The sequence below is a fragment of the Dipodomys spectabilis genome, unplaced genomic scaffold (genome assembly GCF_019054845.1).
Source record: "Dipodomys spectabilis isolate Male_0828 unplaced genomic scaffold, ASM1905484v1 ptg000210l, whole genome shotgun sequence".
Taxonomy (NCBI): Eukaryota; Metazoa; Chordata; class Mammalia; order Rodentia; family Heteromyidae; genus Dipodomys; species Dipodomys spectabilis.
Genome location: NW_024870887.1, coordinates 6,642,530 through 6,930,887, shown reverse-complemented (window position 1 = coordinate 6,930,887; position 288,358 = coordinate 6,642,530). Strand labels below are relative to the sequence as shown.

Below are 288,358 nucleotides of genomic sequence, written 5' to 3'. Positions count from 1 at the left end.
AGACATGAGCAGGTTGGCAGGAAATAGACACCCCCTGAAGAGATGCCTAGGTGGGTTGAGGAGGCAGAGATCTCCTGAAAGGAACTGCAAGGGAGGGGAGGAGCCTTTTCTCTGGGGGGCCACAGTGTGGTGAGTGGCCACCAATTCCATCTAGCCTGTTATTTTGCCCTGCCACAAATGATGTCAGAGTCTGGTTCCTACACAGGCTGAATAGATGTTTCTATGTGCTGAGAGCTGTCTCTATCATCTGATCCTTCAAGGTGAACACCACATTCCGAGTGTCTGGAGGTGTGGTTTGGGTGAGTGTAGGGTCAGAGGTTAGATGGGGCCCTTGAGTGTGGCAGGAAGCTCCAGCATGAATTCTCAATCAGCCCCTGGGAACTCACTTCCAACACCATCACCCTTGAAAAGGTTTCCTGCCCCCTCTGGGTTTTTTCAACTCGCAACATGCGTGCATGTTCCCTTTGGAGACTCCTTTATGACTGACTGTGGTTTTATTTCCTCGGGTTCTTTGCCCTGGATTCCTTATTTCCCCCAAACAGCTCCAGGGTAAGTCAGATGGTGAAGGAGGCTCTCATTTGCCATCAGTTCTCAGAGATGTGGTTAGAACACCAGAAAAGCAGACAATGTGATGAATAGTTCAAAAAATGCTTTCAATTTCTTCATTTCACTTCAGCTTCACAATAGGAGGGGAAGGAGGAGGTAGGCTTTATTTCTCTTTGAATTTTATAAATGAGGAAACCTCCAGGAATTTAATCAGTCAACCAGTCAACAATCATTTATCCAGCATGCCCATGCTGGCCCCATGTACTCAGAAAGAAAATGATACTATAGTTTTTCTTCAAGTGCTCAGATCAAGTCACATTCTTCACTGTTTCCTGAAAGGCAAATGTCTGCTCTAATCAATGAAAAATTGAACTTGGGGTCTTCTGTTAGAAACTCAATCTAAAAGCAGTACAGATGCCTAAATAGGAAAAATAATTAAAGGCTTTTAAATCATTGATTTTTGTTCTATCGTTTCCCAGGGTATGACCAGGTCTTGACATGCACATAAAAATGTGGATTTTCCTGTTCATAACAAGTAACCACAGAGCTACCTGAAAACAACCCATGGATGAGCTATGTCATCACAGCTGAAAAATGCATTAGAACCAAACCTTACTAAGAGAAATAGCAAGGCCATATCTTCAAGTGTTTTGTGAATGTTTAAAGTCTATAAAAAGTCATGGAATGTATAAGAGATTTCTGTTTCATTAAGATAAAGTCAATGATGAAATTCAATGAATTTTTTCTTTTAGTTTATCCTGTGCATTCCTGCTTAATGCTTACCCCTGTGCCTCGTGCTGTACCACAGCAATTTTCCCACTGCTTTAGAGGAGGGCTCATTAGACTTTGCAATAAGAAGTACTTTAAACTTCTGGGCCGGAAGATCTATGTGGCATCAACAGAATATTGCTTTGGTAATGCAAATGCAGCCACAGACAATATTAAATGAGTATTTTTATGTAGTCATGTTTCAATACAACTTTACTTATTAGAATCAGTGGTGGGCCAGAATCGACCCACAGACTGCAGTTTGTCAACCCTTAAAGACTTTAGAGTCTTTTCAAGTCCCTTGGCTCCGTAAGTTCTGAGAACAGGCGCCTATTATTGGGGAAGAAACCAGATCTGAGGGGGTCAGAGCGAGAGGTAGAAGCCACCTCTTGGTTTTTCCAATCCCAAGTCTAGCATACCGTGCAGTGCTTATTACATAAAAGAAGCCCAGCCAGGAAGAGCCTATGGTTAGTCTTCTTTGGTTCTGACTGTCAGGAGCATGGAAGGGACGAATTGATAGCTTTAGAGAAGTTTTTGATCATGCAGACAGAGCCATTGTGCAAGGAGCCCAGGTTTCCATTCCAGTTTCACTTCAGAAAACACAGCATGTTGGGCTGGGAAGGTGGCTCAGCGGTAGAGCGCATGCCTTGCATGCCAGAGGCCCTGGGTTCGATTCCTCAGCACCACATAAGCAAAAAGAAAAAAAGCCAGAAGTGGCGCTGTGCCTCAAGTGGTAGAGCCCTAGCCTTGAGCTGAAGAGCTGAGGGACAGCGCCCAGGCCCAGAGTTCAGGCCCGATGACCGGACCCCCCCCCAAAAAAAGAAAAAGAAAACACAGCATGTTGAGGCAAGATGCCAGACACCCCTGAAAGTGCATTATCCCTTGAAGGATTTTATGGGTTTAGGGTATCTGGGAGGAAGGACACATGTGGTACTTCTTTTCTTGCCTTTCTAGAGACCTGGCTCTACCCTTGAAGGTGAATCAAGCTACTGCATGTGTCTAGCCCAAACACAGTATCTAGCTCAGGGAAGGTGTTCAGTAAATTTCTGAATGAACCAATGACCTTCAGATAAGGCACTCAAGACATGGAATGGACTAGTATCTTTTTTGTATTCTGTGGAGAGATGTAGAAAATTTGTTTCTATTAGGGTTTAGGGGCTTACTTTTCTTGACTTTAAAATGGAGCCCTCACAATTCTCACAAGATCAGAGGTGGTTGAGGAAGCAGCTACCACAAATGGAAGTCAAGAGTTGGGCAGATGCCTTTATTTCAAATGAAATAAAGGCCTGTGATGCTTGTGAGACAGGGATGAGACCAATCATTTCATTTTCCTATACTAGCTAAAATATTCTATTTGAATCAACTTTATTGAGTATGGTTGTGTATAATACAATATACTTTTACATAGATTATGTGTTCTTCAGTATATTATGCATGATTTATCAAGCTTTGACATAGGTGTATACCTGTGTAACCACACCACCACCCATATAAAGCATTCCACAACTCTGGAAATTTCCTTGTATTCTGCCAGTCAGTTCTCCATTCTGGCCTCAGGTCATCTCTGACCTGCTTTTTCTGTATTGTCTTTTATTAAACACTTTTTCCTTCATGATGAAAATAATACATACTAACTATAAGGTACAAAAAATATAGACAATCATAACAAAGAAAGACAAAACCTTGGAAAGTCACATTATACAGAAATAGTCAATATTGTTATTTAAATTTATCTTCCTGTGTCTCTATCTCTGTCTCTCTTTCAACCCCTCCTCTCCAACCTCCCCCACCCCCCAAATAGTGACAGGATTGCAATCTAGCCACAGCTCCATGGGAATTGCTTATGTGTCTGAACTCATGATTTGCTCATAGTACTCCTGACTGCGTTCTAGGTCTTGAATAAAGACATAGTTCTCAATAACAGAATCCTCGGTTATTATTAAGACTAGATCTTTTGTTCTCCATTATGTTTTCTAGTTAGTTGTTTCTGTTATAAAAGAATACTACTGGGTTTTTGCATAGTCAATTTACCTCGTATTCTCATTGACGTCCTTAAATTCTGTTATTTCCTGTAGTTTTTATTCCACTTTCTTAGATAGTAGATTCTACTATCATAGATTCTATATGTGGAATACTTACTTTTGTAATAGTCATTTCATTTTTTGCTGTCTGATTTTATGCTTATTTACTTATTTTGTCTCAGTGAGTTGGCTAAGATTCACAAGTAAGTAAGGATGGTAATAATTGGTGTTCTCATCTTTTAAAAATATTTTTATCTTTCCTCAGAAAGTATTGCCCTATATTTTTTAGTGAGGACATTTTTAGGTTAAAGAAATTAAATTATATTTCTAATTTAGTCACAGGAAAATAATTAGAAATATAGTCAAAGACATAGTTAAAAATGTAGTAACTCTGGCATATTGGAAGCATAAAAATCTAGAAATAGTTTATTTTAAAAGTTTTGGATTACAAATATTGCAATAATTAAATATGCTTTTGTATATTAAATTTATTGACATAAGAAAGTGTTTATCAGATATGATCAAGTGCAAAGAAGTAAAAAATATATTGTATAACATTATCCTATTTGCATATAATTACAATGAATAGAAATAGGAGTGTTTTTTCTTTCTTTTCCTCCCAACATTCGTACAATAAATATTTGCCATTTAGAAATATACCCAACTCATAGCCACATGACAAGTCATTCTCATGTTTTTATAGTCATTAGGACAAATATATAATGACTTGTAATTTAACTAAACTTTTAATAGCAGGGATATATTTATCTCTGTCCAGAGATCAACCCATCTTTCCAAATGTGTTGAAACACTACCATCAGTAAATCCTCCAAGGAGTGTCAGCAGAGGCTGTAGGTAGTCTCTAAATTCATGGAAAGAGTTTGGAAACTGCTTTGCAAACACACAGAGTTTTCAAACACATAGGGAAGCCAGGCTGTGCTATCTCAAACCAGTGGTGTGCTGGTAATGTTTAACAACTAACCAACTTGTCTCTCCTTTCTCTCAAGAACAGTAAGAATCAGGTTATTGGAATCACTGGAAGAAGAACCCATGGTAGGCCTGAAGTCAATGTCATTGTGTGGCTGGTACAAAAGAGAGGGTTAAGTTTTTAGAAACTTTTATAGACATTGTCCACAAAATCTTATTCCTGTTGAATGTGAGATTTTTTTTTAAAGAGAGGCCTGATTTTGTATATCATCTAAAATTTCATTTTGTGTTAATTGACTTTCACTGTCTGTGACAAATTAGAAAGAAAAGAAAACAGGTCTTCCAGTAATAACTTGAAGACAGCAAGGTGTCCCATGGGGTAGATAATGGGTCAGTCTATGTGAAGAACTCAGTGACGGCAACATACTCAAGGGAGGCTTCCTGCAGGAGGTGCTCAGGTTGGCCTTTAGAGGATGGGTAAGATGTTAACATACTGAGAGGCTTTCAGATAACTCCTCCATCTGTGAAGGGGTATTCATGCTTGGTGTAGATATGCTGTCTGCTTTTACCACATATCCAAGCTCTGCACTAGGTACCATAGGCAAACATTGGCATTTAGGGCTGAATGATGTCATGGGAGTTAGGGATCCTCGTTCTGCTTCCAACACAGTCTCTCTGTGCAGTACCAAGAGGCTTGTTGTTCTTCCCACTAGCCAGTAAGAACCATGGTGCTGTTCACCAGAAGGTGAATGGCACATAGTTCAAGCCTGGCAAATGGTGTGTCCCCCAACAAAATTTTTAGCAAACAAATGAATTGGGTGAATTTTCATCTCACCACCTGAAAAAGGAAGCAATCAAATAAAATTGGTGGTTTTCAAATCATGAATTGTAAAAGCTTACTGAAGGGCATTGTGATCCAATAGGCAAAAATCAAGCCTCCATTCCATAGTCTCTGTTGGATTTCATTTGATGAAAGAATTTGAAATATTCCACATTACCTGACTTCTAACTTGGATTCCTTTTGTTCTAAGTGGGTAAGAATGTAAACAATAGAGGCCTTATAATCATTGGCTTGAGCAGTCTCAAAAGCATTAACATAGATACAGGGACTCTAAGGACAATTGAACAGAGAGGCTATTGGGCAGAAGTATAAAACAATGCTCTTAGATAGATTTTTGAAGAAGTCCCCTCTGCCCCTAAAAACGAATGTGTAGTTTGTTATATCCTTTTGTGTTCATTGAGAAAGCTATGGATATATGTGTTATAGACAGATATCCAGAGGTGGAGGGAAAGAACACCATAGCAAAGTCTAGCCATGGCAGAGGCTTTAAGTTAGGAAGTGTTTGGTGCTTATGTATTAAGAAGTCAGAGACAAAGGGACCTAAGGCTAATTAATTTGTTCAAAACAGTCATTACAATGTAGGCTTATAGCATGTGGCCTTTTCCTCAATGGTTCCCAAACAGATGCTCTGGCTCAGTCATGGCATCTGCTCTCCAACAAAGAGAAAAGTAGGGGAGTCAATCTGTTGCTAGCTGAGCCTTTCTCTTTATTGGGAAAGTCAGTTTTCCAAAAGCTCTAACTAGTGAACTTCTATCTTCATTGGCCAGAACCATAGTGTGCGGCCAAACATGGCCTGCAAAAGGCCCAGGAACTCAAGTTTTCAGGCTGGATGGTCAACAATGGGATTGTGTTATTAAGGAAAAGGAGAAACTAGGCAGCCTACTACTTGCCATGATGTATTTTTCTTTTATATTGCCAAAATGTCTCCAAGGAGAGAGTTCATTTGGAAGAGGATAAAGAAGATTTTGCAGGGAAAAATGTGAAGGATACTGAAGCAGGACATATGTGCAGCTAGGAGGCAGGAACCAACAGAAAACAGCCATTGCTGCCCTGCCATAGCAGGTGCGCAGACCCCGAGAGCCCAGGGCTGAGCTTTAGCTTCCTGCTTCTCTTCTCTCTGCTTAAATTGTAAGTAGAAGAGACCCCTGTGACATTGCCGTTGAAGGCTCCAGGACCAGCCCTGGTGAGCACTCCTTCTTTCTTCCCAGATCTCCCACAAGGACCCAGCATTTGAGCAGATGCTCAAGGGCCCCACTCTCTGCTACATGAATGGAACCAACTGCCTCAGTCTCTCTTACCATCAGCTAACAGCTTCTTTTATGTCCTCTCCATCCCCTTCAAGAAGGGAGTAAATTGACAGTCTTGTTTTGTTTCAGGAGCAACAGAAACCATCCAGGAAGATGAATGGGAACCAAAGCCATCACATCTCTGTGGCCAATCTGTGGCCTACTAGACCCGTGCCTAAGCAACCACTGCCTCTTTAGACACAGTAGCTTCCAGGGGATCTATTCCATTGTCAACTGACACCTTGCTGTCATCTTCTGGATGAGGCCATGATGAGACCCTGGGAGGGAGCTGTGAACAACCCCTGTGGTAGGGTACTGCTTGGGCCTCAGGCCTTTTGGATACCAGATATAACATACATAAGATAAAACACCAAGCCTTTTTCCTGTTTTCTACTCTCCAGTCAACACGCCAGACACTCTGACGCTGTCTACCTGCAGATAGCATTGCATCTTTCAAGCTGGGGTTCATACCCAGAAGACTGCTCCCGACCTTTGGTTCCAATCCCAAGTTCCAGGCCCGTGTTTCTGACCCATGGGTTATAAATCAAGGTTTCCATGTCCTCTTCCTTGGGTTCTTCTTTGGGCTAATTTGTCAGAAAGATTCACAAAATTCAGAGAAGTGCTTGCTTCTGTTTATGACAAGGGATATTATAAAGGATAGAGATGACTTGACCATAGACATGGAGGAGCTAGGGGGAGTCAGGTGGGAAGGAATGTAGACCCTCCCTGCCCTCACCAGCTACTACCCTCCAGGGACCTCCATGTGTTTAGCTATCCAGAAACTTACCAAGTTCTGGCCTTTGCGGGGTTTAATGGTGGTTTACTCAGCCTTTCTTTACCACCATAGGTTGAAACTGGGGCTGAAAATCTCAAGTCTGTAATCATGCCTTGGTCTTCCCAAGGACAGGTCCTCTTCCTGAAGCTATCTGTTGGTCCCAGTTGTCATTTATCTCGTTAGAATTCAAACGACACTCTTATTACCCTGTAGATTTGGAGGGTTCCAAGAGGAAGATAAAATATGCCTTTCACAATATCACAGCATAACTCACTGTGGCTAATGCTTATGAGAAGGGAACAAGGAAAGTCTCCACGTTTCCATTTTCCAGGTGGAGACCTAGGGCCAGTCTGAGAGTGGTCCCTGAAAGCTCACCCAGAAATACCCAGGTATCCCTGCAACCAGAAATAAACCAAGATCTTGTTTGGCTTCCTCAGTGATGGCAGGCCATTGTGAGCCACAGCCAATCCCATCTGCCCGAGAGTTTTCACACATCTTCAACTGCCTCCTCCAAATCAAGTTCATGAGGAATGCAAATTAAGAAGCTATTAATCACTTTCCAAAAGTACTCTTCACTTTGTGGATTGCGTCAACAGTTCCTTTAAAAGGCAACATCCTGCTTTGAATGTGATCCATCTCTCCCAGATGTCATTTAGGAGCTTTCGGGAAGTTGGCTAGGGAGCCCAGTGAAGGAACCCTGTGCTGTGTGGTTCCTCTCTTTTCCATTCCCTACTCAGCCATCACCCTCACTGCCTGCAACCCAGGAGTTACCAAATCTCTACTCTATGAGACATTTCTGAGGGGTCCTCCTAAAGCAGATGGCAGCCAAGATTCTATTTCTTCTCCCAGGATATCTTAGAAACTACTGAGCGACTCCATCACAACTTGCTCCCTGGGGAGCAGAGTCAATGCCAAAACAAAGAGATTTACTGCTTCTGTAGATCTGAGGCCTCCCCCTTCTTCTTACCCACAGCCAGTCCACATTTCATCACAAAAATCTAAAGAGGCAAAGGAGGAGTAGGGGAGAGAGGAAAGAGAACATGATGTCTAGGAATAATGAAAATCCTCTCTTCCCATTAAAGGTGCTTTGATTTTTGACAATAATTCCAAGGAAAAGTATTTTTGATACAAGTGCTAGTTGTCAGTATCTGCAGAGTTCTTCAGAGCTCTTACTTACATGAGTTGTAAGTAAGAATGAGAAACACAATGGACACAATCTATATCCTGGGTTTTCTGGGGGCAGAACTGACTTTACATATATTCTCTATCTTTGTGCTCTTAGATGGGCAAACATGGTCACTGTAGCTTGAATTTGATCTCTCTTTTTGTGTTTAAGGTGAGCATGGTAAACTCCACATTTGAATGGAAGCCCTAGTTTGGACTGATACCAATAGAACCAGGCCACAGTGGGAATGGCTTTGGTTATAATAGCCTTGTATAAGAAGCTGTGATAATGTCTGACTTTACTGACAAGCATCTGTGTGTGTGTGTGTGTGTGTGTGTGTGTATGTATGAATGAGATAGAAAGATAAAGAAACAGGGAAAGAGAGACAGAGACAGAAGTAGAGGGAGAGAAAGAGAGATCATATGCTATCTTTCTTTTCTTTCTTTCTTTTTTAAATCTAAGAGCCTCAAGAAATTCTATACTTCTGTAAGGAAGTCACTGAGCCTAGCATAGAACCAATAAATTTTGGAATTCATTAAATCCCTTAATAACTACAGAAGGCTAATATTGAAGCCTGTCACAGCATAGGAAGGGTGATAAATCACAGTCTTGCTTGTGTTATGAAGTCTATAGTAAAATAGACCTAAAACATATGAGACATCAGGGGACACACAGCCCTTCCCCCCCCCCCCCCCCCCCGCCACCTTGGAGACAAGAGACAAGAGAATAGTAAGGAGATAAAGAAGTCTGTTTTAGCCCCCAAGCAGCCAGAAGGACTCAAGGAAGAAAGCTGAGGAAAACCAGTTTGGGAGGGTGGAAAACAAGAATGAAAAGCACAATTTCCTCAGGTTTGATTAGATCCAGCAAAAGGATTTCTATAAAGAAAGCATTTTGAATTGGGTCCTGTTTTTGTTTGCTGGTTGGTTTGTTTTTACCTTTTGCAGGAGTACTGATTGCTGCCAATGCTGTCTATTAATATAAAAAGAAAATGTTATTTATATTATACTTACTTTTTTGTGGCACTGGGGATTGAACCTAGAGCACTGTATTTGCTAGACAAGAACTTTGCCACTAAGCTACATACCAGCTTTACACTTACTTTGAAATAGAATTTTGGATGATCTACAACAAAAAGTGGAAACCAAGGAAGACAACAAATCGATCATAAAAGTAGAAAGGTGAAAAAGTCCCCAGATCAAGGCAAGCAATTGAATGACAAGGAAAACTAAGGACAGCTAGTATGGCTGGTTTTTAAACTTAGTTCTGGTATTCCTAACAGCCAAAGCAAAGAAGCCACATGGATGATAACCTAGATCTCATTGTCTGATAAAAGAAAACATGCCTCGCTAAAAGATACATATTGGCTGGGTGTCAGTGGCTCAGGGCTGTAGTCCTAGCTACTCGGGAGGATAAAATGTGAGGATCCTAGTTCAAAGCCAGCTGGGGCAGAAAAAGCTAAATGTGAGGTCCTGAGTTCAAGTGCCAGTATTATACAAAAAAATAAACAAAATAATTCAGATTACTTTTAAGATAGAATCTCACATTTTTCCCAGTTGACATGGAGCCTCACTCCATCTGATCTCAGCCTTTCGTGCAGCTGAGATGACAGGTGAATGTCACTGTGCCCAGCCTACTGGTTGAGATGGGGTACTATGAACTTTATCCTCTGAGTTGGTCTCCAATCACAATCCTCCTGATTTTTTTTTAACTGCCTTGATCACAAGTATGCAAAACAGTTCTCCACAGAATATGTGGCTAGATTGCCTTCATTTAGTCCAATGAGAGGGCTTCTAGAGAATGGCTATAGATGTTGGCAAAATGTTTAGTAAAGTCTCCCATAATCAGTGACAAAATCTGGACTGGAAAAGAATAATACTAAATGTGTCCCTAAGTCATTCAAATACAGAATTAGAAGGTGATTCCATGACACAGGTGAAAGTCCATGTATGTGTTTAGAAGTTTCCATGAGAACCTCTAGATTGTACATTTGGTGTCTTACACTTCCCTAATTTTTATTAATGGCTTAGAAGGAGACATGGAATATTGCCTTATTGGGTTTGCAGATGGTGCAAGGTTGGGAGAATTCATTAATATAATAGAGAGCAGAGCTGAAATCCAGAATGTTCTCAACTAGCTGTACTCAAACCAAAAAGATGACATGCAGTCAGGATGATGATAAACCATTGCCATTGCGTTGTCATTGTCACTTCTGTTAATGGGCTATACAAGTTCCTAACAGAAAAAAAATCTCATTTCAGTGGCACTTTACATGAAAGATATCTGGTTAATTTAGTTGCCTCCAGCTTAATATGAACTAATAGTTTCAAGTTGTTGCTAAATAAATGAATTCAAATTCAGGCTGCATTTAAGGAAGCATTTAGATTTGTGTCTGTGAAATGATGTTCCAGGAAACTTTGGAAGCCAAGAGCTTTTAGTAATTATCCCATAAAATAAAAAGGATTTGGTTCTAGGGTTAATGGTACTTGGGAATTTTTATGTTACACGAAATTTCAGTGCTGGCTAAGGAGCTTGGCAAATGGAGAAAAGGGACCATAGATTCACCAAGTGTCCTACATTTATTATGTTCCTTCCTTGGAACCTAATTTGGGAAATGTTGCCTGAAAACTGGAAGCAATAGACTAGGTGTACTCTGTTTAATCTACTTGTATCTCAAGGAATGCATTCAAGTCTTTGTGCCACATTTATCTGCCTCTCTGGACAGTATAGATAGTCAAACTTCGCTCAAACAATCCAAGTAGGAAGGCAGACAGTGTGCCAGAAAGTCACAGGGCTGAAAGCCAGGAAAGCTTAGTTTCTGGCATGTCTTGAACTGCCCGGACTCTGCTCTTTTCTGGTCTCTAAATGGAGCCATCATCCTGTCACTAAAGGAAAAACTCAGGTCCAAAGACCTGGTGAGCCCAGAGAATGGGTTACCACCCACAGGAGCTGCCTCATGCCCACTGTCAGGAAACAACATTAGAATTATCCATGGCTACCACTGGTCACTTATGAGATGGAGCTCTGACCTCAACACTTTGTCTGTGTTATCCACAAGTATCTCCACACCAGTCCTACCTGTAGAACCACTTTAAAACGTGGAGCAATCTACTTCCAGTTACCTCCACCCAGACTGTCTATGCCCCAGGGAAAGAAAATCTCTCCCTTTTTCAGAAGCTCTAGGAAATGTGAAGTAAGGCACTTCTACCTCAGGCTCCCTGCCTGATTCTTATCTCACTAGTAGCCCCACCCCCACCCTAGAAATGTTGGCACTGGGTATGTTGAGCTCTCGGCTCTCAGATGGTGATTGGGCATGCCTGGCTTTCTTAACGCTTGCTCTTGGTTCTTTGCAGGAGGCTTTCTACAAGCAAAGCGGTAGTAGGGAGGATAGCCGAACTGTTCAGGTTCGAAAGTTGGAAAGTTCCGAGTACAGGTAAGAAAGACAGGTAAGCATCGAGGAGCTGGTGATTCTGTGCCTGAGTGTGCCCCCTTCTCCAGGCAGAGGCGCGTGGAAGGTCTGAAGTTCTGAACTGATTTTAGTACAGTGTCACTCCCCAAGTGCAGAGGCCTGAAGAAAACATCGATTACTATGATCTTTATGATCATAGCGAACATTTATTGAGGGCTGCCACATCTAGGCTCTTATGTAATCTTCAATTACACCCTGTTATAATCCCCACTCTATAGGGGAAGAAATTGATGCTCCAACGAATTAAGAGAGTTGCCAGAGGTTTAAATCCAGGACTACCAGGCACTGAAGTAGATCTTCTTGGCTATTCGGTAGATTGCCTCCTGCCTTAGAGGCCAGCAACTTACTTGGTAAAAAGATTCTCAGGCTGGTAGTCTGTGGATGTGAGGCAGAGGAAGAGTACGAAATTAATTGATTCAATAATTAAATGACTTTAAATGAGCCCTATTCAAAATTCCCCATGCTATCAGGATTTAGGTTGTTGAAGCAGAGAGAAAGGGTTCTCAGATGATTGGGGACGTGGGTACAAAACCCACGCCCGAGGGCAGAAGCCTGGGTTCAGTGATGGAATTGTGGCTGGGGTGACGTCTATCAGCTAATGCCCTCTGCTAGAGCAGCCCAGCTCCCTGGACCGACTTGGTCAGCTTTGTCCCTTTGATGCTGTGAGCAGAGACTATGAAGGTGGAAGGAGAGGGAGAACTTCCTTTGGACACTCTATGGCTACCTACCTGTCCCTGGATCAAGCTTGAGGGTTGCTGCCAGTCCAGAAACAGCAATCTGGGGAAACTCTGAGGATGTCTGGCTATGTGCCTATGCAATTGGCTGGGTCTGCTCACACTAGTTCATTCCCTGCCTTGCTCCAAAGCCAAAGGTTTGAGGTGGCTCACTTCTAATAAATGGAGCTCCATGATTCCCCATAGATGGAAATTAGTTTCTCTTGTGCTTTCAGAATGGAGTAAGGTGCTTAAGATGAGGGGATTCATGGGAGGAGCTGGTTTATGTTTCCAACACACACACACACACACACACACACACACAAACATACAACATCTTCCTTTCTGTTATATTTTCAAGATGTCTTCCAACATTGTCTCTAGGTAGAGGTGGCCATTGGCAGAACCAGACTCTTGTGAAGACTGTTTATTTTACTGAATTTGAAATTTAATGCTGCATTCATTGCACTTATTCACTCATTCGTTCATTCATCAAATATTTGCTGAGAAGTTGTTTCATGCCAGGAATATATGAAGGGGCAGGAGACTGATTTCACAGCTCTGATCATATTAATGCCATGTGACAAATCCACAAACCCCAGCAACATACAACACGAATGTATTTAGCTCCCAGACCACATGGTTGGGAGTAGTGGGTCTTGGCTGGCTTGCTCATGTATCAGTGGGTTGTCTGGGATTTCATTAGGGCACTTTAATTGAGGAAGCTCTGACCTAGCATGCTCTTCTCAGAATAACAGTAAGAGCACATTATGAACATGAATACATAAGACCTCTGAGACTCACACTCTTGTTCAACTCAAGTGGCCTAACCCACTTCCACAGATTGAGAATAGCCTTCCCCTCTTTTGATCACTTGGCCATCAGCAGGTCATGGGTGAGAACCTGGGTCCAACAGTGAACTTTAGCTCAGACAGTATGAGGAGAGCCTGTCTACAGAGGACATTGCTCAGTGGTCACTGCAGGAAGTGGCATTGAAGCTGACATTTCAAAGATAAGAAGGAGCCAGGCAGGAAGAGTGGAGTGTAGGAAAGGCCTAGGCTAGATGGAACAGTATGTACAGTCCTGGGAGAATCTAGAGAATGAGAGGAAGCTGGCTAAAAATAGTTTCGAGCTCAGGGTCAGATCAGGCAGACCTGACAGGCCAGAAGCATATCTCATTAAAGGGCTGGCCTACCCTTTTCCCCTCTGTGGATGTTTTGTTCTCTCTTGTCTGGGGATCTTTTCCTGACTCTCATGCAATGCTTTGTGCCTAGTAGGTGCTTGATAAATATTCATGAACAAATGAAGCACCGTGGTTAGAGAAGACAAATATGTGCATGATACCATTGCCTTCTCTGACCATTCCAACTACATAGGTTGCTGAACTCTGTGCCCCATACAGGGCTAGTTCCTGTCGCTACAAGGATGCTGGAGTCCGGAATTGTCACTTCCTCTGACACATTTTCCCTGTTCCAAGTGCTTAGACAGGCCCTAGTAGAAAATATGAATTTCTTCCTTAATTTCAAATGAAATGGATTTCCAAGGAATAGTAACTCTTACCATGAGAATCCCCTCAGGGGCCCCAATATTCCACATGAAGGTGAAGGTAGGGTACCATTGGAAGAACAATGGCTGGAATCTTCTGAGTCCATTTTGAGTTGCTTAGCCTCATACCCAGTGGTGCAAACATGATCTCCAGATCCCAGGCAGTCCTGTACTGGCAGGCCTTATGTTAGGCTAGCTCGGTTATCCTGGCATCGAGGAACATCCTCAGCCTGTGCAATGTGCTGGCACAGAGGGAGAACTGAACTGGAGATCTAAGTTGAAGCCATAGCACTGAAGGAGCTGTGGTACCTTAGGTAAGTCACATCAAGACTTGGATCCTCTGCTGCCCCCTACGGGTGGGAAATGAGTGGGCTCATCTGGGCTAGGTGGTCACTAGGGGTCACTATGACCCCTTCCAGTGCTGACCATCTCTAGCTCAATCAGGAGGAGACCACAAAGGTCAACCCAAATTCTGAAGGGAGTGGCTGCCATCTTGGTTGGATTTCACGCAGGAGCTTTCTCTGACACTACGGTGTCATTCCCTCAATATCTTCTTCATCAGTATCACTATTTGAATGTACTGATGTCATTTCCCTTGAGGTCCCCTCAATGTGAGTTAGAGGTACTGTTTATCATCCACCTCACGCTATCAGATCAATGGGCCTGTAAACGTAAATGTGTAGAATATGCCTTAATGGATTCCTGCTATCCAGTCCATTTGCACACCTGCACAGGGCTGGCATGAGCATGCTATATTGAGTTCGGGGGGTTGGGGGGGGATCTCATTGAGAATCAAATAAAGAATCAGCCAGTATCTTGGCTGTCATCACTCATAGGCACCCTGAGAAGTTGAGGTTGATTATATTTCAGGTTGATTTATACTTTCTACCAGGTGGTGTGGTCCCTCTGGCTAAACCATCCATTTATGTCCTATCTCCACAGCTTCCCAGAAGTGTGGGGAGGAGGACTGAAGTCAGCTGTGTCTGAACTGATCATTTGCTTTTATCTCATATCCAGTGGCTAGTGATTCCTTGTCCTCCTGAGAGGCTGGAGCTCTGTCTGCCTTCAATGAGGACTTTGCCTACAACCCAAGGGACCAGTTACTATTCTTCAGGACCATGCACCAGCCATCACTCTGTGTGTGTGTGTGTGTGTGTGTGTGTGTGTGTGTGTGTGTGTGTGTGTGTGTGTGTATGTACTTGAGCATGAACTCAGGGCCTGGGCACTGTTCCTTAGCATTTTTGTTTTGCTCAAGCTTGGAGCTCTATCACTTGTGTCAACCATAAGCCTTAGACCTCCCGAGTAGCTAGGATTTTTATTAATCCTTAGATCTCCTGAGTAGTTGGGATTATAGGCATGGGCTACCAGCATCTGGCAAGCCATCATTTTTGAAGGTGGGAAAGTTTTCCTTGTATAGCCTTCTGTTTTAGATGGTAGTAATGATTGCTTTGGGTTTATTAAGTTTGGCTGTCCTTCCATGAAGCCATATCCTTGTCATATGCAGAGATGGTTCTTAACATATCCACAGCAATATGACTCTAGAGCTGGTGTTCTGTCCCTATGCCACATTTCCTTGGCTGTCCAACTTAAACTACCTTCCATTTGCCAAGTGTCACCACACCCAGAATTGTAGTCTATGTTCTATGGTCTACAGAGAGAATGCCCTATCTATGAGTTATTGGAGGTGAAGCTAAATTTCAATTGTTCAGGGATGGGGTTAAATTATAGTTAGTGGAATTTCAAGAAAATAGAACAGAGATGCATTGGCAGGATCCAACTGGAAAGCACTGGCTCTGTCCTCAGAGGCCACTGATGTCCTCTTCTGGCTATCTCTAGATGACTGGATTTGGGACACCTGGAGATTTAAAACACCTGCATCTCTAAGACCTTCTTGATTGTGGCAGATGTTAATCTGTTTAGTTGATCTATGATCCACTGGATTCATTTCAAATCAGTGCAGAAGTTCTCTGTGAATCTCCTACAAGAATAAAAACATCCATGCTAAATTGTAGCCTGAGTTAGTTTTTTCACACTAGTGTTTGAACTAGTTTGATCGGACATATGTGTGGCATCTTCAGCCACTCAGAACCCAGATTCAAAATCAGATCGAAGGCCACTGTCTCAAGTCCAGCCATTTTCCTCAGCCATTGTACTTTCTATTATTATTATTGTTATTGCTATTATTATTATTATTATTCTTTGAGACAGAGTCTTGCTATGCATCCCAGGATAGCTTCCAACTTGTGAGTCTCCTGCCTCTACTTCCCAGGTTGCTGGGATTATGGCATGTGCCACAACGCCAGACTCACTCTTCTATTTACCCTTAATTTACAAACAATTCTATCAAATGTGGCTAGTTGGTTTCCAAGTCCATTGCAGATTAAAGGAAGCAGCTGAACAGGGGAACAAGTGTCCACTGGCAACTGAGCTAAGGAGATTTGACAGCCTGACAGATGGACTCTGCACAGAAGAATGGATCACTGTCAAAGTATTTTCGTGGAGGTGGAAAAGTATTTTACTTAGAAAAATACTCTTCATTTAGAATAAATGATGAAATGTTAAATGGTTTGACATAAAGTGCCAGATACATGAGGAGTTGCTGATTTTATAAATGATGTAGTTATAGTTTTTTTTTAAGTTGTTGTTGTCATTTCTGAGACAGGCTCTCACCACATAGCTCAAGTTGATTTCAAACATACTAGGCTTTTGCCTCAGCCTTCCAAGTTCTCCATTAGAGGAGTCAGCCACTACCCTCAGCTATTTGAAGATTTTAAACGTTTTTTTGGTCCATTCATTTATTCGTGTCTTTCTCTTTGTATTTGTTTTAATAAAATAGTCATTGGATTGGTCCATCATTGGATTGGTCCATGACTTGAAGGCTCATAGGAAGGTGAGATCATTTCTGACACTTTCCCCATTTCTGACACTCCCATGACAATGCGCTGGCTATGTTTGGTGCAGATGGATCAGTTTCCAAGTTAATGAAGCCTAAGGAAGCCCCATCTGGCTTTTCATGGTCGACACTGACCTCCAGCGCCGGTCATGTGCCGCTCTTCCTCCTTCAAGTCTCACATCACTGGGGCAACTCAAAGGTGACCTGTGCTCTGCTGACCCCCCCCCATTGCCTGCAAAGGTAAGTGCTGGAGATCTGACTCTCCTCTCTCCTCCTTCCTATCTTCTGTCACTTCAGGCAGAGGAAAGTAGAGGCCTGAGACAGAATAGACTGGATAAGGGTGAAGGGCAGGGTTAGGGTGAGGAAAAGAGACACCAGCAGTTAAGCAAAGCCAAAAGTTTTCTCTGATCATGACTTAGTGGGAAGTGTGCAATCACAGAGGGACAAAATGTCAGTCCTGGGGTGCTGAGGCAGGACGGGGAATTCAGAAGGTCAGGCTGTTCACAAGTCCACCTCAAGCAGACCATTCACTTCTCAACTGTCAAACTCTCTGGAGGAAAAATAACCATTATAAAAGAAAATGATGGACTGGGAAGGTGGTTGGGAAGGTGCATGCATGAAGCCCTGGGTTTGATTCCTCAGCACCACATAAGCAGAAAAAGCTGGAAGTGGCGTTGTGGCTTAAGTGGTAGAATGCTAACCTTGAGCTGAAGAGCTGAGGGACAGTGCCTAGGCCCAGAGTTCAGGCCCCACAATTGACAAAAAAAAGAAAAAAAGGCAAGCCAGATGCTGGTGGCTCATGCCTGTAATCCTAGCTACTCAGGAGGCTAAGATCTAAGGATCATGGTTTGAAGCCAGTTGGGGCAGGAAAGTCGGTCAGACTCTTAACTCCAATTAAACCCTAGAAGACAGGAATTAGCACTGTGGCTCAAAGTGCTACAGCCTTGAGTGAAAAAGCTCAAGATCAGTGCCTAGGTCCTGAGTTTAAACCCCATGACTGACCAAAAAAAAAGACAATGGAAGAGGGGATTAACTCCTCTACTATTTTTAATCCATTTTTCTTCTTTGCTTATTTCATTTTTTAAAAAAATACATATTCAGTCACCCAAAAGAAACTTTTGGATTTCAGATGGTGCCCTGAGCAGGGTAGTCAATAGCTGAATGTAAATAATCTTGCTTTTCCTGCTGTCACCGTGCTGGGTTGGAGAAATGACTAGCCTCCAGGATTTTCAATCTGATATTTCTCCCAGTGAAATATATGCATTTATAATAGGGAAAAGGAGGGAGTGAGCAGTATGAGCTACATGTAGGTAAAAGTGGGCCAGCTTGGCCTGGTTCCGTGGAGAAGCAGGCTGCGTGTCCTGCCTGCAGGGCGCCTCTGGCCTCAGGTCTTAAGTTAGCATCTCTTCTCCAGTGTCCTGAGGTCAGAGATCTTCAAAATCCAACAGGAATAAAAGTTAAGAGTGGCTGGGAAGGAATCTTCCAGCGGTATGAAATTAGACTTCGGTTTATTCATTTGTAAAATAGCACTGACAGGCCCAACATCATAGGGTCATTATGGAGATTAAATAATGCCAGCACACTACAGGCGAGGCTCTCTTGTGGTTTTCTTTAATGATTATTATTATTTATTTTTATTTTTAGTCTTTGATGTGACCTCTCTTCTAGAACACTATATATCTCTCTCTATATAGATACCTATATCTATACATCTGTAGATTTATCTAGATATCTATGCTTATATTCTGTACATATGTCTATATATAGATACCTATCATAATGATCTCTCTCTATATAGAGATATATAAGAGATATATATAGAGAGATCTATTTCCTCTTCTGCTTCCAAATCCCTTCTCTGAACATATCATACCACTTTCTTTTTTTTTTTTTTTTGTCGGCCGTGGGGCTTGAACCCTGGGCCTGGGCGCGGTCCCTCAGCTCTTCAGCTCAAGGCGAGCGCTCTACCACTTGAGCTACAGCGCCACTTCCAGTTTTCTGGTGGTTTATTGGAGATAGGAGTCTCACGGTCTCTCCTGCCCGGGCTGGCTTTGAACCGCGATCCTCAGATCTCAGCCTCCTGAGTAGCTAGGATTACAGGCGTGAGCCACCAGCGCGCCCGGCCCATACCACTTTCTTTAAGATGGCCTCAGGGTGCTGCCATGGTCCCCAGTTTATAGGGACTCTGCTGCAGGGGCTTTTAAGCAAGTAATTGTCTTATTGTTAAAGAGCAGGCATGCTCCTTGCTTACCTCTGACTTCAGATGCAGCACATATATTCATCAACTCCCCAGCTTGCAGTAAGGGTTTTGCTCCACTGTAGACCAAACAACTCTGGAAGACTTAATACTGTTGTGTGCAAGAGACTGTTGTACAAGAAACTTTGCTGGGAAATCCAGTTCTGGATTAAACTGGCCTGACACTCATAGTAGGAAGACATGGCAAGATGTGCAGTCTGGAATGCAGTTACTCCCTGTGGACTTCTGCTCTATCCTGATTGGCTGTTTGTGAACTCTGCTGGTAGTCCTTAGAATTGAGGAACCCTAGAATACTGAGGCTATTGGAAGACAAACTCCTACAGTGGGTCAAGTACCATGCTAGGCACCTGTACACTGAGCTCACTGTTTAAGCAACAGATAAGTTACAGGTAGTCTTGCATGGGGACACACAGAGCACAGAGGATAGGCATTTAAGCTACCCCAAAAGAATCATTGTGGCTTCTGTGAGCCATCTGAAAGGAAAAGGAGGTACTAGATAAGACAATAGGAGATAGAAGGAAAGAGGGACATGGTTCAGTTGTTAGACTGCCTGCTTAGCAAGCATGAGGCTTTGAGTTTAAACCTCAGTACCACCAAATAGACATGAGGCCTTGAGCTCAACTTCCTGCACTGCCAAAAAATTAAAATAAAATAGTAGAAAAATAAAGAGGCAAAAATGTCATACACCAAGAATTCTGCCTACGGTAAAAGAGATCTTGAAGCCAGCAGTAGACTGGTGGTTGGAATACAAATGGCTCAGATGAGGTGGAATTTAGCATTGTCAAAAGAAAGAGTAGTGTGGGTTCAGATGCACTAGCAACCAAACCGTGACCCCTGCAGGCCCCAACCTCAGGGACTGAATGTCCTCCAGGAACTCTGAGGCTAGGCAGGAGAAGCCAGTGCCTTTTCTCATTACCCGCAGAGCCAGCAGGCATGAGGTGAAGCCAGTCCTGCCTTGTCCTGCAGGGACTGCTGGGGAAATGACTTAATTTTTCTGAACCTCTCAGCTTCATCAGCGAAATGGTGACAAGGCTGACCTCCCATGGCTCTGGCAAAGTGTAGGTAAGATAACATAAAAGAAAATGATGGCATCTGCCATTTAGCAACTGAGCTCTGCTGGTTCCTCTGGAGGAAGGCGTCATCCCCCCCCCCCCCACCCCCCCCCGACCATCCCCATGGCTGTGGCAGGTGCAGAGGCTGATGCGAACGCTAGATGGTGCACTCTTCCTGTCCAAAGGCTCCTTCAGAACTGTGGGACAGTGGATGATAGCTTCAGGGTCTGCACAGGCAGCCTGGGAAATGCTGGCTAATCCAATGCCCTAATTCAGCTCAAAAGGCCAGCTTCAGCCCTACAGCGCGTCTCTCTCTTTGCCTGGAATCTTTTTTTTTTCTCCTTAAGTTCTTAGTGGATATACTGTATTTTGTACCCTGTGTTTGTTTCTGGGGGAAAAAGCATTTATTTAAGCACTCCTTATAAATGCTTTTCCTTGTGGAACATGGCAGCTCCCAGCCATTCATTTGCCTGTCTCTCCTAGAGTCTAGTTGGTTAGCAGATGAGTATTTATTAATTTAATAAAGGGAAGGCTGTAAAGTAAACTTAAGTGAATCCTGTCATTTAAAAAATTGTCACAAACTCCAAATATCAAGATAGAAGAACCTATGTTTAAAGAGCCCATGATGTCTCTGTAAAAGGATCCCTCCGATGTTGCATGGGTCAGGCGTCATTTCAATGTGAGGCACGGAGCCATGGCCAGGGGGGCAGTGCAGAGCCTCCACCTGCACCTGTCTCTACCTGTTGACATTCTTGGGCATCACTCTAGATCCTTGGGTATCACAACGCCTTCTAGGGGCATACTCTAGTCACGTCAAATCCTAGAGCCTTCTGCTTTGTGTTGCAAGTCAAGTGGATGCTCTGGTCTAATAGGAAGTGATGGTTCTGTGCCAGGTCCACATTGGGGTAAGGACTCATTACTGTGCCCTTGTCCCCTCACTTACTTATGGGGGCCCAGGTGTTCAGCAGCAGTACGGCCCACAGCAGCATGCCCTGCAGACCCAGTGGCATGGGCTGGTGAACCCCAGGACACCCCTCTTCCCTCGTTTGACATTACACACAAATGGAATAGTGGGCCCAGATTAGACCTCACCAAAGGACTGGCTTGTGTACCCACATGGCTTCTTATTCTGTGTGGCTGTTGGTTCTCTGAGTAGCTTGGATGACCACACAGAACATTACTTCCTTAGACCCTGGCTTCTGGAGGATAATGAGTGTGTCCTGGCCTGAGTTTTATGCTAAGAGGACTACATGATTGTCAGGAGGTAGACGTTCTTCTTCCTTCTCCGCTTACCCTGCCACCGCCCACCATTGGAGCTGAGGAGCTCCTTGTGTGGCTGAGTGCTGGGGCCTCATGCTAACTCCTATTGCAGACTAAGGACCAGGAAGACAGCTTGTAGCATATGGCCTGGAAATGGCCCTTGAGATTGTGACTTGGGCCTATTCATGGGAGCAAGCCCTTATTCCATCACCTATATGCATGTGCTTCATAAAGAATGCATGAAGTCCGTGAGGACTCAGGCTTGTGTCCCCCGTGACCTTAGGGAAGCTATGTAGCCTCAGGGTTTTGGATTGATCCTCTTCTTGAGCTGAGATGATACCTCCTGCCTCACAGGATGGGGGCAGGGAGGCAGTAGATGCAGTGTGTGGAAGACCTTTGTGAGTTCTAAGTAGGGTTCAGCCTTGGGAGTTAACTGCTGTGGTGGACAGGCCAGGTATAATGCTGTAGTAACTGGAGGCAAACAAATAGGAGGGTGGCTAAAAACTGAGTGTAGAAGCAGATGGCTTGTGAGACGTGCGAGACCTTGATAAAGAGAGTGAAGCAAGTGTGTGCGAACAAAGATAGCACCGGAGGAAGGAGCTGAGTCGGCACTGAATATTCATGATTCACACTAAATATACATGAGGTGCAAGAAGCCCCAAGTATTCAGGGTGCATCAGCCATACAGGAGACCCAGGAGGCACTCAACATCTAATCAGTCATTCTATAGTGATGGCATGATGGTCACATTCCAGCCCCTAGAAATGCAGATCAACACCCTTGGCCTTCAGCAAAACTGATGAGCTCAGTTGTTGACACACTTGTTTGTCCTGTGTCTCCAGTGGAACACCTGTGTGTTTGGGACGCAGGCATCTTCCATTATTTGGGCTCCATGACAAGCCCCAGCTTGGTGCTTGGTGCTAACTACATTAGCAGCAGGAAGGGCTAATTTGGCAGAGCTATAGGACATAGTTGCATCATATAATCTAGGATTTGGAGGTGGTTCTTCCATCTCTCTCATAATATTGTGTGTCTCCATGCTGTCTCTTTCCTCTTGCTACTGTGTTTTGAGTGAATTCAATTAGTAATGCCAATCTGAGCCACTCAACCTAGGTCCATGAGCCGATTGGGCCAGCCCACTGAGAGTGGACTTAGGGATACCATTGCAGCAAGATCATTTTCCCCGGAACCCTTGGAGTAGAATGGAGTCAGGCAGGAACAGAATTACATACAGCCCAGGGCAGCTCCTGAGCTGTGGGTGCTGTGTTTGTGGGGGCCGGAGGGGAGCATCAGCATGCTGTTCCCTGTTCCTCTAGGGAGGTCCCTCAGGCCTGCTCCTTGCTGCCCTGCATCAAAGACCAGCTCCTAGAGAGTGTTTCCTCTTACCACATGCCACGGATGCTTTGATAGGGATGCAGTGGCTTCCTCCCCTAGTTCTAAAGGCACAGGGTAACCTGTGCTCAGCAACCACTGGTAGACTCATGTGCCTTCCTAACAGCCCGACCCACATTCCACGATCACTCTCACCTCCCTGTGACCCGCCCAGGTCATCTGTGAGGAATGAGCGGTCCTTCTAGTTGTGTGACTTAGCAATCTATATGTACACTTTGTGTCTTAGGCTTCATAATAGCAGACATTTGTTGAATAGTGCCAAGCATAGATGAAATCTTCCCCTTCCTCTTCCCTTCACCCTTCTCCCCTGGCTTACTTTCCTCGCCCTCCCCTCCTTCTCTCTCCTCCCCTTCGATCTCTTCCCTCCTGTCTCCTTCCCACCCTTTCCTTACCTCTTGCCTTCTCTTCCTCTTGGTTTCTATTTTTTCTTTTCATTTCCTCTCCTTTTCTTATATAGCTTTTGGTTTTTTAAAAATAGGCATACAGGCATTGGAATAGATTCTAACATACAGAGATGAGAATCCAGTTTCTGTTCTTTTCAAAAATTTTATTATTGTTATTGTAAAGGTGAAATACAGAGGGGTTCTAGTCACGTAAGTCAGGTAATGAGTTCATACATTTCTTTTTGAAAGATGTCACCCCTTCCCTCACTCTCTCCCAGTTCTTCCCTCCCATTCTCAGTTACAAGTTATTTGATTTGTTTTCCACATAGTGTCTAGTGAGTACCACTGCTGCATTTGTTCACGCTTTGTCCCTCCATGTCTCTACAGTGTCTGTTCTTACGGAGATAGCAGCCTTGTGGGGAACTATACCAGCAAACCAGCCCAGCACTGAGCGCAGAACACATGTGGGGCCCACAGGTCTGCCTGGAGCGTCTTGGAAGACATCCTGGAGGACAGGGTGCTTGATTTGAAAGCTGAAGGGAGAGGTAGGGGAAAAAGGATGCTCCAGGCGGAAGGCAGAGTGCGGGCAAGTGACAGAGCCTTCCACAGTAGGATTCATCAGGAGAGTGACACGTGGTTGTAATAGGATCCGAAGTGTGGGGAAAAAATCACTCTAGTGGCTTAGCAGAGGAAACGTTGGCAGATAGAGAAGTGGGAAAATGCTGGAGTAATGTAAGTGACCTGTTATAGGAAGTGGCAGGTTCTCATAACTCACTCTGGAACCTTCTCTCAAGTGTTTCTTAGAACTCAAAGGTTTCTCACAGGTATCTATTCAGCCAAGTCCACTTCCAGTCCACCACTCTTCTCAGCACACCCTCAAACATGTAGGAGAAAACCCAGCTGAGAGTGTGACAGAAAAGGGGCAGTCTGAGGGTATGTGGGCACAAAGACAGCCAAGGGGGGAGGAGAAGAGGGAAGAAGGGGACTACCAGTGGATTTCAAAGGTGCTCTTCAGCTCCAGCTGCCTGTTACTCAGCTGGATAGACACTCTTACTCAACAGACTCAACCAAAGAAGCCAACAGAATGTTCAGTGAGCAAGACCAGATGCTTTTACCCTGGCTCCCCAGATGCAAGACCAGGCCCTCTGGACAGGTATCGACCTCTTTGCTTCCATGGCATTTTAATGCACATGGGCGGGGGAGTGGTGGAAGAAGGGTGATCTGGGGGTTTCTTGCAGAAGAAATCATTGTATTGGTAGGTATCAAAGTTAGGCCCAGTCAGGAGAGAGATACCATATAGGAAATTGAAAGGAAAGGTTTTGAAACTACAACAGGGAGTTGGGAGGGTTATAGGGAGAGAACTATTCAATATGATAATGGGTGTAAGAGGATTACTGTTCATCTTGCTGAGATAGAGAGACCTAGGAAGGCCTCCTCCAAACCCCCTACCCACAGTGGGTCCACACCTTGTTGAGGAGCACACTGCTGTGACTCACTGAATGGCAGAGAAGTAACTGTGGCACCATGCCCCCAGAACTTGCTAGAACTTACTGGAATTTTTTTTCCCCTTTCCCTCAGGCACCAAAGGAAGCTGTTCATAGGAAGATGTCTGAGCAGAGGCTTTGCTACTAAATGGCCCACTGTAAAAAGTGCAATTTCCTCACAGAAAATATTGAAAAGACATATATTCAGGGGTTGAGATTTAATAAAATTAATCATTTTTACTGCTTCATCGAAGGCATTCTTAGATGAAATTGGCTTTTTTTCTTCTTTTTTACTGCAGGCATATGGCAGTAAGGGACACGGTGGCTAGTCAATGGGTCTGGTGCCACTGTCTTGATTTCTGTTAAGGCACCCACACAACTCATTTACCATGGCCTTTGTACCATCAGCATCAATGTCAACACAACACGCAAAGGGGAAAGCATCTTTGAATGATTACTAAGATAAGTTTGAAGCCACAGTCCTCTGGAAAGGATCTTGAAACCCCAGGAGTCTACATACCACCCTGAGAGGACTACTGAGTTCAATAACTTGTCCAAATTCCTACAATGGGAAGTCATAGAATAAGAATTCAGACATTACCCTGCTAGCTAGGATCTTTTTTATTGCCCCCAAACCTGTCACAGTCACCAATACATTGCATACTTCTTCCCTGTCAGAGTGCTTGGTAAGTTGAAAAATAAAGCAAGAATCCAAATGTCACTTTTGTTTCTGGTAGAGACCTGGTTGGAAGATGTAGCATTAGTTCTGCTAAACAGCTGAGCTTATGGGCTTGATGTTAAGTCCAGCCGGCCATGCACAGAGCACTGGCTTGCCAAGAACTGGAGATGGCTAGGAGAGGACCTTCCCCAGAGAGGCCTAGCAGAACTGGGGCCTTCTGCTGCTGCCTACCCCAGCAGGTAGGAGAGCAGTGCTGAGCATGGCTACTTATTTCCAAGTCAGGGAAGTCTCCCTGTGGTTTTTTTCAACCACCACAGATGAAAATTCAGTCATAGAACCGGATTTTCAGATGCTTCAATTCCTCTCTTTCCATAGTGGAAATGTTTTCCCTCTACTTTACCCAGGATCCTCGTTGTACCTTGCCCAAATAGTCTCTGTAGACAATTTCCTGTCATTTCTTGGATATCTTCTGCATCCTTTATCTCCCCTTTGCAACATCCTCGCCATCAGTGAAAAGTAATCACATGCTTGTTTAGACAGCTCAGGCACACTGACTCCTGTAAATACTCCATCCTTACTAAGAGACAGTGGGGAGTCAGGGGGTACAGTAGCAGGTCTCCAAAGGGCACAGGGTAATGGGGACTTCACAGCTTCAGGCTCATCAGGCCAGGGTACCCAGAAGAGATTACCCTCTGGGATACTGGGTACTCATCAGTGCTGCTCATATATCATGATAATTCAACCTATCTAGATGGTCTGTCCCCTAAGAAAGACCACCTCTGGGTACCTGGAGAAATAAATAAATCATCCGATGGCTAAGCAGCCTTACAACATCAGGAATGGGATAAGTCAGATCTGCTACAAAACAGGCCTTTCTGGTGATTCAATATTCATGCTGCCAGATGTGCACGGGCCTTGTCCCCCTGGACAGTCCTCCACAAGCAGCAGCAAGCTCTGCTTTCTAAGACTTCACAGAAGCAATCAGCTCTCAGTTACTATCATCCATCTGTCTGTGCCTGTCCTGATGTCACCTCTTAGCAAATGGTGCTCTCAAAACAGGCCACACTGTCACAGTTTGCAGATCATTTCATGTTTATTGCATCTGTTTCTTTGTTTGGTACTAAGGATTTAATTCAAGATCTTACTTGCTAGGCAAGTATTCTACCACATGTACCATATCCCCAGTCCTTTTGCTTTTAGTTTGCCTTTCATATAGGATCACCAACATTGATTATGTTGGCTTCAAACCATGATTCTCCTATCCTCACCTCTCAAGAAGTTGGGGTCATAGTCACATACCATCACACCTGGCTAGTTTTTGAGGTAAGGTCTCACTAACTTTTTGTCCTGGCCTTGAACCATAATCCTCCTATCTTGGTCTCCTGAGTAACTGGAATTATAGACTTGTACCATATATGCTTGACTTACTGATTGTACTTTTGAGTAGTTACTTCTCAGTGGCTCTCTCCTAGCCATCCCCACAGTACAATTTACTGCTGCAGAGATTTTCTTTCAGTGGATCCTAATCCCAGTAGGTTTCATCAAAGAGCTTCCCACAACTTACCCTTCCCATAAAATGACACACTTGGTTTCTCTTAACTTATACCGCCTGCCTTGTCTATATAACCCATGGAGCTCATATGAATATCCTTTCAATCCAAACACCAGGTTGTCTGCAGGGGCTTTAAGTACAGTCATGTCTTTGAATTTAAGAGTTTGGGATTTCAAAATTGAGACCTACTCTTTACAAGTACTTAAAAAAATATATAGGTAAGCAGACAATTAAGTGTTTCTAATAGGCATTTAAGAGCTAATCTTTAGAAGAAACAAAACCTTACCAATAAACCCTAAGTATTTATCTTCCAGTCTGAATTCCCCGCTTAATCTTCCATATTTGAGCAGTTTCCTTTGGGGATTATCTGTTCCTTCTGGCTTGGTGTCTGAATTGTTTGAGTGTTTTCACTATGAAAGTATTAAACAAGTTGGCCTTTGAAGGCGTCTGTATGCTTAAAACAAAAACAAAAACTAGAGACTCCTAACTTAATTGTTGACTTGGTTTACAAGAGTTTGCTCAAAGGGATTGGTATGTGTACATATTGTGGGATGCTGAGATCTCTTCTTCCTCTGTGTGTGTGTGTGTGTGTGTGTGTGTGTGTGTGTATGACTAGTAGTGTTCTAAGTTAGAATCACTTGAGGGGTTTGAAACACAGCTTCCTGGGTCCCACCCATCACCTTCTTCATTGGAAGAAGCATGTCCCATTCCTCAGCTTTACAGATGATTTGGTGTTGGATTCATTTTGGAATGACTGGTACCCTGGATTTGCCAAGGAAGTAACTTAATTCACAAAAAGCTTCTTCTTCACTCTATGCAAAGAATCGTGTTTCAGAACTTACCAGATAACTTTTCTTTGTCAGTTCTTGCTTCTTCCGCCACACTCTAAGATGGACTTCAGGAACAGGCATCTAGGACATGCCAGACATGTAGAAGGCCTCTATCAGATGGGCCCTGGTCATCTTCACATCTTGGACAAATGGAAAGCCACATCATTTTGTTTTAATTTTTATTTTGTAAATTGTTATTATAAAAGTGATGTACAGGGAGGTTACAATTACATAATTCAGGTAATAAGTACATTTCTTTTTGGGGGCAATGTCACCCTTTCCTTCATTCTCTCTCTTAGTTTTTTCCTCCTGTCCCCACCTACAAGTAGTAGAGCTCATTGTCAACACGGTATCTAGTGAATATGACTGCTGCATTTGTTCACACCCCAATTTTATATTCCTCTTCTTCTTCCTGGTCTGTTCTTCCAGACTTTCACCTAGTTTCCTACCCTTGGAAATAGATCTGAAAAGGCTGTGTCTGACCTGAGCCACATGTGTGTCTTGTGGAGAGGAGAATGAAGGAGTGAGCATTTGGTTTACTGGTGCTTGCATACACATATTAATTTTTGGGTCTTCATCTGTTTTGGTAGACAAATCACAAACATTTCAGTGAATAACCGCGTCTGTTATGCAAATTGGTTTCCGTCTGCTGGTCTGTTGAGAATAATCTTCCATAATTACAACAGTTATTTACTTATGGGCAAATCAGCTTTCTTACCACCTTCTGCATTCGCCAGGGGCCTCTACCTGCTGCAGGAGCCCCAGTGCCTGGGTGAGAGGGTAGGCTCTGACTTGATGAGCCTGTGGTCTGAGCTGGTGGGCCCCAGGAACAAGGGGATACACAGTAACTTCAGTCAATGAGTGGGAATTAGGCATTCCAGTGCTTCTCCACATGAAGGTATCTAAGACTTAGTCCTGAAGGGTTTTGTAGCTAGTTGAGGAAGCAAGTCATGTGGAACAAATGAAAGGTAATTAAGCCCTCCAAAGTGTAGTTCTTCTTAAAATTGTTGCTGTGAGTATTCAGCCTGGAAGATTTAAGTGTGGCCTGAAGGATTTGGCGATGCCTTCTGGGAGAGGAACTTGTCATGGATTTACAAAGATGAGACACATTCCTGGAGAGCTTCAGATGGAAAGGCCTAGAGCAGAGGCCGGAGGGAGGAGTTAGTCTCACAACGCCTGTATGGGTATTGAATAGCTGCCTCCGTTCTCATAGTAGAGTGAGAGGCAGAGAAATCAAGGCAAGGAGATAACCTAAGAAGGCCAGGAAGGCTGAGAGACAACATTGGAAATAGCTTCAGAATCAAAAGACAATAGAAAGCTCTAGAAATCTGGGTGAGTACCGTGAGCCCTCCTTATCTGTTGTGGGTTCTGTACAGTGTCTACAGATTCAACAACTTGGGGACTGAAAATCTTAAAAAGTTTTCACCTGAAACGAACTTTACAACTTTGGCTGGGGGGGGGGGGGGAAGGGGAACGAGAAGGGGGGAAAAGGGGAAGGTGGGGGGCAGGGAGGGGGAAGATGGGAAGGGATGGGAAGAGGAAACAAAGGAGGAGGCAATAATGCTTGATAAGAAATGTACTCACTATCTTGCCCATGTAATTGTAACTCCTCTGTACAGTATTTTCACAATAAAAAAAAAAGAAAAAAAGAAATGTACTCATGGGCTGGGAAGGTGGCTCAATGGTAGTGCGCTTGCCTTGCATGCACGAGGCCCTGAGTTCGATTCCTCAGCGCCACATAAGCAAAAAGAAAAAAAAGCTGGAAGTGGCGCTGTGGCTCAAGTGGTAGAGCACTTGCCTTGAGCTGAAGAGCTGAGGGACAGTGCCCAGGCCCAGAGTTCAGGCCCCATGACCGGACCCAAAAAAAAAAAAGAAATGTACTCATTACTTTGCCCATGTAATTGTAACCCCTCTGTATAGTATTTTTACAATTAAAAAAAAGTTTCACCTGTACTGAATATAGATAGACTACTTTTCTGGTCATTATTCCAAAAACAATGTAAGATAGCAACTATTTATATTATTGTACCTATTTATATTGAATTTGGCATTCTAAGTCATCTAGCCATGACTTAAAGTGAATGGGAGGAAAGGTGTAGGTTCTAAGCAAATATGATGTCATTTTATACAAGGGACTTTGCCATCTTTTGCTATCTGTAGGGGGTTCTGGAACAATTCCCATGGATATTGAAAGATGGCTATAATTGAGACCTGACTCTAGGATCTTGCTCTATGGTGAAGCAATCTGTGTGGAGAGGATGAACCAGATTAGACGTGTGGGCGGGGGAAGCACAGCCCTGCTTTCTTTCCTGGCTCTTTTTCCTCTTCCCTTCACAAAATAGAGTTTTCACATTGAAATTGTGAGGATATGACCCAAAGGGCAGGACAGAACTTGTCCGCCATATTTTACAAATGGGTAAATACGACCAAGGAACAGTGTGTAACCAGACATTTGGTTGAGTTATGGGGGGCTTTCAGGTGGTGGTCGTTCATTTCACTTAGTTATGATTGGTAATAATACTTATCATGTAGGAAAGTAGACATAGGGGATTCATGCCATGCATTCTGTACTGTTCTTAAGAGTCTGATTATGAGATACCTTTGTCTTCAAATGCCTCTGTTACAACAAGAAAGAATTCAGAGATGTTTCTTGGGCAGGGCTATGGGGAAACTACTGGATTATCAGTTGACAAGCCTTCTTCATTCACCTGGTGACCACTTTGGTGGAAACGATTAGAAGTTTGAAAGCCTGAGGTACCCAAAGAATATTATATCACATGAAGAGGCTAATAAGAAATCAACTACAATGGAATAACATAGTCTTTTCCCTTCTCCATGCAGGACTGAGGAGTTTCATGAAGAAAACAGGTGGATAACAGAAAGTAAAGCCACACTGTTTTCTCTGCACGTAGACTTGTAACATCAATAATGTGCCCCAACCATACTTAAGCCTCATGCAGTGTTATGCAAGTAAAGACTTGTCTATTGTTCACGCATGCATTTATTCAGTTAGTATTTATTGAGCAGTGATGTGCAGGCAAAGGCATGCAGATCTGAGCACTCAGAGATGAACAGACATAGTCCTTGCTTTCCATGATTCAGTCTAGTCAAGGAGAACCAGATATTTTTGGAGCGATAGTGCAGTCCTCTGATGAAGGGAGAGTGTACGGGGTTATGCAGTCTAATAAGGGCTCCTATTCAAGGGTCAGGAAGCCTTCTCAAAGGAGGTGACATTCCATTGTAAAAGCCACACTGGTTTGCTGGCAGTTACCCATTTCTTTCTGAGGACATTTGCACTTGCTGGTCCTTTAGGAACAAATGTTCCTGTTCCTTTTGGCTGTTTGCTCCTGTGCTTGCTCAGGGTTTGGTATATATAGAATACTTTCTCAAAGGGCCTTCTCCTGACCTTCCTCCCCCAAATCCAAGTGATGATTGCTCTGTTATTTATACCTCATTTTAAAAATTACTTTATTGTTATTTTAGAGGTGATATACAGCGGGGTTACCTTTACATACGTCAGGTAATAAGTACATTTCTTATCATGGGTTCCCTCATTCTCTCCCATTCCCTCCCTCCCATCTCTGTCTGTGAGTTATGTGTTTCACTTTCATCAAGGTCTAGTGCAGCCGGGGGTTTGGCTGCACTTTTTCACTCATTTTCTGCTGATTCTGTGCTACCCACCCCACCCTCTTTCAGATATGCACATGTATATGATGTATATGAGGTAAAGAATACAGTCATCTAAAAATGAAAAGACAATTAAGAAAAGGTCCTTTGTTTCCTTATCTTTGGAGTTTGTTTCAATGTGTATTTTATTTTATATACGTATGAAGAGGTGCTTGGGTATTACAATTTGGTTCTTTTCTCCTAAGACTATCCTCTTTTTTTTTTATTGTGAAAATACTGTACAGAGGGGTTACAATTACATGGGCAAGATAATGAGTACATTTCTTATCAAGCATTGTAGCCTCCTCCTTTGTTTCCCCTTCCCATCCCATCCTCCCCCCCCACCCCCCCCGCCTCCCCACCCAACCCTCCTCCCCCCTCCACCAAATTGTTGCAATGGGTCCACCTGTATCCCTATTTAAACGATTTGTTTTTTCCCTTCCCCTCCACAAATTATAACAACATCAAATACAGTGAAAGCAGGGGTTATACCACAGGGGAGGGACATACAAAGCAATGAAGAAATAATCTTATAAATGTTTTAGAAACAATTGCATGAAAGAAAAAAAAATTGAATACTTATCTTGGGGTTCATTTCACCTAACATCAACTTATCTGACCTTTTCTGCTTGTCTCAGACATATACTAGTTATTGCAAATAAGGGAAACCATGGGACCTATGTTTCTTTGGGCCTGGCTTACTTCACTTAATATAATTTTTTCCAAGTCTTTCCATTTCCTAACAAATGGGGCAATGTCATTCTTTCTGATGGAGGCATAGAATTCCATTGTGTATATATACCACATTTTCTTGATCCATTCATCTACTGAGGGGCATCAGGGTTGGCTCCATATCTTAGCTATGGTAAATAATGCTGCAATAAACATAGTCGTGCTGGTAGCTTTAGTGTGGTCTTGTTTGTGAACATTTGAGTAAATGCCCAAAAGTGGGATTGCTAGGTCATAGGGGAGCTCTATGTGGAGTCTTAAAAATATGGAATGCTTCACGAATTTGCATGTCATCTTTGCACAGGGGCCATGCTAAGCTTCTCTGTATCGTTCCAATTTTAGCATATGTGCTGCCGAAGCAAACACAAGACTATCCTCTTTTGGTCTCACTGTATATGGCTGTCTAAATCCTATATATTTTGTCATATGATGTTGCATTTTAAATATAACTTCTGCAGATCAGGGAGAACATGCACCATTCCTCTCTGATTTTGGCTTACCTTGCTTAACATAATTTGTTCTAGTTCCACCCATTTTCCTGCAAATACCATTACCTTATCCTTTCTAATGACTGTGTAAAATTCCATTGTATATAGGTACCACATTTTTTTGGATCCATTCATCTGTAGTGGGGCATCTGAGTTTTTTCCATATCTTGGCTATTGTGAGTAGGGCAGCAATGAACATGGATGTGCAGATGTCCTTTTCATATCCTAGTTCATGATACTCAGTGTAGATGTCTAGGAGTTATACCTCATTTAGTTTATTTTTTTCTTTTTCTTGGCCAGTACTGAGGCTTGAACTCAGGGCTTGGGCACCGTACCTGAGCTGCTTTTGCTCAAGGCTAGCACTCTACCACTTGAGCCACAGCACCACTTCTGGCTTTTTCTGTTTATGTGGTACTGAGGAATCAGTACCACATGCATGCTACGCAAGCCCTCTACCACTAAGCCACATTCCTAGTCCTATACCTCATTTCTTTACAACACAAATATATTTGTCTCTATGTGAAAAAACAATTTTTTATGCCAATCTAAGGCTTGAACTTCTTTTGCTCAGAGCTAGTGCTCTCTACCACTTGAGCCATAGCTCTACTGGCTTTTTTTTTTTTGGCTTTTATGGTAGTTTTTTTTTTTGTTTGTTTTAGTGGAGGTAAGAATCTCAGAGATTTTCCTGCTCATGTTGGTTTTGAACAGAGATCCTCAGATCTCAGCTCCTGAGTAGCTAGGATTACCGAGGTGAGCCACCAGCACCATTTCTATGTGAATTTTTAAATAACTGTTTACTTTCTCCAATAGTTTATAAACCTCATCTGTGTCTGACAACCAGAGAACACTCAATATACTGATGGGATACATGAGTAGAGTTATACAAACAAGGAAAGTTAGAAACTCTGAATCTCTGTGTCTTAATCTTCAAATAGGATTATTTGTCTACTGATTCCCCAGAACTTTATATGGTGAAAGGGACTTTGCAAGTAAGCCAAGGAGTTAGAGGTAGGAAAAGTCTCTGAGAGGTTTATCTGAGAGGATCTAATGTAAGTTACAAGTTTCCTCATTAGAGTAGGACAGGCAATCAGAGGTACAGGGGTATGATGACCAAAGCAGGGACTTGAAGCTGTTAGGCAGTTGACCTTGAAAGTGGAAGAAGGAGCCTTCGATGAAGGGGCATTCAGTTGAAATAGGTAGGCAATGCATCTTCTTCTGGAACCTTCCAAAGGAGCTATCCTTAATGACATGTTGATTTAGCTCCATAAAACTCACTTTGAGTTTTTAGCCTGTAGAACTGCAAGAGAAAATACTTGTATTATTCTAAGCCTCTAAATGTGTTTTGTTACAGCAGCCATATGAAACTAATACATGTTGGGAAAAATAAGATAATGTGTAAGAAGACTTTGGAAAAGCACAAAGCCAGTAATTATTAGTTCATAACGGCTCATCCCTTGTTTATTCCCTTTCCCTGTACAATGAGATCCAGTTCCCTAATGAGGAGAGATGCTTGAAATAATAGTTTTACACCCCAAGGAAGTATACTTTTTTCATGGTTTATAATTGCCATAGAGCTTGAAAATCTTCCAGGTCTTTTTTTTTAATTTAATTTTTTTATTTCTTTTGTGCTAACTTCTTTTTATTATGAAAATACTGTACAGAGTAGTTACAATTACATGGGCAAGATAATGAGTACATTTCTTATCGAGCATTGTTGCCTCCTCCTTTGTTTCCCTTTCCTATCCCTTCCCATCTCCCCCCTCCCCCCTCACACCCCCCTCCCTGGCCAAAATTGTAAAGTTCATTTTTCAACATAACGACTTGTACATCTCATTGTCGCAATGGATCCACCTGTAACCCTATTTAAATGATTTGCTTTTTCCCTTCCCCTCCACAGTGAAAGCAGGGGTTATATCGTGGGGGAGGGACATGCAAAGCAACAAAGAAATCATCTTATAAATATGTTAGAAACAATCACATGAAAGAAAAAACATTTGAATACTTGTCTTGGGGTTCATTTCGCCTAACATCAACTTATCTGACCTTTTCTCTTCCAGGTCTTATAGTTCTTAATTACGCTCTCATGCATATGCATCAATTACTCATATGCTTGTACCTGGATTGTTATTACAATGATAATTTCTATATATTATATAATGTGTCATATTATATATAATATATATCCCTCTGAAAATATCCTGTGAGATATCTCACCTCCATTGCAATTATCTGCTTGAATTGGGACCCACTTGCCAATCTTCCCAGTGCAATGGAATTAAACCTCCACTCTTCTTCGCTTCAGTACTAATGCCTGTTTATTCAACCTGGCAATTTTCTTCTTATAACTACCAGTGATTGCAGATTGGGTTTTCTGGGCTCCTATCTGCAATCCTGGAAAGAATCAGGACTGTCTAGCCCAGGAGGTGATATGTAAATGACAGTGTAGGGGAAAGAAAGAATGTCCATATTTTTGCTTGCTATTTTTTCTTGTTAGAAGTGGTTTTGTCAAATTTGTGCCTACTCAGTTCTAGCAGTGTCTCAGTGATAGAGAGGCAGGTTACCAGCAAATCAACCACTCTGCCAACTGAAAGCAATGTGAGTTTCCCAAGCGGCCCTCTGGTGACTCTAATTCCCACATGGCTCTATTTACCAGTCTAGAAGCTCATCCCGCTCTGATCTCTGCCCCTTTCCTGTCTAGCGGGATCTTCATGGGGGATCTTCCCTCACACAGACTTATGATATTCTCTTGATCACTTTCCACTGCTATTTGGACTTTAAAAGGAAATTTCCTTTGTGGGAGAAGAAACTTTCTTTGGAAACTGCACATAACATGAGCTGTATTGTTAGGCACCTCTCTGTGGTAAGGGTTTCTTATCTGCACAGTGGAATGCGTAACATAAATGTCATAGTGTCAGTGAGAGACTAAATGAATTAATTCATAAAATGCTGGTCACTGCTCACTAAAAAGATTTCTTTTTTCCTCAGCTTCTCACTCCCATTTTCACACTTGAGAGGACATATACACTCCCTGGTATGTTTCCTGTAAAGGAAGACACTGAAACTCCCACCAGCCAGGGAGTTAGCATCAACTGGTCTGGAGAGAAGCCTGCAGGCCATGTTTTGAGCAAGCTGCCTGGGTGTGGATGCTACTGATGCTAGTGGTTATCAGGCTGAACTCTCATGAGATTCTTTTATGAGGTGAGCTTGTACAAGAGCATTTCAGCACATGTATTAGTTTTACAGTGCTGCCATAACAAAATACATTTGGGGGCTTAAGATAGTACAACTATTTCCTCATGCAGTTCTGTAGACTGGGAGTTCAAAACGGATTTTATGGAGTTAAATCAAGGTAGTGGTGTCATCAGTGTATATTCACAATGACTGTTACACAGGAGACACCCAATGTACCTCGGCCACGTCAAATGAGTGCCTCTGTGTACTTTCAGTATTCCCTGATTGAAGACTATGTATAAAATACACCAGTACAGTCATCCACCCCTCATCTGAACCTAAACCATCTTCCTAAGGGGCATCTAATGCTCCCATTCCCCCATTCAGCAGATCTAAATCTCTCAGCGATTCCCAGTCCAAATGCCACCTTCTGGAAGAAAGCTTCTCTAGTTCGAGCTAGCACTGCCCATCTCTCCTACCAGCTTCACTTAATCATTCTTCCCTGCCTCCTTCCCTCCCTCCTTCTCTTCCCTTCCCTTCCCTTCCTTCCTTCCTTCCTTCCTTCCTTCCTTCCTTCCTTCCTTCCTTCCTTCCTTCCTTCCTTCCTTCCTTCCTTCCTTCCTCCATCCCCCTCTCTTTCTTTCTTTCTTTTCTTCCTTTCTCTCTCTTATTCTTTGTTTCTCCTTCCTTCCTTCTTTCCTTCCTTCCTCTTTCTTTCTTTCTTTCTCTCTTATTGTTTCTCTCTCCTTCCTTCCTTCCTTCCTTCCTTCCTTCCTCTTTCTTTCTTTCTTTTTCTCTCTTTCTCCTTCCTTCCTTCCTTCTTTTCTTCCTTCCTCTTTCTTCCTTCCTCTTTCTTCCTTCCTCTTTCTTCCTTCCTTCCTTCCTTTCCCTTCTTTCTTTCTTTCTTTCTTTCTTTCTTTCTTTCTTTCTTTCTTTCTTTCTTTCTCTTTCTTTCTTTCTTTCTTTCTTCTTCTTTCTTTCTTTCTTTCTTTCTTCTTTTCTTCCTTCCTTTCTTCCTTTCTTCAGGCTTGAACTTGGGGCCTAGTAGCTGTCCCCAAGCTCTTTTGCTCAAGGCTAAGAGTCTCATGGATTTTTATTCCCAGGCTGGCTTTGAACCTAGATTCTCAATATCAGCCTCCTGAGTGGCTAGGATTGCAGGCCACTAGCACCTGGTTTACTTCATCATTTCTTTTTGTGTGTGTGAAAATACTGTACAGAGGGGTTAGAATTACATGGGCAAGGTAATGAGTACATTTCTTATCAAGCATTGTAGCCTCCTCCTTTGTTTCCCCTTCCCATCCCTTCCCATCCTCCCCCTGTCCTCCAGTTCATCATTTCTTACATATGTTCACTCCTTCAGCAGCTTGGCAGCTCTTGATGGTCTTCCTCTAATCTGACTCAAATCTTCTCTCTTCTCCTATCTCAGCTACAAATGTTTCAGTCTTCTCTGTCATCCTGCTTGTATTTCCTTCACTAGATTCCCTTTTTTAAAAAAATTGGATCTTCCAAATACCATTCTCAACTTTTTTCAGAAAATGGCTTTCATCATTGTGTAGCCAAAGGAGGCCTTTGAACCCCGGAGTGTGTAAGCATCATCTCCTGTTACCCCTCCTCATCACACTGTCCATTAAAGCCCTGCAAGGCTCCTGCTTCCCTGTGCTTGTGGGATTAAGCCCAGAGTCTTCAACGTATCTCCAAAGCCCTGTGGGGTCTGCTCTTCCTCTTACATCTCTAGTCATTGTTCGATGAAAGTAACTTAGTCCTGCCCACTGGGCCTTTGATTATGTCTGGGGTTGTTTTTTTTTTTTTTATTCTAGCTTATTGTCCTAGCCAACTTTGTCTTCCACATTGAATAAAAATCTCATTTCTTTAGCAAAGTCTCCCTTGGGCCCTTAAGTCTCCATCACATTTCTTTGTTATATGGTCTCCAAGCTCTGTATTTCTCTCATTGGCCTTTTCTTACTATATATGTGTATGTGTGTGTGTGTGTGTGTGTGTGTGTGTGTATATATACACACACATATTAATATATTATATATAACATAATATATCATTATATTATACACACACACATCAGATGTATAGGTACTTGACTAATGTTGCAGGAGAGCAAGGACTTGTGTGCTTTTGCTCATCCTGTGTGTTCTTTACCTTAGCTGGGAAGGCTTAACATGTGCCAGGTGCACATACGTGTGGAAGGAATGAAGGAATAAAAGCTTGCAGGAAGGGTGTGTGGTGTTTACTTGGAGTTGAGACCTGTGAACCCACCCAGAAAGCATTTGGCATCATTAAGCCTTAGGAATCAAAGTTAAGCAGTTGATCTCTAGTTCATATGTCAGAATTGAATTTTACTTTTGTGTGTGGGAAGGAATTTATAACAACTTAGAAAGATGGACTACTATAATTAGTTGTGATAGGGAAATCTTCATTAAGTTGAAGTCCTCAAAATTCTGGAAAAAAGTAGGTTTGGCTGATTAAATATCTTATAGAACAGGCCCAGGAAGAAAAATGTTTTCCAGTGAACAAGAAGGTAATGGCTGTGATAAGACAAAAGAAGTGTGTGTGTGTGTGTGTGTGTGTGTGTGTGTGTGTTGGAGTGGAGCATGGGAGAGGTGGAATCCAGGAGGCTCTGGATTGAGATCACATACCAAAGGACTTATTTAGAGTAAGGGTGCTTGAAAGGTAGAGGAAAATGTGGAAGGATCAGACAGTATGCTTATTGAAGGTCAGCCGTGCACAGATACTGCAGGAAATAAGAAATCTTGCAAGATTCTGATCGTGGAAGCTACAGTGCTTGCCCTGGTCCTCCAGAGCCTCTTCTCAGATATTCCTCTAAATCTGAGAGTGACGAGATTGTCCAAGGCAGTCATAACATCTCAGGCAATTACCAGGTCTAGGGAGGTTCCTGTGTCCATGTGGGTCAATCAAGTCCCTTTCTTGAAACTCAGAATTGGAATATTGAAGGGCATGAGGGAATTATTCCTCAGAACCGAACATCAAGCCAGAGTCAGTTTTTAGGCTAACCAGAGCTGAAATCACAGGAGTAGAAACCAGGAATGAGAAGAGAAGGTCTGCAGAGAGGAGACACACAGCCAGTGGAAGTCCAAGAAGCAGGACTGTTTGTATCAAACAGTATAGCTGCTTGGGCCCTGTGCTTTCCAATCCCTTACATTCTTCTTCTGGGAGGCCTGGCTGAGGTAGGTAACAGTGAGCTCTCTATTTTTTCAATAGTTTTAAGTGAGTCTCTCTGTCTTTTATAGTCAAAAAAAATTCAAAAAACAATCAGTGATTGAACAGGCAATGGGGAAAGTAGTTTCAACTTAAATCTGGGATATATTTGGAAGGGCTAACTTTGCCAGAGGAAAGAGCCAAGAACACAGTCTTAGAAGATATGAGGTAGAGACTGGGCACAATGACTCATACTGGTAATTCTGGCTACTTGGGTTATAGAAATAGGAGAATGTAACCCAGGCCGGAAAAAAGAAAAATAATGAGACCCTATCTCAGTGAACAAGTTGGGCATGGTGGTTCAAGTCTATCATCCCAAGTATGTACTAGGCATAGGTAGGAGGATGGTGGCCCAAAGGCAACTGAAGAAAAAAAAAAACTATGAGCCTTTATCTAAGGCAGAAAAATCAAGGGGCACTGGATGCTTGGCTCAAGTGGTATTATGCTTGCTCAAGTGTGAGGCCCTGTCCCAAACCTGATATATGTTTTTTAAAAGATGAAAAAATAAGAAAAGAAAAGAGATGAGATATGGTACTCATTTATAATTAAGCTCTTGCATGTATGCATACATTGGCATCTTAGTCACCTGTGAGGGAGGGGGTTGCTCCTGATTGGGTACCTGTAGTAAGTCTGATGCTGTATTAGCCCTCCCAAGACTGAAGTCTGAAGTGCAGACTCTTCTTTGTTACCTTGGGAGATGGTAGAAGAAGAGATCATCAGGGAAAGGCCTGGTCCAACATTGCCTTCATTCCCAAAAGAGCAACCTGGCCAAGGAGAATCTCATAGATTCCTCCCCTGCTCTTCCAGATTGCTTTTTAAGAAATCAGTCCCTTCCTGAGGCCCTTGTGAAATAGCACTGGGTGTGGTTCTCTGGACTGAGTCTCAGCCACCAGCTATGTGCCTTCAGATGTTCAAGGGCACAGTCTCAGCACTCTCTTCATCTGCCTGTATGTTGTCAGCTGGTCGGCGAATATTTACTGAGCATCTCCAGGATGCTCATTTCTGTAGCAGGTGTTCGGTGTACTTGGCTTACTTGTGTAAAGCAAACAGCTAATGGACTACTCCACGTGCTGTTCTGTTGGAAAGGTTCAGATGCTTTGGTAGGCATTGCCAGGGCAACCAGACCAGGAGTCTAGTAATTAATTAATGATGCAGTAATCACACCCAACCCTCCCTAAACGAAAGAGGAAACTGGCTGGAATAATTTTCTTCTTGATGGGGTATGGGCCAAAGAGAAATACATTTGGAGGGGTTGTATACCATTTTAAAGCTACTGGGGGAAAAAAACAGAAAAATATGTGTATGTATGTGCATGTGTATGAGGGGGAATTGTGGATGAAAACAGTTCAATTTCATAATCAAGCAAAGGGCTAGCAGCTAGTTGGGTTGTTCTTAGGAGAGAAAGAAAACATTGCATTAAAAGTCTATCAAGGGTGAAGCTCCAGCTAGTGGAAATGCTAATGAGGACTCCTGAGAAGATCCATGTAGAAGAAAAAATTTGTGAACGAAGAGCTTACATATTTGTTTTATATAATTGTCACTATATGTGTGGAAGTTTATGTAATAACTGCCCTAGGGTTCTGTGAGATACCTCTGCTATACATGTAATCAATTGATCATCTTTGCTTAAGCTAGTTTAAAGGTTTTGGACCCTTTCCCTCCCCCTTCCCTTCCCTTCTCTTCCCTTCCCATTTCTTCCCCTTTCCCTTCCCCTTCCTTGCTCTTTTAATTTTCTTTCCTTTTTCTTTGGACAACTGAGCTGTGATTTCATGAATCAAGGGCCAGAACTGGTTTCTGTTTATACAGCTCTTTCTTTGCTGATTCTAATGATTCTCTATGTAATTCTGGAGGATGATTTATTCCTGCCCTTCTATCTCACTCTAGCTAACAAACAAACCAATAAAATCAGATCTTTCTAGGATTTGTAAGGATGCCCAAGGCACAAATCCCTCAAACATCAACAAGGACTATAAGTAACTCTATGGGACTATGTATGACTGATGCTGGACTTGACTTTGAGGGAAAATTTTTTTTCTCCTGGTGACAGACACTTGACATTTATTTCTTAGAAATAAGCTCCATTTGAAGATGAGAAAATTGAATGTCAGAGAGATTGTGTACCCCCTAAATAATTGAGGGTTCCAAGCTACTGAAGATTTAGTTGGCTAATGAAGTAGAAATAATATGACACGAATTTGGGGATCTCATGGAAAAGCAGGACTAAGCTTCTAGAAGTGATCCTGGACTCACACTTAGGAACCTCTATGATTGGCGGTGACTTCCTGGTGTATCCTGGTGACCCGCTCTGCTTCCATGCCCACTACATAGCTCAGTGCTGGGCCACTGAAGACCCCATCCCACTCCAAGATCTGGTCTCTGCTGGCCGCCTTGGGACCAGTGTCAGAAAGACACTGCTGCTGTGCTCTCCTCAGCCTGACGGTAAGGTGGTCTATACTTCCCTGCAGTGGGCCAGCCTGCAGTGAGCACCACTACCCAGGGCTCACACCTGACCCTCAGCAAGAGCCTTCCCAGATGGCCCAGACTCATCTCTGCACTCACCTCTGCGTGGAGGTCAGCACCCCTGATTCCCTGTATGTTGACCCTAGGGTTCAGAACACTACAACTTTTTTAGGCTCAGCCTACTTCTAGGCACTAACTAATTGGGCTGCTTTTGTAGTTTATCTGTTTCCAAACTGTGAGCTTCTTCACAGAGGGTCTAGGTTTGACCCCTCTCTGTTTTGTACAGGGCTTAGATCTCAATGAATTTTGTTGAATAAATGTCAAGTTTGTGATTTAAAAAAAAAAAAAAGAACCTCTATGAGCTGGTCACTGGTGGCTCACGCCTATAATCCTAGCTACTCAGGAGGCTGAGATGTGAGAATTGCAGTTCAAAGCCAGCCTGGGCAAAAAAGTCTGTGAGCCTCTTACCTCCAATAAACCACTAGAAAACCAGAAGTGGCACTGTGGCTCAAGTGGTAGAGTGCTCATCTTGAGCTGAAGAGCTCATGGACAGCGCTCCAGGCCCAGAGTTCAAGCCTCTGTGATTGGCAGAGTGAAATCTAGGGCTCTAGCTGCAAGGGAGGCAGAGCGGGAAGTAGCTAACTTTTCCTTCTTGCTTGGAGGCTGTTTTACCTCTCAGCAAAGGGAGAATTTCTTAGGGATAGAAAGTGGTTCAGATGTAGCCTAAGAAAATTCACATGCCCTCCAGAGTTGTAAACACAGACTTGTTCAGGGAGAGGTAGCTGGTGATTGTTCTCCAAGAATCATCCCTTCTTCACATTTCCCCTTATAGGGTTATTGATGTACAAGGAGACACTCATTTTAAAAAGTCATTGAACAAAGGGAGTCAAGTACTTTCATCACACTTACCATGTCATTAAATGGTGGAGGCTTAAGAGTACAAAAGGCCCATTTTTAACTTTCAAGGTGACAGCTCAGTTCTCACAGCCTGAACAACAGTGTGGGTGGGCTGGCTTAAGATGACCTCTGTGCCAGGGGCTTTGTATGCAATGTCTTATCAACAACCCAGTCAAGATGAGTTCCCTGTGCCACTTTTGGTCCAGACAATGAAACCACATTGTATAGCTCAGAAGGGCTGCACGTGTACAAGCCAGTCAATAAGTAGCCAATCCCAGGCAGGAGCCTGAGGTCCATCTTGTCACAACTGGGGAAATGAGGACACAGTTGCTTATAGTGGTGCTGGCACTGGTGCGTCTCTGACTGGGGCCTCATATGGGATCCCCCACTGACCCACACTCAGTGTGTTCCTATCACTTGCCTTGACGAATACTTGCTTGATCTTCTTGCTTTTGTTGTTTTAGTTGCTATTTATTTGATCCTAGGGTTTTTAAACTTGTCTGTTTTAGCTCCTTTTTGAGCCACAGCAACAACTTCAGCTGATTCTGAGTAGAATGGTATCATGGAGGCCCAAACACTCAGAGACCTGCCCCCCCCCCCCCCCCCTTCCCCAGCCATGGGCAGGCTAGAGAGTCAAGGCCTCACCTAGCCTATCTAAAAACTCTGACTCTCCACGATGACACCCATCCTTGACACAGGTGAACCCATCTACGAGAGGGAGCTCAGCCTTTTAACTGCCTTCTGAGAGGCTTCAGGGTCTTATATCCTCAGGCCAGTGCACTGAATGCTAGCAAGTTCTTTCCCTGAAGAACAAAGAGAGTCTGCCAGTGGTAATCAGGGGAAGGAGTGGTCAATGAGCATTGTTAAGGCCACTCTGGTGAGATTGTCAAGAGAGTCATGAGGGATGACTTCCAACTGAAAATATTTAGCAGGAAAGACAGTATTCTGAGAGACGTCTAGAGTGGCTAGGAATGGAGGAGAAGACATGCACACATACATACACACGCGCATGCACACGCACACACTCTCAGAATAACTATGAGTCAGTGAGTAGAACTGGTCTTTTATTCTTGTTCTATCCCACCTTCCACCACGGGCCCATGCTCTGCCATAATAATCTAGCTATAGAGTTTTAGATTGGTCTTAATGAGCACATAGTCCACATCTAAGTTTAAACACTATTGTTATTGCATTAGCATAGATGGCCATTTCCATCAGTTCTTGCAGAAGAGATTCCATGACTATCTCTAACACACACACACACACACACACACACACACACACTCTAACCCCTCACAGTATATGTCTCATGCATACTGTGTCTCTTACACACATTTAAACAGTGTGTGTCTCATGCATACATTGACATTGACATGCTCTCTCTCTCTCTCTCTCTCTCTCTCTCACACACACACACACACACACACACAGTCTCTTACACATACGCACACAACACACACCAGTGAAAAGTTCAGAGCCATTTTCTGCACCCTGGAGATTGCTTTGTCTTTGAGAGCCCAGAAAGAAAAACCCATCAGCCGTCAAGGATTTTAATTATTTATTTTTAATTACAAAAGCAACGCATGAAAATGCTCTGGTAGTAAAAAATTCACACAATACATATCAAATGAAAGTGTCCCCAGGTGAGGAATTTTAAACAGCTCTGATCCTCACCCATCAACCCCTAGCTCTGCCATGAATCTGTTCTGAGGAAGGAAGTGAATCTGGGAGAGGTTATGGAATCACAGAGCACTCAGATAATGGGGGAAGTTGGATTCACTTGGGAGACTTTAGTAGAGCTTACTCTTTCTGTTTCAAAGTTGTTGACTTTGTCAGAAATGTGCTCATAGAATTAGCTGTTTTCTCTTAAAAGTAGGAGGGAGAAAAGAGCATGCTTCAGCTTCTCCATGGAACCTAATGTCTGTCTCTATGCCTTGCCACCTTCAGGCTTTAAGGCAGGTGCTCACCATTCTGACTGTATCTGGCCATTGCAAGTGGGAGAGTTTTTGTCAAATTCTTCTCTCCCTCAACAACCTTCTAATAGTGCGCATTTTCCCTTATGACTCAATAAACCCCTGTATAAATTTGCTTCAGAGCCAAATGGAGATGGATAGAGTTTTAGAAAAGGAGTCAGAAATGCATTGCATGAAAGATCGAGATGGGAGGATTGTGGAGACCATCGATTGAGTTCTCCACTTTACAGATGAAGACATCACACTCCAGAGAAGTTCAGTCTCATGCCACAAATCACACAGGCAGAGTTAACAGTAAAGGGAAAACACTCAGCCCTGTTGCATTTTCCATTATACCGGAGCAGGGATCCAAACTGTCACTGTGAGATGCATAGAGGACCTAGGCAGGCTGCATTTCTTGGTCTCAGTTTCTTTATCACTTCTGTCTACCTGAAGGCAGCATTGCTAAGAGGATCAGATAGAATAATGGAGGTTAAATATCATGCCAAATTCCAGGACATTTTCACATGCAAAAAAAGTTTAAGTTGGAAAACCAAATATTCTTAGTTATCTATAGCAATGGTTCTTTTTTTTTTTTTTTTTGTCTTTTCTTTTTTGGTACTGGGATCGAACCCAGGACGTTGCACTTGCTAGGCAAGCGCTTTGCCACTGAGCTACATCCCACCCCAGCAATGGTTCTTAAAGCATGATCATCACCCAACTGAATCAAACCAAATTCTGGGGCATCTGGGCCAGGAAACTTTTCTTCTTTCTTAATAACTCATTAGAATAGGAGCCCCTTTCCTCAGCAGTATTGGTAACATCTTACTTCCCTCTGACTTGTTTTACCTGTCTATGTTGTTTGTCAGATAAATTTCAGAGACAGTGGGAATTTTTCCCCTTGAGTTCATTTAGAGGCATTGGATTGACCAGTGGTTCTCAAACTTGGGTGCCTGACACACTACTTATAACATTTCAGCAGGCAGAGGTGAGATGGAACCATCTGATTGCCAACAACAGAGTTAATTCCAATGTGCATCTAGGTCTGAGACTTAGAGTTTTAGACCATGCTAATTCTGATGTGCCCTAGGCCTGAGACTCAGTGTTTTAGACCATGCTGACAACAGAGATGGGGTTTGATTCCCAATGTAAGATCTACTTGACTTTGCATAAAGAAAAAAAGCTCAGTTTCTTAGTGATATTCTGGATACTTTCCCTGGTGTGTCATTTCAAAATAGGGGCCCTGGTAGAAAATGAACAAGGAAAAAGATGACTGAATGAATCAGGAGCATTTACTAATGAGTCAGGGCAATCAATATACAGAGATGCATATATATAGGGCTATGCATTTTTACCTATAAAATATTTCATTTCTTGTGAGAAAATGGCACATTCTCTTGTAGAGGTGACTGTATTTTTTATTGATAGGTCCATTAAAAAAGACTTTTATTCTTCTCTGATTATAAATGTATTAACTAACTCAGGAGCTGGGGATGAAAAGGTAAAAATGTTTTGTCAGCATCAGTGAATTGTGATCAAAATGAGTGATGTTTTTAATGAGAAATACTTGATGCATACATGTAAGGAGAAACTGAACCTCAGGAAACAAAAAGAAATCCCCTCCCCTCAACCACCTTTATTATTAACCCTTTCTGGGGCCTTCTTGTAGCCCTAAAGGAAGACCAGAACAAGGCTCAGGCAGAGCCTGGTTGCTGCAGTAGAAATCAGCAGGATGCCTCCCTGGCATACCATAAAGCAGCTCCCCCTGTTCTTATGTAATATGTCTTTGCAGCCTAAACCTTTAATTAACCAGAGATGTCATCAAGAAAAGTTTGCCAGGGAAGAGGATGCCTGGTTTAATTAAAAAGATCTTTAATAGTTATTAAGGAAATCAATTTGGAATTCAGGCCTGAGAGCGGTGATGGGAGAAGAAATCACTCAGAGGAAGTTTCCCATCTCTGTAGCTAAATGGATTTTAACCCTGTGATCCGTACTGCCTTCACATTCCCCAGGGCAGTTGGTCCAGGGTATGCAGATGGATGCTTGTCACTCATCTTTTTTGAATTTTTTTAAATCCCAGATTTAAGAGGCAGTTCTGTCTTGTGCAATAAAAACCTAACCTTCCTGGAATGCAGTTATCTGGCCAATCAAAAGAAATAGGAAACCTTTATAAATTGAAAATCTCCTACCTCATAAGTATAAGCGATTTCTTTTACCCAAAGAGATGCATTATTTCTCCCTGAGGATTTGTGCTGGGACTGTACATCAGGCTTCTATTACAGCTCAGACCAGTCCTTTTTTTTTTTTTTTTATCAAGCCAGAAAAAGGGATTTGGCTCTCCAGAGCACAAGAGAAATATTATTTTCACTTGTCTCATGAAAATGATGACACAAAAGGTGAGATAGCCAGAGGATGAGCAAAATAAATTGTCTGCATGGAGAACACTGGAAAAGAGAAAGTCCTTTATTTTTATTTATTTTTTTAAGCAGCAGTTTGCCAACAGGGGGATGACATTAATATCATTCTCTGATGGAGCCCAGTTGAGTTCAAATGCTAAAAGCACTTTTCAAATAATCTATGTTTAATTAATATTTGTGTTGCACTTAGGGAGGGACATGGAAGACAGGTGCAGGGGATGGCTCCAGAAATTCCTTTGCTGCTGTAATGCAGCCATTTCTCAGCTAGACCGAAGGGCTCTCACTAAGGAGCCATGAAAAAAACACAAGAGGAGGAACTAGGTCTTTTTGCATTTGAGCCTTTTCTTGTTCTGATTACCAGCTTATATCTTCTAGGAGAGCTGGGGAGAGGCTTTCTGTTTATTTGTATTTCTCACCGTAAATTGCTCAATGTCTGAGCTCACAATGTCTTTGTTGATTGTTTGGCCAATCAACTAGAAACTTTTGGGGTTTAGTAGTCTTCCTAATCCCTATATTGAGAAGTACCTCAGCTACCTATGAAACTCGAGAGAGGAGGGAGGTCAATTTGGAAAATGGTATGCATGTGGTAAGTATGTGTGGTAGGTATAGGGTAAATATGGAATAACCCAAGTTTTACCATGAACGTGGTGTGTGTGTGTGTCATTTCTTGAGCTTGAACTCAGAGAGCTTGGACACTGTCTTTTGGTATTTTAGTTCAAGGCTAGTGCTCTACCACTTGACCCCTAGCCACCCACTGGTGGCAGCTTTTCTTCTCCTTAACTGGAGATAAACATCAGACAGACTTTCATGCATGGGCTAGCTTTGAACCTGGGTCTTCAGCTCTCAGCCTTCTGAATAGCTAGGATTATAAGTGTGAGCCACAGTACCTGGCTTGATCATGTTATCTTTCTGTAAGCAGATCATATGGTTTCACAGAGCTGCATTTCCTCATGTACAAAGTGAGGAATATTGAACTAGAAAAAGGGACCAAACTTTCTGTTTGTCTTAGGTGGGCATGTCTGTCCTCAAGATTGGAGGTGGTATCTAGGAATATCTTAGTGTTTATTAAACCACTGTTGGTTGCATATTATTTGCAAGCTGGCTAGATCCAGGTTGCAGATCTGCTTAGTTTAGCCCACCCAATTTTTTTTGGCAGGGGAAGGGTGATTGAATTAGTTAACACCAGTTAAAATCTGGGAGTTTTCACATCATCATCTAGATTCCTGCTTCTATAGAGAATTTGGAAAGTTCTGGCAGCACTTGCTCTCCACTAGCCAAGATCAGTTGAAGCTGATTCCTTGCTAGTCCTCCATGAACTCCCCCACCTGCCACTCCCTTCTGTGGCCTCAAATGATGACTGAATATCACCTATGTTGTTGTTGATTTGCCTACACCATCATTCCCCTGACACTGCTGCATTTCATTCACTTATGCTTATTTTTGGTCCATTTAGGCATGTAGGCTAGAAGTAGTGGTTGAAAGGATGATTTGAGATGGAGGTCAGGGACTTCTTGCGCTCTGAAGGAACCTGCTTTCTAGGATATTTGAGTTGCGATATGGATAGAACAGATAGGATCAGAACACCAGTGACTAAGGCACAGGGCAGTTATTCCCTTTTATAAATTAACTTAATTTATTCATATTGTGTCTTTGAATAAATGTCTTGCATATATGGTTTGATCAGAATAGTAAATAATAGTACCATTTAAACATTTAAAGTATTTCAAACTCTAAAAAACAGTTAAAGCCCACAGTTCTCATCATCTGAGAGAAGCAATCTTCCTTCTAGAAATTCAATCCCCCTGTTAGTGGCCATCTAATTTATTGTCAAAAATAGAAATTTCTTGGAAGTGAAGGGGCGATTTTTATTAATTATGACAGAAACATGAGCAGAAAACAGGACTGTCTCAAGAAAACTAGGGCATGGAGTTATCCTGCTCAGTATGCAATACCTACTATGACTTGATACAAAAGCTGTCACTGGCTTCTAGAAGCTGTCTTGATTTGTGGCTGCCCACTGTTGGGACATGTTTGGTGTCTGAAAGTTCTGGGGAGACTGGAGAGACCCCAGTGCAATTCTGTTTCCTTCTAGGCCTGTTTTGATCTTTTGCTCATACTGACATACTGAAGCCACTAAGAAAGATTGTCTTTAGCTGTCAGAGGTGCTGCAGGTGGCTGTTGGACTTGGCTATCTGACATGTGGGCCCTTGGGTATGATATCTTTCCTCAGCTATCTCCACTCTTTGGTTTGTGTTCTCCTCTTTCAGTGCCCCCTTCCAGATACTTCAGGTTAAAGAATTTTCTTTGACTTTTTGCTAAGCTAATTGGGTCACTTCTTCAATTAGAACTTTGCATTTTTTATGGGAAGTAGGGGTGTGGGGAGGGGGGACAAGTCTCAGATCACCATCCCTGAAGATGAAACCAATTTCAACAACCAGCAAAGACCTATCATCCTTGCAGTAGTAAATTTTTACACTTGACATTTGGATGAAAAACAAAGTTTGGGAGCATTTCAAAATAATGTAAAAGCAGGCTTTTGAAATGCAAAGATGAAAATCCCTTTCAAGGAAGCAAATTATACCATGGTACATAAGAAAGAAAAAAAGGGATAAAGAGAAGGGCTGAGGATAGTGGGCGGGTAAAAGGAATTGTTTAATGGATAAAGATCCAGAAAGGTGACTTTCACCTCCCTTATCCCTTAGATAAAGCTACCTCTCTGCTCGTCAGAGATGAGAAGGAAAGTGGCCTGGCTTTATTCTTTTGACAAAGGTGTACCCATGTGGCAGGCAGACAGAGGAGCTATGGGCTTGGTAATAGTGGATCCTCACTTGCCAGTTGGCCTAAATGATTCCATCCCTCGTCATGTAAAGAAGCCCTCGCAGGAGATCTGGGACATGTGCTTTTGACAGGATCTCCAGTGGCAAGAAAGAGAGGATCATGGGGGACAAGGGAACTGATATATTATTTACAGTCAGAGAACCAGAGCCCGCTGCAGGGCTGCCCAAAGACAGACAGCTTTGAGTCCTCACTGCTGCTCTTTTTTATCTTTTTTTTCCCCTTTGCTCTTGGGAAACCCTGCCAGGGCCGGGCCAGTGTTGTGTGCATTTCATCTCACTGAGCTGCCATCTGCCTGGCCACCTTTCCAGGTGGCCCAACACCTCCACAGAAAACTGCCTGGCCTCTGGAGGGTGGCACCAAGGGCATCTCACTGGTTGTGACAGGTTTGACGGTGTGCAGATGGTGAGATAGACATGTAGCCACGCACACGTGTGTGCACACACAAATGCACATGCATGCACATGCATGCGTGTGCGTTACACACACACACACACACACACACACACATACACACAGACATGGCAGAGAAGAGGGACTTGGGGAATCTGATCCAAAAGGAACAAAGGCTGCAGCCTCTGCAGTGAGCTGAGTGAGAGTGACAGGAGGACAGCTAAAGGAAATGCAAAGCGAAGTGTGAAAACCCACAGCACTCGCCGCCAGAGAGCATATGCATCGGACTTCACAGCTTCCTCCTCTTCCCAGCTTACATTTGCTCCATATGCTGCTTTACACAGCTTTCCGGGGCCATAATGGGTTTTATTCCATAGTTTTTATACTAACACGAATGACTCACATCTGCTCCAGTACCCAATTTGCTCTCTAATGTCCTCGGCTGTGAGGAGAGAACAGCTTACACACAACTTGCCAATGACAGGAGTGGCTTAGAGTCCTCATTCAGGGACAAGGTAGGGGAGGCCCCCCAACCCTCCCCACCTTGGGAGGCTCTCTCTGAGAATATGATGTTACCTATGGGAAAACAGATATAGTGAAATGAGGAACTTGCTCAAGAAAATGAAGATCTTGGAGAGAGATCCATTTTCATGTTCCGAGTGTCCTAATTCAGAACACCCATATTTTTCTCATTTCCTGCCATGTTAAAAATCTTTTACTACGTGCTTTTCTTTCCTATATTGGCTGTGATGAGAAAAAAAAAAAGTAACGGATTAACTGGCACAGATAGCTAATCTCCCACTGGGATCTATAGTGTGCTGTGTTATTTAAGCTGGTTATTGATGAGTTTGAAATACCTTCTAAGCATGGTGACCTCTGGAGAAGCTGCGTTCCAGGAGATATCCAGAGGGCTGAGCCCTGCACGGAGACTCACCTGGCTTCCAGATGTCGGAAAACTCACCTGAAATCTATTTCAATCCTAATGACACTTACTACTTTGACAACCCAGACTAATATGCCCTTTGGCTGGATCAGGTAATGACACTTAACAAAATTGGATTCCCTTAACAGCTTTCATAGACCCAGGGAACCCTTCCCTCACATGAATGGGGGACCAAGTCATGATTCAAGAAGAAAGCACCTTGGAAGGAAATTTCTGCCCTCCCCAGGCACTGCAAGTCCCACATGGAACTTCTTCACCCCCGGGCCTTGGTTTCCCCATATGCTAAATGGAATGAGGAACCTGAGCGGCAGCAGGCAGTGTGGAGCTGCACCATCTCGGAAGCTTGGCGGTGGTGTTGTGTAACTGTCTGCCATCTGTTACTCAGAAGCAGCATCACAAAGCGCTGAGCAATGGACTCCGGTGCTGCAGCTCCTGCCTGGAGCTGACAGCAGCTCTGTGGCCTGCCTAGGGTCCCCTGCAGAGCCTGCTGCAGAGCACTTTGTAGGCCCAGGCCTGCAGGTATAGGAGTCCTCTCTGGGAAGAGATCCAGGGAACTCAGCAGGCTGCAGCAGGGGGCACTCTTGCTGCTACCCACCCCTCCCCATGACAGTTGTCTCTCTGGGCCTTTGCCTGGCCATTGTGGTAGCTGGGTAGCCTACCCAACCTTACAATGGGTAGTGTTTTGGAAAAAAAAAAAAAAAAAGGCAAGTGCAGGACCATTCCCAGGGCCTGTGTGGTGGTCTACAAGCTGTTCTGAATCTCCAGTTGGGCTGGCAAGCTTTTCCTGGTTCTTGACTAAAATCTTCCCATCTGTAGTCTGGTCAAAGAATTTTAAGGGTTATGTGGCAGCATTGGCCTGTGGCTAAAACAAACAAACAAAAAACAACAAGGCAGCAAATGTTGGGGGGCTTTGTTTGGTTTCTCTGTTTCTGAGTACATGTGGTCGGGGGCTCCCTCTTACTGGAGGAGGAGCTCTGAAGCCCTGACTTAGACCTTTCTACCTGCAGGCAGGTGTGGGCTCTTCCTTTATACTGAGCTCTGTGAACAAAGAGGGTGGTGGTGGTGGCTGGAGCGGTTCATGCCTCATTCTCAGGCCCTCCAACAAAAATAACATGGCCCCTACAGCTCCTGCTCTCCAGGCAGAGCAAGGTTTTTGTTTCTCTTTGAGTTTATAGCTAAGACTGACACTTTGCACCACTTCAGCATTCACAGCTACTCACTCAATTGTCAGAAAACTATGGGCCTATCCATTTTACAGATGAGGACCTTAAAGGACTTACCTAGGGTTTGCACCTCTAGTGTGGCTGAACTGGTTAGTGTTACCTAGTGAAAGGGCCTCTTTACTCCAGACTTATTGAGGACTACCTGGGGAGGGCATGCACAATTTGCTATCTCTAGCTCCAAGTACTTTCAATCTGCAAGTAAAAAGAGGTTGTACTTCCCAAAACAGTTGGGAAAGGGACTTCTGAAAAATAATCTATTACCCACCTAGCCCCCTGCCAAGTGACCCTGGTTGTTCAATTCAACTTTGATACCCCTTTCTGATAGGCACAATTCCCTGATGCTTATAAGCAGAAGAAAACCCCTTCAGGGAGATACTTGCGCCTTAATTTTTAAAAGGACGTCTTTAAAGTTAAATTTAGACTAGCTCAGCTCTCCATTAAGTAGGAAAAAAAAAGTTGTCAGGCACCTGCACCTCGGCCTAGAAATACCCCTGGGGAGTTGGCTGAACTTGACCTTGGACCTGAATGGCCAGGCAAGTGAACCTTCGCAGTGCTGCTAGCCCAGCCACGCCAGCATAGGCTCCTGGGGGGCAGACACCGGTGTGAGCACCACGTGCAGCCCCCCTGCAAGGAGCGGGAACTCCTCCCAGACAGTGCCCCCCCTGGAAGAGCAGAGCTTCGACCGCAGCTTGCCACTGGAGTGGTGGGCTTCGCGGTGCGCGGTTCCCGCCCAGAGTGGCCCGCTAGCTGCGCCCCAGGCTCGGGGCGCCAGGGTGGGCGGGCGGTGGTAGCACCCCTTGGCCGAGCCTCGGATCGCTCGGGCCCGGCTTCCCCGGAGTCAGTCTGTCTGTCGGGCCCGCCCTCCCCCGTGCTCCCTCCCCTTCGTGTTCCTCTGGGGGTGCCCGGCACAGCCTCCGATCGCGATCGCGCCCTCCCCTCGGCTCACCGCTCCCGTCAGTTTGCCTCTCAGTGGCGGCGGCGGCGGCGGCGGCAGCGGCGGCGGCGGCGTGGGGAGTATCTCGGTGACCACCGCGCTTTTCTGGCTGGCGAGGGCTCCGGGCTTGGCCGCCCCTGGGGCCTCTCTTCCCCGCCGCATTTCGGGCGCCCCGAGCTTCCGACCCCCGGCTCGCTCTTCCAGGAAGCGGGCGGGGCGCCTGGCGGGAGGATCCGGCCACCCTGCACGCACTCTCGATTCCGGGACCAGCGCTCCTCCCGGGAAGGTGCTGCAGGCGCCTCCTGCTCCGCCAGCCCTGACCACCGGGGGGTGCCCCGGGGACGCCGCTCCGCCGGGGGGCGGCAAAGGGAGGGGGACCATGAGGCGCCTGACCCGCCGCCTGGTGCTGCCGATCTTCGGGGTGCTCTGGATCACCGTGCTGCTGTTCTTTTGGGTCACCAAGAGGAAGTTGGAGGTGCCGCTGGGACCTGAAGTGCAGACCCCCAAGGTACGCGGCTGGGCTGCGCGCGGGGCGCGGGGCAGTGGCTGGCGGGAGGGATGGGAGGGCAGGAGGACGGGCGCGCATCCCGCACGCAAGCCGGGCTTTGCGGGCTCACGAGAAGCCAGAGCGGGGAAATGGGTTGGGAGGGGTGTGTGGGTGTGTGTGGGGGGAGTCTGGGTGCTGCGACCGAGCAGGTAACCAGCGCGGCTGCAGCAAACCACGGGGTGTTTCTGGAATGTCACCGGCCCCCGGCGTCTCCGACCCCGCGGGGTGTGTGAGCGGCGGTGGGTGTGGGCGGTGGGCACGCGCGCTCGCGGGCGGAGCGCGCTTCCCAACTTCAGCGCCGCGCCGGGGTCCCGCAGCCAAGGGGGGCGCTGCGCACCAGCCTCCCGGGGGTTGGCGCCCCGTGGACTCCGCCTGAGGGTCGCTAGCGGGTGGGCCTGGGGGGTGGGAGGGGGTGGGGAGGTGGCAATCCTCGGCAAGCCTGTGCTGACCTCTTCCTGGCAGCTGCCAGGCCGAGCAAGGGAGGCTGCAGGATGCCCGCCCGCCACGCTCTCGCGCGGTGCACTCGAGGTCTCCATCCTCCCCGGGCCAGGCAGGTGCCCTCCTCGCCCCCCCACCAGCCCGGCCCATTGCTACTGGCTCCGCAGCTGTTCCCGACCCCTCAGTCGTATAGGAAGATGAACACACACCATCAGGGAGCCTGGCACCTTGTATTGGTGGGGAGTTGGGGAAATGGGAATCAAAGTGGCTTTTCCAACTCCTGCCCTGTTAGTGCAGGAAGCTGCTCATTCATATTCACTCTTCAGATACTGAGCTCTGGTTCCTCTCCACAGACCTGGCCTTGGGACTCAGAGGGAGACCTCTGGGGGATTTGCAGGCAGACCGGGAAACATTTATGAACATGATCCAGAGCAGCCCTCTAGGGAAAGGCTAAAAGCCTTGGAGGAGCTTGAGGCAGAGTGGTTAGAAAGGGGAGTCAGAAATATGAATCCCAGTACCTGGGATGGGGGTGGGGAGGGTCTCATTAATGAGCACAAGAGATCCTGCTGTGTGCCAGGTGCATAGTGGGTGCTTTTTTCATAGGCCCTAGTGTGAATAGGGTGGTGATAATCTTTAGTACCTTGTTTAGGAAGCAGGTGGAGAGTTTATAAGTAGTTTTGAGGTCCACTCTGCTGGTTTGAACTCAAACCTCCACTCTCAGGTTTCCCCCACTCTTATCAGATTGCCTTAATGGATTCTCCTTGTCACTCCTGTTTTGGAATCTGGTGAGTGCTCAGCTGATCTCAACAAGGTTTATTTGGCATATAAGTGTGTGCCAAGCACTGTGCTAGGTGGTCAGTAGAAGCTGTTCCCTGGGAATGAAGATTTACTCCTCAGCAGTTCTGTACTACATGGCTCCCTGGAAGACTTAGGAGAGCTGAGTTCTGCCTGGTCAGGCTCACCAGTGGGCAGGGGGTGACCCAGGTAGTGGTACACTGAAGACCCAGAGGATCCATAATGCCTAAAGGTAGTTGTGAGAGTTTGGTATAATTCCAGAGCAAAACATTCAAGGCCAGAGGGATGAGGCTGGGGATGGGGTGGTAGGTGGGGGAAAGGTGAGGTCAGAGCCAGGCCGACCTTGGGCTCTTAGGGGCTGTGGATGTGTGGAGTAGGTGGAAGGGCTGAGCAGAAAAATGAGAAGGCCAGATTGGTGACTTCAAACAGCATTTATAGCACTGGATTCCCCCCCCCCCCCCCTCTATTTCCCTAGGTGTTTCTGCTTCTTGTGATGCAGTTAATGATGCCTGCAGGGATATGAACTTTCTTGTTTTGCATTGAACCTCATTAGCTTAAGCTTACTTATTCTTAGTTTACCCCAGGGATTTGGGACAAGAGATCTGCTTCCTTCTGTATGTACTTTGTCCTTCCTCCTTTCCCATATCCTCACATCCTGGCTTGTGCTCAACACACATTGATTGATGGCAAGTAATTGCTAGGTTTTGTGCTACATTTGGGGGTGCTGTGTCCCTATGTCTTGGCTGTGGTGTGTGTGTGTATGTGTGTGTGTGTGTGTGTGTGTGTGTGTGTGTGTGTGTGTATGTGTGTAGGGGGTTCTCATAAATTCCTGGCTGAGGCAGAATTATAAACAGGAGTCCAGAATAGGCTCTGTAGCCATAGAAGACCTCTTACTCTTTGTCTTAACATCTTATTACCCCCCCTCCCCCCGCATTTTGTGTATTCTTCTATAATCATGAATTCTATAGACTTTTGAAATCTTGACACCTTTTATTATTAGCTTGCCTTTTTTTCTTTGTGTGTGTGTTTTTAACCTGTATGCATGGCCTTTTGTGCCAACATGAACGTATTGTTTGTTTTCATGGATGTATTCTTCATCTGGCAGGTGAACTCCCCTGTGTATTTCATTGTGATTATCTGAAGAGAAAGATACAAAGAGAGATCCCTTCATAACTCCAGCCCAGTTTTATTCCCTATGACTGGTGTGAACAGGCCATCTGACATATCCAAAGGAGCACAGCTTTTAGCCAGGTGATTGTGTGTCAGAATCACCTGGAGAGCTTGATTAATGTACAGATTCTTGGGGTGTTGTAGATTACAGTTAGTTCTTCCGGTTTGGGAGAAGGCCCTAAAATTAGTATTTTTCTAGTGTTCTATGTGATTCTGAAGCAGCCTGTTGCTGGATAGCACTTGGGTGCTAGACAAAGAATGGCAGTCTGCTGGTGTTTTGTGGTTTGGTTGGCTCTGTGTAAACATGGCCAAATGAATTTTTTCTTCTTTTTTTCAAATCTTTAAAATTAGAATATGTTAACTATACAAATGGGTTTCATTATGATATTTCCATCTTGCCTTACATGCATCTAATACATTTTGGTCATTTTCTCCCCATTACCCTTATTTCCTCCTCCTTCCTCTCACAATTTTTTTTTTTTTGGGTCCGGTCGTGGGGCCTGAACTCTGGGCCTGGGCGCTGTCACTCAGCTCTTCAGCTCAAGGCTAGTGCTCTACCACTTGAGCCACAGCACCACTTCCGGCTTTTTTCTGTTTGCTTATGTGGTGCTGAGGAATCGAACCCAGGGCCTCAGGCATACAAGGCGAGCGCTCTACCACTGAGCCACCTTCCCAGCCCCTCCTCTCACAATTTTTAATGGGTTTCATTATGCTATTTTCATACATCCATAATACTACAATCAGATTCACCACCCCATCACGCTCTCTTTTACTCTTCCTCCTCCCAGGAGATCTCCTCACAAAAGTCCCCCATTTACATTTATGTTATATAGTTGTTTTAGGTCTCGATTCTTCATATGAGAGAAAATATGCATTACTTGTCCTTTTGAATCTGTCTCATTTTGCTTAACATGATGATCTCCTGTTCCATCTGTTTTCTTGCAGATGCCATACTTGAGTGTGATGTGGACCTAAGTTTGTGTGAGCATTTGCATCCCTGTTAAGTAACAATCACTAGCATGTGGCTAGTGTTTTACAAATTCGTAGACTATGTTTCACATATATTAGCTCATTTAATCTTCACAACAGTCACACCAGGGAGATAATACTTGTATACAGATGAGGCTGAGTAATTAACCATTTGGCCCAAGATAACAAGGATCTTCAAATGGTAGTGCCAGAACAAGAATGAAATGAGATCTTTCTGGCAACAACTTGCGCCATGGTATTCTGTGTTGCTAAACCTGACCACCTAAGTCCTCTTGCAGTACAGTGTGAGCTCCCTACCCACTCCAACGGGGTGGGTATAATTATGAAGGTGAGGAGACAAGCAGTGCCTCAGGAGGCATTGCCTCCTGATCTGTCCTCTAAGGCATTCACAGGGGCCACAGGAGGCTCCTCCGGCTAGATGTAGCACACTGTGTTGGGGAAGTTTGGTTGCTAGGGGGGTCATATACCCAATGGTTGCAACAATATTGTTTTATAAATTCAGTTGCCAATACAGATTGTTTCCATAACAGAAGGAACTCAGGTGGGATACTTGCTGATCACAGGGAAAATTGGGCTTTGAGTGAGTTCAGTACACCAGGTTTTCCTAGGAAGTGGCCTTGCACCATCACAGGGAAAGCTTTTGCCTGGATACGACGAAGTTTTCCTCCTGCTGAGGATGTAAATCTCATCCTTGTGTGGCAGTGGAATCAGGGTGATGTCTTTCCAGTTTGTCATGAAGGGTCTTGTTGACAGCTGTGTAACAAAAGACAGATTATTAGGAGAAAGGCAAAACAAATTCTTTTGATTATGGTTTCACATGACTGGAGAGCCATCAGAGTGAAGATTGAAAGATCCAGGGTGAACTATGTGTTTTTATGCTAAGATTTGATTGAGGATGGCCAGCTGTGTAGCAGTCTCATGGACAGAAGGGTATGATCTAAGGCTAATAAATAGAGTGGGTGAACCAGCAGGGCCTGCTCAAGTATTTATTTTAGCCTCTCTGTGCAGCATTTTTTTTTTCCTCCTGATATGGAACAGGATCTTTTCTGAGAATGAAGGTCTTATGATCTTCTATGAGATAAGATAGGTCAGAATTACTTTAGGGCCTGTTGTAAGAAATTTTAGAGCACAGGGCAAGAGGTGGGGATGATGATTAGAGTAATGGTTGTAGGCTTTATGATTTGTTTTAGGGTGAAAGGAATTCTAGTTTCTTTTCTTTCTTTCTTTTTCTTTTTGGGGGGGGGGTCCAGTTGTGGGGTCTGAACTCTGGGCCTGGGTGCTGTCCCTCAGCTCTTCAGCTCAAGGCTAGCGCTCTACCACTTGAGCCACAGTGCCACTTCTGGCTTTTTACTTTTTGCTTATGTGGTGCTGAGGAATCGAACCCAGGGCCTCAGGCATGGCATGCAAGGCAAGCGCTCTACCACTGAGCCACCTTCCCAGCCCAGGAATTCTAGTTTCTGAAACCTATCATAGGAAAGAAAAATTTTAGCTTCTATGCCTTAGTGGGGAAAATGACAGCACGAGAAAAGTTCATACAGAGACTTTGTTTCTGAGGTTTTTACTTTGTTGTTGTTGTTTGTTGGTTGTGGGGGCCTGAACTCTGGGTCTGGGAGCTGTGTTCTTCAACTCAAGGCTAGTGCTCTACCACTTGAGCCACAGTGCCACTTCCAGCTTTTTCTGTTATGTGGTACTGAGGAATTGAACACAGGGCCTCATGCATGTGAGGCAAACACTCTACCACTGAGCTACTTTCCCAGCCCTGTTGTTGTTTTTCAAAAGTGCTGGTCCTGGGGATTGAACTCAAGACATGGGTGTTGTCCTTGAGAATTTTTTTGCTCAAGGCTAGTAGTCAGTTGGAGATAAGGGTCTCATGGGATTTCCTGCCTGGCTGGATTTAAACCATGATCCTCAGGTCTCAGCCTCCTGAGTGGCTAGGATTATAGGCATGAGCCAGTGGTACCTATCCTGGGTATCAGAATGGTAGAAAGGGTCAGCTTATTTCCCAAAGCAAGAGAGGAAGGCTTTCTTCCTGTAAAGTCTTATTTATTTATTTATTCATTCAAGATACCCATTTGTGAGTATACAGTATCTTAATCAATATCATCCCCTTAATCATTCTCCCTGTCTCTAACCCCATCTGCCCCACAATTTACCTGTAAAATCTTCTGAGAAGTTGGGAATGATTGGCAGCATTTGGGCTGCCCAATCCTTAGGTTCTATGAAGCAAACCATGTCCACAGGGGTCTAGTTCCTAGGCTCTCAGACCTCACCTTGCTAGGAAAAGTCTCTGTTTGCCTAGTGACGATGTTTCCACAGTGGGCCCAAAGTAACCTATGCCCCATCTGTCACAATCCCAGCGATGTGGACAAGGCTCGGGCGTGCTGCTGCACTACTGGTTTAAGAAAATTAATTGGATTTTTTCCCCTTAGTTTCGAGAAGGGCTGATTCTATTAATAGCACAAGTAAAGATTTCTTTAAACTTGACTTTTTAATGTGAATTCGATTTTAATACTGGTTTCCCATCCCCAAATTATTCAGCAGGGCTCAAACTTCTAATTGAAATCATGTAACAAGTTTGAAGTTTTAATTCAAACTGTATTTTAGTGATAAATACTCTATCACTTAAAAGGGCCTAAAAAAAGGGTTTTTCTTTCTTTTCTCTCCTGTCATTTGTTTGCCATTTAGAAAATTATACAATAACTGACAGAATTTTTTTTAAAGCAGCAAATTTGTCTCTTATTTCTAAGAAACTAAATTTAGTCCAAGGCTTAGGGCTTAGTGAAAGCAAAAGAGTTTTAGGCCCGAGGGTAATTTTTGAGGAAGGTATTAGAAATGTAAAGCCTTCCAATAAAGTGCCTGGGGCCCATGAACATAGATGCATTCTGTACTAGAAATATAGCAAATGCTATTAGAAAATAGCTTGTCTTTCTGTACACTAGCATAAAATGAATGCCTTAAGTATATGACACTGTTATTTTATTTCCCATTTAATAGGTAATTTCTCCCACTTAAAAAGTTATGAATTTTAGAGAGAGATCTTATTAATCTAGCCTTGCTCGGTGCAATGCATGCATGTTGGCCTCTGTCCAAGAGATGTTGACTCTGGCATCACCAGAAGCAGCTCATTATCAGATGTGTGTTGTCCTTTCATTTGCCCTGTGCAGAGTGTTGGGCTGGTTTCCCTTCTAAAGGTAGGTCCCTAGGGCAGGCCTCACAGGTGGTTTTGCCTCATGGTTCAGATCACTACTTGCTCCTGTAGCAGGCCAGCAAGTATGTCAATAGGTTAGAATCTTAGGTATTTAGGAAATAGCAACTGTTCACTTTTGGGCTGGTGGGATATCACCATGGGTCAGTTTTTGGTCCACACTAGGTTATCCCAAGTCCCAGGGGCTTGTGTAGAGTTCATTTATCTGGTCCTCAGTGCTGGGTCTCGGCCCATATCCCTGGATGTTTTCACTTTCTTTCTTTTTTTTTTTGGTTGGTCATGGGGCTTGAACTATGGGCTTGGGCACTGTTTCTGCACTCTTCAGCTCAAGGCGAGCGTTCTACTGCTTGAGCCACAGTGCCACTTCCGGTTTTTTAGTGGTTTTATTGGAGATAAGAGTCTCATAGACTTTCCTGCCCACACTGGCTTTGATCTGCGATCCTCAGATCTCAGCTTCCTGAGTAGGATTATAGGCGTGAGCCACTGGCACCTGGCTTGTTTTCACTTTCTTGATCCACTCTCCCTGCATCTGGATCCTGTTTCAGTGGCCAAGGGAACTCTGTTCTAGGGGAATCTGTTTGAGTCTGTAGGGAGCACCTGCTCTCCTTAACTCTTGTTTCATAGCATGGGCTGGCACTTTTGAAAACAAAGATCAGGAATCTTGATCTTACTTATTACAAGACTTTCCAATCTGTCCCCAGAGTAACTATCAGGGCTGCCAGAGTCTGTTGTGTTTAAGAGTGCTGTTCTTCACTCCTCAAAAGTCATTTATAAGTGGAGCAGGGACAGCGTTGGCTAATGTCAGAAGCCTGGAAATTCCACACAGCCTCATTTAAATGCCATCTGATTACCTGCTTTGCCACACCTTTCCATTCTGGATTTCCAAGAGTTCTAGCCCTTATCAGGCTCCTAGAAACCAATTTTGAAGAAATGTGTTGCTTGTGCCCTTGTTTGATTTCTAATGTTTACAATTTTGTCATTCTTCCAGAGCATCTCAAAATCCCCAGTGCGCTTTTGGAAAAGAATCTGAATTAGAAAGCAGGGATAGATCTCGGGCTCTGCTTTTAGTGGGAGAATGTGAACCCTGCCATGGCTTTTGCACATCTCACCCCAGAGACCTAAAATGACAGCCTTGCCATCTGCTTGGGGAGGTGAGCGTGGATGTGTCCTATGTCCACTGCAGCTGGCTGTGGGCTCTTTCCAGCCTCGGTTATCCCATGCTGGGTGCTAAGCTTTCTCCCACTATGGCCCTCAGGCACTTTCTGCTCACCAGAGCCAAGAGGCAGACTCTGACCTTCTCTGTAGCTCCCATAACACTGAAGTCATGTGTGCCTTTACTCTTTGGTTTAGCTCATAGACTTGACAGCTTAGGGTATCTCTTCCTGTCCTTAGCTGTGCCAGCAGTAACAGCCTTTTCTTCTTGACGGTGAAATGGGAGCAGCACACGATAGCACTGCATCTACTGCCTTTCTGCAATAGTCTGAGCCAGTTCAAGTAAGCGGTGAACAACTGAAGGGAGAGAACTTATGGCTATAAATAATTATACCTCAGATACTCTGTTACTTATCTTTTAATTATTTTACCAGAATTGCTAGATTAACCAAAAAGTAAATCAGTCACTGAGTCCTCAGATGTTGAGCTGATTAAGAAAGAATCCCTTTGGGATAGGAAGATCTCTCTCTCTCTCTCTCTCTCTCTCTCTCTCGCTCTCTCTCTCTCTCTCTCTCTCTCTCTCTCTCTCTCTCTCTCTCTCTCTCTCTCTCTCTCTCACACACACACACACGTACCCTGGGGAGATTTGCAGAAGCTCCTGAAATTTGCTGGCTTTGGTATTTTGGTATTTCAGAGTAAATGGCCTGAGATGACCTTCTGGGGCAGCATCTTTGCATTTGGCAGCCATTGCTGCCATCACAGGACCTAATGAGTGCTCAGAAGCTGTTGGGGACAGAGGAGATGGCAGTGGTATGAGGAATATTGGTGCAAGCCAGGGCATCCTTTCTCTTCCTGCTTTTCTGTCTGCCTCTTTTCTTCATTCTTCCTCCCCGCCCTTACATCTTCTGCAAAGGGAATGAGCCTGTAGATCCAAGAGCCCTCAGTGCTGGCCTAGAGCCTCAGGGAAAAGACTGGGGATATGATGGTGGCTCTCTGTTTCCTAGTAAGCTCTAAGGTCAGGAACAGCCAGCCTCTTTGGCTACTGGAGATAGGGGACTGCACTGGACACAAAGAGAGTTGTTTCTGGAGGAAGATGCTGCTTTGGGCCACTTTGAGTCATTCCGTTTTCTTTTCAGCACCAGTCCTTATCACTGGAAATAAAAAGCCATCTGATCTTCTGTCTCCTGGACAATGCTGATTTCAAGTACAAAACCTCTTCTGCATACCATTTCCGGAAGACAAGATTAGATACTTAAAAATAATTAAATTCTCCTCATGTCACCTGTCTTAACTGTATGTACTACAGAGATCTTTCAGGGAAACACACAGAAGGGCACAATCTACCAACATGTTTCTGCTATTGAGTTTGAAGGCCTGAATGAAGAGAGCTGCCACCTTAGCTGCTTTCTTCCTGAGAACCCTGCTGTTCACACCCATTCTATGTCTCATTCCACACCAGGAGAGAGCCAGAAACATGTATAGAGCTGGTGGGATTTGACCCATCTTGGCAGATTCTCTCCTAAGAGGTTTATCTCTTCTCTCTGTTCTCACAGAGCCTTGGATGTGAGGATTTTCCCCCCCTGATTGTCTGGACTGAAGATTTGTGTGGCTTTTCCTACTCCTTTGAGAACACTCCAAACACTCATGCACATCCCCCTCCCCCCATAGACTGGTCCAATCAATATTTATGCGCCCATCAGTTGCAGCTGCAACATGCAGGCATAATGGATGCCAAATCCCTTGATGACCATTGAAAAATTAGCGAGTGCCTGTATTTCAGGCCCATTGTTTTCCAGAATCTCATGGAGATCAGATCACATGGTGCACAGATTAATTAAGCTACCCAGATAATTGGCTATTAATAGATGGGCAATTGATGACTGCCAGCTGGGTGCCGAATTGACTAATGTCCTTATGGTGGGCAGGTGGTCTTCATCAGCAGAGAAACTGGCTGAAAGACATGACTAATTAAAAGGACGAGTCAGGAAAAGGGAGATAAGGATAGCTTTTCCACCCCTGTACCTTTCCTGTGATGCTCTGCAGTTTACAATGCATTTCTATTCACAGATGCTTCATTTGATCCTTAATGTACCCATGTGAACGGGATGTTATAATTCTTCTTATCTTCTCAAGTGTAAGGAATCAGAGATTTTAAGAGAAGACTTTGGCAAGCTCCTCTAACTAGCCTATAGGCTTGAGCTCACTTGTTTAACTATAAAACATGTTCATTTCATTATGGCTGCACTCAACTTTTGGTTAGCATTTTTCCCCTGGTGGCAAATGAAATATATACTGGATGTGTATGTTATATGAATATTTGCCTATGGACAAAATACTAGTGTTCCTATAGAGAGTAAATGTCCTGCCTTTGAGAAAACACCAGCATTGCTTTTCTATTCATGGAATGGGCCTGAGGAAGGGATAAAGGGAAATACAGAACTGGTCTCTAGAGAGGCATGGGGTGCCAAGAAGACTTTGAATTTTCTTCTAAAAGAGGCCAAATCCAATATACCCTTGGTCTCTTCTGGTAGAGAAGATGCTAGGGCTGAAATGCAATCCTTGTGTGAGAAATGGAGAGAGGGCTGTCACAATGTGTACTCTTCTACCTCCAATTCCATTATGTTAGGAGCCTGTACACTCCAGCTACCTCGATCCCAGCCTGCAAGGTTTAACTATAGGAAATGAGGTTCTGCTATCTATCATTCATGAGGGTGCTTCAATTCAGAACTCAACAAAGCTGGGGAATGAACACAGGAACTCTGAGTTTGATTCCTTTTGTGATGACTATAGTCCTTAAACAATCAGAAGCAGGGGCTGGGAAGGTGGCTTAGTGGTAGAGTGCTTGCCTTGCATGCATGAGGCCCTGGGTTCGATTCCTCAGCACCACATAAGCAAAAAGAAAAAAAACAATCAGAAGCATTTACTTTCTAAGAGGAAAAGTGTCATTTGTAATAATCTATCCCTTTTTTTGAAATGTAAGGTGGATGCAAAGGGAATGACACCAGGAAAATGGCTTGGGAGGTCACCCAGCATCACCTTAGACCTTACTTTCTTAGCTGCAGAAGGCCCTGCTTATGTCTGCTTTGGGGATTAGTCTGATAGACTTCCAATTGTTCAGTTAGCACTGGTAGATGGACTGCTGATCTACCCTCATAAGACTAGTTTGGAGGCTGAGTGTGAAAATGTAATGTATAGACCCAAGCTTAGGGAAAGTATGAAGTTGGGGGCTGCACCTGTCTTCCAGGATATTTTGTCTGCACTTGAAGTAAACCATGGAAGACTCACAGTGATAGTTGTTTTGTTATGGGACTAAGTGACAAGGGTGCTCTACTCCAAGATCCTGAGCTAAAACAGGACTTTTTCACTTTTGATTTCTCCTGAGCATGGCAGCACATTAAACTGCTGTACTTTTTGTTCTTTTTTTTCTCTCCTTCCTTCCTTTCTTCCTGTCTCCCTCCATTCCTCCCTCCTCCCTCCCTTCGTTCATTCGTTCGTTTGTTCCTTCCTTCCTTCTTCCCCTCCCTCTCTCTTCCTCTCTCTCTCTCTCCTTCCTCCTTCCATCTCTTTTTTCTTCTGGAACTCAGGCTAGTCTAGAACTTGCAATTCTCCTAGCTGTGGCTTGTGAGTGTTGAGATTATAGACATATACCATCACACCAAGCAGACTATATGCAAAATAAGATTGGCAGGAAATGCAAACCAAGATAACCTTAGTACTTTCCCTCTCTACTCAGCCACTCTGACTACTTTCTCTTTACTTGCTCAGTTGATAAGATCAACTTTGTAATTTTCCTCCACTCTTCTTACTGTTTCTGCATTGGGCTTTAGCTTTTCTCTTAAAAGTGAGGATATATTTTGGATAACATTTGGTGTGTTTATTATAGCTTAAAAAACTATAATCTTGCAATTTCACTCCTGGACTCAAACCCCATAGAAAAGTATAATCATTGTGTATATGCAAATATACACCACTCAGATTGGAGTTACCAAGTTTGTCGTGGGCAAGATAATACATATTTTTTTTAAATTTATTTTTTATTGTTGTTCTATAGGTGATGCACGAGGGGTTACAGTTACATATGTCAGGTAATGAGTAAAGCTTTTTTAAAAGATGATGTCACCCTTTCTCTTGCTCTCTCCCAGTTTTTCCCTCCAGTCCCCATACCCAATTTGTACAGTTCATTTTTAACATAGTGTCTAGTGAGTACCACTGTTGCATTTGTTTACCCTTTGTCTCTCCATTTCCGTGTTCTCCTTACCTTCCCAAAGACAGGTAAATGAACAAATAAGACAAAAAGAAAAGAAAACCAAAACAGCAAAGCAAAAACCTCTTGTTTCCATTTCCTGGAATTCATTTCAATAAATATTATTTTGTATGATTAGAAAGTAATATGTATTTTTTCTTTTTTAGGATTAGATGCTTTGTAATGCAACTACTCAACTACTCAATTCCACAGCTGCCCTGTGAAAGACAATATGTAAATGAGGGAGTATGCCTGTGTTCAATAAAACTTTATTGAATTTCAAACTGAAATTTGAACTAAATTCTCTTTTGCATTTTGTAAGATATAATTCTTCTATTGGTATTATCATCAACTATTTAAAAATGTAAAGCCTATGCTTTACATGTGGGATGTACTAAGCCAGGTGGCAGGCCACATTTGGCCTGCAGACTTTAGGACTCCACTTATTAAAGTACAGCAATGTCAGAAATAATCTCTGTTGCTGGGATTCAGTGTCATGGTTCTCTGGTTGAGATTAGCGGCTAGAGAAGATCAGGGAACATTTAAAGGGGACCTGAGGTAGTTCAGGTCTTGATCTGGATGGTGACTACATCAGTGTGTTCACATGTGAGAAGTCTTTGAACATATTCTCTGTATCTGTTTCACATCTACACGAAGGTCAGAAAGGGAACTCTGAACTGAGCATGCTTTGGGAGCATGACTTAGGTTTTAGCACCTCATGGAAAGGCAGAGCTCATCAGTGGTGTTTATGATTTTTATAGCCTCTTATTTCCCCAAATAAGAGGGTCAATAGAGAAAGGTCTTAGTTTGACTTTGCTCTTTTGCAAATCTTGTTCCTTTTTTTAATAGACAAGGAGATAGTTAAAGTTAGTTGTGTTACTGGTTTATTACTGGTACGGTACTTTCAATCAAAATCTATGTTGAGTATTTAGTCTTTCGTTTCTGGGTCAGACAAAGATGAGGTATTTGGAGGTGAGATGGGGCAGTGGACCCTGGGAACTCTGAGTTGGATTTTGGCTGACATGGAGGTCCCATACTATAACTGATCTGAAATCTACCGTGTTTATAGGTAAACAGTCGAGGCTTAATTGCAGAGAATGCAACCACATGGCACAAGCTTCAGACTTGTAGGAAAAACTGATTTATCAGTTTATGCATCTAGGGTGAAATGGTGGAGAAGCAACACTGAGCCCCTAACCATCAATCACTAGGTTCTTTCTGCGTTAGTCATCTATTCTTCACGACAGCCCTATGCGGGAAGCATCCAACCTTCGTCTTTCAGAAGAGCACCAAGGCTCCAGAATATTCAGTGACTTACTCAAGGTCAGGCTGCCCACAAGCAAGCAAAGAAGGTAGATTCTCAACCAGATCTGACTGGCCCCAGAGCTCCCCTCTTCTTTACATTTTACCCTCTTTTCCACTTCACCTTGTTCACCCCCAGCTTCCTTCTGTTTCTCTACAGTCACACCAAATCTGGTCTCTTGAAAGTGAAGACTCAAGTACTTTTCTTTTTTTCCTAGCAACCAACCTCTAGAGAACTACATTTGTTCTGCTTTCCAGAATTATACACATGTTGTTTGGAGCAGAAACTGCTGAGTGGAATAGTTTTGTATCAGAACCCATCTCTTCCAGGATAAGTCATTTATAGCAATATTAAAGGAGAAAAAAGCAGTTCACCATGTTTTCAGAGAGAAATATGTTATGCTTTTACCACTGTCTGACATGTCCTTAAGAACACGGCTCCACTGTAGAAGACTGGGGATGTTTCCCCTCCTAGACTTAGAATTCTGTTTCCAAAAGGAAGTCTCTAAAGTATCATATTCCTCAGAGTATTAAGGTGTTTCAGAAATGCCCGAAGACTGATTACAGACAGCAAAGTGAGGAATTAGTCAACAGATGCTCAACATACAAAGGCCATAGTGGATGACTAAAAACTCCCCAACATCACCCCTTAGAGAGGAATCTTCCTGAATCTAGCTTAATAACACCAATTATTTGGTTGTTTGTGCTGAGGAGTTGAAAGCTATCATGTGCTGGTAAAATACTCAGCATGGAGCAGTAATTATAGATCAGCTGATAATAGAGGATGCATTGGTTTGACTGCTAATTAGATTATTAGCACTCAAAACAAATACCTGCTATTAACCATAAAGCTGCATTTATGATATTTTCTACTTTTTAAACTTGTTCCTTTTAATAAATGTGCTGTTTTTTTTTTTCTGTGCCAGGACTCCTCATTTCCCTATCATATGAAATCTGTTTTTTTATTGAGCTGCCATTATATTGTTTTCATTCTTAGAAGGAAGTCAGGAGAACTGGCATACATTGAGTGTGGTATATTGGTTCTTGATGGAATGTAGTATGTCTTCTTAGTGAGGAAGTAGTGGTTACTCTGAGGCCAATTCAGCCTTTGCCAAGGGCTCAGAGTCTTTTTCAAGAGTGATCATCGGCGTTTGCTTATGAAAGCTATGATCTGTGAAACTGCTAAAAAAATGACCTAGTTTCTTTTTCTGGTAATGTTTGTGTTTGGGCCCTTGTTACTTTGCACTCCTGGAAGATGGAGTGAGCATTTGGGGCTGCATTCCCCCACCCATTCCACCAATTATGGCATCTTCCTATAAGTAGATTGAGCAGCTATGTGAGATGCCAGCTGCTTCCATCCCATGGTACCTCTGAGTACTTAGGTAGGGTAATCAGAAGGGGCTCTTGGGAGTGCTACAGGATTTCTGGCCATGCCTTCGTATATGGTACAAGTGACTGTCAGCCATCCTGCATGATATGTGACAAATGGAATTTATGGGTGGCTTTTATTATATGCTTGTAATCTATAGGAGAAGGTTTCCAGCGGAGAAAGGAGTGTAACTGTCTCCTAGAAGTGCTAGGGAATTTATTCGTGTTAAGCCATTCATTCTTTAAAATACTCCATCAAGTGGGTGGACTCAAATTTAGTGTCAGGATAGTCATGCTGGTTCCTTAAGGCTGGTTCATTCTTGATCAAATAGAGCCTGAGCGATATCGATAGTTAAATGTTCTCTTTTGCATATTATCTCTAGATAATGTGATAGTTGTCCTTAGGTTACTGAAAAAGAGACTTGACATTCCAAAAAATCCAATAAACATTCCTAAGTCAATACACCTTGTAAGTGGTAGGGTTAAGACGAATCATGTGACACCGGAGCCTAAGTTGGGGGTGTGCCATTGGGGCATTTGATAAATAAGAAAGATGAGTGAGCTTCTTGACAATGTAGGGAGACAGAGTGGGAAAATCTATCTGCATGAGGCCACTGGGTTACATTTGTCCATTCATGCAGTAAATCCTTTGCTGTGTGTGAAGCCCAGTGTGGGCTGGGTGCAAAGATGCTGAGCCAGTGTTCTGCTATTCTTGCCCAGGGCAAATTCCCAGGAAGTATAGAGTTTTGTTTTTTTTTATTGGCCCTTGGCCAGGTTTGTCTCTAGAACTCTGTCTCCCTCTTGCATATAAGCTGCACTTCTCTGTTACTGGAAAGAGACCTGACCTGAGTCCTAGAGATAGCTATGTCATGGTAGAAAGGATGCATAGGATAGATAAAAATATTTTGTCTCTTTTGAAGCAAAGTGGAATCTGAGGCTAAGAGGGTGGAGAGAATCTTCTCCTGGGATAAAAGTTGGAGACAATTGCTTTTGAATTTACTTGGAGTTGTTCTGCAAGGTTGACTTTCTTTCCCCAATCACGTCACTTTTCTGTTAGCTCGGAAAACTGTGGTTGAAGTTTAATCTTATTCTTAAAGCTGTTTCACTAAAATGGGAACCTGTTATTCCACAGGGCCTCTTATTAGGAGAAGAAGGATTCAGGGCGGTCTTTAAAAGTCATTTTAGTGATTTTTTGAAGAAGCATTTACCAGGATCCACTTGTCCCCAAAGTGGCTGCTGTTTCAGAAGCATAGCGCTAGTGCAAGGATGAAGGGGAAAGAAACCAGAGTCTGGAGGGAAAATAGGAAGAGGCAGCCCATTTTCATTTAATCAATTGAGGATGCTACTGTAGGTTCTATATCATTTTGGATACTCTAAAATAGAGATCAGCATATGGACCAAATTTAACCCTATTTTTTTTCAAAGATGGTTCATTGGCTCAGGGGTATTTGCTGTCACATGTAAATCTGTTAGAAATGCAGAATCTCTGGCCACTCTAGACCCACTGATTCAAAACCTGCCTTTTAACAAGATCCCTCAGTGACTGGTGTGCAGTGAAAGTTTGATAAGCCCTGTATTAAGTGACAGGCTTGCTCATAAAAAGAAAATCCTACCTCACAAAATGAGGCCTTGAGTTAGTGGTTGATGTTTAATTTTTTAAAAGATAAATGGTCTCTAAACTCCTATTCTCCCTTTAGTGTAGAGAGTCCTTCTCTCCTAACAGCCTCACAAAGATTCAGAACTTTCTCCATGCCAGGAAATATAGAAAGAGCCTTTAATTGTCCAAGCATCATGGTCATAGCAGTAACATCATTGACCAGGCCCTTAGCAGCCTGCTGCTCTTGGGTTGCTCCTAGTGGTGCTAGGAGCCTCCTGTCTTAGAGGCTGACCTCCTGAGGGACACCACCAGCCATTTTCCCTTAAGCCCTGCTACCCCTAGACACCTACCACTCTCTGGAATGGCTGTCTCCCACTCTCTTTCCACTTTAAGAAATTCCCTCTTTTATTCTCAAGGGTCATTAGTTGTATTACTCCCCCCCCCCGCCACCATCCCTCTTGCTGGGCCCTTTTTTCTTTCTGTGAACACAGGCTATCCCAAAAGTGATAGTTGAAGGACTTCCTGGCTTCTCTGCTATCTGTTTTGGAATACCACCTCTCTGGAAGCCAGGGGTATTGGGATTATCTGCTGAGGTTAAGGGTCCAGGCAGAGCAGGGAGGCACAGTGAGAACAAATACAGACATAGATCCCCCTTGTGCTAGCACACGCCCATCATGCTTGATGCAGTTGAAGAGATGTGTGACCAGTACAATCTGGTACAGAACTTCCTTTAGGATTTCTTCCTGCAGTGTAGAAGGTCATTTAGGTAAGGTAGTAACTGGAGAGTGGGAGATTGTGTGGGCATGGGCAGGAGCCAGGGAGGTGCTCTGGAGGTGGAGAGACTAAGCCAGCATAACCAGAGGTGGTGGAAACCAAGTGTCGGTGAGATTGTGGGAGTGTGAAAATTAAGACATTTGCTTATGTTTGTTCTATAATGAGAGTGGGAAAGTAAACAGACTTCCTCAGTTGGAAACATTATTCTCCACTCACTAGGTTGAAGGATTTTTAACTGCTCAGACTATGCCAATTGCCTTTAAAGGAGTAATTCAATGAAATTTGCACTTAGTTCCCTGTTCTTAACCTCATGGCCTACAAGGGAATCATTGTGAAAGTGTTGTATTTCTCAGCAAGGTTGATTCTGGCTTTCCTGGATTATCTATTTTCATCTTTAATTCATGTACCTGCTCTTAGAGAAATGTCCTGTGGGAAGTTACCTTGCTTGTCTTGATTCCCTATAGATGAGACCCTGGCAGAGCCGTGACCAGAGGATCTTAGCAGAGTCTGTTCTGGGAGGGGTATGCTGGGTATCCTGAGTTGAAAAGGTCTTCATCGATGCACATTAGTTGGAGGAAATGAGATGTGTGGACATCCCAGCTGGTATTATTAGGGCCTGGAAAATTCCTTCTTCTCATGTACATCAGGTAGCCTAAAGGCCGGAAGATGTGCTGGTGTTACATGAGATATGTGGGTAGATTCCATTGTGCCCCTCTCCAAGTTGCCGTCTTGGGAGGTAGGACCAGCAAAAGATTTGGTATAGCAAACATGGAAATCTACTCATTGAGTTCAAAAGTATATCCATAGTAGGATACCACTTAAAAAAAAGGAAATATCAAAGTGGGTGACTTCCACCCAATGTACATTCATATGTACATTGCACTATTTACGCTCTCCCTGAGTGTTTCCACTAAGTACACTCAATCTACCCATATACACGTCTGCATTGTTCTCGGTGCACTGTGTAATCAATATGTAAGCATTTATAAACATTTACATATCTGTCTTGGTCATTTTTCAAAACAAGAGTGAGAGGCTGATCATGTATAATATAATGTTTCTTTCCCTTATCCTTTTCATTTAACTATACATTTTAGAACCCTTGTTAGTGAGCATGCTATTTTTAATAACAGAATTATATTCCACAGTATGGAAGTGACTTACTTTTGTCCAATCACTTCATTTTGTGGCCATCGAATTGAGTAACTAGCACTATAAGACAGTGCTACAAGAATATCAATGTACACATGTGCTTATGTATTAGTGCTTTTACTTCTAGATAGATTTTGAGGTAAATTTTGGGATAGAATTTTGAGAAGTAGGGATATTGAATAAAAGGGTTTGAAAATTTTATATTAATGGGTATTTTAAGAATACTTTATAAAAATGTATAATAATTCCACATATCTATTGGCAAACTGAGAGAACTCTTTCCTCAATGTTCTCTTTGTTGGAAATTTTGTTACTTTAATTTTGGTAGTATATTTGGAAACTAACTTCAATTTTATATTCCTGTTACTATCTGAGAGGTTGAGTATGTTTTATTTATTGCTTTCTAGGTTCTGCTCCTCTGTGAAGGGTCTATTCATATTTTTAGCCTGTTTGCCTCACTGGACTGTTTATTTTATTTATTTATTTTAAATTATTTTTGCCAGTACTGGGGTTTGAACTCAAGGCTTCATGCTCATTCTGTTTGCTTGCACAGCTAGTACTCTACCACTTGAACCATGTCCCCAGACTTGATTTTTTTTGTTGGTCGTGGGGCTTGAACTCTGGGCCTGGGCACTTCAGCATTTCAGCTCAAGGCTAGTGCCCTACCACTTGAGCCACAGTGCCACTTCCGGATTTCTGAGTGGTTTATTGGAGATAAGAGTCTCACTCCTTTCCTTCCTGGCCTGACTTTGAACAGTTATCCTCAGATCTCAGCTGGGATTACAGGTGTGAGCCACTGGTACCCAGCTTCCAGTCTTGATTTTTACTAGCTATTTTGGAGATGGAGTCTCTTCATCTTTTCTACTTAGGCTGGTTTCAAACGGCGATCCTCTGGATCTCAGCCTCCTGAGTAGCTAGGAGTATAGGCATAATCCACTAGCAGCTGGCAAGACTGTTCATCTTTTTGCTGCTTTATGAGTGCTCTTGATATGTTAGTGATCCATCTTTATTGGTCATATGTTTTGCAGATTTTTCTTCAAATCAACTTCTTATACTTTTATGGTACATACTACCATATAATTCTTGAATGGTGAACTATGTCTCTTTCTCTTGTGTCTCTTTCTCTCTCCCTCTCTTCTCACTCACTCTGCCTCTACCCCCTCTTTCTATTACCATGGTTTGAGCCAACCTACCTTCGTTCGTTCGTCCCTTCCTTCCTTCCTTCCTTCCTTCCTTCCTTCCTTCCTTCCTTCCTCCTTTCTTTCTTCCTTCCTTCCTTCTCTCCTTCCTTCCTTTTTTTCTTTGCACCAGGGTTTACACTCAGGGCCTTATACTTGCTCAGCTTGTTTGCTTAGCTGGCTCTATCATGTGAGCCATACCTTCAGCCAAGATTTTTGCTGGTTATTTTGGAGATAGAATCTCATAGGCTTTTCTGTTTGAGCTGGCTTTGAATCATTATTTTCCAATTCCCAGCCTCTTGAGCCATTGGCCCCCCTGCCAACTATATGCCTCTGAAAATGTAGGTAATGAATATTCAATTGTGATTTAAAAGCTCTTCCTCACTAGGTACTGGTGGCCTGTAAGCCTAGCTACTCAGGGGGCTGAGATCTGAGGACCACAGTTCAAAGACAACCCAGGAAGGAAAAGTACATGAGACTATTATTTTCAGTTAACCACCAGAAAACCAGAAATGGTGCTTTGGCTCAAAGTGGTAGAGCACTGGCCTTGTGCAAAAGAGCTGAGACAGCACCCAAGCCCCAAGTTCAAGTCCTAGATGGACAAAAAAAAGAAGAAAAAAAAGAAAGAAAAAACTTCCTACCTCTTAAATTCTATAGAGAACATTGTCAATTTCTTCTTCTACATGATATTTAAAAATTATATTGTAGGCCCATCATAATTTATTTTTATGTCAAGTTTAAGTTAGAGATTCAGTTCTTTTTACTTCTAAATACTCATTTGGATCAACATTAATTCCACAAACCGTATTTTCCCCACTAATTGAACTGTCTTTGGCATATATTTGTTTCCTGTAAAATTAGGCTTGAGATATGGGAATTCCATTTTGTTCTCCTGACTTACTTGTCTCTTACCATGGTGACAAGAGTTTTCCTTTTATATCAGATGGTTATATTTCCTTAATTGGATTTCCTAGGTATAAAATCAGTAGTTCCATAATAAAATACTTGCTTATTTTGTACAAGGCCATGGGTTCCATCCCTAGCACTGTCAAAAAAATCCTATGCTGGGTGCTGGTAGTTCATGTTGTAATCCTGCTTAGTCAGGAGGCTGAGATCTGAGCATTGTGGTCTGAAGCCAGCTGTGGCAGGCTTTCAGGAGACTCTTAATATCCAATTTAAGCATCAAAATAGCTGGGAGTAGAGCTGTGGCTGTGTCAGAGAGCTATCCTTGAACAAAAAAAGGGACTGCCCAGGCCCTGAGTTCAAGCCTCATGACCTACACACACAAGAAAAATCTTTTTTAAATTTTTTTGGTTGGTCGTGGGCCTGAACTCTGGGCCTGGGCGCTGTCCCTCAGCTCTTCAACTCAAGGCTAGCACTCTACCTCTTGAGCCATAGTACCACTTCTGGTTTTTTCTTCTTATGTGGTGCTGAGGAATTGAACCCAGGGCCTCATGCATGTGAGGCAAGCTCTCTACCACTGAGCCACCTTCCTAGCCCCACAAGAAAAGTCTTATGGCTCTCAAAATGAGTTAAATTTATCTTTCATTTTTGAATAGCTTATCTTAGTATTTCATTATCTTATTTTGTAGATTTCTAGTACTTTAATGCCAGTTTGTTTGGTGCTTAGAAGTTAGTGATTTATACTTTGATAAATTGTATTTTAACTTTCACTGTATCTGATATTAATTGTGGTCTGTCCAGCTTTGTTTACATTTGCATTTGTCTATTTTAATGTTTCTTCTTTAATACATATGTATATATTACACACACACATACACACACACACACACACACACACACACACACACACACACAAATAGCCATACTGGAGTCCCTGTTGCTAGGCTGGCAGTCAGCCACTTGTGACACTCTGTTTTGCCCCTTTCAAGTTGGTTATTATTATCATTATTATTTTGCCAGTCCTGGGGTCTGGGTGTGTCCCTTAGCTTCTTTTCACTCAAGGCTAGTGCTCTACCACTTGAGCCACAGCACCACTTCCAGTTTTTTTGGCTGGTTTATTGGAGATAAGAATTTCAGACTTTCCTGCCCAGGCTAGCTTTGAACAATGATCCACAGATCTCAGACTTATGAGTAGCTACGATTATAGGCATGAAACTCTGGCACCCAGCCTAGTTGGTTATTTTTGAGGTAGTATCTTGCTTGTGCCCGGGCTAGCCTGGACTTTGACTTTCCCATTTGAGTTTCTCTGTGTTGCTTGAGTCACAGGTTTACTATACTCAGCTGTTCTTCCCCCATAGCTTGGGATGATAGTTGTGTGCTTCTACACACAGAAGTTGGTTGAGATGGCCTCTCAGTCCTAGATCCTCCCATCTCTAGCTCCAAACAGCTAGGATTACAGGCTTGAGCCACTTTTCTCATTTTTAAAATGTTTTTTTTTAAAATAAATCTTACCAATAAATCTCTAGCAACCAAATACCAATGTTCACTTTTCAATCCAATCCGATAATGTTTGATTTTAATAGGAGCAACCAACTTGTGATAATTAGGAGGATAATTGATTAAATGTTTGCATTTATTCGATTTATTTATTTATTTATTTATTTTTACCATTCTCCATTTTATTACTTACACTATGTTGACAAAACACAATTTCACCGTCTCTGTCTGTGTTTTGAAATGTGGACATCTTATCATAGTAGCTGATGTCAATTGTTAACATTCTTTTTAAAGACATTCAAGTGCCTCTTCTGGGCAAACATGATATCAAGGATGAACCCCTGACCCAGATGTTTTAATTACCCATTTATTATCACATTTTAGGAAGACTAATGCTACTGATGCTTTCTTACAGTGAAAGAAGATGGGCTTTTAGATATCTTTAGGTCATCCTACTTTCTCATCCTTGTTTTCTAGGTTTTGCTGAAATCATTTGATACTTCTAGGACTGAATGTTAAATTTTCTTTTTTCAAGTATTCCTGTTAACTTATATTTCGTTTCCAGTTGCTTTGTTGCTACCTAACTAGTTTTAACTGCAAGATTGGTCATTCAGTTTCCATCTCACCCCTCCATGGATTTCTGTTTGAATTCATTTATTTATTTTGGTCAGATGGTGTTATGTGAGTTATATTTTTCTATGAACTCTTCTTGTGTTCCTATACATGTTCTACTAATAGGAAAGTCGATGCCACCTGGTTTGGCTAACTGGCTGTGGGTGAGGGGGTGATTTTCCATTGTCTCCTGGATCCCAGTTTTGCAGATATTTGGTACTTTTGGAGTCTAATTGGTTTTCTGTGGGAGGTTATCTACTCTGTGTGTTGGAGGTATGTAAGTTTTTTCTTACCTTGATACTTGGGCCCAGGGCTGACATTGCTAGATATCCTCCCATAACTCCTGAATAGGGCTCAGTTGCTCTTACAATCCTGTCTTTCTTGAAGCCATGGAATCTTGCTACTTTTATTTGTTTAATTTTCATCTATTTTGTTTGTTTCTCTTTTTCTCAAATATTCTTCCTTTTTTTTTTGCCCTGATCTTTATTTCTTTGTATGTTTGTTCTTGTGATATTTTTATTCCACTTGATCTTCTAAACTACTAATTTAGGTCTCTACAGCAACCATTCTTTTTATCAACTCATCTGCTGAGCTTTTGAGTTTGAAAATCGTGTTTTTTAGTTGCAGAAAGGCTTTTGTGTGCTATAATTGAATATCATTAAGTGCTGTTATTATTTTTTGTTTGAGTTGCCCTCTGTCTCTCCTCTAGAGCTCTTGTTTCATCAACAGCTTCCCCTTCTAAGTGTTTTACCCATTCATCTCTATTGCTTCTAGTCTTCTTTGTAAGGATGTTTCCTTTGTCAACACAGTGGGGCTTAGGACTAGCTATCAGCTACCTTTAGATTGAGATCAATAGAGAGCAATGATGGGGTGTTAGCCTCAGATTCTGTTCTCCAAGAGCCTCTGAACTCTAGGCTACAGAGGACTTAGAAGATCTGTGTGGCTTGCCTTGGCTATCCCTTTGCACACAGGCAGTATGTCCTCTAGAATGTTCTGATCACCTGCAGGTCCTCCCAGGGGGCCATCCAAATTCAGGGACACCTGATCTTGCTTCTCTGTCTGTTATCTGCTGTGGTTCTGCAGGTCTCTCACTCAGTCCTGATACAGACCTCTTCATCCAACCCTGCAGAACCTGGGTCCCTCTTAGATTCTACGCCATGCCTGCCTTCTGGTCTCAGCAGCTGCCAGGCTCAACAGAGCACAAGCCAACTGCATCAGAGGACCCCGAGGCTACATTGTTTAGAAATGCTTCAGTGATTTCTGAAATTTCCACAGAATTTTCAGAAGTATCCAAATAAATACTCTTTACATATTCAGTTTCTTTGTAAAGTGATTAAGGTCTGGAAGAAAAATGAGAGGGCAGAATCTTTTCCATTTATTTTGGATCCTGCTACATTCTAACAGAGGGGTTTTAGTTTTCGTTTGGGAAGGATTTTAATTCATTGAAAAGTATTTCTGGAATGTCTAGTCTCAGATTATAGCCTTAGGGTGTCAAATGGAACTGGTAGGTTTCATCTACCAGAGAATAAGAGTTCTAGAAGCATATGGTAATGAGCTGGAAAAAAGGAGGATTCTGGTCAAGCTTAAAGATTAAAGGGAAGAATTTTGGAATGTTAAAGAAGATTTGAAGTAAAAATCTGAACGCTGTGGCAAGCGAGGATGACATAGGGCTTTATTTCATAGAGGAAGCAGAAGGCCAGCCAGTCACAGGGTGCTAGTGCCCTCAGATTCGCTGGGGAATTTGTTGGCTAAGGTACTGTCTGATATCTTATGAAGTGAGAATAACTGGAACACACCTGGGTCATAAATGTTGACCTTTCTCTTTGAACATCATGACCGATGACAATGACCTATAACAACCACCAGCTTGTGAAAGAAAAATTCCAGCCATACATCCTCATCTTTTCTAAGATGTAGGGACCTGTTTCATGCTAACAGTGCCTGCTGTTGTCCTATTCATCCCCTGAGATCTTTCTCTAACACCACCAGGTAGCATTGTTTCACAGCTTACAATGAGAAGCTAAGGGATTTGTTTAAAGCCATGTGTCATTAAGTAACTGAAGAACTTCATGTGTGTCAATCAGGTGGCTTGCTGTAGCTGTGACCATGTTTTTGGAAAGCAGATTCCATCTAGGTGTGGTTCATGAGGGGTGGTTCATGAGGGGCATTGCTTAGGAAAGTAGTTGTAGTCTGCTTGCTCCTTCCTATGTGGGAGATGGGCTCATGACTATGTGGGAGCAGCAATTTTTTTTTTTCTTTTTGTCAGTTGTGGATTGAACTCTGGCCTGGGCACTGTCCTCAGCTCTTCAGCTCAAGGCAAGCGCTCTACCACTTGAGCCACAGTACCACTTCCAGCTTTCTGGTGGTTTATGGAGATAAGAGTCTCAGGAACTTTCCTGCCCAGGCTGGCTTTGAACTGCAATCCTCAGATCTCAGCCTCCTGAGTAGCTAGGATTACAGGTGTGAGCTACCAGCGCCCGGCTTGGGATGAACATTTTAGAGGACTTCTGCTGCCTGGGCAGGAGCAAGAAACCTGGAGTATAATGGCTGGCTTCCTTTAGAGATCGTTCTTTTATAGAATTGGACTGACATGAGATCTTACTTTCCAGATAGTAGAAAATAGAAGGGATTCAAGTCAGCAAAGCAACTACACAGAGCGACTGGGAGACCCAGCATCATTACAGAGGGCCGTAGCTCTTGGTAGGACTGTCCTCTGGGTGCATTTCATGGCCTGTTTTTTAAAAAAGGAAAAGGTGAATAATGAGAAAGAAGCAGAATAAATTTCCCCTATTTGCTCATGAAGGAAATGTTCAAACTGAAATTCATCATAAACAGTTAAAAAAGAGCAATACCCAAGAAAGACTTTTGTCCTCTATGGGGAAAAAATAAGTTTTAAGCAAGTATCTATTTACTTGTTTCGTCTCATTTCATTTTAAAAGGCAAAAAGCCCTTACGGTGCACTTTACATGGTCACGGTGATGAAGCCAGGATTCCCAGAGGGATTGGTTCAAGGCTGAGCTTTTGTGCAGTTTGAGCTAGTTTGCTGTCATTTATTTTTGGCTTGATGGGCTGTAGTTTACAGTCCAGAGTAAGAGTCAAGGCAAGGCATCCTTACTTCAACCCACATGGTGAACAAATATTCAGTCCTCTTTGCCCTGACCTTTTGACTTTCTTGCTGTTGGTAATGATTAAACTAAATTTCACAAATGTTTAGTGAATAATTCTGGGCCTGGAAGTGGGGATATAAAAGTGTCAGCCATCCCCTTTGCCCTGGAGATAAGTGCATTCTTGCAGGGTGGCCACCCTGGGAGGTCCCTGTCTTGGTGTCCTTGGTGTTTGTTAATGTCAAATTCCTGGAGTTTCTTCCTGGATCACACAGGTTTGTATCCTGTATGTTGTAGGGATCAACATGGTGGTGCCCCCTTCCCACATCCTTTGTGGTCTCTGTGGGCTTTGCCATGGAAACTGATAGGTAACCTGTGTTCTCTGCTAGCCAACGTCCTGTATTTGAGAGTCGAGTTCCCACTGTTCTAAACCCTCTAGCCTTATGAAAATCTATGGGGGAAGCAGCAGTGTGCCTAACTCTGTCTTGCAAAATAGGACATAGGAGTGAGGGAAGATTAAAATGTCCTGGGTCATTCAGAGATTTGGGGCTGTGGTTCAAGCTTCCACCTTTTTCCTTAACCCATTGGGGGCAGAATGAGTCATGTATTTGTAAATCTAATCTTTAAGAATTGTCTCTCTCTCTCTCTCTCTCTCTTTCTTGTACTGGTTCTGGGAATTGAACTCAGGGCTTCATATTCTCATTTAGTTTTTTCACTCAAAGCTGGCATTTTACTACTCGAGTCACACTTCTGCTTGGAGCTTTTCGCTGGTCAATTGGAGATAAGGGTCTCACAGATTTTTCTGCTCAGGCTGGCTTTGAACTATGATCTTTAGATTCTGCTGAATAGCTGGGATTATAGGCCTGAGCCACTGGTGGCGAGGAATTATTTTTGCATGAATCTGATACCTATATGGGAGTTGATAGAAGTCTTTTGGAGTCAGTTTTTCCTGCTTAGAGAAAAAAGACCAATCAGTATAACATTAATTCCTCCAAATTTTAGAACAGATGGTTTCCTGAGCACTATGAAAAAAAGACAAACTGTGGTAATTACCACAGTGTTAGCAAGGACTGTACTAAGAACCAAGCCTGCCACACAAGACTCCTTTCCCATGGCTGTTATTCTGGGAGGCAGAGTGAAGGATATAGTGAAGGCCGAGGGGCTGCCATTTCTGCTACTCTTTTCCCTATCCACTCTAGTTATCCACTGTGCCAGGACATGTACAGTGTTCATGGACGCTGTGCTGACACTGTGCTTGCATTTCCTGCTGAGCTTTGGTTTTACTTCTTTGAGGTTGCCTTTTGGGTAAGAAAGATGTTTCTTTCTTTCTGTGACTTTAAAAATCCTTGAACTATTTAATTCCCAAGATGCCTGCTATTTGAAAGATATTCTCCCTGGAGTCCCTTGCTATCTATAAGAAGGGGAAACCATGACTTGGTTACTAGTGAATAGTGCCTAGAAATAGTGGTTGGCAGGGATCTCTATGTCTGCATTTAGAGAAAAACAGATTGAAGAGGTAGGAAGAGGAGAAGGGAGGAGCTGGTGTGGCTATTTAGAAGCCTAGAATATTATTTCCAAAAAGCCAAAAAAAAAAAAAAAAAAAGACTGCAGAAATTAAACCAGTTTTTGAGAGATGGGGCTCAAAGACAAGGAAAGAATGGATTTGCTTTTAACGATTTCAAGTAGAATTGAGGCTGTTCGTACAATTGTTGAAAATAAAATTGGTTAGAAAATGATGTCAGCAGAGAGTGGAGACAGTGAACCAGGAAAATAAATGAGCCTGAAATCACCTTCTATTTTATAAATATTGTTTCTGGAGCTAAGAAAATTGAGATAGATTATTCCCTTTTTTTTCTCTCTCCCAACCCATGGGTGGAAGATGCCCTGAGTATCCCATTTGGACCTTGTGAAGAACATCTCATTCTTGCCCTCGTGCGCTAAGTAGCTTCGTCTGCATTTAGACACACTCCATTTCCCTTTCAAGGACCACTATCAGCGGTAGCCAATTACAAACACACCTCATAACACATTATTGAGACACACAGCACACAAATAAGCTGGAGAGATGTTTAATGATTGTACCACATTACGTCCATTACAATCTGTCCTTACTGCCACAGGACGGAGGGGCCAGTTCCTGTGTAAGCTTTTCTGTACCTGGTGTCCTGCATATTTCATTCCCACTCTGTCTTAATTAGTTATAACTTAAGCCAAACCAGTTTACACTTCCAAGAAAGGAACAGGGGTATCACTTCACATTCTGACATTCCCCTTTGAAGCCAGAGAACTCCTTGTCTTCAGTTTTCTTAAAGTATCAGCACTATTAGCATCCTGAATTCATCTGAGAACAAAGGTTGATGCATTTTCCAGCTCGATGGGTGGCTTCCTTCTGTTATCTGTTTCTTGGGGAGAGGTAAAAGGTGGGCAATTGAGAGAAATGTTATGTAGGCAGTCACTCCTTCCACTCTTTTATCTGCAGGTTTGATTTTGTACTGAGAGTTTTCTGTGTTTTATTTGTTCTGCCATTTGTCATTGCTGCTGTTTTGAAGTAATGACTGCATTTGGCCACAAATAATAGCTGCTTTCTAGGCCTGGGTGACACAGCTGTTGATTGAAGAAGCACAAGACCTTTTGTTATGGTGTTAGAGGACGGAGATCTGGGAATGGGATAAGAGCTAAGCTCCCAGGAGGGGAGCAGGGGATAACCAGTATCCTCACTTGGTGAACTTGGAGCTTTAGCATTGATCAGATTCATTTGCTTTATCCACAGTTGCATTGACAAAGGAAGGAAAGTTACTGTCTTAAGAGTTACTTGCTGGTTAATGGCAGAACTTATCTAGAACCTCATTTCTTGGTTGGCTTTTTGTCCAAGCTCTATGCAAATGCAAGCTGTGCTGCTCTTGCTTCTAAAAAATGCAAAGCTCAGTAGGGAGCAGGAGCTGCTCACAGGGATGCTGGAAGCTGGCTGGACACTCGGGCCATGACAACCATCACTGAGCATGCAAATGATTAATGCTCATATGGTCCTCATTCCCCCAAGGACACTATTTCCCTGCTGCAGAGTCTTCTGTAAGAGGGCATTCAGTTTCAAAGGATTCTTTTATCAAAAGATTGGTTTTGATCCTCATTCTTTTAGAAAAATAGAATGCCCGGTGCTTCTACTACGATTGCCTTCCTTATGTGTTGCTCTTGTAGTTCTGGGTCCTCTTTGAAGCAGTAGCATAGCACTGAGACAACAAACCTGTGTGTTTGCCTTTAAGTCAGGCAGAAATGCTTTTGGGCTTGATGGAAAACTGGGTTAGGTCTTCTTGAGGCTGTTTGTGTAGTTGATCTGGCAATGTGTCCAGCCTTTCAAACTTGGAAAAACTTACTGTTCACACTTCACTCATATGTTCCCTGGTCCTGGCAAGCAAATTGCTCTTGAAGAATTTTTGTTCCCATCTGCTACTTCTATTAGTGAGGGTAACATTTGAGATTGGTATAGTGAGGGTGGAGTCCTAGGACCATCGTGGCTTGATGTTGACCATCTATATAGCTTCAAACTTTAGTGTTCACATAGGGTCAGAGGTAGGAGTTTGGGCTTGGTGTTTCCTGAATTACAGAGCTTGGCTGAGGGAGCCTGTGTTTGCTCACAACCAGGCAGATGGTGCCAAGTAGTAGCATGTTCCTACTGCTACTTTTGCAGTCAGTAAGAGAAATAAGACAGGGCCACTAGCAAATGGATGTTTTGAAAAATCTGTTGTCTTTGAGTGTGTGTGTGTGTGTGTGTGTGTGTGTGTGTGTGTGTGTGTGTTGCTGGGGAAGCAATGGGTCACCTGAGATGTGTAATAAGCACCTGATGAACCAACTGTCCCTGGCTGGTGGTATATAGAAGTCTAAGTCTCAAGCCCTTGGGGAAACTGGAGAAATAGAATGGGGGGGGAGGGGAGGGGTCGGTTAATCAGCACCATGGACAGCACCTCAGCTCCTGAGGATTAGGCATTCCAGACAGCTAAGAGGTCTCTGCTTTTCTGATCTTTTAGAAAGAGCTAGCAAGAACATTAATTCTTCTGCCCATGAGGTAATGAGGAGACAGACTCGAGGGTGACTGGCTTGAGATGTGGTGACTCAGTAGAACAAGCAAACAAGCCCTCTAGAATACTGGGATGGTTGGCATAAAACATCCTCATTTACTTTCTCCTCTTGGATTTTGTTATAAAAGCGACAAAGAGAACAATAGAAAAGTCCTCTAAATGCCACTTGCAGCAGAATTAGTGGATAAGAATAATCTGTTGAATCTGAAACAAGTGTCAGAGCTTCCCTGAGTGGTTGATTTTGAAAGAGAACACCAGAGGTAATATAGGAGAGTGATTGATGGGTCCATGAACAGATACCAGTGAGCACTAGCAGAATGCACATCCTGGAGGTGCAGAGAAGAGGGGACATTCTAAAGATCTACTTTCCTATTCCTTATTTTCAATGGGTAGGGACTAGGGTGAGCAGAGTTGAAGGAAGGCACCTCCTGAGCTTTTTGTTTCTTGTTTTTAAATGAGATATGGTTTTGCTATGTAGTCCAAACTGGTCTTGAACTTGTGGTCTTCCTATCTCTGGTTCCTGAAGGCTAAGATTGTAGACCATTATGCTCAACTCTTTCTAAGCCCCTGGATATTAGCCTCCCTCATAAACTGCTTTTTTTTTTAAATAATGAAAGCTGCTAGTCTTCCATCTCATCATAAGACCATCCTACAAAGAGGAAGTACAAGCAAACCCACCTTATACCATAGGTAATAAAAAATTATGCCTGTTAGGAGAATTGAAATAATAATAATAATGATAATAATAATATGGGCTAAAATGTCATAAAGAGACATGAAAATTGCCATCATATAAAGAACATTACTGAGGAAATATTCTGAAGGAACAAGAGGAAAATTGGAGGAAATATTCTCAAGGAACAAAGGAAAATTGTAATCAAGAATCTAATAATGAATTGAAAGAAGCCAACAAAGCAGACATCTCTGTGCAGAAAGACAGATACACCTAAGACATGAATATAAAGTTGGAATGGTTGAAAGGAAAGTAGACATTGTGGAAAATAGAACATGGAACATGATAAAGGCAAAGTAATGCAATTAAAATAAGGAAGCATTCATAGAAATTAGAGAGAAAATGGTAGATATAAAAGACAGGCAATGGGGATCCAACATAAGCATATTTTAAGTCCCTGAAGGTACACACTACAGAAAAAATATTTAAAGTATTAGTTTGGAAAGTTCTCATGAAAAGAAAATGACTTAAATCTAACCATTGAAAGAATATAACTTGGGTAGGAGCAGTCAGAAAAATTACCCCAAACAATTGTGGAAAAGGAGAATAATCGCTGCCATTCCCACTCTGCCCTCCTCATAGAAGCAGATCATAGGTGTGAGTGTGGAGAATGTGGCTAGTATGCTAGAAGACTACTAACAGGGGGCACATAAGTATATGGATTCAACTAGTAAATAAATGTATAAAGAACAATGGGAACAATGTTTTTAGTATTTTAACAATGACTTATAAGCATGGAAAGAGAGAGCTTAGAATGATGGATTGAGATTAGAAGTATTGGTATGCATCCAACTACTTATTAGCTCTTTCCGTTGAGGTAGTCCAGAGGCATCAAAAGTCTACTAGTAAGAGTACATCTGGTATAGTTAGATCTTCTTTTCTAAATACTCCCCATACACCAAAATTTACCAGAGAGCCTCAGAGAAATGATGATGATTTTTTAGGGATGTGGCATAGGAAGTGTGCAAGGAACCTGAAATACCTTCATATGCCAGAGTCAGCCAGTACTCAAGAAAAGTTAGAGGTCTGTCAAAAGTACATGGGTGCTAGCCTGAATGGATTTGTATTGGCCCAGTAGAGACAAGATAAACATGAGAGGAAATCAGGGTATCACATTATAATCTATTGAATAGGATAGGAACTCTTGAGCCCATACTGTTGTCAGCAAATGAATAAATGAATAACTACACAGATAAAGAGATAAGTAAAAAATAAGTGAGCTATGGGAAAATTTCCTTATAACAGAATTACAACTGATAAATGCAGGAGGAGTGATGGATTTTCCATGGTAATGGAAACTACTGGAGGAAGGAGGTGTCAATGGATGTGTCTTATGGGTGGAGGTTTTGTAAGGAACAATATTTCAATATTGGCAACGGTTTTCAAACAGCTTCTCAAAAACCGGTAAGTTAGTTAAGTAAAGACATGGTGAACTGTCACTGGGAAAGCCTGGCAGACAACCCCTTGACCAGATGACCCAAGTGGATATCACTAGTGTTGGGAGGGATTGAGCTAGTTGGCCTGAAGATGTCCTATACAACAATAGAATGACATCATTTCTATTGCATTCTTGCCAAGAATACATGGCCTGTGTCTGGTCCCAAAAACATTCAATGGACATAAGCACTACAGAACGAAAAGACTTTTTCTTTGAGCCTTCTAAGGACTTGAGAAGCAGAGAAAGACCAAGATGCTATCCTAGATTGGAGGAGGCTGACGACACTTAAGAATTAAATGTAACAGGTGCTCATGCACAGGATTCTAGACCAGGCAGGGAAAAGAGCCATGACAGACAAGTTGGAAAAATTCAAACAGGGTCTGTACATTGTGTCTGTGCTGCTGTGTCAGCATTGAGTTTTTGACTAGGATATCTGTCTGGTGGTTATAAAGGAGAAGGGTCCTTGTCCTTGGGAGGTATGCACTGGAAATATCTAGAGACATGGGCATTGTGCCAAAAAAATCTCTATCTATTTGTGTGTGTCTCTTTCTGCCAAAGTGGAGAACACACAGTAAAATATCACCACCTAGGGAATTTGTGTGCAGAGAGAATAGACTTTATAGTTTCTTTGTAACTTTTCTTGAAGTTTGAACTTACTTCAGAATTAATAAGAAGATGCTGGAAAGCACAATAAATAAAAAGAAAGAATCCATTGGGAACGGAGGCAAACAGATGAAATCACTTAGGATGAGAAAAATATCATGCTGGCCAGGCCTCCTCTGCAGCAACAGTCAATACCCAGATGAGAGAGAAATAGTATGTGTAAGACAACCTGGGAAGGAGAGTATGAACCAATGATTTATGTCCATCCTAGCCTTCTCCCAAGTATAAAGACAATTTTGGGCATGCAGTAACTCAGGGAATATTGTTCTCCTGAGCCCTTCCTGAGAAAACTAGCAGCGAATGAACTTGAGCCAACAGTTGAAGACAGAGGGTGAGCACAGAATATTTCCAATGATAAGACTAAATCCAAACAAGAGGAAGACAAATAGGAGGATTAGAACAACAAAGGAGAATATCAGTGTTCTGTGCCCTGGTGATGTAAAAATGACATTACTAATGAACATGGCAAAAAGTAATGGAGAAAGGAGGAAGTTCTTGTATACTTCATTGTATAAGAGCAGGGAGTCAAGGATGTAATTTTGTTGTAAGCACAATTATATTTAATAAAAAATAGTGAATATGTTAAAAGATAACTCCTTTTTTGGTGGTACAGGCATTTGAATTCAGCACCTTACACTTGCTAGACAGGTGCTCTGTCATTTGAGCTATGCATTCAGCTCATTTTCCTTAATTTTTTGGTTTGTGCCTTATTTTTGCATTGGACCAACTTAGACCATGGTCCTTATACCTACACCTCCTATACACCTGAGATTATAGATGTGTACCACCACTACACCTTACTTTGTCAACTACACCTTACTTTGTCATTTTGAGATGACTGTTTTCCTAACCTTTTGCCCCATCTGGTCTTGAACTTCTATTTTCCCAATCTTTATTTCTCTCATAGCTGGAATTATAGTTGTAAGCTACCACACCTGGCCTGAGAAAGATAATCTTACTGACTAAAATAAGGTTGTGGAAGAGAGACAGCATAGTCACAGATAGAGGTGCCCAGGGACTATGTAATGTCATTCTTTTTCTTCTTACATGTGAGTGCCACTGCACAAACGTCTCTGAACTTTCAAAACTGGCTTCCAGAGACATGTCTCTTTCCTGTCACACCCTAAACATGCCTTCACAATATCTTTGCAAAAAGGAACATGAAAAGAAGAGAAAACATTCCAATTTTATGTTTGATTATACTATAGAATTAATAAGTTAGATATAAAGACTGGTAAAGAATATTATATAATGTGTAGATATGAATATAAACACTAGAACAAAAATACAAAGCTTCCTAGAAGAATCACACAGGGGGAATAATCACAGAAACTAAAAATAATGTCGTAAGTCATATAAAATTAGAGCTAGGAATAGCTTGTTTGCCTTATTGCTAAATATAAGTGAATTTAACTTGCCTTTTACAAGGATTTTCAGATTGTATCACAAATCAATACCCAATTCTGTGTTGTTTATAGAGATCTCCCTAAAGGAAAGCCATATAGGAAGGTTGAAAATAAAAGGATGAGTAAAAGAACTGCAGGCAAATGCTTATCAGGTTAATAAAAAATAAATGTAGACATAAAAAGGAGTCATGAGCTTGCATCAGACAAAGTGGAATACAGCTTAAAAGGCATTAAATATGATAAAGGAACTTCATAATGCCAAAAGGTACATTTCACAATGAAAACAAAAACAGACAAATAAGAATTCATAGCAGCAATATTGAGAAGATGAAATTTCAGGTGGTGGCAAAGAGCAATAAAAGGACACTAGTAACAGAGCACTTTAATTTACCTGTCTTAGTCTCCAGATAACTGGACAAAAGTCAAAATCAATATTGAAGACCTAATTAGCATAAGTAATAAAGGAGATCTGATGGATAAATATCAATGCCTATAGATTAAATGAAGCAAATATATCTTTCAAGGTCCCATGAGGCATCCACAAATATTGACCTTCTATTAGGCAACAATGATAACCTCAATAACTCTCAAAAGGCAGGGAAAAACACAGGAAATATTCTCTGATGACAGTGTAGTTGAACTAGAAATTATTATGAAATAAGAAGAATATTGAGTTGAATGTGAAGTCAAAGCAAAACAAAGCAAAAACACCCAATACATGGCTCAAAGAGGAAAATGAAAACTAAAACTGAAGACTTTCTAGAAAATGACAATTAGAAAAAACATTAAGTATCTGAACAGATGTGATATAACTGAAGCAATTCTCAGAGGGAAACTGATGGTGTTAAATATTTACATGAAGGAATGATAAAACATAAATTAATCATCTAAGTCGAGGAGTTCTAACAGAATAAAACAGAATGCAGAAACAAGAGGTAGATAAAAATAGAAATCAATGTGTTGGGAAATGAAACAGTTGGAATACGTTCTGAAGCTGTTTTTTATTAGGGGTAATGAAAGCAACGGATAAACTATGAGTAAATGTAATCAAGAAAGAGTGGGAAGGTATTAAAAAGAATTGTGGAATCAAGAAACAAAGGACTTCTACTCATTTTGCTGTATTATTGCTAAATGACTGCATGCTCTTGACCACATATATGGTATATATAGGTGCACAACTGATGGATATTAGGAGGAGGTCACAGAATCAGAGGGAAACAGGGGAACAGAAGGGCCCATCAGCTGCACTGGACATAGATGAAAATGAACTAAGCAACGCAAAGGAAGTGATGGGATGGAGGGAATGAGAGGGAAAGAGGAAACAGCTTACACTAAGCAAAAGGAAAGATATATACATATCACCCGATGTGGAAGAAATCGTATTGTCAAAACTCATAGAATTCACAAACTTTATAGAACATAATAATGACAATTTGCCTTGTAAAGGTTAAAATGTGTTTGTGATTTTAAGTATCACTATTCTACAATACTGTAAAATATGTGAACTTTATGTAATCACCTAATCTCAATAAAAAAAAGAATTGTGGGTGATAATAATATCATAGATTACTTTGCTTATCTCTATGAAATTATATTTGAAAACCTGGGGAACTGGACTATTGTCTAAAAAAATAAAATTTGCCCAAATGATACTAGAAGCAAAAAATTCATACAAGTATACTTTGTTCCAAAGGAAAAAAGTAACAGTCCATATGGTATTATGGGAAAATCCTGTGAAACTTCCAAGGAATAGAAAATTTCAGTATCTTTTAGAACACAGAGAAAGAAGGAAAGCCTAACAAAAGTAAGCACAAATAGAAAAACCAAAGAATAATCCAACCTGTGAGTGCCTCTTCAAAAATCATTTAAAAATGAGAACAATTTTGGCAGTTCACTTGAAGACTAATGTGTTATGATCAAGAGTTATTCATGGAAGCTAAGTGTGGTTGGACATTGGTGATTATTAGGACTAAGAAATGATAGCTTCACGGATGCTGAAAAGTTTTTTGTTTTTTTTTTTTGAGAAAGTGCAGCAATCATTTTTACTAAAATATACTCAAGAAAACAGGAATAGTTAAAATTATATAGTTAAGATACTTTCCTATTTAACATACTTAAATAAATTTATCATACTAAATGGGGAATCATAGAGGAATTTTTACTGAAAAACAAGGACTTGTACTCTTAGTCTATTATTCAACACTCTGTTGGTGATACTTACCACTGCAATTAGGTAAGGCAAAACAATGGGAAAGGGGGAATGATGAAGGGGCCATTGTTTTCCTGTGTGCATGATGAGGTTGTGTGGCTGGGAAACATAAGAAAAATCATTAAAAATTACTTCATATAATAAAATAATCCAATAAAGTAGCAATACGTAAAAGCAAAATCAGTGTATTTCATATCTACACACATCAAATATACAAGGAGAGGAAGAGCCCCCCCCAGTTTCAATAACACAAAAATTGCAACATAGCTAATATTAAACAACATAAAACATAGGCTCAATATGAAGATTTTAAAACACTGCCAAGGAATTCTAAAGGAACCTAGAGAAAATGGAAAGATATGCAATATTTATGAGTAGAAAAACAATGTGGTTCTCTCTAAGTTAATTTGATCTAAAATGGTGCCAGGAAATTTTTTAAAAAATACACAAAGTTTATTTTAAAACTTAAATGAAAAAAAAGTAATTAAGAAATTCTGAAATGGTCGCACTAGATAACCAGAACTTACGATATTACCTCATTTATTGAGACTGTTATAGGCAGATGCACAGATATCTAAAAGGAACAGAGTGGACCATTCCGAAATGACTCAGATACATATGGTCACTTAGCACTGGATAAAGGCAACATCTTGATGCACGAGAGGAGAAGGTATACATAGCTGGATTGAATTCAAGATGAAAATAAACTTTGAAGTATTGAACCTATAGAAAGAGTGACATAGAGGAGGTGAATTTTTATCATAGTACATTATATTTACTTACAATATCAAAAGCCCCTTTGTACAATTAATTTATGCTGATGGAAAGGAAGGGAAACAAACAAACAAATCCCAAACTTGAAACCAAACCAAACAACAACAACAATATATATATATATATATATATATATATAAATCCACATGGAAGTTTCAGGAAAAAAACCAGAGATCTTTCTAACCAAGAAATAAACTAAAAAGACAAATGATGGGTACACTCAAATGGTAGAGTGCTTGCTAGAAAGCATGAGGCCCTAGGTTCGATCCCTAGTACTGCATCTCCCAAATAAATAAAATAAAAATTGAAGAGAGAATGACAAGAGACTAATTAAGAGGTAAAAGGCTCCAAAGAGCCAATAAATAAAATAACATATCCAGTAGAAAAGAGTAGATGGGGAAATTGCTAGGAAAATGGTTAATGAAAGAGAAATATGAAGGTCTCTAAATATGTTAAAGGATATACTCAACCATCCTTATAAAAACCAAATTAAAGCTATATAGAAATGATATATATTTACAGGTTTTTCATCTATCAGGTTGCACAATGAAAAGAATAAAAATAAAATATAGAATATTGTATATACTAAGCAACGTTTGTTCAAAAAGTAGGGAGGATGTGGGGGTTGCAGGATTAGAATAAATACTTATGCTTGTATCTATATTCATAAGCAATTTAAGGATATAGTAATGGTGTTGTAAATTGGGGATGAGACAGAGTAGATGAGAATCTTTTCATTGTACACCCTTATAAAAACATGTGATATATTTGTTTTTAAAGTAAACTATTATACAAATAGAAATGTGATCTATTTACTGATATATTTAGGTCAGAGTACATTATATGCATTGTATGTATAGGTGCACACTTCCTTATCTCCACCTATAGAAAATGATTTAAATGCTTCTACTTCAACCACATGTAATGTGTCCCAACCCTTTCCTACTCCCAATAAGCCACATAGGACAGAGAGAGTCTAAGGAGTCCACTGTGAATTTTTCAGGTAAAATCAGCATCATCTCAAATCACTAACTTTTATGAGGCACTGGAGTGTTTGTTTGCAGAATGGCGGCACATTTGCTGAGTGTGCAGCTTGCATCTCCCCTGATGATACCTTATGGATTGGGATCAAGCATGAGATGCTTGTTTTGCAGGTTTTTAAATAGAAACATAGAATTTGATTGGTATCAGCTTGAGAATACAGTTTCCAATGAAAGTTTAATCCAGAGAAGCTCTGATCAGAGAGAGCATGTGACTTAAAAATGTTAGAGTTGGGACAGGTGGTGGTGATTCCTTTGATCATTTTGTGAACTTTTCCCATCTTCCCAATGAAGAAGACCTTGCAATTCATATAGAAGGAGCTTACCTAGCTATTTCTGAGCTCAAACTACAAGCAGGGGTTCTGAGCTCCAGTTCTGGGTTCTTTTCTATCTTGCCCATTTCCCTAGATACAAATGTCAATGCTCTACTACTCTACTCTGGACAAGATGATATTAAGAGAGGCTCCACACTGGGTGGGGGTGAAGTTCCAACTGTGTTGAGACTGTAAGTCACAGGAAGCTTGACCCTAAGGCCTTAAATTAAAAAGAAGATTGAGCTAATGTCATTACAAGATCCAGGTAATGCCCTTGTGCTCTCTCTGCAATGTAAAACCAATTTTATTTTCTCCTGGCCCATAATGTTCTCCAAAAATATATGTTCAATGTTTTTGCTTATTTATTTGGTAGCTCTATGATAGTGTTGTAAGGTAAATGATCCCAGAAGCCACATTTTAAAATACAGAATACTGGAGTCTTTATTATACAGTGAACAGGCCGCAGGCTGCCAGTTGTTACAAAGGCCTGCAGCACACAAATACACATAACCCAGCTAGGAAACATGCTAAAGATGAAAGAAATAACAAGAACAATACCAACAAGCCAATTTAGCTCCATGGAAAGCTGAATTGAGACTCCAGGAGACAGGACATAGGACGATCACCGAAACACATGTGGCAGCATGGAGTCCACTGGCTAGGCTGGTCTGGACCTAAATAGGTCTGCAAAGGGGTCAGATCCTCAGGAAATTCCCAGTCCCAGACACTAGACTGACAGATTTAGTAACCTATCAGCCAAGTGCTTGCCCCTGCCTCTAGGGGTCCAGGCACGCCCATTACCTGGGATGCAGGGTGCAGGGGGAGGGGATGGCTTTCCCCCAGCATGAAGACAAAATGCCAGACCTACAATCCACCATGTGGCCAATATGGTGCTGATCAGATCTGACCTCCTTACTTCAATAGCAGAGACCTTTCCTAGCTTTTCTAGGCATTCTTCCATGCCTGGAGTATGTACTATAAATATCCATGGAAGAAATTACTCCTCTCCTCTGGGAGTAAAAGGGTAGAAGATGGAACAAGGACAAGCTTGGGGGGGAGGGGTAGCAAGAGGATTGTTTCCTCAAACATGAGATTGTGGCATGGACTCTAGAAGCCAAAATATAACTGTTGTCCACTGTACCACCAAGACTTTGGAGGCAATCTCCTTTAGATCTCTTCTTTGTTCTCTAAGAAAAAAAACATCTTCTCTGTCCTATTTTCCCTTCCATTGGATTTGACTCAGGAGGACAGCAAGGAGCTTCCATAACTGTGATTAGTTTTACCTCATCTCAAGCAAGCAGGAGGCCGAGGAGCAGCTGGCTCTGTAGAGAGGCTTTTGCTCTCCCTGCTGGAGGCTCATGACTTGACTCTTCTCTGTTTACATTCAGGACTATATGATGGTAGGGAGTCTCTCAGCAGGGAGGGAAGGATACAGATTTTGATGATACTTCCAATGAAGCACAACCTGAATGCTGGCTCTACAAGGATCCAGTGTGGGGGCCCAGAGTACTGGGTTATTTTCAGAAACCAGCATCCACTCTTACCATACCTCTCTACTCAGGCCAGATTGTGATTTGGCTGATTGGTGGTGGTAGTGGTAGCAGTGGTCTGTTTGTAGATGTATTTTCTCTGTGTGGATATTTCTGTAGTTTTCAGAAAAGGTGTGTGTCACCAGGTGTGTTTATCAGAAGACATTAATTGGAAACCAGGACAATCACATGTTAATTGTGTGAGCTTAGACCAATAATTTAGGTTCTTATTGTAACGTTAGACTTCTACAAAATGGTGATAATGACTATGTCTTTCCTCTGTCTTCTCAGGATTGATATGAGGATCAAATGAGATAAAGCGTGGACAATAGCTTTGAAGACTGTAGTGCACAGGACAGAAGCTAATCTTTAATGATCCTATTTTGTATCCCCATAAAATTATAGATCTTAAGGATCTCCCAAGACAAAATCCCTCAATGTCAGGAGAGGAAACTAAACCGACAGGAGAGTTGGTCAGGGTCATATGCTTAGCTAGTGAGAAGAGTGTTCTCCTGCCATTCTGAGACTGCTGCTATGATGGACAGAGTAATGCTACTCCTCCCTCTCAAAAAAATCTCCCACAAAAATGATATATGTGTTCTAATTCCCAGAAGCTGTGACTAAGACCATCTGAAGAAGGGAAATTGAAGTTGCTTACCAGCTGATGGAATTTGGTTACTAACCAGCTGATCTTAAAATAAGAGGATTATCCTATTCTGGATTACCCAAATGAGTCTATTATAGTCCTAAAGTGGGAAAAGAGGGCCTAAGAGGAGGTTGGAAGGATTTGATGAAAGAAGGATTTGGCCCATTGGTAGAGGAAAGGGGCCAGAAGCCAAGGAATGAAGGCAATCTTCTAGAAACTGGAAGAGAGAAGCAATGAGATTCTCCTTAGAACTTTCTGTTCTTGATTTTAGCTTAGTGGGACTTGTGCTGGGCTTTTTACCTCTGCTAATAAATTTGTGTTGTTTTAAGCTATCAGGTTTGTGGCCACTTGTAGCAGTGGTTACAAACTGATATAGGCACTGTTTTCTTCATTTTGCAGAAGAAAAAAACTAGTCATAGATGATAGACCTTTCTTTTTTAATTTTTATTGTAAAGAAGCTGTACAGAGGGGTTACAGTTACATGAGTTAAGCAATGAGTACATTACTTGTTGGTCATTGTTACCCCTTCCCTTGTTGTCCCACTATCCCTTCCCTCCTCCACCTCCCCCACTCCTCCTCCCTCCCATTCCATCCCCTCCCCCCCCCAAGTTGTAAAGTTCGTTTCCAATATATTGTGGGTATTTTTTTTTTTTTTTGGTTTTGGTTTTGGTTTTCCAGTTTCCCATATTTCTCTCTCTCTCTTTTTTATTGTGAAAATACCATACAGAGGAGTTACAATTACATGGGCAAGGTAATGAGTACATTTCTTATCAAGCATTGTTGCCTCCTCCTTTGTTTCCCCTTCCCATCCCTTCCCATCTCCCGTCCCCCATCCCCCCCAGCCAAAGTTGTAAAGTTTGTTTTTTGACATAACGACTTGTACATCTCATTGTTGCGATGGGTCCACCTGTAGACCTATTTAAACAATTTGTTTTTTCCCTTCCCCTCCACAAATTATATCAACATCAAATATAGTGAAAACAGAGGTTATACTGTGGGGAAGGGACATACAAAGCAACAAAGAAATCATCTTATAAATATGTTAGAAACAATCGCAAGAAAGAAAAACCATTTGAGTCCTTATCTTGGGGTTCATTTCACCTAACATCAACTTATCTGACCTTTTCTGCTTGTCTCAGACATATACTAGTTATTGCAAATAAGGGAAACCATGGGACCTATGTTTCTTTGGGCCTGGCTTACTTCACTTAATATAATTTTTTCCAAGTCTTTCCATTTCCTAACAAATGGGGCAGTGCCATTCTTTCTGACAAAAGCATAGAATTCCATTATGTATATAGCCCACATTTTCTTGATCCATTCATCTACTGAGGGGCATCTGGGTTGGTTCCATATCTTAGCTATGGTAAATAACGCTGCAATAAGCATAGATGTGCTGGTACCTTTAGTGTGGTCTTATTTGTGGTCATTTGGGTAAATGCTCAAAAGTGGGATTCCTGGATCATAGGGGAGCTCTATGTGGAGTCTTTTGAGGAACCTCCATACTACTTTCCAAAGTGGTTGAACAAATTTACACTCCCACCAACAATGCAGTAAGATACCCTTCTGTCCACATCCCCTCCAGCATCTGTAGATTATAGCCATTCTAACTGTGGTGAGGTGGAATCTCAATGTTGTTTTGATTTGCATTTCTTTTATGGCTAGAGAGGTTGAGCATTTCTTCATGTGTCTATTGGCCATTCTTATTTCTTCTTCAGAGAAGTCTCTCTTAAGTCTTTAACCCACTTGATGATGGGGCGGTTGTTTCTTTGAGGATTTGTTTTTGGAGGATTTAATTTTTTGAGTTCTAAGTATATTTTAGATATGAGGCCCTAGACCTTTCTGAAGTCATAAGAACTTTTTCTGGAGAAGGGAATTGATATAATGAATGTGTTCAATAACTTCCTTGGAACATATCCTGAGAAAGATTAAGATATTAAAGAACTGGTCTTGGAAATAAAATCTCCTTTCTTTTTAGTTAATTGTACTCTCGACCCTAATGGAAGGCCAAGAGCTTTAAAATTGCTTTTACAGGATCTGGTGAGTAGGTGTCTTTTTTAGGGGCGTGAAGATATCACAGGGGCAAGTCAAGGTGGAGATCACTGTTGTATACAAGGAAATAGAGCCTTTGGTGTGCACCTTTTTTGGGGGATGATTTCTTGTGTCCCTGCTAGCATTTGCTCTGCAAGGAAGGGCTCAGTGCAAAATTCATGGTGTGTCCGACATTCAGTTTGTAGTTGTTCTCTTGTCAGGGCAGAGACATATTTGTTAGCCTAGCTGGAACAAGGTTGAAATTCATACATTCTGAGATTTGGCTGGAATCCCACTATCCCATGACAAATCTCTATAAAGACTAACTCATCTCTGTTGTTCTTCTTGGAGTTTTGCCATGTTTCTTGCCTTTTCTGCTCTCATTGTTGCCTTTGGTTGTGCATTTTGCACTTCTTTAGCTCAGGGCATTAGTCGCACAGTTAGTGACCTACCTGGAATGCTATGTGTTTACTGATTCTACTCCAAATGTGACATTTTCCTAGTGGGTCTTGGTGATCAATTGCTAGCCTCTTCCTGATATTGATGTGAATAATCTTCCCTGTGGCTTTGACCTGCCATCTGGGGCAATCTGGTTAGAGGAATCACTTTGCTGAAACAGCGTGGCTGCATAGATTCCTATGTCCTTGAAGAGGCAATGGGGACCAAGCCCAGTTCTGTCTTATCTCCTTCCCGATCCTCCGATCCTCCTCTGGCCTTCCCCTTACCGTGAGTCTCTATAAGAGTTATTACTTAGACAGAGGCAATGTATGCCTTCTGATCTCAAGGCCAGCCTCACACTATTTGGGAAACCTTAATGATGGGCTTTCCATTCTCCATGGGCAAAATGGAGAGAGCAGAGAAGCTGAGAGAAATCTGGTGAATGGTGCAGTCTGGCCTGCGAATAAACTAGAATAAGAGTGGCCCAAGGCCACAGGAGAACATCTGGCAATATATTTTCCATCTCCAGTTTCTAAGGCTCTGATCACATAGACAGTACAGCTGAGACTTCCAGGGGCAACTATGTGAAATCTTGAAGCTGGAGTAGATCTTACTTCACAAAAGCCTGTAAATGACCTTGAGTCAATGGCTGCCAGTCAATCAGATGCCTGAGAGGGCTGTCTCAAGCCCTGCTGAGGCTAGTTCATCTCTGATGCAGAAGAACTTAGCAGCCATGGTATTTGTGATCACAAATGGTTTTCTTTATAGGAGACTGTGAGTCTGCAAACGTGTTTCTCAGGTTATTTGCATTCAACATCTGTTAGATGCTACAGAAATAAAGTGATGTATATATGATAGATAATAATAAGAAATGTAGCACTTGTCATTTGTTTAACTGAGCTATTCATTACTCTTCACTACAGTGTGGCATGATAGATTCGTGTTATCTTCTTCCTAAAGAAGAAAGATAGAAGTATGGTGCAGCAGGCACTGACAAGCCATGGCTGAGATCCTTTCATGTTCAGGAGCTGCAGTCCCAGATTCCCCAGGCACTGCTTCTGGAGGGGGTGGGATCTCCCCTCTATGTTGGCTAATAGGATCTTGAACTTAGAAATTGATACCACTAGCTAAGTTAGGAAGATTTAAGGCTACTTCTGCCATAATGACTCACTTTAAGTTCTTTGACTCATAAGCAGGAGACTTCACTTCAAGCCAGATTCTGCAAACTGGGACCATTTTGTCATAATCTTCAAACATCATCATGTAACCTAAGTCTCAGGAGGAGTTTGGAGCCAGCAACTACAAGGCTGTTGGGAGTCCCAGAAGAACTTTCCTTATTTTATCCATATCCTCCTCATATATCTTCTTTTATTCCTGTTTTCTAGCAAATAAGACCTGCTCTGTTCCTTCACATGGGGGTGGGGCAGAAATGTTACATTCCCAGCTATAAGCAGGGCACCTTACTCCTCTCCCTCATTCTCCTCCTGATCTCCCTTCAAGGTCTCAGATAAGGGATCCCACTGGGCCCAATCTCAAACAGGAGACATGTGCCCTCTGGTTGTCTCTCCTACCATTCTCCCTGTGACATGTGTCTGAGTCCTAGCATGTTCTGGTTTGCTTTCTTTAACATTATCCTAACATATTGCCATCCACTGCTTCTTCTGCTACAGATGGAATGTTCATTCCTTTCTCAGTAAATTCATACATAGAAATACTAATCCCCAATGAAGTGGGACTTGGAGATGGGGTATTTGGGTATATTTTGAGAGTGTAACCCTATTGAATGGATTAGTACCCTTATAAAAGCAGTTCCACAGAGCTCTCTCGCCATTCTGCCATATGTGTTTATATTGAGAAGAGGGCTATCTCTGAACCAAGAAAGGAGCCATCACCACTACAGAGAATCTGTTGGTACACTGACCCTAGACTTCATAACCCATAGAATTGTGAGAAATTGGTTTCTGTTCTTTGCTAGCCTCCCCCCCGCCCCGCACCCCCTGCCGCAATCCCTTACTTATGTACTCTAGTATAACAGATGTTGAGTACAAGACATATCTCTAAAAAAGGGATTCAGAATATCAAATCTGACTTATTCTACATCCCTGTCTAGGAATGACCTTGGGTCAAGAAGAATGATGGCTTATATCAGGGGTTACCATTATTTTTTTTCACTAGGGAAACAGTAGAAAATGGTTTTGGCTTTCTACTTCATTTGGTCTGTGGTACAATTACTAGGCTTTGCCAGCATCAATGCCACATACACATAATATGTAAACAGGTGAGCATGGCAGCATTCCAATAGAGCTTCATTTATAGAGGCTGTAATTTGAGTTTTATATAATTTTTTGTGTCAAAATATTCTTCTTTTGATTTTTTTCAATCATTTAAAAAGTTAAAACCATTCTTGGCTCATTTGTAATATAAAAACAGATGGTGGATGGGATTTGGGCTGTAGGCCATGATTTGCTGACCTCCCTTCCCGCGCACCGCCCCCCCTCCCCGCCCCCCGTCTGTCTTCTATAATTAAGGGCACTGAACACCTGTCCCAGCCCAAATAAATGCAATTCCTTTCACCATGTGTGACCCATCTCCACTGCTGAAGGTAGAAAACATTGCCCTCCACACAGGAGGGAAGGGAGAGGTCAGAGGCTCTGTTTAAAATGTGAATGGTACTTTGGGGAGAGATAAGGCAGCCTTTGAAACTTATATCCAAATTAGCACTGACTTACCTTTGTAAAACACTTGCCGGCTTATGAAAAAGCAAGTGTTTAAATTTCATCCCCACAAAACCTGTGTTCTTGAAAAAGTGATACCCAAGGCCCCACAGTTTGGACCCCTCCTGGTGTCTTCCAGAAGTGTCAAATGCTCTGCCAACATATGCTGTTTGAGTCTAGAATCATTTATTAGAAGTACACATTGCTTGAAGTGCTGCTGGAGAAGAAATCCAGTGAATAAGATTACAAAACTCTCGGCTCAGGGCGCTCAGAACCCTGTGGGAGAAATGCATAAGGTCATTGTCTGTGCTTTGCTAGAAAGGGGTACTTCCGGTAGCTCAGAAGAGGTCCTCAATTAGCCTAGTCATGGACTTTTAAGCATCTTGAGAGGTACTCAGAGGTGGAAATATACAGATTTGATAACTCTGGTGTCTGGAAATGATGGGAGCTTGAGACAATGGAGGAATGGGCAGCCTTACTGGCTTTACTTGTCTGCCTCTGTGGCCCCGTTGCCAGGCAATAGTGTTCTCTGGACCAGTTCTGTTCTCTCTATCTACAACTGTGGTGGGCAGTACAGGATCTTCTGAAACAATCAGCCAGGTCTCCAAGGTTAGCTCATCACCCTGACCCAGGCTGGCAGGCCTCTTGAGAGCAAGCTCTCTTTGCTTTCTCAGGCATACATAACACCCACAGAGTTGGGATGAAGTGAGTGCACCAAATGCTTGTTATTTCTGGGACCCCTTGCATGAAATGCAGGCTGCCTAGCATCACCTGTCAGATAGAGTGTTTTTCGTTTCATTAAAAATAAAACAGAAAAGCCCTTTGAGCAATGGCATTAAAAAACATCTGGAAAATAACCCTTCTTCTTTTCCAGGGAAGATGTCAGTATGTCCAAGGCAGAATGGATGAAAGAATTTTTTGAAGCAGTCAGGAAAAGAAAATGGATCAGGCTTCAGGGAAGTTGGCATAAGAAGCGAGACAAAAATAACCCCAAACTAAAAAAAAATATGTCTTTCTCTTGAAATAATAGTTTTGGTGGGTAACTCTTTTTTTTTTTTTTTGGTCGGCCGTGGGGCTTGAACTCTGGGCCTGGGCGCTGTCCCTCAGCTCTTCAGCTCAAGGCGAGTGCTCTACCACTTGAGCTACAGCGCCACTTCCGGTTTTCTGGTGGTTTATTGGAGATAGGAGTCTCACAGTCTCTCCTGCCCGGGCTGGCTTTGAACCGCAATCCTCAGATCTCAGCCTCCTGAGTAGCTAGGATTACAGGCGTGAGCCACCAGCGCCCGGCTTGGTGGGTAACTCTTAACAGCTGGTCTTGCCTGATTTGTTTTGGTCCAAGTTGGCTATGCCAGAAGGAAAGAGGGATAGACAAGTGTTTTTTCTTCTGAAGCTAGTAAACAAGTAATCACTAGGCCTCCCCAGTGTCACCATCATGGTGTCACTGGTATTGTGGGACATTCACAAGAGGCAAATGGCATGACCCACATCTCTCAGCTCCATCAGGAGGGAAAGGATCCTTCATTCTTCATCACACAATGAGAAATACTAATCAAACACTAGTTTGGGAAGGTGATGACATGTGCTATAGGGAAAGGTGGGCAGCCTGGTAGGCTGGAAGAAGGAAAAGGAGAGCTTAGGATTTAGATCAGCAGAGAAAATTGGTAAGATTATTAAGAAAAGGTAAATAGTAGGTAACAAGACACCCCTCACCACAGTTAAAAGACAGTCTCTATAGAGGATGTTCCCTTATTGTCCTCCCTTGTTCACTGAGAAATTTGAATCCATCTAATTGAAGCAATTTTTCCTCCTTTTGGCAAACCTTTAACTTCTGGCATCTATGCCAATTCCATCCCCCACTTGTTATGATGGAGGATGTGCCTGGTCTCTTTCTCTAAAACCATCCCCTTCCTTTATGCTCACAATTTCATCCACTTTTCTCACTAATGAGTATCATCCCTCCAAGGCCACCTTGCCTCTCCAAGCATCAGTATCCTCTTTCATTCACATGGCATTCCCCTTAGTACTCAAACATACCTATCTTAGAAATAATCTTATCTGCATACATATTTCCCCATGTTGGTCAGCTATAGCCACAATAAGGCTGCATAAGAAATAGTCACTGTTACCCTTAGCATATCTGACAGAAAGAAAGAGAGGAGTGGGGGGGGGGGTTGGAGAAAACACAAGCAAAGGAATAAAATCAGAGATGAGAATGGGAATATCATGACAGAAACAAGGAAGATTCAGAACAATATTTGTAAACCTTTATGCTAACAAATTTGAGAATTGGAAAGAAATGGAAGAATTTCTAGCAAATACTGATATACCCAAACTAAACCAAGAAGATCTAAACCAACTAAATAGACCCATATCAAGTATTAAGATAGAAATGGCACTTCCACGCAAGAAAAGTCCAGGACAGGATGGGTTCACAGGTAAATTCTATAAGGATTTCAAAGGAGAACTCACTCGGATTCTTTAGTGAAATTGGAAGTGAAAGATCACTACCAAATTCATTCTATGACTCCAGCATAACCCTCATCCCAAAACCAGAGAGGGACCCAACAAAGAGAGATAACTATAGACTCATTTCTTTAATGGACATCAATGCAAAACTTCTCAATAAAATTCCGGCCAACCAACTTCAACAACTAATCAAATTCATACACTATGATCAAACAGGATTCATTCCTGGGATGCAAAGCTGGTTCAATATATGCAAGTCAATTAATATAATTCAACACATCAATAGGAGCAAGGACAAGAAACATGTGACCATCTCAATAGATGCAGAAAAAGCATTTGACAAGATCCAATACCCCTTTATGATGAAAGTTCTGGAGAAACTAGGAATCCATGGAAAATTCCTCAATATAATAGAGGCTGTATATGACAACCCCACAGTTGGCATTATACTTAATGGTGAAAAGTTAAAACCATTTCCTCTAAAATCAGGAATGAGACAAGGATGTCAGCTCTCTCCACTCCTCTTCAATATTGCATTGGAATTCCTAGCCAGAGCAATAAGGAAAGAGACAAATATAAAAGGGGCTCCAAATAGGGAAAGAAAGAGTAAAAATCTCCCTCTTTGCAGATGTCATGATCCTGTAATTAAAGAACCCTATAGATTCCTTTCCCAAGTTATTTGAGATGCTCCAAAATTTTGGCAAAGTAGCAGGGTATAAAATTAACCCACAAAAATCAGTAGCTTTTCTGTATGCCAACAATAAGAAGAGCAAGGCTGAACTCAGAAAAGCGATTCCTTTTATAATAGCCTCAAAAAAATACCTAGGAATTAACTTAACCAAAGAGGTAAAGGACCTCTATGATGAAAACTTTAAAAACCTAAAAAAGGAAATTAAAGGAGAACTAAGGAAGTGGAAAAACCTCCTGTGCTCCTGGATTGGGAGGATTAACATTGTGAGAATGGCAATACTGCCAAAGGCTATCTACAAATTCAATGCAATACTCATCAATATCCCAACAACATTCTTTAATGAAACAGAAGCAGCAATCCAAAAATTCATATGGAATAAGTAAAGAGCCTGAATAGCAAAAACTATCTTTAACAAGAAAGACAGTGCTGGAGGAACATCAATACCAAACTTCAAACTCTGTTATAAAGCTGGGTTATAAAAACAGCTTGGTACTGCCACATGAACAGACCTGAGGACCAATGGAATAGAATTGAAGATCCAGACATGATCCCAGAGAGCTATGGCCACCTAATCTTTGATAAGGGAGCAAAAATTATCAGATGGAAGAAAGACAGCATCTTCAACAAATGGTGCTGGCCGAATTGGCTATACACATGTAGAAAACTGAAGTTAGATCCTTATATATCACCCTGCACCAGAAACAACTCCAAAAGGATCAAAATCCTTGAGGTAAGAGCAGATACCATGAAAATATTACAGGAAGGGATAGGGGATACTCTAGGCTTCGTGGCACAGGTTGAAACTGCCTAAATAAAGATTCAGACATACAATAAATCAAAAAGAGGCTAGATGAATGGGATTGCATTAAACTGCAGAGCTTCTGCATGGCAAAGGACATAGCTAGAAACATAAATAGAAAGCCTACAGATTGGGAGAATATCTTTACTAGCTATACAACAGACAAGAACCTCATATCAAAAATATATCTAGAACTCAAAAAATTAAAACCAGCAATAAAAAATCTTCAAAGAAAGAACAGAGACATCTCTGGCATGGAAATAAGAATAGTCAATAGACATATGAAGAAATGTTTAACATTTGGGTCCATAAAAGAAATGTGAAAAAAAACCACATTGACATTCTACCTCACTCCAGTTAGAATGACCATTATCAAGAAAATTAATAATAGTAGATGCTGGTGGGGATGTGGCCAAAAGGGAACACTACTACACTATTGGTGGGAATGTAAACTGGTTCAACCACTCTGGAAAGATGTATGGAGGCTCCTCATAGAACTACCCTACCCTATGATCCAGCAATCCCACTCCTGGGCATTTAGCCAAATGATCACAGATAATGCCATACTAAAGCTACCAGCACAACTATATTTATTGCAGCATTATTCACCATAGCTAAGATATGGAACCAACTCAGATGCTCCTTAGTAGATGATTGGATCAAGAAAATGTGGTATATATACACAATGGAATTTTATGTTTCTTTCAGGAAGAATGACATTGCCCCATTTGTTAGGAAATGGAAAGACTTGGCAAAAATCATATTAAGTGAAGTAAGCCAGTTCCAAAGAAACATAGGCTCCATGGTTTCTCTCATTTTTATTAATTAGTACATATCCAGGATAGTCCTAACTGAGGATCACAATAGCTCAATTGCTATGTACATATAACCATTTAAAATTATGCTAATTGAAATGAACTCAAAGATATGGAAACAAGAGATTTTTTTCTTTGTTGATGTTTTTAATGTACTGTGTGAAGTTATTTCTTTTTTCCTTTCTTTTTTCCCCTTTTGTTTTATCCCTTGTCACTGTTTTTGATTTTGGCACCCTGTGTCTTGTTTATCTGATTTGGGGGACAACAAAATGGTGAGACAGAGGACAAAGGATGAACCAATGCTACAGCAATACAACACACTATGTTGGAAATGAACTTTACTACTTGGGGAGGGGGTATTGGGAGCGGGGAGGGAAAGTGGGAGAAAAACAAGAGAAGGGGAAACAACGTTTGACAAGAGTTATACTCATTACCTTACCCTCTGTACAGATATTACCTTTACAATGAAATTAAATTAAAAGAAATAGTTTCTCAGTATCATACAACAAGCAATTTTTTTTTTGCTATGGTATATGGGTTGGCTGAGGTTCTACGTATCTACATACGGACCCAATTGTGGATTGTGAATATTACTCATCCTTGTTTATCCATAGGCTGACTTGGATCTGTTTTTCTCATGGCAAAAGACATGACACAGGAGGGGAAACTCAGTCAAGCAAGCAATTTCAACTCCTGTTTAAATCTTAACCTGTGCTTCCCATTAACCAGATGGAGTCACCTGCTCTGTGTGGGAAACTTACTCCCAAGGAGCTCAAAGACAGGGTACTTGCTGAGTAATAATCTCCTGTGTTCTTCCTTCTTGCTCCCCCTCCTTCTTTTTGTTTTACTTCTTTGAAGGCATGGCCTTCATATGATGTCCTGTTCCAGTGTCTCTTCACCCCTCTCCAGTGGTTTCAGCCCCAACAACTACACCTAGCTCTCTCTTTTTTCTCTTTCTTTGGACAAGATACCTAGGAGCAAGTGGCTTATAAACAACAGAATAGAACATGCTGGAGACAGGGAAGTCCATGATTAAGGCACCAGGGACTTGGTATCTGATTAGTGCATCTAGCTGCCTTCTCAGTAGAACCTCACATGCCAGAAGGCTAAGGGAACTCTTTTGGCACTCTTTGGTGGACTCTGTCTGTCTGTTTGTCTCTCTCTCTCTCTCTCTCTCTCTCTCTCTCTCTCTCTTTCTCTCTGCCAGTTTTGAGGCTTGAACTCAGTACCTGGGCTCTGACCTTGAGCTTTTGTGCTCAATGCTAGTGTTCTGCCATTTGAACTACAGCTCCAATTTTGGCTTTTTTTGTTTGTTTGTTTGTTTGTTTGTTTTAGGTCCGGTTGTGGGGCCTGAACTCTGGGCCTGGGCACTGTCCCTCAGCTCTTCAGCTCAAGGCTAGCACTCTACCACTTGAGCCACAGCACCATTTCCGGCTTTTTTCTTTTTTCTTATGTGGTGCTGAGGAGTCGAACCCAGGGTCTCATGCATGCAAGGCAAACGCTCTACCACTGAGCCACCTTCCCAGCCCCCAATTTTGGCTTTTATTGGTGGTTAATCAGAGATAAGAGTCTCATGAACTTTCTTGCCCAGTGTGGCTTCAAATTATGATCCACAGGTCTCAGGCTCCTGAGTAGTTAGAGATTATAGGCATCAGCCATTGGCTGTCTTTTACTAGAGCACTACTCTTATTATCCAATCACCTCCTCAAAGCCCCATCTCCAGATGTCATCTACTGAAGATAAGGTTTCAACATAGGAATTTGGAGGACTCAAAATATTCAGTACGCCTGTCTACTCTCATCTTACTTTCTCCATTACTCATTAGCATTGCACTAGATCAGTCCTTCCCTTCTCCTTGAATTCTATTTTCTCTGGGTTTTATGACCTTTCCCAGCCCTAGCTTTCCTTCTCCTGCCTCCACTCTTGTTCCGTTGATTTTCTGCTTTCTCCCTCTCTTTCCCAGCTCAGTTGTAATGTTTCTCAGAAATCCCTTCCTCTTGCCTTCTTTTTTCTAGATTCCCACACTTTTCATTGAGTTTGAGATATCTTCTCTATGTCGATAACTCTGAAGTACATTTTCTTAGCACAGTTATCTCAGAATTTCAGTCTTCTCTAATTCAGGTATCTCAGCGTTTCCACCTGCTTGTCACACATGCTCCTTACACTTGAGACATCCCAGTGGAATTGCTGTTTTCCCCACTACAATTTGTCTTCTTTATGTCCCTGTCCCCAGCCATAAAGGCCCTTATACTGGCCATTGGCACTGCCTCAGAGCCTTTGTTCTTTCTGCCTAAAAGGCTATTTTCCTCTCCCTCCCCACCCTCCTCCTAAAGCATCTCTCAGGTCACATGATTCAGCATTACCACCTCTGAGAAGCCTCCCTTATCATTTAATCCCCCTATTTGGCCTCATTTTTCAAATTGTCATTCATCATATTTTCTTTATCTATCACAAGTAGTCTTTCTGGTGGTTGTTCTCTTGGATTTTTCTCTCTCTGGAGATCTTTCCCACTGTTCTGAAGCTGGCCCTGGGATGCCCAAAGTCCTTTGTGGTCACAGCACTGGGGAGGTAGTTCCTGGTTTGTCTTTCCAACTGCCTGGAAGATGAGGGAGAGAAGACTGGACACTTGGAGTCCAGTTCCTAGTTAGGCAAATTAGTCCGGCATGGTTAGGTATCATGGGTGAATGGGTTAGCTTGTGTGTAGCTTACAGTTCCAGAAGGTAAGTAGATATTGGCTTAAATAATGCTCCCATGTTGCCCTGAATGGCAGATTCCTCTTCCAGTCTTGAAGGTTTCTGGAATCTTTCACCAATCAGTGCATGCTCCCATTCCATGTCCTGACTCATTTCCAAAGTTCCAGAGTTACATATTTAGGTTCATATCCAACATACTGACCTAGTAGCGGATTATCTTGCTTGAATGGCCTACCTTTCTCAGGCACAGCCCTAACTTGTTTCTTCATTGGTAAGATGATTACTAACAACGTATACATGATGGTTTTCTGTTGAGGATCAACTGAGAACCAGAAATGAAAAAGCACCTCACCCAGAGGCTGGTCCTAGTTTCCCTTCAGTGTGTATTGCTGGGGCTGAGCAGCTGAGCTGGGGAAAAATCAGCTTCTGCTTCCTAATCCAGCATTTTTTCTTCTACTCAGCTAATGGGATTGGCCTCTAGAAGTCACATCCCACAATCCACCCTGAATCCCTGAGGGGCTCTGTGGTTACTGCTATTTTATTTATTTAGATCAGCTAAAGTTGCACCAAGAATTCCACTGTTATAAGCTTTTCCAGCAGCTTGTGGGAGTAAGCGCAAGGTCCTGTGGCTGCCCTGTTTTCAGATGCCTCTTGGGGAAGGGTGGTCCAAGGAGCAGTGCCTGCCCAGAAATGATGCTGTGGGACAATAATTCCTAGCCAGGCACTCCTACAGAGGCCGCAAGGCCCATCACATCCCCACTGCTCAGTGTACTCAGATGCTGTATCTGCATGCCTGCAGGCTTTCAGTGGGCAGAGGTTAGAACTGAGTAAAGCATGGGGGGTGGGGACAGAGGGATCAGCTGAGGCTTCATGTGACCCCAGGCTCAGCAGACCTGCTTCCTTTCCATCCTCTTGTCCCCTGTCTGTTTTCTATAACAGGAACTGACGGCAGGGAATGATTAGATTGGGCAGCTTGTTAAGGATCATCGATTCACTTCCTGTCATCATGTGGCTTGAAGAGAAAAGCCAGTCCATGATCCTAGTAGGGGAACACTTGGTTTTGTCTCCACGGAGGTACAGTGCCAGAATCTGCCTCTTTAGGCCTCTAATCCCCACCGCCGAAGGCACTTAAACCCACTTGCGTGTTCTCTTCACACTGTGACATGGTAGTGCTGCACACAGGTGTGGATGGAGCAGGCAGCCATCCTGAGCCGCCCAGCTCTTTCTAGGTTTAACTCTGAATTTCTGCTTCCTGGGAAACCCTTTGATTCTGGGCAAACTGGATAGTTGTTTATTCCAGTAGAAACACCATCGTTACTTCTACTTTTCCCTTTTCTTCTCCCTGTCCTACATCTTCCTTATTATTGCTTCCCCTTCCTTCTGTTTTACCTCCTCCTCTTCCTGCTCTTCCCCTTCTTCCTTTTTTCTCTTTCTTCTCTTCCTCATCTTCTTTTTATAGATGAAGATGTGTGCCACATACTTAAATCTTTATGGGTCACGTAATAGCCTTTAGGAAGCTGAGGCAGAGAGGTTTTATTTATTCACTTGGTCAGCCGTTGTATGATTCTTTTTCCTGAACATTTCACACATGCCTCAGGTCAGCTTACTACTGGATGTCCCTATTCCCCTTGTTCTAGAAACTGGTTTCCTTCAGCTTCTGCTTTGTCCTAATCTCTGGCTTTTAGCCTCTTTCTCTTCCTCCTTTTTCTTCCTCCTCCTTTCTTTCTTTCCTTCCTTCTTTCTTTCTTTCTTCTTTCCTTCCTTCCTTCCTTCCTTTTTCCTTCTCCTTCTCCTTCTCCTCTTCCCCCTCCTCCCTCCTTCTCCCCTTCTTCCCTTCCCCCTTCTCCCCCTCCTCCTCCTTCTCTTCCCTCTCCTTCTCCTCCTTCCCTTCCTCCTCCTCCTCTTCCTCTTCCTCATCTTCCTCCTCCTCCTCCTCTTCTTCTCTCCCTCCCTCCCTTCCTTCCTTCCTCTTTCTCCTTCTTCTTCCTTCTTCCTTTTCCCTTTTTCCTTCTTCCTTCTTCTTTTGCAGAGCTGAAAACCAAACTCAGGTCCTTCTACTTCCCAGGCATATGTTCTGAGCTAAATCCCCCAATCCCTCAGCCTCTTCTATGACTGAGACTCATTGACTGTTAGACTCCCTGGTGATTGAGGCCAACCTGACATTTTCACTTCAGAATTTTGCAAGACCTGGATTAAACTACTGTAATTGATGCTCGTACTTTACTCCAGCTCCCTAATCCCCTAGGGCTGCAATGCCCCTGTGTGTTGCCTGTAGTCTGGAAAATGCTGCTGCTCTTCCCTGCTGCTGCAGAGACTATCTGTGGTCTCTTGACTGTCCAGGACCTTGCCTGATTCCAGCTCTTGACATCTTTGGGGACATTGGTCAGACTTATTAATTACAGTTGGTGCTTGGGTAGTCTTTCCAGAATTATCTGCAATTTATCTGCATTTGTAGCAAAGCTGCTCCCTGCCCTGTGGATATAATGTGGGAGTGCAACCTTTTTCATACTAGTTTTAGCATCCAGTAGTTAGGAATACAGCTGGACCACTGAGAAGAACATCTTGCACTCCAAAGGCATGTATAAATGACTTTTAGATAGGGTGGACTCGATTAAAATCAAATTGATTCAAATCATGATTTGAATCTCTAGTCAGGAAGAGTCGATTAAATCAATACTTTCCCTTCAAAAATGCATTCATTTTTGATATAATTTTAACGCACAGGCTTCAGAACTCTGACAGAGATAGATGTGGTTTTCATTTTTAGAAGTTACATACCATGCATTTTTAAGCTGTGATTTATTTTGACATTTCGTTGAATCAATTTTGCAGCCACGTCTGAGTCTTGAGTGATGACTTGGTTATTTTATTTACCAAAGCTAATCAAACAAATGTGTATAATTTTCCCAACAAAATAAGCATGTACACTTTTGAATGTTTAACTATTTTTTGCTGTAAGTGTAAAAATGTGTTTGGGCTGAGATAAATTACACTGTTTCCGCCAGATCCAACGCAAGACTCTTGTAACAGTGTATTTTGGAGTTAACCCAGTCTTTTCCCATCTCGTGCTGCTTATTTCCATCTGAGAAAGAAAAGGAAGCTTTTCCACTTGTGCTTTCCTAAAGCATTTTTAAGTGTAGACTGAATTATAGCAGTCTCCTTTGGAAAACACTCCTGTTCCATGTGGAGAAGAAATCGCTGTAATTATAAACTTGACATTCTTGTTAATCATTGTTGTGAATCCAAGCGACTGACTTCTTGCCAGATACTGGTGTGACCTTCCTGAGCCCCTGTCAGCATGCTATGTGAAGAACTGAGCCAGATCATTTTTGAAACACATTTTCTTCCCTGGGATCAGTTGCATCTTAAAACAAAATTTATTTTGGCAACAGCCAAACATTTGCCATCAGAGTGTTGTTATAGGAGGGGAAGATATTTCCCATGATAGTAGCTGTAGGAGATTGGGAGGGATCCTTTATGTCCTGACAGACTGAAAGAACATAGATGAGTTTATGAATTCACCTCTTTGAGCCTGTTTCTGAGCCTTTTTCCGTGCTTCAATCCTATAGCTTACTGTTGGAACATGGCCATGTCTGGTCCTACTGGCTGGGGAGAGTTAAGGACCTGCATCTTTCAAGCAGAAACAGGTGTCCCCGGCATTACTCTCCTAGAACCTATAATATTAATGGTTTTGTTTCCCATCCCTTCATGGGCTTCTCCATAAACAGAATTCTAATGTGAGAGTTGCAAAGAACACAGGAGGCCTTAGAGCAACCTTCAAATTAATCCTTTACTGTAAGAATTAAGGGATGGATACTAGTGGCAAAGAACTGTTAAGGACTCCCAGAATAAGATACTCCTTGTAAGAAATCATTCCCGGACTTGGTTTTTCTCTCCTCTTTGCCAAGTAAAAATTCTTATTTTTTCAGAACACCGTTTCTCCGTCTACAGATGTGTCGCTGGTATTCATCTACAGCCGACCTTGGCTGGGCACTTTTGCAGGGCTTTGCTCAGAGACTCGGGAGAGGCCATGCTATCATTTTCCAGCTGGGATGCCAGATTCAGTGAAGGAAAACCTGCAGGCACCTGGCTGAATTCGAAGCAATGAATGCTTTTTAGTATAAGTATGTCTTGTGCTACATTGGAAATGTATTAATTGTTTATCTGAAGTTAAACTCGGGGCAGATGCTGTGCATTTTATCTGACAGCCTCATTCTCTATTACTCTGGCTACTCTGGTTTGTTTGGTTTCCCATTTGGCACAGTCCACTTTTTAAGTGGGTGTCCTCACTGAGCTAATATTTTCACTGCATTTTCTGCTTGTCTGTGTCCTGTTTCATTGCCACATTTTCCTCTTGATCCTCTTGGTTTTGCCCCGTGCCCTGTTCTCATCCACACTGGCCCCTGCTTTGCTTTGGGTGTAGGAGGTTGGGCACTTGCAGGTCTCATGCCTGCCTAAGCCAGCGCCATCTTTCACCAGGTCCTAAGGAACCACTGGAGGCAGTGCTCAGCCCTGCCTGGTGGACTGCAGTGGCCTGACATTTAGGGGGTGACCACCAGAGGGAGCAGCTACAATTTAAGGGTGAGTGACGCCAACTCATAGTGCCCAGAACAGGAGAGCTGCAAGTGCTGTGGGCTCTAGAAATGAGCTTTACAGGTGGATGGGAATCTACCTAGAAGCCCCTGTTCCTTGAGGCACAGCTTTCTACCTGGAAGAGACTCTTCCTGCCCATCTTCCCTTTGGATGTGGAGCCTCAGCCATGACATTTGGCTCAAACAGGCTTGTGTCCCCAAGGACTGCTTACTTGAGCCAGATCTGATAGCATTCATTTCCATGTAGGCTTTCTCTGTCTGTCTGCCTGTCCATCTGTCCTTCCCTCCCTCCTTCCCTCCCTTCCTTTCTCTCTCCCTTCCTGTCTCCTTTTTCGTCCTCTCTCCCTCCCTCCCTCCCTCCCTCCCTTCCTTCCTTCCTTCCTTCCTTCCTTCCTTCCTTCCTTCCTTCCTTCCTTCCTTCCTTCCTTCCTTCCTTCCTTCCTTCCTTCCTTCTCTCTTCCTTCCTTCCTTCTCTCTCTTCCTTCCTTCCTTCCCTCCTTCCCTCTCCCTCCTTCCCTCCCTCCCTCCTTCCCTCCTTCCCTCCTTCCCTCCCTCCCTCCTTCCCTCCTTCCCTCCTTCCCTCCCTCCCTCCCTCCCTCCCTCCCTCCCTCCCTCCCTCCCTCCCTCCCTCCTTCCTTCCTTCCTTCCTTCCTTCCTTCCTTCCTTCCTTCCTTCCTTCCTTCCTTCCTTCCTTCCTTCCTTCCTTCCTTTCTTCCTTCCTTCCTTTTTTGGGAGGAACAGTGCTCAGGTTTGAATTCAGGGTCTTGAGCTTGCTAAACTCTACCCCTACCTCCCTCTTTGCTACTTTCCCTCTCTCCCTCAGCCTTCTTTCTTTCCCTTTCCCTTCCTCCCTCTATCCCCCCTTCATTATTTTTCAGATAGGGTCTTATACCTTTTGCCAGAAGCCAGCCTCAGACCACAGTTCTCCTGCCTGTGCCTCCCACCTAAGTAGGGTTACAAGCTTGTACTACAATGCCTAGTTTGTTTGTTGAGATGGGCATCTCACTAAGTTTTTGCTGGGCTGAGCTCTAACCTCCAATGTCCACCTCCTGAGTAGCTGGAACTACAGGTATAAGTCACTGCACCCAGCCTCTATGTTTTATTTCCTAGAATTGAACAGTCTGAAGCTGATCTATGGGCCTCATCCATTCCATTCTGAACCCAGTAAGTAGCACCATAAGTAGCTTTCCATCTCTCTTGTCAAGGTTTGGATAGCAGTGCCCTGACATAAGATCATACAGCAAGTTCTCTGAGAGGCCTGAGTTTGCATTCCTAGGCTCCTGCTATCTAGGAGCCCTGCTTTGCTCTGCTGTCTAAGGCTGGCTTCTCCTGGCGCAGGTCTCATCTTACCTCTGTCTCTGGAGCTTAGATTGTTGCTGTCCAGCCTGGGTCTCACCAGGTGGTCTGGCTTCTGACTGTCAGAAATCTGTTGTGATTGGATGGTGAGACCAAGGGCCAGAGCATCCCAAAGGGCTAGCCCCCAAAACTCTGTACAGCCACTCAGCACAAGGCCAGCAGAACTGATTGGTTAGGTCCATCAGGCTGGGAAGACAAGCTTTTAGTGGGTCAAATCCACCTAGGACTGCTTTCATGAGAAAGTCAGACTTCCACTCTTTATTCTGAGGCCACTTAGCTGGCTTTAACTCTGGACACAATTTTCTAGTAACCTTTAAAACAATGGTGGTTTCTTATCAATTTGTGTTTCTTTAATAAGGGGAGTAGCTGATTAAGGTTGGGGTGGGGCCTCGGCAGGTGAATTTCAGATTGTCTAACAATATCTAAGCTAATTAACATTTTCTAAGCCTTGCTTGGAACTCTGAAAGTTGTCCAAGAGGATCATTCTTATTGCCATTTTCTCTTTCTAATGAGCCTGAACTTTCCCTGCCAGAGCTTAAGCCCGAGACTTCTCGGTTGTTGTCCCTATTGACTAATGAATTTAATTGGTCCTGGGCTTTTTTCCAGCCTCTTCATTTCAGAACAAGCACTGGCTCCACTGAAGCTAGTCTTTGCTCAAAATCACCCTGCCCCTTCGCTTTTGTACCTCTGGCTCACAGCAGGATCCCCACACCTGCCTTGAATGTTTTCTCCTGTGGCTTAGACCTCCTAACCTGCCAGAGACTAAGAATTGGGCTTAGTATTGGGCACCATTGCTCCATTTGTAACCAGGTTCCCATTTGCCCCTAGACACTTTGATAAATCTTGATCCAGTGCTTTGGTCTGCCCACAATAGCCCGTTAACCTTGACTTTAACTGAAAAGCTACCTGTGTGCCATGGAAAATAGGAAGGGATGTGTATAACCTACTAATTATGGGAGGAAACCCACAGGTGCTAGAATTGAGTGAGAAATGTGTGTGCTTTTCTGGTGCCGAGGGAAAAGGATGTTTAATTAGAGATGAGTCAGGAGGTAAATGAAGATTTCTGGGGTTGCTGAGACAGGACTTCTGGGTATTTACAATGCCATTTTTGGATGATACAACTGTTTCTTTATTATTTTAAATTTGATTTTTACCACCTAAGCTTTCATTTGATAAAGGATTTCTTAGACTTGGGAGACTAGTAACAGGAATGGAAGTGGGAAAATATTTAGAGAGAGGAGAAAATATTTCCTTGAGGTTAAAGAGGGAAACAGATGGTAAAATAGGAGAGAGAGGGAAGGAAGAGAGGAAAGGGAGAGAAAGAGAGAGAGAGAGAGAGAGAGAGAGAGAGAGAGAGAGAGAGAGAGAGAGAACCTGATGGTGGGAGCTGAGCTGGGAATGGCCAATAATAGAGGACTATGTTATTTGTATGTTATATTTCATAACCTTCTAGAGGAATGGAGATGAGAAGAAGAACTGGAAAGGCCTGCAACTTGTAATTAAAATGAGGTCCTTTAAAGTCAGGTCAACCTGGGTTTGGATGCTCACGTTCTTGATTTTGGACATCTCACTTTGCTAACTTCTTTGTACTTGTTTTACTCATAGGTAAAAATGGATTTATACTTCTTATCATTGTGAGCTAATGTTTGTAATGTTTTAGCACCTTTTCACGGTATTCAATAGACAGAAACTGCAAATTTTAGAAGGATTGTTCTAAAGATTGTTACTAGGTAGGCACTGGTTGTGCTTGCCTGTAATCCTAGCTACTTGGGAGACAAAGAGCAGAAGGACTGCAGTTTAAGACCAGCCTGGACAGAAAGATTCATAAGATTCTATCTTAAAAACAAACAACAAGAAACAAGACTAGGGGCTGGGAAGGTGGCTCGGTGGTAGAGTTCTTGCCTTGCATGCATGAGGCCCTGGGTTTGATTCCTCAGTACCACATAAGCAGAATAAGCCAGAAGTGGCACTGTGGCTCAAGTGGTAGTAGCATTGAGCTGAAGAGCTGAGGGACTGCACCCAGGCCCAGAATTCAGTCTCCACGACTGACAGGAAAAAAAGAAACAGGGCTAGAAGCATGGCTCAAGTGATAGAGTGCTAGTCTAGCAAATGGGAGGCCTTAAATTCTAACCCTGATACTGCCAAAAATATCTACAATTTGTGCTATTGTTATATGAGATGAAGTGGTATTGTGCACAGGATACATGAAAGCCAAGTATGTATAACATAAGCTGGGATTTGTGACCATCTAGCTGTAGTGGCCATACCTCTTGGGTCTTCTTAGCCAGTCTTAACTTATACCTGTTATCCCAGAACAGGGCCTCTTTTCATTTTTAAAAAAACTTCTGTTTGGATGATAGATCATATTGCTCCCTACCTGTAGCCTTCAGTGTCTAAATAAGTAAGATACTATAATTATATCATTCTATTTCCAATGTTCTCAAATAGCTTATGAGTTTTTTGAGCTACTATGTGTGTGTATGTGCACACAGCTCCATCTCAAACTCCTTTTGCAACAGTGCTTTGCTGGTGCTCACCATAGAGTTGATGGTGGCCTCTTCCTAGAGTGGTCATCTGTCTAAGACTTGTCTTCGGCCACTGTTTGTAATTGAATGGACCTTTCCCAAGAAGGTGGTCTCCTACGGATGGTAGGCTGAGAAAAGGAGTGGAGACAGGGTGTTCATAGGAGCACAGTAGGTTCTGTGGTATGAAGCTGTGGATGGAACGTGGAGGTGCATTTTTGTCTGTTTCTGGGCCTATCACTGAACTCCTCTGACTTCTGTTTTGCTTTCACAATGTTGCTAATGAACATCACTCAGAGACATCTGGTTAGAAGGATTGCATTGTGCTGAAGAAGTCCAGACAACATCATCTCAAAACAGGATGCTTGTGCATAGTGATTACATTTGGGAACCAGCAGGCACAGGGAGAGACTTACTCCGGAACTCCCCGAATCTTCTTGAAGGAACTCACAGATCAAGCATGCTTTCCAGGAAATTTCCTCCAGCTGGCAGGCTACCAGTGTCACAGAACAGCACATCACGGACGTAGGCAGATGTGTCACAGGCTTTCACCTGTTGTAAGGACCCATGCACCTTTCCCAACTCATTTACTGTCCTCTAAATTGTCTACTTCTTCCACTCCCTTTGAAGTGGGAATATAGGTTTCTAGATTTCACTGGCTTTGGGGAGGTCTTTACTTTTTGTTTCAGATCATGACCATCTTGTGCACATTTGTATGCTTTTTCTCCTCTTAACCTGTCTGCAGTCAGCTTATTCCATAAACTTAATCATAAAGCCCTCAAAGAGTAGGAGGAGAGTTTTCCTAGCCTTGCAATGATACAGGTAACCGTAATGGGGGCTCAATAATGGGAGAAGTGTTGAGAGTAGGACAGCTCTCTAACGTTGTGCGGATACTCTCATGTGCTTGCTCCCAGCCTCCAAGCTCCCTTCTCCAGCTCTCCCGTCAGTTCTTTGCACATGTGGATTCCAGTTATCTGAGTCTTCTGGAGATAGCTCCTGACCATGGATGTGCATTGTTGGGGCCACTCATTCAAGAAGTGTTTATTGAAGTGTCAGGCACAATACCTGACTTAGGGAATTCTCTGCTGAACAACTAGACCCAGCCCTATTCTTGTGGGAGTTGTTCCTTAGAGGCTTTAAAAAGATCTCTTTCCTGAGCCTGCAATCCAAGCTATTCAGGAAACTGAGATCTGAGGATCATGGTTCAAAGCCAGTCCAGGCAGACAAATTTGAGCGACTAGTCTCCAATTGACTAGCAAGTTTAGGAGTAGAGATGTGGCTTCAGTAGGTAGAGTGCTAGCCTTGAGTGAAAAAGCCAAGCAAGAGGGCAAAGCCATGAGTTCAAATACCAGTAAAAAGAAAAAAAAAACAATCTTTCTTGTGCATATGCCTGCCAGGCTGCAGAGCCCCTAGAGGAAGGGTCTTCTTCTTATGGGCTATGAATGCCTGCCTGTCTTGAGGTGAAATCATGTTATTCAAATGGAATATTTGTGATTCAATAATCAATTCAACAGTGAAAGGAAAAGGAGCGCCTGCCAGTCCTGGTGGAGTAAATCATCCTGAAAGCATATGAGGAGCAACAGCCCCTAATAGCTCTTGTAAACACGCTGTCACTCTCGGGGTTGGGTAAGGGCCAGCAGAAAGAAGCTCTCTGACTCCTGCTTCTCAGAAGTGCTGTGATTTCCAGCTGTGACAGGCATTCTGCATCTACTGAGATATACTTTTCAAACCCCTACTCTCCAGGACCCAGAGAGTTTTCTGATTGTTTCCAGATCAATCAACAAACCTCTCAGGAGTGGATTTTAGGTTAAAGATTCATGAGATACATTTGCATGTAGAAGACAAGACATCAGAAGAATCCCTGCTGTGTGCCCAGCTCTACAGTATGAGATCAGGAATGAGCTGTTCCCTGCACTGTCTTTGTTAGCTCCATTTTCCACACAAGGAAGTTAAAGAAGGTGTAGGGGTCAGGTGACTTGTGAGTAGTCCACCAATGATAAAGCAGAAGGCAAGGTAGCAATGAAAAATATTACAGATACTCTTCTTCCTTGGATTCCTCCCACGGTCTAACTGATGTTTCTTCTGCTTTTTGCCCACAGAAGCCAATGGCACTTTAAAATGTGAATCAGGCCAACCTTAGTTCACAACCCTCCAGTGGTTGTCACATTAGAATAGAATGCACAGTGCTCACTGGGCTTCCAAGGCTAAGCCTGAGCTAGGCCGTCCATCTCTCCCTGATTTCATCTTTTCCTGGTCTTTCCGTCACTCTCTCTGTTCTTGTCCAGAGCCTGCTGGCTGATCCTTGAGCCCACAGCACAGCAGCTGGTCTGAGGGTCTTTGCTGTTGTTTTCATTCCAGGATGTGGCAAGTCTTGGTCCTCACTTCACCTTATTTGGAGGTACCTTCTCTTTAATGCTGTCTAGGAGTATGGATTTTTGTTTTGTTCATTAAAGAATTAAAAGACAGGAAGGTGATTAAGGAAAACAGAGTAGGTTTATTTGAAAGTAAAAGGAAAGCTGTGAACTGAAACTAGGGAGAGTCTCCATTTGGAGAGGGACCCCAAAGAGAAGTCCGATGGAGTCTTCTCACAGGTATAGTATGAGGCGGCTCTTGTATCTCCTCCTGTGGGCTTTGCTCTGATTGCTTAATGGCTTGTGTATGCATTACCTGAGCGACTCTTTTCATTGGTTAATTAGGTAACCATGGTATTATGGGAAGAAGCGTTTGGGCAGGTGTTTGAAGCACTTGGGAACCGAAGCACAGTAATGGGCTACATGCTGTCTGCCATGTCTTAGGTCCTTAACTTTTTATACCTGTCTACCTAACATTTCCCCTTTCTTTCCTTTACATTGAATCCAAAAATGATCATCTCAATGTAGATGACATGTAGCAAGTATTTATAGTTTATTTAAGTTCCATGTTTATAAATGTTTTGAGCACATGGAATATGTCAAGTAGGTAGGATTCTTTATATTATTGAAACCTTATCAATATTCTTGATTTTGCAGGTGGGAACCCTGGAATATAGAATAGTGCATTCTCAGGGTCACATAGCTGGTCAGGGTTGGAGCTAGGGCTGTTGGATTGTAGATAAGAAGTACTCAAACACTGTCTGGGTGATCACTTGCTGCTGTCACTCAAGCAAGTGGGAGGTGGGTTCTCCTTGCAGAGATTGCCTGTTCCTCGTATCTCCCCTCAGCTTTGTTGATTTCTTACTTGGATCTTCACCCAGTTACCAGAGCTCAGCTATTTAAGAGCAAAAGTCAATTTATCATTATATGTGGGGGACATAGGGATTGGAGGAAGCACAGATAGGCAATTATCAAGCCATTCTGTCCTGGATTCTCTTTGTTTCCCTTTCTTCCTTCCCATATCACCGTATCACCTCTTCCTTCTGCTCCTTGCTCACTACTCCTTTTCTTTACTCTGATACATGAGTGGATGGCCTTACTTGGGATGACACCATAGTCTTATGTCTACTAGATGCCATCCTCAACAGAGGTGACTAAGTGAGCATGTTCAGTCCTAGGGCAGTGTCCTGGCTGTGTGGCACAAGGCTTTGTGCTTGGATTCATGCTGAGCGCTTGTCATCTTGAAATGCTTAGTGAGTTTTGAACAAGCAGCCTGCGTTTTTCTTTTCATAAATTCTATAATCAGAGTCCACAAACAGCAGGGTCTGCAGGAATAGAGAGCTGTGAGAATCCAGAGGGAAGTAGGCAGAGCAAGAGGAAGGGAGGCTCAGGGAAGAAGGGAGTACTTCTGAGCAGCTCGAAAACCTTGGGGGCAGAAGAGCCAGATAATCAGGTGAGGCAGAGACCAGTTATGGACAGAGTATCAGAACCTATAGATCCTGGAATACTTGGGGTCTAGCTGTGTGATCCCTCTCTCTGGGGTGGCCAGGGAAGGTACAAGACCAGCTACAGTGAAGGAGATGATATTACCTGAAACTAGTTTCTGAATGCCATCATTAAGATCAATTCCAAATTGCTCTCCTTGAAGTCACTGGCTCTTCATTATCTTCTGCATATTCTGGTATCCTCTGGACCTTGTTCAAAAATTAGCTGGAAAAGGTTAAGTCCCGGGAGAATACAGACTAACAATGGATACATCGCTGGTTTACCCTGGTTCTATTTTCATTTGTCTACGTTCAAGGATGCCTTGGTAGCTGTCCGCTGATAAGGACACATGGCCCTTCTGTTTCTACAAGCACTTTAGTGCCCGTGTCTCTCAGTGTCTGTCCTGTAAACACCTAATTACCCAACTTACAAATTTGTGCTTTCCAACTGCACAAAGGATCTTTTGGATTGCCCCACTAACTCGATGATTCTGACATTTGCCAATACACTAATACTGGAGTGAACCAGAAAAAAACCAAAAACATAAAGCTCAGACTTCAGGATGTAGGCTTTGGAATTAAAATTAGAAGTGTGGTTCGCAGGCTGCCCCGGTTTGTTTGGGCTGCTCTGGCTCGTGGCTGTCAGCTGCCTCTTCTCTAGCACACTGATGAATTGCTGCTGCAGAGCTGTTTTTCAAATGGGTAGAAAATGGATGAGTCACAGGATTTTTGGAGCCTCGCTGCAAGCTTGTTTGAGTTCCAGGTAAAATAGGCAGGTGGAAGAAGATGGACTTCTTAGTCAGGGGCTCACCTAGGGTTCATGCACACTTCTCTAGGCTGGGTGCCATTCCTAGCTTCCTTGCAGAGACTCATTGGAACCAAAAAAGTCCCTTTTATGACACCAAAACTGCTCTCAGAGGTTAATTTATGGATTGTTTTTAGGAAGCCTGGTGGGTGACAGGAGACTCAGAGAAGGAGGCACTGGGAGCAGCTTGGAACCCATGGCGTATATTACTGGGAGCAGGTTGACCCTGTTCTACTTTCGTATTTTCCCCCAAGTTCAAGGAGTCCCAGGTAGCTCTCTGCTAATAGGGGTCCTCACTGACTTTGTGACAGGTACTTAGGGAATAAGTGATGGCAGAAAAGCCCCAGGTATCCCCAGGAAGACTTTGGCAAAGGGCTATAATTGTTTGTCCTCCCACAGGGTAGCGGAGTTCTCTAGGACTTCACTCAGGTGACCTACAGTTTTCCTCTCGCAGCTTGCTTTGTGGGACCAGGAGGAAGGGATGAGTGTGGGCTGCTGGTGGCGTTGCTGCTGGTAGATTAAGCTGTTCTTTCTTTCACCTGGGTTTGGGCCAGCCTGGGTACATTTCTTTCCTCCCTGTCACTGTGCCCGCTTCTCACTGAGCCAGAAATTCCATCACCACGTGGGGCTGGGGGAGACAAATGACAGCCGTAACGTACACTGAACAGGATTAGATAAAACCAAAGAGTGATCACACACAGCAGTGGACAGTCATTTAAAAGGAAATCCATCTCATCGCTGCCCAGAGCTTCTCTAGGAAAAAAAAAAAAGACATCTTCCTAGGATGGGTTCAGCTTTTCTGGCTAGATGTGAGCTTGCTGTGTGAAGGGACACCTTTCTGGATGGGCTCAGGAGATACCAATGCCAGGGGTGAGAGGAGGACAGACTGCCTGTGTCCAGATCTCAGGGCAGTGCTCACTACCTGGCCATGTATTTATTTAATTATTTTGGGGGGCTAGTACTGGGGCTTGATCTCAGGGTCTCAACCTTTTACCTGGCTTTTTCCCTTAAGGTTGACTTTCCCATCACTTGAGCCATACCTCCACTTCCTTTTTTGTTGTTGTTGGTTACTTGGAGATAAGAGCCTTACCAATTTGTCTGCTCAAGCAGGCCGCAACTCTTCGATCTCAGCTTCCTGAGTAGCTAGAATTACAGGCATGAGCTACCAGGAACTTGGCTAAAAGGACATCTGTAATAAGGACATTTTTGTAAAGAATGAGTAAGAGACCCCAAGCAAAGCGGTTAGTACAGAACCAGGATGCAATAACTGAGAAACCTGAAGATGAGCGGGGTGGTGGGGACCGTAGACACATACATCCTAATAAAAACAACTCTCGTCGCCTTCCATGTGTGGCCTTGTAAATAACAATGAGGATGTTTAATGTGATTTCTGAGACATTGACCTTTTCCTGTCCCTCTCCAGGAAGGAAGATAAAGACAGTGCTCACGGCATAGTGTTGTTTAAAATTGTTTTATTGTGATATAAGCCACATACCATGAGCTCTACCCATATAAAATGTACAGAGGGGTGGTTTGGGTGTATTCATGGGGTAGTGCAGCTGTGACTATGGTCTCGTTGTACAATGTCTTGATCCCTGTAGGTGAAACCCCACAGTCATTAGCACTTCTCTAGTTCCCCCACCAGCTTCTGACAGCTAGCAATCTATTTTCTGTCTCCATAAATTTGCCCCTTCTGGTCTTTTTGTGGGGTAAATAGTGTCAATAGCAAAACCCTTTGACAGACCCCTTTCATTTAGCATAGTATTTTAGGGGTTTTCCATATTTTAGAATCAATCAGTACTGTGCTCATTTTCATTGGAAAATAATATTCCATTGGATGTCTATGTCACTTTTATGTAAATGTTCACCAGAGGATGAACATTTGGGTTTGTTTCTACTTTGTGATGAGCAATGCAGTATTATTCTATTGCCCTTGGCTGCTGGGGCCTGTGGGGAGCTGCTGTGTTTAGAAATGGTATTTCTGTCCCATGTCTAGTTAGATACTTTGGGGTTGGGATTTAGGAGTTAAAGCAGGGTAGTTCTGTACCTTTTCCTATTGTTTAGAAAATTTGGTTACAGATATCTCCTGGTATATAGTCTTCATCTTCTCTCAAAAGCATCCAGAACATGACGCTTCCACTTTGGGGAGTGAACTTGGAGTCATCTTGGCAGCCAGGCTTGAAGTCAGGATAAAGATCATGGTATCAGAGGAAAGTGAAGGCTCCTGAGCTTTGTTTTGGGTGCAGGAAGGAGCTCAATGCCCCTAGAAGGGGAGCAGATTCAGGAATCGTGGGTTGTGCCATAGTTTTTCCTCAGCCTCTACACTGGTAGCAGGTCACAGGAACAGCAACCCTGTTGCTGCATATCCAGAGTACCTGGTAGGCCTCAGCCACTGGGTGACATTAAGCAGGCCACTGTGTGCTTCTGAGCCTTAGTCCTTATCTGAAAAATAGGGCAAGACAGGCCCATCTCAGCACACTGAGAGCCAGTGAGCAGATGGTAGCAAATGCAGGATCCTGATCTATAGGAAGGACCATCTTCTATGACCCAATGGGCTCTGACACCTTTGTCTTCCTTTGCCATAAAGACAGGCCCTCTTTTCCTTGGGTAAACTGAGGCATGGAGAGCAGTCTTGGTGACAGAACCAACGGGGTCAAAGCCGACCAGCTTCATGACAGAATCACTCGAGTATAGCCTGCTTCTGAGAGTGGAACACGTTGAGGGGGAAACTCCAGGACAGTACCGGGGTGCCATTTAGCAGGTCTGTCTCTGGTGACGGCAAGTCTTCCATATCCACCATGGTATTCCAGGCCTCTTGGGGTCTTCTTGGGGTTACCTCTTCTTTGTCTCCATGAGGATGTAGTGTTTGCTTCTGGAACTGCTGTGAGGTTGGAAGGCAGGTAGTCACACTTTGCCTGCTGCTGTTCTGCCTCCCCTCCCCCTGCCTTAGTGCAGACTGATGGATCCAAAGGGGGTTTCTTCATGTGTACCACCTCCACCACTCCCCCTCCAATGTGACACACAGGAAGCCAGGGAGGCCTGGTTGACTAGGTGGGAGCTGGACTAGCAGAGGTGACAGTCAACAGATAATGTAGCCACTGAAGGGTGATGAGGTGAGGATTAGGGGGGCAGAGGAAAGAGCTCTTGGGTTGAGGAGAGGAAACAGGGCCAGTGTTCACACTGCTGGGGAATGATGTCAGGTGGACCTGACGAGATTTGGGGGTAGGTTTTCCCACAGCAGTTGAGTGAGCTTCTCATTTTTCTTTCTGTTCTCAGAGGATAGTCCCACTGGGAAGGAAGCTGATGCCTTATGGTACCATCTGGGAGGCCATCTTCTAGAGGTCCAGCCTGGCCATCACTGCCCTTTATGAATGCAGCCTGGTTTTCTGGCTATTCCATACAGAAACCAATATTTGCAGCTGGTTTTATGTCTCCACTGGGGTTCTGGGGGATGATGATGTTTGGGCCAAGGTGTGCTTCCTGTCTAGCTCCTGTCAGCATTGCTAGGGGGAAGAGCTCTCATTAGAGGCTTCCCTGGGTGCCCCCCTCCCTGCTTGCTCATCTCCAGTGACATAAATAAGCCCCTTGCTTCTCTTTCACAAGCAATCTGAGACCTTCAAGGTGGCAGAAAGCTGCTTCCCATCCCTTCTTTCAGCTGCAGGGGGTCGTTAGGCATAGCTGGTGAGGAATGGCTGGCTGTCAAAGCCCAGCTCTGTGCCTCTGGCTTCTGACAGGCTCTAGGAGTCTGTAGGTAGAGAGGTGCTCTGAATTCTTCCTGTGCCTCTCTCCATGGTGCTGCTGCTCTGATTCCTCAAGGCCTAATGCAGCTTAGCTGAGAGCTGGAAGGAGGCATGGAACAATGGGCCTGTGCAGAATGGGACCTTCATGTGGCAAGAATGGGAAGCCGGTTCTTGGGAAGAGACCTGGGTGGGAGGGCATCAACTGTTACCTTATTTCTCCCAGTGAGTGAGTTGTAGAGAAGTTTGGTCACTTGTTTGTGGTCACACAGCCAGGGAAAAGACAGAACACAGGGATTCAAATCCTGATGTGAAAACCTGGACGTTGGCCACTGGAGTCTGCTGCCTTCTCATGGGTTGAGTTCTCAGGGGACCTGTGGGGACGTTAGTTAGGCAAGTTCCAAGGCACGGGCATATCAAAATTGGAATCTGCCTACCGTCGCCTAGTTTTTCATTTCCTAGACACCCAGGGAGGCTGCATTAACCACCTAGGATTTGATGGCCACCCTGGGGGGCGGGGGGGGAGAGAGGGGGAGGGTTGATAACAGTGTTTGTTTCAGTCTTGATTAAGGCTTGAAGCTCCCTAGCACAATTTCAGTGTGATGCTATCCACGGTGCTTCAATTCACACGTAATTTATTCAGTAAGATGTGAGAGGGACTAACTCAAGCTGGCTATGCTGGCAAGGGTGCAGCAGCTTTTGCCCACCCTGGCCTTTCTCATAGCCTCTTCCTAGTCCTCGCTCACCCTCCCCTGCCTAGCACTATCTTGCTTGTCTGTGCCTGCGAGGCCTGGAGCTATGTGTTTTACCTATTGCCTCGATCAGTCCTAATTCTTACCCCTTCCCTGAAAAGTGACTTTCCTATTTTTCTGATGCACAAAACAGGATTGAGACTGTCAGTTGACTGACCTAAGTTCATTGCAATGATATGGAGGGGAGAGGTTTAGATCTTCTTCTGATGCACAAAACAGGGCTGAGACTGTCAGTTGACTGACCTAGGTTCATTGCAATGAAATGGAGGGGAGAGGTTTAGCTCAGCTAGAAGAGGGAGGTGAGAGGAAAGGAGAGGCTGAGAAAAGACAACAAAGCATCAGATATCTCTGTCCTCAAGGCCCTGGGGACTTAATAAGGCATCTCCGTGTAGTTAGAATAATAAAAGCAAAGAATGGATGATGACAGGCCAGGCTAGTTACATGGTCTGCATGGTCTGTGTGCATCAGGAGGTAGAGGGTCTTCTGGGATGATGTAGAAAGAAGTTCCTTGGAGTCTGGCTTCCAACCACTCCCTCATTTCCCCCACCTTCTGTCTTCTGAGCAGACTAGTCAGTCTGAAAGTGTGAATACGTAATCTGCCTGCGGTGGAGGAGGAGGCAAATCACTTTGAATGTGCTAACAGTTTCTCACCCTCGCCTTTCTCACCCTTGTTTATTCTGGAGATCGATACAGAGGAAGGAAAAGTTATTCCTAGGAGAGAACCTAGCTAAGCAGTTTTTTAAAAGTACACTTAGTCCTTCTTCCCTTGGTCCCCTGCCTTCCTTCATCTCATTTATTCAGAGCAGAGACATTTCTGAGAAGCATTAGTGGCTGAGGTATTAGATTGAGGAGCTCTGGCTGCCAACTCCTGGTTGGAGATCTCCTGGGGTAGTCTTGTCTGGTGAGATCCAATGCTAGTCTGATACAGATGAGTGGCTTTGTGCTTAGATTTTCACATGTATGCACCCAGGCTTGGCTATTGTGTAAATCACTTGGATAACTTGAGGGATTTGAATAACAATTGATTTTTCAAATGTCTCTCCCTTCCAGTTCTTGAGTTGAATTTGGTTCCCAGATATGAATTAGCTACGAGTGGAGCTCTTCTGGTTTGGGACAGAGTTAGAGACAGCACTATGCTTTATTCTCTTCTTTGAACCACAATAGAATCCATAGGCTGATTCTAGATTATAATGTTTTTAAAATTTGCCATCTTATCCTGGTCCTTTCTATTTTGTGCTATAAGTAGGTTCCCTCAGTGAGCCAGGGAGAACTGTTTCGGTAGAGTCATTCTTTATGATTCACAATGTATCTTCACACAAAACAGGAACATACCACATACAGTAGGAAGACAGCAACAGATTTGTACCCTGTTGATTTTCAGGCTCTGCTCCTACCAACTCTGTTTATAGCCATCTGTCTGGGGGAGAGAGCATCACTGCCCACCTGGCTAGAAGTGACATCTGTGCTGAGTTGTAGTAGAGCCAACTGTGACCTTTGACATTTCTCTTCTGTTGCTGTCTGGAAAAACAGACTCTTTTTCTACCAGGGAGGATATCAGAATGAAATCTTCATTTTGGAAGGGCCTTTTTACTAGAGAGAGCCATTTTATTTTAGACATGGAAGTAAATGCTAGGGTCTGAGTAAATGTAAACAATTTGTGTCTTTGTAGACTGTGTGGTGTGGCTGGTGACAGTAGGCACTTGGGGGCAGGTGATGGAGTTTTAAGGTTTAGGGTTAGTTCTTAAAAAAGAGGCAAGTATAATGGAGAGTATGTTGTGATGACTTTATTCTGAAAGGGAAGGGAACCGGGCTTCAGGGATAAAAATAAAGTTGGCTGGGCATAGTGACATATACCTGTGAAGCAGCTATTCTTTCTATTCAAGAAGCAGAGATCAGGAAGATTTTTGCTTCAAGATCAAGCCAGGCAAAGAGATAGTAAGAGTCCATCTTAACCAGTAAGCTAGCTGCATAGGAAGTATAAATAGGAGGATTACTACCCAGGCAGGCCTCAGACAAAAATGCAACTATAAAAATATACATAACTATATATAATAACTATAGCCTAAAGGGCTGAAGCAGGGCTCAAGTGGTAGCACACTTGCTTAGCAAGTATGAGGCTCTGAGCTGAAACATCAGGACCACCAAAAAAAGAAGAAAGAGAAAAGTAAAGACCATTCTACACATGCAGGTGTGCTGGACTTGCCTATTTTTATACTGAAAGCTGCACAACACTTTAAAGTACTTGGAGTGTTGGGCTTGTTGATGAAAGTAACTGGAGGTGAGACTGAGCCGAGAGGTTGGGGCCCAAGTGGAAAAAAGTCCATGGGCTACAGGATAAAGAACATCTTTCCAGGAGGGGAAATTTATGGTGGTTGTTCAGGGTTAGGAAATCTCCCTAATGGTAATATGTTATTTACTGATTGGTTTGTTTTATTTACTTACTTTTTGGCAAAGTCTCCAGCATATCCTGCTGCCCCAGCTTTCCTAAGGGCTGGAATTATAGTTATGTGCCACGACACCTGTTTCCATGCATGTTGCAGTGAAGATAAAGGAAGACTCAGTGGTCCTTGGAAATGACAGGAGATCAGACTAAGATGGTATTATGTAACATGGGAGACAAGAAGAGACTGGGTGCCACAGGTATTTGGAAAAAGAGTTGATAAGTCCAAAGGTGGTTGTAATGGTTGAAAAAGAGAAATTAAAGAAGAGGCTATACTTCTGGTTTGGGACACTGGATGACAAAGGAACATAACATTGAATATGTGGTTAAGTGAGAAAGAGCACCTTGGGCATGGGAGGTGGGGTAAGACTGCAGATGTGTTGAGTTCTAAGGCTCCCTGAGTCACCCAGGGAGTTGAGCTCAGGTGAGGGCTCTGGCCCATGGGTATTCACTGATTGCCTGAGTGTGGATGGAGATGGATTGAATGGTGGAAGAGAAGCATTAAAAAAGAAAGAGAAAGATGCAGAAGCAGACATTAGATGCTTTTTGAAGAAAGCCTGTAGATTTTCCCAATACCCCCCAGCAATCCTGTGGTAATAGGAGGGATCACCCTATCATCACCCTGTCACACCCCAGTCTTTTCCTCGAGAGTTGGGGCTAGAGAACAGACATGACACAGGACCTCAAGACAGAGCCAGGTGTTTTGCTGAAGCAGCTGTCTCCAGGGCTCACACCGGCTTCCCTTGGAGAGAGATGACCTGCTGGGCCCCAAGCACTGGAACTAATTGAGAGAGCTGTTTAGCTTAAACACATCACCCCAGCTGTGCGGTGACTGGGCCCTAAGTGTCACGTTGACAGCAGCCGGCCCATTAAAGGTGCAGCTAGACTGGTGAGGCACAGTTCAGAGGAGCTGCTATTAACAGCATTTAATAGCAGGACTGTAGTTAATGGTTAGCAAATGTTTTATGAACAGGTTCCTCGTGCTCTGTGAAGGCTGATTCAATTTATTCAGAATGGATTTGCTTTCCCCTGTTAAGCTCAGAAGTGTATAATCGGTTCCTTCCCTCCATTGAAAGGCTTGCTCTCTAGTAAGAGTGAGGCCTGTGTCACACTGGTCTTATTTAAGCCAGTGGGGCTTGTTCTGAAGGAAGTGTTTGGTGGAAGGCTATGTGCCTGTCTGGGACCTATGTGCATCACTGGCCAAGTAGAGATAAGACTGACTGGCTTCTGATGGACAGAGAGAAAGCCTGGAAAAGCTGAGTTGTCTTGGGAGATTCTGCATAGCATGGTGGAAGAACCTTGCTCTGGGACTGCCTTGGTTACATCCTAGCTGGAACTCCGATCTCCTCTCCATCCCTGGACAAACCTTTTAACCTTCCTGCCTCTGATCTCCCTACCTGTGAACTGCAGTTCATAACATCTGTCTTCTTCTTTGTGGGCATTGTAGGAATTAATGACCATGAGGCATTAAAAGGGGTGGGAGGCGTGGGATAGGATGTCTGTAATACACATTTAAAGATAGTCAGGAATTCCCTCTGGAAGCTCTGGTAGGGGAAATGTGATCTGGCACTGCCTTAGTCTGTTCAAAGCTGATATAATCATATAAACTGAATTACGTAAATAACAGAAACTTATTCCTTACAGCTCTGGAGGGTGGGAAGTTCAAGATCAAGGCAAGCAGGGATGTTTGGGAAAAGCCCACCTTCTGGCTTATACATGGCATTGTCTTGGTGTATCTACACAGTGAACGGGGCAAGGAGGTCTGTCTGGGGTCTGTATTATAAAGGCACTAATATATATGAGTATTCTGCCTTTACGATCTAGTTATCTCCAGACTCCCACTTCCTAGTACAATTACCTTGGGGGTTAGGGTTTCAGCATTAAAATATGGGAGGGATACAGACATTTAGACCACAGCAGGCATTATCAATCAGTCATGTATTAAACTGGATTTCTGATAGCATTTACTCAGATAGGTATATAGACCATCAGACTTTCTGCTTAGAGTGGAAGCAGATGTGAACCACCATGCCTAGCACACACTTGCCGGTATTTTCACTTGTTTTTCCTATCTTGTTACTACCTCAACATTATAGCAGTTATTAGACCTGCCACTAGGTCTTGTTTAGTGCCTTAATGAAGAAATACTATATATTACTACATCACAATCTTTTTTTTTTTGTATGTGTGCCAGTTGTGGGGCCTGGGCACTGTCCTTAGCTTGAGCTCTTTTGTTCAAGGCTAGCACTCTACCACTTGAGCCACACCACCACTTCCAGTTTTCTGGTGGTTAATTGAAGCTAAGAGTCTCACGGACTTTCCTACCTAGTCTGGTTTCAAACCGTGATCCTCAGATCTCAGCCTTCTGAGTAGCTAGGATTACAGGTGTGAGCCACTGGCTCCGGGCACAAGTTTTAAAATTATTTGGAAAAACCATATCTCCATATTGTAGTACTATGCATTTTGTTTTGTGCATTTACAATTATTGTTCCAAGAATGGCGTCATAGGCTTCTACACATTATACATGCACAACAAAGGCTCAGAAGCTGGGCTAGGTGACCTTGGACTATACAGGAATGCTGACCTACAATCACAGGTGCTGGCTTTTGATGAAAGAGTCTGGTTCATAGGGTGTGGCCAGTAGCCCTCAATGTCCCTTACCCAAGCTCTAGGAATCTCCTGGGGAGAGTTTAGGTTCCCTCTGCTCCTGATTTATGCATCTAAATACCAATCCTTGCTTATGATTGAATATCAGGACAGATCAGTCGGAACCTACATGTGGACATGGTTTTAAACTGGAAGACTAGCACTGTTTATTCTCTGTACCCTTGTATTTTGTGAGCCATTGTCACCTGCCTCCACCAATAGTCACCTGGGAAGCTTATTGAGATGCAGACTCCTACAACTTCACCCACATGCCTGTGTAATCAGAATTCAAGAAGCCAGAGCCTGGGAATCTGCATGCCATGGGCTTCTTAGGTGATTGGGATACATTGATTTTTTTTTTTTTTTTATTGTAAAGCTACTATACAGAGGGTTACAGTTACATGAGTGAGGTTATGAGTACACTTCCTCTTGAACATTGTTACCCCCTCCATTGTTTTCCCCCTACCATCCCCTCCCTCCCTCCCTTCCCCGAGGTTCTTTTTTTTTTTTTTTTTTTTTTTGATTGTGATTAAATGATTACATAATTTCAAAGTCACAAGTTCATTCTAACTTCCCTGGAGCAAATTGTCTACCACAGTCTGTAATATATAACAGTGTTCACATGTTATATACCATATTTGTGATCAGCAGCATGAGGATATTTAGTAGTGGTTCAACCAGATGAGCGGGAGTTCTTTGTTTCTTAAGTCCTGTTAGTTTTGTCGTATCACCTAACCTTTTGGATTTAGCATCCACTTATGAGGGAGACCATGTACCGTTTGTCTCTTCGTTCTTGGCTTACCTCGCTCAACATGATTCCTTCTAGCTCCATCCATTTCCCTGCAAATGCCATTATTTTGTCATTTCTAATGGCTGCATAATATTCCATTGTGTATAGATACCACAATTTTTGGATCCATTCATCTGTGGTGGGGCACCTAGGTTGTTTCCATATCCTAGCTATTGCAAACAGCGCTGCAATAAACATGGAGGTGCACGTGTCCTTGTATATTGGTTCCTGTTGTTCAGGGTAGATGCCTAGAAGTGGTATGACTGGGTCGTAAGGGAGGTCAATCTTTAGCTTTCTAAGGACCCTCCAGACTGCTTTCCAAAGTGGTTGTATAAGTGTACATTCCCACCAGCAGTGTAATAGGGTTCCTCTTTCTCCACATCCCCTCCAGCATTTGTTGTTGGCTGATTTGTGGATATGGGACATTCTGACTGGGGTAAGGTGGTATCTCAGGGTTGTCTTTATTTGCATTTCCTTCACCACCAGGGATGATGAACATTTCCTCATGTGTTTCTTTGCCATTTTTATTTCTTCATTTGAGAAGTCCCTCTTTAGTTCCCTTGCCCATTTAGTAATTGGTTTGTTAGGTTTGGGAGGGATTAGTTTCTTGAGTTCCCTGTATATACAGGATGTTAACCCCTTGTCTGATATATTGCTGGTAAATATTTTTTCCCAATTAGTTGGTTGTCTTTCTAGCTTAGTTGCAATAGATTTAGCTGTGCAGAAGCTTTTTATTTTAAGGTAGTCCCATTTGTCGAGTCTCTCTCCAACTTGTTGTGACCCTGGGACTCTGTTCAGGAAGTTCCTTCCTGTGCCTATTAGTTCAAGTGTCTCTCCTACTCTGTCCTGCAGTAGTTTCAGAGATTCAGGTTTAATGTTAAGGTCTTTAATCCATTTTGAGTTGATGTTGGTGCATGGTGATAGGCTGGGGTCCACTTTTAGTTTTCTGCATGTGGCTGCCCAGTTTTCCCAGCACCAGCGGTTGAAGAGGCTGTGTTTCTTCCATTGTATGTCTTTGGCTCCTTTGTCGAATATCAGCTGGCTGTAGGCCTGTGGATTTATATCTGGATCTTCTATTCTGTTCCATTGGTCTTCGGGTCTGTTTTTGTGCCAGTACCATGCTGTCTTTGTGATTATAGCTCTGTAGTAGAGTTTGAAGTTCGGCATGGATAGCCCTCCCATATTGTCTTTATCCCCTAGAATTGTTTTGGCTATTCTAGGTCTTTTGTTGTTCCATATAAATTTTTGGACTGTTTTCTGTATTTCAGTGATGTACGTCATTGGGATTTTAATAGGAATTGCATTGAATTTATATATTAGTTTTGGAAGTATCACCATCTTTACTATATTAAGTCGGCCTATCCAGGAGCATGGGAGGTCTTTCCATTTCCTAGTGTCTTCTGCAATTTCTTTCTTTAACTTTTTATAGTTCTCATTAAATAGTTCTTTTACATCTTTGGTTAGGTTAATTCCTAAATATTTTATTTTTTGGGAGGTTATTGTGAATGGGGTTGCTCCCTTTATTTCCCTCTCTTCCTGTGCGTTATCAGTGTATAGGAAGGCAACTGATTTTTGTGGGTTTATTTTGTATCCTGCTATTTTGCCGAAGTGACTTATGATTTCTAAAAGTTTGGGGATGGAGTTTTTGGGATCGTGGAGGTATAGTATCATGTCGTCTGCAAAAAGGGATAGTTTCACTTCTTCTTTCCCTATGCGGATCCCTTTAATGTCTTTTTCTTGCCTTATTGCCCTGGCTAAGGGTTCTAGGACTATGTTGAAGAGGAGTGGAGACAGTGGGCATCCTTGCCTTGTTCCTGTTTTTAGGAGGATTGGTTGTAGCTTTTCCCCATTAAGTATAATATTGGCTATTGGTCTGTCATAAATGGCTTTTATTGTTTTTAGAAATGTTCCTTCTATTCCTATTTTCTCCAGAGCTTTTAGCATGAATGAATGTTGAATTTTATCAAAGGCCTTTTCTGTATCTGTGGCGATAATCCTGTGATTCTTGACCTTGGCTCTGTTGATATGCTGGATTACATTTATTGACTTACGTATGTTAAACCATCCCTGTGTCTCTGGGATGAAGCCTACCTGATCATAGTGTATTATTTTTTTTATGTGTTTCTGGATTCTGTTAGCTAGAATCTTGTTAAGGATCTTTGCATCTGTGTTCATCAAGGAGATTGGCCTGTAATTCTCCTTTTTGGTTGGGTCTTTGCCTGGTTTGGGGATGAGTGTGATATTGGCTTCGTAGAATGAGTTTGGGATAGCTCCCTCCTTCTCTGTTTCTCTGAAGAGCTTGAGGAGTATGGGTATTAGTTCTTCTTTAAAGGTCTTATAGAATTCTGCTGTGAATCCATCTGGTCCTGGGCTTTTTTTTGTTGGAAGACTTTTGATAGCTTCCTGTATCTCATTATAGGATATTGGCTTATTTAATTGGTTAACTTCTTCTTTGCTCAGTTTGGGTAACTTGTATTTCTCTAAAAATGCATCCATTTCCGCCAGATTTTCTTCCTTTAGAGAGTATAGCTTTTGAAAGTAGTCTGTTAGAATTGTTTGGATATCTTGGGTACGTGTTGTGATGTTTCCCGTGGCATCCCTAATCCTATTAATATGGGTTTCCTCTCTTCTTTTTTTAATTAATCTTGCCAACGGGCCATCAATTTTGTTTATTTTTTCAAAGAATCAGCTTTTTGTTTGGTTTATTTTGGTTATGGTTTTCTGATTTTCTAATTGGTTAATCTCTGCTCTCAATTTGGTTATCTGGCTTCGTCTAGTAGCTTTAGGTCCCATTTTTTCTTGTTTTTCTAGCTGTTTTAGTTGCAACATGAGATTATTTACTTGGTCTGTCTCCATTCTCTTGATGTGGGCACTGAGGGCAATAAATTTGCCCCTCAGGACTGCTTTTGCTGTGTCCCACAAGTTTCTTTGTGAGGTGTTTTCATTTTCATTGAGTTCTAGGAAATGCTTTATTTCTTCTCTGATCTCTTCTGTTACCCAGGCCTTGTTAAGGAGTGTGCTGTTCAATTTCCATGTATTAGAGAAATTTCTGTGGTATGCTTTGTTATTGAGAGCTAGCTTGATTCCACTGTGGTCAGATAGGATACAGGGGATTATGTCGATCCCTTTGTATTTGCTTAAGTTCCTTGAATGAACTATGATATGGTCTATTTTGGAGAAAGTTCCATGAGCTGCTGAGAAGAATGTGTACTGTGTTGTTTTAGGGTGAAATACTCGGTAGATGTCAGTTAATTCCGCTTGAAGTATGGCCTCACTTAATTCGGTAGCTTCTTTGCCAATCCTCTGGTTGGTAGACCTGTCCTTTGGTGAGAGTGGCGTGTTAAAGTCTCCTAGTATTATCGTATTGGGATCTATTTTATTCTGTAAGTTTGAGAGCATTTGTTTAACATATCTGGGTGCACCAATATTTGGGGCATATAAGTTGATGATGGTTATATCCTCCTCTTAGATTGTTCCCTTTATTAATATGTAGTGTCCGTCCTTGTCTTTCTGTACTGATTTTAATGAAAAGTTTATTTTGTCAGATATCAGGATAGCTACACCTGCTTTCTTATTGGGGGAATTTGATTGGTAGGTCCTTTTCCACCCCTTCACTCTGAGTTTGTTTGTATGTTTGGCTGAGAGGTTGGTCTCCTGAAGGCAACAGATGGATGGGTCTTGTTTTCTGATCCAGTCCTCAGTTCGTTTTCTTTTAATTGGCGAATTCAGCCCATTTATATTAAGAGAAAGTATAGAGAGATGCATTGTTGTCCCTGCCATTCCGTTTTCCTAAGTTTTTCTTCTTTCCTTTCCGCCTGTGCTTGCTCAGTTAGACTTTGAGTAATGCCTGTTTGGGGCAGGTCCCAGTTCCTGGTTGCTTTCTTCAGGTTGTGTCCCCCCTCTTAGAATTCTTTGTAATGCTGGCTTAATGTTTATGTATTCATTTAGTTTTTCTTTGCTATTAAAAGTTTTCAGTTCTCCATCGAATGTGAATGCTAGCTTTGCCGGGTATATCAGTCTGGGTTGGCAGTTATTGGCTCTCAGGGCTCGTATGGTGCTTTCCCAGGCTTTTCTTGCATTCATTGTTTGTGTGGAGAGATCTGCAGTGATTCTAACTTTTTTCCCGTTGTAGTATAGCTCCTTCTTCATTTTTGCTGCATGCAGGAGTTGTTTCCTTATTATTCAGATCCATCATTGTTACTATTATGTGCCTAGAAGTGTTTCTCCTGGGATCTTGCTTGTTGGGTGTTCGATAAGCTTTTGTGATGTAGTTAAGATGGTCGTTTTTGAGGTGGGGAAAATTTTCATTGACTATCTTGTTAAATATGTGTTGCATTCCCTTGCTCTGGAATTCCTCACCTTCGTCCACTCCGATTATGCGAAGGTTAAATTTTTTAGCATTATCTGCTTGCTCTTGAATTTCCCTTTGGTTTAATTTGAGTGATTTTTCCATATCTGTCACCTTTTGGTCCAGTTGGTGTATTCTGTCTTCTGTATCTGACACTCTACCTTCCATTTCATTCACTCTGTTGACCGTGGCTTCTATTGTGGTTTGCATGGTGGAAATGGATCCCTTTATGGATTCAATGTTGGTTCTCAGAGTACTGATCTCACCTCTCAATGAGGTGAGATCAGTATGCATTACCTCTAATTTGGCGTTTATCTCACTTCTTACTGAGGTTTGTGCAGCTTCTATTTTTGCATCCAACTTTTGTTTGATATCCTGTATATCTTTTGATAGTTCATCCTTGTGCTCTTTCAATTTCTGATCCATTTCTCGCTTTATTTCTTGAGTCATTGCCTCCAGCAACCCTTGGATGTAGTTTTTGTCTTCCATTCCTGCTTTGCTCCCACTGGGGCTCTCCCCTGTGTGGCTGCTGGCTTTTGAGGTGAGCTTGCTGTCCTGGGTAGTGGTAAACCTTGTGATTTTTCTCTGTGATTTTTGCATGGGGGTTCAGGAGACTGCTCTTCAATCTTGTTTTGGTGTGTCTGTCTTTGCTTGGTTGCTGATTCTGTATTGGTAGAGAGAGTCTGTGCCTGATCTGGATTCTGTTGGGAGCCTATTTCCAGCTGCTATTCACTTAGGATTCTCAGCTCTCTGCTGTAGCAATTCCCGCCTTTGGAAGGGTTGAGCAGCCTAGACTGCTTGTGTTTGCTCCTGCCGGTGCTCTTGGGAAGATCAGATGCTCTGGATGCACTCTCCCAAATACTGGAGTCTGCTATGGGCTCCTGATGTGTTTTTGTTTGTTTGTTTTGGGCTGGTTGTGGGCTTGAACTCTAGGTTTGGGTGCTGTCCCTCAGCTCTTCAGCTCAGGGCTGGCACCCTACCATTTGAGCCACAGCCCCACTTCTGACCCTTTTTGCTTTGTTCAGGCGCCGGTCCCCTGGCCTGGTTCCGGCCCCAGCCTGGAGCGCGCTCGTTAGGCCTGTGCTAATGTGTATACCACCTTGGTTATGCAGCCTGGAGGACACAGTTCAAATTTCTTCTACTGTTGGTAGTCTTGACCCAGGGGCACTGTTCCTGGCTTGAGCATTTAAGCTCCCTTCCAGGGGCGCTCTTGCTCTGGCCTGGCCAGCAGAGTGTGCTCCACCGGCTGGTGGAGCTCTTGAACAGTTCCCAGTTTTAGTGGGTCCTGTGGTCCGGGTGTTGGGGTAGGGAGTCTAGGTCAGGGTCTGGGGATTCCCTCCAGCTCTGGTCTCCCTTGATGGATTCCCTGTCCCCTGATGGGTACTCACCCTGTAGGTCGTCAGTTGTTGTTGCAGTCCGAGTTCAGTTGGGGTGGTTGCAGGCTGGGTTGGGCGGCCCCCCGCCGGGTCGTTGCGATCGCGATTGGGCGGGTGGTCTGCGGACAGGTCCCTTTGTGGCGCTGCTGGTGTGGGGCGGCTTTGGCGGGATGGAGCCTCTCCGCTCCGGTGGAGAGTGATGGGTGGGGTGGGATCCTCCTGGAGACTCCCGGCTGGTAGGTTTCTCTGTTCCTGGCGATCCGCTGTTCTGCAATCCGGTACCTGGTGATCTGCAAGCAGCCCCCTGTGTCTCTGTGGCTCCGGCAGCCCCCGCCGGGCCGGCTGGCCAGCGGCTTGGCGCACTGCCGCGCGGCCAGTAAAGGTTGGGGGAGGGGTCTTCGCTCTTCTCTGTTCTGAAATTCTTCTTTTCCTCTCTTTCTTTTTTTTGTTATTTTCCACCTCTGGTTTTTCTCTGAGTGTTCGTCTTTTTGTTGTTGTCGGTCTCTTGGGGAGATTAAAGGTTGGAACTCGAACTCTCTTTTTGGTTGGAGAGAGCTGTGGCGTTTCCCTACTGCCCCGTCGCCATCTTGGATACATTGATTTTTAAAAGCCAGAAAGACTGGTTAGAAGGCCAGTACTTTAAGCTTAAATTTTTAATTGAGTTTTCAGTAGTACATCTGATTCCTAAAGGAAGCTGTATTCTGGTTAGATTGAGAGGATATAAGGGAAGAGAGTCCTGGCTGAGTCCTGGCATGTAGCACCATTCAGGTCTCTTTTCATGTCTGTCCCTAAAAATAGGGGTCCCAAGTCAGGCTGTGGCTTTTGCTACCCTCTCATGACGAGATCACTTTTCATAAAAGAAATAAAGCAGCTGGTCAATGTGTGAAAGTCTTCCCCCTGCCTCACTGTTAAATCCCCATGGTAGCCATTCCAGGAACCTACTCCAGGGACTGGCCAGTGCAGAGCCTGTTTCCTTTGTGCTGAGCCTGCTCAAAGAATCTCATCATTACAGGAGGCCCCAATGCCCTGCCCCTGCTTGGATCACTGACACAGACCCTGTGGCAAGGCCATGCTGGAACTCAGAGATCAGATAATAATGGGCATAATGGCCCTTTTGACTTTGGCAGCTGGAGTCTCAGCTGACCTGGGCTGTTCAGTTTGTGACCCTGAAGCTCGATGTTCCAAAGGCCAGTCATTTGATCAAGTGAAATGACCAGGCTGGGGTCTTTTATGGCACCTTTAATTCAGACATTTAAAATGCTGTCCAAAGGTCAGAGCTTCCAAAGAGATAAGTGCTTAGATCATTTATGGCTTTATTTATTTATTTTACACTTTAGAATAAATGAAAAGCAGTATTCTGGGCTCCAATGATGGGTTTAACACTTGCCCAATTTTCATTAGCCCTTCTAAAGATCGCCAGTGTTAGAAAGATCATCCATTTGATAGTAGTGAGCCTGAAGGTACATGGTATCTGTGCTGTGAATAATAATTTCAGCTTTCATTGAAATTATTCCTTTTCCAGGACATGATATCTTTTATGAGCCATATTTTTATGGCTCAGTCTGCTCAGGCAGTTCAGTGGTCTGCATGCTTGTATTGTATAGGTTTCCTGTTCTGGTCCATATGGCCTTGAACCTCACTCAGTGTGACCACCCAGAAAACAGATTTCTCAGGCTTACCTCCTCTAGGAGGACTCTTTCATGCTTTTTACATTTAGCTACATGGCCTCCTCCTTACAAGATGTTATCTATTCAATAAATGCCTCTGATGTCATGGTTGCTATTATTTTTCTACTTTTAATAACCCAAATCTGTTTACTAATTAGAGTTTCTGATTAGCATGGGAACTAGTAATACTGTGTTGATATCATTCCAGTCCAAAGCAAAGAGATGTGACATTTTATCTTTCCTATGGGGCTCTATCAAGGATAAATAAACAAATGAAGCCTGTCAGGCTCTGGAATATTTTGAACCTAGCTCCAAATGCAGTGTGATGACATTCAAGGGTCCCTGGAGGTTGGGAGCCACAGGATTGTTCATTTTGTTCATTCTTTTTCTACAGAATATTTGTGTGGAATAGACTCCATGCTCTGGGTGCCGGGGGTGGGGTAGGGATGATGGAGACAGATAATAATTTGCTGTAAGCAGAGGACAGAGGAAGAAACAAGAAAAGGCCAGACACTGCTAAATGCCATAATCACAATAAGACAGGGTGATGGGATGGGAAGTGACAGGGCTGCATTAGATCAGGCCTTCAGGGAAAGCTTCTCTGAGGAGGGGACATTCCACATGAGATTGGAATGACAAGAAAGAGGCAGCCACACCAAGATTATCTTTGGTCATTTTGACAGAATGGTCAGAATAAGTCTACACATATGTTAATGTGACTTCAGTCTTATATCAAACCATTTGTAAGAAAATAATCAGTCATTGAGCTCACTGCAGGTGATCAAAACATTCTTCACTTTTCCTTGCTGTGGGCATTGACTTCTCTCTCTCCATAAATAAGTGACCTGCTTTCAGGCGGGGACACTGACTTGCTCTTCTCAAAGCCACAGAACCTAATGCAATGAGCAGGCACATACTATGCCATGTTTGGCATAGAAGAAGCATGCAGAAAATTCACTGAGTGGAAGAGTGAATGAACTGTGTGGATTTTCACTTTCCCTAGGCTTTTTGCACACCTCCATTGAAAGTACATGGTATCTGTGTACAAGAATGGGGGCTCAGAGGAGAATAAGAACTGTCAGGAAAAGATAAGAGGACTCCTGTTAGACTTGATTGGATTTGTTAGTCCCTTGGATACTAACTGTGGTCTAAAGAGTGACATGAGAAAAAATAGGCTTAGTAAAATATGAATGCCATGGTACATATTGTTAGAGAGCAGGGGTCCTGGGATATCTAAGAAGCCAGTCCAATCTGAAGCACTGTGATCTTGTACTGAACCACTAAGAAACAGCATTGCCTCATGGGATGGCTGGTAATGTCTGGGTTGTTAGGGGTGCTGGGACCATCCTGGGATTCAGGCCACAAGTGGAGCAGGTGCCTCAGGCAAGTGATGAGACTGCTGAGAAGCCTTTTTCTTTTGTGTAGTACCAGGGCCTGGGTTCTATCTCTTAGATTGTTTTGCTTAAGGCTATGGTCCACCACTTGAGCCATAGCTCACTTATAACTTTAAAAAAAATATTTTTTATTGTGAAAATACCGTACAGAGGGGTTACAATTACATGGGCAAGATAATGAGTACATTTCTTATCAAGCATTGTTGCCTCCTCCTTTATTTCCCTTTCCTATCCCTTCCCATCTCCCCCCACCCACTACCTACTCCCTCTCCTGCCCCCCCCCCCCCATCCCCTGGCAAAGTTGTAAAGTTCGTTTTTCGACATAACGACTTATACGTCTCATTGTTGCAATGGGTCCACCTGTATCCCTATTTAAACAATTTATTTTTTCCCTTCCCCTCCACAAATTATACCAACATCAAATACAGTGAAAGCAGGGGTTATACCATGGGGGAGGGACATACAAAGCAACAAAGAAGTCATCTTATAAATATGTAAGAAACAATTGCATGAAAGCAAAACATTTGAATACTCACCTTGGGGTTCATTTCACCTTTTTTGGTGGATAATTAGAATCTCATGGACTTTTCTACTCTGACTTTGAACCACGATCCTCATATCCTAGTCTCCTAAGTGGCTAGGATTACAGGTTTGAGCCATTTTGCCCAACTTGTAAACCTTATTTTGAAGGGTGGTCTTAGGTAAGTTCTGACCTACAGCTGAGCAAGCTAGGAGGACAGGCTAGAATAGACGGGGAAGACTGGGACTCAAGAAGAGTCCCATTCACCTGAGTGGAGAGCTCCCCCAGCTGCGGGTGAGAATGGGCCCCTCAGAAGTGTAAGATTTGTCTTAGAACCACTGGGATGAAGTGGTCCATCACCCAGCAGCCAGGACCTGTCACTGGTTATGCTGAGGTATAGGTACTAGAACCGAGGGCAGGAAGAACACCTGATACTATCAGGCAGGTCAAGTTCCCATGTCTCAAACTGTTGCTGGGTGATACCCCAACACAAGCATGTCTGTATTTAAAGTGGAACACAGGCTGGGGTCAAGTGGGGACCAGCTGGGAAAACTGGAGCTGTGACTTGGTGTAGCTCTGGTGCTGGGTGAACTCCTGACTTGGTTTGAGGTTGGGCCTAGGCTCAGGAAGTGGCTCCCACCTTGGGGTACTAGGATGGCCACAATCGGGGTCTGATTCAGTTGTGCTCACCTCTCTCTCCTCCTGGAAGTAGGGATGCCCATGAACATACAAGATCCTGGTGCTATTTGAATATCAGAAACAATGAATGATGTTTTCTTTTTATTTTTAAATCCCATGTTCAACTATTGTACAAAATGTTTTTGTAGTTGATCAGAAATTCAGATCTAATTGAGTGTCTTGTATGTTTATTTGCTAAATCTGGCAACCTTAATTTGAAGTCAAAAGACTAAAGCTCCTAAGGAGGCCTCAGACGTCTAAAACATCTGTCTCCTGTCTGCTCTCTGCAGTCAAGGCTGGTCGTGGCTGGTGCTTCTCTTTTGCCTGCCTGACCATGTGCATCTATTCTGGGTCAGCAGTGGAGCTGTGAGAGCTAGAGTTAGAGAGGTGAAGCAGTAGGTAAGACCAGGCTTTCCCAGGGGGCAAACTGCTGCTTTTTGCTCTCTGTCTCTAAAGTGGCATCCAAAGTATGGGTGATATCAGCCCAGCTTCCTCCTCTGTTGTTCGACTTCTAGGATTTGATCAAGTGACTCCTAGATGTGACCTTTGCATGTCATCCACTTATCTAGAAGGGTCATTATGGTCTCTGTCACTCTTGCTTTACCCAGTGAGGAAGGGAAGGCCATTAGAGCATGAGGAGAGGCGTGGCTCAGTGTGGTGAGGGACGCTGCTTTTCTTTGATGACAGCAGAATTGTGGGCAGGACACTGAAGGAGGACCAGCCTGAGCCAGTGCAGCACTTTCGTTGTATACTGCTGGATCACTCAACACACGCCAGGTGTTGGCAGGCGGCACATTTGTCCTCATCGCTGAGGAAACTGTCAGCCTGGGGCATACACGTATGAGGATGAGAGGTGGGAAGGTGAGTGATGTGTTGTTATTTTTGAGTGGAAAATGAGAGATGGTGAGGAGAATGTCCACTAAGCTGTTTCTGAAATCTTTGTCACTTGTGAGCAGAGGAGAAGACATCCCATCAAGACAATCGATATGAAGTCTTTATTCCCATGACTTTGTGATGAAGAGATGGCCTCACAGGTAGCAGATGTCACAGTCTCTGAACCACAGAGGTGATGTCAACAGGGAAACAGAGAACAGGAGACCCCAGATCTCTGCCTAGGATTTTCTGGCTTTCTGCTTCTCTCATATTAGTTCATGTTCTTTGGAGAAACAGGACCAAGAAGAGATAGAGATACTGGTTTCTTATAGGGCATAGGTTCATGTACTTAGGAAGGCCAGCAAGTCTGAAATCCAGGGCAGGCCAGCAGTCTGGAAACCCAGCAGGATTCTGTGTTCTGTGTTTCAGGGGTGAGGCAGAGTTTCTGTTTGAAGTCCCAGGAACGCCCAGTCTTTACTCACAGGGTCTTTAGCTAATTAGATGAAGCCCCCCTGCATTATGAAGGGTAATCTGTTTGACTCAAGGTCTGCTTGTTATAAATTGTTAATCACATCTAAAGAAGACTTTCGCTGCAACATCTAGTCTGGGGTTTGACCAGATACTAGGATACTGCATCCCCACCCAGTTGTACATAAACTGCACCATCATACTTTCCTTGGGTTTCATCTTTATCCACTGTCCCATTTCTCCCAAGCAGTCTGGATACCATGCTCTTGCCTTGACTGAGAACAGAGCTAAGAAGAATATAACCTCATATTCCTGTGCAGGATAGGAGCAAGCTAAGGGTTTTCTTCTCCCTTCCTTCCTTCCTTCCTTCCTTCCTTCCTTCCTTCCTTCCTTCCTTCCTTCCTTCCTTCCTTCCTTCCTTCCTTCCTTCCTTCCTTCTTTCCTTCCTTCCTTCCTTCCTTCCTTCCTTCCTTCCTTCCTTCCTTCCCTCCCTCCCTCCCTCCTTCCTTCCTTCCTTCCTTCCTTCCTCCTGTTTTTCTTTCTTTCTTCAGATAGGGTCTTGTGCTTTTTCTTAGCCTGGTCTCAAACCTGGATCCTATCTCCACCTCCTGAGCAGTTAGGATTGCAGGCAAGTACTAACTACCACAGCTGGCTTATTTTTCAGATAGGGTCTGGCTGACCTTTGTGCAAGTTGGCTGTGAATTTTGATCTTCCTATTTCCACCTCCCAAGTAATTGGTGTTACAATACATTTACTATCAAGCTTAGAATAATTGTAGCCTTATAGAGAAAAAGAAAATAGGGTTCCCACATAAGCCTTCAACCAGGTTCCTGTAAGTTATCATCTTACATAATTGTGAACTTGACAAAAGTGAAAAAAACACCAGGAGTCCATCACTGTTAAACCCAGTCCCGATGCCATTTGGATTTTACTGTTTCCTGCTCATGTCAGTTTTCAGGACTGGATGCAGGATCCCACACTGCATTTGGTGCTCCTGAGCTTTTCAGACAGTCCTTGTGCACCTGCCTCTTTTCTCCCTTCTCAGCTCTCCCTCCTGTCCTCCCCAGTACACCCATCTCTGGCTGACCCATCACTGACTGGTAAGAGCTGTGGATCTTTGTGCAGGGACCCAACTGGGGGCTCTCTTCCCTCATGCATGCTGGGAAGAAGGCAGGCCCCTCGGCTGCTTGGTAAATATTTTACAGCATCTAATGGAATCAAGTTGTTTACTCTGCAGGAAATAGAAAGGCATTAGTTAAGGAAAGTAACAAGCTGGCTGGTTGCTGACGCTTCACGTTTAGTGAGAAGGCTGGGAGCTTGAATGATTTCCACTTAAGGAGCTGTGATGCTGGCTACAGCTAGAGCCTCTCAGGAGAGGTTTGCTTCTATGTTTTCTTTGGGATAGGATTCTGGCCACCAAAGCCCTGAGAGACCAGGACAGAGAAGTCAAATTCACTGTCACTCTAATATCCCCAAGGCAACTTTCATTCCTCAAGATTTCTCTCCTTGGCTTCTTCCTCTTCAGCCTGGACACATATTGAGTCTGCTCCCTGTGGGAATCCTGTGAACCATGCTCATTAGCAGGTCCTCTGTTCTTGTAGGTCTATGGCTTGTGTGTCTGTAGCAGGAAGGATGGTTTTCTGCACGCAGCCCAGAGGTGGTGAGACAGCTTGATTGGTGTGGTTGGAAAGGGAACAAACTCCAAACCTGTGCGTCCATAAACTCAGTTCCCTTTCATTTGGGATTCTGCTCAGACCTCTTTTCGGATTCCCTTCTGACTTCACATTAAATTTTACTACAATGCGCAGCTTGTAAACGGCATCAAAACCATTTACGACAGGCTTTATATGCCTTGGTTTAAATAATCAACATTTTTACTTCACTCTTCTGCAAAATGAAACTCTTGGGGACAGAGTATGGAAGAAGTGGGGAGGGGCAGGGCAGAAGGAACAGGAAGCTGATACAACAGGCAGCCACCTGGATGTGTGAGTTTGGTCCCTCCTTCTAGCCCTGGCTGTTTGCTGCCACTCCAAGGCTTGGTCTACTTTGAACCTTCTACTTTCTGGAGCCCTGGAGGCTTACTCTTTGTCTTCTCAGCCTGAGTGACTCACATCTTCATACACATCTCTATACATCTTTCCTCACATCAGGAGTTCTGAGATTCTCTACAAATTATGGCTAGTATGATACCGCAAGGCCCTGGGCCAGCAGCTATGCCCCTGGGACCTGGAAGTCCAGCAGCTGAGCCAGCTTCTCTGACCTGGAGCTTCAGGAGCCCATGATTGGACCTTAGGGATTGATGAGGAGTCTTAGGGCCACCCTTCTTGGTGGGCTTGAGCGATATTAGTTGCTGTTTTCAGCATATAATCAGTGCCAATTTGCATGTGATGTTGCAAATTAAAATGAACTTAAGATGAGCTCCTGAGAAGGGGTGGTTCAAGACAGCTGACTTCCATACCCAGAGTAGAATGGACAAGGTCTGAAAAGGAGGACTTGCAAAGAAAGTAAGTGAAAGAAATGTGTTACTCCATGGAAATCAACTGGATAAAATGCTTATTTTAAGAACTTGGAAAGGGTTATTTCCCATGGCCTAATGTCTTCTCTTCAGGAGGAAAGGCTAGGTGAACAGGATAGGAGGAGGAGGAAAAGGAAATAAGGAGGGCCTGTGTCTAGCTACTCAGAAAACTGAGACCTGAAGAATCATGGTTTGAAGCCAGCCTACGAAGAAAGGTCTCTGAGACTCCACCTCCAAGTAACCAGCAAAAAGCTGGACTAGACATGTGGCTCAAGTGGTAGAGCAGCAGATGTGAGCAAGAAACTCAAGTGAGAGCATGAGGCCCTGAGTTTAGGCCCTGATACCAGTACACACAAGGGGAAGTGGTCTGTGGGAGCAGTTGACCAAAGCAGGGCTCTTGATGAGAATGAGCAGTCAGCAGCACAGCCTTAAATCTTGGCAAGTGATGGGAGAGTCCTCATTTCAAGACCATGAGCTCTCTGGGGTTTGAACAAGCAGTTGACCTGGCTTGAAATCAGGACCACCTAGAGCGAAGGAGTCCATGTAGAGCTCTTGGAAGATCATGTGGACAGGGGAGAAAGGATAGCTTATGTGCTCTTTGTGGGTTGCTCAACTTGGAGAAGAAATGTCAGAGGCCATGAATGGATACAGATGTTGAGAAGGCAGACAAGGCAGATGTGGGAATGGGGGAGACTGTCCTAGGACCTGCCATGTTTGCAACTCTATATTGCTCTTAACTATCCTTCCATTCATTGCTGGAGCCTCTGGGAAGAGGTCTCCCCTGTCGTATAATCCAACTGCTATTAGGATTCTTAGTGAATGAAGAATCCTCTCTTCCTTTTGTCATCTATGTTCTCTAGCTCAAAGCCATGGGCCACCAGGGTCCCAAGTCTATGGTTTCTATTCTAACAGAAAATACAAAAAGAATAGTATGGGATTTCTTTCTTCTTTCACCCTCTCTTTTGGGTGGGGATGCCTGGAGTTCCTCTTAGGACTGAGGTTATCCTTATCCCTGTACGTTTCCCTCTTGGTCTGGGCAGATGATCTCATGGTCTCTAAGTGTGGCTTGTTTCTCTCATACTGTTAGAAGCTGGCTCTTGGGTGTTGCGGAGCAACTTACATGTGCAGCAGCTTACAATTAAGATGTTCTAAATCTGCCTATTATGACCCCTAAGCTGGAGCCCCATGGGGCTGGTGCTTGGCTGTGGGCCAATGCTTCCCAGAATGGGTTGGCTACTGGCACTGAAAATGAGTCTAGAGATAGATGTGGATGAGCGGTGCTCACAGCAAGGTTCTGACTGTGTGATCCTCCCCTTCCAAGTGATGGGGGAGAAGATGAACCTATTACAGCTTTGACCCCTTCAGTATGAGACCCACGTGCAGAGATGATAGATATGCAGAGCCCAGGGCCTGCTTACAATTTGTCATTCAGGTATGTCTAGGGTTTGGCTCAGGGATCCACATTTTGATAAGGTTCTCCTAGGTGATTCTGACATACAACCAGTTTGGGAACCCTTGCCCAAAGCATTGCCTTTTCTAAAAACCAACTCCTCAGAGTCAGTATCTCAGGCTCTCATGAGTTCAGAAACTAGGGGGAACTAGAGACAGCATGGAGCCTTCCTTCTACTGTGCTTTAGATCTCATAGGGCTGAGTCCATATGCAGATCTGATTCTGAAGTTAAATACAGTCCAGTGAGTGACCTCAAAAGGGAATCCTGGGCACTAGGACATCTTATTTTCCTACTTTCTTAGGAAGTAAAGAGGTAGAGAACAACAGCAAAGGGAAGAAGGGGAAAGATTTTGGGATGAATCAGGGTTTTTCTAGCAGGGTGACCAACTTCCCCACTAATGACATGGTAGTGTAAAAAGCCCTGTGTTTACTCCATACCTCAGGGGTTATGTTCCTGCTTTTCCTTCTTTCTTGGTGAGGGTGTGGCTGGAGAAGATGTTGCTACAAGGTGAGTTTTTTTGGCTCCAGTCTTCTGAGGTCGGGCCCTGCTGGGTGCTCCTTTCATTACCCACCTCTCCTCCAAGGAGTGTTCACTGTACGGATGATGGTTGGTGCTATGCAGAGTCTGCAGAGAAGGTGACCAAGGTCATGAGACTGAGTCCCTCAAAGGATACAGAACGACTGGGTGGGATAGCATTTCAGCCAGGCATCTTCAGGGCATCTGAACCTTGGTAAATAGCTCAGCTTCTCAGAGCCTTAGTTTCTCCATTTGTAAAGAGGATTATGATTTCTGCCTTGCCTCCCTCATCGAAACATTTCAAAGGGGAAATGAGCCAACAGATGTGAGATTATCTTGCAAATTCTAAAGCAAGCTGCCTGACTTGAAATGAGTGAGCTGGGTAGTGAAGAATGGCAGGAACTATAGGAAAGTGAGAACAAACTTAGATTTCATTAGATAAAAATAAATACCAGAGGTTCACATAACTCATATGCACAGATCACATTTGGCCTGTGGGCTAGCAATCAAAAAGTGTTGTTCAAAAGCCTGATAGTTATCATAAATTTCCATACTATAAACGCTAAGAGAACAATAGTACCCTGAAAAGTATTTTGTGCCTGGATATATGTGTAGGTTCTCCTTAGAGATGGGCTCAGGTCAGCCTGCCTAGAGTCAAATCCTATTAGGGCATCTTAGTTTTCTTCTTCTTCTTGTGTAGAATGTGGATCATGATAACACTTACCTCATTGGAATCTTGTAGGGATTAAATGAGATAATCTGTGAAGAGTGATTAGCCTCAAAACTTAACTTTACTATCACTATTATTATTATTGCTAGTCTCTGCTTTATTCTGTGGAGGAATCAATGCAGCAATAGCATCAAGATAGCAGTATTGGTAGTGAGTTAAAGGTACAGATAAAGAAGAGAACTTCAAGGCAAGCAAAAATGTCCCCAGATGTCTCAAGTGGTTCCGGTTGTAAAAGCTTTGAGCTTCCTAACAAACCCAGGGAGCAGGGAGAAGTGGCTAATGAAATAAGGACACAGGATGACCCATCTCAACAAAGAGACTCACAAGACACTACATTGGAAAGGAACTTTAGATGGGGGAAGGAGGAGTAGGGGAGGTAGGGGAGAGAAGGGATAGTAGGAAAAAAACAAAGGGGGGGTAACAATGACAAGAAGTGTACTCTTACCTTTCTCATGGAATGGTAACCCCTCTGTACAACATCTTTACAATAAAATTTAATTTTTTAAATGATCTAAAAATTAACCAAACTGGGGGAAGAGTCATGGAAGTTCTACTTGGGTCTGTCTTTGTTTTTCATCCAAGGAAAGAAATTAGAAAAGACTGTCTTCATCATCCTGAATGTCCCAGACTGCATATACTTCAGTAGTCCATCCTGGCCTGCACCTTGTACTTGACCCTTGCCTTTGAGCAATCTGATCATTTGTCTCTTCCCAACATGCATGTGGCTTCTGAAGTCCATTTGTGTGCCTTGTTTCATCTTGATGTATTTCTGAATGTTTTAATTTCTAATGCCTGAGATATCTGTTAACCCATACTTCCAATTACCAAATAGACTTGAGGCATCCTAGAAGAATCTTTTCTGGTTTGTGTACTATGAATTTAGAATCTGAAGTATTAGTTCCTAGAATGGAGAGAGTACAGACCTTTTTACCCTGCTCTAAATTACATCTTAGGCACAAAAGGACATTTAATAAATTAATGTCTTAATGGAAGGGGTGGTGATGTCAGCAAATGATAATACATGGGAATACGAGAAGAAAACAAAATTGCTATGAATGTCAATGTTGGATTCTGGGTGGGGTGGAGCTCTAGTCAAAGTGTTTATTTTAAGAACACAATGTAGAGTCAAGAAGAAAAGGTCAGATAAGTTGATGTTAGGGGAATGAACCCCAAGATAAGTATTCAAATTTTGTTTTGTTTTTTGTTTTCCTTTCATGCAATTGTTTCTATTTATAAGATGATTTCTTTGTTGCTTTGTATGTCCCTCCCCCACGGTATAACCCCTGCTTTCACTGTATTTGATGTTGGTATAATTTGTGGAGAGGAAGGGCAAAAACAAATCCTTTAACTAGGGATACAGGTGGAGCCATTGCAACAATGAGATGTACAAGTCGTTAAGTCGAAAAACGAACTTTACAATTTTGGTGGGGGGTTGGGGAGGATGGAAAGGGATGGGAAGGGGAAACAAAGGATGAGGCAACAATGCTTGATAAGAAATGTACTCGTTATCTTGCCCATGTAATTGTAACTCCTCTGTACGGTATTCTCACAATAACTATATCTATCTATATATACATATATATATACATATATATGGAACACAATGTATTGAGTTTGCAAGCATGATTCAATGGCTGGATAAATTGAGTGGTGTGTTATTTCAATGTTGAGTCTTTCCAAATATTTGTAGGAATATTGATGGGACAGGACAAAAGGTCTGTCTTCACTACAACTTGAAACTTTAAAAAGGCTTGCCAGTGAGAGCTTGAAGAATAATTGTGTGAAATAAAATTGGTCTTTGGATGATTAAAGGGTCTTTATAAAGTAAACTGCCAGTTTTTGCCACATTATATTGTTATGAAATTGAGTACGTGAGATTGGTGGTTAAGAACTTGACAATGGCATATGGTGTGGATCTTTTTTTGTGGTGGTTTCCGGATACAGGGAGGCACCTGTAACCTTACAAAGCCATTTTTGAGTTATCCTTTATATTTGCCACCCCAGCACCATTGCATCACTAAGATATTGTGATTTCACTGAGCCTTTTATAGATAGGATAAATGATGCATTATTTTACCAACTGATTCTGCTATCCTGTTGAGTTATGATTCATATAGGTTGTTCTTTCTGTAGGGAAGGGGCAATGTAGCATGGTATCTTACTCATCTTTATATGGATGGGACCTAATATGTAATATACCCTTCATATATATATTTGTTGAATGAATTAATTTATAGGAATGCACTAAAAATATTACCTGTGTACTTCTTTTGGGTAATGTAGACTGTTCCAGAGTTTTAATACCTTTTGAGACTCACAGTTAGACTCTAGATCCTGCGGGGACTGGATTCCCTGCCTTGAATCTTATCTTCTTTCCTTTCCTTTCCCTTCCCTTCCCTTCCCCACCCTTCCTCACCCTTCCCCACCCTTCCCTTCCCTTCCCCTCCTCTCCCCTGCCCTACCTTGCCCTTCATCTCTCCTCTCCTCCTCCTCATTCCTCATACCCTTCTTCCCTCCCCTTTCCTTTTTCCTTCCTTCCTTCCTTCCTTCCTTCCTTCCTTCCTTCCTTCCTTCCTTCCTTCCTTCCTTCCTTCCTTCCTCCCCTTTTCTCTCCCTCCCTCCCTCCCACCCTTCCTTCCTTCCTTCTTCTCTTCTTTTCTTTTCTTTGCCAGTACTGGGTCATACACTTGTGACCATGTTCTCTTCCTTAGCTCTTCCTTCCTTCCTTCCTTCCTTTCTTTCTTTTCCTTCCTTTCTTCCTTCCTTCCTTCCTTCCTTCCTTCCGTCCTTTCTTCCTTCCTTTCTTTCCCTTCCTTTCTTTCTTTCCCTTCCTTCCTTCCTTCCTTCCTTCCTTCCTTCCTTCCTTCCTTCCTTCCTTCCTTCCTTCCGTCCTTTCTTCCTTCCTTTCTTTCCCTTCCTTTCTTTCTTTCCCTTCCTTCCTTCCTTCCTTCCTTCCTTCCTTCCTTCCTTCCTTCCTTCCTTCCTTCCTTCCTTCCTTTCTTTTTCTCTTTCTTTTTTTGCTCAAGGCTGATACTGTACCACTTGTGCCACACCTCTACTTCTGGCTTTTTGCTGGTTAATTGGAGATTGGATTTACTGCCCAGGTTGTTTTTAAGCTGGGTTTCTCAGATCTCAGCCTCCTGAGTACTGGTGTAAGCCACCAGTACTTGGCCAGATGCCATTTTCTTGACTGGAGTTGTTAAGTTGCAATTCTACCATCTTGTACTCTATGTGTTTTTTTCTTTACTCATTCATTGACTCATTCCTACATTATTTATTGAACAGCTATTATGGGGCAGGTATAAAACAAATAAAGAACCCTAACAGCTTTTATTTTAGCAGGTAAGATGACTAATAAATAATCAGCAAAATCAATAAAGTAAGTCAGAAGGAAGTAAATGTTATGTGAAAAAGAAAAATGAGAGCCAGATTGGGAACTATTACAGAGGGGCAGGTAGCAGCTGCAGCAGTGTACGGGAGGAGAGGGAAAAAAGTGAGATTTGAGCAAAGACATGGAGATGAGGGACTTCATCTTGCATATTTCTGGGCAAATGTGTTCCAGGAAGGAAGAAGAATTCGAGCAAAGGCTCCAAAATCGACATGTAGTTGGAGTACTTGAAGAACAGAAGGATGTAGCTGGAATGGAGTGGGCTAGGATGAGGTAGAGAAGCAGCGTAGAGGATGAAGTGAGGCAGGTGGTAGGAGCTGTATCATGTAGGCTTTCTAAGCCACATAAAGGGCATTAGCTTGGATTCGGAAAGAGAGCAACTCATGGATTTATTTTTAAATTAATTCATTATTTACTACATGTGTGTGTGTGTGTATGGCACTGGGGTACTGGTACAAGGGTCTTACCTTTGCTTTAGTTATTTTTCATATAGAGTCTTGTACTTTTTCCTACGTTAGATTCAAAGCATCATTCTTCTACCTAGCTGGTATGCTACCATGCCGGTCCCACTAGTGGGTTTTAAGGACAGGAATGAGCTCATCTGACTGTTCTAACAAAGGGCCATTCTCACTGCTGTATTATGAAGAGAATTTAAGAAGGCCAGGGTAGAAGCAGAGGGATCTAATAGGCTGAAGAGGATGGTGGTTTGGGGAAGGTAAAAGGAACCGTAGAAGTAATGAGAAGAGGTGGATGCTGTATCTGCTTGGAGTTGAAAGCCAGTGACACTTGTGATGGATTATACAAGAAGTAGAAGGCAGAGGAAGGGAGCGAGGGAGATGCAAAGGCTTTTCATCTTGACAGATGGAGAGATGGGGGTAGAACAGACTGTGGGTAGATCTAGATCCCCCACTTCCCAACCACTTCCCTGATTCCATTCCAGGAAGAGACGTGGAGGGACTGTGTGAGGACACTACATCCCTACTTTCTGGAGCCCTTAATTTTTTTCAAAATTCATATGCTACCCCCTTTCAGTATTGCCTTTAAGACCTATCAGATCCTGCATGATATCTACCTTGATTAATTTTACTTAGCTTAAGCCTCCTAGTCCGTTTCATATTCATGCACAGATATGCTTTACTTAACACAATAGATGAATTTTTGAAAAGAGAGGTGTAAGTCATCCTTTAAAAAAATATTAGAGCCTATTTTATATTCACCAGGGAAGCTGACTATTTCAAGTATCTCATTATTAACTCTTTTGTGAGGTGAAGAATCCTCTGGTTAAATCACTGTGGTCTCCATTAATTTATCTGTTTTGAAAGATCAGGTTATAAATGTTATAAGACTGAGTGCAATCTTATGTCACATGTACTGTATGCAGGGACCTTCTGCACATCTCATTGGAGTGGCCTACTAAGACCTCAGGATCATCTCCTAATCCTGCTTGCTCTTATCTTTGATCACTTAGGGCTGAAGGTTCAGATTCAGTTCTGGAGATTTCTCTTCTTCATTCTTCCTCTACATCCTTATTTCTTCACACTTGTGAACCCTCATCCACCTCATTCTCTGTGTGAATGATTTGGGTTCTCAGAACATAGCAACGGACTTTATAACTCTCTCCCATATAATGACCTTACCTATTGCCCTTGTGCATCATTCTTCATTCATTGATTTAAGTCAGCTCCCAAGAGCATGGTTCTTTTCATGACCCTTCTTTGCTGAAAGGTCTGGAAACTCATCACCTAACTCTTGATCTATACATCCTGGAGAATGGTCACCCTGTCTGGGACCATTGCTTGCAGCCTACCGTTTATCCATTCATCCTTGTGTACCATGGAGACCATCTATGATGAAAGATTCACTGTACCCCACAACCCTGAGTCTGAGCAAGTGAAAGCCCATCCCTTCACCTGCCCTAGCCTACATACAGGTCTCTTTAAACTACCTCATTCTGTTCAAATCTTTCCCATCTTTCAAAGCCCAACCGGATCGGCTCCATCAATTTAGAACCCTTCTTTTATTCCTGACAGCATTGCCTCTCCTTCTATAGCACTGAATGCAAATGATTTGTGTAGCCCATGTCTTATTATCCCTTCTCATAGCTTCCTCATCAACTGTGTGTTTCTGCCCACTGGATTCTGTCTTGTGTCTCATTTTTATCTGTTGCCTGGCATAAGTGTCATAAGTGCTTAATGCAAATAAGCTGGACAACTGTACAACTGCTGTTTTATTGCTGACCCAGGCTGTAATAAATTGTAAGGGTTGCAAAATTTGGAACTTTCTGCCAGTTAAAAAAAAAATTACCATCCCTTCCCACGTATTTCCTGCGTTGCTGTGTTTTGTGTGAAATTTGAATTCCCTATTAGCCCTTTTGTGTTCAAGGTTGCAAGGCCCGGATGGAGGATACACAGAAAATTGGGAATGCATCCCAGATACTCTGGCCTCAGGTGTGTTTATTTATTCACTTATTTATATCCCATGTGGTGGATATGAATTTCAGGCCACAACAGTAGAGTGCAAGAAATGTCACATTTCTTTATTTCTCTAAATCAAATTTAAATGTTGCCAAGCTTCTTCCTGCTGAGCTGGCAGGAAATTCAATCTGTCTTCTGAGAGCCCTTCCTTCTCCCCACTGGAGAATTATACAAAAGTGTCAAACATTCTCATCAGTCCTGAAGAGCTGGGAAAGGCTAATTTGAAGTTCACAATGGTCATGTCCTAGTTCAATGTTAAGTCCAATGATTCATCTGTTTCTGTGTTGAGAGAACAGAGCCAGGACTGGTAGGCAGCACAAGCTCCCCCTGAGACATCCTTGTAATCCCAGAGCACTGGGAGAAAAACATGGCCTTTGTTTCTTGAAGTACCTCCAGAAACCAGACCCTGTCTTAGCCTTGGGGAACAATCTCAACAATTTCCTTCCTCTTTGGATATCTACTGGCCATTAAGGATGAGGTAAAGCTGTTTTCTTAATGTCTAGCAGGCTTTATCCACACAAACTGATACCATCTCAGATGCAGAAAGACATATAATTTTCTAGATGAGAAAGGGAAATGTATCTCGTGTTCATTTTATTCTCTTTCAGCGTCCTCTGCCCCCCACCTCCAATAAATATACAACCCCCCAGTAAAAACATTGCTATCTAATTTTTCTCTTATACATCTCAAGAAAGCAGTTTGTACTGAGTACACTTGTCATAAACTTATGATAATGTGATACTGAAAATAAAGGGCTTAAACCAGAGAAAATGTAGATAGTCATAACCAGGAAGGAAGAACCCAAAATTTTATTAACTATAATTACTATGGTAAGATTCACATTGGCTCTATGCTGATAGCCAAAGTGAAAAGGGAGATAAGGATTTTTGGTTTTGTTTTGTTTTTTGTCAGTTGTGGGGCTTGAACTCAAGGCTTGGGCACTGTCTCTGAGCTACTTTTTGCTCAAGGCTTAGCATTCTACCATTTGAGCCACAGCACCACTTCTGGGTTTTGAGTGGTTAATTGGAGATAAAAGTCTCATGGGGACTTTTCTGCCTGGGCTGGCTTTGAACCACAATCCTCAGATCTCAGCCTCCTGTGGATTACAGGCGTGAGGCACTGGCTGACTGGGAGATAAGATTTTAAAACTCCCTTAGAAGCTTTCAGAAAGGGAGAAACAATCCATTTCTCAAGGGAAGTAAAGCTTTTTCCCATTCGATGTTCCTATGAGGCTTCTTTAATTTTTTAAAAAAATTATCTTCAAGTAGTGGTATGAAAGGGTTTCAATTCAGCATATCAACTTTTGAATACAATGCATCTGGATCAGCATTACCATTTCCGTCATTCGCTTCCAGTTCTTCAACCCTACTCACCCCCTCAAGCTTCCTGATTCCATTTTCACATATGTGCATTGAATATTATGATGTATTTGCCCACACTTCCTTTCATTCATCTGGCCCCCTATCCCCACCCAACAAGTTTCAGCTTTCTAGTATTCATTTAGATAAACTGTTAGTTGGTCTCTTAAAGTGAATAAAAAAAACAAAAAAAAGGTCTGTTACCAAATTCTTGGAGCGTTGAATGCAGATCTCTGTTTCTTATAGCTTGTATCTCTTGATATCAACTTAGGAGGGCTACATACAAGAGCCCTGACCACAAACATTGGCTCCTTCTTTTATGATCTTTTATCTATTCTTCAAACTTCTGAAGATGGGCAGATATTGATGATATCATTACTGTACCACATCTATACAGAATACAGTGGTATAAATGTTACTAAAGATCATAAGCTAAGGGACAGAAACGCATGGCCAGACTGGGCAAGTAAGTTCTGATCTGATCCCCTTTGCTTCTGGATGGCCTTGGCCATTCCTTTCTCCTACTGAGGTCTCATTGTGCACAGCAGTTGAGATTCCATATCCTTTACAGAATCACCAGTGCCAGGCACAGTGCCTGGTATTTATCAGATGCTAAATTAGTCATTGTTGAATTTAAAAAATGTGGTTTTTTTCTTTTTTTTTTCTTATCTGTGACATGATTTTGAAACACTCCTATGTTTCAGAAATAATATGAAGCCAAATGAGCAGAGTTCTTCTAAGGTAGACTCTTTACATGATAGGACCAGCGAGGTTGGTCTGAGTTTCCATCAGTGGCTTAGGGAACACTGGAAGAAGAGCGTGTGATGCTCTTAGTTAAGACTATGAAACTAGTTGGCTGCTGGAGATAAAATGAGAGGTTGTGTGTTATAAGGAGTATGTGTGAGATTCATAAGTGGCAGGTTCATTTCAAGTCTCATCAGGTGCCTTTACTGGGTATGAGTCATTTAGTTGTTTAGTTCCCTCATCTGCAAAATGAGGACAATGTTGTCTATCTCATTGGTTTTTATTTGAAATAAAAAGGCTCTCTGCCATCTGAGAATTGCTTAAGGAATTGTGTCTCATTACCATTATTGTTGCTAGTCATAGAAGTAAGGGGCAAACATTTCAGTCAAGGAAACTGCATGGAAGGACTCTTAGTGATCAGAAAGGAAAAAATATATATCAAGCACCAGTGACTAAAGCACTTATAAAATATAGGTATCACCAGCCTCCCCCCACCCCCCGAAAAAACAGTGCTCCATAAAAAGTAATAAGAACAGGGCTAAAATTGTCAAATCAACTTTTGTAGAACTCTAGACATTAATCAAAGACTTTCAACATTCTGAGAAGCATTTTGTTCAAGAAAAATAGCTGAGGTAAGGAGCTGGCTTCAAACCATGATCCTAAAAATCTCCATGTCCTAAGTAACTAGAATTACAGGCTCTTGCCACCTGTCAGCTCTGCAGTATTCTTAAAAGGCAATAATTGCAGTAGCTGTGAAAATCAGCATTTTAACAACCACTAGAGGGGGGCAGAATGGGGTTGGAGTTTCTTCTCAAAGCTTTATTTCTGTAGAGTTAACACTATGTGATTTGTCTTGGTTACTCTCTGGAAAGTCTCTATTCTGAATTTGTTTTTGTTTGAACAAATTCATGGCTTACTGAGTGCAAAACAGCTTTCTTATCATGACATTTGTCCAAAACAATCAGTGATAAATATATCACATAACTGCTATATGAGTTAGTGATGCTAGTTGGGTCAAGAAAGAGGCAGGCCAAAATACGTAAGAGGAAAATCTGAATAATGAAGTGTTCCCGGGGCCCTGAAGAGCCCTGGCATATTCCTGAGCATATAGAAGGCTATGCACACATGTGAGACGCTGTAGTCTCCAGAAGAAAATCTAAGAAAGCCCATATTTTTCAACTCTGGCCAATTTGAGGCTCTATGTAAACAGAAGAAAATAAAGCAGAGCTGTAAACAGGTAGAGTGTTGAAGGCATGCTCTAATGATCAGGCCAGGTCTTGCAGCAAGGACTGAGTGTCAGGACTTCAGTGGCTGCATGAATAAAGGCCTTATACAATTAGTGCAAGGAAGTTAAACACAAACAGCAGCAGCAACAAGCTCTTGGGAAGGAGCCGTTACGCTACAGTACTTAACATATTCAATTTTCAACTAAAAATACTATGAGAAATGCCAAGACAAAGGAAAACATGATTTATAAATAGGGCCAGGGGAGTTCTTAGGTACTGTCCCATGAGGAAAATCAGAGTCTGGTTTACTATATAAAATCTTTTAATCTTCTGTTACAGATATGTTCAAAGTATTAGAACCTAGTTCCTAGTTCAGTGGAAGAGCATATGCCTAGAACACGCAAGGCTCTGGATTCAATCCCTGGCACCACAGAAGAAAAAAAAATTCAAAGAAATAGGGGATTAAATGTCTAGAAAATTAAAAAGAGAATATGAGAATGCTGTCTTATTAATTAGAGATACTAATGCATATATGTATTTTTTAAAAAATTGAATATTTAGGAGTTGAAAATACAATAACTGAGATAAAAAAATTCACAGATGATTTCAACTGGCAGAAATAATTAATGAATTTGAACATAGCTCAGTTGAGATGATCTGATTTTAAGGATAATATAAAATAAGGATAACTAAAAATGGGTGGAGTATCAGAGGCCAATGGGATCTTATAAAACATAGCAACCTATGTATCATAGGAAGACCAGAAGGAGAGAAGAGAGGAAAAAAAGGGAGGAAAAATATGTGAACAAATAATGTCCAATCATTTCCAACATTTATGAAGAACATTAACTTACACATCCAAGAAGCTCAGAGGGCTCCAGAGAAGATAAACAGAGAAATCCACAATTCGACATAGCATAGTCAAACTGTCTAACGACAAAGAGGTAATATTAAATTAAAGCCAGCAAAAGAAAAGAGACATCATAGACAAAGGATTCCCAACAAAACTAACAGTTGATCTCCCATCAGAATCCTTGGAGGATAGAAAACAGTGTTATATTCAAAATACTAAAAGAAAAAAGACTCTCATCTGAGAATTTTATATACACAGTAAAAGCTATCATTCAAAAGTGAAGGAGAAATTAAAGACTGGAAAGAATGTTTTAGAAGACATTTCCTGCATGAAATACTAAAGAGAATTTTTCAGGTTCAAATGCAAGAACACTAGGCAGTAACTCAAATCCACATGAAGAAATAAAGAACAGTAGGAAAGTGAACTACAATGAGAAACATAAAAGATAATATAAATGCATTTCTGTGACTTTTCTTTGTCCTATCTGATAGAAAAAACAACTATGTAAGGTAATAATTATAAGTTTATAATGCATAAATTATAATTTTTATGACATTTTCCTTAAAGTTGGGAGGAGGAAACAGTTATATGGAAGCAAAGTTTTTATATACTATTAAAATTAAGTTGGCAGTAATCCAAAATAGATTGTTATAAATTAAGCTGTTTGTTTTAATCTCTAAGTAAAATGATGAGAAAATTAATGAAAAAGTAACAACAGGGAAATAAAAATGGTACAATAAAAACACCTACTTTACACAAAAGACTATAATAGAGAAACAAAGGAACAAAGATGTAAGACATATAAAACAATGCAATGGCAGACATAAATCCTACTTCATCACTAAGTGTATTAAGTATAAATGGATTATCCACCACCAGTGAGAAAGCAGGGATTGTAAAATGGATATAAAAAGTAAATCAAAACTATATTCTGCTTAAAAAGACACACCATAGATTAAAAATACAAAAGGCTGAAGGTAAAAGAATGGTTCAGTATATAGCAAATACATCATAACTAAAGGAGAAGCATACAAATATCAGACAAAATAGTCTTTAAGATAAAATTTTATTGAAGGCAAAGAATATTAAATAGTGATGAGGGTCAGTCTACCTAGAAGAGATGACAAATAGAAACATTCATGCATCAAATAGCACAGTCCCAAAATACATTAAGGTAAAAGTGACAGAACTGAAGAGAAATATAAACAATTCAATAATATCAAGTCTTTAGCTCCTGACTTTCAATAATGGGTGGAACAAGTAGACAGAAGATCAATGAGAAATTGGAAGAATTGAAGAACACTATAAACTAAAAAGACCTAACATCTGTAAAATATTCTTTTCAACAAGAGCAGATGACATGTGTTACAATAAAATATTTGTTAAGCTACAGGATAACCAGAATGAATTCCAAAGGATTGAAATCATACAAAGTAGCTATTTCAACAACAATGGAATTTTTAAATTGAGGTTCAATAAGATGTGAAAGATTCACAAATAGAAATTCAGCCACCTTCTTATACAACTAATGGGTAAGTGAAACAAAATCACTAGAGAAATTAGAAAATACTCATACATCAATAGTTGGTTCCTGGAATAGCCACCGGGAGCTCAGGAGGACCTATCAGGTAAAGCTCAAAGTACAGTGAGTGGAACCATTCTTGAAGAGTTCTGGTACTGGGCTGCATCTATTTGTTCTGTTCCTGGAAGAGCAATAGAATAGAGTAAGTATTCTAAAAGATTATCTGGTGGTAGTAGTCCAGATGCTTTATAAGTAGTTAAGGCATAAAATCAGTAAAGGAAAGCAGGAGGCAACTATGATAATCCAGGAAACTAGGGATGAAGCTCAGAGTACTGTAGTGAAGCAACCAAAGTCTAGGGTCAGAATAAAAGGGAATAGGGAAAGATAGACCTCACAGAGCTTGTGGCTCTGATCTGAAAAGTCAGAGGGGAAGGAAACTAGCTCCATAATTTACTGTTCTTTGGTCTAAGACCTTTCTTCTGAGCCCTTATTTCTATCATCTATGAAATGAGAAAAACAATGCTTGCCTGCCCATATGACATGTGACTTGAGTAATGTGTGTAAAGTAGGTGTAAAGGCCAGTTGTGAACTCTCAAACCCTTGACAAGTGTGAGTGTTGATTTGCCATTGCCACTGCAAGTTCAGTGTCTGAGGAGAGCTGTGCATAATGAGCAAATCCAAGTGGAAATGGACAAGGCAATGTAGGTAGGAATTCTGGGAGCAGTTAGTGTGAAAAATTAGCATTTGAGTGTCAGATGCCTGTCTCAGGGAGAGGAAAGGATAGCAGAATGGCAACGGGTGAAGTGGGCAAGGATTCAGTCATGGAGAACCACAATGGTGAGGTTACAGAGTAGCCAGGCTGAAAGGAACTCAGAGCTCAGAACAGGTCTCACAGTGTCATAGGTGGTCAACATCCTGAAATGAGGAAGAGAAAGACTGATGGAGATTCATCTGTGAATTCTACACAACAGTCTCCTTAGAAAATAAAGGAAGCAGAAGTCAAGTACCAGTGGCTCATGCTCTAATCCTAGCTACTCAGAAAGTAGAGATCTGAGAATCATAGTTCAGTGCCAGCCTAGATGAATCTATAAGCTCTTATCTCCAATTAATCTACAAGAAAACAGAAGTGGAGATGTGGTGTAAATGGTAGAGTCCAAAGGGCTGGGAGGTAGATCTGGGCAAGCAGGAGAGGCCCTGAGTTTAAGTTCTAGTTAGTACCTGCAAAAGAGAAGGAGGTGGTGGGGAGAGAGGAAGGAAAGAAGGATAACTATTTACATATTGTCTGAATTTAGCTAGAACATCACAAGTAGTAAAAAGACAACAAGGTAGACTGCTCTTGTCAAACAGTTGCCTTGGGAAGAGTAAACTTGGACAATTCTACAGTCTTTCCTTGAAAATTTTTAAATATTTTTTATGATTTTTTTATTGTGAAAATACTGTACAGAGGAGTTACAATTACATGGGCAAGATAATGAGTACATTTCTTATCAAGCCTCCTCCTTTGTTTCCCCTTCCCATCCCTTCCCCATTCCCCCCCCCCCACCAAAGTTGTAAAAATACTCTACAGAGGGGTTATAGTTGCAAGAGTAAGTTAATGAGTACATTTCCTATTGAGCATTGTTACCCCTTCCTTTGTTTTTCCCTTCCCAACTCCCGAACTCCCCCAACTTAGTGTCTGTACATCTCATTGTTACAGTGGGTCAACCTGTATTCTTATATCAGCATTTTGTTATTTCCCTTCCCATCCCCAAATTAGAAAAATGTATATACAAAATGCAGGGCACTGGAATCAAATACAGTGACAACAGGGCTTATACCATGAGGGAAGAACATACAAAAGAAACAAAATCACATAGTACATTAAAAACAACAGCAAAAAAGAAAAAAACCTCTTGTGTCCCTATCTTGGGGTTCATTTCACTTAGCATCATCTTGTATGTTCATAGGTAATAGCTTTTTGACCTTTTTTGCTTGTCTGGTAAGATTATCCTATGTATACTAGTTATTGCAAATAAGGGAAACCATGGGACCTATGTTTCTTTGGGGCTGGCTTACTTCACTTAATCTGTTTTTCCTTGAGATTTCATGATTCTTTATTTTGAAATAAAGTCTCTTGTAGATCTGATTTTAGTAGAAGCAGATCTACACCTTATCTATGCCTCTGGTGCTTTAGGTTTTATAAGAATGAGCCGGGATCCAGAGCTCCTGTCCAGAGGAGCAAGCTTTACAGCTCAGTTACTTTTCAGTGACATGATGCTGCCAGCGAGGCAGCCATTCATTGCATGATTCTCTATCATCTTCTCTATCATCTGTCTCTTCACCTGTGGTACTAGCCAGAATAGACTCCATCTAGTTCCTGACCCTGGGATGATCATTGATCTCAGTATGGCATTGAATATGGGCTTAGATGTGATTGTAAGTCCCTCCCAGCTCAGGGCTGCTCAGGGTTGCTCAGGGCTCATACATTCAGTGGTCCTTTGAACTTAGGGTAGGGCATACAGCTTCCTAATTCTTCCCATTGAATCCAGCTATTTCTCCAGCAGGACTTTTTGGATTCCAAGAGCAAGTCATATTTTTTAACCTGCCATGGTGACCTATGGGGTGTTGATCTGGCTGCTCAGTAATGCTACAGTTATGCCTAGAGGTGCTTCCTGGACTGGGAATGAAAAGGGAGCATTCTTAACAGCTTCCCTGGCCAAAAACAAAGACTTCGGAATCATTGTGTCCTGATGTACATGAACCTTTGGGCTATTGCAGTCACTTCCCAGCCCCAAGAGACTTCTTAATATGTCCCAAGGTCCCAGGAAAGGCCGTGAAAGTCAAGCCCAGCCACCCCAAACTGCCTACTTTATCTGTTTCCTGCAACCTGTCGGGTCTTTGTCTGTCCCGCAGTGGGCCACTTGCCAGTTCCCCAGCCTCCCTTAGCCCCGGAGACAATCAGAGGCATGGGGAGTCAAGTCAAGCAGGAACTCATTTATTACCACACAGCAAGCACTTTTTAAAGCAAAAGACTGCGTGGCATGGGAGGGGAGGAAAAGGAACCAACCAATCACTGTAAAGGTTACACTCTATTATGCACCTAAGCTTCCACAAGCTGTTTACGCACTGAACGTAAACAAATAGGGCTCTCTACTCAACTCCCTCTCAGCGCCATCTTTGTTGCCTGTGTGCCCTACAGCAACCCAGAAATGCAATTTGCTGGGTTGAATGACATTTGGTTGCTCCCTGGTACAGTGACCACTCTTCTCCCTACTCACTCCCCTCTTCCTCATTCCCAGCCTTGCTTGGGCTCTGGGACGTCAGTGGCAGGGAGGTATCTTGAGTGAATCCTCAACCAGCCACCACCACCAGTTCTCCAGGAACCATGAGCACAGAGGACTTACTGAGAAAAGTCACATGTTTGCTCTGAGACTCTGTTTAGTCCCCTAATTCAGTGAGCTGAGCTTGTCACCATAAGCCTTCAGGACTCCTTTGTACCCATGAGAGACTGTTCTTGTTTTTTCTTTCAGAATCTCACCATAGTTTTTCAGGCTTTTCAAGACAAAGGTGCCTCCCTCTAACTAGAGTAAGAGCCCTTGCAGATGTTTACAGTAGTCGCCAGGGGTTCAGGGAAGCAGGAAGATGAAGCAGGACACCCCTCAGCAAAACCCCAGCTGGAGGTTCACAGTAGGAAGGCACTTGATAGCAGGTATTTGACCCCAGTGTTAGATGTTTCCCCCAGCACTTGCTCCTCTCTGGGCTACAGAGGGCAGGTAGAAGCCTGTTTCCCCGTCCCTCAATGCTGGAATCATGTCTAGGATGCTACACTCAAAGCCACATTTCCTTTGAGGATTCTAAGAGTGGTCACTGTTTTCAAGGCTTAGGCAGGGCACTGCATTCTTTAGCACCCGGTGATTTTTGTTTGGTTGGATCCTAGTGTCATCAATGAGTGCTACTGAGCGGAGACAGTTTAGGGACTGGGTTTCCCCAACCTGTTGAGTTGAGAGTAGGAAAGAAGAAAGAGAGGGGCAAAGCAGAAGGAGGCACCGGTGGTGAAGGAGGAGTGTCAGCAGAGAAATTTCTGGGCAAAATACAAGTTGAACTGGACCAAAAATAGGATTTTAATCACTTTTACTAAGCTTCAACACAATTTCTTCATAACCAATTCTGTGATGTTAAAAATCATATCCAGTAGTGGTTATTTGAAAACAATAGCCCAGAATCCTCCTCAGAGCAAAAAAGTTGCCCCACGTCACATGCTCTCTTTGGTCAAGTTTTAACATGGCCACTTATTTGAGGCCAGGCTAGGACAGTGACTAACAAGACTTGGGGCTACCTGTACCACAGGGTCATCTGACTAGACTTCTGACACTGTCCAGACTCATCTTAACTGGTCTCATGGTGTCAGACCAAGAATTAGGATGTCTACAATTTTGAGAAATTATAGTCACTTAAAGATGACCTAGATGTCCTCTTGTGAGTCTGACACAAATGCTACTTCTTCTATGCTAGGTAGAAGCGACCATTGATAATAATTTCTTACAAATTACCATTAGTAACAGTTTCTTGAAAATTCTGTATTTCTCTTTTCCTGAATATTGGCTTTTGTTTCATCAGCCTTTTGAACAATTTCTTTTCCTTTCCATTCCTTTTTGTACCTGGTGTGTGTGTGTGTGTATGTGTGTGTGTATTGAGATAGAGTCTTTCTATGGATCCCTGACCAACCTTGAACTCACCACCCTTCTCTCTCCATCTCCTGAGTGCTGGGTTTATAGATGTGTACCACTGTGTATGGCTATTTTGAACAATTGCATAAGCTTCTAAGTGCCTCCCTTAGATTTCCTCTGCATAATATACCTGGAATGGTTTCTGATTCAAATGATTTGATTTTCTTTTCTGCCCAGCCTGATGCCTGATTTCCAGGAGATAAATGGATAGATATGGCCATGTTAGCATGGATGTCTTACACTAGTAATTAGGAATGGCAGCAGTCCCTGTATGTCTTGTTGGCTTTATTCCTAGCACACCATTTAGGTACTAGAGACTCCACTTCTTTCTCTTTGCTTTTCTGAAAACTCAAAATGGCCTGATTGTTTCATACTTAATTATTTCTAATCCAGTTTCTAGCATAATGAGGCCTCTTGAGATGTCCTGGGATTGTCTCGTAGGGAAATGATTCATTTGTTGAACTTTGTGAACATAATTTTTATTTACATGGGTAATGCCGTTTAGACCCCTGAGATATAAAAGGAAGATGCAAGCACTTCCCCAGCTCCTCATAGTAGTTTTTTTTTTTTTTTTTGGTAATAATTACTGGAGTTTGAACTCAGGATCTTGTGCCTGCTAGATTGCTGCTGTACATTTGAGACATGCTTCTAGCCTTCTTTTTTGCTAGTTGCTATTATTTTTTTCCCTTTTGTTGGTACTGAGGTTTGGATTCAAGGCCTTGTATTTGCTCAGCTTGCTTTGCTGGTGCGCTACCACTTGTGCCAGGCCTCCAGTACTGTTTTTTGCTGGTTATTTTAGAGAGTCTTCTGGACATTTCTGTCTGGACTGTCTTCAAACTCCGTCTTTAGAGTAGTTAGAATTATTGTTGTGCATCACCAGCACCCTGTTTTATTGGCTGTTTTCAAGATAGAGACTCACTTCCTGCCCAGATGTGTGCCTGAGCTCTGATCTACCTGCTTTAGGATCATAGACATGCACCAATGTATCAGCTTTCCTCCTTGAAGATTGAGTCCTATAGATTTTTCTGTCTGGGCTGGCCTAGAAGCATAATCCTCTCAATTTTAGCCTCCTATGTGGTATGGGATGTCAGACATAAAACCCTATACCCAGCTGTCAATTGGGAAATGGTCTCCTGAACTTTTATTTTCCCTTTTGCTGGCCTTGAACTGTGATCCTCCCAATCTCAGGCTCCCACATAGCTAGGATGAAAGATGTGAACTTCAGAAAGATGTGTCTTCAGATTCCTGAAGACACAAAAATAATCACCAGATAATTTCCTGTGTTGTTCAAAGTGCAGTAATAGAGGACTGTGCCGTGGCTGCCCAGAGTAGTAGAAAATGTATATTAGGATACAGGTGAAGCTACTATAACAGAGACACCAAAAATTATAGTGGTTAAACCAAGATGGGAGTTTCCACGTCTCTGCAAACTGCCCTCAGATGGCCCAGGGTGAGTGAGTAGCTCTCTGCAACATGAGGTCATACAGACAGCTCAGGGTTTGCTCCTCCTTAGTGCCTTATATGTTGTTCTGTGTACCTGGGTAAAGTCCATTAAGCATTGTACACATCCTGGTCTATAAGAAAGGGAAAGACAATCATGTCCGTTTTAAAGGTTGTAGTCGGTGTGTTATACAAATAACTTCCAATGTGTGTGGAGGTAAAGTCATAGTCAAGAGCTGGGCAGTCAAGCCAAGATAGGCTGGAATGGAAAAAGACTTGATGAAAAGATCATTGGTCTCCCTCTGAGAAGGAAGCCCAGAACTAGTTCATCACCATGGGAGATGGGCTTTGCCAGGCCAGACATCCGTTGCTGGTGGGGAGGCTAGTCCATGAGAAAATGATGGTAGAGGCCATGGAGATGGCATCTGGTGCAGAGAATTTGCCCTCATGATGATACTTATGGAGGTCAAAGTGCTGGGTCTATGCGAATAGCAGTGTAACTATTCCTGACTTGGGCTTTTTGTATTCTTCAGCTTTAAATGAGAGTTATAGAGCCTGTCTCTGTTTCCCCTCCCCTTTCTCTGTCTCTGTCTCTGTCTCTTGCAAATGATCAAACAGATCCATAGAGCAGAAGGTACTGACTTGGGCTGATACCATGTGAGTTCTTGAATAGGGATAAGAACCCAGTTTCCTCTCCTCTGGGCCATTCTCTGCCCTATGGACACACGGTGGTTTTGTTGATTGGGCAGCTTGATGATGGGGACTTTAAGAGAAGTGAGGGTGCTTACTAAATGCCCTTGCTCCTCACGATTAGCTTCACGTTTTGGAAGGCTGCACTCACCTTTCCTTGGTTTGGAACATGGCCGATTGTTGAACTTGAAGGCATCGTCAGTGGTTGCTATTTAGCATGTGAGCCATCCTTTTTTCCCCTTCACCTTCTCTTCCCCACCAGATAGAGTGGCAATGAAATACCACCTTGGCTGAGTTGGGGAATTTGTCATTTTTACATCTCCACATCCTAGTGTCTTCTGCTCTCAGTGACAAATAAATCCCTGGGCTGATGGCTGGCCCCAGCCATTCATTAAGCAAATAAAGCCCCAGTGTGGGAGTCAGAGGCTCATAAATAATCCCGGGTGTTTTATCCCCCCTCGCCTGCTGCCTCCCGAGCTTTGCATATTTATAATAAAGGAGCAGTATTTCTGACACTGACTATTATGTGTGGGAGCGCGTGGTGGAGAAGGGCAGCTATGGTGGCTCTCTGTTAGAAGAGAGAAGACCCACTAACTGGGCCAGAGTGAGGGCCCTTGGCCCCAAACCCAGAATGGTGGTATGATCCTCCACTGGAACCAGATCAGGGGCTCTGTCTTGTCAGAACAGAGCTGGTCTGATTGCTTGGGGGAACTCTTTGCTGGTGCCCAGGCATGGTGGGCAGCAGAGAAGGGGATGTGGGGGGAGTAGCAAGTGGGGCCAGAGTATCATTGCTATTCTACAGAAAGGGAGTGGAGGGAATAGGTAGGGAGCTCTCTATACCTGTCAATCTGTCCAGGTTCAAGAGTGACAAGATTAATCTTCCTGTTCTTAGGTATAGGGGAAGAGGAGCAAAAGTCTTCTCTAGTAACAAGAAGGATGAGAATTATTAAGGACATTTAACATTAAAGTGAGGTTGGAGTTATAAGCATGGATATATTATCCTCCTCACGACGTGTGCTCATTAGCAATGGGCTGAGCAACCCTCTTCCACCTGGTGAGATGTTCTGATGTAGCCTCCTTGCCCCCCCATGCACATGTGCACACACCTGCACATATACAAATGTTCACGCATGCCACAGAGAGTACACCTTGTCCCCCATAGCCTGTCATATCCCTTAAATAGCAATTGTTGCCCACAGCCTTCCAGAGGCAAACACATTATTTGGAGAGGTATATAAGCCACACAAGTGCACTGCTGCAGATGTGAACTGAATTGAGATTCCTGTTCTATTGTACAGGGTGGAGACATGAAATTGTGATCCGCAGAAACACAAATAATGGCCAACTAATACAAGATGCCAGTCCTAGTAGGAATGTGTGGGCCATATTAATCTGACCCCACTGCTCTCCATGTACCTGATTTTTTCCTCTACTTGCCAAGAATGCTGATCTCACACATGACTGCTTTTGCTGGGATCTTTTGCATAGTGCTAAGGCACTGCCAGGTGAAGGTTTGGTCCCAGGCTGTGTCCCTTTTGGCTTCCCAGTGTAATCAGAGGCCAAGGACAGGTATTAATGCCTGTTTTTAATGCCTAGATGAGAGGACAGGTATCCTGATTTTTCACCATGCATGAATAACTGTGTGTGTGTGTGTTTGTGTGTGTGTATGTGTGTGTATTTATGGGTTATGATGCACCAGTGTATTGTATTTTGAAATGCTTGAGACAGGAGAAAGCACTACAAGTCAAAAGAAAGTTTCGCTCATAAAATGTTGGTCTCTGGTGTGTTTATAGGAGTATGTGCTTGTGTGATTACAAGGCAGAATGTAATTCTTAGCCTGGGTTGTACTCAAAACAGTGCACAACACCAGGGAGATGAAGGCAGAAAGTACTTTGGAGCTTGGAGCAGAGAGTCCTGATTTGAATCCCAGCTATTGCACGTATGTCCCTCAACCCTTATTTATGTGCTTGGTGCAGGCAAAATGCCCTTGTTTGTATGTAGGTGGGATAGAAATGACCTGCTATGATGGCATGGAGAATGTTAGAGCTGAGAGAAACCTTGTTGATTAGCGAGGCTTGGGGTTGAGGTTGGGGATTGAAGGGCAGAGATTAGAAAAGGCTGTCCCCGAGCTCCTTGGTACATTAGAGGCAGAGGCAGAATCGGGGGGGGGGGGGGATATCAGTCTCCCTTCTGGTAAAGGATACGCACTCGAGTCTCAAGAATGTCCTTACAAGTAGTTGTCTTCACAAGATGTCAGGATGACCCTGTGTCATTCACTCTGGTGCTCATTCATCTCTAAGCCAGGGGCACTCAGGCAGCTACTTCACCTATTTATTTAGGCCATGCACCACTGTCTGTCTGGAGAGAGGAGACAAGTTACTCTGCATCCAACTGAAAGCAACAGGAGGTGTAAGGAAGACAGAAAGTAATTCTCCTTGGAAGCCAGCCAGTGCATCCTCCTGCCAAGATTAGCAAGGATAATACAACAGCTATAATAGAAGGAGGAAAAGACTTGTACAAGACCTAGGAGACCTGGAAAGTAATAAGAGGGAAAGGAGGATGCACGATGGACATTCTGACCTTTGAAAAAGCCAGTGCCTCTGCCTCTTACTGTAAGAAATGTCCTCCTGAAAAGGCCTGTTATTCCACTGGGTCTCTGACCTGCCTGGAATGTTCTGTGCTTCTGAAGACAAGCTTACTGCAGTGGTCACTGGAGTATGTCTTGTCCGTAAGACAATGGCACTCAGTTTTTGCTCAAACACTAATCAGCTGTGAAGATAATATTTGTGTGTGCAATAGTTAAGTCAGAAGACTTTGAATAAAGATTTACATTTGAATCAGTAGCAGATTACCCTGTGTATTGCATTGTGGTCTTGTGAACACCACAGTAAGGTTCCCTTGAAGAGAGAGAGACCCCTCTTCAAGACTGTAACCCAGAAACCATGCCTGTATCACCAATCTTCAGACTCATGGCTTGCAATTTCAGTTCTTATCCAAGTTTTTACTCAGCCTATATGATAACATGAGCCAAATTCTTAAGATAAACCTCAGTGACTCTGTCTGTCTGTCTGTCTGTCTGTCTGTCTGTTTTCTGTCTGTCTATCTGTCTGTCTGTCTCTCTCTCTCTCTCTCACACTCACGCACGTGCACACACACACACACACACACACACACACACGAGACCTAGTAGAATTCAGGTAAGAGGTATTGTTGGATTGGGCTCAGATGATAGTGATGTAGCTTGGTATATGTTTCATGAAAGAATCCATAGGGTTTATTAACAGAAGGGATGTGGAGAATGAGTCAGAGAGGAGTCTACAGATGCACCCATGTTTTAAGGCTCTTATTCATATAGAAATCTTCGGAGGAGCAAGTAAGAGGGTAGCCTTGGACTTACATACCCAATCTCAGTGTATGCTTTAGATCTTAGCACAGAGATATAGGGAGAGCAGTTTCAATGAGAAATCTCTGTAAATCTGGAAGTCACCTCCACGTGATTAGACAAGACACATGGATACAGAGTGTGGTGGATATAGAGCATGGTGGACAGCGCCAGACTGGGCTTCTTCAGAAGGCCACTGAGAAGGGACAACAGTAGGTGGGAAATCAGGTGACAGTAGTTTCCCAGAGGTGAAGGAGGATGGTGGACAGGGAGAGTTGGAGTTACTGCGTAGATGCTGTTGCTGGACCACATTTGCTGGGGATCTAGAAACTCTGATCAAATTTAACCACACAGAACGTATGAGTGACCCCACTAGTGGCCATTTCAGTGGGTCAGAGTGTCAGAAAGGAAAGGGGAGAAAATGAAAACAATATTCTCTTTTTCTGAAAGGAAATTAAGAACAGGGTAGCTTTTGGAGAGGGTTCTAGTGGTGTAAGGAGGTGTGTTAAAGAGAGGAAATATAGATGAATGTGTACACTAATGGGGATGACCGGCAGAGAAGGTAACTTTGTGGATGTAAGAGAAAGTGAGCACAATTACAAGAAAGAATTTATTGAGGAGGTAAGAGGGATAAGTGCCAAATAATACAATGAATAGTTAAGGCCATCTTTTCTGTGACCTTCACCTACCCCACTAACAGTTTTCATTTACCTGAGCCTTTACTCCAAGTAAAATTGAAGTAACATTTCTTTATGCGTGCTTTATCTTTCCACTTAGATAGCTTTCCTGGGTCAGACCATTTGAGCTAAACTAGAGCACTTTTCTCCCACATCTCAGTCTGAAGGAAGGTGAGCTAGTCTTTCAGGCTGTCTCAAGTGTATGCTGCATGAGGTGTCCCTGCGTAGGCCTCCTAAAAGTGGTCTGTCTTGGTGGTAGTGCCTGGTGGCTGCACTTAACTCTGAGTGATTAGCTCTTCAATCCGCTTGCCTATGACTGCAGGACCACCAATGGACATGGAATATGAGAAAACATTCAGTAGCCTATGAACTTATCTGGAATTTTGACATTATAAAAGCTAAAGAACCTCTCTTCATTTTACTACATCCATAAGCCTTGCGTTTTAATATTGCATATTGCTTTTACTTAGAAGATGGGAGGGGTACCATGATTACCACTCTGAGAGATCCTGCTTCCTTCACGAGACATTGCTCCCCTCTCTCCCACTAGGCCTGGAGCCTTGGAAGTCTCTCCATGCCTTCTATATAGAAAGACAGATTTACAGAAGTGTTCCATGTCAGTAGGAGACCTTGTGAGGGATGACATTGTAATTCTGGGGTCAGGACCTGCTGATTAAAACTGTTCTTATTCCAAAACTTGGAAGAAAGATGGATTACAGGGCTGCATACTGGTCCAAGATTTGTTGTACTTAGCCTAAAATGAAGCTGACACCCAAGCCATGTACAGAGATGGAGCCCTGCATCTTACCATCCCCCATTGAGGACATAGGGGTGCTAGGGCCATTATTTAGAAGTATTGCAGTGTTTGTTAGAAAAAAAAAAGAAGGCAGTTTGGTACCAAAGAGAAGGCTCTCTTCTTCCCTCTTTTCCCCCGTTTCCTGACACATACCTCCTACCCATTCACAAATTCACAGATTCATGCATGGGTCTCTGAAAAGATTTCAGTGCAGAATGAATAAATGACTGAGATGCTAAGGGACATTCCACAGCCACAGGAAAGGAAGACTCTTCTGATTAGTCCAGTTATTTCCTGATGCTTCTGTCTCCAAGATCTCCACTGCATAGCCAGCTTGTCTTATTGTATTAGTCCAGATAGCCCTGTAAGGTAGATTTATAGCCTTACCTTAGTGATGAGGAATAGTGATCTCTAGAGAAGTGTAAGAACCTACGGAAGGATACACATCCTGGCTTAAACCCAAAAGACATTTAATTTCAAGTCTCTGGATGTCAATTCTGGGTCTAGTGCTCCTTCTACTCCAACAGGGTCAGTTAACTTTCTCTTTAAAGGACTAGATAGTAACTAATTAAGGCTTTGCCAGACATGGCATGCAGAATGTTTGCAAGTGTTAGTTCTATTGTTGTTAAGAAAACAGGATGGTGATAGTAGGGAAAAAACAAAGGAGGGAGTCACAATGTTGAATAAGAAATGTACTCATTACCCTACTCATGTAACTGTAACCCCTCTGTACAGTATCTTTACAATAAAAAAATTAGAACAAAAGAAAACTGGATGTAGACAAATGGGTGTGGCAATGTTTCTGTACCATTTTATTTATAAAAGCAGCTGGTAGGTAATTGGGGAGGAGACCTCAGACCTTCTTCAAAACTGCCTGCTACCTTGCGTTTTTTTTTTCAACCACAGTTACACAAGGCCCAGGGATAGCTCTTCCACTCCTTCAGAATGCCTATCTGTACAGTGCCTGCTGGCTTTTCCAGCTCTTATCTGTGTCTCTCTTGGATCTTGGATGGGCATTTGTGCTTCAGGCCCATTGTCAGGTGATTAAGAGCCCAGCTCTATATTTCTGACAGCAGTGGTTGGCAGAAGGGCCCGCATGGCTGAGATAAGTCAGCATGTGCTGGGGAAGGGGGCTGGCCACGTGGGACGCGGGTTTCATTCCTGGAGAGGAGTAATAAGCATGTAATTGGCTTTTCAGAAATGTGCAAGCTGCTACAAAGCCTATTTCTCCTGCTCACCCTACTCTCGTCAGAGCAACCCATGCTGGCTCACCAAGAGCTGGGTGGGCTAAGTGGATTTGCATTAGTGACCAGCTTGTTCTAAATGAGCTCTAATAGCTCTGAGATTGGACAAGGCAGAAGGTAGGTATATACCATCAGCAATAGACTGCCCTCCCCGAGGGCCAGAAGGATGGTTTTGGGAAGCGTTTGCTAGGCCCACTAAGAAAGATGAGGAAAAGAACACTGGGCAGTTTCCATGAAGGGGGAGGGGTTGTCTTGGAGCTATAGATAAATCCATCCTTACATCATCTCTGAGGCCACCTTGAACTTGTGGTTTAGGTAGGTACTGCCTATCCCCAACTCTATTCAGTCCCAAAGGGTACTATGATTGATATTAGGTGTAGTGGCTTGAAATTCCAGCACGGAGGAGGCTGAGGCAGGAAGATTGTGAGTTCTACACTAGCCTGGGCCATATAGCAAGACTCCATCTGAAAAAAAAATAATAGAATAAGTGAGTGATCACAGGTTTCCCACAATGACAGCATGCTGAGTTAGCATGGTGAGTCAGGTGTCAGATACTAGGCTGTGTCTGACTTCCCAACTTCTTTCTCTCTGTTCTCTAGAACGTCACTGATCCATGTGAAAACTGTAGCCATGTTTTTGATGGAATACTTACAGAAACAGTAGCTTCCACTTTAAGGTTTAACTGCCTTTTCATGGCATGATTAAAGCATAAGGTTTTAGAGACAGAATCTGTTTCTGTGTTGTGGATGATGACATGCTTTGTAGCACATATCTATGTGACATGTCTGTGCCCCTGAGTCCCTGGCTACTGATGCTTGTCTTCTCAGCAAAGATGTGCCCATAGGGTAGATGGAGTCACTGGTGTCCTACCCCACTGGCAACAACAGCAAGCCTTTGTAGTTGTAAACAGCTGGTAGATCGTCAAGGCCTTTGACAGGCACTCCTTCGCGGGTCTTTTGGGGGGGTCACAAAGGGAAAGCTGAGGCTAGAAGCTGTTCTCAGGAGGCTCCAGGCTCCAGACTAAAGTGAGCAGCAGCCCTTAACCTCTGTAAGGAGTCCTTGAACTCTCTGGGGGTCTGCACCATGGCAGACCATTATCCACTGCAGGCTCCTTGGGAGCAAGACTGGATAGTACAGTTATTGTAGGCCCAGGTCCTGACTAGCCCAGGCTCTACAGGTTACAGAGAGCTTCTCAGTGAGGAGCCATTCAGTGAGAGAATAACTAGCCGGGTGTGGCAGCCTGAAATTCCAGCTCTTAGGAGGCTGAGGCAGGAGGATCTCCTGTGTGGAGCTAGCCTGGGTGACATAGCAAAGACCTCAACTAGAACAAACAACAACAAACATCTCATAGCATCAGTGAGGATGGTCAGCAGCCTCCCGTCCCCCAGGATGACAATGTGACAGGGCTGGAGAGTCAGATGTCAGACACTAAGCTCCGCAATTCCAGAAAGAAGCGTTCTTTCTAAGTGAACCTTAATTAAAACCTTCTCAGAATAAACTCTTCAATCAATACCTTCTCACCCCACATGGGGTCTAAATGAGTACTGTTCTGGTTTATGTGGGATAGTCTCAGGAAGCAGTGCTGCTCAGAGGCTGGGCAGCTCTGCCTTCTGTTGGAAGGTTCCTGTCCTCGGGTACCTGTCCCCATTCCTGAGACAGAGGCCACGTGGGGTGGTGATTTAGGATGCCTGCATTTGAAGCCTGACTGACTGCCTTGTACCAACCAGCTTGTGGCCTTGGAGACATACTCAATCTTTCCTCCCTCATGGAGTTATTCTGGGGATTATATGAGATGATGTCCAATAAAGCGTTAAGCACAGGACCCGATGTGTGACTGACTCTCCTGTCTGCCACCTTTGTGGGGGGCTGGGCTCACTCAATCATTCTCTTCCTTGCATGGCCACTTAGTGAACATCTCTTCGTGCCTGCTGGGCTAAGCTAGGCAGGAAGTGGTAGGGATTCAGCATCTGACTACTCAACATTCCTGAGGCCTACGTGCTGAGTAAAATCATCTGGGCTTTCCTCTTGTGCCCATGCCTACAATTGTGCTCATACCAAAGAACCTTATTTATAATTTCCTTACTCTTGTCCATTCAGTCACCTTCACTTTTGCAGGGGACATTTGTTAAATATCTTAAAACAAAACAAGAAAACGATCAAAACCTATCCACCTCTTCTTGGCCCCTTAGCAGGAGTGAATCATGTATGGTAGCTATACCTCTCCAGGGCTTCTGGAGCTATCTTTTCCTTATGCCTGACATCAAATCTGCCATCACTGGCTTCCCAGTGTCTGGCTACTTGCTCCCCAAGGATTTCTTCCTTTTGCACCCTTTTCTTCTCTTGAAGATTGCCTCTCCTGGGGCTGGGAAGTGCTGAGAGGTTGGCTTTGACCTCCGTGAGGAAATGAGTGCTGTGCAGCCCTCAAGGCCAAGATCCTGTGGCGAGAGTAATTTTACCCTTGTCGCTATAACTACAGATGCCCTTATTACTCACACGGATGTCTCACCCTTGTTTAACAACATATTAAACCATTAGTCTCCATGCCAGTGGGTTCATCTAGTTCATAGTGGCAAAAGCTGATCATTAAATCCCTTTTCCCTGCTTAATCGCTTTTAAATTGGTTGCCTTTTAATTCTATCAAGTGCCCTCTTTCTCAGCTGTTCACAGTGCCCTGTGCAGTTCAGGTCCACCCAAGATGATGGACAGTAGGCTTCCCCAGTCTTACTGAGAAGTACTTACGGACTGTAAGATTCAGGGCAGAGGCTAGCCAGGATTCTCTTACTGCAGAGTGTAGAAGGGGACTGATTTTTGTTCCCCTTCCCCTTCCTTCATCCTCTGTATCTGGAGCAGAGGTGTCTAATCCTAAACACTTCACCACTTGGAGAATCTGGGTCCTCTGTAGGTAAAAATAAAAATCTTAAGTTTTCAGTAGGAAATTTAAATTATTTATAAAAATGGGGAAGTACAGTATATGCATTATTTACAGTGACTTCAAATGGTTGTAGTAGAGTTTGGAAAATTCATATCGCTAGCATTTGTTAGCAATGCCTGTAGTACACAAAGGGACAGAAGATGGCAGATGAATGCTGGGTATCTGTCGGGGGAGATGATCTAGCCTGCCATGGGCCAGGGACAGTTTGTGTCTTATGAAGACCATAGGATGGAGGGAGATTAGAGTCGTAGGAACCTTTGTAAAATTATAGGGGCAAAATTGATTTGTGAAATCCAAATGGCATTAACAGATTGAGCGTGGGACCAGCCAGCCTATGGCTCAAATGAGAAGGCTGCTGCAGCTGGCTTTAAGGCCTTGGCTCACCCATAAAATGCTCCTCACATTATTTGTCTTATAAAGGTTGTGCTTAGGATTCAGTGAATTATAAGGGTACTGCACATAGCAATGAGCCTAACATATAGTAGTCATGATAGTTAATGCCTAGTGAGCAGTTATTATATGCCAAGTTCTACTGTAAGTGGCCCTTTGAGTCCCAAGTCAGATTGCATAGCATCTGGAGGCAACCTAACATGAATTCTCCCAGGAGTAGGGTAATGAGGTGAACAAGACAGGGCAGATGCTATGCTAGGATGTGGATTTGATTGCAGATAAGCTTTAGCCTGCTCCCAAGGGCATTCCTGGAGCAAGAATTGCCTAGCTATGGGACCTGTTCACTCCCAGAAGTGGGATGAAACTTTCCAGGAGAAACAGAACTTGGTCAGTAGAGGGCAGGTCTCTTTAGAAGGGGGCAACTGTAGACAGATAGCTGTGAATACTTCCAGCAGTTCGGGCATGATTACACAGGTTCCATGGAAGGGATCTGTGTTCAGTCACAGCAATGCCCACTGCAGTTTACTCCATTCTGAGCAATCCATTTTCCAACCAGCTGCAGCTTCTCTTGGATTCTGGTTAGTCACAGTTTCTAGAAGAGCTGACTATACTAGGATATGGCCTGTAAGGGGGTGGGGGTGGATAATTGCTATAATCCAGTCTGTCTGGCATCTTTGCAAGAAGACGAATTGAGAGATATGCCAGGGATGAGTGCATACTAAGATGAGACCAAGTAAAGACACAGGGAGAAGAGACACATCTGTAAGCCAAGGAGAGTGGCCTCCGGTAAAACCGCTCGTGCTCACATTCTGATCTTCTAGCCTACAGAACTGTGAGAAAATAAATTTCTGTGGTCTAAGCCCTGAGGTCTGGTGGGATTTTGTGATGAGGCTGATATAGGAGGGCGATAGAACATTCTTGGTCTTGCTCTGAAGTTGTTCGAAGGTAGAAGTGGATTCTCACCATCGCAACTTAGATTTTTCATCCTTGCTCTCTGCCATGATCTGGTCTAGTTAGATTGCCTGGTGGAGGGATTCCTGAGGCCTTGTTTGCCACTTTAGACTCCTTTGTTGCATTTACTTATTACATCTTTTTCATTTCTTCCAATCTGTGATTCCTTTCTTCATCTTTCCTTGTCTTTCACGACCTTAAACTCTGTTATTTTGTAGATTCTCTCTCTATTTGCTTCATCTGCAGTATCCTCTTGATCACAATACAATTGTGTTTTTGGTAAAAATACTGGATTTGAAATTGAGCCCTTCTCAGTACATCATTTTATGGATATGTGATATTAAAATATCTTATTATAGGTGATGTTAACCTTGACCGCTGGTCTGAGGCAGTGTCTTTCAAGTGTCTTCAACTGTAAAATTACTAATTTTCCACTTTGCAATTAATAAATATCTTGGGGGATGTACTTGGAGACTCTGTGAGTATCCTGCGTCTTGGTAGGCATTAGCCTGCTAATTTGGGGTTGATGGATGTAGCCTTTCCTGGACCCTTTTTGTAAGGTGTAGTTGCCTTTTCTCTGTAGCTCCCTTTCTGGGTGTAGATTTCATAGTACCCTGTTCAGTGGGGGAGGCTGCTACCTAACTCTCAGCTCTCACTGGCAATGAATGGTTGAATTCTGTCATAGCCACTGAGCGTTAGTCCTTGCCTGCTTCATTTTGCTATTCCTTCACCGGCTGATTTGCAGGTCAGTCTCTTGTCACTTCCCATGTTTCTTCCTTTTCTCTGTTTTTCTCGTTGATTTAATTATGGCAGCAAACGTTCATGCAGGGGACAGCCTCCTGAGTAGGATTACAGGCACCTGGCCACTAGTGCCCAGCTTTTGACTTTGTGTCTCTGTGTGTTACTGTTTTTTATGCATAATTTATAAGGTGATTTTTAATCAACGTGTCAATTTATGCATACCATGCATCTTGATTAATGTCATCTCTTTCATCATTGTCTCCCGTATCTCCTGATCCCTTCAATTTACTGGGTTTCATTTTTACGTATATACATTGAATATAATGACTGCATTCGCCCACCTTTGATAGTGGGTTTTAACTCAGGACCTTGCACTTACAGGGCAGGCATTCTCCCATCTGGCTCATGCCCCTGCTCCATTCCTGGCTTTTGTTTTGAATGATATCTTAATTGACTATGTGATATCATCTAGCAGATTCTTCTGAGTGGTCTCATAGATGCTGCTAGAGTTTGGATTTTGAATGTTACTCAAAGGCTTAATCCCAGTCCAAGGCACTATTGAGAGGTGGTGAAAAACTTCAAGAGATAAGACTTGGTGGAAGGAAGTTGGGTCATTGGGAATATGTCCTATGGCATGGGTAGGACGCCAGCTCCCTGTTTCTCTTCTTTTTCCTTGTTAGTCACCATGAGGTGAGCAGCTTTCCTCTACCATATGCTTCTTGCCAAAATGCTGCCTTCTAACTGGCTCAGTAACAATGGAGCCAGCTAACCATGTACTGGAATGTCTGAAACTATGGGCCCAAATAAATTTTTCCTCCTTATAAGTTGAGTCTCTCAGATTTTGTTACAGTGATGGAAAGCTGACTGACACAGGGGCTGTAAATCCCTGAGCCCTCAGATGGTGAGTGCCTCTCGCCTTCCTAACGTAAGTATCATTTCTGCAGGTTCAAATGCACTGGAGCCACATCTAGAGCGTGCCCTTGGGATGTTTTTCATTGTCCTCGGTGTTTCATAGTCTGATTCTGTGGGAAAGTTTGAGGTCAGCCAAACTTTCCCTCTTTTGCAGGTGATTTGTTAGTTCTGCCTAGATGCATAATGATTTCTTGAATTTCAAGGTTCAGTACCCCAAACTAGGAAATGTCTTTATGTCAGTTGCTTCATATCAATTTTTCATGGGATGTGGCTTGTTCTATTAATGCACATGGTCAATTTTTTACAAGCTTTAAAAACACATAAAATAGATACCATTTTGTCTGTTACATTCATTTCTCTGCTTGGGATTCATCATCTCTCCAATGTTAGAACGTGTTTACTATTTCACTGTATATTTTCCTCTTTTGGTTGCTTTTTAATCACCTAAGGCATTCTTCTCTTCAGTGACTTATCCAAGGTCCCACTGCTTGTGGGCCACAGAGCAGGACTGAGACCTTTTAGTTGGTACCAGTAGTTGGATTTCCTGCTGTGCCTGCACTGTGTCTTGCAGTTTCTACACCTATTTATTGGCTCTCTAAAACTGTGTTGTGGCTCTCTGTTTTTAAATTCTTTTTTCCATTGCTTTGTTTTATCATCTAATCATTTTGTTCTTATTTTATTAAATTCATGTTTTTAAATTGTTATACAACATGAAACATGTTTGGGTAATTTTCTTTACTTCCAAACTGGGACTTTCGTTCTCTGTGGGGTGCCTATTTAATTTATTCACACTGTACTTATTCCATTCTCTGTTTGCTTATTAGCTCTTGGGACCTTATTCCTCATGGTATCATCATCATCATCATCATCATCATCATCATCATCATCATCATCATCATTATCATCATCATCATACAATTTGTTTTCTTCTTGCCTCACTTAATGATCCTGATTTGAGATTAATCCATTCTTGAATCCCTTCCCACCAAGTCTAAGCCTGTTTATTTTCTCTGTGAAGGACAGTGGAGAACTGGCAATTCTGTATCTGTCCACTTTTCTTGACTGAGGTAGGGGAGAAGAGGAGAGCTGGTCTGAGAGCATGAACAGTCTTCATTAGGCTGTTCAGCCTCTCTACTGGGGACTTGTGATCCACAGAGAAAGCCACCATATGAGTTTGGAGGAAGAGACCCACTCAATATCAATTCCTTATGTGTCACAACCTAAGAAGCGAACTACAGAGTCTAGATTTGCTTGGCTCCCTTTGCCATGTTGAATTAATGATGGTAACAGTTTCATGTAAAGAGACCAGTAGATGGGGCAGCAGGATTAAGCCAGATGAGATCCAAGGTCTGGGAAAGGACTTTCAAGCCATGGTGAAAAACTTGGTGGCCTTTCTTTCAGAGATGTGATCCTGATGTAGTTAAAACAAGTCATTTTAGCAGCAATATGATAAGAAAAATTAATATAAATCTAAAGATTATAAATTCCCCAAATCTAGATGTTGTCGAGTTCTGCAGAGAGGACAAAGCAGTACTTTACATTGGGGCCTGGAGCACCAAGGAGTGAAGAACTTCTAGACAAATTGACATCCTCAGTTTTCTTAACCCTTGGCCCACCTCAAACACATTCATCTCTAGGGTTCAGATGTCAGCCAGGGTTGGAGTGGCAGATCTAGGGGATGACTCTCGAAGTTGCTGGGTTTTTTTTCAAGCACAGAGAAGAGACCAATTATAAGGCCTGCACAGCAGGCCTTGTTAATATGCTCAGCCTGGTGTGGGCAGAAGCTGGCAGTGCTGGAAAACCAGCTTTGGCTCCTTAAGGGACAGCCTGGAGGGGAGCAGAGGGACCATTATTGATTTCTTTGCTATAAGATGTATATTCCCATGTAAGTTTATCTTTTCAGAGAGACAGGCTGTCCCCTGTCCTGGACTTGACAGTCAGTCTCCTGTGGCTCCTGTGGCTTCAGGGTGGCACTTGTCACACATAGGGTGATACTATAAGTAGAATTTTGTAGCTGTGACTTGAGGTACATTCCTCTGAGAAGGACTATGGCTTTCATTGTATTGAGAGGGGGATAGATCTCCTCAAAACAGTTAAAAATTCCTGATAGGTGGCAAAACTGACTGGAGACCTAGCAGGCAGATTCATTCATGGATGTGAGGTAATGAGAGTCCAATCTAAAAGAAAGGTCCTGGTTCCTTCTGGGACTCCTCCCTGCCTTGCCAGTGAGCCTACCCTCCTGTCCTGTGGATGCACAGTGTGCTCTTTGCTTTGCTAACAAGTTAAGTTGCAGCTATCATTTATTGAATACTGAAAGTATGCATGGAGCAGTGCTCAAAGTGTTTGATTTACCAGTCCAAACCATTAGATTCATAAACTTGACACAGTGTCGTAGCATAGGCAGATTCCAGTCTCTTGGATGGGAGAGAAGGGTAGTCACTTGTCCAGAGTCAGAGATAGTTACTGGATAGAGATAGACTAGTTTTCTTGAACATCCACTTTGTTGTCTGTCTGTCACTCTCCTTGTGTGTTCTTCTGTATCAGTATAGTCCAACTCTGAGGCCCTGAGGCCTGGACTAACCATCTTTTCCTCCTTGATCCATTTTCTTTCTTTCTTTCTTTCTTTCTTTCTTTCTTTCTTTCTTTCTTTCTTTCTTTCTTTCTTTCTTTCTTTCTTTCTTTCTTTCTCTCTCTCTCTCCCTCCCTCCCTCCCTCCCTCCCTCCCTCCCTCCCTCCCTCTCTCTCTCTCTTTCTTCTTTCTTTCTTTCTTTCTTTCTTTCTCTCTTTCTCTTTCTCTTCTCCCTCCCTCCCTCCCTCCCTCCCTCTCTCCCTCCCTCCTTCCATCCCTTCCTTCCTTCCTTCCTTCCTTCCTTCCTTCCTTCCATCCTTTCCTGGTCCTGGGGCTTGAATTCAGGCCTGGGCACTGTCCCTGAACTTTTGTTCTCAAGACTAACACTCTACCACTTTGCCCACAGCTTCATTTCTAGCTTTTTGCTGGTTAATTGGCAATAGGAGTCTCACAGATTTTCCTACCCATGCTGGCTTTGAACCACAATCTTCAGATCTCCTGAGTATCTAGGATTATAGGCATGAACCACTGGCACTTGGCTTGAGCTTCTTTTTGATGGAGCCCAGACCTTTCTGGTCTTTCTTTCTTGGACACAGGATCATTGCAAGTTCTTTGTATGTAGATGGACATGTTCCTCATCTTGCTGTTTTCTTGCTAGCCACCCTTGGGTAGTTATTTATTCTTTCCGAACCTCTTTGCTATGTGTGACCAGGGGTTAATAATTATATTCAATAATTATATTGGAGCTTTTAGGAGGAGAAAATGGGCATTATCTTCACCAGATATTTGAGGAAGTACAATGAATGAATGATGAACAAGATTCAGGTGTCTCTGCTTTTAAGGCCATAGCCTAGTTAGGGAGGGAGGCAAAAAACAAAGAACTTAAAAAACGTTCCAAGTGTAGGCCTTGACTGCCCGGTCCCATGAAGGACATCAGCAAGATTCTAGAAGAGAATAGAAGCGGCATGACTCAGCCTTGAGGATTCATGAAAAGTCTTCTGAAAGGTAAAGCACTTTCTTTCAGATTTGATAGAGGAACAGGAATTCGTCATACAAAGAATATTCCAGGCAGAGTGCCCAATTGACTTGAAGACCTGAGATGGGAGAGCTGATCTAGCCTTTACAAATAGTAGAAAGGCTAATGCATGATGTTCTAGAGAGCATCATGAATTAAGAAGGAGGGTGAGGGATGAGACTGGAGAGTTTGAAGGTTCAGATCATTTAGGGCCTGGGGGGGTGCAAGGAGAAGAGCGAGAATGTCATTCTGAGTACATAGAGAGTCAGAACTGGAGAGATGAAATCAGATGTCATTTTTGAGAAGGTGACATTGGAAAATGGGTTGGAGAGACGTAGAATGGAAGTATTGAGTCAAGTTGTGCTAATTATAACATTCTAGAACAGTCAAGGTGTTTGGCTATGGGTGCAGAGTTAGGAGAAGGTAGAGTAGCCAGATGGATGGAGCTGTGTTTAGGAGGTAGAATTGACAAGAGTGTGATGATGGGTTATTATGCATTCAAGTGATCGGTAAAGTGAAAAGTGAGGGGGAAGGAGATGTCCAGGGTGATTCTCAGATCCCTGTCATGGGCTGCTGTGTGGCTGGAGGTGCCATCTCCTCAACTGGGAAAGCTTGGGGGATGCTAGTAGTGACAGGCAGGCAAGGATTCCATCTTACCCTTTCTAGGTAAGGTACTTGTGAAACTCCTGTTAAGTAGACATTGTTTAATCTAGACTCAGAGATCAAGAAAAAAAGTCAGTCGTGGAAAATGGCTTGGGATCTTCTCCCTGTGGAAGCACAACTATGGAAGGTGTCCCTTCTGGGGGGATATATGAGAAGCAAAGGAGTGGGGCAAGAGGAAGAATAGGAGGAGGACTGCAGATGAGAGGAAGCTGGGGAGCTAGGAATAGGAACATTTGAAGGAGGCATTAACAAGGGGGATAAAACGTTTCTCAGAGTCAAGAAAGACAGATGCATTAACTTGTGCGTATGCAACAGGTGCCCAATAAATGTTAGATTGTTTTCCTTGCCACTCCCCTTCTTCATTTGTTCTCTTAGTTCTGCACATTCTTGGCCTTTCACCTCTGGTTACAATAAGAACTCAAGTAAGGAATGCAAGGATGCATGCATACATGCACAGAGTGAACGAATGAGTGAATTCCAGTACAGCTGTTACCAGTGAGCCTATAAGTTGGGGTACTTGCAGCCCAGGACATTGGTTTTATCCTAAGCTAGGTCACATGCAAGCTTCCTAGAAACTGATGGGTCTTGTCTAGCAGAGGGTCCTTGGGGAGCCACTTCTCATGCTCGTCAGGCATCCTGGCCTGAGCAATGCTGAATGGTCTTTCTGGCTACCCTGTAGGAGACGCCTCTCCTCAGCAGGTCTTGGGAATCCCTGTCGCCTTCCCTCCCCAACCCGTGTTGAGTACACTGTAATCACACAATTATGATGCCATTAAAATGTCACATTTGAAGAAATCCATATAAACAGAGCATTAACAACTGCCTGAAAATTGTAGTCTTTACCACTAATGACCTACTTTCTCTACATACCGTGCCCTCCTGCCACCTCCACTCCGCTGCCTCTTTCCCCAGCTTTGATTTCCAAGGCAGACAAGAAGCTGCAGTCTGCTTTTCTGCCTGGAGAGCCTTAACGGTTAGTGTACTGCGAGAGGTTCTGGGATGAAGCCAGAGATAGCCAGGACAGAGGGAGCCGAGTATTGAGTGGCTGAGGGCAGGAGACCAGATGATGCCACACCCAAGCAGACTGAAGATACTGAAAGGTTCTTGGAGAGGAGTTGGTCCTGGGGAAATTGAAAAAAGTTGATGGGTTGAAAACATCTGAGGACCAAATTCATTTGAGGATCTAGACTTCCTTACCTTGGGAAGAAGAGATGGGACCTCACCCATGGTGACCACACTTACTACATAACAAAATGTCAGAATGGTAATGCCCTGCTCACAGAGAGAGACCAGAGAGCGTTGCCACACTTCTGCTGTGAATTCTAGGCAAGGATGGAGGTGGGCAGAAAGGTGAGAGGATGATAAGGATTTCGGGACTGTCAAACTCATATTTCAGAATATTGCTCTGGGAATGCTGTTCAGAGGCTGCAGCTTCTTTGTCTTCAGAATCTAATTTTAATGCGCTAAGGAAACAGATTACTTAAAGGAATCTTGTAGTGGGTACGTTTTATAAAGTAAGACATAAACTAGAACAGCTCAGGCGAAGTGATTAATTGCTTGCCAATGTATCTCAGTAGCAAATCTAGACCACATACAATACTGGGTTGGATTAAAGTAAGGGTGTGCCTCATTCTGAAAAGGGAAGAGACATCTATTGTGGAGGAAAAGAAATTGAATCAGAATGTGGGGATATTTCAAATGTTCTTCTAGCAATAACATCCGTGTGGCATCAGGAGGGACCTGCAGAAGGGATCATGCCACAGGGGCTCTGGACAAAGAGTAGTGGAGATGAGCATGTCGTATGAAGAGCAATCATTATTGGTGCTTCCCAAGGTGAGGGTAATGTCCCCGTGTATGATGTCAGTGTAAGCAAGAAGATGATAAATCTCCTTTTGACAGTTCATAGGAGATGTCATAGAAGAGGTTCCCACTGTGTTGTGGGACAGTATTGGGGACAGGCTCCTAAGGAATGCCTCCCTAATTTTTAGCCTACAGTCATTATCATTTTCCATGCCATCTGCAACACTTACATTTGCCCTTGGCAGAGGCTGGCACTCCATCCCCCTCCATTGGCAAGCATGTGTCTGAAAAGTGTGGGTCTGCTTTTGATATAAAAAGAGCCCCTTCCATGAAAAGCCAGCCGGCAGCCCTCCCGGAGTCCCATGAGATAAAGTCATTTCAGAGTCATTCGCTCCTACCCCACACCTACGAATTCAGTGGCTGACCTAGTTTTGAGGGAGCCAGAGGGCATGTGGATGTCACCTTATTTATGGAGCAGATAGAAAATGTGCTCAGCTTGGCCCTTGCTGCACACAGTATCTGAGGAGATCTGTCTTCCACCTCCAAGGTACAGGAGAGAGGAGGAAACATATTCTGTTCTGCTGAGAGCTGGAGGATTTTTGCTAGTGTCACTTTTGGGAAATGAGTGACAAGGGGACATTTAACTCTGAAACTCTCTTTCTAGCTGAATTCAGGTTGGGCACTCGAACAGTTTGAGCCTGTGCTATGGAGAGGTGTTTCACTGAAGTATAGAACCCAGCTGCTGGCCAGTACCTCTATTCTCCACTTTTCTTGGCCTGTCCTGAGACAGACAAGGAGGAAACCTCTCCATGGCCCTGTCAGGTCCTGACCAATGGTGTACACAGAATCTGTTGGTGTGTGTTTAATCCCAGCATCTCATCTCCACTTACTTTCTGGGCGGCCTTGGCTAGCCCAGAAACACTTGTTTCCGCTTCAGGAAAGTGAGGTAATAGTCCCTATCTAAGGCTTGCTTGTGGTATTGAAGGTGTGGCACTTCTGGATAGAAACGGGTAGATGATAAATGCTGCACAAGGAGTATCTGCTATAATAGTCAGCATCATCGTGGGCCATTGTGTCCAGTGTGAGAGTTTGCCACTGTTTCAAGCCATTCATTATGCCTGGTTTCCCACAACTTCCAATCTTGATTTATCCCCCAAAGAAATCTTCTTTGCCTGAGAAGAAGCTAGAGGGATCTTGAGGAAATTGCAAGCCTCACCTAGCCATGTTGTTTGTATATTCTAAGGTGAGCCTGGCCACTTCAGCGCAAAGCACTCTTTGGGGCTGACAAGTCTAGAGGATGAGAAGGAACCAGAATGTGAACAGACAGCCTCCAGTCCAGGCTCTTTAGCTGTCTGGAAGCCCAGGGTCTGTGGCAGCTCCAAAATTCTATGATCCTGCCCCATCTCAATTGGCCAACATAGCTCCACCTCCACATACATAAAAAGAAAGCATAGAGCTTTATGTCTAGCTTTCTTATGTATTGTGTTCTTTAAAATAGTTTCTTGTCTTATCATGTGCCTGGTACTCTACTCAAAGACATAGATGAGATGAAGATGTGGGGTACAGTAGATCTTCCAAGGCCCAGGAGACATTAGCATTGATAATAGCTGATCCCTACAGCTGCTGGACAGTGAAGTAAGCCATCCTGTTGTCTGCGGATGCTGTCAGAGACCCCCTATCTGCCACCAGGAAGGAAGAAGCAGCTGAACATAAATTGGCTGAATGCAAATTGCATTTTCTCTCCATTAGCATTCAGCCTCCAGAAGAAATAATAGTAACCACAGCCATGTCGACAATAATAATACGTTACATATGCATTATGCCTTACCAAGCAATTTTTCATATCTTATCGCACTTCTGAGATGAGATTTGGGCCAGTAAACCCAGCTGGGGGAAAGGATTAGTTTTACCCTTAGGATGGAGTGAGAAACTGGCTGTAAAAGGTTGAAAAAGGAGGCATTTTCAGAATAACCTTGGCCCAAAATGTAGAATACTAAGCCCAGCCATGCTCAGGGCTTTCTAGACAGACAAAATCATCCCTTGAAAGAAAAAAGAATTCACAAAGCATGATGCTTACTCTGATCACTTTTTTTTTATTTGTTTGACTCTGTTTTTTGGCTTTATTTTACAAGCTGTTTTCCTTTTATACCATTGCTGTCACAATCTGGTGGCCTGCAGGCCAAATTTAGCCCATGTCGTGTTTTACTTTGCCCAAAGGGAGGATTAAGGCAATGTAACTAGGCAGGTATTGTGCCATACCTGTGACATCTGTACTCTCTCACATTTCCATTCTCAGTGACCCCAGGCCTGTTCATTTGTGACCCCTACCAGATACCTTAGTTCAGTAGGGCCCCTTGAAAATTGCTTGGCTCCATAGCTATTTCTTGCAGTTAAAGAGCTTTCTAATGTTGCTTTAAGATATTTCCTGGTCCTGTGTAGCAAGCTTAGGAGGAGAGAGAGAAGTCTGATGTTTGAAGAGAGAGCCTTTTCTCACTGAGAAATCCAAATCTTGTTGTTCCTCGCATGGCCTTCTAGAAGCAGTTCTCAGTGGAGTAAGCCTCTGATCATGAAGTCCCACCTCTGTCCTGCCATTATGGAAAGATCTGTTCTCCCCAACTGTTCCTGGGAAGTGTCTGCAACATTATGCTTGCAGACCTGCCCTCAATCTAATGAGGTGGCTCTGTGCCCAGCCCAGGTGGATTATGTATCCCAGAGACAGTATATTTCAGTGTCTAACACTATCTAGCTAACCATTCTGATTCTTCCACTATATCCAGTCCCTCCTTGGTTTCTTTTGGATGCTGGTTCCTGCACTTGGTCCACGGTCTCCTCCAGCAGTCTTCTAGATATGAACAGATCTACCCTCTTGTGCCACTGTGCCACCTACAAACCCCTTTTCTCCTGAGCTCCCTGTGGATACCTGGCTCCCCTGTGCCCTTGACCTCTTGCCATCTGGTTACCAGAGCTGAAAGACACAGAGGCTTCTCAAATTCTAGTGATCAGCTTCCTGCTCCAGACTCTGAACACAAAGAGAAGGGATACACAAAAAGGAAATAAATGGTGTGGGTAGAACCAATTCCCTTAGTCTTATATTCACCAACAATTGGGAATATTTTTCAGGCAAGTGACCCATCATTGGAGACACTTAGCTACATAAGGGAGTTTGGGGTTTAGTCTCTGTGTGTGGGATTATAGGTGTTTGGGAGCAGGAAGCAAGACCCATCAATATCAGCCTTCATTCATCCCAGTATGTGCCAAGAGCCAGTCCTCCTCCCTTCATCATGCTGATTTCCACTTCTCTGGTACCCCCTCTCATGCTAATTAGTAAGCAAATTAATCTCCATATAAGGTCCACATCGTGTAAGGTTTTTTTTTTTTTGTTTTTTTGTTTTTTTTTTAATTCCAGAAACAAAAACTGGGCTTCTGTCCATTCAGCTAATCATACTATATTTCGCAGTTGGAGTTTTCAGGCAATTATAATAATTACTGGAAGTTTTCTTCTTCCCAAACCTGGAAGCTTCCCCCAAAGTTGCATTTGCCTGTGGTGTGCAGTTTATATGCGGGCAGTGAGTGCATCTATGGGATGGTCATGGGGAGGTGAGGCTAGGCGGTGCCTAAATGAGACCGAAGTCAAATGGACAAAGAGAGGGATCTAGGCTGAGTGTCTCCTCTCAGGAGCTAGAGACACCACACCGGAGCACATCTGTTCTCTAGCACCTAGCAGATAAGTCAGGAGGGAGAGGAGGAAAATGGGAAAAGGAAAGGAGGGGGTCGAAGAGAAGAGTAAACTCATCCCTGTTGAATTATATGCTTTCTCATTTTGTCTGAGAAATAGCCCTTTCCTCCTCTATTATATGTCCATTCTATCTATCAAACTCCTTAAGGAGTGACGCTCCTATAATTAATACTAACCATTAAACGACAACATTGAAGGAGCAATTGCCTAATTCTGAGGAAAATTTAAATTTATGACCAGCACCCGTGATAAAATGAATACTAAAGAGAAGGAGAGAAAACCCTGCGGAAGATAAATAGAAAGCCAAGTGGGATATTGACTTGATCCTTCTCCAGTGCAGGGTAATTTGGCTTCTAAAGTGAGTTAGATCATAATAAATTAAATTTAGATTTCTGCACATCAGTTAAATAACTCCCAAGACAGAATTCCAGTGAGAAGAAGAGGTGATAATACATGGAGGAAATATTAAAATGAAGATCTGATCTAATAATCCATAATTGATGTGCTGTCCCTTGGTGTGGGAAAAGGATTTTCTAGCTCTTTCTTTTGTCAGGAGCCCAGATGATTGAGGGCTGGCCTGCCCCTCCTTTATTGGAAATGGTCTTACCCACTGAGGGGAGTCTGCTACCAATAGTCATTTCTTTTCCAAACCAATCCCCGCACTAACACCTCCACTTGTATGCTAGGGCCATGATTAGGAGAGGATAATGTTGTACTTCTCTTTGTTGGCTACCCTTACATAAATAAGGTCATTCCTTCTGGTTGGATAAGACAGAAATATAGGGAGGCACAGAAGTTTTTATTTTTGTTTTTCTTTCTTTCTTTTTTTTTTTTTTTTGCCAGTACTGGGGATTGAACTCAGAGCCTTGGCACTTATTCCTTAGCTTTTTCACTCAAGGCTGGTGCTCTACCATTCTAGCCATAACTCTGCTTCTGGCCTTTGGTTAATTGGAGATAAGAGTGTTTTGGATTTATCTTTCCTGACTGGCTTTTGAACTGTAATCCTCAGATCTCAGCCTCCAGAGTAGCTAGGATTACAGGCATGAACCACCAGTGCCTAGTTTAATTTTGTGACTAACTGGCAGGAGAAGGAAAGAACCTGGGCTGGAATGGAATATCTGGTAATTAAGAACACAGAATTTGAAGTCAAATATCCTGAGTGAGAGTCTCAACTGTGAACTTATTATGACCTTGAGGCTCCTTTGCTTCCCAGCCTCAATTTTCTCATCTGAGAAATGAGAGCAATATAACTGTACACTTCATAATGTTCATGACAATGACATTGGTCGTGATATTGACAGTGGTCAGTCTGAAGCATTTTCAAGTGGAAATGCTTTGCAGGTTCTAAGCCTTTCACTTTGACCTGAGTTGTATTGACTTTCAGTCAGTACTTTTCATTTCTACAAGTTCTGTTTGGTTCTTTATCACATCTACCTGGTCTTTTTCTCTTGTTAATATTTGCTCCTTACTTTAAACATTTATCTACAATTAAAACTCTTATATCTGAAGTCCTTGGAGAATTTTAATCTATTTATAGTTGCTACTGATTTTTGCCCAGAATGACTTATTTCCTTGTATATCTGGCAAGTTTTTGCTATGATCGTATCTTTGGAGGAACTTTAGTGAGAATCTCAGGGTGTCAATTGGAGATGCTTCTCTCCAAATATACTTGAGGTAGATACACACCCATCTGGATTACTTTGTCCTCTTCTTGGCTTAATTGAATCAGATTTGAGTACAGTTTCCAGTTAATCTTTTTTTTGCATTTTATTTATTTATTTATATTTTTTTAATTGTCAAGATGATGTACAGGGGGGTTTCAGTTACATAAGAAAGATAATGATGCATTTCTTGTCAACTTGTTGCCTCTTCCCTCAATTTTCTCCCACTTCCCCTGCCAAATCCCCCCAAGTTGTACAGATCATTTCCAACATACTGTCTTGTGTAACTCGCTGTTGCGTTGGTTCCCCCTTGTCCTTTGTCTCACCATTCTATTGTTCCCCTTCTCTTCCCTAATTCAAATAAATGTATATACAATACCAGGCTACCAAAATCAAATACAGTAACAACAGGGGATATACGATAGGGGGGAGAACATACAAAAGAAACAAAAAATCATATAGTACATTAAAAACAACAACAAAGAGAAACCTCTTGTGTCCATGTCTTGGAGTTTATTTCACTTAACATCATCTTATATTGTCATATGTACATAGCTATTGAGCTATTCTGCTCATCTGCTAAGATTATCCTAAACATATACTAATTATTGCAAATAAGGGAAACCATGGGACCTGTTTCTTTGGGTTGGCTTACTTTACTTAATATGATTTTTTCCAAGTCTTTCCAATTCCATGCAAATCAGATGGTGTCATTCTTTCGGATGGAAGCATAGCATTCTATTGTATATATATGCCGCATTCTCTTGATCCATTCATATACTGAGGGGCATCTGGGTTGGTTCCATATCTTAGCCAGGGTGAATAATGCTGTGATAAACCTAGTTGTGCTGTAGCTTTAGGATGGCCTTGTTTGTGGTCATTTGAGTAAATGCCCAGAATTGGGATTGCTGGGTCATAGGAGAGCTCCTCAAAAGATTACACATAGAGTTCCAGTTAATCTTTTCCAGCCAACATTTAACTTCTCAATGACCTTTACCCTTAGGGAAGCTTCACATTTTGTTTTTGCTTAGCATACCATGAGCTACCTCTAGTTATAGCACCTGTATCTTCCCTTGCCTCATCTTTTCTTGCGCATTGAAGAAAATTGAACATGGAAACCAAGTTTGTTCTAACTTATGTAGGGTTAGCATAGAGGGTCCCATGGGACTATCTGATCTGCCATGATGCTAGGAGCAGACAATTTCAGTTATGGAAAGTAGAGGTGGGCTGGGTAGGAGGCTCTGGTTCTAGAAACATCTGGTATGTGAGCAGATAGAATTCTAGTGCCCCACAGGTGGCTTAGAAGTGGGCCTATTAAGGGCAGCATAGCTATAAGATAAACACCCGCTATGTGCAATTGTACAAATCATTTATCCTCCTCACAATTCAGTTTCCTCATTTAAAGTTTTGGATATAATTGTCTACTATATTTTAGGTTTGTGAGGATTTGAAACAGCCACTCCCTATGAAACTCCCCATGGGGAACTGTGATCATTTCCTTGTATGCCAGCTTGCTAAACCACTGTGCCTAGAAGTTTGGTCAAACATTGTTAGAAGGGCTGGAAAGGTGGCTCAGAGATAGAGTGCTTGCCTTGTATGCCTGAGGCCCTGGGTTCGATTCCTCAGCACCACATAAGCAAAAAGAATAAAGCCAGAAGTGGCGCTGTGGCTCAAGTGGTAGAGCGCTAGCCTTGAGCTGAAGAGCTGAGGGACAGAGCTCAGGCCCAGAGTTCAGGCCCCACCACCCACCGAACCCAAAAAAACCCCCAAAAAACAAAAAAAAAAACATTGTTAGAACATTGTTCTGGGTATTTCTTTAAAGATGTTTTGTAAAGATGACATTAACATTTGAATTAGTGGACTCTGAGTAAATTGGATTACTCTCCATAAAACAGGGGGGTTTAAATCCAACCAGTTGAGGGCCTTTAGCAAACAAAGACTGAGTCCCTAAGGAAGTAGAATTCTGTCAGCAGACATTGCTTTTGACTTCAGGCCACAAGTCTCAATACATAACTTTTTCTTCCTCTCTCTTTTATTTTTCCTGTAGTATTAGGGATTGAACTCAAGGCCTCACACTCGCAAGGCAGGTAGGCACTTTACCCTTTGAGCCATGCCTTGAGGCCCTTTTTGAATTGGTTATATTGAAAGCATGGTCTTGTTTATGCCTTGGCTCACCTGGGCTACAATCCTCCTATTTGTGCTTCGCTGTGTCACTGAGGATATAAGTACACCATGCTGTACCCTGCCCCTGAGTGAATCTTACAAGCTAACGTGGCTGGGTTGACCTAGAACCATGAGTCACCTGGTCTCCACTTCCCAAGTAGCTAGGATTATAGGCTTGAGCCACTGTGCCCAGCTAGCAGTTTCTTTCTTTCTCTTCTTCTTCAACTCTCCCCTACCACCACAGTACACACCTCAGATTCTGTTTTTCTGGAGAATGCTGAGAAATACATTCAAGAATCTGCAAATAAATGAACAATGATATTAATCTTATCAATGTCATTGTTTTAAGCAAGTAGGCAAACACTTTTCCATAGCTAAGTCAAGTCTGGGCTCTTTTTAGGAGAGGGTTCCTCCATAGAGATATGATGGGGTTGGAGAGAGAAGGTGTCTCACCTGTGAAAATAAAATATGGTAAGCTTCAGGCATCCCCACCAGCATAACTCACAGACCAGCTGTCTAGGAACCCTGGATGTAGAAGCTGGCCTTCACAGTGGGCAGTTTCCTGGATGAATACCATGCCCACCCTATCTGACTTGAGTTAAGAGCTTAACCCTTTGGTACACATCTTACCCTCCTTGTTGTTCCTGTCTATGGGGCATGAGAAGCTCTGCGGGAAGATTAAACCAGCAGATCCATTACTTGCTTTCCAGTGAGCTTAAGTAAGCTACCTATCAAAGCTTTCTAAGCTAATCCATCCTGGAACAAATAGGGGTTTGGGAGGAGTCTGTGATGATCTCTGTTCATGCATAACTATGAAATGTTAATGTTGCTATCTTAAACTCACCTTCATTCTTATACAATACATTCAGTTTTCCCTGTAGGAAAGCCCAGCTCCCCATGCAGGCTGTATCACCTCAAGGGGTATCAGTGTAGCAAGCTATAAAGGAAATCTGCACACGTGATACCTTGAGAGAGAGAGAGAGTCCTTCTACTGATGTCTCCCACTGACAGTTCATATCACTTCTCTTGCCAGTTTGGCTATTGTTCTGGCTAGAATTCCAGCTGAGTTCTCACTGCACCCTCCTCTGAAAAGCAGTTCCTACCAGATATGCTGAGGATGCTCAACTATCTTGTAATGACAAGTACGATGCTTGACTCTGTGCCTCTGTTTTGGTGTGAGTAGAGAGTAGGGGGCTGGGATGATAGGTTATAGGCCCTCATAGAATCCTCTTTTGTTGCTATGGGTTCTTGACCCTCTACTTGCTTCTCCAGCAGATGAATAGATCCATTCAGTGTTTTCCAACAGAATCCCACTTTCATAAATCAGGTGAGATAATCAAGGTCACTCTCCAACTAGTCTCTTTGTGGAAGTTTTCCTCTCTCTACTCCATCTCATATTTGTGATCAAAGACAGTTTCCCAATGACCTGCTTCCTAAGACTCCAGCTTTCCTTCCTCATGTCCTTGTTGCAATCCACATTCCAGACTCTGCCCTCTTGATTTAGCTGTTCCTTGAATAGCCCTTGCCTCCTTATGATGGTTAATTTAATATATCAACTTGACTGGGCCCTGGAGTGCCCAGACATTTGATTGAGCATTATTCTTGGTGCATTATTCTTGGTGTGGTACATCATTGAGGGTATTTGTGGATGAGATTATCATGTGGATGGGAAGACTGAGTAAAGCAAATTGTCCTCCTGTACTTGATGGACTCATTCATTCCACCAAAGCTGGAACAGAATAATGATACCAAGAGGGAACTCCTCCTGCCATACTCTCTTTGACCTGGACATTGCTTTTGTCTTACCCTTGGACTCAATGTTAGCTGTGTCTGGATCTCCAGCTTGGCTACTGCAGATCTTTGGCAGCTTCCATATCATGTGAGCCAATTTTGTATAAATTTTTAAAATAATCTCTCCATAAACTTAACTCTCTATCTCTAGCTCAGTCACTGTGTCTTGCTGTGTCTCTGTCTCTGCCTGTCTTTTTCTGTCTCTCTTACTTAAAATAGCCCTAATTAATTTACTGCCTTTATCTGGTTTTTGTTACATACTTATTTTCTCCTCAGTCATCCTTTAAGTGAAGCCAAGTCCCTACCCATTCTTCAAGATTTAACTCATTGGACCCTCATCTAGAAACTATTCTATTTCACTTTTCTGTGCTTTCAACTTTGTCACTGAGATTATGTGACTAAGCTCACATGGTATGACATGGCATAAGTATGTCCAGGCATGTCTGTCTTTAACATTACAGTTTCCTCTAGGTTAGGGATCATTCCCACCTCCCTCCTCTCAGAGCACTATGAGGCTCTCAATTTATTTAGAGAAATGCAGTGAGTTAAATTGACCGTGAGCCATGGGAGACCGTGGCCCATCCCATGACGGTGGGATGTCAGGGTCACCTCAGGGTGATGTTGCAGCCAGACGTGACAGCTGTTAGGCTGTGGCATTGTACAGTACCGGCTGGGAGTTTCTGAAATGCCCCCACCTAAATTCCCCTGAGCATGTTCTGTAGCAGCAGTATCACAGGATGTTAATAAAATCAATTATTGGATAAAAATCACTGGTTTCCAGAGCTTCATTTTGTGTTATTAGCAGGAGAATGCTGTTCAAAAGGAGATAACAGAAAGGGAAAGAGAGAGATCCATTACCAGATAAGATCACCAGGTGCCTGAGATGAACGTGAAGTGTGGTACGGCCCTCTCCCCTGACAGTGGGGCCTAGCACCTGCTTTGCTGTCTGCTGAGCCTGCTTTGGGCCTTCCTGCTCAGATGCCTCAAGCACAGAAAAATGACTCTTCCCTCAGATGAGCTGGGGGCTCCCTTCAGAGGATACAGCGTGAGACTCTTGTATAACAATTGGGGTCAGGAACATAGGAATGAGTATCTCATGTTTGGTAACAGCCCTGTTTCTGATGGGTTGCACATTATTATAGATGGATCATCTATTTTCTGTACCAACCTTTCCCGTGGCAAAGGAGGACAGGATGATGGTCCTGGAGTGCCTGCTCTGTGACAGCCATTGTCCCAGCTCGTCTCCAGTCTCCCTGGAGAGATGTGCTACTTGAGAGAGAATACTACAATTCAAGTCCCAGTCCTGCTACTTCCTCATTGTGAATGTGGACCAGAGCTTACCTATGAAGACTATTTTCTCACTTGCCCAGTGGGAATATGAGCAATTTTGTGAGAATTATATGAGTTAAGGTCCTTGAACAGTGTCTGCTATGTAGCACTCAGTAAATGGCAATGACCATTGTTGACATTGTTCTGATGGGATTGTTAATGCTCTGTCTCTGGCTTCATCTTCAAGCCTGACATTGCCAGAATAAGCCCCATCTCTGGGCACTGTGGATGGATGGAAGTGACTGGCAGACAGGTAAACCATTCTCATAGACTTCTCATTTGTGTTCCATAGCCTTCTGATGCTGACTGGGACGACCTGTGGGAGCAATTTGATGAGCGGAGGTATCTGAATGCCAAAAAGTGGCGTGTTGGTGATGATCCGTACAAGCTATATGCTTTCAACCAGAGGGAGAGTGAGCGCATCTCCAGCAATCGGGCAGTTCCAGACACTCGCCATAAAAGGTACCTCCTCCTCTTGCTTTCAAACCACCACTCTCCATCCTGCCTTCATGTCAGGCTGGATCAATAGTAGGCTTGATGTGGGGGCCCACTCCATGTCATGCTCAGCACTGAGAACTGGAGCAGCCTAGCTATTTGCCACCAGTTGGATACTAAAGAGAGAACGATGTGGTAATTTACCATTTGTGATACTGCTTATCACTGTGAGCCGTCACAAAGTTCCTACTTGCTTCCAGGAGGCTGAAGAGGATAAAAGCCCACCTGAGAGAGAATGGCTACCCCCACACCTTGTGACCACCAGAGGAAATACTTCCTGTGAACTCAGAAGTGCTTAGTTAGAGCTGGCAGATTCTCACAGCCTGCCTGGCTTCCAAAGTGGGGCATAGGAGGATGGGAACACCCTGCCGAAGTCATCTTGGTGTCTCCTCTGGCATTAAGAGAGTTCCTGTGACAGCTAGTAGAAAGAGAAGCCAAGGGACGTCTTCACTTAGTGTTGGTTCTGCTGTCTGCTTGCCTGCCACCCTCTTGGACGGGCCATTTCTTCAGTTGGTGACAGAGATCAGGCCTGGCACTGTTAGGAACTTTATTTCCCAGTTTTCTTTTTTTTTTTTTTTAAATTTTATTTCATTGTAAAGATGCTCTACAGAGGGGTTATAGTTACATGAATTTTCTTTAAAGGAGGCTTTGCGAAGGTATTTTGTCTGATTGCCAATCTAAGTGATAGCAGCCTTTATGCTTACTGGTGAAGCCTGAATGAACAGATTGGTCTCAACTCTAGAACGTTGCTTGTGACCTCCATGATGCCTCTCATTCTCTATTTGTTTGGGTTTGATGGGTTTGAAAATCCTCTGTGTATGGCCCTCTGTGTTGCCAAAACAATCCTGCTCTCTGTGACTGGGCACTGATAGATGGATGGGATTTAGTACAAGGGAGTAAGGATTTCCATGACTTACGAGGTTCATTATGCTAATGGTTCTTCAGTTGGTACTATGTGAAGGCATGTAGACTCAGTTTCCCCAATTTGGCTTTACAACTCCGAATCCTTATCTTATGTCATAGTATGGATCCTGTGGAAGTACTCAGCTGGTTCTCATTAACCATTATTCCCCAAAGAGGTGGACTCTTGGTTTCCCCATGAAAATAGCAAGGAAGGATGATATTCTGGCTTCTAATCCTGTCTGTGAATTTATCTCTGCCCTAAAAATAGCATATCCTTTCATTAGCAGCAGTGTCTGGCCTCCCCCAATGCCAGAGACTGAGACATGGGGTCCCTCCTACTCCTTTCTATTGGCCTGAAAGCTTCTTAAAGTCAATATCCTATTTAAGTTCCTATTTAAATTCCCTAGTCCTTATCCTGTTCCTTGCCATCTGAGAGAATATTATGTAAATATCAGGTTCTTTTATTTCTCTGAGCAGACACTACACATAGGAGAGTAGGCAAGAGGGCACAGACAGGCTGAGACCACGGGTCTCCTGGTTCCTTCTTATTCTGAGCCTAGATGCCAGAGCCCTCAGGAAGGCACAAGGGTACCTCCTACCCAGGGAGTTTGCTGGTGCATTCAAGTGAGAGCCCCCAAGGGACACCTGCGGAAAGGAGACACCAGGAAGTCACTGAGCGAGCAGGCACCAGGGGATATGGAATGGGACTGTTTCTACACTCTTCTCTGCTATGCAAAGCAAAAGTCAAAGTCTGACAAGGGTAGACTTGTGCTAGTAGGTGACAACAAACTGAGCCCATCCCCAAGGAGCCAAACTCAGTCAGCCCCCAGGCTCTGCACATTCCCAGTGGGCTCCATCTGTGAAGAGGCTGTGATCGAAGAACTGAGAAGATAGAGACAGAATTTGCACACCATTTGGGAAGACAAAAAGGGAAAGCATATCTACCATATGTCCGCCTCCCAGCAGCAATCTTGTCCTACAGGAACTGGGATTATGTCACTCAGAGTTTTGAGTTTGTAGGACTTTGAATGAGCAGGAAGATGAAAGGTCAGGAGACAGAATCAGGGCAAATGCCTAGGTTTCGGAAGTCAAGTGGGCAGTTGTGAGCCACCACATTGCTTTCATAGTCCTAGGCTACAGCAGCAAGAGACATTGAATCAGCCAGCCCTAGGCAGAGTTTGGTAAAGTGCTGCCCCCTGCTGGTATCACCCTTGTGCTTAATGGGAATTCCAGAAGCTGTCAAGGAAGCCCTGGGCCAGTGCCCCTCTAGCTAGAGGAGTTCTCCCTTTCAGCCTTAGTTTCTCAGGGAAACCATGGCTCTGAACCTGAACTCACCTGTTAAATCCCCTAGTCCTTCTGTAATTCATCCTGATATATTTTGACTTCATTTTGATGTGGGAGCTGTGCTTTGCTTTCAGGGACCAACAGAGCCCTAAGACTCATTTTAGGGCCTTCTCGTCTTGGTTCTGACTAGCTGTAGATGCTGGTCACAGACATTGTATAGTAGGGAGTCTTACCAGCAGCACTGCTGACATTTGGGGCTGAATGATACTTTATTGTGCATAGGGGATTTCAGCAGCATCTCTGACATCTACTTACTAGATACCAATAGCACACCCTGTCCCCTACCAAGTAGCAACAATCAAAACTGTCCCCGGACATTGGCTTATGTCTCCTAGAGGACAAAACTGCAGTGAGGGACACTGTTGTAAATATGACCTTACCATTTTACATAAATTCTCAAAAAAGCGATACATATATGCATGACCAACCTCATCACCAGCAATAGGATGGTACCAAACTTTCTCCACAAAGCTCATCAAGAGGATGCCAGTGTCAGAACATAAACTCTGAGATGAGAATGCCCTGTTTCTAATACTAACTGTGTCTGGAAAACTGAATGAACTTAGTTACTCCCTCTACTTCACCATACCTCAGTTTCTTCTTTTGAAAAACAGAGGATAAAAATAACAGTGATGATCCTATTTAGTTTCTCAAAGGGTCAAATAAATTCAGGTGCAAGTAACTGCTACATAGACATTTTCAGTTGGGCTTTGATGACTTGATTTGTGGGCAGGCAGATGCTGCAGAGCCTGGAATGGAAGGGTCTTCTAGAAAACCAGAGATATTCAGACATGAGGTACAACCCTACCTCAAACTAAGGAAGCACCAACATCCAAGAATCAGGAAGAGGAAGGAAGATTACATGTTAGGCATGGTGGGGGGGGGGAGGGAAGAAGGGATGGTAGAGGTGAGTGGGTTTCAGAGTAATATAAATAGAATCAAACAAACTGGACTGTTGCTCATGAGCACTGGCCTTAGCAGTTCTCGATTTAAGCTTCTATTAAAAGAAGCAGCACTCAGGAGTTTTCTTAAATACTGATATCAGTCAGCAGAAGTGTTGCCATTCTAAGCTCCCCAATTGACTTCAGTGAGTAGTAAGAGTTGAAGCCCACGGCTCTAGGTATATGCTTCTCCAACTTTAGTAGACAAAAAAAGGATGCAATTAAAGTAGGATCCTCTTCTTTTCTTTTCTTTTTTTTTTTTATTGTGAAGATACTGTACAGAGGGGTTACAATTACATGGGCAAGATAAGGACTACATTTCTTATCAAGCATTGTAGCCTCCTCCTTTGTTTCCCCTCCCCATCCCTTCCCATCCTCCCCCCGCCCCCCCCACCCAATGCTTCCCCCCAACCCCCACTCCCCTCTACCCCCCACCCCCCTCACCCTGCACCAAAGTTATAACGTTCGTTTTTGACATAATGACTTGTACATCTCATTGTTGCAATGGGTCCACCTGTATCCCTATTTAAACGATTTGTTTTTCCCCTTTCCCTCCACAAATTATACCGACATCAAATGCAGTGAAAGCAGGGGTTATACCGTGGGGAAGGGACATACAAAGCAACAAAGAAATCATCTTATAAATATGTTAGAAACAATCTCATGAAAGAACAAAAACATTTGAATACTTACCTTAGGGTTCATTTCCCTAACATCAACTTATCTGACCTTTTCTGCTTGACTCAGACATATATTAGATATTGCAAATAAGGGAAACCATGGGACCTTTGGGCCTGGCTTACTTCACTTAATATAATTTTTTTCCAAGCCTTTCCATTTCCTAACAAATGGGGCAATGTCATTCTTTCTGATGGAGGCATAGAATTCCATTGTGTATATATATACCACATTTTCTTGATCCATTCATAAAGTAGGATCCTTTTAAAAAGATTCTTTCCTCTCTCTTTCTCTCTTTCTTTCTCTTTCTTTCCTTCTTTCCCTTTCTCTCTCCTCCCTTCCTTGTCTTTCCTTTTTCTTTCTTTCTCTCTCCTTTTCTCACTCTCTCTTTCTCTCTTTCTTTTTCTTTCTGTGTTGGTATGGGAGTTTGAATTAAGGGCCTCATGCTCTCTTGGAATTTTCAATTAAGATTGAATACTTGAGCCATACTTCTGTTTCTGGATTTCTGTGGTAAACTGGAGATAAGAGTCTCATAGACTTTTCAGCCTAGGCTGGCTTTGAACTGTGATTCACAAGAGCTCAGCCTCTTGAGTAGCTAGAGTTATAGGGTTGAGTCACCAGAGCCCCTCTGAGATTCTCCCTTTCTAACAAGCTTTCAGGTGATACCAAACGGCACTGATCTGTGGATCACACTGAATAGCAAGTGTTCAGAGCAGTGGTTCTCCATGTCTGGTTTCCCCAATTAGTAGAAAAGTAGCATCAACATCCTGAGAACTTTCTAGAAATGCACATACTTAAACTTCACCCAGAAATTTCTGGGGATGGAAACCAGTGACCTGGCTTGGTAAACAAAGGTGACTTCAAGGCCTGCTTATTTGGAAACCATACAGCCTAATCTTACTCTTGTGGCTTTTCTTTATGGCCCAGATGAAACCCATGGTTGATTTGGTTCAATAGGAAGGCTCAGAGTTGCAGTAGAAAGTAAGAGGTCCTGGAATAATGACCCTTTTCCTCTTATCTTGGTGACACAAAGTGTGTCTCTGACCCTGTGAGATTGGCCTCTGCTTCCTTCATTCCGCTTTTTCCCTGGTTCCTTTGTCCACAGAGTCCATGTTCTATCATTCCCTGGAAATCATACCATCTTCACCATGAAGTTTCTACTACAGAGCCCTTTCTTAGCCGGTGGCCATTTACCTCCCCTTGGCTCTTGGCTCCTTCTTGAGATCCATCCCTATTAATACAAGCTTTGCTCTCAATGACCTTCTTTGAGTTTCTATCATGGCCTGAGGCTAGGGTCTTTATTAGTTATAATGTAGGTTTCACTGTAGGAGGACAAGTTAAGCACCTACTATAGTGTCTGGTATGTAACAAAAGTTCAATGGCTTCTCAACAACCAGAGAGAGTCAGATTGGAAATAGCATTGGCTACTCACTTCCACCTGCCTGACGTGTAGAAAGGAAAGGAGAAGCTGAGCTCTCTTCTTGTTTTCATTATCTTCCCCCCCTCAGGGACCTAATCTGAGGAATGGAGAAAGCAGACAGTTAAAGGAAAAGGCTTTTTCCCTTAAAGAGTTCTCATTACTGAAAAGAGAAGAGTGAAGAAACAGCACGTGGGAGGGGTCTGAGCTTATTAAATTTGCTTCCAATTTTCTTACCACAGTAATTGGATTCTGATTTATAGGATGCGTTTGGACAGCGACTGAAACAGAGAACTATTAGCTGAGCATTAGAGCAAGAGCTGCCAAGAAGGCGATGTTGGGGTGAATAGCTTAGGAATCTGAAGATGCCTCACAACAGGGTGGAGGGAGGAAGGTTGTAAGAGTCTTCACCCAGCAGCCACTGTGCTGATTGAATTGCCACATGTATTGGCACAATCCTGTCATTAGGTGCTAAGAGAAGTTTCAGAGAAGCCCAGAGACCTCATTTCTCTGTAGGAAATAGAACAGAGTAACCTTTTCTTTTGGTTCTGTGTCCCATGTAGCCCATGGCATATCATGGGAAGAAGACTGGTGTATCTGGAGCTCAAGGTTGAAGAAGAAGGAGCAAGTAAAAAATCCAAGCTAAGACTGTTCCAGGGTGTGAGGAGTCTTTCCCAGGGTGTACATCCATTTGATCTGATTTTCACAGTCTTCAGGCTGTGACCTGCTCTATGCCTTAGACATGCATATCTCTGCTCAGGCCAGGTAACACAGTGAGTATGAGGAGAACAAGAGCAGGATTTATTACATCCTAGTTCATCTCTCAGCTTCATTGTGTCTTGTATATAACCTCACTGCTTTATCATTCTTAGACCTAGTGCAGTTGTGGATCCATGTGTCCTTTGTTAGTTGGTCTTCAAGGTCCAGATAAGGTCATCTATCCACATAATCCCTGCATATCTCAACTGAACAGAACAAGAGACATTCCAGTTCCTACTTTACCCCTCAAATGGTGTTAGTCCTGTTAACACTGATGAGAGTATAGTTTCAGGTCATTTCCCAGGTCCTGTGGGGTCATGAGGATGAATAAAATGGGCCTTTATCATAGAGGTAGTAACAGTATGTGATAGATATATAAGGAAGAGGAAATGTCTAGTTAGGAAGAGTTCTAGATTTCTCAAAAGAGCTCTGCTGTTCATGAAGCAATGACTAGTCCAATGAAGAGTCCTTGTTTTCCAGAGGTCCTACCTTTACCCTGTTGTCACATTTTTGGTGACAATAACTGGATTTGCTATCATCCCAGCAGCACATAAAATATCTGGCAGACAAGAAGACATACTTCTCAAGCAGGAAGGAAATATTTTGATAGAACAATGAATATTTCTGCTGTTGCCTAGCAATTCCTATTATGGGATTACTTGGATTGCAGGGGAGCAGGTGGCAGGGTGGGCTGCACCGAGTTAGAGCTTTGGAAGCTTCATTAGGTCAAACATCCCTGGCCTGACTGGTTCTGATTGCCCCCCTCCACATATTCTCTCCCCGCCCTAGTTCAGCCCAGTGCTAAATGGTTCAAACAGTGGGGTGCCCATTGCAGGCCTGGAGGGAAAATTCCACACTTCGATACATCTCACCAGGAAGACATTTTTCCTTTGCTCCTTTTCATCCTGGGAAATGAAGGGGCAGTGGCCCAGTCTCTGAACGCATTTCTCCCTTCTTGTATTTACTCGGTTGGAATGGCTGCCAAAGATCATCATCATTTCTCTCCTTGTGTTCGTCACTTAGCAGTAATAGGATAAAAATCTTTACGGCTGGAACGGCTAAGCGTAAAAAATGTTCATATTCCCTCAGAGTCAAGGCTATTCTACCAACTCAGCACAGCTTTAGTGATTCCACATCAAGGCCGAGGGAAGGGGAGGGAAAACCCATCACAGATACTTAGCTTTTGCAAACAAGCTATCCCCATCTGCTACTTTCTGGTCCCTCTTGTGTGCCATTTTTCAACACATGATGTGAGTCCGTTGACAGTGGCTCTGAGTAGCTTCACTGCGGCACATCTCAAAGTTCAGATTGCTCTCTGTGAGGGGGGAAAAAAAGAAATCTGTAGGAGGAGCTTCCATACATCAGGTAGTGGCTCTCCAGCTGAATTAAGTCAGAATTAATGCACAGACTTTTTGCTTTGTATTCAGGCACCTAGATTCTTCCCTGTCCCAGGTTTCAATGAGACTATTTCTATTTTGACCATGTAGCAAATCAAGGGAGATAGAAACCTGCTGGGAAAAGGACAAACCAGGATTAGGTTGGCCTATGTGAGAGAAGGAATTTCCTTCTGGATGGCAAGAAGAGGCTTCTTGAAAGATAAGGCATTTGAACTGGAATTTGGGGATATATACATACTTGAGGATTTTACCTTATGGTAGAAATTCCATGTCGGGATAGGAACATAAGAAAGTAACAAAAGGTAGAAAAATCACAGTGTTCCATAGGAATCTATCCAGTTGACTTGGAGTATGGGACAATGGTGGGGGAGAAGTAGAGAACATTCTTGAAGCAAAACTTGGTTTGATGTCATGTTTAGCCATGTCTTCACTTTATGATAAGGAACATAAAATTAATGCAGTAACACTGGAATGTTCTCATTCTCATTCTGCCATTGCCCTATTGTTCTGGAAACTTGGGAGATGTCTTGAAACACCTCCCTGGCTAGTACCACATTATGAAAACTCCTGAGAAGAGAAGGGGACCAAAGGGGACTGAGCAAATAGGAGCAGTGATGAACCTCCATTAGCCCAGCTTGGATGAACTAGTTAGTTCCAGGAGAGAGCTTGCTATGGGATCTGACACGGGACACCAGCATCCTCAGGATGGGTGGTAGGTATCATTATGGGGAGTCTCTTCCTAGATGAGGTGGAAGAAATCAGACAAAAGTATTGGTACTGGGAAGAAAGGAACTAGGAAGGCATTGGAAAAGGGACCTTTCTTTCAACTACTCAATTTCAGACCAAGACCACTGTGGACTCCTAAGATCTGAGCACAAAAGCAAGACTAGAGATTAATCACACACCTAGTATCAAAGAGATTAAAGGGGCTGGTCAAAGTTCACACTGCTCATCAATGCTTGGCTCTGAGGCTCAAAATCAAATTATTATTATTATTATTATTTTATTAGTCTCCATGAGCACAAAACCTCTTAGGCCCAAATTTACTGAGAGAGACAGACAGACAGACAGACAGACAGCAGACAGAGAAAGAGACAGAGACTGAGACAGAGACAGAGGAAAAGAGAGAGAAGGAGAGAGATAGAACAAGAGAGAGCAAGAGCACCTATGTTTGACTTGTACTTTGGAGGGAGGAGACAAGGTAAAGTGTAAGGTTTCTGGGTTTCCAAATTAAGATCATTTTTATAACTATATTATAGCTTTGCCTAGGGACATAAAAAAGAATATACTTGAATCATCCAAGAAACACAGAAAGTCATCTGGTGTTCTGTCACCTAGCCTACCTCTTAATAGGTAGATGACTTAAGAAAAACATTCGTGGCTTTGAAAGGTGCTGAGTAACCTAGGTTTTTGGAGGCGATGTCTCTTCCTCCTCTCTGGGTTTGCCTCCTGCATTTCACACTATCAGAGGAATGAAGAAGGAAAAGAGGTTACAGATAGAGATGCAGAAATATGTTCCATGCCAGGATGGGAAATTGGTTTGATTAAATATTGACATGAGGATTTCATTCTGAAAATTACTGAGTGTAATGCTATTAGTGACCTATCAGTAACAAAACAGATAAAATCTGGAACATAGAAACTCCACACAAGCAAGGTCCACAGGTAGAGGACAGGGAAGTCCCTGACTGCCTACCTCAGGCCGCTGTAACATCGTGTGGGACGTTACAGCCATTGCCCATAAGTTTCTGGTTTCAGTAACACATAGGGGATATAGCATCAGATTTCTCTATTCTGAATTATCTTTTTTAATGCAGTTTTTTATTGTTATTATAAAGGTAATATACAAAGGGGTTATAGTTACATAAGTCAGGTAAAGAGTACATTTCTTTTTGTACAATGTCATCCCTTCCTTCACTCTCTCCAAAATTATCTTTTTTAAAAAAATGGGTTTTGGCTGTGTACTTTGAAATGACAGGAGGATGGCTGGGGAGAATTGGCAGTCTGCATTCTGAGATGTTCTCTTTAGTGCCCTGAGAGAAATGGTGGGGTGAAAAATTCAGCATTGTTGAGCTTGGCTTCAGTCTTGTTTCTTTCATAGATTGCATTGTGTTGAATTTCTTCCTGGATTCTGAAATTTTCCTGAAGACCAAAATCTGCTCCAACACACACACACACACACACACACACACACACACACACACACAATCACACTTCAACCTGTGTAGCTTGCAGAATTTCTCCAGAAAGAACACACTCACGTTCCTAATGTTCCTATGTCACGAATTTTTCTAAAACAATACACCCATGCTTTTTGTTCTAGATAAGAAGAAGACATTATTATCAGTCACCAGAATTCACCCTCGTACCTCTGCTCCATTGGCACATCCCTTTTCCATAAGCACAACTGTCCTGGCTTTGAATACCATAAATTAATGTTGCTTGTTTTTGAACTTTATAGAACTGGAATGAGTCATTTTGCAGTCATTTGGATTTCTCAAAAATTATGTGTGTGTAATTCAGCCACATTTTGGGAGGCACAATTTGTTCTTTCTGATTGCTGGGTGGTATTCTTTTGTATGAAAACATTACAATTTATCTATCTATTCAATTATTAATTCTCATTTTGGGTTTTTACAGTTTGAGGTTCTTATGAATAGATGATATCAATCTGTGATTTATATTATCTTGTCTTCTGGTGAGCATGCATATGCATTTCTTTTCTCTTCTTTTCCCTCAGTACTGAGATTTAAACTCTAGACCTTGTGTTGCTAGGTAGGAACTCTGCTACTAAGATTTCCATCTGACCATACCCTTTGTCTAAGAATCAAACACAGAGCCTGATTCTAAGTCTTCCCTTAGCAGTTTTTTTCTCTTTTGGTTATTTATCTATTTATTTGGCATTTTGCCCAACAATCTAAGGCAAAGTAATAAAATAAAGAAAAATAACTAGGCTAAGCATCAGAATACCCATGTCCTTTCTAAGAAAACACCTCCAACCCCTTTGAGTTTTTAAGTGTCCATTTCTATACATGTAAGAGGAAAAAAAGTCAGTTGGAGACGTTTATTGGGGTCATTTCCAGCTCTGACTGTAAGAATGTGCGGGAACTAGCTTAAGGGCGGAATCAGGTTGGAAGCTATTTCCAGAAACATGATGCCCTCCTGATCGGCAGCATCTCCCTCCCCCAAGATCCTAGATTAATCTTTCCTCTTATACACTCCCCTTTTTAACAGGGCTCAAGGGCCCTGCAGAGCCATTAGCAGGCCTTTTTTTTATTGCTGCCCGCTCCATTTCCTCAAGCCAGCCCTCCCTGCCTGTCATATCTTCCATGTGGTGGAGGTTACCAGACCCTTCCCAGACTGATACACAAGCTTTGGTTATGTTCACGTGTCTTTTCACTTGCCGGAAAACCCATCAGATCCATTTGCTCCTGGAGCTGACAAAGCTCCTGAGTGGTTGTTTGATGCACACAGTGGTCACCTGCCCACATTTTTCAGACAAGGATAAAGAGTTAGAGCACTTCAATTTGTTTTTCCTTCCACACCCAGAACATGGTCATGTGCGATTACCTTTCCCCCTAGTGTTTCAAAGAACTATCACCAGCTTGCATGATTTAAGGTATGTGCCTCTAATGCCAAGAAGAAACAGGGCTAGTAGAATTGCCTTGAAAAAATTCTGAGCCTCTCATGACTGGGACCAGAGAGCCCGCAGCAATTCTTAAATAAAAAGATAAACTATAGTAATGCCTTAGAATGAGACTATTTGGACCTTGAATTTATAAAGGACTTAAAGTGCTTTTCATCTCTTTCTTGTGATGTTCTCAAATATGGGTAAGAGAGTCATGGCAATGTCAGGAAAGGAAGCTGCTATGGTTTGAATATGAAAATTCTCTCACTGGCTCCTGTGCTGAAGACTTGGTGCACAGCCAGCGGTGTCTTTGCTTCCTGTCTGCTATGAGGTGAACAACTTTCTCTGTCACACGCTTTGACCACTATGATGTTCTGATCAAGGTCATGGGACCAAGAAACTATGGACTGGACCCTCTGAAACCATGATCTAAAGTTAATCTTTTCTCTCTTAGGTTATATCTATTAGATATTTTGTCACAGCAGCAAGGAATGTTCACTAATATAGAAGTTGAGTCCCAGGCAAGGGAACTAGTTGACTAAGGCCTATGACTTTTTCTCACAAACCCAGAACATTGTCATTACCTTTCCCCTTAGTGTTTCAAAGAATTGTCCTCAGCTTGCATGACTTAAGGTATGTGCTTCTAATGCCAAGAAGAAATGCAGCTAGGAGAATTGACTTGAAGAAATCTTGAGCCTCTCATGCTAGGGAGTAGAGTACCTGCAGCAATTCTTAAATAAAAAGATAAACTATACTAACTCTCTATGTCCTAGCTCTGTAAACTTTAGATAAAATGTCTCTACCACTTACTAACTGGCCCTTAGGTGAGTTACTCAAACTCTCCAAAGACTCTATTTCTTTATCTTTAAAATGGGAATAATTATGATCCTTAGAATGGGGTAAAATAATTTCATGTCAAATTCTGAACATAGTTTTCTAACATCTTTAAGTACTTGGGGACTGCTAGCTGTGGCTGAGAGGAGTGAAATTATTTCTAGCATCAGGGCCAGCATTAGCATAAGCCCAGTGACCTTTCCATTGTTCTGCAGCTATGGATAAAAAGCACCTCAGGGAATTAGAGCAAAAATGGGACAGGTGTGGAGGTGGAGAAAGGGATGATGGGTAAGATGAGCTTGGAGAAGTTCTGGCCCAGGTCTGCTCTCTACCTCGGAACTAGACTTCTGTGGCTCATGCACGATGGGCTGAGCTAAACACAGGCGGGGGTGGGGGGGGGGGTATCAGGGAAGTCCTCACAGAGTTCTGGGCCACCTCCACATCCCCCTCACCTTTCCATGCCTGAGTGTTCCATTTGCTTGAATGGCATGCTCCCTTTAAATACAGGGAAGCAAAGAAAGTGTTGAGGCTGTTGCAACACCATGTCTGGTGAAGTTTGTTCTTGAAAGATGCTGAGGAGAGAAGCCAAGGCCAGCAGAAGGCGTGATGTAGGGCCTGGGGCCAGCAAGTACAAAAAGTGTTTGATGAGAGATGAAAAGAGCAGGAGTGTAGATGACAGCTGTGGGTGGAAGCAGCTGTGGAAAGGCGCTCTGATCCCGCCCTGGTGACAGACAGTGGGATGGCACAGGGAAAGCCACATGAGGACTTGGGTGGCTGGAAAACCTCTGCCAGGAGCTCTGGACCACTGGGCCAGTTGGACCCCTGACACTGGCAAGGGGGAATATCTATAAATGCCTCTGGCAGGTTTCCTAGGTGATCTTCAGGCCACAAGAGAAAAGCCCTATGTTGATTAAAGCTTTATCATACTCACACCGTTCTCACCTTAATACTTTGTCTGACCTTGCAATAAGCCAGAGCAGCCATGCTGTGTCACCTGCTCCTGCTTTCCCCACTTCCATCTCTCCATGCTTCATCATAGTGACAGTTCCTCTATTCCTTACCCAAAGCTCTCTGAGCTTGCCTGGGCCGCCTCTCCAGACACCTTTCCTCAGCTCTGTTCCCTCTCAAGCCAGTTCCATCCCTCCCATTCACCCTTGACCCTAGCCTAGAGTTGTACCATAATTCTCTCTCTTCCACATTTTGTTTAGTCTGCTTCTTGGTTATCTGTTGGGCTCTGCACCTGCACCAACTCTTCAGCTACTCCTCTCACCTGTGTAACTACAGCAACCCCAGCTTTTTCTCTTGCTTGGCTTAGGGCCATGCCATTCCATGCTTTTACCTCCAAGGCTGAGAGATTTCCAAGCACAACTCTCAACTGACAGCCTTTTTCTGACACCCTTGCTGGGCTGTCAGCTCACAGCCCTGCAAGACTCCAATCCACACCCTAAAGGCAGGCCAGGGCTCATTGTTCACAGGGCTCATTGACTATGTTGGAAGGTCTGGCCTCTTTGTTTTCTATTGCTGATTTTCTCTGCTTAAGACACTCCACACACTCCTTTTTTCTTTTGGGAATCTAGATAGAAAGTTCCCTCTGGGAAGACATCTGCTTCACTGGGCTGAGTTCAAAACCTGCTCCTGAACTCTCATGCTCATTGCTAAACTCATCACCTATGCACTGCAAACCCCAGTTTAATTGCTTGACATGGGATAAAGAGGCTGACTTCTCTTTGTGTTTCCAGAGCTCAACACAGTGCCTGGCCCTCAGAATCTATTAATCATGTCAGCCCCATGAATAGGGACCCAAGGACTGCTTTGCGTATTCATTCTTGAACTGTCTTCTAAAACATTCAACTCAGAGTGGAGGCATAGGAATGAATCCTCAGAACAGAGTGAGAAAATCAAATCATGGGAAATTTAAAGCCACCTTTACTCATGAAGAATTCTCTTGTTTGTCCATAAATCCAGGACCATAATTGGCAAATTCTTATTGATCATACTGCTCCCCTGACATGTAGTAGGTACCTTATATATGTTCTCTTGGTTACGCTTCCTAGACTGCCTATGATCCTGGGTTTAGAGCTGAAGAAATTGACTCCAGTAGATGGAGTAACTTGCTCAAAGGATTATGAACAAGTAGGAACACAGCTGTCCCTACGAGGACAACTATGTGGGCAGAGGCAGTCTATCAGAAATGTGTGGAGGATGTGACTTGAGCTGAACCATGCTCAGTAGTTACATCTCAGGTCCCTTCAGAAGGGAAGGTGGCTCCAGGAACTTCTAATGACTGCTTGGACAGGTGCAGCATGGGCTTGGAATATCTACCAGGCTTAAGAGGATGCAGAGTCTTCAGGCTACATTAGACCTCCAGAAATGACCAATGATCACCCCCGGATCACTTTGCTTTTCTAGAAAACTTAGGACACTTGTACTGACCTGCTGACCCCTTGAAAGTGAGTCAGATACTGAGATTGAGTAGAAGCCATAGAGGGCAATTCATTTTCTGCAGGCTCTCTGGACACTGCAAGGACATGACCTGTATCAGCTGATACCAACACCACCCAGGTGGCAGGGGTGTGTGTGTGTGTGTGTGTGTGTGTGTGTGTGTGTGTGTGTGTGTGTGTGTGTGTGTGCATGCGCACATGTGTGCATGCATGCATGGGTGTGCAAAGTAAAGAATTTTCCAAAGGCAAAAGCAGAACCTCTTGATAGATGCAGCACCTCACTGGGCCCAGCAAGTGTGAAGGTGGGCCAGGACTTGTTTTTATAATGTTTCTTGCAAAAGCTTCTTCAGTATCTGGAAGCAGGGCTCCTTCACATCTTATTTTAGCCCTGCTTGAATCGTAGTGCAGAATAGTAATAATAGATAACACTTATTGAATCCTCACTCTGTCTTAGTTATTCTTCCCAGCACTCTAAATCTGTACAATGATTCTTGAGGTAGGTGCTGCCATTCCTCCTCTCTCTGTAGAGGAGATTTTGAGGTCAGTCAGAGTCTGGGGATAAAACCAGACTCTGACTCCCAATTCATCAGCTCCATCACAAGCTCTACCACAAGGTGGTCTTTAGGACCACCTGGATTCACTTACTCACTCACTCATAAATATTAGTTTAAAGAGTGCAGGCTGGACAGTTCTTGAAGGCTGGAAGGTTACAGGATGTGCCCACACTTGCTAAAGATGGTGTTCCATGACATAGTCTCATGATGTTCCCCAGGTTTTCTATCTAGAAGCTGAGAGGATGGATACTCTACTCCATCCTTTTACCTGAAGGGAGAAACTTCTTCACATAGAAGCACCTTAGATCAAGCTTGGAGCCTATGACTCGGGGAGTGGGCAGCTCAGATGTGGTCTGCTTGAAGGTTGGATGCCACACACTTCTCCAGGGACTCTCAAATGTGTGTTCATGGAAAAGCCCAAAGAGGGGGTAAAAGCAAAAGCTCCTACACCTTCCCACCTATGATCCTTCTCCCAAATCTGCCTTTGTCACCTCCTTTTGCTCTCAGTTTTGTGCCCCTAAATCTGACCTAAACCCCAGCTCTGCCATACAGCTTCCTGATGATTCTCCCTACTTGCAACCTCTTCCCATTTTTACAGCAATCCTTACACATTGCTGTCCCAACATGACTCTTGCCTACCTTTCAATGCCACTAGAAGTCAACGTTAGCCAACACCTGAACATCAGCAGCACTAAGAACAGAGTAAGGACTAATAATTGTAAAAGAAAGGAGAAGGAGCTTTTTTGTCTTTGATGTTAGTATTTATGTTGTCCACCCTTGGCATCTCATCTTATGCCAGAAAACATACATCAGGATTTAGTAGAACAAACCTTTGACAGTTACCAATTGGTAAATTAGTGCAAGTCTTAAAGCTGAATTTTGTGATTGGAAAAAATTATTAATTGTTCTAGATTATGGCTTTTCTAATATTTAGCTTTTCTTTCTTTTATGAAATGATGGGATTTTTCTACAAAATAAGATGCTGCAAACCTAATAATGATTTTTATTGTTTCTTACTTATACAACACCTGGAAATCATTGTTTGATATTTATGTTGAAATTTTAAATTGGATTAGATTTAAATTTTAAGTTCAGTAATCACTTAAAATAATGATATCCAGTATATCTACATATCTAATTTAAAGAGTTTTAGGATTCATATGTAAAAACCAAAAGTAAAAGAAGCAAATGAAGCTGGGTGTGATGGCTCATGTCTGTAATCCTAACTTCTTGGAAGGCTGAGATTGGGATGATCATGGTTTGAGGCTAGCCTGGGCAAAAAGATATCATGACACTCCTCTAATTGGACCATGGTAACATGCCTCTATCATCCAAGCTATGGTAGGAAGAATAAATAGGAGGACTGATATTGAAGCTGACCCAGGCAAAAAGTAAATCCTATTTCAAAAATAACCAGAACAGAAAGGCTGGATGTGTGGCTCAAGTGGTAGAGCACCTGCCTAAGAAGTGTGTTCAGACACAAGGACCACACAAAGAAAAAGCAAGTAAAGTCAATTTTAGCAGATTTGTGCCAACACGTTGTCATTTCAGTATGCAATCAATGTAAAAACACACCACGGAAACATTTTGCATTCTTTTTCACACTAAGTCTTTGAAATATTGTGTGCATTTCACACTCATAGCCCATCTTCATTCACACTGGGCATATTTTCGCATGCTCAGTAGCTGCATGTGGGCAGTGGCTACCATATTAGGTGTTACCTTCTAGAAGAGAGTCTCTGAGCCACAGTAGGAGCCCATTCTTGATGAAGGAAATCTTGTTCATCTTTTCTGGGAATTAGGTAAACAAGAACATCCTGACCTTTGAAGCTCAGGTAATAGAAAAAGCTTAAGAGTTCTCTGTAGATCCCAGATGTTCTCCCAGAACAACTTCAGCCCAGGGCTTTCTGTTTGCTTTACTGTGGCTCCGTACTCCAGGTTCAGGGCTTTTCTTCAGTTTGGCTGATTTGTTCACTCTTTGCTGCATTCTTGACATTGACCCTCAATCTCTACAGCTCCCTAATGCTACTGTCACTCATAGCTTAGCAAAGGACATGTTCTGCTCTGGCTTTGGCCCTATGGAAGCCTCACCTGCTTTTCTTCACTTACCTATGAACTCATTCCTCAGACATTTAGTTATCATACTAGGTACTGAGGTGACAACCATAAACATCTGTTTTCATTTTAGCAGCAGCTAAAGAAAAGGCAATTGGAAAAGCCTCAGGAGATGGAGAAAGGTTTCCTAAGAGAAGTAACTTTTAAGACAAAATTATAAGAGAAAAATAAATACCAGGCCTCAGAAGAGAGAAGAGTACAGGCCACCAAAAATGGTGAGTCATGATGATGAGCACTTAGATTGCATTTAAGAAATGTAGAAGATGCAGTTTTAGAAAGATCATTGTAGCTGTAGCATACATGATAGATTCGAAAGGGATAAAGCTAGTTAGGAAGTTAATGTAATCATTTAGAAAAGACAGGATGAGAATGTAGGGAAGCATCCAGATGGGGAGATAAGAAAGAGAAATCGACATGACTAGGTTTAATGAGATTGGGCATTGGGGAGAAGGGAGGCAGGGTTATAGAATATCTCTTGGGCTTGGATACATGGTTGATGGTGAGCTTAGCAGCATAGAATTGATGGTCTTGGTTGCAAGGTGGATAAAGAAATTGTTCCTAGGAACATTGTGAGGAAGATGCTCATCAGGAAGCAGGTGAGGGCTAGGTACAAACAAGGGGCAATAAAAGCCTTAGAAGCCAGTGAGAGGTTCCAGAGAGGAGGAAGACTGAAAAAAATAAAAGCCTGGAAGGTAGGGGTGAGTCTTTGAAAAGTCTTAGTACTTAAGGTGAAGAAAGGAATAGGAAAACCAAGAAGAAACAGCCTATGAATAGCCACTCCAGAATGGCGTTACCAAGGCTAAGAACAAATAATTGAGCACTTAGTAAAATACAAAAATTCAGAGCCAATGTCTCATGCCTGTAATCCTGGCTACTCTGGAGGTTGTGATCAGAAGTTCATGGTTTGAAATCATTCTGAGCATAATTCTCCATGAGATTCCATCTCTAGTTGATCAGCAAGGTTCTAGACTGGAGTTGTGACTCAAGTGGTATAGCACTAGCCATGAGCAAGAAATCCAAGCCAGAGTGTAAGGCTCTGAGTTCAGTCAAGCCTGGGATAGGACCTTCAATGACAAGATAAAAGCTTCAAGCTGGGTGACGGTGGCTCATACCTGTAATCCTAGCTACTCAGGAGGCTGAGTGCCAGCCTGGGCACGAAAGTCCATGAGACTCTTATCTCCAATAAACCACTCAGAAAACCGGAAGTGGCTCTGTGGCTCAAGTGGTAATACGCTAGTCTTGAGCTGAAGAACTGAGGGACAGGGCCCAGGCCCAGAGTTCAAGACCCACAACCGACAAAAAAAAAAAAAAAGAGAGAAGAAGCTTCAACATTTCCAATAAATTTTTACCTCACAGAAGCAACAGAGACCTTGGTGGGAGTATTCTGTGGGGAGAGAGTGGTAAAAAGAAACTTGAAGGTAGAGGTGACTAGTGATCTTATGTGGATTAGGGCCTGAGGTCTGTCTGTGCTATCTGATAGGGCTCCCCAAGTCTGAGTTCCTTAAAGGAACTGAGTAAGTTCAGTTGCTAAGAAGCAAGAAAGCCTGGCTCTGCTACTAGAGGATGTCCTTGGGCAGATCAGTTCACTAGTCTGGGCCTCAGTTTCCCCATCCATTAAAATTAGAGGCGGATGGAGTTAGTGTTTTCTAAACAGATGTCCCACAAAATTCTGCTTGGTACAATATGTGGTATACTTTACCAAGTAAAAATCTCATTAATATTTGAGTTCTCATTATGTATGAAAGATTGCATGTGAAGGGAAAGGAAGAGATACCAGACTGTGGATGGGGCAGGTTTGGAGATATGTCTGATGAATTAGCAAGACTCTCAGAGCCTATAACAGGGACATGCACATTGATGAATCACCAGCAAAATAGTAATCCAGTACTTATCTAGTATTTCTCATTTGCCTAACTTACTTGACCCTTGTCTATTTACTAATCACGCATAGACATCTGGCAGTACTAAAAACTCACAGTGAGGGGAGTTCACTTAACTAGGTCATCTTCATAGTCCCTTCCGGTCCAATTTTGTTATAGCCTATGAGTTTGCTTGGAGCCAAAGAGATAAAAGGTCTTCCAGCTGCTGGTGGCTCATAATAGAGATTGAGCTTTTAAGGGACTCTGGAAAATTGGGCTTTATATCATATAGCCCCCTCCTTCCGCAGTTGGATTCTCAGTTTGTTAGGGCAGACCCCATGGGATACCATTACATTGCCAGGAAACAGGAATTGAAGAGCTGATTTCTGAGATCATCATTTTGAGCTGCAGCCAGCAATTAGTCAGGCAATACAAGTGCCCTTAGAAGTATCAAGGTGTAGATTTTTCTGAGAAATCTGATACTAGTGGAAATAGCTATGAAATCCAGGAAGTGTCTTCCAAGGATCAAGCAGTGAACTTCCATCTCTGAGCTGTCTGGACAGAGAGATACAGCCACCAATATGATAATAGTTGACTGCAAAGGTATGCATATGTTGGTCTAAGTAGGCCTGACTACTGTAATACCGGGTGCCTTGCCCAATGGCCTTGTGGCCAAGGAAGAGGGAATATCTGTGATAATACTAGGATATCTTTTTTGTTTTTATTTTTGTAAACTGGCATTTATAGCAGAATTTAGCCTCAGAGCTTGTGGGATACCCATTGGGTGAAATAAATTAACTGCTGTCCTATGTATGTGGAAGGGTGCTTGTGGGATACCCATTGGGTGAAATAAATTAACTGCTGTCCTATGTATGTGGAAGGGTACTAGTTATATACCATTCCTGGGAGAAATAAGAAAATAGTGACTTTCCTCTATATGTGAGAACCAAAGTATCCTTTCCCTGACATCATCTTGTGAATTCGGCCAGCAGAGCATGGATGAAGGATCCCAGGGGACTCTGGGGACATAGTATGGCAGAAGGAGAAAGGGAATATCTATGGCTCTTTGCTCTAATTCTAAGGGATTTGCCTTTTACCCGGGAGAACTGGTCTTGTTTTTTCTAGGTAGCTAAAGATGCTTGTCTTGTCTTTCTTTCTTTTTTTTTTAATCTGTTGCTGTGTAACAAGTTATTCCAACATTTAGTGACTTAAAACCTTTATCATCTCAGTCTCTGTGAGTTAGGAATCATGGCATGGCTTAGATGAGTCCTCTACTTCAGGGTTCATCTGGAGATTATTCTCAAGGAGTCATCCAGGGCTGTTGTCACCTCCGAGCTTGAGTGGGGAAGGATCCTGTTCACAGCTCACTCATGTGACTGTCAACAGGATTCCGGTCTTTGACATATGGGCTTTCTAATATGGCAGCTTGCTTCATCCAAGCACAGAAGGCAGTCTTTTATAACCTAATCACAAAAGTGCTATCTACCACCTTAGCCACATACTGTTCCTTGGAAGTTAGTCATCAAATTCAGCTCATAGTCAAGGAAGGTGTGGATTGGGGGCCACACTGCTAAGTAGTCCACCTCTCTGTTCTGGCCTACTTTTTCCTTTCTGAGTATACTGGAATTTAATCACATGCTAGGCAATTAAAATGTGGCATTATAGTTGCACAGCAGAGCTCCATAGCACTTTAAGTATCTTTTATGAGACATGGGATTTCTTTCACACCAAGTGAGAATGGCTATTGAGGCAAGAAGCAAGAGCAGTAGATGTTTATGCGGATGAACAAATTAATCTGCATGTGAAATCCCAGTGAAATTGACATGAAATAAAAATTTCATGCCTTACAGTGTATCAGTGTTGCCCATGAAATGAGATTAAAAGGAATTTCTGATTTTACACTTGTCATACTTTTTATGCGGCTTGCGTTTTTCTCTTCTGAAGAATTGGGTATGAACCTAGGGGTCAGCTTTAGAGTTGGTGTTTTATATTTTCTGTTCATCTTCTTTTCCTCCTGAGAGCAGGTTTCCTTACACAGAACAGAGCTGGGAGCAAATTAGATGGTCTCAGATCTAAAAATGAAATCTGATTTGAAAAACCAGTAGCGAGCTTCCTATCCCCTGTCTCAAGAGAACTGACCTCAGGAAAGGTCACTGGACCAAAAGCGTTCCTCACCGTTCCTCTTCCTCCTGTATATCAGCATTGGGTTGGGTCCTGGTGGAAAGGAAGGAAAGGAAAAAAAAGTGTTATGTGTGAGGCTTCCCCTGGGCCAGTGCTGCTATTTGACAGAGTGACAGACAGAAAGGAGGGAGGGAGGGAGGATGCTCTGTACCCCACCTACATAGACCGCTACTCCTGTGAGAACACACAGCTCGTTCTCAGGAAGTGAGTCCCACCCCACCCCATGTAATGGCTTAAACCTCTGTTTCCCTTTGCCTCTCTGGCTATTGAGTTAAGGAAATGGAACATGTAGATATAGCTTATTCATTTCCTCAGCCAGGGTCTGACTGCTACAGTCTAACAAGAAGCTCAAGAACTAGAAGGGAATCCCATATGCCCATGAACTATCATTTCCAAAGCCTTGTGGGACAATATATAGGAGCCCTTATTAAAATATTCCCCATTCTTCTGCTGCCATAAAAGATGGCAGCCTGTCCTCTCCTCAAGGTAGGTCACTTCAGCTTCTCGTTTCTATTTGTTTTTTTTTTTTTTCTGGCTGAAACTGTCACTCAGACTCAGTGTCTGATGCTTTTGCTCATTAGCTGGTACTCCTACCATCTGAGCCATGCCACCAACTCCAGCTTCTAGTTTCTAGAGCTCAGTAAAAAGAGTAGACTGCTTCTTTAAGTGGGGGTTCAGGTGTGAGTGTATGGATACCACACTGTCCAGGGGTATAGACTAGACCTGAGTAGTAGTCTTGTCACAAAAGTATGATAGCATAAGACAAGGACTCAGGACTCAGGGGTCCATGGGCGTAAGGTTGGGGCTCTAATTGAACCTTAGCTAGCTGCAGTGAGTAAGTTAGTCTTTCCATAGTAGGTGGAGAGACTAAGTAACTTAGTTGGACTTAGTCATTCTCCTTAGTAGTTGTATTAGGTACTTTTCTTGTTGCTGTGACAAAATGCCTGACAGAAACAACTTAAAGGAAGAGAGGAAGGTAAGCAGAGTAGCTTACGTCATGGTGGACAGGAAGCGGAGAGAAAATGGAACAGATCATACCCAGGATAACTTTCAAAGAAATGCCCCCATGACCTATTTCCCCAGATAGGTTCTACCTCTCAAAGTCCCCAAAACCCCGTCCCCCCAAACTACACTATAGGTTTAACACATATACCTATGGTGGCTCTTCATAATGTCCCTAACTGTACTGAATCTATCAAACAATAGCCACTACACTGGACTGATAGAAGTCTTCATTACTTGAATGTTCCTTACAACCCCTGACAGTATGGTCTCCACCAGCGATCATTTAAACACATATTATAAGATGGATATTATCACCATCATAAACCAGGGAACTCAAGCTTAGCACAGGGAAATCAGGTTACTACCAAACTTCCAAGCAGCCAAGGTTCATCCTGAAGTGTTATCCAGCCAAGCTTTTATATTCATGTGAGCTTTCCCTGTTCAGTAACTGTCTTTGGTGGTTTCCCCTTGAGGATATCAAAGCCCCCTTCAAATCTGGGAGTCCTTGTCACTTCTGGGGTAGCCAGAGTCGTACCCCTTTAGACCAACATCTTGGTAATAATAAACACACCCTCCTCTCGGCTTCAAAGTTGGTAGGTCTGCCTCTCTATCATCCCGTCTGGTTTTTATGCTGGAGAATAAAATTCTGAATGTTTAGAATTTATGACCAAGGCTTTTCTTCCATGGAGACAGTATGAAGCAAGAGGAAAACCACATGTCCTGCAGTTAGAAGACCCGGATCCCAGCCCCAGTCCCAGTCCCAGTAGGCAAGCTGCAGGACTGCCAGGAGCCCCACTGCTCACTTACTGACAAAATGGCATGGCCGTGATCATCCTCCTCCTCCTCTCCTTTATAGGCTGCTGCAGGAATTTTTTATGAGCCTGTGGGAGAAAATGGAAGGCACTGTGTATATCATTATACCACTGTTATCACTGCAGCAGTGTTCACTGAGCACGTTCCTGAGGTACCCACATTGCCACATACCTGAGTTTTAGAGATAACAGACTAACTATGGAAAGGGTCAAAAGGGGTTCACTTCTCCTATACCCTTGGGTTACAGCCTCATAATGTCTCCTGGGAAGCATCTCCAGCTATTTAGTAACTGAACACCACCAAGGTTGGGGGTAGGGAAAGGGGGTACTTTGAGCCTCAGCTTAACTCAGGGGAAGTGAGGAGTCTTCAAGCAAAGAATAACAAGCTACAGAAACCATCAGATATTGACTCGGAAGAACATACTATTCAGAAGCTGCTGACAGTCAGGACTCTCCCCTTCCTTGGCCATCCCCCCCTCCCCAAGTCTGTTTGCTCCTACAGTGAATGCCCTGGTTCTAGGACATAGGCTTGTTGCCCTACCCCCACACCATCTTTCCTGCTCACTTGCTCTTCTCTCTGGTCAACCCTCTGAATCTTTAATAAATTATCAACATGCTTTCTAATCCATCTGCTGGCGCCAGACCTCCATGTAGGCTGCCTTCTCCATACCCCTGAGAGAACTCATTGTTTGATTAATCTTTCAGGCCCCTCCCACAGAAAGCTCACTGTCTGCACCCACTCTTCTGTGACATCAAGTTCTAAGGAGTTTTCTTGGCCTTGATGCTAGCCTCTAATGCTTGTTCCTGAGTGAGCTTCAGATGAGGTCTTGAACAGCAGGTGACTTGTGTGTAGGACTCGGAAGCCAGTAGGCCCTGGCAGCATCAGTGCTTTTGGACCATGGAAGCATGGCTCCGCTGCCTGCCCTTCCTGGGTCTTTAGTGCTAGGGTATTTCATGGGCTCTTTGGTCAGCCTCCAGGTAGGGACTTGTATCCTTCTCCTGGAGGCACAAGAGGCTGGAGGGTTCAGACAACAGTGTCTGTTGCTTGTCCAGTTCTGCCTCTCAGCTTCAAAGTCCCCTTCCTCCCTTAAACTGTGAACCTGTGATTCTTTGCATAGCACAGAGGCTGGTTCAATGCTCTGATTGCAATAACAATTCTGGCTCCTGTTTACTGAGCAACTATTAAACACTAGGTACTTTCTGTGCCGTATCAGCAATCTTCACTGCAAGCCTGGAAAGAAAGGACTTCTTTCCTTCCTTGTGCAGGCCACAGATCGAGGCTTAGAGGAGGTAAGCGACAAGGGCATGTGACTAGTTCTTGACAGAGTTAAAGGTCCCTTTAACTAGAACTGCTGCTGCATTGTTTTAGGTCTCCTCATCCTCCTGCCTGTCATAGTCCCTTACTCAGTTAGGACCATGTAGAACCATTTATGGCAGATGCCCTCCCAGCCCACATCAGATCCAGCTCCGCCAAACAGGGCTTATCTGCAGATTTCGACTGATGTTAGAAATTTATTTTTAAAAGTCCCTGCTTGCCAAGCATCTGCTACTGTACAATATATTAATAATCTAGGGGGATATATCTACAAGTTAGCAATTGTTATCTTCCTTTCCTATGTGAAGAAAATGAAGCTGAGCAAAGTCAAAGTCACAGGTGACACAGGGACCTAGTTGAACCTCAGTTGTAAAATGGTATTTTCAACATTCTGTTCCAATTCCCAATGCATACTGAACATCGGCTACAGCAGGGCTTCTGCTTGTCTGTGCTATGAGAGCTTTAGCAAGAGAGCTTTGGGCAAGCTCACAGATGAGCTCACGGCCGCTGGAGAGGTGGGCTATTTATTCCAGGCCCCATGCTAGTAAGTTGTATCCAGAGCCCTGGACCAGGAGTCCGAACTGCTCTTCTCTATTCTGTCTATCTACCTGTCCCTTGCTTCTTCACCCCCATGAGATTCAGCTTTCCTCCTCCAAGAATTCAGCTTTCCTTCTTTAAGAATCTCTCTTTAGGGAGATAGGAAGGGATGGGAAGGGGAAACAAAGGAGGAAGCAACAATGCTTGATAAGAAATGTACTCATTATCTTGCCCATGTAATTGTAACCCCTCTGTATGGTATTTTCACACACAAAAAAGAATCTCTCTTTACTACTCAAGGTGTTACACCTGTGCCTAACTATGTGTGTGCTTCTGGGTTATTTCACCGATACACATACCTCCTTAGATGCTATCTCCAAGGCAAGAAAAGTGACTTTTGTCCCTCAAAAGCTCTCCAAAATGTCAGCTTCTCAATAACTTTCATCATAAAACCTGGGCCTTGAGGTCTCACTAGCCACTGTTGAGGGGAGGGGAGACTAAAGGGGAGGTGAAAGCCAGATTCAAGTTAATATTCAGGGCCTGACCCCACCAGGGAGTTCTAGAGCATCTTCCTCCATGGCAGTCAAGAAACTTGGCCACTGGCTGTGTCCCCCTTCCAGCAGTGGCCACCTTCTGGGTCTTTATGCTCTGGGTCTCTTTCTTCCTGTCTCTGAGGGCTACAAGGAAGTTCTGTGTAGCTCACTGATTTGTTATGTCCCTTTCCTAAGACGATCAATTACCCCAGTCCCTGACATCTGACTGTTGGTGCCGAGCATGTTTGTTGCTGTACTCTCAGCCTGGTCTTCTCCAAACCCCTCCAGGCCTTGAAGGACCCTACCGTTTACCAGCCAATAACCCCAATCACATTGTTCTGCTCCCTCCCCATTGCTTCTAATTGAGTTAGGATTGTGTCCAAAGGCAGGCAAGTCCAAGGCTTCTTGTCACACAGGGGGCTGTTTCAAAACCGATTGCTTTCCTGGACATAATAGTTTCTAATGTACAATGAATCAGCTCTGTTTAGACAGAATAGCTTCATCATGGATCATCTTTACCATGTCTGTGGGGCAGGAATTGGGAGCATCTTGTCTGGGCATTGCTGGCCTAGCAGTCCTTGTTACATTGGAGTCAGAAGACTGCTATGACTCTTGTCATCTTGAAGGTGTGTAGGTCCTCTTCCCAAGTGGTGCTGAGGTGAGCAGGTAGCCTTGGTGACTTTATCAAGATGACAGTGCAGGGCTGCTCACAGCATGGTGGTGGGCATTGTTCCATGTCGCCAAGGAAGAAGCTGCGGAGCTTTTATACTTTGAACTTGGAAGCGATATACTCACTTCCATCAGGTACTATTGGTCATATGACCTGCCCTGATTCAAAGAGGGAGTGCACCATGAGGCGTGAGGACCAGATAGTGAAAATCCTGGAAGCCATCTGCCAACTTTTTTTTTTTTTTTTTTTGTCGGTCGTGGGACTTGAACTCTGGGCCTGGGCGCTGTCCCTCAGCTCTTCAGCTCAAGGTGAGCGCTCTACCACTTGAGCTACAGCGCCACTTCCGGTTTTCTGGTGGTTTATTGAAGATAGGAGTCTCACGGTCTCTCCTGCCCGGGCTGGCTTTGAACCGCGATCCTCAGATCTCAGCCTCCTGAGTAGCTAGGATTACAGGCGTGAGCCACCAGTGCCCGGCTCATCTGCCAACTTTTTAAAGCATAAAAGGCTGAGTCTTTTGCTGGCCAGGGAATGAATTTCCTGACTTTTCTCCTCCCTTTCTCCCTAAGGGGATGCTTGCTACACTCAGTCCTGTTCTTAGGGACATAGAGATGGATAAAGCCATGAGTCTTGCCTTAAAGAAGCTCAAACAAAATGAAGATATAACCTCCTCATAAGACTGCCTAGAAAAGAGATACCTACAGAATAATAGGAGCACAAAGGACAGATCATTACCTATTAGGATATATGGCAATATTTTCACAGGAGAAGAGACATTTACTTTGAGTCTTGAAGAATGACTAGGAACTCCTCAAATGGGGAGAAAAGGGAAGACAGTAGATGAACAATGGTAGAGAGCTATGACAGAATATGTGTCTATGATGGTGAAAAGTCCAGAAGGCCCTAACAGGGAGTTGAGCCTTATGCATCCGAACCACGGAGGACTTCAATCCAGGGGAGAGCATGGCATTGCTATGCAATGGGCAGGACAGGACTGTCAGAAAGACTGGAATGGAGGCTGCTATAGTAGCCCTGAGGAAGAGGAAAGACTTCCTGAACTGGGTCAGGGGAACCCAAGAGGGTGGGCCTTAGAAGGTGGGACTAGCAGGATGCGGGGAGAAAGTATTTCTGGATACCTGCAAGCCACAACTTACCTTTCTTTCATCTCTGCCTGGCCTGAGCACAGCAGCTCCACTTTCTGTGAATAGGCTCTCTGACTTGCACTGTGAGCCTGCAGACTTTTCTCTGCTAGAACCAACTGGGCAGAGTCACCAGGCCGCAGGGTAGGCCTTGCCCGCTGGGCTAGGCCTGGGGATCTTGAGTGTTTCAGGCGACAGACTTCTTTGAGAGTCGAGTGAAAACTAAACAATCCTCCCAGAAAAAAGAAAATCCCATTTGCACAAATGGTTTACAAACAATTTTAGAGAGCTCAATCTCTTTGCAGCCCATCTCTGGGGGCTCTGGACCCCAAATTAAAATCCCAAGAAGAAATGAGAAAATAAGGGCAAATGTCGGACTCCCCAAACATCTGTTATTAACTTCCCTTCTTTATGCTTCCACCCCTGCCCATAATTGGGCCACCCTGAGATAACGGGAAACAGAAGGAAGTGTTTACCCGCTGATGGCCCTGATGGCACTAGCCTCACTTGGTGGGTTTACTTCCACTATTATAGTAATTTTCAGACTACAGGCTACAATTTCCACTTGCAGCAAAGGTATTAAATTGAAATTACCCCAGATGTAATTGTCATACCAAATAAACCCAAATACTTGGAAGTGAATGCTTTCTCAAGATGAACTTTTATTGCTTGCACTGATGTTTTAGGGCTCTGCCTCTTTAAACCTGCTATATTTAAGTGTATGAGGTAGTGAGGATCAGGGGACAGTATGTTGTAGTCGGTTGAAACTTCTGTCCCAGAACACAGCATGGGGAGGCCTCTTCTCTGGTCACAGCATAGAAGAATAGAAAGGCACAGGCATGGAGACAAAGCTCAGGACCTAGAGTTTGGTCTCTGCAGCTGTTGGGTACCACTGAACACTAACTCAGACACACATGAAATATAACATTTGTTTTCTATAAGAACTTAGGATGGCTCTAAACCCAGTTGCTCCCAGATGGAAGGGATTTGAATTCAATCATTCTCACAGCTCTCTCTGGCCCTCTTATGGCCAAGTGAGTTCTGAAGGCCTTACTCAGTGCTAAGCAGGTGGAGAGATGCTGCAAGCACTAAGCACCTATCTTTACTTTGGCCACTCTGTTGCCCAGGGTCTTACATCCTCAGATCTGCTTTGTTTCCAAAGGTTTTGCTAATCTTCTACCTTTCCTTCCCAGATGCACACTGCTGATGTACTGTACAGACCTTCCACCCACCAGTATTATCATCACCTTCCACAATGAGGCCCGCTCCACCCTGCTCAGAACCATCCGCAGGTAAGGCAAGCTTTCTTGTTTGAGGGTCAGCATTGACCTGACACTAAGTGAGAGTATGTCTGCTCATTAGGAACCAGGCTTGTGATTAGAATCAATGCTTGTGACTATATGCTGGGCATTACCCTGTATCAGTCACTCGTCACATTCCAGTGAGGGAGATCATCAACCTATTTGTAGGAAGAAAGACAGTCCCACGTTAGGTAACTTCTAGAAGTTCAGAGAGAATGAACAGAGGAGCTCTTCCCTGAGCCCTTGCCCCTCACCCTGTGCTAGACTGCTTGAGAAGTGGCCATTGGTTTGGTCCATCCACATGAACCTGGTACCCAGCAGATGATGATGGTGGTAGGGCTGAGACTTGGCTCTCCTCTCCTCCCCCAAGGAAGAGTCATACAGCTTCATAGACCATGTCTGGGCATGTATGAGTTTCCTTGGTCACAACTGAAGGAGGAATCAAGCCCCAGGAAGCCTGAGTGTGACACTATCCCCAGTATTAGGCTGAGATCAGAACATGAGTCAACTCAGGGCTACTCATCCCTATATCCTACCTCTCAGTAGTCTCCCACCAAATGCCAGGGCAATGGTAGTACATATCAGAGAGCCATGTATAAACTTTCTTGGCATTATTGCTTTCTTGGCATCTACCACTTACCCCTGGGCCTCTTTGTCTACCTTCAGTGCATACTCTGGTTCATGTTCATGCCCTAAGAGGTCTGTCTTGGATAGATTTTCCATATGCACAAATTGCTGTGTCAGCCCCAGCTAGGACTGTCCCTAGAACACAGAGCTAGTCCCCAGGAGACCTGGCTTCCTCTCTCAGATCAAATGACCATTGGGGGTTTTGCCTTTTCCCTACGCCATGCCTCTTTCTCTCCTTATGCTCACCTTCTCTCTCTATGTCAGCTGCCCCAGTCTCCCTTGGTCCCTCAGGGTTCTAGTAGCATCTGCAGGAAAGGTAGTCCTGGTTTTCAGGAAGGCCCTGCTCATCTGCAGCAGGCCTGAGCTCCTGTCTCAGCTGGAGAGGTGGGTAAGCTATTGCATTGACATGTCTGCTTTTCAGTCAAATTAAGTTTTAAGTCATGTGACTACGAAAGCACTGACTCAAGGTTCCTCTTCCCCACAACCTGGACTAGGCTAACCTACTTCCAGCGGTGGCACTCAGATCAGTAAGGGAGACGAGGGGCTGGTGTTGTACAACCACCTCCTCCAGCCAAGCCGCTGGTGTCCACGGAGGCTCCAGGCCCCTGTGACACACAGTCTGTTAGAGCCAACCCCTTCTGCTGAGCAGCACATGGGATGGTTGTCTGGAGCCATTGGGAAGAAATTAGATTAAATGTGAGTCAGGAGTATGTCAAGCACAGTAAATCTTTTATTATCTCCATTGGACAAGCCATACTATCTCTCTTTTTCCATGCCCTGTGTCTTGGGTCCGGGGAAGTTCCAGGTGGAACGAAGCAAGTTTAACAGAAGGCTTGTCCCCAAAGGGTGTACTGTGCCTCACTCTTCTTAATGCTAAATAATGAATGTCCACTCTGCAGGGCCAGTGCATCCCTTGGAAACACAGGGAGGTGCCTGCTCAGGCCTGCTGGGGGGAAGCCATATCTGCTGCCCACATGTCTTTAGCTGCTTCCCCTCCATTGCCAGCCATCTCGCAGTTAAATGTGACTTCCCAGCAAGCCAACATCTCTTGTTGGGAAAATATACCTGGTCACTGTCAAGTGTTACTGTTGAATAATAAAGTGCTTTGCCTACTCATAAACCTGAGTAGATATGTGACGAGAACTGGGTTAAAGGGTGGCTCGTATGCCCAGGTGTCCTCTCGTTACTGGAGAAAGAAGCGCCAAGTCTCAGCCCTGCTCCCATCATCATCTGCCAGGCACCAGGTCATGTAGATGGACCAAATCCAAGGCTGCCTGTGCCTTCCCTGCTGTCCTAGTGGTGGCTTTACCATATAGGCCAGATGTTTCCATAGGAAACCATTAGCATCCCAGAAAGGCTGCTGATTTTCAGCTGGCCTCTGCTTCTAGAACTTGAGGGCCCCTTCCCACCCCTGCCACCAGCAGGGTTCCCTGGACCTTTCTCTGACAATCAGCACTCAAGTACCTATTAATACAATCTTCAATGAGGTAAACGGTGAGTAGACTTCATTTCATAGTTAACTTCTCTATGACTCAGTTTATTAACCGAGGCGATGAGAGTACAATTGTACTTAGCATGTATACGTGTTGTTAATTCCACTGAGGGAGTGAGAACTGCCTTGCCTTGGATAGAGAGAGCATCTGGTCAGCTTTGTGGCTAGTGTGCTCTCAAAAGAAGAGGTGTTGGGGGTAAAGGACACCTCACATGAAATCAGAAGACCTAGATCAAGTCCCTACCTTCACCATGTGGCCTTGGCAGATTATTAACCTCAAGTATATTTCCAACTCTTGTCACATTTTTTTCACAATCACCTTTTCCCTCAGGAACGTCACGGGCCTTTTAGAGGCATGACGATATAGTGTGGGGCTCCCAGCTCCTCCTCTCCAGCGCAGTGTTTGTGTTCCCAAGAGCACTTGAGCTTCTGTCCTCTGTCTCTACCTCTTCAGCTCTAAGACACTTCTGTTTCCACTGCTCCTCCAACTCTTTATTCCAGTAACAATGACACTTAACAACAATAGTAATATGTTTACTCATCTTCAGCTTCATGGTCTACAGAGCACATCCCATCTTGCATTTCAGGCAGCACTCATGCTGAGCCTGGGAAGGAGGTGGTACGTGTTGTAGGCGCTGCTACACAGCCATAGGGCTGGAGAGTCAGAAGCAGGCTTTCTGACTTCCCCGGGGAGGCAGCTCAGCTCCTCTATCTGCTGGCCCAGTGAAGGGCTTTCCCCAGTGCCTTATACCCTAGGGCTATCAACAGCACCATACTTTTCAGAAGTCATCATGCAATGCCAGACCATTTGGCTGAGAAAACCATAAACTATTTCTGTTCCTGGGAGCTGCAGATATAAACCAAGCCCTCAGCTCAATCCAAGGGTGAAGCACAAAGAACTAAACAGGGCACTGACTCCATGTGTGACCAGATAGGTGCTTATATATTAACCCACTGGGTGGAAAGAAATTTAAGGGGTGGAGACAAGATTACTTCCAGAAACTTCTGTCTGTAGCTCCTTAGCTCCCTTCTACTGTTCCTCATATGATGCACAAAAATACTTCCTAGGCCTGGGAAAATTTTATGTTAAGTCAGGCCCAGAATTAGTTTATAAACATATAAGTAAATACACTGGTGGTATTCAAGTGTATCTAAATGTATTACCTGCAATATGGTAGATTCAAGGGAGAACTCAAACAATGTAATTCCTTAGAAAGGCAAAGTCAGAATTCAATGAAATTAACACAAGGAAATGGATACTTGAAAGGGGTGGGATGGGCGCAAGGAGGGACGGGTACATGAATGAAGAGTCAATAATTCAATGTATAGCCTACAAAATTAAGACTAGCAAGGCTTGGGAGGGATTGCTGGGAATGTTGAAAGGGGTGACGTTGATTGAGACGTACTGTAGTCATAAACTACCTTGTTAAATGGCAACTCCCTTGTACAACTACTTAAAGATAATAAAAAATGTAAAAAGCACTTTCTATGTTGCCTTTGTCATTGACAAAAGGAAGCTCTTTCCTCTTTAACTTTCTAGAATTCTGGGATAGCTTTACCACCAGATCTCTGCTGGGATGCTGCTTGAGGAACTGAAGTAGATTTGGACATGCTCTCTTCCTCTCTTCTGGACTTGGCCATCTTGTGACCTCTGCCCCTCCCAGCCCAGTCCTTTTAGCTCCCTAGGCTCTTAGTTAGTTAGGGAGCTGGGGCTGAAAAAGTTCATCTGGGGTTTCAGAGCCCAGCAAGAGGTCCAATGAGGCAGAGGAGATAGAAGGAAAGAGAGAATCTCAGCCTTCGCACATTGGGGGCTTTCTTACTTGAGGCACAGTGCATCTTGACAGTGTTACAGAAAGTCCTGTGTCTAAGTAACACCAAGGCTGTCCCTTCCCCTTTTGGCATTCTTCAGTCCTTTACCTCCCATGGGGGATCAGGAGCATGCACTGTGTGTCACTCTACATCCTGACTCTTCCCACTGTTGCTTTTAGGTAATCCCCTCGAGCTGGGGTAAGGAAAGGAATATTCTTAGATGGAGGTGGTTAAGAATTCAGATTCTGTGGCCAGATTTGCCCAGCTCTGCCCATGACAACTGTGTGACCCTGAGCAAACTACTTACTCTCTCTGCCCAAGAGAGACAATTAGTAATTCCCTATCATGACTGTGGAGAAGTACTAAGTACAAATAGATGTATTATCCTTCTCTAGAGGAGCAAAACTAATAGTGTGTGTGTGTGTGTGTGTGTGTGTGTGTGTGTGTGTGTGTGTGTGTGTGTGTGTGTGTAGGGACATGTTAGATTTATTTACAAGATCAAGGGCAGGATATAGTCTCACAATGGCCAAAGCTGGAGAGTCATACAAATTAGTAGCTTCCTAAGCCAAGAAGCTGAAATGTTCAGAGATCAATGATGCAGATATGAGGTCTGGAAGCAACCTGGGCAGTGGCTTGAACGAGCCGATGTTCAAAAACTGAAGAAGCTGGAGTCTGACATTCATCAACTAAAGCAGCAGCAGCAAAAATATATGTACCCTCTGAAGGAAAGTTGAACTTACATGCACTGATGGATTTCCTCTTTGGCTCTTTGTTCCATCTGGGCCACCAGCCTATTGGACAGTGCTGTCCACATTCAGGATGGGTCTTCTCTCTTCAGTTTGCTGACCCATGTGTCAGTTTTCTCTGGAAACACTCTCACAGACAAACCCAAAAGAATGCTTTACTAATTTCTTGAGCTTTCTCAATCTAGTCAAGTTAATGATCAAGATGAACCATCACAATTGGCAAATCACAGAACAGTGCTTGGCACATTGGCAGCCTGCCCAGATAGCAACAGGTGTAACTGTGAGCCTCTGGCCCTGAGAGACAGCACTGAAAGAGAGCAGTGTTCCAGAACAGTGGCTCTCCAGGATAAGCATGTGTCAGAATCTCCTGGAAGGCTTGGTAGAACATGGTTTCTTGGGCTCCTGCCGCAGAGATTCTCACTCGGCAAGTCTGAGGTGGGGCCCAGCATTTTGCATTTCTGGCAAGTCCTCAGGTGATAGTGATGCTGTGGCTCAGAGATCAGACTTTGAATCATGGCTGCATGATGCCTACTGCTGTTTGTCACTTCAATAGTCTTAACAAGGTCCACATAGCAAAAGCAGCTCCCATGTGCCAGGTCTGGTGTTAAGCTATTCTCATGTGGTTGGAGAAACTGTAGTGCTTGAAGCTCAGTACTGACTGCTGGTGAGTAGAAGCTGCCCAGATATGTACTTGAACCCACACTGTCTCACTCCAGAAGTCAACTGTCAGCAGCCTTGGGGCAGTGGTGGGGGGAGTCTACATTCAACTGATATTTATGGAACGTTTGATAAAACCTGCCTGCGTACAGCACCGTGGAGTTCACGAGGCAATTTCAAATACGTTTCCTCGTTTCATACACACAAAAGCCTGTGAAGTAGGTCAAGTATTAATATATCTCCTGATTTTACAAGGGAAAGGTAATTACAGAAGGAGCGGAGGCTGGGAGCAGCCTGGTTCAGGACTACATAGCTAGTAAATGGCAGAACCCACCTAGGCTGCGAGGCCCACACACCCTGCAGGGCCCTCCGAGTCCCCCAGCTTCCATACGGCCCTCACAGTTAGGATATCAAATTTAGGGAGGTGTCTGTATAGAAGCCCCTGTGCAGCTGATGTAGGAAAACTCCATTCCAGAACAACCAGAGAGACTATTTTGCCAGTGAGGCGAGTACTTGCTTCCACAATAATGCCAGGTAGAAGGGGCAACTGGATTGGGGTAGAACTGAAGTCAAGCCTGCTCTTGGTTGGGCTCTGGAGGAAAGGAAGAATTTCTTTTGCTGTCAAGAGGCTGAGGGAAGGGAAAGAGACTTTAGGAACACTTGTGGGAAGCAGGGCATGTGTATTCCGAAGGGAAGGCAGTCCAGGTTCCTGGAGCTAAACTTGACCTCCTTTCCCAGCTGCCCCATGTGCCCCAGAGCTCATGCCCATTTCAGGCCTTTCCAGCCAGGAGCCACTTTTAGGGAGACCCTGCTATCACTTCAATTGCTTTGATTAGAGGAGCAAAAACAAGCCAGGTGTTACCAGGAAATGGTCTAATTAGCACTTACTGCTGACAATTTCTTTTTTTCTTTCTTTTTTTTTCTTTACATTTTAAACCCTGGACATTTTTTTTTTAATTCACTAATCATCTCTCAGTTCAACCAGTGCAGAGCTGCACACGATTTACCTTTTGATGTTCACAGAAGAGAACTCTTGAATTTCAAAGAGCCGGCAGGGATTTGGGGAAATCGAATGCAGAAGCTACAGCCGTAATCAAACCTCATTAGAGGTTATTCTTCGAGCAGGGATTTTTTTCCCCCTCTGTCTGCCTTGCTCTCCCCTCCCATCCTGATTAGAGGGCTGGGTTTACTGTTTTCTTTGGGACAATCATAGTGAGCCATCTCTACCCACCATCTCCTGGTGGAGGCTGCAGCCTCCTTCCCCTCCTTCTCCCCCTACCCCCTCTCCTTCCCACAGACAGTGGCAGTAAACTCAGGGTTTTATGATGGGATTTCTCTCTCCAACCTTAACACTAGTTGTCATGGTAAGAATTGAGGCTACATCAATAAAGGTAGTTCCAGAAAAATTCCCTTCCAGGAGAGTCTATATCCTGCATAGAAAAATGTCTGCACCAGAGAAATCAGGCACAGAATGGGTCTGAGCAGAGGGACATTCACAACGCCTCTCCTATTACCCATCGGGAACCTCTTCTCTGACTTACACTGGAATCTGGGCATCCCACAGTGGCTGGTGTGCACCAGAGCTGTTTTTGAGAAACTATGAGGTTGGAGATGTGCAGGAAAAATGGGATGCAACCATCTTAGGGAGGCCTGAGACCCAGAGTTAGTTCTAAAATCCAGCTTGTAGAGCGCTAGCCTACAAGAGCTGAGGGACAGTGCCCAGGCCCAGAGTTCAGGCCCCACAACCGGACCCAAAAAACAAAAACAAACAAACAAACAAAAAACAAAATAAAATCCAGCTTGTGTGCCTTGAGGGACACAAAGCCCAGGAGAGGTACCTGAAATCAGTTCAATTAAAAACTCATTAATGACGCACAGCATAGTAAAACTGCTACCATTTATCATCACATAGTGCCGAACATGATGCAAGTGCCTAATATACATTTTCTCCTTGAATTCTCTCAATAGCCCTGTGAAGTTGGTACTAAGCTCATCATCCCTCCTTTTTATGTGGGGTATGTGCTGCACAGAGCAGTACTGTAACTTGACCAAGATGATACAGCTTGGATTGAACCCACAAACTCCTGAAGGGAGAGCTGACTTTTCCTGAACTCATCATTTTGTACCCAGTGCCCAGCACATAGTAGGATATGTACCAAATATCCCTCCAGGCAATGGCTCTGACAGTAGCAGAACATGAGAATATTGCTCAAGGATACTGCCTTCTAGAGAGAGTGGTAGGTGGAAGAAGCCTAAAACCATCTGCTTGGGTCAGGAAGTGATAAAAGCCATACAAAGCTTTGGATACAAGCCAAGGGATCCCACAGGAGGAAGCAATTAATTCTCACTAAGCAGATTGGAAAGCTGTTAGTGAGGAAGTGACATTTGAACTGGTCCTTGTGGGCAGTATAGGACCATTTCAAGCAGTTGGAGAAGAGTCTCTCCATTGTGAATGAGCAGCAGATATTCAAATAACAGCACTGGGCTGGGTGGTGATGGGAAGTGTGGGCTGGCTTCAGCTGGTAGGAATCTGAGAGGTCTAGGCAGTCAGGAGACACTGTGGGGTTTCCTCGATGTGTTTGTGGGCAGCAGTGAGGAAAGTCACACCATTAGATATGTGTGTCTGGAAGCTCATTGGGTAGATCGAGGCTGCTGCAGTAGATCAGTGAAAATAAGGTGAACAAAAACAAGACCTGATACAAACATATAGTGTATGCATGTGCATACATAGAGTGCCAGCACTCAGGAGACAGAGGAAAGTGGATTTCAAGTTAAAGAGAGTTAAACAGGACAGAGGAATAGGAGAAAAAAATAGTTTGAGTGACACTTCCAGTTAGGACCACCCATCTCTCTCTCTCTTATTGGATGCTGTTTGGATGTGAGGGTCCAGAAAAGGGAGTCTTTTGGGGGCTGACTGCTGGATGGGTGGCTTAGTGGGTGGCAGAAACATTCACAAAGATGGAGAAGTCACACCATCATTTTTCTGCTAGCTCACAGATGAGCCAAGTGACTGGACAAGTTGTTCTGTTCTGAGTGTTCACTGCTCTGGACACCACGATGGCTGTTTAAAATGAATGCTTGCATTTTGCCACTGGAAGACATAATGATTTTTCTTCTTTTCCTCCCACAGTGTATTAAACCGCACTCCCATGCATCTGATCCAGGAAATCATATTAGTGGATGACTTCAGCAATGACCGTAAGTAATGCCACTGACTGGCAATTTAGGCTCAAACATCTGATCCCAGGCAGAAGGGAGTGTGTCGATTTGCTAGTGATGAAGGAAGAAAGAGAGGTTGGTAACAGGCATGGAAACTTCAAGTCTGTGCCTGGGCTCAGAAAGGAGATAGACTTGATGCTTGACAGAAAATTTCTTGAGTCCTCTGTTGTCAGTTTATGAGGGCTCAGTGAGCTAAGTGTATAGATCTTTTCTTGATATGTGTGTGTATGCTTGTGTGGTTGTGCATCTACATGTGTGTACAAGTGTATGAGCACACAGGGCCTATATGTTTGTTGATGGGTGTATGCACACACATGTGTAGAGGTGTGCATGTAGCATGGAGGTTTTTTCCCATACATGTGTGCAAATGTGTGTAGGTGCACATGTGGCAAGTTGTTGTGCACATACATGTATTTATATGTATATGGGGTGCAGAATGCACTTATATATGGGTCACCATCCTCTAGCTTACATTTCTGGACAGAGGAAAAGATACCATGCTCTCAGAAGATCAGTGCTAAGACCTAAAGCCCAGTAGCTGTAGCCATCACCAGAGAGTTCCAGTTCTTTTTTCTTTTGCTGATACTAGGATTTGAACTCAGGTCCTCACACTTGCTCAGTTTGCTTCCTTGCTAGTGCTCTACTACTTGAGTACTCTTACTCCCAGCCCAGATTTTACTAATTACTTTGGAGATGGAGTCTCACGGACTTTTCAGCTTGGGCTGGCTTTGAACCATGCTTCTCTAGATCAAGGCCTATGGAGTATCTAGGACAATAGATTCCTAGTTCTTATGTTGCCTTAATCTGTCAGTCTATGCTCAGGCTCTCTCTTTCTCTCTCTTTCATTCCTTGGAAGGTCCAGGTGGGCTATGTCTTTATGAGCCCTGTTGGATATCCTGTCACCTGACCACAAGTCAGTGAGCAGCTGCCTTTGCACCTTCCAACGTACCCTCTTAGCCTTCCTATCAAAGACCCTGGCTCCTCATCCACTTTCCCCAAGAAAACCATGCTCAAACATGGAGATCTCAAACATCTGTGTGTTAAATCTGAAAGATAGTAATTATAGAAGCATTGTCAGAGCTTGAGTATTGGAAGTGCCAACACCTCCTCTGGGAGCCATTATCCTAGCAGCCTGGGTGCAGATCTGTGAAGTCAACAGTATCCAGACACAACGGCCTCCTTCTGGTGGAAAACCAGTGGAAATTGGGTGGGGAATAGGGATAGTTCCAGGTTTCTGGAGAGTGGATCCCTTTCCCACCAGCACAGATGCTGGGAGCAGGGCCCTGGGAGTCACTCTCAAACTGCTCTCCCAACCCTGGGGAACTGCACCTGTAACGGTCTCAGCACCTCAGGGAAGAATGCGATGTGTGTTTTACACAAAACAAACCCAACTACTAAGGTCTAGAATCTTGTTTTGAGAACTCAGTAGTCTTCTGTCCTTTCCTTAGTGAGAAAGATTATGGAATTGGTGGATACCTGCCTCGATGAAGGGAGCAGCCTGGCACTGAGGCAGGAGAAACGAACATTAATGAATTCAATTCTGGGCAGAATAGCCTACGGGGCAGTGCCTGGACAGAAACCAGACTGCCTGGGCTCAACTCTGACACCTGGATTTCACGTCCTAGCCATGTGCCTCAAGCAAACCATTAACTCATAGCATCAGCTTCCATGTATACAAAATGGAGATGAGTAGCAGTGTATGTTACAGACATTGTATTGTTCATAGGGTTTAAATGTATTAAGATGTTTGGAGTACTCAGACAGAACATGACTTGGCTCAGAGAAAGCCCAGGAAAGTCTCTTCTGTTGCTTCTTAGAGTCTAGAGTCCAGTAGAGAGGGCAAGGTCAGTTAACAAACAAAATAAAACCAACATAGCAAGGCTAAGCTAGAAAGTTCAGAGACAGGGAACTGATGAGCTACAGAAGGCTAGCTTGAGAATGATCAAATCGAGTGCCCAAGAGGGGTTTTTTACCCACCCTGGCACATTGCTGTGAAAGTTGGAGCCTCTCCTTTCCTTATTAGCTGTGTGGGCTGGAGAACATCCTTCTATGATCAACTCTGATGGAAAATCCACCAGGTGATGCCTCCACAAAGAGGGCCTTTGGGCCCTGAAAGCAAGGCCCCAAAGCCATCTGTTTGCTTTGGCCTTTCAACAGGCTTGACCAGACACTCTGAAGTGAACAGGATATTGATCTCATCTTCCAATAGCCTGTATCAAGGCAGCAATGTCCCCAGGTGACCAGGTGAAGAATTCACCCCTAAAATGGTTTTTTAAGTGAATATGCAGGTGCTAGTGTATATTAACCTACTTGGAAGAGACCCAGCAGAGGCTACTTTGTCATGACTGAGGGATCTTGTCAGCCTCTTCCACAGCCCAGGAGCCTTGTGGAGTCAAGGTATCGATGACAAGCAGGGCTGCCTTACCCACCCCTGCAGCTCACCTGTATACACAGTGGGCCCTTGCTCAGCATAATGTTTCTCTTTGCAGCCGATGATTGCAAACAGCTCATGAAGCTACCCAAGGTGAAGTGCTTACGCAACAGCGTACGGCAAGGTAGGTTGAGGTGAAGGACAGGGCGCAGGACTTAGTGAGGTGGGTTTCTGGGGTGGTTGTGGTTGTGTTTGGATACTCAGGGGGAATGCCAGGTGACTCCTCTGTGGTCTTACTCAATGATAGAGGAGACAATGGCTATGGCCTCGTTATCTGTCCCTGATGCAGGTCTGGTCCGATCCCGGATACGAGGTGCTGATGTTGCCCAGGGCAGCACATTGACATTCCTGGACAGCCACTGTGAGGTGAATAGAGACTGGCTACAGCCCCTGCTGCACAGGGTCAAAGAGGTGAGTAGGATCCAGGAGCCCAGCTGGGTCCCTGCCCCAACTCCCTCTTAAACCCCTGATTCTACAGGGAGCTCAGTGAGACTAATTGCAGTTACAATTTATAGATGATGGAAATAAAGAGTGGCCTGACTAAGGTCACGCAGCATTCAGTGGTTGAGCAAAGACCACGGTGTGTGTTGTTTGTCTTATCACATCATCACTCACAGCAAGCTTGCAATTGGGGCTACCCATGGGTCATATTTGATATATTCAACTTCCTGAGTGAGACAGGACGACCCGGACAGTATCCTTCATTAGTGCCTTCTGTAGGAAGGAGGCAGCAGAATTAGCCAGATTTTGTCAACTAGGTCTTGAGGCCCGTGTCTTCTTTTTACCTCATGCATTACCTAAAGGACTTGTGTGCAAAGTTAGCAGACTAGATTCTAAGAGACTTGAAGTTCTTGCTTCGCCCCACCCATAAATGACTCTGCAATTCTATATGATTCTTTTCTCCATGACTAAGCTATACCATGGAAAGTGAAAAACGGTTTAAATTTTCCCTTCTTATTTTTTTTTGTTCGGTTGTGGGGCTTGAACTCTGGACCTGGACACTATCCCTCAGCATTTCAGCTCAAGGCTAGTGCTCTACCACTTGAGCCATAGAGCCATCTCAGGCTTTTTTCTGTGTATGTGGTGCTGAGTAATCGAACCCAGGGAGGGCCTCATGCATGCGAGGCAAGCACTCTACCACTAAGCCACCTTCCCAGCCCTCCCTTCTTATTTTGTATTGAAATATATCCACCTCCCCTCTCCAATACACAGCATGCTGTAGATATCAAAATCAATGATTTATTTGTGTTTGTGCTGCTCACCACTCTTCAGTCTGTGACGTAGGAGTCTGGCATTTGTAACATACCTGTTTCACAGATGAGGAAACAGTTTGGGCCTGATATTGCTTAGCAGGTCATCTAGCACCAGGACCTTGATGATACCTGACCAGTGTGTTCCCTGAGCTAGGATTCCAGGATGCTTTCTTCTTGTTGTCCATGATAGCTGTTTGACCTCTCCCTGCATAATTTTGATGTCAGAGTAGGAAAGCATTAAGTGTGTAACTGCTCAAGAAAGGACTAGGAAGCCCCTCTGCCTGTTCATCCCAAGCTGTGTCCCATGTGGGTTGACAGAGGCTACCTATGTGGGCCTAGATAATAAATCTCACTGGGGACTACTATCTCTGAGGTAACAAGGAATCATACTCCAAGTGTTAGTCTGAAAGGTCCCCACTTTATCATAAAACAGGTGGAAAGATCTGGATTGAAAAACACAAAGCGATGATGGGGCCATTCGGTTGAGGAGCCTTTTCTGGTACCAAAGGTGCTCTAAATGCATCCATCCACTGTACTCTGGTCCTCAGCCTCAGAGTTTTCCATTGTTGCATTCTGACATAGCTGGACTGCTCCTCATCGCTCAACATGCCCCGACATTCCTCATGCTCCAACTCTGACCTACCCCTTTCCCTCTGATGACGCTCTTCCTCACCACAATTCCTCCAGTTTCTTCAAGTCCTCTACTAGTTCTCCACATCCGGGAAACTTTTTCTGACGGCAAGGCCAGCTAAGATCATTCCACATGGTAATTGCTCACTTGGCCTACCGTTTCCTCTTCTGAGCCTAGAAGTCTGTCTCCCCTATTAGATGACTGAGTAGGTGCTCAGTGTTACTACTCAACACAAATTGATTCCTTGTGTCCTGGCTCTGCACTGGTTTGGAAGTGAACTTCAGAGAAGTGAAAACCTGAAAACTCTAGTAGCAAGGAAGTACTTCATGAAGAAAAGCTATGTGATCATCTCTCAATGATGTGGGATATCTGCTTCCCAGTGGGTACCTTTAATCTCTAGGGAAGTTATTCTTTCTCTGAGTTGTTGATAGGAGCTCAGGGCCAGCAATGTCTTCCTGCCACCACTCATATCTGGAACTGAGAAGAATCTGAAGTATGTAAATGACAACTGATGTTAAGGTAGCAGAACAGAAGAAAGGTTAGGGAATCCACTGTGGTTACCTAGGGAGAGGGGGAGAAAATGGGAGACAACATCTGTTCACATGGATTTTATACCAAAGAGATGATGTGTTCCCTAGTTAAACCAAAGTCAGAGGGAAAACAAGTGGATTGGAAAACAAGCAGTGTGGAATAAGAGGAGTCCTTTTTGGTCAGGAAGCAAAGGGCAGGACAGAGAAGCAAGATTCTCTCATTTTCTATGGCAAAAGTAACCTATGGGCACTAGAGACAGTCTAGAAAATGTGGAAGAGTAGAATGAAGACTAATCAACCAAATTCTACTGTATGAAGATGTCTACTGTCTTAGGATCATTTTCTCTTTGTAGAAAGTGTCTTTTTATAATGTTGCAATCATGCTGTATTTATACAGTTTTATATCTTGCTTTTTTTCTCCTTATACAGAAGCATTTTCTAAGTGGTCTCTAAAGTAACTTCCCCCTTACCAGAATGGCAAATACATTGTGGTGTACCATGATCACTCAGGAAGTTCATTTCTGAAAAATGAAAAGCTGAAGCCAGGGCAGGGACCAAGGCCAGTATTGTTATCACTCTTTGCTCTGCTTCATCCCCCTGGTTACTCCCCCTGTTCCCAGCTTGCTGGCTATGGTCTAGAGCTGAAGGAAGCTGGGCTGGGTATGGCCAGGCCTCTTTGAGAATAGCTATCACAGCTGTGGATTTGGTGCTCATGGCCTCTGCCCTTAGGGTGCGGGTGTGTTTGTGTTTATAAAATAAAGATAACAAAATTTACCATTAAATTAGTTCATAGTAGGCAATTCAATGACCTATGTTCCCAAGATTATGAAACCCTCCCTACAATTTAATTGTAAAACAAACCTGTTTTTTGGGTTTTTTTTGGGGGGGGGGTTGTGGAACTTGAACTCACGGCCTGGGTACTGTCCCTGAGCCTCTTTGTGCTCAAAGCTAACACTCAACCACTTGAGCCACAGTGCCACTTCCAGTTTTCTGAGTGTCTAATTGGAGATAAGAGTCTCATGGGTACTTTTCTGCCAGTCTGGCTTCAAACCTTGATCCTCAGATCTCAACCTCCTGAGTAGCTAGGATTAAGGCGTGAGCCATTGGCACCTGGACTATAAAACAATCTATAAAACCATCACATCTCAGACAAACTTTATTTACATTAGCAGTCATTCCTTAATGATACTTACTAATCTTTATCTCTATGGATTTGTCTAGTCTGTACATTCATAGCATTGAAATCATGACATGTGACCTTTTGATACTAGCTTCTTTCATTCAACATATTTTTAAACTTTATGAGCATTGCAGTACATATCCATATGTCTTTTCATGGTGGAGTAATATTTCACAGTATGTATAAACCACATTTTGCTTAGCCATTCATCCATCAATGGACAATTAGGTTGTTTCTTCCTTTCTAATATGAGGAATAATATAAATATAAATATTCATATACAAGTTTTTTGAGTACCTTGGAGAATAGACCAAGGTGTAGAATTACTAGATAACACAGGAATTTGGTATTTGGACATATTAAGTAAACTTTACTCTCCTGGCTCAGCCATAATGGGTATGTGGGCTCACATGGCTCTGAGCTCATCTCAGACACCTCTCTGAAAGATGCTGTTATTTCAGCTTCTGCAGCTAGCCATACCCCAGCTGAGCAAAAGCTTCATCTTCCTCCCAAAAAGGAGTGCTGCCTGCATACCTCTGACCAAATGCTTCATCTCTGTGAGTGGTTCAGCCACAAGACTAAGCGAGGCCTCCAAAGGACAATTCCTTAATTCCCACTGCTATCAGAGCTAAAACTTTCATAGCAAAGCAATTAGACAGATACCAGAGCTGGGTCTGGCTGTGTCCTACGCAGAGGTGCAGAGGTTTCCTTGAGGCCCTTGCTGCCTTGGATGCTATGGGACCATTTAACGGAGGTGGCCCCCTGAGGGCAGGAGCTGTGGTTCATGTTTATGTTTGCATGTGTCTCGTCAGCATAGAGCAGGCTTCCGTCTTCTGAGTGAAGGTGGAAGTTTAAAGCTGCGATTGGAGTTTGGGATTTTCTAAAGTAGAGCAAGATAATAAAGAGTCTGGACTTGAGGTGTCCTAAGCCATCTTTAGCTGGTGTCTGCCACATTGAAAGCCTCCCCAGTTTTCCTTCTTCTCCCTCTACTTACCTCATGATACTAGAAACATACACCAAGTTGCTATCATTTTAAACACAGGACTCTGTTCCCCCTCCTTAGCTACATATTTCTTCAGTAGGGAGATTTTGAGAAGTCTTGATATTTTATTTTATTTTTGCCAGTCCTGGGGCTTGAACTCTGAACCTGCACTCACTCCCTGAGCCTCTTTTGTTTAAGGCTAGCACTCTACCACATGAGCCACAGTGCCATCTCTGGCTTTTTTGAGTAGTTTATTGGAGATAAGAGTCTCACAGCTTTTCCTGCCCTAGCCGGCTTTGAACCGTGATCCTCAAATCTCAGCCTCCTGGGTAAGTAGGATTACAGGTGTGAGCCAGTGGTACCCTTCTAGAGATCTTGATCTTTAACATTCAGTGAATTTGTATAAATAATACCTTACATATTCTTTGATGCCTTGTTCAGGCTTTACTCCTTTTCTCCTCACAGGAACTCTATTTTGAAAAGACAAGGATTATTTTGCAAATAATAGTTTGTCACCACTTTATAGATGAAAAAGAAATGGAGGCTCATGGAACATGTCCATTTTCTAAAGGTCATGTGTATTCTCGATGGTAGAGCTGGAATGGAAATCCAAATGTCTTGTCTATATTCCATGGCATTACTTCTTTGATGAGGGCCCCCTTCTGCTCCCCGAACCTACCACTAGGGTAGCTTAGAGGACCCCCAGGCTGTGTGTTCATTCCACCCCAAATTGAAATTGTCCACTACTTGCTTGCTTTTTCTACACTGAGGAATCTGGCTCATCTTTGTGCAGCTGTGGCTCCTAAGGCACAGTAGGTGCTAAGGAATGCCAGTGAGTGTGAAAAGAAACACCTCTAGAACTTTCTGATGGCTCATTCACAATGTAAATTTAATTACGTGAATCAGTGACAGCAGTGGTGATTGATGGCCCCTGTCTGATGCACTCAGCCTATGGGTTTGCTTCTGATAAGGGACAAGAGATCAAGGAGGAAGGTGGCTTGGATTTATATGATGGAGGAGTAAAGATGGAGTAGAGTAGCAATGATCTGCCAGGGATTCTACCAGCTGCCCACTTGAGCCTAAGTGTAGGCCTGGCTTTCAAGTTACAGCCTTCTGTCACACAGCAAAGGCCTCTGCTGGGTCTACTATTTGTATTGAGAGTCCCTCCATCTGTGAGCATCCAGCAGGAGCGGCCACCCTGCAGGGCTGTAATATCTCTGCCTGCCTGCTGCCAGGCTATGACCCAATGTCCTTAGAGGGACTTCATTGTCACCATCTTTTAGCCAGTGGCAGTGAACACCTGCTGCCCACTAGGCTGTATGTGGGGCATGGCTGAGGGACACAATAGTGGAGCTGACACTGATGCCCTCAGTCATAAAGCCAGGGCATATCCTGGCTTTGGTGACTCATTTACAGTATCTCCTCTACCCTCTTTGCAAGGTCATGGCTCTACATAGCACTTGGCCTCAAGTAGCCCCCTTCCCTGCCTAGTCTTCATGACTCTGAGCCAAGCAGACACTTATAGCTGAGCTTTGACAGGAGTCTGAGGACAGAAGCTGTAGAGAGAGTACTCCAAGTCTGTCACCACCCTGGAACAGCACCCATGGGGGTTGCTCTGTAGCCTATGGCTAGGCCGAGCAATCAGCCCTTTATTTTACATTTTGGTTTTCAAAGATGATGGGGAGATTCTTTTTTGAAATTAAAACAGAACTATTGTTTTAGAGTCCTCGGACCATTCTAGAGCCCAGTCATTTGCTCGAAAGACCCGCAGAATCATCAAAGCTGATGTCGTTGTGGCCATGTTGATTATAATACAAGGATGTAGGTTAAAATCTGTGGCAGGAAGAAATGCATGGGGAGGGTTCCAGCCATGAGCTCTCAGTTGTCATCATCTCCCGGGGCGGGGAGGGGGAGGAGTTGTAGAGACAGTACTTAGTTATCCCAGCAAAAATGTCTGACAGCACCTGGGCCATTGGAGGGTTGGGGGGAAATGCTGCCCAAGAGGAAAGTTCATCCACATGCTATGATCCAATTCTTTTATTTTGAGGTCAGTTACATAAATGCAGCTGACCTCCCTTATGGTCTCCAGGCCCCAGAAGAGGTCATACTAGTAATTGCACAGGCCAAGGTCCTGCCCATAAATCATACTACAATTGACTATCAGCTATGGACCAAGGCTCCCAGGTAAACAAGAACTCTCTTCTAGACCACACATTTCTAGGCATTAGAGGTAGGATCAAGAGTATGGCCCAAACATATCTTTGCTTCACAAAGGTCACAGAAGGACTTAATGTAGTAGCAGGGCACCCCATTCCCCCAAACTCAGCATCAAGTAAAGACAAAATGAAGACTTTGTCAGTCTTATGCTGAACCATAAGGACATTTTAAAATTCAAATGACAGGTGCATCTTTGAGGGCATGTGTGTGTGTGTATTGTGTGTGTACACGTGTGCATGTGTGCATGTGTGCAGTGGATATCCAGAAATAGACATACAATGACAGTGTGCAAGGTAGGCCCCAGAGGGTTGATAGCAGCTGGGCAGGTACAGTACTGGAAGTGAATGTAGCATCTGTGACATCCCAGTTGTGGAAGCAATGCATTGGCAATGAGCATTGCTTGCCACCTGGGCCAATTGGTTTTCAGAGGCACCTTGTTACTGTCAGAGTGAGTTGAATGTAGGAGGCTCAGGACCAAATTAAGTCTGTGAACTCAGAATCAGGCACTCAGTGGATCTGGAGCTTAAAATAAGCAGACAACCTCATTTAGAGAAAAGATTGAACCAGGAAATTAAATAGTTTCAAGGAGAAGCAGAGGTTCCTGCCTGAGTTGGCCCAAGGATGGACAGTAACAGAGGATGGGAAAGTGATCCTGCCATTTCTCCGAGTCCTGTAGCCTCCATCATGCTGCTGAGTTCCTGGTGAGCTACATAAGGGTCTCTATGCTCCCAACCTGTCTGTATTACCTGTGGTCTTGGTTTACTGCCACGCAAACCATTTGTGGGGGTACTCGCTCAGGATTAGGAAACTTGAAGAGAACATGTGTACAGTGCCTCCACCCCAAGAACTGAGGTCTTTAGCTTGCATAGTTTGAAAATCCTTCCTGGATGATTTTGATGGCCATCGTCAGGGTGGGCCCTGCGGAAGCAGAAAGTGATGAGGTTGGAATGAAGGATGAGGGGATGTTTACTTTAATCGACAGAATAATTGTACATATTCATGGGATACTCTCTGACATTTCGATACATGGATACGATGAGTAATGATCAAATCAGAGTAATTAGCATTTCTGTCACCTCAAACATTTATCATTTCTTTGTGTGCTGGGAACATTCAAAAGTCTCTCTTCTAGCTATTTTGAAATACGTGATAAGTTACTGTGGGCTGTGTACACTTTATTGTGCTATAGAACATTAGTATTTACGCCTCTCTTCCATCTTAGTAACTGTTATCCACCTCCATCTCCTCCCTCCCTGCCATACTTCGTAGCCTCTGGTGACCTCTTTTCTGCTTAGATAAATGCCTCATGTTCTCACTCACATGAGGAAGCAGGTTTCCATGGCCTTGGTTGCCATGCTAAGGAATTTATACCTCATCTTAGAAGTGATCAAAGTTTTTGGCAGCTGAGTGACACAGTCAGATTTGCAGCCCTAAAAGTGAGCTTTGGCAGCCTTATGTAGAATGGGAGGAAGAGAAGAGGATGAGTGGGATGGGGTGGGGGTTAGGGGCCCAGTGCCATTTTCCTGGCATGAGGGGATAGAGGAGAGGCAGGGTAAATTGACAGCCATTTTAGAGTCAGAACTGTAAGAATCTGAGTGGGTTCATGGGCATGTTAAACCTTCTTAATTTAGTGCTGGGAGAGCAACAGATGATGATACGTCAATATAAGCAAGGAACTGAGGGAAAGGATGTGTGTTTGGGGAGATGATGAAGCCATCATTTGAAGGCTGAGTGAATGCACATGGGGGTGCCTTATTGGCTGGGAAGTAGGAGGGACATTGGGGCTAGAATTACAGATATGTATCTTCAGAGGACAGCTATTAATCAGTTGATTCAGGAATCATAGGCTGAGAAGCAAGTATTTGGAAACACGAATTTCTACTTTGAGTTGAAGGCTTTGTTTTTTTTTACTTTAGGTTGGAATCACCTAGCCAGCTTCCTCAGGCCCCACCAAATGGTGAGGGGCTTCCAGTATCCCTTCTTCTTGGTCTCTCCCCTCCCCATGTGTAGTACTCCCTACCTAGCTTCTGCTATATTTCCATCGTTCTCACATGGTCGCAGTGTTCAGCAAGGCCTCTAGCAGTCAAGAGCAGGCTCTTAGCACATTAAGTACCAGAACCAGAGGGGTCATGGGGTCCAGTGCTCCATGCTGTAGATGATGAAACTCATATCCAGAAATTAACATGCTTTTATTTACAGTCCTACCAGCCTTAGGCCCTGTCACACTCCCTGACTCCCAGACAGGTTTCCCCACATACGGACTACAAGGTCTTCTGTTTTTCAGGACTACACTAAGGTGGTGTGCCCTGTGATTGATATCATTAACCTGGATACCTTCAACTACATCGAGTCAGCCTCAGAGCTCAGAGGGGGTGAGTGAAGACTTCCTTCCTCCTCATCCTTGTCTCATATGGGGAAAGTAGGGACTATTCTCTTAATGCAGACTTCAGAGCATCCAGCCCTTCATCTCATTGCAGAATTCAGTCCATTTGGCCCTTACATACAAGAACGTAAGGGAAGAGTAAGGGGAATGGCAGGACATCCAGACCCTGAGCTCTAGTTCCAAGACAAGGCTCACCCCTGGGCCTAAGGATGTGTAGAAGCAAGCATTCCACCAGACGCATGAAGTCTAATACATTCTGCCACATTGGCATTGGCATTGCTCTCTTAGAGGCCTCCTCCGATCTGTGCTTAAGGTCCAATACCACTCTCTCTCAACTGAAAACCAACTTCTAGGTGATTTGAATTATCTACATGGTTATGGGAAACCTCTTGCTACCTTGGGTTCTATACCTGGACTCTTACCCTCTACCTATTATTCCCTAACTCCACCCAAGGAAGGTGTGAGAGGGACCTTTGATATCTCTGCTTCTGATTAGGCCAGGGGAAGCCAGACATCTCAGACAACAGCTTCCAAAGTATGTCCATGAGCTGGACAGACTGCAGATACCTTGAGAAGCCAAATCAACCAGATTAATGCTATGTTTTAGGGTTTGACTGGAGCCTTCACTTCCGATGGGAACAGCTCTCCCCAGAGCAGAAGGCTCGGCGCCTAGACCCCACTGAGCCCATCAGGTGAGTAGGAAGAATGAATCGGAGTAGCGAGGTCAGACTCTGTACCACTGGTCACTCCTGTTGTTCCGTGGTACAGGGAAGGTCCATGATAAATGCTTAATGATTGACAGACAAGGAAAGAATCCTGTACCAGGCTATTTCTACTTCTAGGAGGTTCCTGTATCCATAGGAACTTCCATCTATGTGGATAGGGACCAGGTAGAGACCTGTGCTGAGGAGTGGCATCTAACACTGTCCACCTTCCCATGGGCCAGGATAGCTTTATAATTCCTACTAACAATGGAGGCCCTGAGATGTTCTTGTTTGGGTCACTAGTAAGGGAAAAGGTGGCTCCTTGGCTATAGCCAAGATCCCTCAGATCTTGGATGTCAGGATTAAGTCTAGGAAAGATGAATAAGTGGAGGCTAATCTTAAGCCATGGTCACTGCTATGAGTTTTAACCAGCATATCTGTATCCTCTATAAGAACATGGCAGCATGAATTCTGGGCTGCTGGTGTTATACTGTGGTGCTCTACATTCTTTCTTCAGGCCTCATTATGATACATAGTTCTTGCTGGCAAGCTGTCCATCTGGAATTCAGAGTTGATCAGAGGGCTTGGCCTAGAATAGAACTGAACCTGTGATCTCACCATTAAGAATGGTCTTGAGATCTCACTTGGGATTAATGGCAAACTCATCCCAAGCCTCTTGGGAGACTCCAAGCAAATATGGAGTGGCAGGACGGTAGTAAGTGCTTGAAGAACTAGAGAGAGGCCACTGGAGTGTGATTTCTGTCTAATGACTTAGGGAGACCATAACTATTCAAAGTCATAGTTGTCATTTAAAATGACATTGGTCATTTTCATTGGGTTGACTTTTTCTTATGCATCATTTTTATAAGAATCCCAGTCATATTGAATTAAGGCTCATCCCAATGATCCCATTTGAACTTGATTGCCTTTATAAAGGCCCTGTCTCCAAATAAGGACAGATTATGAAGTACTTAGTATTACAACTCCAACATGCCTCTTTTTTTTCTTTGTGGAAGAGATATAATCCAACACATAATAGAGGGGCAAAGAAAGATAACAAGGTGGGAGAGCCTAGTTCAGAAGATGGATGTGTTATAGACAAATGCTATCCAAGTGCTTCTTTGCCTAGTCAGTGACCCACTGCACACTCTCCAGTAATATAGATACCCAGAGAACCCCACTGAGCAGGGCCTAGGGAGAGGTCAGTAAGCATTCATGGGAACAGTATAGTTGTCCATCTTCAAGGTCAGGAGATCTACAAGCAGAGGATCAAACCCTGGACCGGTCTTTGTTTTAAGTTATTGGAAAAGACATTGGCCCTTCTGAAGAGGAGCAGAAATAGGAAGAAACTGTCCTTAGTTCTGAATACCCAGGATAGAAGAGTTTGAGAGCATCTCTTTCTATAACTGATCTCCTATTTTCTTTCTAACATACAGGACTCCAATCATAGCTGGTGGACTTTTCGTGATTGACAAAGCCTGGTTTGATTACTTGGGGAAGTATGACACAGACATGGACATCTGGGGTGGGGAGAATTTTGGTAAGTACCTATTTGGTATTACCTATTTGGTAAGTATCTATACCATATCATTCAGTACAACCTGGGGACTGGGGAGGGTATCTCTGTAATCTCAGGTCCAGCAACAGATGAATGGTCACACCTGTTGGGCATGAGGACCTGAAAGTTTTGAGTGAGTCATTCCTTTGGTGGAAGGCTGGACAGGGCATCAGAGCAGTGGCTTTAAGAAGGAGGTCACAATGAGAGAATTTCTCCATGAGGCAGCTTGGATGCTAAGGACCAGGGAAACACCCAGATAGATTGCTGGGGAAAAGTTGAGATGTAAAATCTGATAGGACCAAAAGGAGCACTGAGGCCAAGGGGTCAGGTGCAGACTTGAATTGAGAGCAATGAACCTGGATATTTGTAATTGGAAGAAGTCTAAGGAGGAAGAAAATGAGGAACAGGAGTGACATTAACCTCCATTCATGTTCCTTGACTTCCCTGAGGATAGCTCATGCACTGGGTACATAAACAGAGTCCAGGTTTATTGCCACAGAAATCTTTGGGTTATCTTGGCTGTGTCTCTTGGTGAGAAAGGAAGGAGTAAGATGGGCTGATTACAGAACCTCAAATCATGCACAGATCTGGCCACAGCGATACATGGTTGGGGCTTGCAGGCAATCAGCAATAAGAAAGCCCCGTTCCATCCAGCTAGTAAATACCCTCATTTCCCTTGTGGATTCAAAGTGTGACTTCGGGATAATTGTTCTGCCTCTTGGTATTGCTGTGAAAATCCAATGAACTAAGCATGTGGCATTATATGGGCCCAGTATGAGTCTATGATCAGTTTTGTCATTGGGTATTCCAGCCCTTAGTGTATATAGTGCCACCATGTGAGAGGCCCAAAATCACAGTTGGCCAAACAAATCAGAGTAGAGTAAGAGGGAGATCCCTAAAGGGAACCTTCCTTTCTCAAAGCACTGGGAGAGTATTGGCATGGGCTCTGGGAACAGGGTGCAAGCCAAAAGAGTGATCCATGGGCCTGTGCTGGCAGTTAGTAGTAATGCCAGGCATTGTCCACTGACACTGTCTCCTATCCCTGCCCCTAGAGTGGTTTATGGCTTTCTTCCCCAGTCACTAAGAATTATTTCCTGGAAATTTATGGCTTCTGGCCTGACCCACAGCATCTGTTCTCCCAAACTGGGCAGTGTAGAGACATCCATCAGAAAACTTGGTCTCCTGCCAGGCAGGGGCCAGGCTGAAGGCCCAGGAAATGAAACAGAAAACCCCAACACCCACTCACCAAACTGACCCTCTTGAGACCCAGACTGGGAAGGCCTTGTGCATTATGATAAGGTTCATTGTTGTGCTGGTATGGGGTTCAAGGGCAGGTTTGCCTGCGCTAACCTTGAAGACTAGCATTCTCAACAGGGCAGGGATTTCTCTAGGAAGAGCTGAGAGCTGATTGTCTATCCTGACCTCAAGCACCCTCCTCCCTCCATTTTTGTGCCAGTATTAGGGCTTGAACTCAGGGCCTTGGTATTGTCCTTTAGCTATTTTTTCTCAAAGCTGGCACTCTACAACTTGAGCCACAGCTTCACTTCTGGATTTTTTTTTATAATTAATTGGAGATAAGAGTTTCAGAGACATTTCTGCCTGGGCTGGCTTGAAACAAGAATCCTCAGATCTCAGTCTCCTGAGTAACTAGGTTTACAAGCATGAGACACTAGAGTCCTCTTTACTTAATGAGTTCTGGCCTTTCCCCTCACCAGCAAATGAATGTTCCCTGTAGTCATTCTGATAGACAACAGACATCCAATCTCTGTCCCAGTGCTCCTCATAATGATGCAATCCCTCTCTCACAGTTCACCACGTTCTGAGTTGAGAGAGTTTTTTTGTGGAATTGTTAGAACATACTTCTAAGTTGTAGCCCTGTTCTCTCCAGCTTGCCTGCTGGGGATTGTTCTGCCCTCTTGAACTACACAAGGTGAGGATAGTCCTTTTTCCAGTCACATTTGCATGCAGGCAGCATGTCATTTTCAACGATGGCACATTTTGCTCCAACTTCCCAGCACCTTTCCTTTATAGCAATGTTAACACACATCTGCTCAAATCAAGAAGCAATCTCATCTAGCTGGTTTCTGAGTCGGTTGGCATTAGCAAGGGCTGATTTGAATAGAAAAGTTGAGAAAGGGTCCCCAGGAGGTATAGGAAAGACATTTTATAATCCACCACAAAAAAATTTGAACCACAAAAAAATCACACTGCAGACAACTATCATAGGAAACACTTTGTTTTCTTGTACTCCAATATTCCATTATGTGATGGCTAGGTAGCAGTACTTTGAAAGTCAGAATGGATTTCTAGATTTATTTTTTCTTTTTAGCAGAATTTTCAGCAAAATGCAGTGCTTTTCCAAGGGTGGATGCATCATGTGGATAGGGTAACATCTGCAGAAGCCTCTGACTAATGAAGGTGGGAATTTACAAGTGGATCTGCGTGATGATTGAGAGTTAGTGGGATCTGGGTGCAATGCTTCAGCTGGTGCCAGGGGCGAAGGGAGCTGTCCATTAGAGCAAAGGAATCCTGGCTCAGCGTTGTTGCAGGAGATGCTTCCCTGTCTTCCCAATCAACAAGTCTTAGAGGTCCACTTCCCTCGGTATCCCTCACAGCCATCCTCTTCTCTCTGTCTTCCTCAGTCCCCTAAGTATCCTCCCCCTCTTCTATTCCTGTCATGTCTGTCCTCCCATTTTTGCCAATATTCTTTTTACAATGCAAACCTTTCAAGCTAGCTCCACAGTGGCTCTCATTTGTCCTAAGGAAGAGGCCCACACTCCTCTTTGACTTCATCTTCAACCCATTCCACCCTCTAGCTTTCAGGCCTCCAGCTGGCAGGACCACCAGCAGCTTGCAGGATTCAGAGTAACCCAGCCTTCCTTCTCCACCAGACTGGTTCTCCTGAAGAGGGAGGCTCTGGGTGGCTTCCTCTGGAACTGCATCACCTTCCCTGCCCTTTCTCTCATCTTATTATTTCTTCCTTCTGTGTCTTCAGCAGCAGATTCTCTTTGCCTGTCATTGTACTGTGCCCTCTTATGCACTTATATTTAGTTATCTGTGCCTAATACCTTTCCCTGTTTCCTACTTGACCTGGAACTTAAAGCAAGAGCATTCACCCAACTTCTCATCCATGCAGCCAAGAACAACTGGACAGTTCAGAAGCTGCTCACTGAAATGTATTTAAAAAGCAAGACATTGAATGGGGAGGGAATTCAACATGTGAAAAAGCAATAGAGTTGTCCCTCCATTTCTTGGAGTATTGGTTCCAAGACAGTACCTTGTATAAAATGGCATAATATTTATAGATAACCTATGCACACTCTCTTGTATGCTTAAGTAATCTCTTAATTATATGTAATTAATTATAATTAATATAATGTTAATGTTACATAAGTAGTTGCTATACTAGGTAGGTGAAATGACAAGGAAATGTGTATTCAAAGCCTCAAAATGCATATATATCTGTTCAAGATGGACATTTTTCTCCAGTATTTTTCTATAAAACATAAACCATGGTTGGTTGAGTTCATGGATGAGGAACTCATGGATATGGACAATGGAGACAACATTTAAAAATGTCTTACTGCGTTATAGGAGTCATGCTTAAAGTCATGCTTAAGAGTTCTGTTTGATCATAAAAAGGTATAACAACAGCAGGCCAGAGCATCTTTCCTTTCTGGAATTTCTCTGTGCTCTAGATGCATTTACATATGTAAGTTGATTTTATTTCACAGCACAGAAGTACATGAAAGTATTAGCCAAGGGAACCACAATGGTGTTCAGTCACAAGACACACTTACCCTTCACCATCTCACTTTTCATTTGTTGCTTATAAACACTGAAGGTCATGTCTTGGCCACTGTACCTGTACCTATACCCACTCAAGCCCCTGACCCATCATTCCATCCTGGGGCTTGAACTCAGGTCCTTGGTGCTGTCTCTGAGCTTCTTTTGTTCAAGGCTAGCACTCTATCACTTAAGCAACAGTTCCACTTGAGCTTTTTGTTTAATTAGGAGTTTATTGGAGACAAGAGTCTCACAGATCTTCCTGCCCAAGCTGGCTTCAAACCATGATTATCAGATTGCAGCCTCCTGCGTTGCTGGGATTATAGGCATGAGCAACTGAAGGCCAGCTCCACCAGGTGTTTCTAAGATGAGCTGCATAGTTTTGATAATTATATCCACAGTTTGGGATATGATCAGGCTTTAGGGAAATGTGACTTTTCGACTTTTTTTCAGAGTTAATTTGCATTAAAATTGGATGCTTACATTCCAATTTACATACCATGAGATATATATAATATATCTCCTTACTCTCAGGCTAAGCCTTACTTTTAGCTTTTGGTCTTCAGAGATAAAAGACTCCATTGCCCAATAAGAAGTGTGTGTGCATGTGTGTGCATATGTGTGTGTGTGTATGTGTGTGTGTGTGTGTGTGTGTGTGTGTGTGGTGGAGATAGATGGGTCTGCATTTCCAATGAAGGAATGCTTGGCGCACATACAAGGGAAAATATGGGATTTCTAAATTTAGAATGAGGATTTCCAAAGCACAGCAGGCACAAAAGACAAGGCTGTAAAGAGAGACGAGGTATAGCCCAAAAAGGATTCTTCACCACCCACCATCCCCAGAATGTAGGCTGGGATGCCAGGCTATTCCAGACTTAGGGATGTGTGTATTATAGGAAGAGCACAGCCTGTGCACTCATACAGGAGTAACTTTGAACCCCATAGTCATCACAAGTACCCTTGGGAAAGTTACTTCACCTCACTCTTAACACTCTCAAAACTTTCCAACTCTTTAAAGCAGAGATAATAATCCCTGTGGTAGAGAAAGCAACCCCACAAAGACATGTGCATCCTAATACCTGCAACCTGTGCAGATGATCCTTTATATGGCAGAAATGACTTTGAAGTGATTCAATCACTACACAATGACTTGAAAGTAGAAGAAGATGCAGGTGGGTCCTGTCTGGGCACAGGAACCCTTAGAAGTGGAGAACAAAATGGAAACAAAGGATTTTTATCTTTGTTGTGGTTTTTATTTTCTTTTGTTTGTTTGCTTATCTGTGTTTGGGATTATAAGGAAAGGGGCACAGAAATGGAAGGACAAATACAGCAGTGGTACTCACTAGACACTGCATGGAAAATAACTATACAACTAGTGGGTGGGGACTTGAGGGGGAAACTGGGAGAGAGTAAGGGAAGGGGTGATATTGTCCCAAAGTAAATGTACTCTTTACCTGACTCATGTAACTATAACCCTTCTCTCTCTATATATCACCTTTATAATAACAATAAAAATACAAATTAAGAAAAAAGAAGTAGGGAACAGTTCATGCTAGAAGCAACAGAGAAGTGTCACAGAGCGATTTGAAGCTCCAGAGTGAGTTGAGCAGCCATTGCTAGTTTGAAGATAGAGAAACAACCAGAAGTAACTGAGAAGGGTCCCAGGCCAATGACCAGCAAAAAAAAAAAAAAAAAGGATTGTTAGTCCTGTAGCCTTAAGGAGCAGAGCATTACAAATAACCTGAAGGAGCTTGAAGCTGAGTCTTCTTTAGAGCTCCCAGATAGGAGGAAAATCCTGCTGCTGATACCTTGATTTTGGCCTTTTTGAGACCCTGAGCAGAGAAGCCAACTAAACCTGCCAAGTTTGTGAAGAATCATTATAGTAGCACAGGAAAGCAATTGCATCTCTGTATCACAGTGAATTAGTTAGCCCATGAAGTGCCTCTGTTCAAGCCATAGCCACATGTCAGCAACGTTAGTTAAGGAAGGATTGCATCTGACTTGTTGAGGTAGTTCATTCCTCAATTAGGGAAATGGCTTACTCTGAGAAGAACACCCATGTCCAATAACATATTTTTAGGTGCAGAGTATGCTAAAGCAGCTCACTGCTCCGTCCATTGCTTGAGCTATTCTGCTAAAACCTAGTGCCCAGGTGTGATTGCATGAGGCCTCATTTCGTGGCTGCTCCTGTATTTTCCCAGGTCTAATGGAGTGCCTTCAGAGAGGACACTAGCCATTCATTTTTCATCAGGTGTATGGAAAGATAAAGGGTTCCATCTTGGTGTTTGTAGTTGTGTGGCCACTGGTGATTATGGTGTGTCTGTGGTTCATACTTGTCCAGAAGCTAGGGCCTGGGTAGGCCTTGACTGTCTCAGATATAAGGAAACTGCAGTTCTCAAAAATTCAAGACCAGTCTTTTGCAGGCCAGCAATATAAGATTATATCTAATCAAGCCCATACATTCATTAAAGAATAAAAACAGAATCCTAGCCTGTTTTGTGCTGCTATGATAGAATGGCATGGACTGGATGGTTTACAAAGAATGGAGACATTTCTTCATAAGAAGAACCATCTATTATTTTCAAGTCGGGAGGACCACCGTTGGTGATGGTCATCTTGTTGCAATTATCCCATGGCAAAAGGAGGTAGAGCAAGAAAGTATGTTGTAGGGTAGGATCATGGGAAGTGGTGAAAACTTGTTCTCAGTAATCCACTCATGTCATAACTAACCCCCTCTGAGATAACAGGATTAGTCCATTCATGAGAACTGAGCCTTCACAGTTTCTTAGAAGATCCCACTTTTCTCAGCCAGGTACCTGTGGTAGAGATCAGCACGATTATGGTTCAAGACAAACTGGGCAAAAGTTAATGAGAGCTCATCTTAACAAATTAGCTGGGTGTAGATGATGGCATATGCCTACTTCCCCAGCTATTCTGGAAGCATGGGTAAGAGAATCAAGGCTCATGACCAGCCACTGGCATAAATAATAAGACAAATAGAACTAGAGGTAGTTCAAGAGGTAGAGCACTTGCCTAGCAAGCACAAAGACCTGAGTTCAAGCCCTAGTACTACCAAAAAACCCCACCCACAAAGCCTCACATCTCAACACTTCTGCTTTGAGGATTAGGATTCTAACAAACTTTGGAAGACATTGCAGCTATATCAGAGTTTGCTTCCTGTCCCAGTAAGCCCTCAGGACTTAAAAATTACTGGAAGGTAAAATCCTTATCACACAAATATATCTGTGGGCTTATGAATGACAGTGGCCAAATTAGCCTGTGCCTTCTTGCCTGCCACTGTCCCCTCTATTCTCTTGATTCCCAATAGGTATAAACTTGGACAGAGGCAGAATGGGTAATGCTACACTGATTATACATATACGTATGTGTAGATAATATAAAGCTTGATGTAAAGCAGGTGCCATTTCATGAAGTGCTACCCATGTGCCTTTGTTAAAAACCAAGTTACAATATGAAGTTAGATCTGTGAGTATCACTGACAGCAGTAGGGGTGCGAATACCCATGTACAGGTATAATGTGCTTCCTGGGGAAAGCAAATTCCCTTCTCTCCTGCCCTCTGCTCATGGGCCTGTCAGGTGGGTATTGGTTCTGATAAAGGGTTAAGGGCCTGGGAAGGCTGGAGAAAATAGTGGATGGCTTGATGAGATGGAAGGAAAAAGACTGGAATAGAGGGCAGAAGGGCAATTTGCTCTCAAATATTAATCTGAAGTTCAAAGATAGCGAGACCATAACAGTGCCCTAGTGAAGATGGAGAATTACACATCTTCCTGCCTGGAATGCAGAGTGGATCTGGGCCTGCATGGCATTTGTTCATCACCAGGGAAGATGATTTGGGCCCTGAGTCAGTGAGGACTCTTCACAGAGGATGCTGTGTGACCTCAACTCTGAAGAACAAGGCTCTTATATGTACCTTTACTTCCAGTCCTTGCAGTTTTGGCTAAGCAGCCTGTTGTGGCTTTAGGATCAAAAGACTTTTGTAGAAAGCTTCAGCAGAACAGCTAACCAGAAGGCCAAGCTCCCTAGCCTGAGCCGACACACATCCTTATCCTGAAGTCCATGGGGTAGAACATAGCAGGATTACCATACATCCAAGGTCTTAAGTATTCTGCTGTGCCATACCTACAAATCATTGCACTAACTTGAAAACTCCAAGCTTAGACTGGAGGTGTCTGGACTGGAGGGAGCACAGGGACCCATAACAGCCCATATATTTCCCCAAAACCTCAGTTATAACTACTTGGACTCCAGAGTAGAGCAACTTAATGCATCCCAAGCTGTGGATGCCTCTGGGTGGTGAGGAGAGGAGAAGAGAACTAAGATGGGCATTTTGTAAGACTGAATGAGTGAGTTGATAAGGTAGAAAGAAATGTGGCAGCCAGTTAGGTGTTCGTTACTTGGGTTAGTTTTTTAAGTGCCTTGAAGTCAGTTTGTATCCATGGCCGCATTGGTCAGTGGAAGTATTTATTATTGAGACAGGATGATGGCAAAGCGTTGGGTTTTAGAGTTGTGTCCATTCCCAGCTACTTGCTGTCAGTTGCTCTAAAAGAGATGCTTACTTCTGCCTTAGGAAAAAATAAATAAAAGCATCAAGAACCACTAAGTAGGATTGTTCGAGAATAAATAAGCATCTGTTTGAGGAAGAACCTAGAAAAGCCTGGCCTAGAAGTACAGGAAGGGGCTGTTTCCCCCCATGGCTGTTTTCCCCCATGAGGAATTTTTACATTAATGCAACAGACACAGGAAAATAAGGAAAAAGAATGGGTTTCAATGAGGAGATGAGGCAGGGCTGCAGGAGGACACCAAGAGTTGAAGAGGTCTGGGGTGGGTCAGTAGCAGGGTCATGAAGCATCAGCCAGCCCTAGAAGGGGCATTGTGGCCTGGAGTAGAGCGGAGGCTGGTGGGATGGAGGTGAGTTCTCCGCATCATTCCATGAACACTGGGTCACACTGGGAAGTTGTGTCAAGAAGTCACTCAGAGACAGAGTTTGGGATGAAGAGGAGAAGGTGGAGAAGGACCAGGGCCAGGTGATGGTGCTGTCTAAGGTGGGAAAAGTTGAATTACTGTGGTCTAGAAGATAGGCTAGTGGACTCCGAGGGAAACAAAAGACTGGTCAGAGGGAACACAGCAAGAGAAATAGTTTGTGAGTCCGGGACAATAGAGGTGGGGTTGGATGGATTTGCTTTGCAAATAAGGGGGGCCATATGTCTCATTTGAATACATGAAGAGGAAGAGACTTTAGGGTAGCAGAAACACATGCATATCTTTAGAGAAAAGCTGTCACACAGCATGTAGGTTATATCTAGTAAGCAAGGCCATCATCTCTCATGTTGGAGGATTAAGAAGGGCTTCATTTGGAGAAAGTGAAGAAGACCCTACTTGGAGTCTCTGCAGAGGAACTGGTGGCCACTCACAGGAGTGAAGAGGACTTCCTGAGACTCAGAGTCACACATGACCTGACAGGATTCCACGCCCTCACCTCGTGTCCTGGATTGTGATGTGGTGTCCAGCAATGGCTCAGAGCCTACAACACAGATAGTGCCAATAGTCAAATACCAACTGCTGTATATTGGGGACCTTTGCTGGGGAAAGTCAAAATTACAGATAAGTCCCCAAGTTCAAGTGTGTCCTTCATGCTGCAGAAGATAGAAAGGTGGAGGAAGCTGGCTGTAAATGGTCTAAGAAGTTAGAAGTGCACACCACTGGACAATGCACATCAGTATCTGAATTTTCAAGAGACTAGATTCAGAAGGGGATCTCAGATGTGCTGCTGTGCTTTTGATTGCACTTAGAGTGTACACAGTCATTCTCAGAATTGTATTTCATTTGATGTGAACGGCAGTCCTGCAGAGTGTTTTTATGATCTTTGTTTGACATACAGGGAAATTGAGCCTCAGCAATCTAAAGCAGGTTGCCCAGGGATGCAGCTAGTAGGTTATTGTAGATTCAGGTATGCAAAGCCAAGTTCTCCCTGATTCTTCTCCCTCTGGAGGTGAGCTGCACTCTGTGTAGGAAAACACCTGGGCCACAGGAAGAGGTGAGGTGCAGAGAAGGTGAAGTAGTAGGTGCTCCCTTGACTGTAGCTCAGTGACCTCACCAGGGAGACATGGAGGAAGCAGAAAGGGAGTAGTGAGAGCCAGTGGGAATGGATCAGAAGGAAGAATTCTAGCTTAGCTACCTGCTTGGAGAGCTGGAAAGATTGGGATATGGAAGGGAAGCAGACGAGAGATGTCCTGAGGTGAAGACCCTGGAATCTTTGTTCCTTGTCCCAAGACACCTGGCCTTCTTCCCCATATCCCTCGTGGGCAGTCACCCATAGGCATATTTTTCCCATCTAGCCTGTGTCCTTTACATTTGAGCTTCACTGCGGAAGCCTGGACCAAGGAGGAATTCCCACAGATTGGAAGCTGCCTTTTCTAGAGTGATGTAAGGTGCAGGGGGGTGTTTAGCTCTGAGTGCAGTCAGCAAGGGGAGTTATTGATAGAGAATTTAGAAGCAATAAAATGCCTATCTAAAATCATTCTGCTTTCTTAAAAACACCATCATGTGTGGCAGTTCTGAACAATGGCAATGATAAAGTGTTTCCCTCTTATCGATCCTCCCTACCCTCCAACCTGTCCTGATATGCTACAGCCTCTTTGGGGATGAAGCTGGGTTAAAAGCCCTGCCTAGAGCCTTCCCTGAGCAGCAGTCCCAGGAGATATCTCCATCTCTAACTCTACCCTACCCACCACTCTGAGGTCCCCACATCAGCAGAAAGAAATGGAAGTGAGGGAGGATGAAATGCCCACCCTGGAGAGCATCCCCAACCACAGCATTGCAGCTTCTCGCCTTCTTCAGCTCTAGTTTCTGTTCACAGCCCCCTCCCCTGACCTTCCTGGCCCATGTTTCAGTGTTAGGCTCTTATCCAGAACTGGTGGCTAGGTGTGGAAGGTATTTTCCATACCTTGCCTAAGTGCCTTCTGGAGGTCTAATCCCCTCTGTTGCCTTTTACCATGTAATTTAGCTTGTGTTGATTCTTCTCATGATAGATTTCTGGTCCCTGACTTACTTAGTCCTCCTTTATTCTCAAATGGAATTCCTTTTTTTTCCATCCTCTTTCTAATTGTTTGGGATCACAAGAAGTGAGTTTAATCCACCACAGAATCCTTTTACAACTCCCAAAGCAACTCCATTGCTGCCCTTTTTTTTAAGCTAATCATCCAGGCAGAGCACCATTGTTCTGGCTGCTCCATGTATTCCAGAAGCCACTGTTCTTCCCTAGGCCTCTGTGGCTGGCTAAGAACAGACTCTACTGACCTGGCATGGCAGTTCTAACACTTCCCAAGGGGTGTGGGCTAACACGGAGGCCTAGGACTGGTTCCTCAAAACCAGCATAGTGGCATTAAGCAGTAATGGGAGGGGCGATTGTCTTGCAGAAATCTCCTTCCGTGTGTGGATGTGTGGGGGCAGCCTGGAGATTATTCCTTGTAGCCGAGTAGGCCATGTCTTCCGGAAGAAGCATCCCTACGTTTTCCCGGATGGAAATGCCAACACATACATAAAGTGAGTGTGTGTGGGTTCTGTGCTTGTGGACAAATGTCATGGATGCCATGGCTGGGGGTTTGTGTCCTGTTAGGCACTTGAATGCGCTGGATGGATGTGAGCTACACATCTGCCTCCTGAACTCTGCCTGGGCATTCAGCATGAGAGATGGGGCTTCCCCAATGCTGTAGAGCAAATGTCTGATGGAAAACAGAATGCTGGCAAAAGAAAAGATTTAAAGACATGGCTTCAATACTTACAATATACACCACATTTAATGAATGGCCTGTGTAAATGCTGACTTTCCTCTTGGAAACCTAGAACTCCAACATGCCCCTGTAGTAAAGGGGGACCCAGAGGAAGATTCCAAGAATCAGGTTGGCCAGAGGCAAGGTAGTCACCATAGTCTCTGCTTTTTTGCTTCAAGTGACTAGCAGCAAGTGGGTGTACCTGGTTCTTTTATCTCCAACTCTATTTCTTTTCTTTTCTTTTCTTTTTGTCAGTCATGGGGCTTGAACTGTCCCTTAGCTCTCAAGGCAAGTGCTCTACCATGGAGCCATACCACCACAGTTTTATGGTGGTTTATTGGGGATAAGAGTCTCATGGACCTTCTTGCCTAGGCTGGCTTTGAACCATGATCCTTAGATCTCAGCCTCCTGAGTAGCTACGATTGTAGGTGTGAGCCATCAGTGACCAGCTCTTTTCTCTCTATTTCTTTAAGAACCACAAAGTTAAGTTTCTGGTGTGATACTTCTGATCTTTCTAATCTGAATCTTTGGGGAAAGTTTTGTTGCTATTACTATAACACTGTCTTAGAGACAAATTTGCCTTTGGAGATTAAGTAGGACTTGCTATCTGTGTTTTATTATGGTGGATCTACCTGGTAATGCTGCTGTCTTGGAACATGTACATAGTGTATATCAATGTGACACAACACAGGCCCTGCTGGACAGTCTACTCCTGACATTTCTTGTCTCCCCAGGAACACGAAGCGGACAGCTGAAGTATGGATGGATGAATACAAACAATATTACTACGCTGCCCGGCCTTTTGCCCTGGAGAGGCCCTTTGGGAAGTAAGTGTGCCTATTGGTTGAGAAAAGCAGAGACGCAACAAGGTCCTATGCACAAAGGCCCATCAGCCTTGCTTGTCTCTGGAGCCACTAAATCTTCAGGCTGGAGCAATAGTTATGCTTCTTCATATCCCTTAGAACTCCAGCCCCATTCTGGGTGTGCAAGTTTCTTCTGTCTACAGACCACAAACTCAATAGAGGAAGTTTTTAGCTGACCCTTGCATATTCTCACTTCTTTTGTAAAATGATGGGTTATGGGTTGTTCCCTAAGCCAGAGGTCCTTCCTGTACTTCTCAGCCACTCAAGCCCAACTTCCCCCTATCCTTGGAGGAATGTGGTATATTCAGATGGATCCTCCAGGAATACTCAAGCTTTATGGGCAAAGAGGACAAGGAAAGAAGTATTTATTAAGAGCTGGATACCATTACATGAGCTATCTCGTTACCTCCCCCAAACTCTAATGGGGGTTTTAGTTAACTCTTTTGATAGACCAGTATAAGAGGAAAAAGGAGACTGGAACACACCTTGCATTTCCCAGCCCAGAGTTGATTAGACTAGTGACAAATAGTGACTTAGTTTGTGTTATAATTTGTGCCTCTTCAGGGGAACCATGGTTTTTTGTCTTGCTAATGTTCATTCGCTAGTCACAGGTAGGCTGTTGAGCAAGAGTTTAACAGCCTGAAATTCTAAGAGCACATATTTACACAGAGGATTAAATCAGAACCAACCAAAATGACTTGCACCTCTGACATCACAATACACTGTAGCCTTTCAATTCTCTCACTCCACCCTTCCTGATGCATCGGTTCTTGTCCTCATCAGAACTTTTGGTCCACTGGCCGTGTTCCTCCAACCAACTTCCTTTCTTCACCCACATCCTTCTTCACTTTGAATGCCACCCTTGCTTAAAGACAGACTTCAAAAAATTTCACACTCCAATCTTCTTTTTTTTACCTGTTAATACCCTCCTCCATCTGCAAGGCTTTTTTTCATCCCTGGATGAACCTGACTTTGAGCTTTCTTTCACTATTCACTTCTGCTGACCAGTGCTAGGAAATGATAACCTAGTGCTCCTGAAGATACTCAGTATCCAGTACTCAGTAAGGATGTGGTATGCCTTCTTTGCCCTGCTGTCTTTCCTAGTAGCAGCACATCCCCTCCATCTTCAGAAAACCTTCAGTCACCCATCTCTGAGCCTGAATCCAAGCCTATCCCTTCCTTTCTCTTGTACACATGACAACTGTTTTCTAGATGAAAAACATCCATTTCCCAAGACAAACCAACCCATTAGCTTGGCCGCATCCTTCTCGGTTTCTTTTGTCTCAGAGGACAGGTGTGCTTCTTGTGGTGGTTGGCCAGCTCTCCACCAGCAATCTGGATGCACCATTCATGCCTGTGCTCATTCATAAATCAACTTTGATCGAGTTCCTGCTGTCTAGATTCATCTCTTGCCTCCTGGTGCTTCAGGGCCTCTCAAAGTTTTATATGACACAGATCTCCAGGGGATGGTGTGAAGATGTGATCTGAGTTTCTGATAAGCAATGCTGTGATACCGGTCTGAGGACCCACTTTGAAGAGCATGGAGGATAGTTCTCAAACTATACTGTCGAATTACCTAGAGAGTTTGGAAGCCCCTTCTTCCTGGGCTCCCTTTTGCCCAGGGTAGTGGCCTGGACTGGGGAATAGGTAAAAGGTAATTCTAGTATACATGAGGACTTGCGAGGTTACTCCCATTCTCCATAATTGAATTTCCACACACATGAACACTACTCCTTGTCTTGAACTACAAAATTGTCCTTCAACTCAGCGTTGCTCATCTGATGTGTCTCTCTTTGTCTGACTGTTCCAAGCCCAGCTTCATGAAGACCACTGGATCTACCTTCTCTGTTACCCCCTCATCTTCTGTCACCCTCATTCTCTGTGGTTGTTCCCACCAGCCTCATCCTGGATCCTCATCCCTTACTCTCCTCTGATGCTCCTGACTCCCTCCTGGAAGCCTCTAGATCTCCAGAACTCTGCACTGTTTCTTTTTCTTTTTTCTTTTTTGCCAATATTGGTGTTTGAACTTATACTTACTAGGCTAGCACTCTACCACTTGAGCCACACCTACAGCCAGCTCTTTGATGGTTATGTTGAAGATAGAGCCATACAAACCTTTTTGCCTAGGCCAGCTTCAAACTGTGATCCCCAGATCTCATCCTTCTGAATACCTAGGATTGCAGGCATGAGCCAACAGTGTCCAGACACTCTTGGCTTTTGTACTGCTTCTAGTCTCTGCCTTTTCCATCTCATTTGCAGGCTCAGTTGTTTTTTTCCTTCACACTCCTTATATGCTGGTGTTCCTCTAGAGCCTGTCATAAGCCCTCATCTTATACACATTCTCCCTGGCACAAATCACCATATCTCTCCTGCCTGTATACACACACGTACACACACACACACACACACACACACACACACACACACACACACCTTTCTCCTCACATCTCCCTCTTCCTTCTCTTGCATATCCTCACATATCTCTGTCTCATTTTCTTCTCTTCCTCCTCTTTCTCCTTTCTGTAATAGTATGGCTTGAATCTAGGGCCTTGTGCATTCTGGGCAAGCACTCTACCACTTAAGCCATGTCTCAGCCATTTTGTTTGTATTTTGTTTTGTGAAGCAGTGTCTTGCCGCTGTCTTTCTAGGCTGGTCTTGAATTCCCTATCCCCTTTCTCCACCTTCTAAGTAGCTTGGAACTACGGTATACCACCACTTACAACTTCACAGCCCTATTCCTAAGACCTCTCTTCCAGTCACTTACCTTTAAGTATTGTCTGGACACCTCTAACAGAGTGCCCACACACACTTAAAACTCAGCAAGTCCTAGACTGAACTCATGACGTTTGCTCCTAAAACCATCAGCTCCTCATCCCCATGAGCAGCCTTCCTTGCTTCCCATTCCCATTCTCATGCGCATCTGTTTTAAGACCCCACAGTGCTGCTGTCTGGCAGAACTTCTTTCACTTCTTAATGTGCACTGTTGTCTTTGTTCTCTCCTCCACACTACTTCCTAGCAGGGCTTTGCTCATCTACTGTCTGGTCTGACTATATCTACTCTTCCTTGCAGATCCCATTCTTGGCCACCATTACCACCTTGATTACCACAGACTTCATAAGATATCCCTGTGACCTCCACAAATCCCCCTGTGCCACTTGAGCTATGATACTTGTTTTACTGTCTGGTATAATTGCACAAGAGCTTTCCCTCATATTTCATACTGGGTTAATGCCTGACACACACAGAGGTATGCCAGGAACAAATACATGGCCAGACCCCTGTACTAGCCAAGGAAGAGGAGTCACTGAGGCTGGGGACAGTGGGAAGTGGTATGTCTTCCTAGGCTGGCCTTGAAGTCCCTGTCCTCCTTTCTCCACCTTCTGAGTAGCTGGGAACTAGTGTATACCACCACTTACAACTTTACAGTTCTATTCCTAAGACCGCTCAGGAAATGGTCTATCGAATGCAAAATCCCCAGAGAGATCGTGAGTACATAGACTCAGATCCCAAGCAGTGAATCCTGAACAACACATTGGATATTCTTGCAGCTTTGCTTTTTAAATCTAAAGTAAAAATACCCCTAAATTTCATTTTCAAGTCAAAGTACTAGTCCCGTTGTTATTACTGCACCACTGTGAGATATTGCAAGGCGTTTCCATAGCTCTATCTGGAGACAGAGAAATCTCTGTTTGCTCATAACTGTCCAGAGACACATGGATGCAATGTTTGGTTGTCCATTGCTCCTAGTGTTCCCCACCTGAGCCATGGTTACTGGTTCTGCTTCTGATAGCTATGTTTTGTCTTTGCTTCCCTTCCCACATCCTTCTCCCCTGGCCCATTACCTACAGCATTAAGAACAGACAGGACCTGAGAAGAAGCCTGCCCTGCCAGACCTTCAAGTGGTATCTGGAGAATGTCTACCCAGAACTCAGGTATCCCTGTCCATTGGAGCCTTGGCTAGCCACAAGGGAGGCTCTCAGCTAGCTTGGTCTGGGGAGACTTAGCGAGCCACATACTGGATCGAGTTTTTAAGTCTAGGGAAGTAAGAAGACTAGTTGGCTCTCCTTTTCCATGAAACCAGAAATGAAGTTACATTGACTCAGCAGCATGAAGGATGGTGAGTAGCTAGTTACAGTATCTCTCCATAACTGAGGCTTGTGCTCCAGGCTATGTCCTGAGAGCATGGCTCCATTCCAGGCATCTGTCCATCATGTGGCTCCTGAGTGCTGGCTTGCTTCCTCCTGACAGCGTCTTTCCTTTTCTGAACAGTGCTAAGCTTTGTGACAGCCCAGTGGGAGGTGGCCCTGTCATTTTCAGAGTAACCTCCCCTTACCTCTCCAGCTGCTGGTGAGGTCTCATCTCTCCTTGTGGCTTTCTTCAGGGTCCCCTCAGATTCCTCCATTCAGAAGGGCAACATCCGGCAGAGACAGAAGTGTCTTGAGTCTCAAAAGCAGAACAATGAAGAGCTCCCAAGCCTAAGGCTGAGCCCCTGCATTAAAAGCAATGAAGCAAAGTCCCAGGTAAAGTATTCATCTGGGGCCATAGCACCACATGCCACAGAGGAGAGCGGCAACTGCAAGCACTTGAGGGCCATTATGGAAAGGTCTGCAGGAAGGCAGAGCTCTTCTCTGGGCTGAGCTGCTCCTCCACTCTGCTTTGGGAGAATGCTGGGTTTGTGTAGCGACCATGTGACTGTAAGTTGCTAGAAGATCACTGGAAGATGAGAAGAGTTTCCATCCACATCAACAGACAGGACCAAGGTGCCCTGAGCTCCATACTGCCTACTGGGGAGGCAAGTGGGATGGGCAGAATTAGATACCACTTCTGGTTGCCAGAGACCCAAAGCTCAGCATCAGGATTGGGCTACATTTCCTAGTGCTTTGAAAGTGTTCAACCTACTTTAGACAGAGAGAAGTCCATATAACTGTCACACATGTCACATGTGTGTGTGTTATTCATCTCTTCCATATATCACCTGTATGTGTAAGTGCGTGTATCACACAGTCTTCTTATGAGACTATATGGCAGCCTTTGCTTTATGGATTCTGCGCCAGGCAAGGGCCATATGATTCTCATACTGGCTTCCAGCCTCTGTCTCTTCCTTTTCTTCAAACCCCTGTTCTGCTAATATTGGATATTAATAGGGTTGTATCCTCTGAACCCACTCTGCAATATCTTCTCTATATCTTCACCATTTGTCCTACCTCTTGGCCTGTCCAGAGAGCATGGCATGAGCCATCTGCCCTGAACCTCCTCTCATTGTACCCACCCCTTCAGTCTCTGAGAGGCCATATCAGGAAGGTCACACCCTAGTCCCATTAATCTCACTGCCATTTTATGGCAGATTTTTTTCATGTAAGTTTAGTCATGGAAGATGATTTCTGATCCAGAGGTTCCACTTCAAGGTTGTAAATGTTAAAACCATAGATGAGTTCCACCTTGACAGGAAAGAACTGCCAAGAGAGTCATAATGCAGCTATTTTCCAATGACACCCCCTGTAAAGAGACAGCGCTTGCATTTACATATCAAGGTCTGATGTGGGCAGGCCAGATTTTCCTCTCCCTAATGTTTTTGGGAATTGGGCAAGAATGTGAATGGAGACCCTTGCATTGTGGATTGCACATCAGGCAAAGGCCATGTGTAGTCTTAGCATTGACTTCCAGCCTGTGTCTGTTGCCCTTTTCTTCTCACCTTTAGCTCTGCTTCCTACTGTGAATCTCCAGCCTGTACATCTCAGCTTGGTCATTCCTCTCTAAAAGGTCACTTTGGACCTTGAACTGCAAAATCAGCATTGCAGTTTATTTTCCCTTTTCGCCTCTGACTGTGGCTCTTGCAAGGATTGAATCAACTATGAAAATGGAACACCTAGATCTGGCCTAGCCTGAGAGAGTTTTTCAGACAGAGGTTTTGTTGACTACAACAAACCCAGCAATGCTGGCTTTGGTTTGCTTTTTGCTTTTGGGTTTAGTTCATGTTCTCCACATTGGGCAGGGAGAGAGGGGGGAAGTGTGGTGGGCCTGGGCTTGAATACAAGGCCTGGGCATTGTGCCTAATATTTTTGCTCACTTGAGCCCCAGCTCCACTTCCAGCTTTTTGGGGGTTAATTGGAAGAAGAATCTTATGGGCTTGCCTATCTGGGATGACTTTGAACCCTAATCCTCAGATCTCAGCCTCCCGAGTAGCTAGGATCATAGGCATGGCCACAGGTACTTGGATGTACAGACTAATTAAAAAATACTTTTGTTATTTTTGAGTAGTACAAAGGAGTTGCCATTTAACAAAATAGTTTATGAATACAATGTGTCTTGATCAATGTCACTCATTTCCACATTCTCATCTATCCCCACCCCTTCCCTCACTTTTCTTAATTTTGTAGGATATATATTGAATTTTTAAAGATGGAACTCACTATTAGTAAAGGACATTAGCTCTTGCTTTCTGAAAACCCACTACCTAACTTCCCTGCGTGGGTAAATGGACATTTCTCAAGTAACATGGACATTCTCCTTGTAAAATAATTATTCTGAGCCAGGGTCAAACTGAGCCAAGTACTCACCAAGCATCTCATTTAGTCCTCACCGCAACCCCAAACACGGACTACGTATGTCACTGTTCTGCCCATGTGACAGCTGGAGCCACCTAGGCTTTGCCTGTCTACCCAGGTGGCATATTAATGATACCAGAGCAGGGCTCAGATTCAGGTCTACTGTCTGCATAGGCTACGCCTGAAAACTAGGGGTATGGGGTCAGTTACTCAGCCTCAACACTCTTGGTATATTAGGACCAGAGGATCACACTTTGTTATGGGGACTGTCCTGAGCATTGCAGGATGTTTAGCAAGATCTCAAGCTTTACCTAGGAGATACCCAGAGTACTCAGTCAAAATAATCAGCACAACATCTTCAAACATTTCCATGTGTTTTTTGGGTGGGTATGGTGGTTGGTAAAATCCCCCCAACTGCTCAAAACAGATTACTTCCTACCAATTAGAGAACAGAACCTTAGACCATTCCAAGACCAGCCCCTCTGCCTGGGCTTCTCACCCCCACCTCTCCTCACTGGACTCTCCATCCAGTACATTATGAGTTCCAGGCTGGGTACCCTGGCCCCTTTTCAGTTTTCACAGCTATAGCCACAGGATCATTTGCTGGAGAAAGAAACTCACTGCCCACATTTGCCAGGCCACTCCCTACTCCAGCAATGCTCATTTCTGAGTATAGGGGTCAATTTTTTACTCTTGGAGGGCCATGAGTGGATTTTCCTCCTTGTCCTCTGGCTGGACTGTCCTCAAGGGGGCAAAGGTACATAACAGCAGTCACCAGATTGGCCTCTGGGTTATCTTCCTGGAGAGAACTTGTGTGTGTGTGTGGGGGGGGGGGGGGGGGAACATCAATCATGGGCAGTATTTTTGCAAATGGAGCCATCAATAGAGGGCCCAGTATTTACCAAGCCAGGCCAGACCTGCTTGAGCAACTCTGCTGCCTGCCTCCAGACCATATCTGACTCAGGATTTGTTTAATAAACTCATTCATCACCAGCCTCTGAGAAGCCTGACAGGAGCAGAATGGGACTTGGAGCAGCTCTCTTTGCTGCTCCAGTCTTTTTTTCCTCTCTTCTCTCCTCCCCTATTGCAGATGTGGCTAGAGGTCAGCCCTCTGCTGGGAGACTGAGGACAAATAATTGCAACACCAGGAAAGAACCAGCTGTTGAGTCTTCTTGTGTATGGGATCTCATGGCAGGCTCCTGTTGGGGGGGTCTTTGGAGTGGCTTCCTCAGACTCCAACCCACGGGTATGCCATCCAGCTATTCCACCCCTTCCAAGGGTATTTCTGGATGAGGGGGGGTCTCAGATGTCAAGAGAATTTATCCTGAGTACTTCTGGACCCCCTAAGATATTCAAAAAGAAATGCCAGATCGGCTTTCAGAAACTGGTTACATTTTAAATGTCTGTGTTTAATCCGTTAATACTTTTAACAAAAAAATGCAATGCTGTTGTATCGTGGTTGTCTTAAGATAATGACAGGATTTATTTTAAATGTTAATTCCTGCTTCCTCGTGGGATAGAGCAGGTAATGGAATGGAGGATCAGCTTCATCTGTCCCCATCACTGACTGGCCTTACTTTCAAAGGGTGACAGAAGGCTAACTTTGAGACCAGTTGTTCTGTGGGCCTGAACAAATGGCTTCCTGGTAGCTCTGTTCTTGAGCTTGGACTTGTCCGTCTCTCTTTTCCCTACATGCCAAGGAATTTTTTAGGCTTAAATGTAAGATTCTATCCTTGTAGATCACATTTCACATACCTAATACTCTAGGATCCCCCAACCAATAGTCTTGCCTGATTTCAGGATTTGCATAGATCTCATGCCTGGATTTAACCTGTTAGATGGATTGTGATACTAATACATACCCTTAGGCCCAAAGGAGACCATTTAGAGAAGAGTGACCATACACTCGTATGAAGGCTGGGGTGAGGAGATGGGGAAGACACAGGCAGGAAATCAGTGCTGGGTGTGCCCTTGTTGCTTGGGTTGAAGTCTGGGGCACACTGGCTTGCTTTCAACCTCTTGCCACCCTTCCCCTAAGTGTTAGGTATGGGACTATCACTCTCTGGCCTTCCTTTGTCAGCTGCTGACACGGGGTGTGGGGGGATGTTACCACCTTTGTCTTTCATAGAAGTTGTTATTAGAAACTGATCACAGGGGAGAGCCTTTTCTAGATATTTCATGTCAAAGTAGAGTTGATGTGTGGTTTTAATATTTATAAACTTGAAGAGGAAACTCAAGGACATGTGCCTTCTCCCAGGACTAAACTTACCTAAACAAACTCTAGCTCTAGCCAGGACTTGGCTAGCATCAACAATGGCAGACCTCTTAGAGAAAGCTGGTATGGGGGGGGGGGGGCACTTACTAGCATATGATCTTGAATAACCTCAGTGAGCCTTGGATGTCATCTGTAAAGTGGGAATAATAGGAATGCTTCCTTAATAAGATCTTATGAAGATCAAGCCAGTCAGTTAGTGGCAAGCTCTCAGAACAGTGTCTGACACAAAACTGCTGTGTCAGCACCATTCACCACCCCTATATTCTTTCCCCCTTCAGCTTGCCTTATCCTAGAAGGAGAGAAATAGCATGTATATAATGATGGTATTCACAGGGCCAGGGAAAAACTTCTTGATGTGTCCCAAGGAATCTACTTTATGACTTTATATTACAGAAAAGTTCAAACATAGATAGATGTAGACGTAGATGGACTAGTGTAAACAACTCTTATATATGACCTGTCATATGGCCACAAGAATTATCAGCTCTGATAGCCTTGTTAGTATCAAATATGGAGTTCTTCTCTGGTGGTGGGGAAGGGGCTACCTTCTCACCGTTACACCATCAGAAGGAGTAAAGATGTCTTGGGGTACTCATGCCTATCCCTTGGTTTCTGGACTGTGCACGGTCTGCGACTATCTGTGATCAGCAAGATGAAGATTTCTGCTACTTGATGGTTCGTCAGCTCCAGCCTTGTGCCATCTATAAACTATCTACTCTGCCAGGAGAACTTTCTAATTCAGATAAGTTGTAAAGGGACAGGGAATTCTCAGGCAGGAGCCATCTCTAAGGGACTGTGGCTCCCATTTTTGCTGGTGACCCCATCCATGGATGAGAAGGTAGAGGACACTTCCAGATCAGAGAGGCAGTGGTTATCATCTAGCAAGTGGAGATCAACTCAAGGGGAAGCTAGTCATATGGTTAGTACAACACAGAGACCTGAGCCTACATGAGAGGAGAAGGAAGAATCCAGATCTCAGAAAGCCAGTAGACATAAGCAGACCATGGAGGTAAGACCTGAGCCAGGAAACAAGTAATGAAGGTGAAGAGTAGGAGGTAAATGAATACCATGTCAGCTTTGGGAACAGGTAGTCCTCTGGCAAAAGCTCTCTACCAACGGTCCTATTTTTATTCATGGGATAAAGAGAAGTAGCCTGGCCCAGAGGCTGAGGTCACCTAGTCCACAGGGATACAATAGAGAAGAAATCTAGTTCTTGTCAAGACAGAGCTCTCTTTATAGTTTTCATTGGTCTGGAAGGGATCCAATTCAGGAATCATCTTTTCCTCCATGATGAGGGCAAATGGCAGGCATTACCTTGTGTTACAACCTCTGTGGTTCACAGTTAGACAAGTCTTGGTGCCAGCATTTGCTGTCTCCTGGTTTGACCCCTGGGGAGTACTCAGGCTTCCTAAGCAGTGGTCACTCTGTGGTCTCTGGCACTTTGAAAGAAATAAGTGAGATCCACTCCAGATAATGGAATTTCAGAGTGCCTAGCTCCTTATGTTGTCAGAATTTTTTCTTGTCTGTCTGTGTTCTCAGCTTCTTTCCCTCCAGAAGTTCAGGGGCTAAGTTATCTACTATACTGGCATACCAAGGTATGTAGGTGTATGATATATGTGTATGTGTGTGTGTGTGTGGTGTCCTCTTAAAATAACTTCATTTCTCTTATAACTTACTTCATTTTCTCCAGCTCTTCTTCCATCCACTCAGTAAGAGTGCTTCCTTATTCTCTTTATTACTGTCTGCTTCTTATCATAACCCTCATGGTCTTAAGACACAGGCTTGTACTCCCTTCCAAAAAAGGGTGATATTGTAAAGGCAGCTGGGGGGAGAGGACTGCCAGGGGGGCTGCTTCACACATGTGAGAACAGTCACCCCTTAAGACAGACACTGCCAAACACACAGCTCTGTGTGAGGCAGAGGCAGGGGGAGAGGAGGGGATGTTGTTACAAACTGCTGTCCAGAGTTCTGAATTATTCAGTGCTTTCCAGTGACTTTCTGCATGACCCAGGTGTAATCCCCCTCAAGGGGTGTGGAGACAGATTTCCATTGGAGGGTGTGACCTCTTGGTCTGGCCTTGGAGTAGCATTTTTCAAGGTGACCTTGTTGATAATCTGTACTTACTGAGACTCCTGGAGCTTCTTACCAGGCTGTACTGATGATCTCACATGGACATTGTGGTATTCCATGCATAGTGTCTTCCTTGCTCCTGAGTTAACCTTCCTGGTCCCCCAGGTATGGGCTTTCACGTATACTCAGCAGATCATCCAGGAGGAACTGTGCCTGTCAGTTGTCACTCTCTTTCCTGGCGCCCCAGTGGTTCTCACTCAGTGCAAGAATGGAGATGACAGACAGGTGAGTACCCAGCAGATTCCAGAGATATGATTCCATACTATGATTGGCAAGTCTACATCTCACAGACAGGCAAAGAGAGTTTGTTGGAAAAGGAAGGGTTAATAAGAAGCCATCCTAGATAGGAGGCAGAAGGAGGCAGCAGTGGTCATGGTGGCTCCATTGGTCAGCTGGCACATGAAAGCTTTTAGATCTCAGCTGGCCATATCAGTTGACCTATCTGCTTCTGTCACAGCTCCATTTCCACCTGGAATTCCACACAAGCATTTCAGGGCCACAGAGGTGAATGAGATTCAACTCTTTGCCTTCTGGACTTTGCAATTTGTCTCCCCCGAACACCAAAAAAATTCATAGTATTCTAGCTGTGTCATGTGCCCAGGTACTCTACCAGCACTTAGTTTCTTGCCTATTTGCTACTGATGTGAGAGACTGAGATACAGTAGGTTTATAGCTCCCTAGCTATGTGAACCTTTTCTTCTGTGGAGTTGGTGATACTCTTGAGTAGCTGTGTAGAGCAATTGACAGTGATGGTTTCTATGAAGTATAGCACTCAGTACCCAATCAGGAGTAGCCCCCCAATAGTTGTCCATCCCTCTTTCCTGGTTATGTGAGGGAAAATCTAGGCAACAGTGCATGAGGCTTGTGGGTGATTTGAAGAAATCCCTGCCCTCCTGTCCCCATTGCTGACCCTTCCCCATTTCATAACCTAGAAGACATGGGAAGTAGATTGTTCCTTTAGTGCCCCATGACAGATTCCCTTCATATCATATGGCCTAGTGTGAGAAAACCTCCCTCCTAATGATATTACTTTAGCTTTTTAAAATTCAGCTTATAAAAATATCCAAACTTCTTGGTGTAAATCTTTTGACAATTAACAGACAATATAACAAAGTGAATATCAGGAAACCGAAACATCTTTTGAATTGGTGGGGGGTTGGAGGTAAGAGAGCTGATAGGTAGATGAATAGGGTAGATGAATAGTCATAATACTCAATGTATATATGGGAGAAAGGAAATGATATGACTAGTGAGGAAAGGTAGGTAGGAGGGAGACATGGTAAAGTGTAAACTCTTTGTATACCATTTGTAGATTTTAACACAATTAAAAAAAAATACCTAGCAGAGCAATTAGGGACAGTATTTCTCTATGAGACCAAGGAATCAAATCTTTGGCTGACCCTTGATATGTACTGTAGCCCAAAGGCTGCTAGAGCAACTTAAATTACCAGTAGGATTTGGGACCTCACCCAGAGATACCTCTCGTTCCTCCTCTCTCCTCTTTATTTCCTCAGCAATGGATCAGAACCGGCGCCCGGATTGAGCATATAGCATCCCACCTCTGCCTGGACACAGATATGTTTGGTGACAGCACTGAGGATGGCAGGGAAGTTGTTGTCAACCCTTGTGAGTCTTCACTCATGAGCCAGCACTGGGACGTCGTGAGCTCATGAGCATGGGGGTGGTGCTTCCCCAGACCAAAACGGACTGGACAAACCGGCTGTGCACAGCTTAGGACTGCACCAGACACCTTGGACTGGAGGTGGAACAAAGCCCCCTCCCCTCCCAGGATAGGAGTGGCTGCCTCAGGGAAGATGGAAGAACAGATCACCAGCCAGTGGGACTGAGCGAGAAACCCACATTTTTTGCATTGTTGTGAAGTTCCAGTCCTGGCCATGTCTTGCCCTAATCGGTCCCTAGAGACAAAGATCCAATGGGAAGTGTTTATTGTTCCATTTCTTCAAGAGAAGGCCAGATAGAAAAGGAATCCTTTGTCATCAGGTTGGGACTAAAATTGAGAGATGACCGAATAGAAGTGGCTTTCAGGACAAATAAAGTTAACCTTAGAAGTTGTCTTTGGGTACCTCATGCTGTGTCGTCTTACGTTGGCTCAGAGATAAGTCAATTCTCCGTTGAATGTGGGCAGAACAGAACATAAGGAGAGGGAGACCTGTGCTCTTAAGTTGCTATCAACTAGCTATGTGATATATAAATATACACATAAATATGCACATACATATATGAATAGATATACATGTTTATATACACATATATGTATATCTATACACATATAGATAGATAGATGTCTATATATACATATACATATATATAGATTAGATTGAACTGAGCTCAGGGCCTTACATTTGCTAAGCAAGTACTCTGCCAATTCAGCCACATCACAGCCCTATCTTTAAAAAGATATGTCTCCTCTTTGGCCCATAATCTACTGTTATGCCACATGGTCACCTGGTCACCTGGTTGAGTAGAACCAGATTTGTATTGTTCACTGATACACATTTGCCTCATTCGAGAGGCTCTAAGTTTCCTGTGAAAATTCTGATTTGGTAGAGTTGGCATGAGATCCAGTCTCCTTGGTTAATTCTGGTCTCCTCCATGATTAATACAATCATAGAGCTGTGGCAACATGGGTGCCATATGGTCTTCCATTAGCATAGGAGTTTCTTATTCCAAAGATTCTCCAATGTACTGCTATGCTCTGGAAAGTGGTGATGGTAGCTCATTCTTATTAACTAGGACTTAGGAGAAGAAATAAGTCATATTGTTTAAAATGTTTCTACAAGATGCCCATACTCTGTTCTGCTATATGTTTAGTAGCTGTTTTTGTATCTATTGCTGCATAAAAAGTTACCCCCCAAATTTAGCAGCTTAAAGCAACACATATTTATTGTCTCAGTTTTTGTGGGTCAGGGGTCCAGACTCAGCTGTGATTGAAGAACTAGCTGAGTCTGCAGTCAGCTTCACTGGGGCCAAGTCTGTTCCAGGCTCTCTCAGTATTTGTTGGCAGGACTTGGCCTCTCACAGGCTGTCGGCCAGAGGCTATCCTCAGCTCTTACCCTGTGGGCCTCCCCAGCATAGCGGCTTACTTCTTCCTAGCAAGAAAGCCAAGGGAGACAAGAGTATCAGCAAGATGGGAGTCATGGTCTCTTATGTCTGAATCCCACAAGACATCTCATAATGTGCTTGCCACATGCTATTCTACAGAAGCAATCACCAGGTACAACCTGTGTTCAAAGGGGAAAGGATCACTCAGGAGAGTAAAGACCAGAGTAGTAATCATGGGGAGCCATTAGAATCCCGAGTATCAGATCCTGAGCAGAAAGGCTTTCAGTGATACGAGGTTGTTCAAGATCATTATAAAACCCATTGCTGTATTTCCATTATAGACTTGGAAAGTAAAGGGTTGTACACAGATCCAAAATCTCCTCTGGTGGCTGTGTTTGCTTATGCAACACTTCTATCCCCTTGTCTAGTTAGGAATAGGCATCTTTCTTGAGGCTACTTCATGCTGGGAAATGAAGAGGAGGTCATGAAGATGAAACCAACCACAGAAGAATTGCTGAGGTTCCTCAAGGTATGTGTTCACAGGGGTCAAGACAGCTTTACAGGGAAGAGGTAATTCCCAGTAACCTGTCTCCTAAGTAGATGAAGCAGGTACCACACTAGAATAATAAAAACAGAGCTCAGAGTTGCCTTCTGACTACTTCTCACCTCTGTATTTGTGCCAGTTTTTTAGTTCACTGGTGGCTTAAAGGTATCTCTTGCCTTTCACAATCCAAAGACCTGGGCTGGACAAAAAAAAATCATAGTAGGCTGTTTTAATGAATAGATTATTGACAAAAACCATACCTTGTCCAAGATGAAGTGACTTTACTTATATATTACTGCCCCCATAAAGTTACCACATTCTGGTGGGTATCTGAATCTCAGACACCAAAGAGGATAAGGGACAGGGAGAGAATGGAAGGCTCTGCCCCAGTAAGACAAATATTTCTATCCCACTGCATTCCATGTGGCAGAAGAGCGAAGGCTCAGCTCTCACTGACATCCTCCTTACCAGAAGACATTGGAGATGACAGTGAAAAGACCCATCCATTGAAGGGTGTGGAGAGAAACCTGCAAGAGGAGACACACTGGCTCTCAGAGAGCTGCATGCAAAGTATGCATCTTAAGACCTCCTTCCTGTGAAATGGAAGTTAAAAGTTGAGGATGCAAATAGGAATCACTACATCTGTGTAGATATAGTGATGCATGCTGTCCACCATCTTCAGGATGATGTAGTGAAAGAGAGAGCACTATGATTGAACAGCAAGCATAGCAGGAGTTTCCCACTTTCATCAATTCTTAGGGAGACCTCTGGCCTGTGTGTACACAGTGGAGTAAATGTGGTGTCAGGTTAGGCATTTGGACAGGTTAATTAGAGTCCTTGCTCTTCTCTGATGATCTGAGTTTGCATGTCAGATGTTGATAGCCTGGAATGGCTAACTTTAGTAGGTCACCTATAACTGTGAGTAAAAATGAAAGTGTGTCAAATGACAACAACCAGTGAAAAAAACACCTCTAATTGGAAGATCTTAAAAGCCCATAAGATTTAGGCCCTAAATTATGTTGGGAGATTCACTCTCCTAGAGCCATCTTACCACACAGGATCATATCTGAATAGTGGGAACAATGTGAACATCTTTCTGAATGCAAATTACATGAGAAGGAATTTACACATGCTATATTTGAGTATGTGTGTGTGTGTGTGTGTGTGTGTGTGTGTGTGTGTGTGTGTGTGTGTGTGGCCAGCCCTCCATAGCCATAGGTTCTATATCTGCAAATTCAACCAACTGTGGATTGAACATATACAAAAAGAAATGCACACATGCAGAACATACATAAGCTGTTTTTCCTAGTCATTATCTCCTAAACAATGTAGTATTAAAACTACTTATGTAGCATTTGCTTTATACTAGGTATTTTAAGTAATCTAGAGGTGATCTAAAGTACATAGTAGAATATACCTATGTTATATACAAATACTACAGAACTGTATGTAAGGCACTAGAGTAGTTACAGATTTGGTGATCTACAGGAAAGTTCAGGAACCCATCCCCCATAGTCTCTGAGTGACTGACTATACACTCATTAACCTAGAAGAGAAGCAAGGACTTCCAGTGCTCTTGTGTTTAGATTAGAACTAGGGGCAGGAGGTTGTCGAGGGAATAGGGATAGTTGAGGATTGAGGGTGAGTCATTGTTTTGGTTTTGTTTTGATAAATCTGGGCTATACACAAAGGTTATAGATCCTGGTGCTATGGTAAGTATGAAACGTACTCTCCTGGCAGTTGGTTTCCATTTGTGCTTTGTAAACCCTCCCTACCCCGCATCATGAGCTCATCAGTGGGAGTTTTTTTCCTCTGGGCATCATGAGTAGTCTGGTTGCGGAGGCAAGCCTCAGGGGAGGCTTGCGCTTGCCTTTGCTTGCCTCTGCTAGGATCCTGCTGCATTGCTTTGATTTCAGGCCAATTTGGGCATTGATTTCTCTGTCGGTGGTTTTCACACTGTGAGAGATGAGAATTTGGACCTGGCTTCCAGGCTTGGCACAAGCTTGGATTGTTTTGGGTTTTTTTTTTCCACCCTCAATTTTAGTCCTGCTTCCATACCATTGTCATTCCCTCAGTTAGTAGGTAGGGCTTGTTCAGCCCTTCCAGGCACCAAGTAATATGGAAGTTCTCATTTCCAGCCCCTGCTACCTACCCATGAGGCTGTGGGTCTATTTGCTCCTGCTAATTTGTGAATCCCCAGTCTTGCTGACATGTTTCTCCTTTGATTCCCCTCCAGCTCTCACTCAGCACTCTCACTTTAAATTTCCTCTTGTTTTTGGAATCTGGAATCTCTTCCTTCCATTCAAATGCAGCTGTGATTTCAAATTGTCTTATCCAATATTTATATGTGTGCGGGTGGGAGGGAGCTTCCTGTGTTGGCTCAGAATTCCTTAGTGCTGTAATTAGCTGTCAGCCCTGTCTTACCCACTGGCTGGAGGACCGTATCTTATTGTAGACACTCAATAAATTTCTGTGAATGAGTGAGAGAATGAGCCTGTGATTCTTTAGTACCACGTCCTAATTACCTTCTGGCTAGTTATCAGACGTTAGAGTTTTAAAAAGACAACCAAGGCAGAAATGGAAGACCAAGAAGACAAATTTATAACAATAAAATCTTGTTATAATACACATAGATTTAGAGATCATGCATATTTAACTTCATAATGACATAGTTTAATACTGAAAATGCTAACTGGAAAGAACTATCAGTAATGGAAATCTTTAATACTGCAAGAGAGCCTGACCAGAGAGAGAGAGAGAGACAGAGAGAGAGAAACAGAGAGAGAATATATGCTCATAAAACTCAGAATGGTGATAGAAGAGTGGGTGGGAACCTTTGGCTTTCATCTATGAGCATCTCTGGCACAGCCAACTGAATCATTTCTGGATGCCAAAGGCACACTTACCTTGAGCCTGTGGTGCACCTGGGTGAGCCACAGTGAAGTGCATTGCTTCCCCCACTCCTGCTCTAAGCTCCTGTCCTGTTTCTGCTACCTATTCTTTCAGCACCTGAGACAGCCCCCGGTATGGAAGAAGTACAGGGAAGGAAGGAAGGACACAGGAGGGGTTTGTCAGCTGTGCAGAAGTCTCACGTGGCAGGTGGGAGCCTGCCCACCCTTGTCATGCAGAGACAAGTGTCTGCACTCTGCCATGGGCTATGGTCCTTGGCAGCCCAACTCGGATTAGCCAACTCTGAAGCTCCGAGCACTTTTCCATTTGCCATGGAGCCGACTAATTTAATGAAGCCGTCACAGTGCAAACCTCGGGGCTTATTGGAAAAGGACTCGAGCACGACATTATTTCACAGCAGTAGATTGCATCATTTTCATTTTGCAGCTTTCCAATGGGAAATAATAAAACAAAATTACAAACATAATGAAGAAAGAAAGAAGGAAAGAATAAAGCGCTGGTGAGAGATGCATCCTTGTTTCTATGACAGGGCTGGATCCTTTTACTCACCTGAGCCAGTAAATATTACCTGGCTTCACACCGCAGGAGAAAGCAGCCCAGGATGGCTGCACCTGCGACTGAAGATAAGAGACTGCAATAACTCACTGTCCAGACTCAGCGAGGAGCCACGGGCATCTCTGAAAATATCCTGCTACCTTGTGTTTCCAGAAATCGCAGTCTCCAGAAGCACATTGTGACCTGAGCTAACCACAGTGCTGGGGTCGAGAACTGCTATTGGGGGAGTGGGTGGAGGGGACACCTTCCTTCTAACTGAAGACAAAACGATATCATTAATAGGATTTTGCCCATCCCTGGATAGGGGAAACAAAGCCAGTCTTGCCTTCATCCATCCTGCAGGGTGCGTTCAGAGTGATCTGACAGCCAGAGGCTAAATAGCAGTCAACAGAGGGACAAAGCTTTTACCAAAACCTGTTCTCATTAATTGCACTGAGGTGTACAGATGTGAGGAGATGACAGAGCTCTTCTGGGCCTTCTATTCTCTGCTGTGGGCTTGTCCTGCAGCCACTGAGTTGCCCCAGGCCTGACCCTCAGCAAAAGGACAACTCCTTTCTTCCCCCAAATTCCAGATTCCTCCCTGACTTTATTGAAAATAGCATCCTTCTTGTGTCAGTGGAGGGGTGTGGGACCATTTGAAATGGGTACCCTCCTAACTCCTCCTAACTCCTCATCCAAGGCTGCCCAACTCCCCTTCTCCCCACTAAGATGCCTCCTCTGCTGCCAGCCCGTCCCTCCTCCCCAGGGTGGCATCCATTTCTCTTCCTCCCAGAACTCAAATCAAAGGTGCTTGGGGCCTCATTTCTCCTTTGCTTTAGCATCTTCTCCAAAGTGCAGGAGGTGTAAGATAATGCAGGTTCTGATCCTAGCTCCTCTGGGTCTTAGCTGTGTAACTAGGGATATATACTTAATCTCTCTGAGTTCAATTATCTCCTCAGTAAAGAATCAAAACTCATACTTGTCTCATAATGTTATTGTGAGATTGAAGGATTACAAGCATGAGCCATCAGCACCTAGCTCACACATTTCTTATCACTTTCAAGATTGGCATATCCACGATCAAGGCACCAGCAGATCTGGTGTCTGATGAGGGCACACTTCCTGGTTCATAGACAGCAACCTCTTATGCCCTCACTTGGCAGAGAAAAGGGTAAGAGATTTCTTTTGGGTCATTTTTAGAAGGGCACCGATCCTACTCATTTGGGCTCTAGCCTCATAATCTAATGAAGCTCAAAGCCCCACCCTAACAATGTTATACTGAGGGCTAGGATTTCAACATTCAAGATCTGGCTATATAGAAACAGTCCCTTGTACCCCTCAGTCATATGGGTCCCTTAAAGGTCAGACTGGGGTTAGAAACTCTCCTGTGGGATTGTGTAGGCTCAGACCCAGGCAGTAACAAAGCAGAGAAGGGAAGTGAGGATCAGCGAGCAAAGTATGAAACCTCATAGTTTTCTTAACATGCACCTCTGCTGTGTCTCCGTTTTCTGTTTCCATGCTCTCATTCCCCCGCACACACCCCCACCATGGGGATATGGGTTATAGGGAGGTGACACTGTTCAGGGCACAGGTGTCACAGAAGAGGCTAAGACAGATATGGAAGGTGCTCCATGGAATGGCAGAGTTAAGTACCTTCTGGAGCAGTACCCCCAGAGGATCCCTCTTCTCAGCAGAGGTCAGGCTTCACCCCACACCCAGACGCTCCCAGCTCTGCTTTCCACACTTCATTAGAAACTTTCGCTTTAGCACATGAGTGTAGCTCTTCTGTCTGAATCCTTCCTCTCTTCGTTCCTCCACAGCCCTGAACTGGCACCATCTCCACTGTGGAGTTGCCCTGAAATGCTGCAACACTGCCTTTAGCTTGGGAACCAGTGCCCACTGTCCCCCAATCTTCCATTTTTGTTTCCTAGAAGGAGTCACTTGGCTAGGCGTGGGATCTAAGCATTTCATGGGACAAAATCCTTAGGCCCACTTACTATTTGTCAAAATGCTCTGACCGGCGCGAGAGGAGCTGTGGGACTGGAAACAATGCAGGCAGTCAAGGTCAAAGGTATAAGACAAAGTGTGCTGAGGTGAAAAGGAGAGAAGGAAGCCACATTAGATGAACCTGAAGCATAAGTAGGATCAGAAGAGGAGCTTATAGAACTGTGCACACCAAGGCTCAGAGCTGGCAATTTGGCCATTCTCAGCTCAGCCTGAAGGGGAAGGGGATCAAGTACAGCCAGAAAGGAGGCCTTGGACATCTTGCAAAAGATTCACAACTTACTCAGATAAACAGTTGGAGGTTTTAGAACAATGGAGTTACAATATTGGCCAGAGTATCAGAAAATTAGGTAGCAGGAAGTCAAGTGACTTTGTGATGAGATTCCGTTTTAGGTTGCAGAAGATTTATGAGGCCTGGCTGACGCCACTGTCAGAGAGGACACTGAAAATCACTAAGAGCTTGAGGCTGTGTGCAGAAGGGAGGAGGTGGAGACAAGATAAACCTCAGTGCTACAGAGACCCTGCTGAGCAGACTGCGCAAATGCCTTCCTGTGCCCATGTTTCTTTGGTAGATCTGTTTGTGTATCTACTAACCAGGCATATGGTTTTAATCATAAAACTTAAAAGGGGCTGGGCAACAATGACTCATGTCTCTAGTCCTAGCTGCTCAGAAGGCTGAGATCTGAGGATTCCAGTTCCAAGCCAGTCCATATAGACACATCTGAGAGGCTTTTACCTCTGTTTACCCAGCAAAAAGCCAAAAGTGGAGCCATGGCTCAAGTGATAGAGTACCAGCCTTGAGTCAAAAAAGTTAAGTAACAGTGTGAAGCCCTGAGTTCAAGCACCAGTAACACACACACATACACACACACACACACACACACACACACACACACACACACACACAAATTAAATGGACAGAGCAGTACATTATATCCACTCTAAATATGCTTCTTTGTGACCTGCATTGATCTAAGTATCAATGAAATATGAATCTTCCTGGAATCTGGGGCTATAAACTAACAGCTTACCCCTTTATCTATCTTCTAGGAGTGGCTTGAGAGTTAGAAAAGTAACTTGCCCAAAGTCATACAACTTGAACCACATGTAAGAGTCAAATCCAAGAAGCCCTCTCCTTCAGTTGTGGGTCCAAAACATGAAGGCTCCACTGTTCACATGAAGGACAGAATAACAAATACTTATATTCTCACCAGAAAGAAAATTCTAGAAATGCAGTCAAGTTTCCTGTGCTAATAGGCTGACTTTTAAAATTGAGTCATTCTCCATCTGTAACAACTGGATATCCACACTGACCCTTAGATTTATGCCTTTATTGGCCATTTGTTGGGTAGGGAAGGACAAAACATTTAGCGAGCTAATAGGATGTGCCAAAACCAGGCATATGTGCTCTGCATTCACTATTTTATTTGTCACAAACAGCATTTCATACAGGGCAGGTATTAACGCCACAATTTTACAGATGACATACCTGATTCTCAGAGAAGTTAAATAACTGGCCAAGGTTGCCCAAGTGATAAATAGCAAAGCAGGCACCACATCTCAGTGATCGGGCCTCCAACACGCACGATAGTTCAGCCTCCCTCCCACCAAATATATATGTAAATCGCTCAGCAATAAATATTTACTAGGTACCTGTTCTATGCCAGAGCCTGGACACCAGTCCTTGCCTTCAAGGACAAGCAGAGGAGAGAATCAGATCTCATTTTAAAGAAAGTACGGAGAAGTGTCAGGGTGCTTGGTAATATCATTGATATAACAGAGCTTGCTTGGGTACAGGGGAAACAGGAGTGGGAAACACTGTGCAGAAAATCATGTGGCTGCACTGTGAGGTTGCCAAGGAAAAAGGAATTGGGCTTAGCTCTACACAGAGGAGCCCATGTCTGCTCCCCAATCCTGTCTCTGAGGCCCAGTTAATCCTTGCTGTAATATCAATAAGGGAGTCTCTTTATGGACTGAAGAAGGAGAAGAAAGTTGTACTATGAGCTCTCCCCCAAGAACTTCTTTTGCCCCCCACCCCCTCCAGCAGGAGAGGTCCAAGAAGCTCAGTATCCCCTCTGTGTCCCTGTCCTCATGGAATGCTTTGTGTCTCCTCATCCTGTCCTTTTGTGTCTTCCCAGCATTCTCTGAATGCCCAATCTTCATTACCCATGTATCCTGTTGGGATGTCTTTCTCCCTGGCCCCACCTGTGTGTGAGCCCTTCAGAGAAGGGTACCCATCCTCCAGTCACCAGGGCCTGGTTGTCATAGGTGGTTAAACTGCACCATCCTAAGTGGATCCAACCAGCTTGTCCAGGGGAAATGGATCCTTTGTCTACTCCTCCATCTGACCCAAGATCACTTGCCTGGAACAGATCTTTGACATTGGACAGCATAGAAAGTCTACCATTCAATCTGTCTACCCCTAACCTTTTCTGATGGCCAGTAAACTGTTGAGTACCTCTCTGTTTAAGCCTGTGGATAGACTCCAGGTGCTTCTGAATTTCAACCCTAGGCAACTGGCAGTGTAAATTCAACAGGACCCTCAGAGCATTCAGGAGCTGCCTGGAGGTAGGAGCATCAGAGGAGAATCCCCACTCCTGCAGAGTTTGCCTGGCCTCCCTGAGTAGGGCTGATCTCATCAGAATGGCCAGGCAGTAGGCTAGAGTCCAGAGGGATGACCCATGACCATCCTCTCCTGCACAGCTGGTTTGGGACATTCAGACCCAGTCAGTGCAAGAGTAATAGCAGATCAAAGGGGACCCAGGCTTCTCTATGTTTGCATCACAACCACTAGAAGCAATTCAGATTCCAGAGGCAGAAGCCACAAAGCTGGGAACTTGAGCTAACCATTAAATCCCTGCATCTTCTAGGAAATCTCTGCTATAAAACAAAGTGAAACACCATATCTATGAAAGCAAGCCTGGCCATCTTTGCCTCTGCTTGACCAATTCCTTCTTCTTTCAACAGCTCAATTCGATTGCCTTGCATTCTGTATTTCTGTTACAAAATGAAAGGAAGGTATATAATATTGACACATGAACAGAACCTTAGAACATACTTTGAGTCCAGCTCCAGCTGCTTGGCAGGCCTGTGCCAGTCATAGTAGCAACTTGATTCTTTTTTGAAACACCTTCAGAAATCATGCTTTGTTTGCTCAAAACAGGTCAAACATGGTGATATTGCAAATAGGGGTATAAAGTCCACAATGAGATGATGAGAGCCTCAAGTCAAACTTCGACACACCCTTGGAAGAGGACTGCGCTATCTTGGTCTATAAAATAGGAAATTTCTCAGAGCCATACAGTAAACTGTTCAAGGACATATAGTAAGAAAGAGGGAAGCATGGCTGAAATCCACTCAACTCCAGCTCCCCGGGCTTGTTCTTTTACTTTTCCTTCAAGAAAGGTTCACTTTTACAAAATTTAATCAAGAAAATTTAAAAATTATACTGGTATTTCTTAGAGTATCAATTTTAGACATTTTCTATCGACTTCATGCCATAGCAAATAAGGACTTAGTTGTTCTATACTGCTGCACACATTTCTCTCCTTTCATTCCTGTAACACATTTATAAAATAATTCATGGCAAAATCAATAAACAACATTTACATGCTGAAGAAGATAGCATGTTATAACTGAACTGGGTTTTTTGGTAAATCTTTTGTTTTTCCTGGAGTTAATAATTGCCTTGATTTTTTCATTGCCCTGTTTTTCTGAGAATTTTTCACACTTTAATCCCAAATTTCCAGTATATTATATAATAACATTTTTCATAATCTCAAACAAACCATCATTTGTTTTCTTTTTTCTACTAAGAGTCCTCACTGAAGAGGATCTCTGTTTAAATGTTTTAATGTCAATAGTTGCTCTCGCTACTCCACTCTCCAAATTTCCATTTGGAAACCTTATATCCTACATTTTATACTGGTTCTTTGGTTACTAGATGATTTATTTCTTTTTCTATGTTATTATGAAAGTGTCTAGTTTTCTTTCTTGACTTGCTTGTTTTCTTTGTTCTATGTCTTGAAATTTCCAGTCACCTATTTCAGAATAGGACACCAAAGCAGCTAGAGACTTACACAGAGATGGTTTGGCTTTTCTATTTGGAGGGCCCATGTCTATATTGGTAGATATTTGGTTTTGATCTTTTTAGTTTCCCTGGAGAACTATTTCCTTCCTCAGAATGTACGCTAAGCTTGGATTTCTAGACATAGGACTGGAGAAGAAAGTTGAGGCTACTACATTTCAACAAGCAAATCTTTTATGAAGCATAAAATAGAAATACATCTGATAACCCCAAAACTTGACCCTGGTGCCCTCATAGTTGCCCTTCTTTCATCCAAAAATGCTCAAGGGATGAAACTTAGTCACTTCCTTCATCATTATGACCAAACTTAAAAGATAACTTGTTTGGGATCAAAGTATCAGAAGGAATTATCCATGGTTGGCTTGCTCCATTCTTTCTGAACCATAGTGAGACAGAGTGTCACAGAAGAACGCCACTGCTCACATAGTCCTCAAGAAGCAGAAAGAAAGAGCGGGAAAGGTATTTGTTTCTGGGACATAATCCTAGTGGCCTACTTTCTCCAACTAGGCTCCATCTTCTGTTCTCCATCACCTCCAAAAATAGCTCCTCTAGCTGAAGAGCAAGCCTTCAACACGTGAGCCTGATTTCATAGTCATACCCTGCCAGAGTCTCAGATTCCTCCCACAACCTAAGAGAGTGCCAAGAATGTGATGATAGCAACAGGAAATGAAAGTCACGTCCTTCCTGAAGTCTATGTCTCCTCACACAGGCGTTGCCATTCTTGGGACTGCTTGAGGAGACACATTTGATACAAGGCATTTGACAAGAGAACCGAGGCCCTTCCTGCCTCACTCCATTTCTACACAGCAGTTCTTTAGAAAATAGCTGTCTTCCTTTTTGTTTTTATGCAGATTGACCTTGGTCTCTTGGACTTCAGGTGGTATTTGCCCTTCTTTTTAAAGTTTCCTTTCACCATGTGATTTTTTCATATAAATGTACCTTGATGGCTCTCCCTCTTAGGATGCCTTCACTAACTCTCTAATTATGTTTCAGGACCACAGCCATCATAGGATCTCCTCTAGTCATCACTTGCGAAACATACACACTGGATCAATAAAGTCCAAAATCCCTTCCCACCCAGGTTGTCAGAATTTTGTGACGAGAGTCTGGGAATCTGTTATTTGAGCACATTGTTTGAGTAATTCTGATGATCTATTAGGCTTTCCAGACCTAATGTCTGAACCTGAGGCTCTGCTATACTGGGTCACATGTTCTTACCCATTTGAAAGTCTACTGTTCCTGCCCTGACTGGACAGAGCCTAAACCCCAGACCTTGACCTCTGAATCATCATGCAGCCAAGTTCCTCTCAACCATGCTCTTCTCTGTCCTCACACCGGCCTCCCCATCTCAGGCTAGCTTCATGGACTTTCTGCCCTTTCAAAGGCTCACATCCTAACTCCCGAGTTATCACCCACCCAATCCCTGACATCGGTCCCGTTCTACATTGACCTTGGTGTTGTCTGGGTCTGTTCTAGTAAATAAAATGGATTTTATTGCATGCAACATTTGACCTAAGGAAAGATGCAGATGAACAGTGCTTTGAGAAATGAAGTAATGACTTCCAGTGGCCAGCTCAGGGATGTTCACACTGAAACATCTCAGTGGGCCTTTTAGTGGAAGAATACTTTTGTATGTTCCTGGAGAAAGGGAAGTCTAATCTAGGAATGTCTCCTATTGCATTACAGGTACCACTATTACTATGTTTCCTCATCGGATCCCTACTAGATGATCAATACCACAGATCCTATTTTGCCCTTATTATTTATGACTACTCAACAGTCCTGCAAGGCAAGCATGCTTATTCACATTTTGGAGATGCTGAAAACAAGGTACAGAGGAGAATGTTTCTCTGAAGACCTTTAAGTGTAAACAAGGAAGAGTCACAAGCCAGTCCCTGAACTGGATTCTTTTCTCTTCTAGGGTATCCCTATTGTTGCCCTCGGAGAGAAGAGAAGAATGCAGCTCCTCCCTCTGGGGGAGCAGTATCCTTGCAGAGAGATGGCTGCAGATGAAATTCAAACCAAGTTCTTCTGTGTCTTCCCACTCATCCAGGGGTACAGAGACAGTCAGGCTTCTCCCTCACGGGTGACTCTTATTTAGGTAGGTGAAGTAGGGTATGTCCTGGCGTTGATGTCTCCATGACCAGAAGAATTAAACAAGAGGCAAGCTGGCCTAGACAGGCTGCAAGCTCATTACCTTCTACTCCCCTCTGTCATCTCCCCCATAGCTTTCTGAGACATTTGCTCAGAGAGTAAAAACACAGTTTGATGTAGTACCAGATTGGAATTCTTTTGTAAAACTTGTTAAGTGCTTTTAGAATTAAACAAGCAAGGAAGTATTTGATTTTTGTTGCAATGAAAGCTATTTCTTAACACCTAAAATATGCAAAGAGACTATATGTTGGCATTTCACATTCCAGTATTTGGAATGTGAACTGCTTGCAACAATACAAAGCCCTTTAAGTACATCATACATGAAGATCTAGACAGAAGAGTTAGAGGAGATTATTCGTTTGATGATAATGTCCTTGAGGTGAAGCTCAACCACTTTCTGGTATCACCTCTTTGTTCCCCTTTCCATCTCTGTTAAATGGAGATATAGAGTCAGCTGTTTAACGGGCACCTCCCAAGCTGCCTTGAGCATCTAGTGAGGGAGGGTATAGAAGCTGTGGGTGGAGGGTAGAGTGTGAGGAAGAAGGTCCTGCTAGGGGTGGTAAACTCCAGGTTGTGGGAAGACCACCTACCCCACACCCACCTTGTTAAGTCTAGCGTTGGTCCCACAGCAATGGAATATGAGCTGTTCCCAGTTCCATTACCCTGCACAGTCTCACCCTGCAGCCCTGCAATTCAGTTAAACACCGCAGCTCCTGAGCACATTTTAATTTCTGATCATTAGTTACAAGATTTTCTTGTTAATTCTGATTCAGCAGATTTTGCTGAGACAGCTCTATTTTCCCCCCATTATTTTGGTCACACGGCACAGAGCTTATTCAGACAGACAATAAATCCAGCAGCGAACCTCCCTCCTGGGAATGAATCATCTGTCCCCTCTAAAAGGATACAGCCTGGGAGGTGGCAGCAGGAGAGGGTCTTCTTCCTAGGTTTTTTTCACAGGTGATGCAGGATCTTGAGGTGACTCCATCAGGAGATAACAAGATTCCCTCAGAACTGGACCGCAGGCAAATCGAGGAGGGGAGAGAAGGCACAGCTCAGGAAAATTCTGCAAAACGAAGTGCCTGGTTTATGCATTTTATTAGATCACAAGTATTATGCAATGGAATTTGCTTTAGATTTATGTAACCTCACAGGCACCAACAGAATTTTGTAACCAGAAAGATTGTTTTGAGGTCTTCTCTGTCCTCCTCTCTTTCCTGCCTCATGCCTAGGTACTTGCCTAGGGCCAGTGGCAAGAGGAGATTTATTGCTGTCTTTAGTCTGGGAGGCAGCCCTCCTCCTAACCCTGAACATAGTAAACTTGATGAGCCCGGCCATGCTAAACTGTTTTTCTGGTTGTAGTGATCTTCCCAGAGAACCAGTGGCCTTGTTAGGCATGGTTTGTAAGAACTAATACTCATGGAATATTGATAATGTGTTCCTGTGACTTCTGATTCTTTTTGTATGTGTGTCGGCATTAACTCACTTTATTGATACATCAGCCTCATAAGATAGATATAAAAATTATCCCTGTTTTTATAGACATGGAAAATAAGACCCAGAAAGGTTAAATAGTTGTTTGTAGTCACTTATGTAGTAAGTAGCAGAGATGAGATGGACTCTAGTTCTAGAGTCCATGCGGGAGTATCCTGGCATAGTACCAAGACAGTTCAATGGAAAGGTCTTGGGTGAAGCCTATGACTGAAATGGAGCTGAAGCTGCAGAAAGAAATCTAGCTGGGTGGCTGAAAAGAAATCCCATATAGGGCTGGGAAGGTGGCTTAGTGGTAGAGCGCTTGCCTTGCATGCCTAAGGCCCTGGGTTCGATTCCTCAGCACCACATAAGCAGAAAAAGCCGGAAGTGGTGCTGTGGCTCAAGTGGTAGAGCCCTAGCCTTGAGCTGAAGAGCTGAGGGACAGTGCCCAGGCCCAGAGTTCAGGCCCCACGACCGGACCCAAAAAAAAAAAAAAAAAAAAAAAGAAATCCCATATAATAGACTCTAATTCAGGGCAGAAAGCAGTGTCCAGGCAAGCCATCTGGAGGCCAACACGGGATAGAAGAATGATGCTCTGAAACACTCAGTAGTGTAAGGATCTGGCAAGTGTTTCCACCAAGCTCTGGGTCCACTAAGCTTTGGGTCCACTAAGCTTTGGGTCCACTAAGCTTTGGTAAAGGTGGGCTTGAGACTAGGAGCCAAGATACCACTCCTACTTCAAAACATGTACACAAATTGGCTCAAAGTGATCACTGACCTGGATATAAAAGGCAAACATTCTTAACAGAAAACATAAAAATGTCTTCATAATCTCAGATTTAATTATTTATTTGATATGACACCAACAACATAGATGGAAAAAAATAATTGGACTTCCTCAAGACTGAAAGTGTTTGCCATCAAGTGATGCTATTAAGAAAATGAAGTACAAAGAATTGAGAAAATATTTACAAATCTTATATGAGATAAAGTGTTAGTATCAAGAATATAGAAAGAGCTCTTATGGATCAACAAAAAAAATGACAAGCAGCCCAATTTAAAACTAAATTAAATAGATATTTTCCAAAGAAGATATAGGAATGGCTCATAAGCATGTGAAAAGAAGCTCAGTGCTTTACTGATCATTGCTCATTAGAAAAATGCCAATCAAAACTACATTGAGGTTCCACTCATTAGGACTGCTATGGAAAGTTATAATAATAAGCAAGAATAATTATTGGCAAAAATATGGAGAAACGAGAATCTTCATACCATGCTGATAAAAAAGTAAAATGGTTCAGCTTCTGTAGATACTTTAAAAAAATTTTTTTGGTGTGGAGGGTAGGGCTTGGTTCTCAAAAAGTTAAATAGATATCTTTCCACCCAACTCCACTCAATGGTATAAATGGAAAAGAACTACTTAAACCAATACAACACATGCATATTTGTATCGCCACTACTCACCATAGCTGAATGTGGAAAAAAATACAAATATCTATTAACAAATGAATAGAGAAGCAAATTGTGATATAGTTACACAATGGAATATTGCTTAGAAATAAAATGAAGTGCTGATATAGGCTACATGTGGATGAGCCTAGAAACTATTATGAAAGTAGAAGCTAGTCCAAGAGGTCTTACATTATGCAACTCCATTTAGATGAAGTGTTTAGAACTGGTTAATCTATATAGACAAAAACATATTGGTGGCTTCTAGGAGCCAGGAGAGGCAGAAATGGAAAGTATCTGCTTAGTGAATATGGGATTTCCTTTATAGGAAAAAAAAATGTGACGAAACAAGATGTATCTTAAATATCCCTCTAAGGTCCTGTATTTAGGGCTTTTGCCACCTGCCTGTGTTGCTCCTGGGAGGCGATAATGGGTGGAGCTTAGTGAGAGGAAGGTAGGTTATTGGGAGGGGTGCCCTTGAAAAGGCATTGGTACCTTAGCTCCTTTCTCTTTCTCATAGCCACAGGAAGTCAACAAGCCTCCTTCAACACATAGTCCTACCATGAAGTACAGAGCCACCACAATCCCAGAGCTAGTGTCAAGGACTAGAAACTTTCAAACTCGTGAGCCAAGGCAAACCTTTTCTCTTTTTATGATAGATAGAGATGGTAGTTATAGAACATTATGAGTGTATTAAAGGCTACTGAATTGCTTGGTTGTGATGGTTAATCTTATGATGTGTAAATTGTACCTCAGTCTGACAAAAGAAAAAAAGTATAAATTAGGATCTTAGACCAACCATGGAATCAGACAGGAGGATTGATGGGCTCCCAAGAACATAAACACTGGTATAAACCATCTGGGAGCCAAGTATTCTATACATGGCAGCCGCCCTGTTATTTAGTGCATGGGTAGCTTGGTGCTAACCTCAGTAACTAATTCCCAGCCTCCCCTGGGAATGGTGCAGTGTTGGAGCCCACAGGGGCAATGGACTGAGTCCAGCTGGAAATAGAGAAACCTTAGGATCTCCTTTCCACATGAGGAGTTTACTAATAGTTGCTCCATGCCCATATCCCAGAGAGGAAAATGAAAGTGACCAGAGGACACGATGCAGCTTCCTACAATTCAGGCATTTCTGCCTTCTCTCTCTCTCTCTGTCTCTAAAGTTGTTGTATAATCCTGGAGGCTTAGACCCATGCATTTGTCTGATAATGAATCTCAAGCACAAAGAAACCAGAGAGAGGGGAGGGGAAGGAGGGAATGTTCTGTTGTTGTTTAGAAAATGAACAAAACAGCTGGAGGTAAAGCTTTTGTTACAGGCTGCCATCTCTGATTCATGCGTCTTTATAATCCTGACTGCAGTTTGAGCCAGCCAGGAAGAGCGATTATTACCTCTCACGCGGCACCTACCAGCATGGGGTTTATTGGAAGTAGACGGCCATTTAGCACTGTCAGGAGTCTGCTTGTCATTGTGCAGAATAGGCCACTGCCTGGGAGAATGCCACCCTTCTTGATCCAAGGCCCAGGGAGGTGTGTTCAGATGGTCCAAGGGTCAGCTAGGGAATCTGTGGGCTCTACCTGGAACTCTTGGCTTCTATCAATGACTTCTAGCATGCATGGAGGCCTGGGCCTAGACTGAG

At 43.4% G+C, this 288,358-nt stretch overlaps 1 protein-coding gene and 1 non-coding gene across 2 annotated transcripts; one reads left to right on the top strand and one right to left on the bottom strand.

Moving 5' to 3' along the window:
• Positions 1–32,489: 32,489 nt before the first annotated feature.
• Positions 32,490–32,596, bottom strand: LOC122122568. Its single transcript, XR_006150175.1, has one exon. It is a non-coding gene; the product is annotated as a U6 spliceosomal RNA (small nuclear RNA).
• Positions 32,597–52,849: 20,253 nt separating this feature from the next.
• Galnt14 (polypeptide N-acetylgalactosaminyltransferase 14) lies at positions 52,850–270,349 on the top strand. The gene is made up of 15 exons (XM_042696764.1): positions 52,850–53,679; positions 194,128–194,297; positions 222,583–222,681; positions 231,152–231,219; positions 233,730–233,795; positions 233,961–234,082; positions 242,749–242,836; positions 243,455–243,539; positions 244,988–245,091; positions 256,333–256,459; positions 257,421–257,513; positions 261,399–261,482; positions 261,932–262,070; positions 268,606–268,725; positions 270,015–270,349. The coding sequence occupies exons 1-15, from the start codon at positions 53,551–53,553 to the stop codon at positions 270,171–270,173; spliced, it is 1,653 nt and encodes a 550-aa protein (XP_042552698.1). The 5' UTR covers positions 52,850–53,550; the 3' UTR covers positions 270,174–270,349.
• The last annotated feature ends 18,009 nt before the right edge of the window (positions 270,350–288,358 follow it).

Coding starts and splice junctions, on each gene's coding strand:
- Galnt14 (XM_042696764.1), top strand. CDS start 53,551: ATGAGGCGCCTGACCCGCCGCCTGGTGCTGCCGATCTTCGGGGTGCTC. Junction 194,298..222,582: donor CCAGACACTCGCCATAAAAG/GTACCTCCTCCT, acceptor TTTCCTTCCCAG/ATGCACACTGCTGATGTACT. Junction 234,083..242,748: donor TGCTGCACAGGGTCAAAGAG/GTGAGTAGGATC, acceptor TCTGTTTTTCAG/GACTACACTAAGGTGGTGTG.